The 288,358-nt window shown below is 39.5% G+C and overlaps 8 protein-coding genes, 1 long non-coding RNA gene and 2 other non-coding genes across 19 annotated transcripts; 3 read left to right on the top strand and 8 right to left on the bottom strand.

The window, feature by feature from the left end:
* Positions 1-22,851: 22,851 nt before the first annotated feature.
* On the bottom strand, positions 22,852-33,889 carry LOC114466099 (ankyrin repeat and SOCS box protein 13-like). Its single transcript, XM_028451565.1, has 6 exons — positions 33,751-33,889; positions 30,760-30,947; positions 30,507-30,663; positions 27,864-27,998; positions 26,865-27,056; positions 22,852-24,854 (listed from the first exon to the last, which is right to left on the bottom strand). Exons 1-6 carry the CDS (start codon positions 33,791-33,793, stop codon positions 24,727-24,729), a joined length of 843 nt encoding a protein of 280 aa, XP_028307366.1. The 5' UTR covers positions 33,794-33,889; the 3' UTR covers positions 22,852-24,726.
* A 1,792-nt stretch (positions 33,890-35,681) lies between these two features.
* On the bottom strand, positions 35,682-52,314 carry gdi2 (GDP dissociation inhibitor 2). Its single transcript, XM_028451293.1, has 10 exons — positions 52,171-52,314; positions 40,225-40,332; positions 40,033-40,132; positions 39,753-39,887; positions 39,463-39,661; positions 39,223-39,354; positions 39,000-39,099; positions 37,734-37,905; positions 36,998-37,197; positions 35,682-36,180 (listed from the first exon to the last, which is right to left on the bottom strand). The coding sequence occupies exons 1-10, from the start codon at positions 52,213-52,215 to the stop codon at positions 36,028-36,030; spliced, it is 1,344 nt and encodes a 447-aa protein (XP_028307094.1). The 5' UTR covers positions 52,216-52,314; the 3' UTR covers positions 35,682-36,027.
* A 1,883-nt stretch (positions 52,315-54,197) lies between these two features.
* ankrd16 (ankyrin repeat domain 16) lies at positions 54,198-61,715 on the bottom strand. The gene is made up of 7 exons (XM_028451521.1): positions 61,276-61,715; positions 59,744-59,964; positions 59,613-59,655; positions 58,533-58,641; positions 57,172-57,333; positions 55,880-55,958; positions 54,198-55,725 (listed from the first exon to the last, which is right to left on the bottom strand). Exons 1-7 carry the CDS (start codon positions 61,611-61,613, stop codon positions 55,562-55,564), a joined length of 1,116 nt encoding a protein of 371 aa, XP_028307322.1. The 5' UTR covers positions 61,614-61,715; the 3' UTR covers positions 54,198-55,561.
* Positions 60,850-60,936, bottom strand: trnay-gua (transfer RNA tyrosine (anticodon GUA)). The gene is given in 2 exon segments: positions 60,850-60,885; positions 60,900-60,936. It is a non-coding gene; the product is annotated as a tRNA-Tyr (tRNA).
* On the bottom strand, positions 61,134-61,220 carry trnay-gua (transfer RNA tyrosine (anticodon GUA)). The gene is given in 2 exon segments: positions 61,134-61,169; positions 61,184-61,220. It is a non-coding gene; the product is annotated as a tRNA-Tyr (tRNA).
* Positions 61,716-62,878: 1,163 nt separating the features above from the next.
* Positions 62,879-75,787, top strand: glt8d2 (glycosyltransferase 8 domain containing 2). 2 transcript variants are annotated; one of them, XM_028451795.1, is made up of 10 exons: positions 62,879-63,022; positions 65,893-65,934; positions 68,870-68,962; positions 71,228-71,417; positions 71,507-71,624; positions 71,893-71,977; positions 73,897-73,988; positions 74,092-74,258; positions 75,160-75,272; positions 75,337-75,787. In XM_028451795.1, the coding sequence occupies exons 2-10, from the start codon at positions 65,916-65,918 to the stop codon at positions 75,513-75,515; spliced, it is 1,056 nt and encodes a 351-aa protein (XP_028307596.1). In that variant the 5' UTR covers positions 62,879-63,022; positions 65,893-65,915; the 3' UTR covers positions 75,516-75,787. The 2 variants fall into 2 exon arrangements, with proteins under 2 accessions (XP_028307596.1, XP_028307595.1); XM_028451794.1 differs by having other exon boundaries at positions 73,897-74,009.
* A 12,668-nt stretch (positions 75,788-88,455) lies between these two features.
* adm2a (adrenomedullin 2a) lies at positions 88,456-105,294 on the bottom strand. The gene is made up of 3 exons (XM_028448621.1): positions 105,195-105,294; positions 104,683-104,915; positions 88,456-90,808 (listed from the first exon to the last, which is right to left on the bottom strand). The coding sequence occupies exons 2-3, from the start codon at positions 104,778-104,780 to the stop codon at positions 90,403-90,405; spliced, it is 504 nt and encodes a 167-aa protein (XP_028304422.1). The 5' UTR covers positions 104,781-104,915; positions 105,195-105,294; the 3' UTR covers positions 88,456-90,402.
* Positions 105,295-120,037: 14,743 nt separating this feature from the next.
* sbf1 (SET binding factor 1) lies at positions 120,038-194,013 on the top strand. Of its 5 annotated transcripts, none has more exons than XM_028448615.1 (43): positions 120,038-120,271; positions 154,930-155,012; positions 160,883-161,020; positions 161,341-161,469; positions 162,843-162,953; positions 166,385-166,456; positions 167,414-167,443; positions 168,281-168,386; positions 168,892-169,024; positions 169,105-169,213; positions 169,550-169,663; positions 171,514-171,591; positions 172,761-172,874; positions 173,009-173,137; positions 177,559-177,657; positions 177,731-177,938; positions 178,107-178,219; positions 178,390-178,539; positions 179,067-179,135; positions 179,227-179,388; positions 179,466-179,731; positions 179,814-179,986; positions 180,059-180,132; positions 181,653-181,845; positions 181,917-182,044; positions 182,128-182,303; positions 183,621-183,757; positions 183,966-184,173; positions 184,285-184,481; positions 185,628-185,765; positions 185,834-185,929; positions 186,052-186,126; positions 186,478-186,650; positions 186,845-187,021; positions 187,901-188,002; positions 188,078-188,263; positions 188,709-188,835; positions 188,894-189,024; positions 189,098-189,439; positions 190,350-190,546; positions 190,609-190,696; positions 190,772-190,903; positions 192,234-194,013. In XM_028448615.1, exons 1-43 carry the CDS (start codon positions 120,217-120,219, stop codon positions 192,330-192,332), a joined length of 5,817 nt encoding a protein of 1,938 aa, XP_028304416.1. In that variant the 5' UTR covers positions 120,038-120,216; the 3' UTR covers positions 192,333-194,013. The 5 variants fall into 5 exon arrangements, with proteins under 5 accessions (XP_028304416.1, XP_028304415.1, XP_028304417.1 ...); XM_028448614.1 differs by having other exon boundaries at positions 154,927-155,012; XM_028448616.1 differs by lacking the exon at positions 166,385-166,456 and having other exon boundaries at positions 154,927-155,012.
* A 1,410-nt stretch (positions 194,014-195,423) lies between these two features.
* On the bottom strand, positions 195,424-221,669 carry ppp6r2a (protein phosphatase 6, regulatory subunit 2a). 4 transcript variants are annotated; one of them, XM_028449000.1, is made up of 24 exons: positions 221,240-221,669; positions 217,037-217,203; positions 215,039-215,293; positions 213,590-213,776; positions 213,361-213,498; positions 213,208-213,273; positions 212,962-213,074; positions 211,411-211,524; positions 211,160-211,286; positions 208,630-208,782; positions 206,980-207,204; positions 206,839-206,903; positions 206,629-206,744; positions 206,462-206,547; positions 205,979-206,059; positions 202,988-203,085; positions 202,786-202,843; positions 202,452-202,579; positions 202,259-202,383; positions 202,055-202,193; positions 200,526-200,614; positions 200,272-200,446; positions 196,906-196,965; positions 195,424-196,825 (listed from the first exon to the last, which is right to left on the bottom strand). In XM_028449000.1, exons 3-24 carry the CDS (start codon positions 215,263-215,265, stop codon positions 196,780-196,782), a joined length of 2,616 nt encoding a protein of 871 aa, XP_028304801.1. In that variant the 5' UTR covers positions 215,266-215,293; positions 217,037-217,203; positions 221,240-221,669; the 3' UTR covers positions 195,424-196,779. The 4 variants fall into 4 exon arrangements, with proteins under 4 accessions (XP_028304801.1, XP_028304804.1, XP_028304802.1 ...); XM_028449003.1 differs by having other exon boundaries at positions 206,471-206,547; XM_028449001.1 differs by having other exon boundaries at positions 206,462-206,538.
* A 4,585-nt stretch (positions 221,670-226,254) lies between these two features.
* On the top strand, positions 226,255-236,248 carry LOC114466102 (E3 ubiquitin-protein ligase Hakai-like). The gene is made up of 6 exons (XM_028451571.1): positions 226,255-226,387; positions 228,136-228,312; positions 232,382-232,488; positions 232,560-232,643; positions 232,721-232,794; positions 234,935-236,248. Exons 1-6 carry the CDS (start codon positions 226,375-226,377, stop codon positions 235,944-235,946), a joined length of 1,467 nt encoding a protein of 488 aa, XP_028307372.1. The 5' UTR covers positions 226,255-226,374; the 3' UTR covers positions 235,947-236,248.
* Positions 236,249-240,698: 4,450 nt separating this feature from the next.
* LOC114466151 (uncharacterized) lies at positions 240,699-241,574 on the bottom strand. The gene is made up of 3 exons (XR_003674389.1): positions 241,346-241,574; positions 240,983-241,266; positions 240,699-240,842 (listed from the first exon to the last, which is right to left on the bottom strand). It is a non-coding gene; the product is annotated as an uncharacterized LOC114466151 (long non-coding RNA).
* Positions 241,575-288,358: the final 46,784 nt, after the last annotated feature.

The following is a 288,358-nucleotide window of genomic DNA, read 5'->3' as shown; positions in this document are numbered from 1 at the left end:
CTGTAGAAGAATGCAAAGACAGTGTCAAAGCTAAGAAGTTTCTTGAAGAAGTGTTTTTACTTCATTCTCATTGGGATGCCTCGTGTTTTTTCACTATACAAGGAGGACAGTGATTTACTTGAGGTCATTTTTGTTGTGGTTCATATGACATCACTCCCCGAAACAGGGTCACAATGGCATTAGTAATAGTTGAGAAGAACTTTTGTGTTAAACACAGGTAGTGTTGTAGCTGTGTGTATCAGACGTTTTTAGATCTTGAGACGAGTCCCACACTGTTGTGGCGGATTTGATGATTGAGATGGGAGTCGAGCTTTGGAGATTCTGGTCAGATGTGGACATAGGGTTTATTATGTCAAAGGGTTTGGAGGGAACAGACCAGGCTGGGATTCAGAGGTTAACCAGCTTGTGTCTCTCTGTGAATCTGCTGCTGGTCGGTGCTCTCCCTGTTATGTATGTTGCTGATAGTGGTAGTCAAAACATGGCTGAGCCTCCTCAGGCAGAGGCCTTGGTGTGTGCTATCAGTGTGCAATGGTATCCGACCTGCTTAGGGCAGTCTGACAAGAACCAACCAGAAGAGAGTGTTCTGTAATTACATATCAGGTACAGTATATAAAATGGTAGTTATGTGGTCAAGATATATTAAACATTCCAGTACGTCCATTTTTGGTTAATCACACTAGAATGTCAAGATATTTTGATATTTGCTAAGATGTGTCACTCATAGTAGGGCAGCTTAAGTTAATGCAAATCCAGGTTTGGAATCACTATAGCAGAGAGTCATTGGTCCGACAAAGGAAGTCAATTACTCCAAAAGGACAAAGTGCGTTTTTCCAGGTAGTACTTTTTACAATACTGCTATTGTATTTATACACAGATAATATACAGTGTGGCAAAAAAGTATTTAGTCAGCCACCAAACATACAAGTTCTCCCACTTAAAAAGATGAGAGAGGCCTGTAATTTTCATCATAGGTATACCTCAAATATGAGAGACAAAATGAGAAAAAAAATCCAGAAAATCACATTGTAGGATTTTTAATGAATTTATTTGCAAATTATGGTGGAAAATAAGTATTTGGTCAATAACAAAAAATCATCTCAATACTTTGTAATATACCCTTTGTTGGCAATATCAGAGGTCAAACGTTTTCTGTAAGTCTTCACAAGGTTTTCACACACTGTTGCTGGTATTTTGGCCTATTCCTTCATGCAGATCTCCTCTAGAGCAGTGATGTTTTGGGGCTGTCGCTGGGAAACACGGACTTTCAACTCTCTCCAAAGATTTTCTATGGGGTTGAGATCTGGAGACTGGCTAGGCCACTCCAGGACCTTGAAATGCTTCTTATAAAGCCACTCCTTTGCCCAGGCGGTGTGTTTGGGATCATTGTCGTGCTGAAAGACACATTTCATTGTTAATGCCCTTGCTGATGGAAGGAAGTTTTCACTCAAAATCCCACGATACATGGCCCCATTCATTCCTTCCTTTACACGGATCAGTTGTCCTGGTCCTTTTGCAGAAAAACAGCCCCAAAGCAAAGATGTTACCACCCCCATGCTTTACAATAGGTATGGTGTTCTTTAAATGCAACTCAGCATTCTTTCTCCTCCAAACAAGACAAGTTGAGTTTTTACCAAAAAGCTTTATTTTCGTTTCATCTGATCATGTTTGCCCATTCGTCTTCTGGATTATCCAAATGCTCTCTAGCCAACTTCAGACGGGCCTAGACATGTACTGGTTTAAGCAGGGGCACACGTCTGGCACTGCAGGATTTGAGTCCCTGGTGGCATAGTGTGTTACTGATGGTAGCCTTTGTTTCATCGGTCCCAGCTCTCTGCAGGTCATTCACTAGGTCCCTCCGTGTGGTTCTGGGATTTTTGCTCACTGTTCTTGAGATCATTTTGACCCCACGGGGTGAGATCATCAGTGGTCTTGTATGTTTTCCATGTTCCTAATAATTGATCCCACAGTTGATTTCTTCACACCAAGCTGCTTACCTATTGCAGATTCAGTCTTCCCAGCCTGGTGCAGGTCTACAATTTTGTTTCTGGTGTCTTTTGACAGCTCTTTGGTCTTGGCCATAGTGGAGTTTGGAATGTGACTGTTATTATAAAGCTATTTTTTGTTTTTTTTGCTTTAGTGACAACTTTAGCATCTGAACATTGTTTCCTTACATAAAATTTAAAAAAAAAAAAAAAAAAACACAGACTGGGCTTTTGATGGCAAAATTATTATTATTGTGCTATCTATGTCAGAGTTGAATGGATTTCTTACTGTATTTTGGCGTCCCTCTAAGTTTCTCTCCCATCAGTCTGCACACACACAACTTCCTCCTCCCAGACATGCAGAGTGTCACTGCGTTCCCCGTTTTTTTTTATTGTTTTATATCACCATCGCCACACTATCCATGAGTTCCACACATGCTCTGGTCGAGTGTGCGCTGCTGGGAACGTCAACTCTCGTACGTAGCGCCATTTTCTGTCTCGTAAACTCCTTTCCTCCTCTCCCTCTTAGCTCTGCTGAGCATGGATGATCTCTCATCCAAAGGTGCGCTGCTACCTCCTACGTGACACCTATTATTTTGCTATCTGGCTCCTACTCCTCCCGACACTCAGAGCCCTGTTAGTTGATGGCTTTATCTCACCATCGCAACATTATCAGTAATCCACTCAGGTCCACACATGTTCTGTGTTAGTATGTGGAGCTGTAAGCTTCTGGATACGTCACAATATCACTCTGTAGCGCCATAATCTCACTCGTACCTGCTTCTCCTCCCCAGCTAATGGTAGCATCAGTGGCTAATCTCTCATCTAAAGGTGTACTGCTGCCATCTTCAGAGCACAGTTAGTCACTACAACACCCCACAGCTTAGATATTGATGAGGGACCTCCACCAGGGTGTTTTCTAGTAATCCCCGTGAAAAAACGCAATTGACGAGTTATCTCGTCAATGGCACTGAGTGAGTTAATACAGGTAACGAGTGGAGGACAGAGGAGCCTCTTAAAGAAGAAGTTACAGGTATGTGAGAGCCACAATGCTTGCTTGTTTGTAGGTGACCAAAGCCTTGTTTGTAGGTTACTGAGGGATTTACCAATTAATCCTACAATGTGATTTTCTGGATTTTCTTTTCTCATTTTGTCTCTCATAGTTGTGGTATACCTATGATGAAAATTACAGGCCTATCTCATCTTTTTAAGTGGGAGTACTTGCACAATTGGTGGCTGACTAAATACTTTTTTGCCCCACTGTAGTAATGATTTGTCTCACAGACTTTTACCAACAAGCATCGTACAAGATGAAATACCCATGAACTGAGTGAGGACATACAATAGACAATCAGTTTTTATTACAAGCGTCTGCTTTCCAAGTCTTTGGTTGATCACTGCAGACATTCAACAAAAAGCCTCCAGTGGAAAACTACATCAGGTTCTCATGGTTGGTTCATATTTTGGCTGCGCCAATTCCAATATCTTTCACCGCTGCGACAATTGCATTAGCAGACCGCCAACATGGCCACAATGCAAAGAATCCAGACATTACTCAATATCCTGCAAGGGTCCAAAGGGATACACACTGCTCATTAACACACATGCCAGTATTGTGTGGGACTGCTGGACAGGTCTGCGGATAATGACAGGAGGGAGAATGTTGGGACAGACGGGAATGGGACCTTTGAAGGCAAGTCAATATTGGCTTTTACTAAAGAGCGCCTAAGAAAGAGAAAAACAGCCATTAGTCGATATTTCTGTTTGATGTACTCACTGAACGACTAAGGCTCTGCAGGCTGTGAGTAGATGGAAGTCTTGATAACAGCATGAGCAAAAGCAGAAAGGCATGGCCGCTTTGTCAACTGGTTTACTTTGAGTATGAGTGACAGAATCACTTGTAGACAATCTACAGATTAATTTCTCTTAATATAAAGGCCTCCTATACCAAAGGCCTATCTTTGAAAAATCCCAACATGCAATATGATTTCTAGTCTATCCATCCCCCTAAAAATGTGTTTGTTTTATCGCCTTTAGTGGACAGGAATCAAACAAACCACTTACTACATTTAATTTCAACTACATTGTAAACCCTGAGAAAGGAACACAAGAGACAGAGATGAGCTTGCGATGTTCATAGCTCTGCTGCAGGGTTTATTCTGCCTTTCTCAATTAAACACATTTACAATTTGTTTAATAACATCTTTTACAAAGTTCAATTATTAGCAATATTCGAAAATGACTGTATTAACAATACATCACATTTGCATATAATCTGACTCAAATAATATTCCAAAGTTTCTCTGTTTTACATGAATCAAAATAAAATAATTACATTTTCCCTTTTCTGTAATTTACTATCCGATTTATTTGTATATCACATGTATAACTCAGAATGACGGCACTCCTTTAATGGAACCCAGCCACCACATGTAATTACACTAGAACAACATAAAACTGTATATTTAACTTTCACCACTTGTACATTTGGTGTTTATATTTTCACTGTCTGTACTCTGTTCATTTATAAGGACACATTTACTGCTAAACTACTGCCTTATGGTTCCTCTCTAGCAAGTAGCCCGAAAATCTCCGCTAACATTAGCATGTTAGCATTCACCTTCAGACACACTTTACAACATTAATTCACTTCGACTAATGTTCACATTTACACAGATACATTGCTAAGGTTTTAAACTACCACCAGCACTGTTTTATGTGCCGCTGGAACATTTGACCAACCTGAGAAAGGAACACAAGGGACAGAGATGAGCGTGCGATGTTCATAGCTCTGCTGCAGGGTAGTGTTGTGTTCAAGACCGCACTATCCGAGACCAAGACTTGCCCGAGACCAGCATGCACCGAGACCAAGACAAGACCAAGACTTTCGGGAGCCGAGACCGAGTCAAGACCAAGACCGAGACAAACCGAGACCAAGACCAAGACCAAGACCATAAACATTTTTTTTTTCAATTTAAAAAAATAAATAAATAAATAAAATTATGGCAAGGTTCAACAGTTAAATAACATCTCTCTTTAATTTTAGTTTATTTTAAATACATTTGACGGACAAAAAAAAAGGTGCCTGCAAAAAATTAACTAAAATATTAAAACTACTACTGCTACTGATACATTCACAATTATTCTACATATTTGAAAACAAGATTTTTATGTCAGCTGAATGTACAGCAAGTGCTTAAAAGCATTTCTGCCAAGAAATAATGATTCTTTATTCTGATTCTTTCAGTTGTTCAGGTTTAACAGGTCACAGATTTCACAAGATAAGATTTTAGTTTGAAAAAGCCTTTACACAGGTTATTTTTATTAATTCACTTAGTTGATATAGTTTAATTTGGTTGCTGTAATATAACTGGATATTCAATTCACAAAGGTTTCCAACTGTAACTGTAAAAGTGAAACTTTCTGAAATAAAACTAAAAACAAGTTGTCAGCAGTGTAAAAAACAAAGAGCTACAGGTAGATGTGAAACTAAATAAAACAAACTCAAACCCTGGAAAAGTCATGTAACAAATTAATCATAGTTATTATATATATATATATATATATATATATATATATATATATATATATATATATATATATATATATATATATAATTATTATTATTATTCTGGATGCAGTGGAAACAGAAACTATAAAAAATAATTATATTTTGAACCTGTTTATATTGTGGGGAACATATTATATACATACATGTAATTGGAGTCTAAAGTCACAAAAAAACCACCACTTTAAAAATATTTAATATTATTTGAGTGCAACTCTGAGGCGATGACGCGCTGGTGACGACATAAACCAAGATGGCGGCGGCCCGGACTACAGCCGACATTATGTAATAAAGCCTTAAAAGACATGGATATAATGAAAAGAGTGGATGGACAGAGGCATAAACATGCAGACTTTCACACGGACACACACGGACTTATTAAACACACACGGACTTATTAAACACACACAAACTTATTAAACACACACGGACTTATTAAACACACACGGACCTCAGTAAACACGGTAAACGGAGCAGGCTTCACCGCTCGGCTGGCACTAGGACCCAGAAGCAGAGTAAGTGCGTCCCCTATCCAGCCTTCACAGGCTGTAATATCATCAGTTTATCATTTTACCAGTTATTAGAGCTACTGTCTTTACCAGGGAGATAATATTTATTACTGGTGATTGTTTTCAGGAGTTTTACTGGGATTTTTACCGGTGATTAGTTCATTTCTCCCTTGCGCTCCGCGGTCCAAACTGACACCGGAGCCACACAGTATGAATGTGTCACACACGTCACTCAGTCACAATAAGGAAGGTTGTGGTCATTATACGGGGTGGATTAAATAATGAATAAAAGATTGTTTTATCCCGTTCTTCTCCGTGTTATTATCACATTATAAAAATGTTTAAAAATAGCAGGAATTAGTGCTGGTCTCGAACGGTCTTGACGGAAAATCCCGAGTCCGGGCAGCCCGAGTCCAAGACAAGACCGAGTCAAAATGCTTCAGAGACCGAGACAAGACCAAGACCTTTAAAATTTGGTCTCGAGACCAAGACCGGTCTTGACCACCACAACACTACTGCAGGGTTTATTCTGCCTTTCTGCCCCTTGGTGTCCTAACTCCTGTTATCCATGTACCCCCTTGTGGCACATCAAAGTGTCACATTACATAGTTATATGCACTTTATTTCTTGTATCAGACACTGTAATATTTAAAAAAAATTGAGTAGGGTCTGTTTTTACTTACTGAAATTAACATATGAAATGCATTCATCATTTAGCTGTTTTTAACCAATTTTAGTATTTTTTTTACATCATGTATTTTTTAACCACTTTAAGTATTTTTTTTTAATCATGTATTAACTATGAGCCTTACCTATCGCATCATGCACAAGAAACAAACACGGAAACAAGTGGAGAAGTGAATGGACTAGTGTGCTTGATTCTTGGTCTGTGTCTGTATTTCACATCAATAAAGAAAACCAATGTTCCAGAGGAGAGAAACAGTGCAACCAATCTATACAAAAATACAGCAGACTACAGGAAATCTAATTCCTGGGTAGCACTTTATAATACAGCCCGTGTCTTACAGGGTAACTCCCGCTGTCTTACGGGTTAAGTTAAAATGAAGATCAAGTCTCTAGAGCTGGTAGATTACACCATAGTGTTTCATACTGTATATGTCGGTTAAGTCTTGCTTTGCAGGGTAATGCTGATCTTTTCTAATCTTTCCAGGAACTCCCTGATCATATCTGTAGACATGTTGGCGTGCCATTATAATTGTTGTCAATTACCTGATAATTGTAGGAATTACTTTTACGACACAGCATGACTTTCTTTTGGAGAAAATGGCCCCGATGGCCCAAAACAACGCCTTGATTGTTTGAGGCTCACCAAGCCATGTGTTTTGGCAGGTTCTATTTCACTGGCTACAATCATTTAAAGTTAGCAGAGCCCAAATACAACTGAAAACTAAAAGATACCTGTTATCTTGCTCATTTACTGAGTCCTTGCAACACTGCTGAGCTAACAAAGATCCTGACCTGCCACTGCTCCCCTCTCCCATTTATCTTCCCCTACCTTTTTTTGTAATACTCTAAGGATGGCTAAAAGTAGAGCTGTCAATTCATTGTTGACTCAGCGTTTGTCTTCTTTCCACTCGTACGTACAGCTCCCTACTGTTTTGTATCCTTCTGTTAGCGGCGGCTGCAGACACCAAATGAATATGTTGAAAGTGCAGTTTTCTGCAGGAAACACTTACTCACACTTTCCAGGCTTGCTGGGAAAAACTGGAAAATCAGTAAAGGACAAGAGGGAGGGGTGTGATTGCTGGAAACTCTCCTCAACACCACCGTTACAGCCAACTGCAGAGCTGCAAACATAAGTGTAGCATGAGTTCTCCAAGATGTGTGCACGCATATGTGAAGGAAAGTATGCATGTACAGTATGTATTGTAGACTTCAAAACATTGTCTAACTGCCCATTGTGCATTAGTCCTAACTAGTTTACCATCTACTAGCCAACCTGCTGCAGATGCTGATACACCTTAGCAGCTTAATCAAGCCTGGTTTTTTATTTCTTAGTTGGACACTTTGAGTGACTTAGTGAGTGCTTGCAGGAAGAAAATAAGTAAATATTTGGGGTCAGTGTCTATTCAAGTAACTATGAACCATCCAAAGTAACATATATTTTGAGTCCACAACATATCTAAAGAGGAGTGTACAGGCAGAGTGCATTGATGGTGCAAAAACTAGAAAAAGATACAGAAAAAGAAACTCTAAAGGAAACCACAGAGACAAAAAAAACTATTGCATGGTTACAGATTAAGTGCACTTGCAAACAGACAAAATTTCACAAAGAAAATAAGACAATGTTCCAGCTGCAATTGATTTACTTGTGCTTTCCTCTTTTAACAACAGAGGAAACAACTTCCATCATCAAAGCAGATAACCCTGAACAATAAGCAGGCACCTTGGTGAAAAGAATGATTCAATACATTTTATGAGGTGTGTTTACCACGCAAAGTAACTTATTGTCAGTGTGCGGACAAAGTATTGGACCCAACAAAAAAATTCAGCCAACAAAGGTGAGTGGAAACAGGAGGGAACGTAATCACTCAGAATTAAAGCACTGCTGAGATGGGGATTTAAGACCCAAGCAGGAATACCTGGAAGCATAAGACATTTCAGAGCAGAACTACAAATCTAAATGTTGTTCAAGTATACATAAACATGGACTAAATTCAATCTAACTAATAGAGGACATGCATAGGGCTGAAAAGAGCCTAGTTGTTGCTTATGGAAGTGATGAACCTGTAAAACAGGCTGACATCACATGACAGCTACACACCTGTCCTCCCTGCTTAGGAGTTTCACTGTGTTCCACCTCATCAGCACAGGATGAACACTAAAGAACTTCAACCAAAGCAGTCAGCTTCCCCTGTCGGATCAGAAGGTGTCACCACCTTGAACGGGCAGACAGAGGCTCAGGCAGACAATGTTAATAATAATAATAGTAATGCATTTGATTTTATCTAGCGCTTTATCATTGACACTCAAAGTGCTTTACAGAATTAAGGTATTATTCTTTTACTCCACACTTAGTGGTGTTAAGCTGCTATTGTAGCCACAGCTGCCCTGGGGCAGACTGACAGAACCGACACTGCCAAGATGCGCCATTGGTCCCTCCGACCATCACCAACACTCACTCACACACTAAATTTATACTAGGTAATGTGGGTGAAGTGTCTTGCCCTAGGACACAATGACAGACACCACTGGAGCGACTGTCCTATACTGTGGCCCCTGGAATTCTCAGTGGTTTCCCCTCCAACTACTAAAAAAAGCCCAGACCTGCTTAACTTTCAAGATCTAACGAGAGCGGTCAATGACAGGCAGATATGGCCTCAGATTTGTTCATTAAACAGGTATTGGTCAGGCAGAATACAGGCTGTTGGAATCTTGGCAGCTTCATGGTCTCACAAGGCGGCTCTGGTTGACTGACGCACGAGGCTGCACTCCTGACTACTTAATAAGAAAAGCTCAACTGAAACTGTCGCTTTCTTAAAACAGCAGCGAGACAGACAGACAAGATCATTCTTGGACAGGCTGGCACAAGGTTGTAACAGTGACAGACTGACTCAGGGAGATGTCAATCACAGACCTAAATAAACATTACAGTAATCACAAATACTGCTAAGGTGTGCCCAGCATAGACATAACACAATAATAGACTCCTTGTTGGCTGTGGAGGGACATGCCTAAAGTGCCGCCATCTTGCTTAGGTGGTTAATTAAGGAATGGTATGACCCAGTCATAATGGAACATAACCCTTGTTCTTCCAGAAACAACACAAAGTATTGTCTATCTTTCATAACAACGAGCTAATTCAGAACTGTTTCAGAAAACTTTAAAGCAGTTTGAACGTTATGCCTTTGCATCTCCAGATAAAAGGGTTGCATTTATTCTAATATATTGTGCTTGCAGAAGCTCATTAATTCAGAAAGAGCAAACACAGCAAGCTCTTCATAACAGATATCATTCACGTGCAGTATGATCAGCTTAGTTGCATTGTGCCAAACATTTCAGGGATACACTTTTTTGGAAGAACTCCAAACTTAAGGCCCTATGTATACATTTTTAGGCTGGGCTACCGGACTCAAAATGCCTTTGTTGATGTTATTGGTGTTTACACTAGTTAAAATCGCTACACCTCTGTTATTTGTGAACAGATCAAGGTGAAATTTGGTAGATATAATCTATGGATGTGTACGCATCGAACCTGGTTTTCGATTTGGGGCCCAAGGGGGCCCCAAGGAGCCCCAAAAGAGAAAAGAAAATTAAAGTCTATTTCTCATTTATTTACAAGTCAAATATTATGACGGTTGGTGGTACTGAATCATTGGCACATACCAATATATAAATGGGGCCCATTACCCTGTACGTTTCACGGTGGCACCAGGGGGCCCCCGGAGGCGCCATTTTTTAAATGACTACACCTCTGTTAGTTCTAGTTAGATCGGAATGCATTTTGGAATGAATACTCTATGAATGAATATGATGAGACGCTCAAAACCCCTTTTTTGAAATGGGACAAGGGGGCCCACCCCCCATTTCCGGTAATTTCCAAATTTATGTAAACATAGTCATGTGATAAATCGTTTCAAAGATAATTCAACGTAGATTACAATTATGCCTTGCACAATTGGATTAGGGACCCGGCCACTTTATTTTTGGCAATTTCCATTAAGTGGGTGGTACCGAATCATTGACACATACCAATATATGAATGGAGCCCATTACTCTGTATGTGCCAGGGGGCACTCCTCTGTTAATGCTCATTGAATCAGGCTGTAATTTGACATGGATATTCTATGAGTGGATTTTAAGAACCGAGTCATTTGACTGAATTCTCGGGAACGTAGTGGGTGCTATTCAGTGCGGAGACGTTCCGAGGGCCCGGCCGTAGTTCATCCGAACTTGTTTATCTATTAATAGTCTAGCCCAGGTGTTCTCAATCTTGGGTTCGGGACCCTATTTGGGGGTCACAAGACACTGGTAGGAGGTCGCCAGATATTTTCAAGAAACTAAGATTATTTTCTGAACAATTTGAGCCCATTTTTCTGCAACTATACCAAACTTGCCAAATTTTAATCTATTTTCATCACTTTTTCTTGCCACATTTTTGCTCGTTTTAATGTCCACCAGCCTCCAATTGAACTTCTTCAAATGCAATTTTGTGCTTCTCTGCTCTCTCCTCCCCACATTGAACGAGCACAATGTTCATTTAAATAGGGCGGTCTCAACCACGTCTATACTCGCACCTATAAGTGCCGTAATGTTAGTGAATTCCCCACAGCAGGTGATGAAACAGCTCCACCAAAGATATTAGGGATGCAACTGGTTTACCACCCTTTATTTCAGATCTTGGTGAATCTGCCCCTTCGTGAGTGCTTGCCAAAGTGTGTACAATAATGATCTTCTGTACATTAATGAAAGAGACAAGTCAATGTAATGACTGAGGACAGGTGATTCACAAAACCTGACTCTAAACAGTCATCAAGGTAATAAAAATGAAGAATCTCATATAACCTGGTGAACATTTTGTAACTCAGAGGATGTTTACAACCTGAGCACTTCTCCAACCTCAGCAGACTTCCCACCTGTGATCACATAAAAAGCCTCTGACTCATTCCCAGTGTGTCAGCCAGGGCTGGTTTTTTGTATGGGCGGCCACAATCTATGTGAGGACACATGAGCACAAAACAAATAAATACAAAATATTCATGTACCATAACTAAACTAAATGACTCTTCTCCATTGATGGATGCTCTCACACTCCAGATTTGACCAATAGATGACTGTCTTTTCTTCTCATTTCTATATTTCTGCCCAGAAAGCTCTCTAGTCCAGTAACAGCATTCCCAAGTGACTAGCACATGCAACTACATTAGAGGCTGTTTGGAGCAGCTCATTAAGTGTGCTGTGAACACAAACCGAGCCAAATTGAGGTGATAGAATTATTAGCTGTTCTCCAACCATTTGGCCCGAGTCCAGAAGTATAGTGGTGTGAAAGCAGCCTTAGTGAGGTACTGGCTGGCTTTGTTTTTCTCAGGAACTGGGGAAAGGAAGAAGATGCCATCACCGGTAATTCCATAAGACATTGTTTAATAGTGAAAAGATTGCCAGGATTTGGTTAGTCTACTCAGAGAAAACCAACAGCCTTTTCTGCTTTTTCAACAAACTATTTTCTACGTGGACGATTAACTTGAAAAACTAGAAACATACAGGTTCTTTGCTCAGCTCTGATGACAACAGGGCGTGAAACTAGCCAGGGCGGACTCTGTCAGCACAGGGGTGAGAAAACTCTAAATAATAGTTGTCAGACAGAAGCACACCCTCAGCACATTCTGTACCTTCACTATGTTCTGCAGACACTTTGCTGCCTTCAGGAGCTAAAGCTGAGTAGAACAGCAGGTTTAAAGCCCTACAGTTCCAGCTCAACGCACATCAGGTAACAAATGGCAACTCTAAAGGTTACAATGTGCTCTTAAAGGAATATATGTAATGTACAAAAACCAATATCTTACTAACACACACATTTTTCAAAGAGTCACTTCAAAAGGAAAAGCCTTGTAACATATGACGTTAAATTAATTCTTAAAAAGTAAAGTATTGTACTGATATGCCAATGATGCCATATACCTGATTCTAAAATAAAATAATTTCAAATGTGCCACAGGCTGTATAACACGTCTCTAATATGGTTAAGTAACTTTAGAGATTTTGAGCTACCATGTCATTAATTTGTCCTTGTTTGATCACAAAGTAGAGCAGTGCAGTAAAATCTTTCAGTGCAGATGTTATGCAGTCAGAAAATTAGACGTCCTGCTACTGCTAGCCTACTGTTTGATGCTTCACACTGAGGAGAATACATCTTAGGCATGTAAAACGTGAAAATTGGCAGATTTCACCAAGTCTGGTGTAGCCAGAAATTCTGCCTCCATGTACAACAAGCAGACATGTGTAGTGAGAATTTTCAGTTTGAGCCTCTACATCAGGGCAAAATCCACCAGCCACAATGAATTACAGCTGTGATTTACGCCTCTCTCTGTCAGTATATGTTGGTAATCTTAAAAATTACATCAATACATCAGCAGGATAGAAACAGACCTTTGCAGGCTAAAGCAGCAAGATGTTATGCTAACGTAGCATTGCCAAAATATGGTTTACTCCTAGTTAGAGTGTTCCAAAGAGAACTGCTCTTTAGTTCACTGGTAAATGGACATTTAACATTGGGAAAGCCAGCACAGGTAGCAATCTCTGGACTGTCTCAAACTTGTAAATGTCCTCTTCATAATATTGGACTAAAACAATAACATTCCAGGCATTGCTTCCAAAAGCACTCTATACCATTTTATCCTTTTTGCCCCAGATGCTAAAGGAAAAGTGTGGTTCCTAACCCACTTCAAAATCTTCCCTTAACAGGATTGAATGTAATTTCATTATAATCAGTTGAGACTTAAATTCACAATGTCTGGCACAAGAGATGATGCTCTATCTCAGTGATTGTCATGTCGTTTCACTAATTGACTAAGACAGACAGCTGTGTACAAGACAGCAGCTGTTAGCGTTTAAAGGTATGTGGTCATACCTGCCTGTCATTGCCTGATCTCTTCACATCTCATAAGAGATGTGAAGGCCAGGCCTGGTTACTATGGTACTTGGTTGGGACATACTGTAACTGAGAATTCCAGGTGTGGTAACATTTATCATTGTGTCCTTAGGCAAGACACTTCACCTACATTACAGTATGAATGTGGTGTGTGCTTGAGTTTTGGTGGTAATCGGAGGTGCTAATGACACACTATGGCAGCCTCGGTTCCGTCAGTCTGCCCCAGGGCAGCTGTGGCTACAATGGTAGCGTACCACCACTTTGGTGTCAAATGAGCAAGAATTGTGGCATTTTATGTGATGTACTTCATAATTTGCAATACCATTCATCCACTTTATGACCCACTTGCTCCTCTTTAGCAGGTTTACGGGGTTCTGCTGGTGCCTATCTCTCGTTGGGCATGAGTGGGGGTTACACCCTGGACAGGATGCCAGTCTATCGCAGAGACTCCAATTAACCTAAGAGTCATGTTTTTGGATTGTCGGAGGAAGCCGGAGTACCCAGAGGAAACCCACGCAGCACAGGGACAACATGTAAACTTCACACAGAAAGGACCCAATGTCCACCCCAGGGGTTGAACCCAGGACCTTCTTGCTGTAGGTCAGATATGCTAACCACTAAGCCACCATTAATTTGCAATACTTACTTTATATGTTCAAATGTTTCCTCAGTATTAGGGCTACGATTAAATGAAGTCGCAAGTCTGTAGAACATATGGTTGATTTGTTGTTAATTTTTTAGGGCTATTGGACCTTGTGCACATTTGGTGATTGTTCGTGCATGGGAAGTAGGATTTCATCAGAAGAAGAAGAAAGAAGAACATGCAGGATAACAATAAACATCTCATTGTTCTGTTTGGGCCTATTTTATTTCTGAGTTCCTTCAGTTACTTCAGTATGTAGTCCTTTACGTTTGCCTTTTTAGTTCAATTTCCTGTGTGATGAATGCATAATTACGTAAAATAATGATGAGTAGGTACAAAGTCTTTGTTAAGTTTAGGACACACTTAAACTCTTCTTTTTCACTATTCACAGCTATTGATTAGCTGCTTACCAAATGATAAAAATAAGGTGAGGACTAATTGACCACAGGTCCAAACATCATCTCCAATATTTACTTGGCTTATGAAATCTGGATTGACGTTGTAGAGCCTTGTAGTTACTGTAACTTAAAACAGTAAAACTTGTGACAATTTATGTTAAGATTAAACATTTTAACAATATACATGTCGACACAGGGAAACATACATGTCAAAGGGGAAACCTCTGTATTTCTTCTATGGAAAACTGTTTCCTGACGTCCAAGAGGCTGTGAAAGTGTCTTAAACTGAAAAACAGATGCCTGGGAGGAAAGTGCTGACTACAGTCACTTTGGAGCTTTAATACGTGAGACTGTTCAAGTGTGTGAGTGGGGACTCCCTCTGGATCACTCACAGATCCATGTGTGTGTGTGTTTCTGTGAAGCCTCAGCTTGTGTTTGTCAAGTGTGTATATCTCAGGATACTCCCTCTTTCCAAGGAATTCCTGATATAGCTGCAAGAGTTGTAACTAGTATACCATGATGTGAACAGAGGCCAGGACTTGTATTTGTCATTTCATCATTTTTAAAAGGATGTTTTGATCATAGTTTTACTGTGGATTTACTATTCCAGATTTTCACTCCTGCATCAGGTTTATTGACAGATTAAAATGTGATATTTACCCGTTACTGTTTAAAACCCCATAAATAAAACTCAACACAATATTATTCAGCTGTATGACTATAAACATGGAACAGAGTGTGCATCAGTCTATTCCTAAAAATACACTTATGGTGATGAATATTGTGTTGGAGTTTTTGAATTACTTTTAATATTTAAGTAATTTAAATGCAATTACTTCAGTACTTACACTTAAGTTTGATACTTACACTCAAGTAATGACGCCGAGTACTTTTTCCAAGACTGCACTCTTATGAATGAAACCTTTTGAATAGTTTTGAATGATAATATTTACATAGACTAGTTATCAGATGGAGTTGTTAGACTAGTTAGGAGTTGGAGTATTGAAAGTGAAGCGGTTAACATGTTCTACTGTCAATCATAATTTAAAAAAATGAGTCTCTAAATATATCAATCGAACTTTCTTGATTTTCAGGTTGTTTCGATACAAATCACCACTTCAAAGCAAAACTGTTAAGCGTCTCTTTTGAAAGATCTCATTAAAACAGAGATAATAAATGGTCCATGAGAAGGATTTAGACAATGTCAGTCTGTATTATAACCTGTCAACAAAAGTCACACAAAGACAATTGGAGATAAATTGCAATAATCTGATCATTGCCCATCAGTTCTCCTGTAATTAAAAAAGGAGAGGTTAGATCAAAAGCTGCTCTTCGGCTTCAGCTAACAGAGGACTAACCCTCAGAGACTATAGAGACGAATGTGATAGAAGTGAATGGATGTTGAGCTACTTCTCATTCATGTCTGCGTTCGTTTTTCATCCTATGAATATGAGCTTGATGAGAGACCCTCCAAACGAGACTTTAATGAGAGCTGTTCTTAAACTAAGCACCTCGGCTTGGATTAATTGTTGAAACTGGATTAAATTCATCCAGGATGATTTAAAGCTGCAGTCTGTAGGAAATCTCCTCTTGTGTCCGCTGCTCCTATCACTGATAAACACAAATATCCCTGCACATGTTGCTCACCAGCAAATAAGAAAGAAACCTTGATTATGTGGATCATTATGAGAAATACAAGTTAACTTCCTCTGTACGCGCAGGTAAAATTATATGTGCAGAGGAATGGCTCAGCTTCCTCTACCACATCCTTTGTTCAAAACAAAACTGAAGCAAAACAGAATTGACAATGTTTGATACTTGATTAGACCAGTGGTTATGAAACTTTTTTAGCTCAAGTACCCCCTTTCTGTTATTTCTGAATCCAAGTACCCCCTTTCTCTGACTGCAACCTTTTGCCTAGAAAATATAAAAACAACTATAGAGCATAATAATGGAATGAACGAGTGAAAACACATTTTAAAGAATCTAATTTATTAAGTAAGTGGAATGAAACCGCGTTTAGTGCAGTGGTTCCCGACCTTTTTTAAATTGTGACCCCATTTTGATATCAAGAATTTCTGCCGACCTCAAAGACATTTTTTTCTAGAATTAGTTTTTGATCATGTTTGATGAAGTTGTTTAAGATCGTGTTTTTATTTTGCAAAAATAATATTAATTTAAACAATTAAAAAATGTATTTATATTTTTCAGAAATTTCAGGCGACCCCGCATTGGGTCGAGACCTTAGGGTTGAAAAACACTGATTTAGTGGCTCCTGAATAGATTTATTTCTATAGTTTGTATCATTTCCATTCATCTCTCTCTCTGTCTCTCTCTCTAGTGCCATCGCAGACCCTTAAAGGTACACGTACCCCCGTTTGAGAAACACTGGATTAGACAATGAAACAGCCATCAGTGTGAAAATGAATGGAACTAAACCAAACTAACAACAACAAAAACTCAGTTAAACTGCCATAAGAAAATACATCAAACAATTAAAGGATTCAAAAATAAGGATACAGATTTCAGGAAAAAACCACTAACAGACAGCACTGACAGCAACACCAAATTACAGGGAAAAAGTAGATAATGCTGCTTAAAAAGGCTTCTGCGTCTCACATCTGCAGCTCATTTTAGTCCTCTAGCTCTGCAGTGGCTGATAGGCGAGCGTAGCAGTGGACCATCACAGTAACAGTCTATGTTTATCTCCTGTTTTCAAACAAAAGCCCCACTCTTCCTGTTTGCATAAGGCCACAGTCCACCGACCCAACCTGCCCCACTCTCCATTTCCCCGCTCTCCTGTTTGTGGCCTGGTGACAAGCATATGTTAGGAAAGTGAGATGTGAGTAAACCAGCAGGTAATGAGCCACGGGACAGGAAGCTGTTTCCTGTCTGGACACACTGAACAGAAATAAAAGCTAGTCTGTTGGAGGCCTGCCAGCACACAAGGGATCCCTTCATCAATGGCACAGCCTAGTGGCAAAACACACTGTTTATGCTTTTTCAACTTTAACACTGCTCACATCATATCAGTCAAATCAAATGTGTTTGTTTTCAGGATGCATTGGTGTTGGACAGACCAAACATCAGCCCAACTGTCATTCACTAGTAAACACACACATTCAAAGGGACTTGGCCTTGGTTTTAGCACAGCAGCAGAAGTAAATAATGAGGACAGATCCATGTCTGCCTGCCTTGATAAAGACGCTGACGTCTCAAAACAAAGAAACACTTGGAAAGTTTAATCAGCACTGGTAATCTTAGTATAATAATAAAATATTATACTAATAAAAGGAACAACTCAATTCAACAAGACAAATACTTTTTGTTATGATTAATTAGAGCCACATATTTTTTTTTACCTACCCCAAGGAGGTAATATTTTCCTAGGTGTTTGTGTGTTAGCAGGATTAAGTCAAAAGTACTTAATTCATTTTGACAATATTTTAATTAAGGCGTCAGGCCATGGAAGATTCCATTAAATTTTGGAGGGGATCCAGATCAATGTACTTATTCTGGATCAGTATGAAAAATTGAAAAAAATGTGTATCTCCATCATTAGTTCTTAACTGTCCGATCTCTATGAACTTTGACTGTTATGTTGGGTTGGTTCCTCAAAAAAAAATGTGGTGCCCATACATATTGGACCTACTGTATTGTTATAGAAATGTCTTCCAAGCCTTTAAAGTGTGAATGACCATGATCCAAATCACTGATCCAGATAACTGCCAATACCTTGAAAAGAGGATATTTGGAACTTGGTGAAAGTTTGCGCTCTTTGTGAGCTTTTGTTAGCAAATACATTCATCCGCAGATAGCTGTGTTTCCATTACCCTTGGAATTGTGCAAAATTTAAATAGCGCAATAATAACTGATAGAGGAAACACCTGAATTTCAAAAAAACACTCAAATAGTTCAACAATTTTTCCACAACTACATGTCACAGAATGTGACGTACACGGTCACATGACGTGAGGTAACCACTTATCTCTGAGTAAACATGGCGCGGTACATGTGGACAGAAGAGGAGACCGGTGTGGCGCCACACTGCCTTGGGCGGGGTGGGGCTGGTGGCCTGGGGCCCGCTGTCCTCCGGGCCCCCTGGACCGCTGGGGGGTGTGGCTGGTCCCCCGCTGTGCCTGGGGGGTGGGGGTGCCGCCGTGGGGTCGACATGGTTCGGGGGTTGGCCCGTCTGCACCATCTACCCTCTCCGGTTGCCCGCTCTACGATGGGCTGGGCTCACACCAGACAGGCCTTCTACATGGACACTTCACTTCACTCCCAGCTGGTCTGGCTCACTCACTTTGTGCACCATACCCCTATTCAACCCTTGGGGGGCTGGATGGCAGGGTTAGGGTAGGGGGGCTGCCGCTTGTGCTACCATGTTGTGGCACGGGGGGTGGCGCTCCCACCTCAATTTGCCCTACCAATCCCTCCAATTTAAATCACACCTCAACACATCACCCCCGGAGGATACGACCACCATCTCCACCCTCCGGAGCTAATGCACCAGATACACATATATACACAAAGGTTGGGTGAAGAGCACTGCTCCCCCTATCCCCTTTCTTTTAATTGCACCTCATACAGTCACTAAACACCCAGCTCCTAAAGCCTTGTATGTTTGCCTTTTTAGACTTAATCTATGAGGCCTAAATGTTGTAGAAGTGGCTTTGTGACTGTAAGATTGGTAAAAAGCAGAGAAACCTTTAATGTTTGTACACTAAAGTAAAATGGTGAGTAAATAGTTTGTATATTTGGAGAGAATTGTGTAAACTCTGAGGTGTTGACACCTCTGTGCTCTTTGCCTGAGGATACACCAGCATCTCCAATGCTTTGTCTGTGCTGGTATCAACCCGTAGCAAACTCAGACCATGATTCTTAACTTTTCAGAGTATATCAACATGTCTGGTTCTGGCAAAGATTCATTAAAGCTGTAAGGTGGCTGCTTTGTATAGGAGCCAGTGATGGTGTCTGCTTTGAGTCCTCCTATGTTTACTCATCTATATGAAATGTGTTTGAAAGTGTGTGAGTGAAGGTTCTCAGTCTTCCAGCTCATGTTGATTGTAGTAGTTTAGTTGAGACAAATGGACTGGAGTCTATCCTATCCTTGTACCTGAGTGAACCGATTCTACAGATCTTTATTTAAGGTTATTCACCCCGACAGTATCAATCCTACAACCCTAAACCATCAGTGTAGCCCCCAATTTCCACTGGAGCTGATAAGTTTCCATTTTAGCCTATGTGTTAATTTCCACCGGGTCCACTGCGGTGCGTGTCTGCTCCTTCCCAGCTGCGGTAGTCCGGTGCCCTCCGCCAGATATACGCAGGGCTTCTATTTCTGGCGGACACCGGAGCACGACGCATCAATCAACACAGAGCAAATGAAGCTAAACAGGAAATGAAGCACATATTCAGCAATAAAATATCGGGTTACTTTTCAAAATAAAACACTTCAGATTATATTTCAAGTAAATACATCACCAAAATGTCATAATGTGTAAAAACAAATTCACATCCACTATATTGATTCCTCTCATACTGTAACTCACTGTAAACTGCAGCAACAATTTAGTTCATGTTTTACTGGTGTAGTTTTATCTCTTCTCTGTTGGCTGTTGCTAAAAAATGTGTCTATGACAAATCCAGAGTCCAACTTTCTTGTTCTCCTTCGTTAGGAACACTGACCTGTTTGTCTGTTTATTGTTGCGTTTATAACATTTAACCGCGTTCTCGCGCAATTATATAAATATCGTGAGAACTGCTCTGTCTCGTGACGTCACAGTTGTTCAACCGGAGAGCACCGCGGCGCACTCCAAACGCAACCAGTGTGAATTACCGGACGGCGGACAGCGGTGAAATACCGGATCGGTGCCATGGCGCAGCGGAGACGTATCCAGTGGAAACCCCGGGTAAGAAGAGAAGAAGCTTCTTGGATAACACGTGAAATGTCTTTAAGTAAAACATCATGCATACAACATGCTTGAAGGATTTCTTTCCTCTATTAGTTTAAAAAATAAATGTCCCGTTTGACTGATCTCTGTACATGTCATAAATATAAATAAGTTCAGACATTTGGTTTCTTCAGCATCTTTACACAGGTTGAACAAAAACAGCCAGTCACATCAAACCAGGCTCTCAACTCATAAAACATGCTGCCCCGTCTTAGATAACTCCATACTTCCAGCATACCTGCATCCTCTCAAGGCTCTCACTCCATGTTTGTCAGTGTATGTTTGAAGCAAAGCATCCATGTGTATCAACCTTCAGAGGAAGTCTCCAGGCCCTTACAGTTATTTACAGGCTAAGATTAGAAACGACCCAGACTACATTTTTCAGAACATGAATAATGTTCCAAATATACTTGGACTGCTCCAAGTTTGTCTGAAGGAATTTCATGATTGTGATAAGAACTCTTCTGTGTCTTGGCGAGCAGCAGAGGAGCTGAGTCAAGGCCAGCAGCGTGCAGCCTGTGCACGTTCGGCACTGCAGCCCAATAAGGGGGCGTGCACGTTGAGATCTGATCATCAAACACCTCGTGCCTGATAGAGATCGTTGGATTTACAGCAAACGCAGCTGCAGATGTAAGAGCTGACACATGTTGTTGAAGAAGTGTGTTAACTGTGCCTGCTGGCAGCTCCAGTTTGGAAATGCAGATCTTCAAACACCTCACAGATCTTGAGCCGTAACGTGCACGTGTACAGCGGGTGACATGTGAGGTGAAAAGGACAAGTGAATGAACAACACGGTGTTCAGTCCCTGACAGGTCCTCTGTCAACATGAGGACATCTTTAAGAGCTAAATGCACCATGACCATGCTTCATGATCTTTAAAACAAGAGGTTTACTGTTTACATGTTTACCTGTGTCAACACTTTTATTATACTTATTATTAACTGAATTAGTTGGTTCTGAACTCATCACAGCAAGTTCATGTGGAAAACTATTAGGATGGACAGCTTTGAGTGTGTAAGTGAACTAACAGCATAGCTCCTGGCTGGTAAAGCAGCAACTTTAACCAGTTTCAGAGAAAACACAAAAAATGTATTACGCAAATGCTATAAATCCTAAATTGCCAGTGATCCAGACATCTTTACTGAACTTCATCATCAATCATCATTAAAATGGAAAGCCACTCCGTGGATGCCATTTGAGAATTTTGGAGCAGCAGCCAGTTGGTTCTCGGTTAGCTCAAAGCCAGCCTTGATGATGATTTACACATGCATCACTGTAGCAGTGTTCAACACCCCATAATTTTGTCACATTATATATTTATTATTTTTATTTCCTTATTTAATTCAGGCTTTTACTTTTTACTTTAATCAAGTATCTTTCTTTGTTAGTGTTTCTTCTTATCACTTAGTAATAACTTCTATTGAGTATCTCTGACAAAGTAATTTTCCCCTAGGATCATTAAAGTATTATCTGATTCTGATATATCTCCATAGAAATGACAGTTAAGCCTACTTTTAATGTGACGCCCCACAGTATAACTTACACAAATAAACATCTGTTGAAAATAAGGACACCTATTCAACTTCAGTAATGGAAAAAGTGCCATATTCATGTTTAATGTGTTTTATCAAACAACAGGACATATAGGTTATTCAATACCGGTGGAAAAACTGATTATGATGTTGACCAATGTTATATGGTATGGTAAATATTGGCGGATACGCAGAATCAAGTTATTCTGAAGAGTCTAACGTCTAAAGTGGCTCAGCTTCAGTCCAGTTGCTTTAAAAGATATTATTACACAGATTAAACTGTTCCTTTAGCACATCCTTATTCTAGAGTATAACAAATGCTCTCCTTACTTCCTACATTGTTGTGTTTTTTCTACCAGCTTATTCTACACTGGTCAGGACACCAGTCTGTTCAGGGTTAAAGGAGACTGAGAAGTTATGGTCCACCAGCAGGACTTGAACCAATGATCTATCCAAGAAGATCTCTACTATGGAAAATACAAGTTATGAAATCTCCAAAACAAGTCATGGCAAGGCTACAAACACATTCCTCGTCCCAAAATAGAATTTATAAACAACCTTTACAGTCGAATCCTCAGCGCTGAGTAACTCACATTTATAAAAAGACTTTCTGGAAGTGAATGCATGGACAACAAACAGAAGCCATCACAACAATCTGAGGGATGAAATAAACAGTCGGTAGAGCTTTATTCTCACTGTGACAAACATAGATATGTATACGTAGATCAGTCCTTCACCAAGAAAGGGCCTGTCTGCTCGGGAAGACCAGGATGGATCTTGTCTATGCATTACATTTCCGGTGTATGGCTATTATTAATCCATTATCATCTTTATTATTATTATTCGCAGTATGTGAACGTTTTCAAATGGATTTGTATTATTGCATCTTTAACAATGTTCTTGCATATTCCCTGCTTTTCAACTGAGCATGCTGTTCAGTCAATAAAGCTAACCTAACCCTGAATTTCCACTGGATCCGTAACTGCTCCGCTGCGTAACTGCAGTGCAATCTGCAGTCTGGCAATCTTGGACTGCAGATGATTTCAAAAGTGCACGGATCGGGCCAAATGTGGTGTCAACGGTCTGGTCCCAACCGAGTCCGAATATGTGCTTAGTTTTTGGGTTGAGTCCGAATTGTGGCCGCAATTTCTGTGCCGAAAAAAAGTGCTAATTTTGTCAAAGATACAGTATGGTATCAGTGAGGGTTTTATTACCCTGAGTCCGGATATGTGCTCGGTTTTTGGCTAGAGTCCGAAATGGGCACGCTGGAGGCCCCAGAAGGTCCATGTTATCATCTGCTGGGGCAACCTCGGTCAATGGATGGAATTACAATCTGCCCTAAAAATTATCCACATATTTTATTCTGCGTCAATGCACTACTTCCTGTACAACACAGGCTTATCTTTGTTCATTTTTTTTGTTAAAAAACTCCGGCATTCGGCAAAAATGCTGCGTATTTGCTGCAGAAGGCTCCGGCATGCTGCAGCAGATATGAAGCTGTGCTGGAGCAGATTCGGATGTGGTGGAAATTGTCACATTGACTTTAATGGAAACCTATCAGCTGCGTTGCGGTTCCGCAGTAGTTTCGGAGCAGTTACGGATGCGGTGTAAATTGGGGTTACTCACCAACAAAGGGGTAGCTTACATTTCTTTGATGGATCCAAGTTTTGAGGTGGTGTCCTCACTGATTATTGAGCTCTGATAATTGCTGTGTCACTAAATAAACAGAGACAATCCTTTCTAACATTAGAAACATTTGCTTTTATTTCTGGAGTGTAGATACGTGAACAGCAAACATCTTTAAATCTTCTTAAGACATTTATAGCAGCAGTTCATACTTTAGATTTAAAGATACATGGCCAACCACTAATCTAACAGGGAGGTTGATAAATATGTTGGTTATGTTTACTGAGCAAAGCCAGAGACGGAGATGGTTTAGAGCAAGGGAAAGAACTGTGAGGACAGTTGCTGGTAAAGAGACACACGTGGATTTCCATCTTAGGTTTGGATAATGAGTTGATGTTTCCCGGTGACAGTAGGATTGTTATGACCCTAGGTCTTTATACTTTGTGTTTTATTTTGGAGGGGGTATAATGTTTTCCTCCCAGGTAGAGCGGCCTTTTTGAGAGCGGTGAGCTGTAAAAGCATTTTGGTTTTGTTTAACAAAAAAAATATTCCTTGGGAGTGGACAGAGTGGACATTATGTTTTGGCACTGAACAGGATCCACAACCTGGTTTCGAACAAAACTGTTCCTGCCCTCATTTATCAACCTTGCATGAAAACGGGTGCAAATTTGAGTTCACATGTGCTGGATGTTGTGTTGGCATCTTAAGCACCAGTTGGCCCAGGTGCAGCTGTGGCTACAGATGGGGATTACCTTCACCAGTATGACTGTTGGATATTGTCATTATTACATAATCCTCATAAGTACAATTTTAAATCTCACAGAAAATCAAAGCGAGGTCCGTAGCGTCCATGTGTGTCACACAGTTGTGTAGCAATATAGTCCAGCTGCTCCTCAGTGTGACACTCACTGGTAGCAGAGGTAGCTGATCATGATCTTTGGGATGTCCAGCTGACCAATGACCTTCAGGGCTGTGGTGCCAAGCTCCCTCCTCACTGCCAGTCTGCTGAGCTGCTGCAGGCTCATCGGATTGGCTGCAGAGAGAAGAGGACATGTTGACACCAGTGTAACAGACCTGTAATGATCTGTCAGAGCACAGTTAATTACATTATTGAATACCGATTATTGTGCCTGAGTGTGTAAACATTAGACAGCACATCAGCTTCATATCGGCCGCTCTCTTAAAGCTGCTGAAGATTGTTTGTTGTTTTCATCACTTTTCCCTCACCTGCTGTGCCTCATTTGTGAAGATGGCACAGCAACTCGGTGCAAGTGTAGACGTGCTTCAGTCAGCCCTGTTTGAATGAACGTTTTGTGCGTTCAATGTAGAGAATGCAGGAGATGTAGAGTAAGAGAAAGAGCAAAATTCAATTTGAAGCAGCAGGTGCATGTTCTCTCTAAGCTATGAGCAGATAACTGCACAAACTTGGGATGTCCCGATACAACTTTTTCACTTCCGATACAATACCGATATTATAGCCTCCAGTATTGGCTGATACCGATATCGATCCAATATCAGCACGAATCATACATGCTTTTATTACTCATTTTGTAGTGTAGAATGTTAGAAAAGACTTGATCAAGTGATGTTACACAAGCAGAGAACAAACTGAGAAAAACTGACCCATTTATTATCAACCAATTGGTTACATACATTTTAACCTTCGCCATAATATCTATAGTATTCTACAATTGAATAAATATAATATAATATATATCAGAGATTTTAAATGCAGTCCGATAAAATCCAATATTCGTTTTCTGGCTGATATTGGACCAATATCCAATATCAATATCGGATCGGGACACCCCCTGCAAAAACACTCATTTATTTGAGTTTTAAATCATTAGTTTTGTTCATTTATGTAGGCTACCAAAATAAATATGATAAAAGTGCTGTTGGAATGGACTTAAAAGATGTACAAATGTTATTTCCTCCACATTAATTGTCCCTCCATTTCTGCTGATTCTGCTAACACTTACCAGTGTCATGATGGTTGATGTAAGTGGTCATAGGTTAAGACAACGTGTTGTACAGTATAGTACAATTTCATGAGCAGTGTAAATAAATGTCACAACGACTGACTGACTTGTGAAGTGCATTGTTTTTTGGGGGAAATATGACCGATATATTGTTTCTAGAAGTGCATATTTCAACTTTTGCTCTTTAAGATGCAAATTAAGGAAATTAAAATAACAATATTTAACACTTAAAAAAGAATCCTAATGAATCAGAATTACATAGTGAATTGGCAGTTATGTTTGGTGAATAAACTTGTGTTGGGACAAAAGCATATTGTCCAAACCCTGATATAAATTTTTAATTTTACAGAATTTTAGAAATTAATGGTAGGCTTTGTTTTAATCAGTGCCTACCTGTAGTTGAGTAAGCTGTCACAGTCTTCGGTGAGTGACTTGGTTTGATTTCTTTTTAAAGGTGTAGAGGAAAGTTCCATCTAATGCACATGTCAAAATCAAGGCCTGCGGGCCAGATTTGGCCTGTCAGAGCATCTAGTCCGGCCCGCATGAAGATTGTTTAAAGAGAAAAATAGGACTTTTTGTAAATTATCATATAAGTTGTAGATTAAATATGACGGAAGTTGCAGTACTAAAATATTTACAGTGATATTAAATTACAATTATTTTCAAAAACCTGGAAAATTCTCACAAATTACCTCAACAGAATTTTGACAAATTATGTTGAAAATTTACAGAAAAATAACATTCAGGATTTTTTTTTTTTTTAATTTATGCTTTCTACTTTACAAAAACATACTTTTTATTCAGTCCGGCCCACTTGAGGTCAAACTGGGTTGAATGTGACCCTTGAGTGTGAGTGTGACATCCCGACTCCAATGCATTCATCCATACACTGTATACACAGCCATGCACAGAGACCAGGCAGTATTCTACCAGATGAACTCACTCTAAGGTGAAGAACAGCTGCTCTTCACTGCTCTAACTCCTGAACATTGAAACATAACCCTTGCATGCCACCTGCTGGTGTTAGATCAACACTGACGCACTGCTGTGTATCTTCTTACTCTCATGGAACTTTAAATAGTCAGCAGGAGGCGAGCCGGCAGTGGTGTAGTCCACAGGCTTCTTCTCGTGCTGGTCTCTAGCATGGAGGTTTGCGCCGAACTCAACCAGGACCTGGATCAGCTCGACTCGCATGCTTTTAGCAGCGTGGTGCAGAGGGGTTTGATGCAGCCTGGTGGCATTTACTTTGGCTCCTGAGAGGAAGAGGAAGAGCAAACCACCCAGCAAAACATGGTTGAAAAGCCATTGAAAATACATTTTTGCCACACGAAACGACGTCAAAATTTGGTTGCAAGGTGAAAAGTTGTCTTTTCCTGGTTGTCGTGCTAAGCACTCAATATTGTTAGAATTTTGTTAATTAACTAATTGATTAAAAGTGTTACATCTTACCTTCCCAAAATGCAATACACAATTACGGGAACCTTTGTAGTCCTTGTACCAAGATCAGATTTGCATTTTTTGTTTATGTTTGTGGGCTGTTACGTTTGAAGTTGTTACAATACCTTTTCTTCTCATTTTCATTCATTTTAATTTAATTTGGTCCAAATTAGCCCAAATAAAAGGATTAGCTACTTACCCCAAATGAGAAGTCCTAGTTCCAATGACTATTTTTGGGCCACACTTGGACCAAATGTGCAAAATCTGAAACAAGTTAGACGGTCCAATAACAACCCAATTTCAACAACTATATTGGGGAAACATGTGGACGTAGTTGGACGATCCAATGACGACTACATTTCAGTCACTATATTGGAGCTAAATTTGGACCAATTTTGACAGTCTTTTTCCCCCCAACTGTTAATGGGCAAAATTAGGCGAAGACAGACCGACTAGATTTAACCCAAAAGAGAATGTCTAAATGAGGGTTGGGTGTTTGGTGGGAAACATCTGACATGAAGCTGTTCACAGGTGATCATATTCAAAAATTTAGCAAAAGCTAAGTTCATTAGAAAAAGGAAAGGCCAGTTTTGCCCACCTATCCAGTTGACAGTGATACCCACCTGCGTTGAGCAGCACCTTGACGCACTCTGTGTGCTCGTTAGCACAGGCCACATGTAACGGTGTTCCGTAGTAAAGGTCATAGGCCTCCAAACAAGCCCCCATCCCAATGAGCAGCTCCACACAGGCAGAGTTACCTTCAGTGAGAATAACAGCAGACTTTCAATATTCCAGCTTCCAACAGGAAACAGTGGTGCACAGTGTACACAACTAGAAAGCAGCAAAGGTCGTTTCTTAATGCACATGAAAATCACCCTGTCTGAACTATTGTATGAATAACTCTCATTTTCAACACATCAGATTAAGAACAATGTGCTGATTCTCACATTCATGAAAAAAATTTACCTGAAGCAACAAAAACAAAAGTTTAATGATGCACTACATGAAGTGAAACTACAGTTCTCCCACATTAAAACTCTAAACTAAGAGTAAACCTTTGACACTATTAAGAATTTCTGGCGACCACAAAGACCTTTTCTTCGAGAATGACCTTTTTGATCATGTTTATTGTAATGCATTATAGAGTTGCCAGGATTAGTGACAAGTAGGGGTGTGTATTGCCTGGCATCTGGCGATACGATTCGTATCCCGACAACATAGGTCACGATATGATATATCCCGATATTAAAGTATATACAGTATATAACTTAAGAAACAACTAATCTGTACATGTGTACGCCTTCATGAGAACATTATGTATGAAATATATGTTATTGGCATATTTTAGACTCAAAACATTGGTTTTAACATGCCATGTGTCAACAACTTAAAATAAAAAATTACATAAAATCTGCCTGTGGCTTTTAAACCAACTTTGACTTTAGTGCAACATAACTGAGGTAAATGCCTAGAACAACAAATAAATGCAGAAAGTTATTACTTTCTTTTTAGATTTTATTGAAGAAATACATCCTGGTCAACATGTCCTGGTTTCAGTGCACTTTTTTGTGCAGTTACAATGTCTCCTGCAGTGGAAAATACTTTCCTAATTAAATAAAGGTAAAAAAAACAAATAAATAAAAATCAATATGGATGCATTTAGAATTGACCCAGGAATCAAGCAAAGTAATCGATTATTTTCAACACCCCTAGTGACAAGTTGTGCCAGCTCAGATTTTAATTTTTTTTAAACTGCATTTTAGTTCAACTACAGTAGATTTATATTTGATAAAGTGAAAGTATAGAATACAGTTGTTTAAGATTGTGTGTTGTTTTAATTTTAAAAATAACAATGATTAAAACGTTTAAAAAATCTATTTGAACTTTTCTGAAATTTAAACTCCAGGCGACCCCACACGGGGTCCCGACCCCAAGGTTGAAAAAACTGCTGTAAGATATCTGATGTCTCAAACCAAAGTTTCTCATTGTGACAAAAAGGTTGTGTGTGGTTTTTCTCTCTGTCCGTCTTTCACAGGCTGAGGGCCCAGGTGTCGGTCAGTCCTCACTGGTCCTGACCTTTGACCCGTACCTTACTGGAGCACTGTAGAGAGCTGGCTCTGGCTCACATGCTTTTTCTGATGGACTTTAACGGACTTACTCTGTTTGAGGATGGTCACTGACCTCAGGAGGAGGAACAAACTGAGTGGGTGTGTCGACACTGACACAGTTATTGTCTTCACGAGGTTCAGTGTGATCTGAACCTTTGACTGGTGATGTAATTTTTGGCACAGCATTGACCTGAGAATATTTGTTGTACCATTATTGAACCAAGAGAAAATAAAGTTCGTTTGAAAAATCTAAACTCTCTCTCTTTCTAATGTCACAGTGAGAGCTGCAACACCAGCATGTCCTCCGAGTTCTGTGATTGCAAAACTCCGATGGAAAAAAAACTGAATTCACATTCTGACACAGAAAAATCAATCGACCTGTTTTCATTTCATTTCTCTCATTATTTAAAATCAGGCCCCAAGATGACAAGGAAATGCCTCACTTGCATGTTTTAGGACAATATCATGCATTTAAACTTTTCACTGGAAAACAAGCGATTCAATGTCTAGAAAGTGTGACAGACAAATATGTTCAATTCTTCCCAAAATCTCACTCACAATCTCTCACTCTGTGTAACAGTTTTAGAAGCGATAATGTTATCCTCTGACTAAAAAATGAATCTGATGTGTGTTTTTCAAATATGAAAAGACTCTGGTGCAATGACAAGTTTAGCTGATAGTGTATTAGCTGAAGTGCTGAGTGGTGATTTTTTCCATTAAATGGGTGACTGAGGGACTAGTAGTGTTGCTAACGTCGCGACCTAATCTCGAGTTATTTCAGTGTAACAATCCTGTTTTCTTAAAAGGGGGGGTATCATGTAAAAATCACTTTTTCAAGCTTTATTTCATGTTAGTGTGTCATTCACTCCTGAAAAACATACCTCCAGTGTTTCTCAGATTGATTCATGTATTTCTGAGTAATCTTTAAATCTCCTGCCAGCAGTCATTTTCCTGCTGTTATGCTCGAGGGGACGAGGCTCCGCCTTGGGGATGAGGCCCCTCCCCCCTCAAGAGTATAAGTATTATAGGAGTAGTTGACTAGTGTAAAGTAAGACAGAAATGGGTAAAACCTAAAATGGAATTTGGGACATTTTGAAAAGTAAAAATTGAAGCCGTGCCCTAACCTTGGGTCGATAAGGCCTAATATGAGGGACTTGCCTCCCATGCAGGCCTCATGGAGTGGTGATGCTGTCCTGGAGGTGAGGGCAGGGTTTGCTTTGGCTCCGTGCTGCAGCAGCAGCTTCACACACTCCACGCTACCAGCAGAGCAGGCGTCACACAGCGGGGTGCTGCCGTCTACATTCCTAGCATCCACCTACAGATAGCACAGGATTATAAACACATTTCCTCTGATCTGCAGAACCAAAGCCAGTGATTTTGTGACGTTGCGAGGTGCTTCTATGTGCTCTACCTGTGCACCGGCCGCCAGCAGCAGCTGCACGCAGAGCGTCTGCCCTCTGAGACACGCCTCATGCAGCGGTGTGATGGAGTCCACGGCCACCATGTTAACTGAAGCTCCGCCCTGGATGAGCTGCTGCAGGAGGACGGATTGGCCGAGGGACGCCGCCTTGTGCACCTCTGTCCTCTCTGCCCAGCAGCCTGTGGGCAAGGCATGTTACTGGGATTATTATCACCTCTACTCGTAAATGAGGGACAGGACTATGGTAACAAACATTAAAAAAAACACAAATCTACTATAGTTAGTTACTCTGAAAGGGGTTAGGTTTGATTTTCAAGAATTTGAGGGTTGATGAGAAAAAGTATGTAGTTGAAACATGGAAAAAAATATTTGTTTGTCTCATTTTTTAGTTTAATATGTTAGCATTTATTGTACAACTTTGAGAAACAAAATGTGTTCTACTTCAAATAGGCTCTAAGGGTCTGTACTACGAAGCAGGATTCCCTCTTATCACGCTAACTTCCACGATTATTTGGTGTGGCCCGTACTACGACGCTGGCAAACTTCTTACCGAGCTAAATCACCATGGTAACACCTAACCTAGTCAGGACCATGGATAAGATCTGTGCAACTGCAAAAGTCCCGCCTCCTGACAAACGGTTCTCTTGGAAAATGACCTGCCCATTCTTAGAAGCTCCTGGTTGGTGCAGATCTGACAGCTGCGCTTAGGAAATAATGATTATTAATGGATAAATGTAATCCTTTCATTTACCAATGACATCCTTCAGGAAAGATATAGATTTACGATTCATGGACTGATCTACAGTCAGCTGATGACCCATGTTGGATAATCTCCGTATGCACGGATGATTAACCAGGGTTCTTTCCAGCGCTGTTGAGCGTAGGGACCCCCGACATTGCGCAATGCTCAGTTTTAAGCAACGTAGGGGGATTTTCTGTTGATTTTTCCTTTTTTATTCAGTACTATCGTAATAATTGCTGCACACTTGGACACAAAAGGGACTCTCAGGCGTGCACTGGTTGTTTGTTGTTTTTATTCTGCATAACCGAGAAACACCTACATCAGCCGCACGCCTATTTAATACAGGCGATTAGCTCGGACGCTCCAGTCATTACCCGAGGACCCCAGCAGCCCTTTAGCTGTCCCCAATGCTGCCTGTGTGCATCCTCTGCTTAGGTAACCGTAATCACCGTCCACATATTTAAGCTTCGAGGAGTGAGGACAGTCCGGACTCCGCTGTGCGCAGAGGCTCAAACATACCGTGACCTGGAAGGGTCCGGCAGCGCCCCTCAGATTTACAATGGGAAGTTGTAAGTTGTTCATTCGTTTTGACCTTTTGTAAAAGTGTTGCAGTCATTTGTCAATTTGTTGCGTGAAATCATACGGAAAGGAAGGGTCCGAGATGCCAGAAGTAGACGGCAATCTGTAAAGTTGCCATTGTAAATCTGTTTCAACATTTGTAAAAGTGTTTCGCTATTGTCATTTTTTTTAGCTAATTATGTAAATTTGTTTTCAAAATTACAAATGTGTTGTGGAATTTGTAAAAGTGTTTTGCTATTTGTATTTCTTTTAGATAATTATGTGAATTTGTTTTCAAAAATGTATTTTTTTAAAAATGTTTCAGAAACTTTATTTGTCCCTGGGGGGCAACTGAAATCTCTGCATTTAACCCCTCCCTGAGGGGCAGTGGGCAGCCACAGTGTAGCGCCCAGGGAGCAATTAGGGTTAATATAAGAAACTTACTCAACATCACACAGTCATGGCCCAGGTGAGATTCAAACCAGTGACCCTCCGACTACAGGCTTGCTTCCTTAACCACTAGGCCAAATTTGTTTTGTTAAAAAATGTAACTTTGTTTTTAGATAACTATGTGTATCTATTTTTATTTTAGTATTTAGTATTTTGCTATTTGTATTTATTTTAGATAATTATGTGAATTTGTTTTCAAAAATGTAAATTTGTTGTGGCTTTTGTAAATGTGTTTTGTTCAAAAACGCAAATTTGTTTTTAGATAATTATGTGTATTTGTTTTCAAAATTTTAAATGTGTTGTGGAATTTGTAAAAGTGTTTTGCTGTTCATTTTATTTTATTTTTTAGCTAATTGTGTAAATTTGTTTTTTAAATTAGTAATTTGTTGTGGAATTTGTAAAAGTTTTTGCTATTGTAATTTTTTTTAGCTAATTGTGTACATTTATTTTCAAAATTATCAATTTCTTGTGGAATTTGTAAAAGTGTTTTGCTATTTGTATTTCTTTTAGATAATTATGTGAATTTGTTTTTTTTAAAAATTAAATTTGTTGTGGCTTTTGTAGATGTGTTTTGTTCAAAAATGCAAATTTTAAATGTGTTGTGGAATTTATTTTATTTTTTTTAGCTAATTGTGTAAATTTGTTTTTTAAATTATTGATTTGTTGTGGAATTTGTAAAAGTTTTTGCTATTGTAATTTTGTTTTTAGATAAATGTAAATTTATTTTCAAAATTATGCATTTGTTGTGGCATTTGTAAAAGTGTTTTGCGCTTCTCAGCCACCGTATTTAATGAAGTAATACTTATTTAAAATGCATATGACATTTTTGACATGGTCATCTGTTTAGTGCATTAAAAAACAGCTGAGGAGGATTTATATTGAGGTTATTCATTCAGCTGTAGGATATTATATTAGCTTCTTCTGTGGCACTAATCTATAAATGCCAGTAATGTTGCTCAATGTACACCTGCTATTAGCGACTATTAGCTTCTGCTCATGTAAGCAGGGAGATTATTACTAGCCTAGCCTGAGCGAACACTAGGTGCAATGCGACACTATTCCTGCCTCTAAGTGAATACATCGCATTTTATTTCAGCATAGTTACTTTGTAATAATGTCTTCCATGAACGAGTCATTTCTCTGTCCTTCAGATTCAAGCTACAGCCTCACAGTCCAAACACTGACACGTCAAAAACTAGAACCTCCTCAAACCTCTCACCGACCCAACTCACCGATATCTCCGAAGAAATATGGCAGAGCATTGTCCGCCTCCATCCTGCTGTTTTATCTCATTAATAAATGTTATATCTATGATTTAGCTGTCCGCTTGTTTGTAAACAACCGCGTCCTCGTTTACGGCGAGTGACATGACCCACGTGACTCCGAATAGCCTGCTGGGATACGTAGTTGTAATCGTCCTCAGCGGCAAAATGTTACTTCCTGTGGCCTAAAAACACAAAACATAAATTAAACGTATCATAAACTCTAACAATATCCATAACCATGCATGATTATTATTCTATAGTAGCAACAGTTTACTTCACGTGTCAAACTCAAGGCTCGGGGGCCAAATCCGGCCCTTTAGGGCAATTTGGCCTTCAGGAGAAAGGAAAAATGAAAGGGAATATATACATTTTTGTTTAAAATTTTCAAATAATCCAGTTGTAGTTATCTCAAATAAAACTGGACAATATTTTTAGGGGCTTGCATTTTTGCTTTTGTTTATACCACATGAATGCAGTCATTCTTAATTGTGGAAAGAACTCAATATTTCCACAAATCTGGCAGTTTCTCACAATTCCTCTAAATTACACAAAAAATGGTAACAAAATTGAGAATTTTTGAAGTGAATTGAACTGATATTAAAAATGAGGGCACAGATTTGTTAAAATTGTTCTTTTTACCCCCACCTATAATCTTTGGCCCACTATTTGGCCCCTGATTTACTGGGAGAAGCATATTTGTATTTCTCAAAAAATCAGTTTAAGAGATACACTTAAAAAAAAAAAAAAAAAAAAATCTGATTACTTAAGCAATTGTGAAGATAATCAGTTAAATAATTCTATCTAAATAAATAGATACCTGCATCCCCTATTATACCAAATTACATTAATAGCTGTGTGTATGCATTGATCTCCATTAAACCTTTATTCCAAGGGACACCTGCCAATATTGAAAATAAAAAAACAGTTAAATTGCAGGCGAATAGGTCTGAGGTTCAAAGATCAATAAATAAATACTTAACAAGTGCAGAAATACAGTTTAGTCTGAAGACTATACTTTACAAGTATTTAAAATGTTTTCATAGGAATTAAATGTAACATGCACAACTCTGAGATAATTCTCATGTCAGATTTGACACTCAATGCTTTTGGTGCTCTACGATGCAACATCACGTCATGGGACATTTGATTATTTGTTAATATTTGTAGTTGATAGACTGCATTCCATGCCAGGATCAATGGCGTTACTATTGATCTGACCAAAGGCATCATAACAGTTCAAATGTAATATTCCTCAGACAGACAAAGCTGCTCTTCCCATAAATAGAAATGACTATAAAAAAATTAATGTACAGCACATTTTGAACTGGGTAGGTATAAAGGAGGCAACATGGTTTGATTATCTAAGTAGGAAGTAAAACTCATTTCAATCTTTTTGCATTTTCTAACTGATCAAAAGAAAAACAAGCACAACTTTTTTTTTTTTTTTACTTTGCAGTACAGAAATAATTTGAGCCCACAGTTTTATTTCAACTGTTGTTCAAAGCAGATACTATCAAAGGGCTCTGATCAACTCAATAACGCTGCAGTACACATTTGGTCCATAAGCATTTCCAGTGAACCAGTCTTGCCATTGCTCTGCGGTTAATGTTGAAGTCTTCCAATATTTGCAAAGTACATGAAGTTATATATGAACTGTGATTGGACAACTAGAGTTCACGCTGTCCAATGGATGATTAGGATGTTGGTTTGGGTCAGTTACACCTCAGCCCTGTCAGTATACTGTCAATAGCACAGACACACAAAGCCAAACCACTTCTCTCAGTATGACAGTAACAAGCCTGATATGCACAACCATACATATACAAAGTACATTTACACAATGGCAATACTCTACCCCCCACCCCACTCCCAAACTTACACACACACCCCCCCCCCACACACACACATCTGTAGGATACTGATCAGAAATCATCTTTTTATTTGGCATCTTTGGACTAACCATTACTTAACCAGGATGACTCAGAAGAATGCAGGGTGTTCATGTTTATCAGACAGTAAGTGCAACATCCACCTGTATGTCATCACACAACTAAAGCATTACATCCCATCCCTCATCCCTATTAACATTTCTGCAATCACACTTGTTATGCATCAGCATCACAGTATGAGCTGTATGCCCCCACCCAGACCACTAGGGTGTACATTTGTTTTGGGAGGATTTCTTTCTATTCTTTTAAGATTTGGTGGTGGACAGCATTGCCTTTGATGAGCAGGAGCAGCTCTTCATTCTGCAGCGTCACCAAAGATGTCCTGCTGCTTGCGCTCCATCTCAGTAAAGTCAAACTCTGTGCCGGTCATCCTTTGGTAGATGTTCTTGATATCATCGCAGGTGGTCTCAAAGTGAGTTGTGGCATCGTATGAGCGGGAGAGGAAGATCTATAAGCATGATTAAAACAGTGTTTATTGAAAAAAGCAGGGCACACAAACGGGAACAGAAACTCACATTTACTTTTATTTCAGAGCCATGAGTTCACCTCAATCCCAAAGTTCTCTTATTGTTACAAAGTGTTGCTGAATTAAACAGTTCCTTTCAGACATTTGAAAAATCTCATGTATGAATTTGAAGTTAAGTGGTCCAGTACGGTGGCCACACGCAACGTCACAGTATGCACAGTATGTTCACCACTCAGTCAAACATTTTGGCTCTTCCTGAATATTTCTGTCATTAACAGTATGAATAATAGATCCAGCCTTTTGAAAAAATATTTCTATGCAAATTGAATTCCTGGGTTCCAGAACAACTTTTCACAGCTTTCAGAAACATTTCTGCAGTCACAGTCTGACACAGCTCTGTAGCAGTGTAGAACTTCCTGTGATGTCTGTTACTGTCACAGATCACAAGCAGGGGTGGCAAACACGTTTACATGCACACGCAGAGGTGTAAAGAGTACTGATATATCCTACTCAAGTAGAAGTACTGTTACTGGATTTCAATTAATCCAGTAACATGTAATTCATACATAAAATATTCAAGTACACGTAAAAAGCAGCTCAATTATGTACCAATTATCTCTAGTGACATTAAATCCAACCATTTTTAAATTTGGGCTTTTGAAACTTAGTAAAGCAGTATGATATATTATTGTATGTTGGTAGCAACATGACCATGGAGAGCCTGCACTCAGTGTTTCATTAAAACTGATATTACAGAGAAAGTAAAGCAATGGTTCAGTTTTAAAGTTACTGGTCTTACCTGGCTATCAGTGCCACTATCAGTGGGTACCAACAGGTCAGAGATGCTGACAAACTTCTGGTCGATGGGCTCCAGCAGGTCCAGAGCAGGCTTAATCTCCTTCTCTGGGTTGTCCGTCTCCACTGTGGTGCTGGCAATAGCGATGTATTTACCCTGAGCTGCTACGTTGTGAGCAAAGGAAATCATGCAGACGTAGATATCTGTGAAGGGTGAATAAGGAGGTCAGTTTGTGGTGCCTTACTCTGGAAATATTAGGGCTGCTGGTTTCTACTGGTGCAGGGCGGTATACTGGTTCATACACAATACAATCAAGTGGGATTCAACATTCAGCACATGTGGGTAATAAGAGATTTGAAAGTGAAGAACATTTGATACATCCAGAGTTCATTTCTCTTATTTTCTCTTTACAAGAAAAAAATAAGAGAAATTTAAGAAAAAAATAAGAGAAATTTAAGAGAAGATTGTTGCACGACATGATTTAACTACCATCACATCACAAGTTGGGACACATTTGAGGCATTATGCTTTGTGTCACAAAATAAGTGATGTGTATTGAGCAAGCAGGAAAAAAAAAATAGTGTCATACTGAAACTTGTCTAATTTTGAAAAACAGAATTTTTTGTAGCACTAATTTCTATGACAATGTTTCCTGATGCGAGAAATAGCTAAATACATGAAAAAAATGTAATTTGTTTAGTGTCTCGTCACCAGTGAAGTGGACGCTGTGCTTCCTTACCGTGCTTCCTAGAGACTTGATTCTGGGGTATGATGATCTGGCACGAGTTGATGTCCCCAGTGTTCTGGATGGGATGGCTCAGGACGCAGATGACTCTGATCACCTGACCAATTTTCTTGGTGCGATCCTTAAAATAGCTGGGGTCACAGATCAGCTGTTTGCATCTTGCAATCTGTAGTAAACACGGGCAGAGAGCAATTATGACTATTAGAGCTGCTGCCATGGATACTTTTTAGAAATGTTTACTCAATTGATTCATTTTTTTAATAAATTAAAATTACTATTTGAAAGCAAAAAGGAATTTGACCACCAAAAAGGAAACAAGGTTATAATACAATGTATACAACATGACTGAAGTAAGGCCTCTAATCTACTGTGATCAGATGGAAAATGAAATTCGCTTCCTGATACTTTTTTAATTATTCAAATATTTTTTTCAGTGTCATGAGTGCCCATCATACTGATATTGTATATGCGCGCACATGAGCACGACCGAAATATGAATTTTTACTAAAAAAATAAATAAATTCATTTTTGTTTATTTTTGTTTTCAAAGTGAATGGACACGTTTTATTTGTTTATTGGATTATGTTAGGATTAGGGTAATAATCTCAGTACGGCGGTAAACTCAGTACATGACACTGGAATGATCTCTTGGTTCTGTGCATTTCTGTGCTGTATAAATATTAAATTAATGACAACAGTCAACTCCATTAAGCGTATTAAGCATGTCTAGCACGATTTCATGACGTTTAGAAGCCTGCCATGACATCTAATTAGGAAACAAAACAAAAACAAAATGTGTAAAATGACTAAATTAAGGAAACATAAATATGACTTGTATACCAATGTAAAAAACTACAACCACCAAAACTCTTTGAAAAACAAATTGTCAAGACAAGCATTTAACAACTATTTAGCACCAATAACAATAAATAATTACTTATTTTAGGAGAAATGTTTTAAAAAAAATCTCTATCAATTGAGTTGACAAACTTTTTAAAATCTAATCAGAATAACTCAAGAATACTGTAGGCCATTCAAATATGCTATTGTCTAAGAAAAAAAAATATAATCCTATGATGAAAACAATAACAACTTGACAGGAATGTAGGAGCAGCATTTGTATCACTGTTTAAACAAATATTTAAAATAAATAACTGGTAGGTTAAGCATCAGACCAGTGACACTAACAACTAAAAACAAAATACAGCAAATTGTTTTTTTAAAAACCCATGGTTTCAGTCCAATATTATGGAAGCTCACCTCTCCTTCAGACTTGACTCCGACCACCTTCCCATTCTCCACTATAATCTCCTCGATGGGCTTGTTTAACATGTATGTCCCGCCGTAAATGGCACTCAGTCTACAATAGTAAAAGTCATCCATTTACAGACTGTACTTTGAAATAAAACATAGTAGAACAGGTTTCTATTCCAAACATTGCCCATCATTGAAAATAAATGGATGAAAGGGAAGAATACCGTACCTAGCAAAGCCTTGTGGCAGCTCTCCCAGGCCGTACAGGGGATAAAGGTATGGACTCTTACCATATCTGGCAAGAGACTCGCTGTACAGCTTTATTCTGTTTATGGCCTCATTGCAAGGCAAATCCAGGTAACTGAGAGCAGAACAATAAAGACAATGTAAACACTGCTAAATTATTGTCTGATGGTTATTTGTGCAGAATAATCTGAAGTTTTTGTGACACAAATTAAAGTGAACTGACTCATCTGTGCGGTAGAGTGCCAGGGAGTGGCCAGTGAAGTCAATGACATCTTGGCCAAGCTTGAACTTCTGGAAAATACTCCTCATTGAGGTCTTATGGGGGTCGATGCCTTCCAAAGTCTTGGGGTCATTCTCATCAAAGTTAGCGACAAAGATCAAGAAGTTTCTAAATCGCCGCTTCTCAAATATGCCCATGAGACCTGTGGGAGGAGGAAGCAGAAACTGAGAAAAGCCTCGTACAGCTTTGCTTAGAAGCCATTGGATGCTACAAAGCAAAGTCATGTGACTTACTGGAAGACAGGGCCTCAGTCTCAGTGGAGGGGACCTTGAAAATCTTGCCTCCCTTGTACACATAGCTGCCTTCGATCACCTTAAAATCCAGGTAGCGTGTCACCTGCGTGATCAGGAGCATGCGCACCAGCTGACCTACAGCCAGCACACAGACCAATAAAGGGAGTCTTATTTTACTGCTGAAATTTACAGTGCATCAAAACTTAACCATGATGTCAGAATTTTGATTAGTGCATTAAAATGTTGTTTAAAGAAGAAAGGAACAATAATGGAAATATACCATTTGCCATAAGGAATTTAGGGACTAGATCCACGTTCCAATCCCGGCCTTTTCCCATGGACTCAGGAGGATTTCCAGGCAGGTTAAAGCGCTTGTAGAGCTAAATGAAGACAATGAATCCAAAACAACAGTTGTAGAAAATGGCATTTAAACCAATAAGCCAAACAAAAAATGAAAGGAAATACAACTTACATCTTCCAGTGGTGTAATGGAGGCGCTCTCTGCTCCGTAGTAAGGGTTACGGTCCATGTGCAGAACCTTTTTTCCCTTCACAGACATGATGCCTGATAGGATGCACTCCTTAAAAATCAGAACAGATCAGGATATATATATTAATACACAGGGATCACACCAGTCATACTCAGGCTATGAACATTTCCAATGTTAATCACACACAAAATAAACTATGTTCCTGTTTTAAACACGCTTACAAAGGACAGTTATAGTGTTACAAGGTAGTTACTTGCAAGTTTTAAATGTATATATAAGAGGATTTGAGTGTGAATGAGTAGCATTAAGACAGGACTGTATGGGTTGAAGAAAAAAAAACCCTAAGAATGTTCACTAAGTGGAATTCCCACAAATCTGTAACTTTATTACAATTACGTCATGGGCAGCATGCATCAGGCGACTAGCCAAATTCCAACAAAGATTTTACTCATTAAATGATGGAGGTTATGTACAGATGTCTTTTCTTTAAAACCGCTCAGCTCAGAAATGCTGTTTAACTCGTTTTTTTTGGTGAAGTTCCTTCAGGGTCACTGGGTGTCAACATCTAGTGCAAAGCACTGTGAGGAAAACCCCACAATCCAATAGAGGGTTTTCACCGATGTCACTTTCTGGGCAATAACCCAGATGTGCATGTTGGAGGTATGCGGATGTTGACACTACATAGTGGAGGCTCACAGATGTGTACTCTGTGATGGATAAATCACAGAAAAGCTCCTCAAAATGCATTATAGATGAAAAGGCATACAGGGAAGGACTTGGTCCGCAGGAAAGGGCACGGTATTTGGAAAAAATACAGTTTATTGATGGTGCAGATCCATACGAGTCGGCTTCCTCATCTTGGATCAATGACGACCCGGAAAATCTTCCATCTATTATGTATCCTGATATCGTCAACTACCTGGATTTCATCAAGCCATACACAGCGGAAGACCTTAAATCTTATAGAAGTTTGGAGGTCGGGTCGGCTGTAGAGACTCACGTTAGCAACGGATATACTGTATATCAGCAGATAACTCAGTCAGTTCTAATAATTTCACAGTGAACCTGCAGCAAAGTTACTGTAAAATAGTACACGACCGCCAGGAAATCTTAGATTTAGGCAAATCAAACAGTTGTAGACTACTCTGAACCTTCAGCCTTGAATTGCTACAGCGACTACATCCAGTGGCCTGTGAAGCAGCGGAGCCTCGTACCAGCGGTGTCCGCCAGCGGAGGAGATGTAAGAGGTGTGATCGGGAGCAAGAGTGGGGCTAGCAACCAAACTAAAAGCTAATCCTCAGAGAACGCCGCTTCCTTCCATCCTGTGTTCTAATACCCGCTCCCTGGACAACAAACTGGACTACCTGAAGCTGGATTTAAATGCAAGACGGGAGATGAGGGTGGCGGTGTTTGCATATACACCAATAACAACTAATGCAACAACGGTGAGCTAGTCTCTTGTCACTGCTCTCCTGATGTAGAACTACTGACTATAAAATGCAGACATTGTTTCTCCCTGATCTGTTATAACTTTTGGCAGTCTATAAAACTCCACGTTTTTCACAGTCTGACCGATTCGTACAGCCAAAACATGGCAATAGTTTACAATTTCCTCTAAAAATTAAGGATTTGCTTGTTTGTGTGCTGTTTGTAAACCTGCTGCTTATCTCCAAAATGGCGACTTCTGGGTTGATGACGTGCAGTGAAAACCCTCTATACACCGCCATGTAAACTTACTGACAGATGTTGAACCTATAGCCTGCAGACCATAACTCTGATGGAGTGTACTCCGTTTATGTACACATGCACGTTTCATTTGTGACATGCCAGAGTAAGTTAAACAGCCTGACAAGTTTACATTAACAACATGTAATAAAAAAGTTGCACACAACCAACCTGATAAATGATTCTCAAAATAAACATGTAGCATAGGGTGTTTATCAAACAGAGCTAGGGTTTAGTAACGTATTCATGCCATCAAGTCTTAAGTATTCTGATTTTATCCAAGCACTTACAATCAGACTTTTGTTCTGAAGCAATAAAATAATAAACATGGAAAATGTGTCTAATTTCAAATAAAATAAATTAGCTTCCATGTGGAATTAATACCAGCCTTAAGCGCACAGCCAGCAGTTCGGCTGCTGATGTGAAGGGCCTGTTTTTCCTTTTGAAAATATCCCAAATTCTGTTTCAGGGTTTACCCTTTTCCAGCAAGGAATATTCAAAACTTTGAATAGGCATCAGTTATTGTAATTAAACAGGAAACTGATGTTGATATTTTATATGATGCTAAAATAGATTTTCCCAACTATATTCAACATCTCCATGAAGGGCCAACCTTGACTTTAAAAAAATTAACTATAAAGATTCCAGGAATTTTAGAACTCTACTTAAAGCGTTCTATTTTTTTAATTGTATTATTTTGAATGGATGATAATATATATTTTTGGATATGATAGTTATTTAAAATGAATGTGTGTAAAATAGCGATATGGAGAGCACTAATAGCTGATCCTAGCTTGTAATGCTACAGAACAGAAATAAATGCACTCTCCATCCATGTTGTCTCAATGCAGAGTGAGTGAGTCGTTTATTTTCAAAGGCATGCAGTTTGTGTGAGACGCAGACACGAGAGAAGTAGTAAAAGCAGCAACACCTAAAGCTCTTATTTCAATCTAAAAAAACCAGAGTCTGATGAAAAACATTGTAGCTCAAAACGTCCAGTTCGTGCAATAAATGCAAATATTTGGAGCCCCGGAGTGTGCGAGAAGTCTTTCTATTCTCTCATAAAAAAAATGTCCTGCAACCAAAGGAAAACACTGATCCAGAGTACAGTGAGCCAGTTCATTGAGTTCAATAATTAACCTGCTATAAACCCCATAAAAACAAGGGCCATCACAGTCACAATAAACTTATCCAAGGACAGTCACATGAAAAACAGTGTCAGTGGCTAAAATTTGACTTAAAATGATAACAAATATGTTTCTCATTTTCAATCTACTAAATGCAAAAGATAATAATGGTACGAAAAACTAAAAGTACCTTTGATCGTCAGTTTCATTTGTTGAAGCAATTTGGACAGAAGTGGCGAATATTTACGAGAAGCAAGGCACCATTGCCCCATTTACATCGGTTTAGTCCTGGACTCGGTGTGAATGGGCAGAGGTCATGTGATGATTTTATCACCTTGGTTCTGCTCGGTTTGTGATCAAAGCACAACTTGTGATCCGCTCCAAACAGCCTCTGGTGCAGTTGCATGAGCTAACCACTTGAGGAGACTTCTCGAGGCAGCAAAACAGAAACCCTGAAAAAAACCACTCTCAACAATGGGTAAAGCCAAACGCTTAGGAGTGAGCAGACACTTCTGCCTTCTCAATTTGTTCTTTCACAACATTCAACAATAGAGCAGCAACAAGCTGCCGTGCTTTTGGTGGTTTTATTTCCCCATTTTGCGCCAGTGTCAGCTCTACCGACTACCCACAATACCGCCCGCTCCATCTCATCGCCAATAGGTCCTGTGTTTGATCCGCTGCGCGAGCGCTTGTGTTCACGGCACTCCTAATCGGTCTAAGCTTCAATTGGAAACACACCAAGATCGGCAAAAACATCCTCTCTAGAATTCACCTGTTTGATCCACTTTAGACTTTGTTTGCGTGTTCACACAGCCCAAGCAAGGTGGACTATCCAAGCAAACAATTCCCAGAGTATTTTAATCACTCTAGAATCTGTCAGTGTGAATGCACTCTGAGTAATGTTTGAGAGAATGAAGCATAATTGTCTAGGAGCTAAAAAGTAACATTTGGTGGCTTGAGGACTTCTCTCCAACATCTTAATGCTTTGGCCTAACTTGGAAAATCCTCTACAGGAGTGGTCTGCAACGGACAGCAAAGAAACCCAAAAACAGTAACGTAAAAAAAAATTTAAAAAATGGGTACATCTGTGTCTGTCTGTTGGGGAAGTGTGGAAGGCGTGTGTTGTGCTAGTTATGTGATTTTAGTTACATTGAAGATTGTCAGTGAGTAGGTGCGTCTGTCCTTCGAGTCCAGCTACATGTCTGAGAACGCCTGTAATTAGTTGTTATTAGCAGTCTAAGTTATGTTTGGCTGTAGATCGGTATCAGTTTGGTGTGGACATAGGCTTATGTGCTGCCTGTTCTTGTGGGTTGGTCAGTCGCTGTTTAAAGGGACAGCGTGTGTTTCTGTTTGTTTTGACTCAATCAGCATCACGGCCTAGACTGACAGTTACCGGAAGTGAGCCTGAGCAGGGACATTCAGCCTGTACTGGTTCACCCCAAAAAAAAAAAAATATTAAAATGTAATGTTTAAAAACAATGAAGGGCTATTAATATAATAAATCGGTGTTTTAAAATGTATAAAACACTAAACAAAAACTTTAAGGTTGTAAAGTTTTTCAAAATGTAAAATGTGATATGTGCCAGGATGAAACTTAAGTATGAGAAATTACACAGCAATATTTATACTAAATTAAATTTCATAGCACTTACAATTACTGCATGGAAGTTGTTCGTATGTGCAAATCAGGCATTTATGTGTCTGCTTTATTTATTTTTTAATAATTATTTTAGTATCTAAGGTGTTTCAGCACTGGATGATGAACAGAAAAGACAAGTCTTAAATCATGGTTTACATTAAGCTGTGTAGTGTCTCATAGGGCTGGGCAAAAAATTAATTTAATCAATTAATCGAATTTGTAGATAATTTTGTTTTTGGCACATTTGAGTTTTAAAAAAAAAAAAAGAAAAAAAAAAAGAAATTTAATACATTTTTTCTCCACCAGTTTTTTCAGACTTTTTTGTGTTCCCATGTGAGCTAGCCCCATCTTTGTTTACATTTGTTTACCCTTTGAGTAGGTTATATGTGTGCCACAGGCATGTTTAATTTTTTATTCACACTATGCTGAGATGCTGAGGGAAGAGTTTATTATTTTTTTAATCGTAATGTTATGTTGTAAAATATGCAGTTATCTGATTTCTTAATCAGAAAATTTAAGCTACTGTGTGCTTATGCACTTTTGCTTAAACCTGGGTTAAAGCTTGAAATAGTTTAATGACAGAGCCTCATTTACTTTTTATTTTGGGATTGTTCTATTCATTTCAACTCTTGAGGACATTCACAGCAATAAAGTTGCACTTTTGACAATATATCTGATGTCTGCAGTCATTTTTAAATGCATTAAAAAAACAAAATCTAATCTCGAATTTTTTCAAAAAACAAAAAAACAAATCTGAATTTTTTTTTAGGCAAAAATCAACCAGCCCTAGTGTCTCATATACAAACATTTCTAGCAGTCAAATCTCATTTCAAGGAGGTGTATTTTCTTATTACTGTATTTTTGTTCTTTGGCCTAGTCAGTAAACTAGACCAACTCCCACTCTTTGTTGTAGTTTAGATTAAGGTGCAACGATTAGTCGACGATGTCAAAAATCAATAACAGAATTAGTCACCGACAAATGTAATTGTCGGTTACGTCATCACTGTCTTTTTCAAGCTGTGGACGGAGTTGAACATTATTTTTCATGAGTGGATCATCTCACCTTCTATATATATTTGCTCAGAGCTGTATGCTGCACATTACGCCCTCAATTTAGCCAAGAACTCCCCTAAAAAACTTGTTCCACGGGCCAAATTTGCCTCCAAGTCTTTTGTCAACAACTTGTTTTCTGGAGCGGAGCACCGTTAAAGGGAGCTCCACTCCAAATATCAGCCCATGAAAAATAGATAGGTCTGTGAGTCAGCAGCTATTGTAGCCTTTTTTAATGTGTTAATGATATTACTGAAGCACATTCGAGTGTTGATATATTCATTCTAATTTGTATTTGTAAGGAACATGTTTACACTTTAGGTTGGGAATAGTTTTATTTATTTATTTATAGTTTTTATTTATCGTAGGTTTTGTTGTTGCCGTTACTCATTTTAGGAAGCACTGCTTATGCTACTTCTCAGAACAGCATGAAAAGCATAGTTTGATGATTACTGACCTTCCCCTAAACAAGCCACACTACGGAACTCACTCACATGCTGTCCCTTATGTGAGAAAAAGCCAAAAGTGGCACATATTGTGCAGCCGTTAGTTAATAAATGTGGTGGGTGGCATTTTGCATCAGATAAATGTAACTCTGGATGGTAAAGTTCTGGTAGGGCTAATCAATTAATGGAAATTTGATTACAATTACGATTATTACACTCAATGATTACAAAAATAACATAACCAAGAAAAAACTTATTAAAAATTATATATATATATATATATATATATATATTTTTTTTTTTTTTTTTTTCATATGTTTTATTCGCTAAATAAAATAAACCCACTATTTCGGACATCTACTAATAATAAAGCTTGGCACACATGTTATTAATACTAACTTTGAGTTGTTTAATCCACGCACATGCAAGCTCGTACCCTCCGCCCCGCTCCTCTCAAAGCCAAAGCTAGCCTGCAGGCTAACACAAGGAAAGTTGTTGCAAGTGGTCTTGAAACATGGCAGGAGAAACGCAGAAAAAACACTTGGTAAACAAGCAAGGCAAGTCAAATTCTCTTATATGGGGACACTTTGGGTTTGATGATGAAGACACATCATGTGCAAGAAGTGTTTAGTTTTAAGCAAAGGTGAACATATTTGATTTTAGTGTTTGAAGGATTTTATTAATGTTTAAAGAATGTTTTTTTTGTACAAAAAATAAATCACTTTTTGGTTGGCAAATAATCGTTTTAATAATCGTGATTTCAAATATGACTAAAATAATCGTGATATTTTTTCTATAATCGAGCAGTCCTAGTTTCTGGTAAGACTTTATTTGAAATTAAATTAGAGATTTATATCGTATATTGCCATTTTGAGAAATAATGTCCAAACCATAGACTGGTAGAGTATGCAGATTACTATTTTTATATCAAGTATTTATTTACTTTTACTGTCAGATATTGGGGGTGGGGGTTCAAGCGGCTTGTTTACATGAACTCTGCTGTCATCCTAATGTTCTCACCAAAGTCCATTAAATAATCTGACTAAACCTAGGGGCGTGTGATGTGACGAATTTAGATCATGAAGGATTTGAATGTGACAAGGATCTGCCAAAGCATGGAGGTCAAAGAACCGGTTATAGTGCGCATTTTATCCCTCACGGTGCCTTGTCTGTGCCATATATCTGTGTGCCCATACACAGCACATCCAAAGGTTTTTTTTCCCGGCCAAATCACACATTTTGCTATTCCAGCTCATGTCAGCACTACAGACACATTGAGGAATCAATCAGAGTAGAGGTACGCGCCACTCTCACCGCCATATCACCCAGGCCTAGTGTAACTGAAGCAGTCATGTTTATCTTGCAACAGATATGATCCTCTAAACTATGGTAAATGTAGGGTTAAAAATAAACACTTAAAATAGGATTTTAATAAACTTTATTGCGTTACCTCAAAACCAAATGAAAGTCACTAAACTAATACAATGTCAACATTTTTGTTTATTGTTAATTGTACTTGGAGCAAGTTTGCTAAATTGTTTACATAAATTAAAATAATTGAAAAGTACCTTGACTTAAATAATCTGATGTTTTCCAGGTAAATAACTTGCCAAATAGTAAGTGCTAAAATTGTGAAGAAAAAAAAATGTGATTAATTAATTTCCATTTTGCCCACCCCTAACTAAACCCTTGGCTGATGTACATCTAAGCTGGATCTCTAGTAGAGATAAAATCATGTCTCTAGAGCTTTTGCAGAAGCAGTAAAATAGTAAAACCAGGAATCCTACAAGTTCTAAAAAAAATATGAGTCAGAAACGAAGACTAACGCAGGTCGTCCAAGGTGCCACACATCAGCCCCAGACCAGAAACTAAAGCAACATGCTGGTTTTGACAATTTTGCAGCTGGGTTGGTTCTTTTAAAAGAAAAAAGAGGTAAACTTGAGTAGTAGTGTCAAACTTTGGGTTTTAAAAAAAAAAAAAAGGAAGGAGGAAAATATAGATTCACTTCTGTAAATGTTTAGCTGGTGACTACACACTTTATGCCACTACATTAACTCTGCAGCTCAAGTCCAACATACAAATCACGTGAGAAGCTTTAAAATCAGGCGAGAATGTCAGCGCAGCAGTTTCAGGAGTCCTGAAAGACAGTCGTGTCAAAGCTAAAAATCACTATTCCTGCTTTGTGTTCTGTACATTTTAGTGATTATTTTATAATTAACTTGTTCAGTGGCAGCCATTATCAGATTCTACCCCTCTCAGTGCCAGCCGTTTTAGAGCATTTTGACTGATTTTTAAAGACTCACAGAATATTTTGTTCTATGACAAACTGAAATCTGAAAGAATAGACTACTTTCATCGGAAAAAAATAATTTTGTTTCTAGCTTGTTTCGCTCTTCCGTAATCAGCAGTTGAATAGAGGCAAGTTTCACACAAATCACCAGTTTGTGACAAAAAGCTGAGAAAAATGGCTTTTTTTGAAAAAATCTATTAGTGACTTTGAAGCAATTTTTTATTGCTTTAGGGACACCTCAACGTTAGTTTCCTTCTATAAAACTACAAAAACAACACTGAGACGAGGCTTTTGATGTCAAAATTGTTATTAATTTGATATCTATGTCAGAGTTGAATGGAATTCTTACTGTATTTTGGCATTCCTCCAAGCCTCTCCCCCCGTCATTCTCCACACACGCAACTTCCTCCTCATCCCGGATATGCTGAGTGTCACCGCTTGCCCTGTTTTTTTTTTTTTGTTTTCTCTTACCATCACGACACACTCAATAGTCCACTTAGTTCCACACATGCTCTGGTTGAGTGTGAGCTGCTGGGAACTTCAGCATCAACTCTCATAGCACCATTTATTTTCTGTCTCATAAACTCTTTTCCTCTCCCTCTGAGCTCTGCCCATCATGGGTGATCTCTCATCCAAAGGTGCGCTGCTACCACCTACATGTCACCAGTTGGTCACTACATCAACAGTGACCTGGAGCACGTAGAGCATGGAGTGCGTAGGCTCAACCAGGACCATCAGGATACTGTGTCTCAGATGGAAGTAAATGGGAGAAGATGAAGATGCCACACTGTCTCCTAGCCACCCCAGCCAAAAAACACAATTCACGTCTATAGACGTGAATGGTACTCTACGTTACTAAACCAAATAATGTCTATAGACGTGAATGACACGCAATGAGTTAATGGTTCACCATCCTGCCAAACTCTTGTACACATGGACATAATTAAGAGTGAAACAAGTAAAAAAAAAAAAAAAACTTGCAGCAGTTGGTAAAATTTGGAGAAGAATACAAAAGCATTTCAGTAACAGGTTAAGCCAGGCACAGCACAGACACCAAAAACGTACCACTGATCCAGATGAGGAAGATGTGTAAAACGTCTTCATCATACCACAACTATTTGGCCCCTGGTTTTCACTGCCTGGTACAGTGACACTGTGCTTTGGTAGTTTATTTCAGTGTAAATATAGTTCCGCACACTACATCAAACCACATCCTGTATCGTAAAATAGCAAGGGCCACTTGACCCTCAATTTAGTCAAGAATGCCCCCAAAAACCTTGTTCGAAAGGCCAAAATTGCCCTCAAGTTTTTGGTAATCAACTTATTATCCTTTTGCGTGAGCTCCAGGGTGCACCCTGTTGCCGTTGCCCCTCCCACACCATACACACAGGCAGCGCTGCTCACATCACAGCCTACCTGTAGCTGCCATGCAACGATACGTCATGGACCACTACTTGGTTAAGACCAGACTCACACCCAACAAAGTGAACCAGTCCAAGTTCCTCCACCAGATCCACCCAAAATTCCCGCAAACACGTTGATAAATTTGTCAGCAACAATTATGAATGTCAGCAACAATTATGAATGTCAGCAACAATTATGAATTGGAAACTCGACTAAAGCGTGCCAAGCTAACCCACCGAAACACAAGACTGGGCTAGGAACTAATGCTAACCACTTCATAAAAAGAAGAGAAAGTAAAAAGTACATGCCTTACTGTCATCAAACCACAGAGGGTGACTGATTTAAGATTTAAAACTTTTATGGAAGGCTGAAAGCTAACATGGAAATGTTAGCATTAAACTAACATCACTGAATTAATCCATCTCAACAATATTTTTAATCATATTTCACATGTTTACAAGACAAAGCTGGTCCCATTAGACAGTATTGTAACTATTGTGATCAATGTGTAATGTGGTGAAACACCAAAATATCCTGTTAGTACTGCTCTCAGTAGATTAATGATTAAATCATCAGCCTGATCTGGTTTAATTAGAGGAAAACAGATATAACTGATTATCAGATATAAAATAAACAAGATTCAGCAGCAGTGGTTTATAATAAACAGTAAAAACACAATTGGAGTTATCTGTGCTTTTCATTTTTAATGTGTAATTGCTATTACTGAAGCAGATTCTAGTGTTGGTGCATTCAATTTCATTTGTGTTTGTAAGGAAGCGGCTTACGCTTTAAGTTGGGAAATTGTTTAAGGTTTTTTTTCTGTAATATTCACAGGCTCCTAAGATGGAAAAAAAACCCATAGTTTCCCTACATCTCTCTTCTCTTTCTGTAATAGATACTGTCCAACTTCTCTCTGAAAATGAAACGGTGTGCTTTTCATTTATTTGCATTGGAAGAAGCTATTGTGAAATGGCCCCCATAATATTTTCCTAATTTCACACCCTGGTGTACGTAGTCTTACTTTGAGCAAGCACAAAACCCACTGCAGTTTGTAAAACTTGGTGAAGAATACAAAAGCATTTCAGTAACCTGTTAAGCCAGGCACACCACAGACACCAATAAAGGAACCACCGATCCAGATGAGGAAGATATTAAAAATGTCTTTATCTCACCTCAACTATTTGGTGATTGGTGTTCTGTGCTGTGGTGTGATGGTTTAATTCCAGTGTGATTATAGTTCCTCACACTATGTAAAACCACACCCAAATGTTTAGCTGCTACACCAACCTTATGTTCACTGAAATACTGCTTTAGCATTCTGGCAAAAGCAACAACAAAAACCCTAGTCAAATGTGGAACTAATTTTTTGAAGTCAATACATTATTGTTGGGTGTTTACGGACTAAAAGTGCAGGAGAGTAGACTAAGTTGACAGGAAGCTGCTTGTTGGCCTGGCTAAATCTTTCCAGTCATCACGGGACTTCCGTGACTTGCTTCAGCTCCACAGCCTGACACAGAATGAGCCATTTAAAGGAGTTAGTTAGAACTATGAATGCTGACAGTGACAGTTTTAACAGGATCATAAAGCACTAACCTCACTTCTAGCAGCTCACCTTCATTAGGTGTGATACGGACACCACATATAATCAATTTTAATCGTTATGCTACGACTCACACAATCTTTACAATAAAAATTCAGTCAGATGAGGGGTGTAGCTTCAACATAGTTTACTAAACTATGCACACGGGGCGTTAGAAAACTCCCAACAACTGAGGATTGATAGTAAAACAGTCCAAATATCAGCAACAACACTGGAATAATCACAGGTTAGCAATAGGTGGCTAACCTAGTTATCAAGTGACGCGTCAACGGGATTAATTGAGAGGCTGAGACAGCCTTTGCTGGCTAATTAGCTAGCATTAGCCCACTCATTGCTCCTTTATATTTTATAAGCAATTTAAGTCATTCTAAATACAGTGCTTGGGTAGTATATAACTATATATATCGCTGTGGTGGTAGCGTTAGGTGTATAGATAACACATAAACAAGGAATACACTAGCAGAGTAGGTGTTAATCTTCTGAGCGCACACTGCTACCCTTTAGCGTCTATGCTTAGAGTGCCGCTGCTCAGTTAGCATCTAAGCTAGCTACCTAGCCCAGCTTATTAGGCCCAGTTAGCCGTGAGCCGCTGACTAACAGGTTGTAGCCGCATTAAGCGCTGCGTGTGTACTCGCTCTCTCTCTCACCGTGAGCCCGGTGCCCAGCACGATAACATCGTATTCTTCATTCATTTTTCCGAGTCTCGGCTCTTCTGCTTCGGGTGCAAAGGAAACGAAAATGGAGATCGAACCGAAGTGAAGAAAGGTTGGAGCTCCGTGTCAGGCGGAAGGCGGGACTTCAGCCTGTCAATCACACTAACGAAAGGGCGAACGGGAATTTTCAGTGAAGGAAAACAATATTTACAAATTATATACATACAGACAGACAAACAAGAAGAAAAAAACAAAAATAATACATATTTAATGCAGGATATAGAAACAAACAGTAGAGGCGATTACAGAGTTGTGATTACGTATTTGTTGTAGATATTTATAAAGGATATTGCTTTTTTATTAGTAGAATGTTTGGCAGATATTATATAATTGTTTATTTAGGCTAAGAAGACTTTTGTTATGGGTATTGACTTTTGAGAATTTTGCTTTATGTATGTGGTATTTTACTATTTTCTAAGGAAGTCCCGATACAACTTTATCACTTCAGATACGATACCGATATTGATCCGATGCTATATCAGCATGAATCATACATACTTGCAATACTTATTTTGTTAGAAAAGGGTTGATCAAGTGATGTCACTCAAACAGAGAACAATAGTCAGCAATTCAAGTTCACTTCAGTTATTTTTTACTGTCAGTATATGGTGGGAACAACAGAGGGCGGGGATAAAAACAACCAAAACTTATCGGAGCGCTTATATCAGAGATTTTAGATGCAGTCCGATAAAACACAATATTTGTTTTCTGGCTGATATCGGACCGATATCTGATATCAATATTGGATCGGGACAACCCTAGTATTTTCTGATAAGAATGAACATGTTGTAGTATTTCTATTTTTCTCTTTTGACGAGTGAAGTGAGTGATGATGTTTTCCATTTTCAGCTCTATTATATTATGAGTTTTTTTTGTGTAAGATCATGTTCTGTTCAATTCCAGAATGTGAGAGTTATTGGACATTGAAAAAAAAACAGGTAAGTAATATTTTCAGGATGTAAATGACAGCATGTACAGTTTATGTCCATTTCCAAAATTCTTGATAAATAGTTGTTGTCGGAATAAGCAATGGTGCAGAAGAATTTTAAAATGGGTTTCATGTATTTTATTGTTGATTAAGAATTGAAAAGGTGTCATCAGGTTCTTTTCCAGTTAATATATGAGAATTGAGAAGTCCAGTGATGTTTACAACAAGGTTGTGTTTGTTTTAAGATCTGAATACAGTTTCGGATGTGTTTGTTGTTGCATTTTTTACTGAAGAAATCTATCCCATCAACAAAGACGATGTAGTTGAGCTAGTGGGTAATCCTTTGACAGCCCTTCATTAACTGCAGTAAATTGCTTGGTATATATTTTATGACAGCTTGATAGTCTTTGAAGGCAATAGGGAATTGGTGGACCGACACCAGCAGATGACATGGTAGCCCAAATCATCACAGACTGAGGAAACGTCACACTAAACTTCAAGTAACGTGGATTCTGATTGTCTCCACTGGCTGCTATCAAAGCAACCTGGGCTTCCATTAACCATGAGCAGTGCCACAGGTTGACCACCTCCATGCCACGCAGCATCGATGCAGTCATTCATGCAAAAGGAGGTCCAACCAAGTAGTGAGTGAATAGAAACGAACATACTTTTCAGAAGCCTTACATTTTTGTTTAAAATACAATTTTTTATTGATCTTAAGTAATATTCTAATTTTCAGAGACACTAAATTTTGGGTTTTCATTATCTGTAAACCATGATCATCAAAATTTCAAGAAATAAAGGCTTGAAATATTTCATACTATGTGTCATGAGCCTATATCATGTACTATGGGTTTGACTTTCTGAAATGAGTGACCAAAAATATTGAACATTTTCATGATTTTTACCTGTATATACATGAATACATAATATTTACAAATTCAGAATAACTTCACTGTCTACTTTTTGTTTTGCAAAAGGCAGAAATACATCTTTGGCTTGCATGAGCAGAAATCTGAAAAAAAAAGGGGTCATTAAAAAACACACCACACCCAGACAGGGCACATTGAAAACATATTTATTATGTTTATGCATATATAAAAATAGACATTATATTTTTACTAAGATGAATTCATTATCTAAATGTCTAACAAAGTCAGAAACCTGAATAACTTGTCATGCAGTTTGTCTGTGCCTTTCATACGTGGTGTCCTTGCATGTAGTAGCCACCATGGTTTGCTGTGCTGCATGGGGATGCTCCAATCGCTCAGAAAAAGGAGTGGAAATGTATGGCTTCCCAACCGAACCAGAAAGGAGAAAGAAATGGTTAGCCAAAGTTCTTCATGAATATGCACTGTCCCTATCAAATAAATAAATAAATTGGCAGAATTTTCATTCAACAAAATAAAATCATTAAACAAAAATAAAATAAATGAGTACAAAAACTTAAACTAAAATCAATTATATCTCCCATATGTACTAACTTGTCTCTGCATTCAATAAAAGTAACATGTTCAGGTTTTGTTGATTCAGACAACTTTTTTTCAGGAAAATTGATCTCATGACATGTTTCAACTGCTAACTTTCAGTCTTCTTCAGAGGTAATTACTTTGATGTATCCCTACAAGTTATTTAATAAGTAAAGCATTGAAGCAGTTGTCTGAATAAACAAAACCATAACATATTATTTCAAAAAAGAAGAAAAAATGAACTTGCTGGGATTCAAAGCAGTAACATGTATTGTTTGCTAATGAATCGGTACAGTATAATGTTACCATTCACGTCCCTGAAAGGTGACACTGAGCATGTGCGTCACAACATCAAAAAACAGCTCACTTTCCTTCATTTTCAGACTGGGAACGCCATCATAGCCATGCATTTAAACACCTGGTATGACATTAGCGACATCAGCTAAATGTATGTGATTGAACTTCACGGGAGTTCAGATCAATTTGTTTTATCAGCTGATCCTGATGGGAATATCCTTAACATGTGCTCAGTGTGAGCTGTGAGAAGCTTTAGCAGATCTCTGTCACCATGTGAACGAGTGATGTATGTGAATCCTGTTTGAGCGCTACGCTACACTGCATTCGTCATCACATCTCAGGAGAAATGACGGTTCAACATTGGCCTATTTATGATGTTGTCAGAGTGAGCTAATCTTATGGTCGACACGCCTGTTGTGCAAACCGTGGAACATGAAGACTTTTATATCAGCCACTGACTAGACTTTAACACCAGTGTGTGTGTGTGAAACCAGTATCTAAAAAGTTACAGACAAAACACTTTTTTTCCATCAAACCTCATTCTTTGACTTTTAAAAAAACAAAACACAACAGCTCTTATGAGTTACAAGAATCCATCCATGGGTACAAAATGTTGCAGTTTCTCATCCGTTTATGCTGTGCCTTGTTGACCACATTCCAACACTCGCACTACATCCTGTTTCCTGGCCAGTTGGCGGGCTGTTGTACCGGAAGCATCCTCAGAGTCTCTGAGTCCAAGCAGGAGGAGTGTGTTAGCGGCTTCTGCATGCTGCCCGATGGACGCCATGTGGAGAGCTACGAGAGCAACATAAAGTATCAGTATTACAATACACAAACGACTTAACACTTGACAGGAAACAAACAAATGAAACAAACGTGATGGACGTTTGTCCTTCAGATACACTCCTCTGTTCACTGTTTCATCAGACACAAATGTGGTGAATCTCACCAGTTCTTCCCTTTTTGTCACGGACATGAAGATCAGCTCCCAGCTCCAGGAGTGCTTTAATAGTAGAAGCGTGTCCTTCCTGAAAAACAAGGTTGTGAACTTCTGCAATGCTTTTTTGCTTATTTAAATATTTTTATTAAGTTCAAATATAGAGAAAATTCATATTTAGACATATAGACCAATTAATATGTTTCCCTTATTCATACAGCAACAACATGTATCCATACACACCCAAACATACAAGAGGAGAGAGGTGCTCAGTCTATACATTGACATAATACAGAAAAGACAAAAAAAAAGGCCTTATTATCTTCCCCATCTATTAATCTCAAGTCCAATATTTAAATCTGAACATTGATAAAGTCCCAAAAAGGGTTTCATGTTCTTCTCCATTCATGTAGATCACCAAAGTTTACAAATCTATGCTTTTCCATACTAGCCAGCTCATTTAGCCAATTTCTAAAGGTTGGTGCCCTTGTTGTTTTGCATTCCTTCAGAATGAGTCTTTTGGCCAGAATAGTTGTGAGTAATGAAGCATTCCTTAGATGTTTCAGGATGTTCTGTGTCTCCGTGAAACATCCAAGTGCCATGTTTGTATGATCTTATTAGGCCCAACATCTCAGAGGAACATTTCCAGCACTGAATTAATGCCATGAAGAATGAAGACGTTTGTGAAGGCAGAATAGGCCGGGGGCCAGGACCACTCCTCGCTACTTTTCTTCACTGTTATGTCCTGTTATCTTATACCTTGGGCCACAAGTTGATAACAACCACCTCACCCCCAACTCGGCCCTCGTTTCAGGGGCCAAAAAACACCCTTTTTTGGAAAAGCTTCCTACAAAATGCTCTTATAACCCAAACATTTTGCAAGGTGTATCATGTTATGTCTGTCCGCCTGACAAACTATCAACAAAAGTACTCATTTTTAAGCATTTTATTAAGGAAAATCTATTGCCTCAAATGTACATGAAAAACTTCCAAAGTTCATGAGCTTCAGTTTGAGTCCAAGATGACCTTTCTATCTAGAGGATAGCAGCTGCTAAGTCCAAAGATCTCCATTCTACATCAAATGGGAGAAAACTGAACTTTCAAGCATTACCATACCATATGGGATGAAGCTATTTTTCTTCTTTTGCATAGAAACAATATCTTAAACCAGTTAAGACTTAACTTATATACTGCTATAGCGATTGGGCTGATTGTGACCTTTGACTCCTGTCCGACTAAACCTATACACGCTGTGAGCAGAATGACACTCAGCTGTAATCTGAACTCAGAGGTAAAGTGAGTACCTTTGCAGCATAGTGCAGGGCTGTGAGCTCCACGTCTGTCGCCCTCTGGTTCACGTCTACATAAAGCTCCTTCACCAGGAACCGCAGAGCCTCATCCTGACCAGTGACGGCCGCCTGGTGCACAGGCTGAGCCCCGAGAACGTCAGCCGCTGTGGGAGAGGCCTGTGACACACACACACACACACACACACCGGGGTAAATGACATTTTTCAATTACAATTATGTCTTCAATTATCCATGTTCAATTACAATACAATTATGATTACAGTGACCTGTATTTTTCCAATTACAAATAAATTCCAATTGTTATTTTTTCCCTGAAAGTCAATTATAATTATGTTCTCAATAACTAAAGTTAATTTACAATTCTACTAACTTGTATTCATATAGCATTGTGATGATTGTATGTGTGTATAGTGTCGTTTTAGCATCTTTACATTTTAGTGCATTGACCATTACAGTATATCTTATGTAAAAGCCCAACTAGAGACGAGTTGAAATTTAGTAATAACTATTTTCAGTTTCAATCACAGTATTTTTACTCTGCAAAATTGTATAGTCCCCATTCAAAAATTGTAAATGACATTTTTATAGAATTTCCATGGTAATTACAATTACATAGTCAATTATCTGAACTCAATTACAATTTAATTACAGTTAAAATGGAAACACAGTTTTTAAAATACAATTTCAATTATAATTACGCCATTATTGTTATTAATTATAAATTGCGCGATTAGAATTAGAATTGCCCCCCAACCCTGATACACACACTAACCCCCAATTTCCACCGGATGCGTAACTGCTCCGTATCTGCTGCGGAACAGCAACAAAGCTGATAGGTTTCCATTAAAGTCAATGCATCGTACTGTGCTGCATAAGTTCAGCAAACATAAGCCTGTGCGGGACAGGAAGTAGTGCACAGACACAGAATGAAATATGTGGTTTATTTTCAAAATAAAATACTCCATGTTCAAGGCAGATCGTATTTCTATCCATTTTCTGAGCAACTTGCTCCTTTTCAGGGTTGTGGGGGTCTGCTGGTGCCTTTTTCCAGCTTTCTTCATGCGCCAGGCGGAGCTACACCCTGGACGGGGCGGCAGTGTATCGTATTTCACATATTGTTTTTGACCTTATCCATGGTTGAATCACAATAATCTCTACAAAAGCGGAAGTGGATTTCCTCCTGCTCCTCTCCAAGGACTCAATGAACTGTTTGTTTGGCTTTGTGGTTCTCTTTGTATTGACTGAGTCCTTGCTGCAACAAATATGCATCACAGACAGCCAGAAGATTACAATTACATGAGTGTGAGGACTATCTTCTTTTACTGGTGTGTGTCAACGTGGTTTCTTGTACCTACCTGGTGCTTCTCTAAAAGCAGCCTGGCTACAGAGATGTGGCCGTTCCTGACAGCATCCATGAAGGGAGTGACGCCACAGCTGTCCCTGCTGTCTGCACTGTACCCACATCTGGATGGAAAGCAGGAAAAGATCACACAGAGTCACCAAACTCTAAACCTGAAATCTCAAACGCGTCGAAAGCGTCAGGTTCACATACACAATATATGGTGGACGCATTTTGAGGAGCGTCGAGAGATCCCGCTGTGAGGCGCGTTGTGAAGCTTTTTGAGATTTTAAGGTTTTGACGTGTGTCCGGCGCCACCAATGCGGCCGACGCTAGAGTTGGGATTGTTGAACTTTTAGGGCATATCGCGTTGCGTCTATCAATCAGGAGCTTTCCCCAACCACATTGTATTCAGAATAATGAAAAAAAAAACACTAACAGGAGACAGATGGACAGGCACTCTTCTGCCTGTAGTTGGTGTCCTGGTAGGAGATGCGAGTGCCGATGAGGATCAGCAGGTCGTCAAACTGGGCACGGGAGAGATGGAAGTAGTGCTGAAAGTGACTCTCATTCTAGCGCAGCTCTGGTGAATCCAGAAACGGCGCCGAGGCAAATAAAGCTAAGCCACTCTCTGGATAATGTAGAGCTGATGAACGGGAGTCGGAGGCGGCGTGTTCAGCAAAGCTCCACACTTTATTCTCCATTCACCCACAATTCTCTATAGCCCTCTGACATCACAGTGCACACACTGAGTCACACCAAAATACATACAATACGACCGGAAACACCGCCTTCTCAACACAATAATGTTCCCCACCACTTCACATTCACTGGGTGAATTATGAACGTAACTGATCGCCACAATATCATCCATTGTATGAACACCATGTGCAACAGAGAAGCCCCTCCCCTTGCCTTCCCAACTTGTTTTGACGCGCGTCTTCGACACTGGTGACAAGCGTCTGATTCACTGAGCACAAGCGTCCAACTAGGAGTGTGAGGCACACTTTTTTTGAAGCCCGAAACGCATTTGGTGTGAACGCGCCATCACTTTTATAACTACAGGCTTTCTGATTTGTGACAGATTGTGCCTCACCTCTCCAGTAGCATCTCAACAACGTCTTCACGGCCATGCATTGCTGGACGATGAGCAGAGACAGAGTTAAAAGCAGTCCAGAGGTCTGAACATCATGGCTGTTTTGGTTAAGTTTTTTTTTTTTTTTTTACCAGCGGTGTGTAGTGGTGTCCTTTGAGTCTTGCCTTTGGTTTTCCAGACTTCCGGTGCTACAAACAGCAGGTGTTTAAGGACCAGTGGGTCGCCCTCCCTGCAGGCGATGTGGAAGGAGTTCCAACCATCCTTGTTGCTCAGCGTAGGGTCGGCGCCATGAGACAGCAGCTCCTGGATCACCTCCAGGTTCCTGCGAGTGCAGGCCATCATCAGAGGAGTCCTGAGGGAGAAGACGGAGCTCCAGCAACTTTACAGGCATTGGTGACAAATAGCCTCCCAGCAGATAACAGCATTTATTACTGTATCAATAGGAAAAATGCTGATAGTATTTTATGTCTTGGAGTGGATGTTTTCATTTGTCTGCTGTTATGATGGTTTAGAGACAGCCTATTTTATTGTATCAGTCCACTAACCAAAACCAGTCGAAGCAGATGACTGCCACCTCTGAGCCTGGTTCTGCTGGAGATTTATTCCTGTTAAAAGCAAGTTATTTCTCACAAGCTGATGCATGTTCATGTGGAGTTGTTGGGGTTTATCGTTTTGATAGCACTTTGAGATGACTATTGATGTATTTTGCACTATATAAATAAAGTTGTATTATTTTGTTTTAATTGAATTTGTTGGTGTTAATTTATTTGAAAAACGAGATTAATAATAATAAACAGGGGGTGAAAGTAACTAGTAACTTTTACTTTGAGTCAGGAATCATTTAGCTCTTAAAATACTTTTCTTATTGTAATGTATAAGATCTCTGAAAATATGTGAGGTGTGTTCTAAATGTTTATAATAATAAGAAATAAACTACTACTATTTAATTGAGCTACTGACTTACTTGTACTTTTACTTGAGTACAATTACAATAAAGTAACAGTACTTCTAAGTTATACTTGAGTAGGACATATCAGTACTTTTTACACCTAAGTACTCATTTATTTGTCATTCATGTCAGTCTCTAAAACACAAGAAAAATAATCCACTAACACAAGATGAAGTCCATACATATTGTCACTAGTCTCTAAGCAGGAAAAAGTCACTAAGCGTTCAGAAAATATTTCGGTATGGGAGGTTGAGTTTCGGTTTAGGTTTCAACTAAAAACACAAAAATTCCTTCGAGCCGGATTTGAACCAGCGACCTAAGGATTACAGCATATAGCCCTACAGTCCTCCGCTCTACCAACTGAGCTATCGAAGGTACACGTCTACACCCGGGCTATAGCTCATTGAGATGACGTCACATGACGCAACAATCAAAACAACACCAGCATAATGAGCTGTAGCTACAACATGGAGCCTGATAAACTATTACCAGCTTCATTGGTTTTTAGAACGAAACTAACACCAGTATGTGACGATAAATTTAGTTATTATCAACCATAAAAAAATGTCAATTCCTTCGAGCCGGATTTGAACCAGCGACCTAAGGATTTCAGCATTCAGCCCTACAGTCCTCCGCTCTACCAACTGAGCTATCGAAGGATGACTGGCAAACAGCAACCACGTCGCGGTTTAATGGAGCAATAACTGGACTAACCAGTCTGCTTTCTTTAGACTGTCCACCTTGGCTCCGACTTGGAGGAGGTACTGAACACATTCTGTGTGACTCATGGAAGCAGCTTCGTGTAGCGGCCGCTTGTAGTCGTTGTTGTAAACCTCCACGTCCATTCCTAGCTGCTCTATTAAAAACTGGACGATGTCCAGGTGTCCGTGTCTGGCAGCGTAATGCAGCAGGCTGTCCCCGCACCGAGCCGAGCGTATGCTGCGGGCCGCCGTCACAGCCTCCGAACCGCCCGCTGACAGAAGCTCCAGCACCGGGGCCAGCCGGCCCTCCTGGGTCAGCCTCAGCAGCTGCTTGAAGCACCTCTCCTCCATGTTGGAGGCTTTCTAAACTGGGTGGAAAGTTGTTCCTTAGAATCCAAACACATGCAGGATGATGTTTATCTGCACTGTCCTTAAGTGCATTAATGGTCACCCATAAAGTAGCACAGCGTTCTATGGAAGCCCGTTTCCGCCACTAAAAAAAAGTGTCTATTTGTACGGTTGCCTTACTGGAAAAACACCAGGAAAGTCATAATTATGAGTTAGTAGTCATAATAATGAGAAAGAAAATTATGAAATAGAATTATAGCGTTCTCAATCTCATGTTCATCAGTAAATAAATCAAGTAACAAATATAGTAATAATAATCTGTCCATCTGAACAGGATGTAGCATTATCAAAAAATGATGGTTTAAAACTAAGAGCTGTGGCATTTAACAGAAAAGATCTCCACTCATGATTATGTTTAAAGTAAACTAATCGTCTATTCTTTATTATTGATTAAAGTAAACTTAAAGTTAAAACAAAGATGCTACAGTACTTTAAATACAAAAAACGATGTTAAACAAACAAACAACAGTAGCACTAAACACATTTTTTTTACGACTATTAAAAAATTCTTGAAGATTGAGAAGATTGAAGAAATAAAGCCAACACGTTACACCCCATGGTTAGGCTTTTGTTGTCCTTTCAGTGGCTGTGCAGAGAGGGATGCTGGGAATTGTAGTTTTTCCAGACAAAAACACCAAACAACATTAAATATTATCTCACAGTTAATACGTTTTTATTGTGATACTAAGATGCACACATTACATACTCCTGCGTACTGCTAGTGTCAGTATACATGTGGGTTAGTTAAAGGTTTAGTTTCTAAAGTGAAGTTACAGCTTTTTGGCAACGAACCTACATTTGACAAATAATGCATGAGCTCAGCTCTGTACGTATCGTGTATACAGTGGGTACAGAAAGATTTCAGACCCCTTTAAATTTTTCACTTTGTTTCATTGCAGCCATTTGCTAAAACCAAAAAAGTAAATTTTTTTCTCATTAATGTACACAGCCCAAGTTTTTTTTTTTTTTTTTTTTTTTTTTTTTTTTTTCAAAAAAATCTACATTTCTGTTTTTTTCTGGGGTGCTGAGTGTACAGTAATGAGAAATAAAATGAACTTTTTTGATTTTAGCAAATGGCTGCAATGAAACAAAGAGTGAATTTTTTAAAGGGGTGAGAATGCTTTCTGTACCCACTGTATGTACAGTATATAGACCAACGTTTACGGCATAAGTGAGGTAATAGAGTTTCTGGCAGGCTGCCCGTAAGAACTAAGATGAGTTCCATCTGGATTGAGAGCAGAGAGGGAAAACACTGGGACACAGTCTCAGTCAGTCCCAGTCCTTAAAGCTCATAGTATGGATCAGGACCTACAAGACTTTGTTTTACCCTCATCAGCACTTTTCTTTTCCTGGTGAGTACTTTTATGATGTTTTCATTAGAATCTAACCCATGCAATGGAATGTATATAGTAACACTTATACCTAACATCATATAGAGTGTACAACAAGGATTAAAATGTAGCCTACAGTACATGTATGTTCCTCCTTTACATAGTGTGTTATTATGTTGGAGCCCTGTTATGTTGACTAAAAATAGTAGCCAACTGATTATTCTGTCAGACAAATTTCATATCAATTACCATTACTTTTTTTAAAAAAAAAATGCTTAAACATGCCATTACTCGTCTTCATTTTAATCAGCTTTAATGCATGTACAGAGTGTGTGTACTGGGGAACAGAACAGAAGTAGTGGGTCTGTGTGGTTTGTATCTTTTACTTTCCTTGAAATCCCTCCCATGTCATATTCATGGAAAGCCCTCAGTAAAGAGTTACTTTCAGTCATTGGCTCACTGCTATCCTTCATTAAAAAACACACTTTTTTTTTTTCCATACATACATTTTTAAAGCTGCACCATTCCCGAGGGCTCTGCTGGATTTCCCAACCCCCACTCTTTGCTCTCAGAGCAATTTTCAAAGAAAGATTTTTTTTTTTTTTAAGTCTTCAGTTGTTGACTAGAAAAAACATTAAGCAATTAATACACAGGACATGTCAGTGCAAATGACTTAAACTAGAAGAGTGGAATACATGTCACAAAGCTGTTACCAATGGCACTGAAAGGTCTTCCTTCAAAAACAACAGTTTTCTTAAGTCCTTTGTCGATTTCACAGTAATAGTAATGCAGGGGAAGGGCGAGAGACTAATTTTCTAGGAAGAAAGTGCATCCAAAGCTAATTTGATCCTGATGTTTCAAGCTGCTCCATACGAGAAAAGCATGAGAAATGCTGAGCACAAAGTGTTCAGAGTGTGTGAATGTGAGGCAGCTCCAATAAATGGGTGACCCCCTAGCAGGCTCTGTAAACGCAGCATCTGTCAGGGGGGACCCACCGATGGCTCCTGACTAGAGAAAAAGAGGTTAAAGAGATCCAGAACATTTCACACTGCTCTGATACACAGCTTTGACTTTTATGAAGCCTCAGTTAGGGAATAGAGAATAAATAAACAATCAGACTTCAATTGCTAACTAGAGTCCAGGGGTGGACTGGCCATATGGCATACAGGGCATCATCCAGTGGGCAATTCCAATCCACTACGTTTGTTTGGTTTGTTCTTTTTTTGACGAGCAAGTAGAGGCAGACGTGGTAACAGGTGGCAAGAAAAGAGTAAAAAGTGACTAAAATGAGGCAAAAGCAGTCAGGAGTGGCCAAAAATGGGCAAATAAAGAGGAATTAGGTGGTATGTAATGGCAAAGTGTAGCTATAATGGGCAAAATGTGTCAAACAATAGTGAAAAAGAGCAAAAATGTAGGAGGAAAAGGAAATGAGTAGTATTTATTGGGAGAAAGTTAGCTTATTTGGATAAAAAGTGTCCCCCCCAAAAAAAGGAAGAACAAAAATTGGATACAAGTGTCAAAAAGAACTTGCAAAAATGAACAGAAAATAAGAAAACATTGATATTTATTGGCAAAAGGCAGCTAAAGTCTGAAAAAAGTGTTGAAAAGGAGCAAAAATCGGACAAAGTAAGTTGCAAAATGGCAAAGGAAATAGGTAAAAAGGGGTTAAAAAGTTTCCCCCTTGTAAGGTTTTCTGGGGGAATGATAAAGTCCGTTTAAAGCAGAAATATATTTATGTTATGAGTTTGTCACACCACAGAAACATGTGTCATTGACCACTGGGCCAAATTTTAAAAAAGATGAAAAAAATAAATGTATATAAGTAGATAAAATTAGGTCTCAAAATCATGGAAAAACAAACACTTCTCTCTGCTCTTAAATGCTGGGGGCGTGTCAGTTAGAGGCGTTGGACCCACACCCACGCGTGGGAAGGGCGGCGCCTCTGTGAATCAACCCTAACCCTGTGGGAGAGAGCAGCGTGAAAGACCAAAACATTTGAGGAAAAATGGTCGGATTGGGCCAAACGGGATGTCAGCGGAAAGGTCTGCTCCACCCGAGTCTGAATATGTGCATCCCTCTTGGGTAGAGTCAGAACTGCACTCACTAGAGGCAAAAAACAAAATCACGGTGTATAAAAGTGCTTATTTCATGGAAAATGTGGCACCAGCGGATGCATTTTATTCCCCTGAGTCTGAATATGTGGTTTGTTTTTGGTTATGAGCCGTGTTGCGCCCGCTGGAGGTCGTAGAAGTTTGGCGTGCTTCAGCAGCAGGAGCAGGGGCGGGTTTATGCTAATGAGGGCTCCGTTACGTAACGCGGCTATGATTTCTGACCCGCCCATTAAATCCTGAACACAGAAATTGGAAACACAGTTTCTGAAGCCTCGCTCCACAATTACATTATTAACGGTTGAATGGCTTTTTACATGTTTTAATGAATACATTTATGACCCATTTAATGTGTTTAGAAGAAAAATGTCAGATTTTTTTTTGTCTTTAAAATGAAGACATAAAAAGGCACATGTTGAGCATCACTGATTTAATAATGGCGTCTACATGGTGTCCTTTGATAATGTAGTGGCTGGTCTGGACACAAAATGCCATGGCTTAGTTTTTGTCCCAGTCCACCCTTGAGTGGAACAAACTTATCTTTAGCTCACCAATCACATCACATCTCAACGTAACCTAGCATTGCTCATTTCAACACGCTGTATGTGAACACATCTAATCTATCTCAGGTCTTCTTTGCATCTCTAAGAACTTCACCTCTGGCTGAGGCTTTAACCTCCAGATGTCACCAAACAGAGCAAGACCAAATACAACACGGTTGGAAATGGAGCGAGCCAACATGGTTAATGTTATTGTGATCTCTTCTTGATGTGTGTTTGGCAGATGTCACTGGAAACGATGACAGAATGACTCTCCTGAGAAAAAGTAAGTCGGCCCATTGGGTAATAATAAGGATGACGTCACTTCATAGAAACTACTTTGTTTACTTAATCGTGCGCAGATGTACTTAACATTTACTGCTGCTCTTAAAGTGTGAGGGGCCAGCAAACACAAGTTGAAACTGTGTCAAAGGCACACAGCCATGCACTGGGTGTGTGAGAAAGTGTGTGTGTGTGTGTGTGTGTGTGGGTGGGGGGTGTAAATGAAGTAACAGCTGACATCCTGTTTCTGTATACGAACACGAATGTTTGCTGGTAATATTGTCATATGTTTGACAACTTGCTTTTAACAATCCCATCTCAGCTCATCTTACACAACTATAACTAAAAGCGATTATCGAAAGTGAAAGGACAGCACAATGGAACTCTGATAATTTGTTAGACAATAGTGCTTTACTGGGCCACTGAGAGCAGACAGCAGCCACTGGTTCCATCCTCAAACAAATATTGCAATTCAAGAAGTGGTCAGGAATATGAAATGCAACATAATACACAATAAAACTCCAAAAATACTGAACATGACAGAAATATGCATACAGTATGAAATGCGCATAAACGTACGTACAAACCCTTTGTTCTTTCCTGTGTTAATGCTCTGATTGTTAATGCTCACATGAATGTTGATAATGTTACCGTCAGATCCGATACAATCACATTTCTGTGAGAAAACAGTCTCCCATTCAGTGGCTAATTTTGCGGTAGGTGCAAGTTAATGTGAAGGGGTGGGACGTGACGTCAAATGAGCCAATCGAGGGAGGTAACGACACCCCAGTTAGGTTGGCTAATATATGTAAGTATATTGCCCATTGCTCCTCAGGGATTGGGTAGAAGCAGAGAACACATTTTGTGTTTGTATGCATACATATGTGACAATGGAGTGGATTTTCCACATATTAATTATAAACTAAACTTAGTGATAGTCCCTCTATTTTGAAAAGGTCGGTAGGTTTGATCTACACTGAAATGAAGAAACGGGTTGAAAAATGGATGAATGGAGGTTTGATCCATCCCATTAACCTAAATGAGCTGCTTTAGGCTCCACAGTTACGATAAATGAGTAGATGTTTCTTTTAAAACACACAGAAATTGCCTTTAAAAGTTGTATCTATCAGTATTAGTCTGAGTAAAATGATAAGAAGCTCTGAGTGGTTGCAGGTGGGAATGTGTCTCTTCCTTCTCTCTGGTCTGTTTCACAGCTGCTGGAAACAAAAACACCCTCAGAAATCCTGCTGTTAGATCAAAGCATCACCTCAGTTTATCAGTCAAGTATCCACACTGAAAATAAAGACTGACACTGATCAGTCATATAATGCACTGATTCTCAACTGGTGGGTCGGGACCCAAAAGTGGGTCGCGGACCTGTACTGAGTGGGTTGCAAAAATGAATAAATACTTAAAAGTTTCTCATGTTGGACTTGTCTTTTATTTTGAAAGAAACTTTTCTTTTGACAGGCATGCTTTGAAGTGCATGTTGCACGGGAAAATATATAGATTTATGTTTAAAAAAAAAAAAGAATGTGTGTTTTCAACAGCTATTTTTGAAAAACGTGGGTCGTGATTTAATGTGGGTTCCACGGTGAGACCAGTTGAGAACCCCTGATATAATGATATTGACCACTTACAGGTAAAAGAATGAATCACTTTTTCATTAGAAGGGAGCATTGCAGCGTCTGGGCCCAGTTGTTTAAAGGTAATCTGATTTTATAGAATGGATTGAATCAATTATTACCTCCACCAAGCACCATGTACAGAGCGGAAGGTTATGTTTTATCCTGTGTTTATCTCTGTCTGTCTGTCTGTCTGTCTGTCTGTCTGTCTGTCTGTCTGTCTGTCGGTTAGCGAGATAACTTGAAAGGTTATGAACGGATTTGGATGAAATTTTCAGTAAATGTTGATAATGGGACAAGGAACCGGTGACTACATTTTGGTGATGTTCTGATGACCAAAAATGAGAAAATACCAAAAAAAAAAATAGGAGAATAAGAGCTGTGCCTGAGCCTGCTCCTTTAAGCGCGGTGGCTTATGGGTAATGTAGTAGTGGTAGAGAAGTACAATGTGCGTATGTCCCACCTGGTACTCGTGCTGTACTTGGCTGTGGTCTCTCTGAGTGCTCTAGTTGAAATTGGGTTGTTCAATTGTTCAACGGATTCAGTTTGCGTTGTTCCAAACTTTTTAGCTGGATTGTGATAAATTGGATCAAAGAAAATCTGGATTATTCTTATCCAAGCAGTTTGGTGGATTTCAGGAACAAAATGTTTGATTTCAATCACATTCGAACTGGTCAAATATATAATGTTTATCATGCAATAGACATATGTTTATTTATTTATTGATATTCAAACCATGTAGTTCAAATTATAGGCTACGTCACTCACACTACAGACCAGTAGTGTAGGAATAAAATAATACTCTGAAACTAAGCTGTCAAAATCAAACAAAGTGTTCATTTCTAACTCTATTTGGAAACTTCACATTCAGTAATCATTGTTCAAAAATAGTTTCTGACGATGGCATCCAAAACTGCAGCCAGCGAACCAAAGCCAAACTTCAAGGCTGAAATTTTCCATTACTGGGGTGTTGTTTTGTCTAGTGCACCCAGTAGCCTTCAACCAGCTTCACTTCCCTGATGTAAGTGAAAGGAATATTTGAGAGAAGTGGCCTGTTTCAATGGTTATGGAGTTTTTACTGTTGTTTCTGTGTCCGATACCACAGCACACCTTCAGTGAAATCCATTCCTTGTACAGATCAGGTCTTTTTTAGCAGCTTAAAGGGTGATAAACAGCCCCAGACATAGTCAAATGATTCACCCACAGAGTCCCTCCCTGAATCACCTCCATCTGATCCTCTCTGCCTGCTAACACACACACACACACACACACACACACACAAACAGTTTGGTAAATCCTGTGTCTGTGTTTCAGTTAATCGGGTCCTCCTGGTGCTGCTGGTGCTGCTGGTGTGTCTCCTCCTGCGTAGCTCTCTGCTCAGAGCCTCCACAGAGAGAAGACCAATAGGTATGTCCGTGTGTCCAGGTATGATGTAGAGCCATGCAGGCTGAGCTAGACTCGTCCAAGCTGTGCTCAACATGTGGATCAGGACCTGTAAGTGGGTCTCAGGTATATGTACCAAAACAGAAACAGAGAAAGGAAATACAAAAAAAAAAAATGAAGTGTTTTTTTTTTAGCTATGTGCAGTTATTTCCAAAGTTTTTTCATGATCAAATTTTAATTGTTTCGTAAAAAGATCAGGGGGTACTTGATTAATACTGAAGGAAATTTAGATCAGATTTTAAATATGCCTTGATTATGTACGTTTCGCCTAGAATAGTTAAGACACGCCCAGTCACAGCAGCCCCACCCCCACAGCTCTGCGCAGTTTTTCATGGAACTGTCAACCAATGCTCACTGAGGGCTGTGTGAGGAGGAACACTGTCTCTCCTACCATTTTTATAGGAGGGGCGGGGCCAACAGTGACAGTTAGTGACATCACTGATCCAAAAAGACAGCACTGATCTAATCTCAGCCAATAGCAAAATTCAATCAACCCATAGAGAGCAGTCACTCTGACATTTTACAACTAAAAACGCTTATTTTAAAGACCGTGTAAAGCAAATTCTGACATTTTCTTCTAAACACGTTAAATAGATCATAAATGTATTAATTAAAACATGTAAAAAGCCATTCAACCATTTATAATCTAATTGTGGAGCTCATCTTCAAAAACTGTGTTTCCAATGTCTGTGTTCAGGATTTAATGGGCGGGTCAGAAATCATAGCCACGTTACCTAACGAAGCCCTCATTAGCATAAACCCGCCCCTGCTGCTGAAGCACACTAAACTTCCATGACCTCCAGCGGGCGTAATTCGACCCCTAGCCAAAAACAAGCTTGGACTCTGGTGTTGCCACATTTTCCATGAAATGAGCAAGTTTATACACCGCGATTTTGTTTTTCACCTCTAGAGGGCGCAGTTCTGACTCTATCCGGGAGGGATTCACATATTCGGACTCGGGCGGAGCAGACTTTCCGCTGACATCTGGTTTGGCTTGATCTGAGCACTCTTGGAAGCACTAACGACGCTGGAATAGAATAAAATAGAAATTGTCATTGATCACAGGTGAACAACGAAATTATGGACTACTACCTCCACAGTGCAGTCATGAAAAACAAGAAATATATATACATACATAATTATCAACATTATAAGAATAATAAATATAAAAACTTTTGTAAACATTTACACTCTATGAATACCCTCCCCTATTGTAACCAATAAGAACCCTCCCCCACCACACACACACAGTACACGGAGGCGGCGCCCTTCCCATGCGTTGGCGTGGTTCCAAGCCTCTAACTGACACGCCCCCAGCATTTCAGAGCATAGAGAAGTGCTGTCCTTTCACGATTTTGAGACCGAGTTTTATATACTTGGCGATTTTTTTTCGTCTTTCAAATTTGGCTCAGTGGTCAGTGACACATGTTTCTGTGGTGTGACAACCTCATAACACTCATTTATTTCTGCTTTACACGGACTTTAAATACTTTGACTAAAATGTGAAGCCTGGGACTAGGATCACTAATATACATTACTTCATACCTAAATATGTATTCACTTGGGGGAAAAAAAGTGGCATTAGGGTGTACTGTACTTACAGTTTGAAAATGTTTTCGTTCGGGTTTGTAGATTTTTTTTAAATTCCTTTTTCGATTGAAGCTTGTGCACTGAGAGTGAAAAAAGGATTTACGCCCCTTAGCATCGTTAACGGCAAAACATTTGGTAACTTCTGTGACATGCGATGTGACTTCTTATTGATCAAAATAAAAGCCATATGATCATAGAACTAGTGGTTGGAGCTGGAACAATGACAATGACTAGTGAAAGAAAGGACTCGATAATAACCAGGAAACAAGTCGGGTCACCTTGGGCACATTTCATATCTTATTTCACATATTTGTTCTGTCTTTAAATGAAAGCCTTTGTTTTGGCTGCAGGTCACACACACACACGCACACACACACACACACACTCACACACACACACACACACACACACACACATACACACACACACACACACACACACACACACACAAATAGATATCCCTAAATGAGAAGCATGCTTTGAACACAATGAAATCATGCACTATCATTGCCTACATTTTGAATATTGTTAAACTTTCCCAAGGCCATAAAACAAAAAGCAAAGCTACTATTGACTTCTGTCAAATTCTGTGACACATGGAGGCTGTAGACAAACGTCTCCATCCATGGTCCTCCTCAGATCACAAGAGGAGCAGCGCACTTTCCCAGGACAGCTCCTCAGAGCTGGACAATGTCGTCCCAGTCATCATCTGTGCATCAGAGGAGCGTCTGGGAGCAACCATGGCAACCATTAACAGCATCATCAGCAACACAAAAGCTCACGTTTTCTTCTACATTGTGACACTTCAAGATACCGTGACGCTCACAAGGTCAGCCTCTGATTCCTGCTGTGGACTTTTTACAACACGTCACTGTGTCTGTTCCAACCAAATCAAAAGTCTAAAATGTTGTCCTGTAGGAAGTATATAGAGAACACGAAGCTGAGGAATATCCACTATAAGATAGTGGAGTTTAATCCGATGGTTCTTCAAGGAAAAGTGAAACCCGATTCATTTCGTCCTGACCTCCTGCATCCAGTAAGGCCTGCAACACACAACACATACACACACACTTTATATACAGACAACAACCAAAATACTTCCATCTGGTTTTATCTTCCTTATTTGCATTCTGACATCTTCCTCTCCTATGTACCAGTAGCTCATTCTATCGCGTTACTAATTTATCAAATAAAATGACCACAACAGCGTGAAAATGTATTAAAATACCAAGAATGAATGAACACTGCCTTGATTTTCCCCAAAGAAAAGAAAATAAGCTCTGTTTTTGGGGGTTTTTTTGCAGCTGAATTTTGTGCGCTTTTACCTTCCTCTGCTCGACATCAGCCATAAGAAAGTGATCTATTTAGATGACGACATCATCGTGCAGGGTGAGTATGAACCATAGGGAACAACATCTATCAGCTCCATGTTAGCAGCACCGACCGAACCCGTTGATGATATTCAGAATGAATAAAACAATGACAAACCAATATGATGGGTTCTCTGTAATCATTACATTCTGCCCTTTAAACAGATCAGAGCAACATCCAATCTGGCAACAATATATCTTTGGTCTAATCAGATGTTTTTAATTTGGCCAAAATGTGGCTCACAGACCTGTCTGCTTTTATGTGGAGGGAGGTTTATTGATGCCATGTCTGATTCTTCTTTTGTGAGACGTTGGATTAAGATATATAATTAATATATGGTTGATGAATGAATGTTGGTGGTGCATTGTTTGTTGAAGGTGTTGTTGTTTGGCATTTGTAAAGTTGTCATTAAAGTCCAACTCATTGGTTACTCAGTGTTTGATTTATGCTTAGCCAGGGTTTTAAAGCACAACAGCTCATCTGGTGAAGTCTTTAAAGCAACAGGAAGTTGGCACAGGCACACTTTATGGATACAAAATAAAAGCATGTGAACACTCACCCAACCTCGTGGACCTTGTGAATAAAGGATCTCTGGTCAGAGGATGATAAGAAGAGAACCATTTCTGCAACATAATAAAGCTTAAAAAAAGTCCAAATCTTTCAGATGTGATCACATTTGATTTTAAACTTCTTAAATTTCAGCGGTGTAACTTCAATAAGTCGAACCTCGTTTCACCAATTTAACGTGATAATGTTAGGGATTTCAAATAAGCTGCGGCGAAACCATGAAAAAAAATTCATTGTGCTCTGTCAGCACATTTACACACTTAGGCTGTGTTCGAAATGTCATACTAACTTACAATAACATACTATTCATACTAAGTCTAACATCAACATTAGTATGTAGTGCGCTCACATTAGATAGTATGGAATGATTGAGTACGTGAAAAATACCCAGATGTATACTATTTGGGCAGGGACATTTTTTGGGCACACGAGTCATACTCAACAACCCCATGATGCATTGCGAGAACATAAAATGCTTCAAGCTAAAAGTTAAACATCCTCTTTTCAAAACAAAATCATCTCTTATTGTCTCCCATTAGTTTTTTTTTTTTTAACCCTTTTGTAAATAGGGCTCTTGTTTTGAAGTTTAGTCAGTAGCATAATGGCGGGTCTCCGAAAATCCCTGAAATGTTGGCATGAAATGTGTTTTTGCAAATTTTCTCGATCAAATGAGCACATGTTGATATTCTACTTGGATACTTTCTCACTTAAAATGTTTTCAGAACTTTCAAAGGTGGTGAATTAACAGAGATATTTAGCCTTAGTGTGCTTCAGGTTTTAGTCATTGTAGGTTCAAAAAGCGTCTTGGGAAACTTGGAAGTATACGTCTGTGGGAACGCTCACTATCCTAATCATACTAATAGTATACAGTATACCAGACAGTATGTACTCAATGAGTGTGTAGTGTGTAGTATGTTAGTATGTGATTTTGAACACAACATATCACTGCCAAATCTGTCATGAAACCTTTCCACTTTGGTGCCATCCTTTCATTCTTCTACAGGATTCCCAATCCCACAATGCAATGCTCCAAACTTTTTTATAGTTCAAGTGAAGTGACAATTTGTCAATAAACCCATTGTTTGTGAATGAGTCAAAAACAATCTTGCGAGCAGCAATTTCAACCTTCGATGTTTGTGAGTAAATTCTTGAAAGAAACCTTCAATTTATTGATCTACTAGGCCTACACTATGTGTACATACAAGATGATATGATACAAATGTCCATAATATGTTGGTTTTTGAAGCCTTTTCAAAACGTCCATGCATTTTTCTTTCAGAATTGTAAAAACAGTCTTTTTGGTATTGAAAGGAGTGTCTGTGTGTGCGTGCGTGTATGGGGTCCTAATGGCTGCTGATGTTCCTTTTTAGGGGAGATCAGAGACCTGTTCAATGTCAGACTGAAACTAGGACATGCTGCTGCCTTTGCCTCAGACTGTGACCTCCCCGCCTCACATGAGCTGGTGCGTCACCTCGGCATGCAGGTAGATGCTGATTCACACCACAAAGCACTTTATAGAAAGCAGACCGGTAGCTGAAATATGGTGCCCTGTCTTCTGAACACAGACAACCTACATGGGCTTCTTGGACTACAGAAAAAAAGAAGTTCAAGAGCTGGGCATCAACCCTCGGGACTGCGTCTTCAACCCCGGGGTGTTTGTGGCAGATATGAAAGAGTGGAAAAAACAGAAAATTACCAAACAGCTAGAGAAATGGATGAAGGAGAATTTCAGGTGCGCAAATCATATCTTAAATATTCCTGTGGGTTCTCAAACAGCTGAGACAAGCATTCAGGAACATGTTTGTTTGGCCTCAACATATTTGTTACTAGAGGTGAAAGTATTGGATTACAAGTACCCACGTTACTGTAACTGAGCTGCTTTTTTGGGTACTTCTTTCTAAATCAGTAATTGTACTTGTACTTAAGTATGTTTTAAAGTAAGTTAAGTAATTCATTACATTTCTACACCTTAAACAACAGTACCGTACTGATTTCAAGTCAGCAGTTCATGAAGGCACTTTGAACATAATCCATACGTTCTTAGTCGTGCCATTTTTGATCAACACCCAGCCATTTTTTTTAGTTCAGGTTGTTTTTTCATAAAAGAGTTCATAAATGTAGCCATACTTAGAGTCTGAGAATTGTTTTTTTTATTTATTTTGAATTGAATTAATTTGTTATTTTATTTTAAAAAGAATTGTACAAAGCTTTTATTTTACACAGATGCCATTGTGGAAAATAAATGAAGTTCCAATTGTTTCTTCCTTTGTAAGTTTATACATGAGATATTTACTGTATGCAAGGGAACCGTGGGAAGATTTATTACAACAAAATAAACGTAGGGGTGAAAGTAACTAGTAACTTTTTCTTTGAGTACTATTTACTTCAGCAACTTTTTACTCGTACTTGAGTATTTTATGTACGACTTACTTCTACTTGTACTTGAGTACAATTTCAATTAAGAAACAGTACTTCTACTTGAGAAGGACACATCAGTACTATTTACACCTCTGTTAGTTACTACTCCATCCACCCACTGTTGGGTAGGGTCTATTTCTCTTAGATACACCACTAGAGGGTGCTATTACTCGTTCTGTTATTGACACTGTACTAAAAACTGCTGATGTGAACAGGGAGAACATCTACAGCAGTGCTTTGGCAGGAGGGGTTGCCACTCCACCCATGCTCATAGTGTTCCACGGCAGATACACAAACCTGGACCCACTGTGGCACGTCAGACACCTGGGTAAGACTAGAGACAAGATGGAACCTCCCACACTCCACTGCTCTCACCTTCCCTGTGTCCACAGGTTGGAGTCCCAGTGATCACCACTCTGACAGCTTCCTGAAGGATGCTCGTCTGCTGCATTGGAACGGGCCGGCCAAGCCCTGGAACCATCTCGATGTCCACGCTGACCTATGGGAGAGGTGGTTGGTTCCGGACCCTTCTGGAAGGTTCACTCTGACACGATCTGACGACACCACCTGAGACCTGCAGACAGTCACTGACAGAGCATATGATGCTAACAGCTTCAGGTCTATGGCCTGCTGTGACCAAAGCAGGATGTGGAATAATAGCTATCCAAGAATAACACTTGTTTACAGAAGCGGAATCTGTCAACAAAACCATTTGCTGTTGAAGTTGCTTCAAATGTTTTTATGAGAGCATTTTCAGGCAGTATTTAAATGTACACTGTAAGTATACAGTGAATCAACTTTTGTGTCCTCTTCTTTTCTTCAAGTAAAACAGACAACAAACAATACCACTGAATAAAATGAACAACATCAACAAATGACTGAAGTAAAAGGATTCAGTGATAAATCCAGAAAGTAACTAAGGGGAGGGAGAGGACCACATACCCACCCACCAACCATCCAACTGACCAAACTATCATATGGATTATAATGCTGAGTTAGATATATTAGGGTTAACAGGGTCTCAAAGAAAGGTGTTGTAAGAGAATAGGCCATACCTCTTCCAAATAAGAAAGATGATCTATTAGTGTGTATCTTAGCTGTTCTAAATGGACAGTATTTGTAAGTAAGTTCACCAAGCCACATTGTTATATGCAGAGGTTCTTTCTTTTTCCAGTGTGTGAGAAGCAACTTCTTGGCAGTGATAATGCTATAAGAAAGAAAACATTGCTTAGAACAGGGGTCTGCAACCTGCGGCTCTGGAGCCTCATGTGGCTCTTGGACTCTTTTGCAATGGCTCCCTATAGCTTTAAAAAAATATTGAAATAAAGAGTTATTTTCTTACAGAGGACATTAATGATTAATGACAAAAAAATATAATGATATAACAATTTGTTAACCTGAAAATAAATCCCATTGTGCAATGACTCAGCACCTTCCTACTTCATCTCCTGCAACATCTACAGATCATCAACTTTCCTGCACCTGTGACTAACCTTAAGTTTTAAATCCCTGGTAAGAAAACTAAACTAACAAAAACACTATTCTGGAAGAAAATAGAGATTTTAATTGTGTGGGGACTGATTCATTTAACCGCCAATGTGCCGCTTAAAAATGCAATTAGCATGTGTTGATCACATGATGATGCATTATCAAATTCAAGTAACTTTTTGTGGCCCTTCAAATACATTAAACTAAAAAAAAAAAATTTTATATAATGTGTTCATGTAAACAGAGATGCGTAAGAATTTGAAGATGCAAGATACCGTTTTATTTCTTGATGTTGATTTATTTTATTTTATCTTAAACTGTTTTTAAGTTGCCATTTACATGATCAATGTAAATCAAATTAAATCAAACATTATTCTATATCATTTTAACTGTATAGAATTTAATACACTGTACTGTCTTCATTGAGAAGTTATTTTTTTTGGCTCCAGAAGGACTTTAATCCAAGTGAGATGAGGCAAAAATGGCTCTTTTGAGAGTAAAGGTTGTAGACCCCTGGCTTAAAATCAGTGTTATGGTGTCTGTTTAAGTTGGAAAATAAATAAAGGATGAAATAAACTCAAGCTTATCATTTGGACAAATAAGAGACCTTGGTGGGCCGGGGTTCCTCTCCCAGGTCAGATGCCTCTCCATTACCTTTGTGTGGAGTTTGCCTGTAGGCTACTTCTGAGTACTCCAGCATCCTCCCAGGCTGTACAGGTCCTGTACAGGCCCAGGGTTTAGAAAACCAGTAATCTCTTTATTCCAGCACATGTTAGTGGGACAACTAAACAATATTCAAAGTTGATGTGTTGAAAGGCGAAAGCTGTGTGTGAACAACTGTATTCAATCGATCAATCGATTACTCTATATTTGTCCATCACTGTGGTCGATCCATCACAGATCATCAACGTTCTAAAGCGCTGACTCAGCAGTCACAAACACACCTTAACCACTAGAGGGGGTAGATCACCTCAGATGTTTCCTTTTCACCCTTTATAAAGCCTGAACCATGAAATATTTGCCAGAAAAGTCGAGAAATCTAACTATTTAAAAATGTAGCCTTTATTAGACCGTCTGACAAAAAATGAAATATAATTTGTATCACTTTTGGCACATCAGGACTTTATGTGCAATGTATTGCTCAGTTTTCTTCTTCTTTTATGAACAAACAAATATATACAACCAACATGTTGTAACCCATTAAACATAAAAAGAAAAGAACGTTTTCATCACGAGCATGGTTCCAATAGTGGAACCAAATACCTTTTCAGTTTTTATGTGGTCCAGTTTTTATTTCAGGACCTTAATGTTGAGGTTGCCTGGAAAAAAACCCCACTTTTATTGTATATGTATTTAACCTAATGAATTATCCATGCACTGCATACTGTATGTCTAAATACATCAGGTTTTTCCAGGGAAGCAAATCTAATGTAGAGGTCTCAAAAACTCATGTATCTAATATAATACAAATGGCCACATGGTCACTGTGTTGTTGTTCAAGACAACATTTATCCATCCATCCAGCCATTCATCCATCCAGCCATCATCCATCCACTCAAAGCTGTAAAGCTAAATTTTCAGTTCTTTGCAAAAACCCACCATCATCCTGTAAGCAAGTCACAATAAAAATCAGGAGGATCTTCAGATTTCTAAATGTTTTTATCATATGTTGAAGCTCAAACTTTCAACACACTCTGGATCAGACATTGGTAATTGGAGGCCCAGGGGTCTCAGCCCCCCAAGGAAATATAAACATAAAAAAACCACACAAATATACAAAATGACAAAAGAAATACATATAATGGCAACAACATTACACAAAATGATTTCCAAAACACACAAAAATACACAGAATGGCTCCAGAAATCTACAAAATGACTCTAAAACGAGAACAAAATCACACAAACCCTCATCTGTTCTTCCTTGTGTTAATGCTCAGATTGGTCGTCTATCTATAAAATTGTATCTATAAACAAAAAATCTCTGTCTGTCTGTTTGTTTGTGTGTCTGTGGCTCAAATATCTCTGCGGTTCAGGGACGAACAGAGCTGAGACTTTCAACATGGCTGCTACTTGGTTCATGGGTGTGCAACGTCGGATTTGTTTGGCCTGCAATGATACCATTAATGAAATAACAAATTAACAAATTTCTAACTGATGACATCATCACTGCGGAGGTAGGACTGATGACATCATCACTGTAGCGGTAAGACCAATGTTCCAAAGTGGGTGGGGCATGGGGGTGGGCTGGCCAGTGATTGGATTAGAACATTAGAACATAGGGATGACATCATCGCTGCGGAGGGAGGACTGATGACATCATCACTGTATGTTCCAAAATGGGTGGGGCATGGAGGTGGGCTCTCCAATGATTGGCTCTGGTGCGCACGTGGCTACTGTGTACAGTGATTAACCAGGTAAGGACCAATGTTCTAACTGATGACATCATCATGTCCGAGCTTGATGTCATCACACAGACAGACAGAGCTGAGGCTTTCAACATGGCTGCTGCTTGGTTCAACGGTTTGCAACGTCAGATTTGTTTAGACTGCAATGATCCCATTAATAAATTATTTCTAACTGATGACATCATCACTGTGGAGTAGGCCTAATGTTCCAATGTTCTAATATTCTAACTGATGATGTCATCAGTCCTAGCTCTACAGTGATGTGGACAATTTTATGAAATTTTAGAACTGACGGTGTCCGGCCGGGGGCAGTCTGTCCTGGGCGAGGGCGGGGTGTGTGCGTGTAATGATTCAGAATTACATTTGCATTAGGAATGAAGTGTTTACAAGAGGATTTAGCTTTTATTCTGAATTAAAGAGGAATTAAAGCTCTCATGTAAACCATCCATGAAAAAGCTACTTAACCTCCCACTTTTCTTTAGCAAGACATACTGCACCACCGACGGGCACTGCACTAGTTATTCTAAATGCTGACATGAATGGTGATGATGTGGTCCTTAGTTCAGACACTGCTGTGATTTCCCTTTTATTCAATTCTGCATGTGCACTGTTGTAATTACAGCCACAAATCATGACTAAGGGTAAGTGGATTTTTTTAATGTTTACTCTCAGAATCACCATCTTTCAGGTTCTGCGTGAAAGTGAAAGAATTTAAAATGTCCGTCTGGTATTTGAGGGTAAAGGTCACATGCTTTGTGCATGTCAGTGTGTTTTCATTCGTGGAATATCTGAAACCACGTCAGCAGTGAAAGGGCAGGGATAATCTACATGGAGTGATATCACTAAATCACTTAGAGGTCTTGTTCAAGAGCCAAACTAGGACAGCTCAATCCCATGCTCAACTTCTGCCATGCTTGGAATTCTACTATTCACTGTTCACCAGATCAACATGGTTCCAAACAAACTTAGACTGTTGTTAAACTCCAGTTGTATTGTTTCTATTTACCTTTCTGTTTGTAACTATGATGTTTGTAACTATGATGTGGTCCTGTGATTTAAAATGGTTATGATTAAACACAGTTAGGGTGATGCTCACATACGTAGTTGCCTCAAAGCTGCCAAGTGTGTTTGACAAGCAGAAAATTCACAACCGCTCTGTGAGATTTATTCAGGTGACAGTTCAGGAAGAAATGGGTGAAAGGTGAAAGGGGTGGTGGGAAAGTTGATTTAATTTGTAACATGGGGAGGATGAATCAGACTCTTCTTTTCATGATGGGAGTAGAGTGCAGCTAGGATCAGGCAGGTTCTTTGCAAACAAGTAGTGTGAGGGGAAAGGCTGTGGACGATGTGAGAGCCTGCACGTGCGCTCTTTCTGTGTGTGTGTGTGTGTGTGTGTGTGTGTGTGTGTAAAGCAAGCCACCTTAAGGGTTATGTGGAGGTAAAAAAAAAATCCTGCCAAAACCTCCTCACATACATTTAACACATTTTACTCTGCACGCCCCAACGATACAAAACATCATTCACAAACTAAGGCGTTTTGTATATTTGCAAATAAGAAACATACCAGTCAAACAAATAAAACATGTTTTACACATACAAAGAAACATGTCTTTAATTAGAACAAAAAAATCCTTCAAGTAAATCACAGGACTTTTGTGTGTGTGTGTGTGTGTGTGTGTGTGCGTGCGTGCGTGCGTGCGTGCGTGCGTGTTTGGAAATGCATAGTGGGAAAAAATGAGTTTAAAAAATCATGTGATAGTTTAGTACAAAAACCTCACCCTAATTACAAGTGCAATAACTTCCCAACAGATTTCTGACTCTACATTTGTAGACTTTACTTGTATATACTGTATCCTTATTTTTTCATGCATATTTATTCACATATTTAATTTCTCATGTTGAATTATCACATTTTGGTGTGTTGTATCGATGATGTCTAGTGCTTTTTGTTTCTCCTAACTATAATTCTTACCCTGCTATTTTTTTCACTATGGAGTCCCCTGGAATTATTAAAATATTACGGAGTCTTAAAATCACACAGTGGCTTAGTGGTTAGCACGTCCGCCTCACAGCAACAAGGTCCTGGGTCCAAGCCCTGGGGTGGACAATTGGGTCCTTCCTGTTTGAAAAACAAGACTGTTGGGCTGATTGGAGTCTCTAAATTGTTGTTTGTCTGTGTGTTGCCCTGCGATGGACTGGCACCCTGTCCAGGGGTGAGCCCCTGCCTACCGCCCAGTGTGAGCCAAATATAGGCATTGGCAGACTCCCGTGACCCTAAAACAGGCGAAGTGGGTCAGAAAATGGATGGATGGATGATTCTTAAAATCCTTCATGTAAATAAATAACAAAAAAGAGCCACTTGACTTTAGGTGTGTGAGTTTTGCGTGTTTGTGAGGTTTTGTAGACGTCCAACGGAAAGCATTCCTGGATGATCATTGTAACACCACCAGAGGGAACTCAGGCCTGTCCTGATTGGCCCAGCACAACTGAAAGGAGTCTCCCATCAAACAGATACAAAGCAAACGGTTCCCGTTCTCGTACACTCATACCCATAGTTGTAATGTTATGTAATGCAGGCTGTAATATGCAACCCTAGAAGGCAGTAACTCCTTTGACCCTGGAAACCTTGAGTCTGAATTTACGACTCACTATTACTGTCAATCAGAGTCCAACACAGAGAGATAAACCAGGCTTTTTTTTTTTTTTACCAGGCTCAGACCATCATCTTTGGGTTTGACACAGTCATGTCTCAGCCACAGAATGCTCCATCACGTTAATCTCTTGTCCTGCTTTGGTTTTTCAGTGCAAACAGTAGAAGTATGTGTATGTGTTTTTTAGTGTGTTTTAATGAATCCATGATAAATCCAAGTGGAGCAAGTTTTCCTGCATGGGTTCACTGTCGCATATGTCACTTTATGTAGGTCTGTGGTGTGAATATATTAAGGGTGGAGTCTGCAATCCTGTTCAGAAACACTTTTTGTTATACTGGGTGAAATGGTCCTTCCATCCTTAGAGTAGTCAATACACAATGTCATCAGAAAAAGAGGCAGACCTCTGTAGCAGCTGGAATCCTGTAAAAACTTTGACCAATCCCTGCCATTTGGTCAGAATAAAAGAGCCAATCAGAAGCCTTGATGAGGAAAATGTATATGTGTAGGAAATTATCTTGTATGACTTTGTTATTTGTGTTAAGTTGTCTGTGTAATCTAATAAACTGTGCCAAGTGAAAGCCAGCATGGGTAGATTTTAGACTTTGGTCTACTCCTCATAAATCTAGCCGCAGGGAGTTCTGGTTCAGACTTACTCCACAGGAAGTAACGCTCATAAAATGATGTGCCTTAGGGAAGAGAGGAAAGGTGAAAGAAGCAGGTCATGTAACGAACATTGGTAAAATAAGACTAACAGCAGTCTGGGTACCTCTGGTAGCCCATGGAGGGCTGATGTTACAGACAGCAGAATGTTCTATCAAATCTGAGCACGTGGTGCCTGTACCTAAACTGCTAATCTGTAACTTCTCTGTTAAATACCGATCACCCTGCACAGAGTTGGGCTGTAAGCACAGGTTCCACTTGTGGACGTCGGGCCCTCATCCCTCCTTCAGGGAGTCTTTTTTTAACAGATCGAGGAGAAACATGTACATTAGTGGCTGCTGGAGGCTCTTGTAGTTCACCTCCCATTCGTCTGTGCACAATGGTACAGATTGTGGTCCTACTGCTGGGTTGTTGTCTCTTGGTATCTCGTCCATGCTCTTGACCCTATGTTGACACAGCGAACCACAGTGTGTGTTGATGTGCCATCCTGGATGAGTTGCACTACCTGAGCAACTTCTATGGGTTGTAGAAATGCTCAACATCCAGTGACCAAATGATCCAGAAAGGATGAAGACAGAGAAATGCTCTGTGAACCATTCCTGCCTCTCCAGTTGTATGTTCCATTGGCACAACACCAGGTGAAAGTGATTCACAATCAGTGTTGCTTCCAAACAGAAGTTTTTTGCATCTTGTGTGTGGATGGTGATGACAAAAAAGGTGCTGTAGGACGACTGAATTAATAAACACAATAACAGAGGAACATAATAAACCTCAAGTAACATTGTGTTTAAGATTCCCTTTAAGTTTTTGAGCATTCTATAATTATCATCTTTTTCCCCGTTCAAGATGTTTGTTTCTGAATGTTTTACACTTTAGTTAATAACAATATAATTTCTAAATGAAAAGTGATTTAACATTGATTATAACTTGAGAAGATTGTTGAAATGATTTTTCCAATCTGGCATCCTGTACAATAATTTGACAGCCCTGCTTTAGAACAGAGAGAGCTTTCAACTATAAAGATCAATGTATCCATATTTACATACATTATACATATACATTATAAATGATGATATATTTATTGACTGAATGTCTGAAACCATCTGGCTTGTTGTTTTTTAAAATCCACAGTGTTACAGACCCCATGGGTTGATAGTGGCTGTGACGAACAATCCACATGTACAACTTTTAAAGTTCTCTTTGTGCTGATTGTGTGGAACAATGTGATGTGACATGTTAAAGATGAACTAAACCCACAAACCACTTTTTTTTCTTCGTCTAAAACAAATGTATTTGGTATGACCAGTGTTGGGCGAACGTCACTTTTGACAGTAATTAGTACTGTCACGCAATATTTTTTAAAAGAAATAACGCAGTTACCGTTACAATATAGTGCGTTTGTTCGTTACTTTGCTATCTGCAGTGTACTTCCTGTTTACAGTGGTGCTACATAGTTTTGTGGGACGCCGTGCCAACCACGGTAAAACAGTAGAAGAAGAAGACGAGAGCAGGACATGCTTCTCAGAGTGGAAATACACGTATTCTTTTTGTCTCTTAAAGATGCATCAGTGAAGCTATGCTAACGCTGCGGCTGGATTTTGACGGACTGTGACTGTTATCCAGGGACAGGTCAGCCAAACTATTGCACGGTATGTTGTAAATAAGCAGCCTGTCGCTGCTGCTGAGTCGCTGCTAACAGCAGCTCATTAGCCTGATATGTTTAGCATTGTGTAGCTGAGAAAAATGCTGTGAATTAGTTTTTCCACATTTATTTTATAAGCATTTTCAACAGCAGAATGTGCACCTGGAATATGCACAGCTTACTTTTCATTACTGTGCAAATCCTGAAAAATTACAGTTTTAATTTTGGAGCAGCTGTTTTGTGCTTTATATGCACATCATTTATGGTTGTTTTATAGCAGTTGATCAACAGGGATTATTATATTATTACAGCACTAATTTGAAGCTGTACGGACACAAATTGCCCAAAATAAATAATATATTCTTTAATTCTAAGTAGCTCAAAAGTTACTTTTTCCAGTAACGCATTACTTTATGGTGTAAGTAATCAAATTAGTAACTGAGTTACTTTGTGAATGAAGTAACTAGTAACGGTAACTAGTTACTTTTTTCAGTAACTAGCACAACACTGGGTATGACTTAGTGTTGTTGAATGATCCTAGTCCAACTCTCAACATTTTAGTCAAAGTGACATTTACATTTTGCTATTGGTTTGTGACGTTTTGCTATAAAAACTAGCACCTGTGGACTCTGTAATCTGTGGTGAGTAGGTTAGATTGAGAGAATTGCGAATAGAGAGGTATAGTGAGTATTGAGTGGCTAGTTAGCATAGCTGAGATTGTTCATTAGGGTGTGTCTTAACTGCTCCAAGAGCCCCGGCCATAATCAAAGCAGTTTTTTAATTTCCAGTCCAGACACGTCAGCCAAAACCTCAAGCTTTAGTTACTCTTTAAATGGCAAAAATGATCCCATCATTTGTCTCAGGATGTGGGCCTCAAAGTTTTAAATTCCTATTATTAATAGCGCAGTCAGCTAAAAATAACCCGAGTGTAAGGTGTGTACGTGACATAGTTTCCGCTGACAGGATGATATGACATTACTTCAGCTGTGGACTTTCTGCACTTTGATGTTTACACAGTGATAAAACTTCATTGCGATGCAATAAGTAACGGACAAATGCGATGAAGGATCCTGCGATGACGGGGACAACTCACACAGTGGAAAAAAAAGGCAGCAGGCTTTTGGTGCAATTAAAATATGCTGGATGATTGCTGGGATCTGTAATCTACTAACGCTCTTTATCAAGGAGGACGCGTGAATCAAATGAGTCATTCACAAACTCACTGACTTCCTACACAAAGATAAGGTGGAGCCAGTCAAAGAAGTAGAAACTGTATGTTACCAGAAGAACAATACATTTTAAAATGCATTGAGACATTTGATGAAATTGAGAAATTCGAGATACTTAGGCATCACACCTTTCATTTCTAGCTTCAAACTCATCACTGTCTGACACCTTTTTCACCACCAGAACATTCCGAACAAACTCTTCCTTCAAGATAACTCTGACTCCATTTCTCTTCCTATCCAGGCCATGATAAATCAGCTTTAAGTCTGCTCTTCAGCTAGGGTGACCATATTTTGACTTTCAAAAAAGAGGACACTTGGGCCGACCTCGGCATACTCAAATTACTTTACGTTTTTCTTTTCTCTCTTTTTTTTTAATCTCTCTTATAATGGCAAAATACAATATAGTAGATAAATAAGTTGTTATTGTCCATAAGGTTTAAAAATTCATTTATCTCTGTATAACAAAGACTTTAAAAAAACGAGTGAAGTCAGTCATAACAATCTGTCCTTGAAAAATCTCATGTAGCCTATACCTTCTTAACATCTCTCAATCATGAAACAATGATAAACATCTCCAAGGGGGAAAAATTAACAAAAAAAAAAAAAAAAAAACTTGAGGCATACAGGATAGTAAATTATCATTAAATATACACTTCAATAAATAACTGTGAAAGTTTACATCCCATGGTACCTATGCTGAATCTGAGCTTTAATCTGTCTGGAGACAGGGAGGTGATGAAGTGATGAGGTCTGGACCAGATGATGGGAATGGACCTTAACTTCCAATATTCTAAGTTTTTCCCAGTGGCTTTTTCGTTTTGAAATCCCTCTCTAAACCTCCATAGAGGTTTTATCATCCAGGAGGATCTTCCTACTGATTTTTTTATTTTTTATTAAACCCACCAGTATTTGGTCTCTTTCAATCCATCTTTGACTTTAGTTTCTCTTCTCTTTTCCTCGTGTGTGATGATTTCTTCAAAACAAAGCGGCATCTTTAATGATTCTGTCACATCTGAGTAAAATGATAATACTGGCTATAAGCTCCTAGCCTTGCTACTTTTCCACCTGCTCTCCTGGACACACGGAATATCCACTTTCCTCCACCTTTCTCCTTTGCGTCATGTCTCTAGCTTTCCTGTCACCACGCTAACATTCAGAGTCCCTACTCTCAGTCCTAGACTCTTGCCAATAAATATACTGTAAATACTGAAACATATATTTTAAAATATGAGTAAAATAAGGGGCACACAGTGGTGTAGTGGTTGGCATAGCTGCCTCACAGCAAGAAGGTCCTGTGTCTTATTTAGCACCCAATAACGGGTGGAGATAAGCACTAGCAGACACATGCCACCTTGAAAAAGCAACAAACCGGTCAAAAGATGGATGGAAAAGCATTAAATCTATTGAAGATGTTAAGAACATTGTTTGATAGAGCATCAGTAGGTTTGTATTTGTCTTTTTGCTTATCTTGTGCAGATCCATTCCACTGGAAAAAAGTTTTAAGTGAGGGCAACTCATAATTGTGTAATGCACATCACCCTGTCGGAGTTACTTCGATCCAATTGGTTTCCTGTTATTTGTTCAACAAATATGCAGCTAGATGGCACATAAAGCTTAGTTCACTGCAGCCAATGTGTAAGTGCTCGCATTAAGTCATCTGGGTAATAAATAACCTGAGCTGTAACTGTTGGGTCAGATCAGCGACTGAGGGCACAGTGACAGGCAGAGAGTGAAAGTGAACCTTTGAAGTTTATTCAAGCACAGTTATGAGGCTAATATCAGAAATGGGAAACTTTTATCACAATGGAGACACAAAAATGTGATTACATCTGATCTGAGGGTCACATGCGTTATCAGCATGACAGCATTTAAAATAATGACCAATCTGAACATTGATACATGAAAGAACAAAGAGTTTTTTTTTAATGTATTTTTCTGTTTTGTATGTTTATTTCAGTGTGTTTTTGTTATGCTTTTGTTTTTCTATAATTTCGTATGCTTCTTGGAGCCATTTTTTTAAATATTTTTTTGTAAGTTTGTATGCAGTTGAAGTTATTTTTGTGTCCTGTTGATTTGTGTATTGTTCTGTCATTTTTGTTGTTTTGTGTATTTTTGCTGTTGTATGTATTTTGTCAATTTATATTGGGGGCCACACAAAATTAGACCGAGGGCTGAGCGGTGTCCATGTCTTCTGTGAATGGTCATGAATGCTTTTTACATTTAGGAAGTGATGCACACACACAGATGAATCCCACTTCATCAGAGTACAGTAGAACTCTTTATTTTACAGAGTCGAGGACATTGTCACAAAGAAACACATCAACTACTGTAGGAACTTGCTGTCCTCATGACTTTGGTAACACACAAAGATAACTTAAAATATATAACTTTCTTTAAATACTCTTTAAATACTTTGCCTAAATATTTAGCAGTATGTATATATATATATGTATATATAAATACACACACAGGTGCACAGGATATAATCTTTGTACTGACATCATTAATTAACAACAGGTCTTGCTTTCACACAGGAGTTTTCTTGCTTGCATTGAGGTGGGTCAAAGTCACCTTAAAACACAACCCAAAGCTCAAGAGATCTCACTAATTTGTAACAGGAAGTCCTTCCTGTGTGCGTCTTTGAGGGCTTCAGAAGGAACTGTATGTTTTATGAGGGAAGGCATTAGGTCAGTTTGCTCACACAACGCAGCGTGACATGAGTGTCGTCACAAGAAAAATACTGCGCAAGGAGAAAGAGCAAAGAAACGCAAGAGAGCAATATTGTCCAGAGATAAGAGTCCTGATAGCCAACGGTGGCCGAGACGTGCGCACACATGTAGTGTGTGCACGCATCAGGAGAGAGCTCAGAGATCATCGGGGTGGTTCCAGCATTTCAATAGCCTTAGAATGATCTGTCACGACACATTGATGAGCTCCATTACAGCAGAGAAAAGAGCATGTTTCAGCTTAGCAAGCCTTTGAACTGAACCACTGGTCAGAATAAAGCTGTGGCCTCCCACTGGGACACCAAGCAAAGTAAAAAAGAAAGACATATACACTTAGACTTATTCTATGTGCTGATACTTCAGGATTATGAGTGCAACTACCTGTCAGATGTTCACATCAATAATTAAAAAATGAGCTTTGTTGGGTTAGACAGACAGCTCAATTCTCTAATCACTAGATTCCTTTAGATAGACATTACTGACTTGCCATTAAAACTTGGGATGTTCCGATCCAACTTTTTCACTTCCGGTGATACCGATATTGATCCGATACCAGCATGAAATAATACATACTTTTATTAGTTATTTTGTAGTGTGGAAAGATAGAAAAGGCTCGATAAAGTGATGTTACTCAAACAGAGAACAATAGTCATCAACAGTAGGTTACTTTGTTGGAGTGTGAACCACAGTCACCTATGGATAGAAGTTCTGGAGCAGAAAATTTTATCGGAGAGCTTATATCTGTGAGTCCGATAAAATCCGATATTCATTTTCTGGCTGATATTGGATCAATATTCGATATCAATATTGGATCGGGACACCACTAATTAAATCATATTTCCTCTATCAAACAGGGAGTTCTGCCCATAAACATATTTACAGTATCTGATAAACAAAGGCATTGAGAAAATTATGATTGGTGTGAAAGTCACACAGGTTTTTGGTGCATTTGAACTGACCTTTACCAAAAAGCTGAAAGTAGCCAAACACTGCATGTAAACAGCAGCCTACCGCTATGTAAACCATATGGACCATCATCTATAGTTTTGAAATGAGGGCTTTTCTCAACACTTCTTTGAGAGCCTGATGAGGGAGGTTTAACCTCAGTTATTCTTGGGTTCACTACTTTTTAAAATGGAATTCATTTGAATCCTAATTAAATGTCACGATTCCAGTTGTTGATGTGACTGAGCTATATTTGGTGCATAATTGATTTTATAAACTCTTGAGCCTACCATTTTGCTGGACGTGTTCTCTCATTACAAACCCGCATTCTTGGATGGATTCAAACCCGTGAAACATGCGCACATGCACTGAGGTGCCAGTGCCAATACTGTGAAGTGCAGATTCTGCATGAAACAAGCTCAACTGCTCCTTAGATTCACTAGTTAGTCATAGTTGACCTCACAAGGAAATATTCAGCAGTTATGACCTTTTTTTTATCCCACTTACTCTCATATTAACATAAAAAAATTAAAGACTTGCCTGTCCATCAGTAACACCTAAGCCTTCTTTTACATCTTTCCCCTAATTAAGTCTAACTTACCCTTCCTTAGGAAGGGCTGGTGATGGTTACAATCATCAAATATAATCAATGTAATCATTTTACTTCTTGCAAAAAAAAAAAAAAAAAAACATGCATTTGTTGACATGATACAAAAAAAGCAGAACGTTCTAGCTGCTGTGCCCACAACACTCTAAAATATTAAATATGCACAATCATCACTTTCCAATGTTGAGTAAAATCTGTCAATCTAAGCAAAGCATTCAAGTTAATGGTTTCATATGTGCACCTTTCATGCCTGTGCGTGAGTATGTGTGGAAAACCCATGCAGGCTCTTTTATATTTATGAACTAGTGTTGCTGACCATGGGATCCCCTCCTCTTCCCCGCTGTGCTGGTTCATATGACTCCAGTGATTAGGTCAGCTTTAATAAACCTCTGTCAGCTCAAAGGCCTGACTTGTGAAGGGGACTTATGAAACACGTGAAAAGATTAATATTTCAGGCTTGGCGGGTGGAGAGGAAAGGAGGTGAGACAGTTTGATGATCCCTGGCTCCAACCTTCCTTCTGCTGCCTACTGTGTCAGCCAGTGCATGGCTGACAGTGATCCTCAGAGGACTCTATATCTGCTTTCAATCCTTTTAAAAACACTGGCTCCTGATCTTCTCATATTTAGTCTTTGAGGGTTTTATGTTTTTTCACTGCTACTTTGGCATAAATCAAGTGCAATGGCTGCTTTAAAGTACATTCAGAGATGATACCTTAATGTCCTGCTGAGTAATAGCTCTTCAGTTAAATTATAGAGGTATTACACAGAGACCTGCGTCAGAAAGCCAGGGGTAAGCAACCCCTGAAGAAGGTCATCCAGCAGATATTACAAGGCCACAGTGATGAAGGCCAGTCATTCCTGCAGTAACAGGATTAAAATGTCAGGTTAAGGCTTTAGACTTCTCTATGGGAAAGTGATAAAGACTTTTCTTTGGGATAACTCAGGTCATGGTGTTCAGTCTTTTAATCCTACAGTGAGACAATAATAAAATAAAAGCAACAGTTTTTTCAGGCGAGATCTATCTGTAATGTAAAAACTATCAATGATACGTTGAGCGATTAAAATCTGGAGGAACAGGCAGATGTCAGGTGGTGTTGGCTGGCTTATCCATAACTATGGGGGCTCTTGGGGTTCATGGGCGAGGAATCTTCTCTGCCACTCTGACCGATGAGCTGATAGAGACGATGACTGAGGTTCTGCACTTGGCAGGTTCCCAGGACACAACCTACTCTCATGAGCTGGGCAGGGTGAGGGTGGTGGTGACCCCCTCGAGATCCAGTATGGACATGGCGGCGAGTTCTCAGTAATCTCTGGTTGATGCGAGAAGACTCAACCAGCTGCGCCCACATTGGGTGAAGAATTGGTAATGTGGATCCGGACACTGGCAAGTGCCTCAGAAAAGGGTTCAGATGTTTTAAAGGTTGGCTACGGGTGTCTTGGTTAGCGTGGCTTAGAGGAGCGAAGGAGGAACTCTCCGTCTGACCAACAGGTTTGTTGATGAGATCCATCCTGGGAAAGTAGAGGACATGTGGTGAGAAAATATCCTAACTTAAAAAACAAAGATAGAAATAATAAGTAGTAAGAAATGACAAAACATAGTTTAAAATTATCCCAGGTATCACTTGTTAGTTTTATAGTTTTTATAGCACTCCTTGATACTAAATACACAGCACTGGCTGATTTAATCAGATCTTTAATTTTTTTTTGGCTGATATCAGACCAATATCCAATATCACTATTAGATCGGGACCCCCTTAATGCTTCTAAAGCAACAAACTACCTTTTAGATCCTCATCCCAACTGCTCTTTAAAGATGTCTTTTCTCTGATGAGAACTGATGTTTAGTTGGATCAACACATCCTTGGTTACAGGTAATGTGGCACACTTTCTTAAGACAGCTGTAATTAAAGTTATCCTTTAAAAGCCTACTGAATCCAAGTGATCTCGTTAATTACACATTACAGTGTGTGTGCACTGATGTAGCGTCACATCCAATAACCGCTCCCTCCATGTATTTGAATTAAATTTTTAGTACTGAGTTCCAAGAAATTATTCATCAAAACACTCACAAGTAGTGATGTAACGATTCACTCAACTCCCGATACGATTCGATTCACGATACTGGGTTCACGATACGATTCTCTCACGATTTATTTTACAAAATGGGACTGTAGACAAATTCTTTTTTTTGGAAAAAAGACTAGAAAATACGGTACTATTTTCCTTTTATTTTTCATTGTCAAAAGAATTCCTTGATAAACTATTCAAAACAATGCAATTTAACTAAAAATAAATCTTGAATGAAATAAATAAAGGAATAATACAAATGAAAATGAAGCCTATTAATTTAAATTCTGGTTCTATAATAAACAATGCAAAACTGCATAATAGTTCTTTTTCTTTTAAAAGTGCAACTGAAAATGTATTTTGTGCCTTAACAACTGGACTTTAAAAAAAAAAAACCATGATTACACTGATTTACGTCATATTTGTTTGGACCAGCAGAGGGCGCTGGTAACACAGTGGTCGGTTGGCATGCAGCTATCTTGCAGTGAAGAAGAGAAGCTATGCTAGCAGACAGAGCTAATAGAAAAACGTGACTTTTACAGATATTCAAGGAATATTACAGATATTCTTTCGGTGCTAAAGGGGTAATGAATCATTTATTAACATATTTAAGAGTAGAAGGCAGCCAGAAAGAAAGTATTAGCAGACTCCGCCCGCCGCCTACACTTGTGGATAGCGCCCTCTGCTGGTAAAAAATATATACTACGATTCAATTTTCAGAAAATCGATATAAACCGTGATACCTATGAATCGATTTTAAACTGCCTTACGATTAATCGTTACATCCCTACTCACAAGTTTCATAAATTACAGATTATTTAATTACAACTTACTGAATCTTGATTCCTTTAAAGGGGACATGTCATGGTTTTAAATCCTTCCTTTTTACATATAAATCATACAGTTGTGGTCTATATAAAGCGAAACTGTAATGCTTGGGTCTGAATTCCTCATTATTATAGCTCCACAGGCCCCTTTTCTCCCCCTTTTCTGATGTGCTTCTGAGAGCTACTCGTTTTGGTGTGGTCTCTTTAAATGCAAATGACCTTACCCACAGATGTGGGTACATTTCCGTGAAAAATAAAACTCAACCAGGCACTTCTGATGCTGGGAGACGGTGTAATGAAGCGTGTGGGTTACTACATTCAACAACCGAACATTTTGACTTATCCTCTCGTAACTTCTGCATCCTTGAGCTTGGACTACAAAATAAAAGCGAGAAATAAAAATGGCGGATTCCTCGAAGTGTTGGACCTGGAGTTGATGTACTAATTTGGCAGTTCCGCTGCAAATACTGTGATGTAATAGTTAAAAAAACATAATAGAGAATAGAAAAATCAAAACAGATTGAAAAATATGAGCAAAACAGAATATAAAGATATCTACGGAGCACCTGAAGAGATTAATTTGATTTTTTCTGTACTTCTAAGCACTCTAAATATACAACAAAATGCATTTAAGGGCTAAAAAAGTGGATTTAGCATGATATGTCCCCTTTAAACTCTGACAGGTGTAAACAAACACTCTAAAGTAACTACTTACATAGATCAGTGTCTGATCAAACATGATTCAGTTGGTCTCTATGATAAATGGGCTAAATGACGGCAACTTTATCTGTTTACTACTTTTTAAATGTTAAAATTACAAAAACTTTTTTCGTCTTTTTCCTCTTTTCGCTTAATGCTCAGTAACAATTGACATCATATCCTCTTCGTCTCAGTATTGGTCTTTATTGGCTGCTTACTCAGATTAAAAGCTGCAGCACATGCGTCCTCTGATCAGTAAATCTGTGATCAACCTCAAGGGTCTGCTGCAGAATTCTATGGACGTGCACTTAACCTAGATACTGTCAGCTGGTTTGGCTGAGCCGCACTCTTCAAGCTGAGAAGAGTTTGATGAAACTGAAAAAGCCAGTGTGGTCAGGGATGACTTGGCTAAACCACGCTTTAACCCCCTGGTCTCAGTTCTGCTCCTCTTAGAGCTCAGTGTAGCTTTTGATACAGTCAATCATGGTTTACTACTGTACAGACTGAAAGGTATTACTGGGAATAAAGGAACAGGTTGGTTTAAACATTAATAATCTTCTTTCTTTGAAATAAAAGGCCATATAAATCCACAAAGCTTTCCCTCCAATTTACTGGTGTCTAGTCATGCTGACATCTTTTGTTTTAGGCAATCATCCCTTTATAAATAACATTCTGAAACAGCAGCACATGAGAGCTAATGTTGCATTAAGAGGAAGGAACATTTTCTACAGTGGAGCGGTGGGTACTGGATGTTCAGTAAACATCATAAACTGACTTGCCATCTGTTCATTGTTTGACAAAGACACTTGCTTCTTGTGATTTGACCCTGCAAATCCAGGCAGAAAGGCCAGGACAATGTTTGAGTAGCACATACGGCTGCACCATTTTGACAAAAAACCTAATTGCGATTTTTCTGACAGATATGGCGATTTCGATTAGATTTTTAGAAATATTTTATACATTTGAATGCTTATGCGTTTTATTTTATTTTTTTCTACATCAATTTTTTTAAATTGTCTTTTTTTTTAGAAATATTAATCATTTTTTTTCCGGAAAATATTAGTTTTTAACTTCTGTGAGGAAACTAAATATTAATAAATAAAAAAAAAAAACATGATTAAACAAAAATGTATGTCAAAAATAAAGTAAGACACAATTAAAAGGAAGATATAAGTTGTACTGTGAGGAAACAAAATAAATACCAATAAAAAAGAAAATTATAATTAAACAAAAATGTATGACAAAAATAAAAATGTAATTTAAAATAATGAGTAAGATACAAGGTATATATAAGTTGTACTGACATGGATTAGTCTGACTATTCATTTTTAATTAGTCATGTCATATAAAGATGTATGAAAGCAGCATTAATGTTGCTCAATTTCTCCTCAGGGATCAATGGTTTACTGAATCTGATCAGGTTTATTGATTAAGCTTTGATCAACATAATTTAAATTAACCTAATTTAAATGATCCTGATGACATTATTCCAGACCGTAATGATTAAACAAAAATAATTGTGCAAGACGTCATGTGTAAGAAGTGTCTTTTCACCACGAGGAGCTACAATATTTTAAAGTATCAGAAGTTATCATTAATCTATGACGTTTAAGACTCTACAATCCCTGGTATCGATGGTCTAGTCCACAACAACAGAACAACTTTATCCACAGATTTTCTGTAGCTCTGATGAGATGTTTAAACGCTCTGAGCAGGTGAAACTGATTAAAGCTGCTGTTGTTCTCACGAGCACAGCAGCACTACATGAGAAACGAATGGAGCTTTACAGACACGTTAAAGGTAAACGCGCACTGGTCTGCCCTGATTTAGAATTCAGGGATGATTTGCGTAGTTTTTGGCAGTTTCAACAGTTTAGGTGGTGTTTGAAGCAGCCAAGATGAGAGTGGGGAGGACATTTCCGCATAAAAAGCTCCTTTTCCTCACGGTGACGGCGTTTAAATCTAACTCTGTCCATTTCCACGTTCAGCAGTAGATTCAGTTTTCATTGTTCAATTCCGTTAACGTGGATTTTATAGGGCCATAGTGTAGTTGTTAGCACACTCAGAGACTCTCTGCAGCAAGAAAAAAAAAAAGAGACTCGCTGTAGTGCACACAAGCGTATGTCCTGTAACCTTCTCTGATTGGTCAGCAGCCCAGGAAGGCGGCTCTCGGCAATTCTGATTGATGAACATATATATCACTCAAATGATGGAGACGGAATAAAAAACCTCCAGCGTCTGAGGTTACGTTATCGCAGTAGTGAAAACCTTAAAACCAATGCGATTAAGGTTAATGGTTCAGCCTTAGTAGCACAGTGTGCCTCCAAAGCCAGAGCGTTGATCCATCATCAGCTCTGAATATTTAGGTATAACCTGCCAGACATTGGATACCGCACGTAAGCCATAATGTCTTCTTCTGGAAAACCATCTAAATACTACCTCTGAGCAAATGCGTCTGTCTGACACAGCAGTAGCAGCTTTTCCACTGTGGAATCATAACAAGTGTCTTCCACTTGTGAAATGCAGATGGGCTTTTTTTCCTAATCACTCAACCAGACGTGAACTTCAGTTGTGAGAGATCACAGCGGCCTGAATAATTCAGCTGCACACTCACTGTTTGATAATGGACACCTGTACACAGGGCATTAGGACAGTGGTGGATGTGCCTCAGCGATTAAGACATGTTCTGCACCCTAGTGACATTTTAACAGAATAAAACACATTTAAATTCTGCTTTGGTACATTTAACTCAATACTTATCAAAACCACTTCTATTAACACCCTTGGACTCTGCAGATAATTGTGATGTAATAGACTCTTGGGTGGCCAAGGCTCACTGACACACTTGAAGAGTGAAGGGTAACATTACTATTGTGTAATGAGCTGCTGGCAGTGAAAGGATCTGGACTTCATTGCCTGTGATTATGTCTCCTCAGTGACGTAAAACCCCAACCTCAATTCTTCTTTCTGAACTTAGACCAGATTCCTGACGACGTGCTAGTGCTTTTGCTGTATCCTGGGAGCTAATGTTTACCATGGACAGCCTTAATAAGCAGCAAATATAGTACCTTCAGTCGTAATCCCCCCCCTAAGTAACAGTAGCACAAAGCAGGACCAAAATAGAAGGAAAGGTGAATTGTTTTCCCCAACACACTGGTCCAGCTTGTTGAAGAGGACATTTGCTTTCATAACCTCACTTGCACAAGCAGTGGTGGTCACAGAGCTGAGTCGACACAGCCAGTGGATCACAAGGACAGACAAGATGCTACTTTCACTACAAAACCCCATAATTACTGTTGGATGGGAAAAAGCACCTCAGTAGCCACATTTATGTCAATCAAAAGGCTCCATACAAATGTAAGGGGTCTTTTGAGTGGCTGTATATTCAAGGATCAATGTACATATATATCTGCTTTGGCACGGCTTTCTGTGCAAAGCGGAATTTAGATCTTGGACATTAATCCACGATGGAATTTGTTTGCCAGTTGGATCATGGCTGTTACTTTCCTCAACCCAGCAAGGATTTGGATGGATTCACCCCATGGAGTTATATGACTGCTCGCACTGTACATATATCCCTCAAAATCCCTGTTTACAACATGCTACAAGTAAAAAGAATCATTTACAACATAGACATCTTCCTAGTTTCAATTACTCTGCAGGAACTGGTCTTCAACAGAGAGGAAACAAAGTACGTAGAACAGATATCAGCTCTCTAGAATAACCAAATAACCAATATTTCCTTCCACAAGCTCCAACAAACCAAGAAGGCACGAGAAGTTCATTAGTTATATCAATGATAACTTTTGAAGTCCACATAGGATCTATTGTAGACTTACTACCTGAGACCAAATATTGTCTCTTCTACATTTGCTGTTTAGTAGGGATGTAACGATTCACTCAACTCACGATACTGGGTTCACGATACGATTTTCTCACGATTTATTTTACAAAATGGGAATGTTGACAAATGACTGAAAAATATTCCTTTATTTTTTTGGGGAAAATACTATACTATTTTCCATTTATTTTTCATTGTCAAAAGAATTCCTTGATAAACTATTCAAAATGATGCAATTTAACTAAAAATAAATCTTGAATGAAATAAATAAAGGAATAATACAAATGAAGAAGAAACCTATTAATTTAAATTCTGGTTCTATAGTAAACAATTCAAAACTGCATAATAGTTCTTTTTCTTTTTAAAATTGCAACTGAAAATGTATTTTGTGCCTTAACAATTGGACTTTTTTTTTTTTAAAAAAAAACAAAAAACAGTCATTTTACTGTATTTACGTCAGATATTTGTTTAAACCAGCAGAGGGCGCTGGTAACCCAGTGGTCGGTTGGCATGCAGTTATTCCACCAGTGAAGAAGAGAAGCTATGCTAGCAGACAGAGCTAATAGAAAAACGTGACTTTTACAGATATTCATGTAATATTACAGATATTCTTTCGGTGCTAAAGGAGTAGAGAATCATTTATGAGCATGTTTAACAGTAAATGGCGGCCAGAAAGAAAATAGTAGCAGATTCCACCCGTCACGTCCGCTTCTGGAAGGATTAATATATAGCGCCCTTTGCTGTTTAAAAAAAGTACTGCGATTCAATTTTCAGAGCATCGATGTGAACCGTGGTACCTATGAATCGATTTTTAACTGCCTTACGATTAATTATTACATCCCTACTGTTTAGATGTTCATCATATTTAACTCATAAAGAACACATTTAGAAATAGGTCCAGATATTTGACTCCGTTATCTGTTGACTCCATTCAGACTGCACTTCTTGCTGAAATAACATAATTTATTTTTTTATTTTTTTACAAATAGCAATTTCATATGACCTTCAACTTAGCATGTGAAAGCCCTAAAGTTAGCAAATCCTTAAGGCCAATTTTCTGATAATTAGTTTATTAGATAAAGTCAGTGTAGGTATCATTTACTACAAAAAAAAGAAAAAAGTTTAAATTGTCGCTTGAAAGTTTGTTTTCATCTCCACTGTAAACACTGCTTTTATTGAATATTTAGCGCATTGAATTGTGGGATGTGGAGTCACAGAGATGGGTGGATAGAAGATTACCAAGAACAAACTAGAAAAAAAATGATTTCAAGGGAATCATTGTCCTCCTTGTATGACAAAAAAAAAAAACAACAAAAAAACACAACAAGACGAAAACATGGTAATAAAGAAGAAAAAATGTCAACAAAGAAAGAAAGAAGGAAATAACATGATTGGCAGTGGAAACAGAGGTTTTCCTCTACGTGTTAAATAAAAGAGTGATGTACTGTATGTTATAGAGGGGTGTGTGAACTTAACCTACAATTCTCCTTTCAGCATTGTTGATGTGCAACTGTGAGTTTGTTATCATGTCCTTGTCAGGACACAGACAACATGGACATAAACGCAGAACATGGAAGGAATTACAGGCATGTCTGTATGTGCACACTCACACAGACAGTGGAGTATCCTAGTCATGATATTATCCTGCTGTCAGAGTGTAAATGTAATAGAACAGGATGTGCTCTGGGGAGTGAAGAAAAGAGGAGAAGTAACTGTCAACATAAACAATGAACAATGATTCACAAACTGAGAATTAGGTCTTGTTAGCCACCCTGGCTCTGTGACTGTGAAATATATCTACGTTGTTAAATAAAAGTCTATAGTACCTGTACATGAACACAAATCATGTCATAATCCCAGCAAGTTCTTTCTGTCTTCTTTTTGACTAACATGTTAAAGTTTTTATTTATTCAGCCTCTGAAGAAGACTGGCAGTTGACAGTCGAAACATATGAGGGGATCAAACCAACCTTGCCTGCAAGATGAATTCTCCTGGTGTTCACAAACACCAGAATCCATCTTGTACTGTTCCCGCCTGCCTTTCAAATCCGAACCGAAACGGTTCAAACCAATCATGAGGCAGTATTGTGGTTTAGGTTCAGGATTACCGGGTGTGACGAAGGCAGGAGGGCGGAAGCAAAACTGGCGCATGCACAGTTGCGGAGAGAGGCACTAGCTGGGCTATCGCTATTAGCATAGCTCTGAATCAAAATAGAAAGATGTCGGATGGTTAACTTAACTCACATACTCGTGTTGCAAAAACGGCAAAAGTCACTCAACGACATAATGACCACAGCATTACTATCCCAAAAGAAAGTTTTCACCAGCGGAGTCTTGTTGTTGTTGTAGCAGCATCTCTGCGGCACATACCGATGACGACATCATTTGTTACCGTGTGATTGGCTAAAACAAGTCATGGTAGACAGGCGCTTCGCCCAATCAGCTTCAAGCATTCTGTTTATGTCCCTCCCTGGTTCCGAAAGGATTTGTCAGACACAGACCCAGATCGATGTGGAGAACTCGAGTTAGAGGGAGGGCTACACATCAATATGGCCCTTACCAGATTATCAAAGTGCATCTATTGAAAAAAAGTTGTCTGAATAAATTAAACCTTAACATGTGACGACTCATGTAGCTAACAGCACTTCCAATGATAAACCTCTGAGGATCTGTGAGGTTGGAGCTACTTTAGCAGCTTTTACTGGTTTTTCTACTGTAGTGTCTTTAGGCCATAGTCGTGGTCTTACACCTCCTGAGAATGTTGGCTAATGTAGTGTTGTACTCAAGACCAAGACTTGCACGAAACCAGAATGCACCGAGACCAAGACCACAAAAATCAATTTTAAAAACCAGGACAATGTTGAACAATTAAAGAGCATTCTCTTATTTGAGTTATTGTTTTCCTTTAAATACAGTTCAAAGACAAAAACAAGGTGTCTGCAACTTTTTAAAAGAAAACATGCAAAAATCTCAAACCTTGACAAATTTCTGGAAATAAAATGGTTATTTGTTAGGTGAATGAGGCCTAAAATAAGTGTTAAGCTATATTTTTGACTAGAAATAAGATGGACTGATGTCTGAGTTTTTGCAGGTGTCTGACACAAAGACATTGGAAAGATTTCCAAAGAGGCAGAACAATCAGTGAGGTAACGCTAAATGTTCGAAGTCAGATTACATCATTTATTAACCAGGAACAATTCCAAGTGTTTCTCATTATCACATTAATGAAGTTGAAAAACATCAGATCACTGCTGGTCTTGACTGGTCTCGACAGGTCTTGATGGAATATCACGAGTCCGGCTAGTCCGAGACTGAGACCAGACATTTATAATTTGGTCTCGAGTACTCCAACACCAGCCCAATCATCATCACCCATTCATCTCTGAAACCAGGTGACTAATGCACAAAGCAGGTTACACCCTGGGCTTAAAGATAGGTGCAAACTTTGTGAGGATTTCAATCCATTTTTTTTTAGTGACTCGAGAGTCACATGGATAAATACTGTTAGATACACCACACCCATAACCACAGCTTCACACTCACCTCACTGTCAATTGGTGCCAACAGACCCTCAAAGCACACCAGGTTTTTAAAGTATACACTAAGGCTGTACGATTAATCAATACAAAAAAGTAAAAATCGTAAAATAATTTTTTCTATTTACGAGGGTAATCAGGGCATGAGTCACTCTCCCCAGGCCTTTAGGCTGTGCTCCTCCAGGCCATTGTAGTAATTAGCGCTATCCAAGCAACGTGGAAAAGGATTACAGATGTAGTGGCATTCCACATGGCTAAGGACATGGTCCCTTTACAAACTGTTGAAAAAAAAGGTTGCAAACATGTTTTAAAGTGATACATCCCTGCTACAACCTCTTTTTTTTTTTTTTAAATGTGAATTTTGTGTGAGGTTCTTTAATATCACTTTTTCTAATAAATCTAATTTCTTATCTTTTTTTAAATCCCAAGGGATTAATTTTTGGTTGGGCAGGTTGTTATTTCATCACTCCCATAGGGGATTTAACTTTCTTTGTTAAAGCTTTGCAGTTGCAGTTAAATCCCATAAATGTGTTTTCACTTTTTTAATAAAAAAATAAATAAAAACTTTTAATCCAGTGTCTTTTTTTTATAACTTCTGTACAGCACTTTGGTCAAAGTCTGTTGTTTTTAAATGTGCTCTATAAACAAACTTGACTTGATGTAAATCGAGTTTTCAAAGTAAAAAAAAAAAAATCAGGATTTTGTTTTGAGGTATAATCGTGCAGCCCTAGTATACACTAATCATACATGCAGTATTACACAGGACAGCGTGGATGCAACTACAGACAAAGCTGGAACAAGTAGGATTGCAGCAGCCAACAACTGGTAAAGTAATATCGACCATTCAGAAATTACGAAATGAAACTTTAACACTGACGTATGTATTACAAAGTGAATGAGATCATAATGCTCTAACTTTTGTGCTTTCAAGAACAATTTATTCTGTCTGCTTAAGCACAAAATCATTAGAACCTAAGTCAGTACTCTTCAGATTGGATGGATCACTTCTTTTAATTCAACATTTCAGAATATGTCCGTAAAAAGTCCAACTCATTTGGAATTAAGTTAGATTGGTTCTAAAAAAACAAAAGAAAAGTCCAGGTACAAAACCTTGCGAATAAACGTCTTCTTGACCACAAGAGAATTTATCTCTGAGCTGCTTTTCAAAGGTGAAGGAACTTGCAGCTTTTAAAAGGATTCTGAACCCTTATTTAGTGATTTCTCATGGACAGGTAATAAACATGTTCTAATCAAACTACCATGAGTGTTTTATTAGTGAAAAACAATACTACACGTGTGCTGGTGTGTTAAACATTATTGTTATGCTCCGCTATCGCGTGCACATAGCTAGTCCTACATTCAGGCCTGTCACCCACTGCACTGTGCCCTGAATGCTGCTTAATGCAAACCTAATTACAGCGGCTCGTGGGAGGTTGCCCCATGTCTTTTGCAAGGCTTTGTCATTCAAAGCACAGAAACACACTGCAGGGTGGAAAAATACCAGTCTCATTCACTGCTGGGAAGATCTTTTACAAAAGCTGGAGAGTGTGGTCCTAGTTCTAGACACAAACTGGTTTTCTACCTATGAAATATCACATTCCACACATAATTACAGGGAGATCAAATTGAAGCAACAATAGGCCACAGCTCCTAAAGAAAGGTTAGAGAAGCTAAAAGCAAACAAAAGTGTGGGAGCACGCACGGGAATAGTTATGAGATGACCCATGCTGCTGCTTTATCATTTTAATTAACTTCATGATGAGGAATTTTGAACAGTATTTACATATTTTCATTTCAGTTGTGAGTTTTCTTCCTGCCTGCTCAGGTTTCCTGCCATGTTCGTTTGGTTTTGTCCCTCCATCAGCTGTAGATTATGTCGACTGTGCATGTGATTGTCAGTCTTTTTAGGCTGATAAACTGGGATAGACACAGCATTCTGATGTAAATAAGACAAATAGATGGAAATTAAACTAAAGGTCAGACTTACTTCATGAATTAAGTGTGAAATGCATAATGTGACGGAAAGTTCACAAGCAAGAAAACACTCGGTAAAGTTTTTAGACTTATGAAATAAGAAGATGCATTGGTCAGCATGTTTTCTTTTGCCACGTGGCTGAATTTGAAAAAGAAACCTCATTGTCATTTACAACAGTAAGAGTGAAGGGCTTGATTGTATTGTCTTTGACCTTGAGCTGCTCATAATACACTATCTACCCGACACAACACAACACAACACACACACACACAGCTTGTACACTTATCTTGTCGTTGATGCTCAGACTGTCAGACGGGTAAAGAAAAATGTTTCTGTATCTAATCTGATTGGGTCAATGACATCTTATCCTGTATTTTTACTCAGATTTTTTTCATTACAGAACTATGCTCTCAAACAGGGCTTTCCAACTCATTTTCACTCAGAGGCCAAATAGCATCTCATGAGTCATGAGCGCCACATATTCAGGGTGGAGGAAAAAAAGTGCAATTTCAACATAATTGCACCATAGTTAGTTTCCAATATCAGTCCCTGCAGGATCTTCACTAGAGAAATCCTTGACTTTGAGACCACATTTCATGTAATTTAGAGGAATTGTGTGTGGTTATTTGTGAGAAAGTGCAGGATTTTAGAAAAAAATGAGAGCTCTTTCCACAAGTTGAGATTAAAAACATCATGTGATATAGGCTGCGGTCCACGTTAGATGCTCTTACACATGAGTCAAAGTCAAGACCCTAGGGCCGAATCCGGCCCTTTAGAGCATCCAATTTGGCCGGCAGAAAAAATAAATATGACGAAGAAAACATGAATCACTGTATAAATTACCACATAATTCAGTTTTTGATATCTCAGCCTGCAATTTTCACATGATGGCTGTTATTGTTAATCACAAACAGTCAAAAGAAGTCTGTTTTTCTAAATCCCTGCTATTTCTCACATAATTTCCAACTAAATCAATTAATTTTGAAGTGACAATCCTGCAGGGACTGCTATCTGTCATTTATTGCTGGGATATTGTCGGTGCTTTACATACATTTTGTTGGCTTAAATCATTTATACGTGAAAGTGCAAACTAGGACACAATGTTTGGATTTGCCCTTTTTTTACTGACTAAAATGTGCGGCCCACTTGAGATCAAACTGATTTGCCCCTGAATTAAAATGACCATGACAACCCTGCGCAAAAAAAAGGACCATATTTGGCCCCCGGGCCTAGAGTTTGACACATGAAAATTAGGGGAGATCGAGCTTTCTCTGTAGTTGCTCCTAGACTTTGGAACCCCTCCTTATCAGGACCTCAGCTACAGTTCATACTCAAAACTCATAAAAAAAAAACATTTATATGCTGTGGCTTTTAAACCGACTGAGAACTGGCATTTTTGGTTCTGTATGTTTTATCTATTTTTATCTCTTTTTTAATGTATACATTTTATAACCTCTGTACTAGGGCTGGGAAAAAAAAAAAAAATCTATAAAAATAATTTTTATTTTGCAAATCCAACTTTAAATAATAAGAATTTTAATTTATTGTTTTTCTTCCCACCACAGTTTTTTAGACTTTTTTGCGTTCCGTTACCGTAGGGCAATGTGAGCCAGCCCCCTCTGTTTACATTTGTTTACCCTTTGAGTAGCTATATGTGTGCCACAGGCATGTTCAATGTTTTATTCGCACTATGCTGAGATGCTAAAGGAAGAGTTTATTTTTCTTTTAATTGTAATGTTTCGTAATCAGAAAATTGAAGCTACTGTGAAGGCGCTGTTGCACTTTTGCTTAAACCTGGGTTAAAGCTTGAAATTGTTGAATGACAGAGCCTCATTTACTTTTTATTTTGGGATTGTTCTATTCATTTTAACTCTTGATGACAATCACAGCAATAAAGTTGCACTTTTGACAATATATCTGATGCTTTCAATGCACTTTTAAGTGCATTGAAAAAAAAAATATTATTTTTTTTTTTTTAAGGCAAAATCGCCCAGCTCTACTTTGTACAGCACTTTGGTCAACGTCTGTTGTTTTGAAATGTGCTCTATTAATACAATTGACTTGACATGCGCTCAGAGAGGATCAACATTCAGTCATTTATCATCCTGACGTCACCACCGTAATTTTTTATTTATTATTATTATATATATTATTTATTTTTTTAATATTATTATACGTGACATTCTGAATACAATATCAACCAATGAAATGTAGCAGCAGGTGTATTTAAATGTGCTGCCAGCCAATCAGAGGCGATATTTTACTGCCTAATTAAGTCAATAGCAAACACATGCGTAGGATGTGGCGGTAGCTGTAATTTAAATCCATTTTACAGGAGACGTGTAAAGAAGTAGTAAGTTTATAGAAGTGAATGAAGAAGAATGATTTAGTTCAGCCTTTAATTAATGCGGTAATGTTAGCACTAATGGGTGGTTCTTACCTGCTCGGTCCTGGACTCCCTTGGAGCGGCAGAGCCAGCAGCTGTGGGAGGAGAACCAGGCTGATGCAACACACGAACAGCGGGAGGAAGGACCGCATCTCCCCGATGTTACCCTCCTGTCCCACGGACCGGGTAGGTGGGATTCCCAGCACAAAAATATAACTCAGTCACTACTGAAGAGTCAAATAAAGTGGATAATGCTGTTCTCTATCCAAACTTTATAGATTAGTGACCTGTGGAGGAAACGATGTAGTCATGAAAAAATGAATTAACCTGTTACATTGAGTCAGAATAACTAAAAGATGAGTGAAACATTATTCTAGCCAACTCTAAAATATATGAAATCGTCAGTTAAATGAAAAAAAAAGGAAAGAAGAAAAAAAACAGTAAATGGTGCCAAATGTAAACTTTTATTCTAAATAAATCTACAAAAAAGCAGTCAAAGTAAAGTCCTCTGCTGTATATTCAAAGTTCGAATGTTGAGAAACGGCCTTGTTTTTTTTTTTATTTACCTTGTTGGATGTTTTCAGCTCCAGAGTGTGTTTCCAATGAATTCTGGTGGTTTTGGGTTGAGAGCACTTTCCTCTGTGTGACGCTGAGCTTTGAGCTCAGGCTGACATTGTAGATTAAATAGTTAGTGGGCGGGGCTCCCTGGAGAGGTGGGCAACTTCACGTGCAAAGGTAGAAGAAACAAACACAGCACTACATCAGTCACGTCTAATCAATGGTCTTTAGAAGACAGACATTTCAGCTGGATGTAGCAACTACAATATAAACACATTATGATGTTATTTAAAGAAAAAAAAAAACAAACATTAGAAGTAACCAGGGTCAATTACATTTTTTAGCTACAATTATGATTTAAATTACCTATGTTCAATTACAATTTAATTACGATTAGTTTTTATCTTCTGAAAGTCAATCACTCAATTACAATTACATTCTCAACTAAAGTTCAATTACAGTTATTAATATTATACTTTCATTTTATATTGAGCTTTTTGGTACTCAAAGTCGCTTTACAATTAAGGGAGCAGTGTTGGGGTTCAGTGCCTTGCTCAAGGGCACCGTGGCAGTGCTCGAAGTGCCCTGGCACCTCTCCGGCTACCAGAACAACTTCCGTTAATCACAATTACTGAGCCTGAAATAAAAAACCCAATTAAAGTTAACCTTCCTCTTGTGTTGGCTTTATATTAGCATGTCTTATAATAACAGGTTCTAAATCAGCTGTAAAATACAGCAAAAACAAGGCAGTGGCTAGCCGTACGGTTGCCGTATCAAAACAACATTCTATCCGTACGCAGCGCCCCTATTTGGCTAGTTTAGGTCACGTGACTAAGACTAAACCTAACCCTAAAAATTGTTGCGATATAGGGTTATAACCTAACCCTAAGACGCTACGTACTTGTACTTCAGTAACCGTACCAATAGCACCGTGGGTTGTCCGTACGGCAACTGTACAAATAAACACTTTCTAAAAACAAATATCATCTAATTTATTTCCTATCTATTGGTTTCCTTGTCAATGAAAATATATGGTTTTTGGTGTTGGTGTTTAAACCTACTTTGTGTCAGTATTCCCATGGATTAATTTTTTTTAATCAATAGTAAAATGTAGGAAATCTTCATATGAAACATACTTTAATAATTAACATATGTGTAGACCTGTACATAGAACTGTAACATGGTTCCCCAGTTTTTGCGTTAAATTATAGTTTTTATAGAATTTTCATGGCAATTCCAATTATAGAGTCAATTATCTAAACTTAATTACAATTTAATTACAATTACGACAGCAACATATTTATAAAATTACAATTATAATTATGCCATAATTGTAATTCGTTATCAGTTACGTGATTACAATTATAATTGACTCCAACCCTGGAAGTAAATACCTTATCTCTGATAAAGTAATGTAATTTCTATTTATATAGTGCTTTAAAAGAACACGGTATTGACCCAAAGTGATTTAAAATAGTCAAGATACAATAAAACCACACAGCTTGAAAAAAATTTAAAAATTATGAAAAATGTTGTCACACTACTGGGTATTAAAAGCCATCCTAAATAAATGTGTATTAAGTTTTAATTTGAAGAGGCCCAATTCAGAGAAAATGCACAGGTCAATGGAGAGCTTGTTCCAGAGCCTGGGGGTCGCCCCACTGTTTATATTCTGACCTGTGCTCGTTCAGTAGAAGCTGGTTGGCAGCGCTCTGAGCCCTGCTGTGCTGGCAGACATTTATCCCAATGAAATCACCAACAAATTGCTTCTAAAGATTGAATTGACAATGGTTTCCTATGAAGATTTAAAGCAGCACATTCATTTGTATGGTCACATGTTTATTTATGAATGAGAAAGCAAAATAAAAACACTGCAAAGAGCGTAAGTATTTAAAAAGGACATTACTAGTCTTATAAACACTTGTGTGTGGCAGTAGAGCACTCCTTCTCTTATCACTGCCTTCAGTGTCAGTGTGTAACATAGATAGGACAACATGCACCCCATGGGCTGTCAACTCCAGTTACTGTATGACATCTTCATTTTCTGACAAAATAGTGTGGAAAGCAAAACTTATTTGTAGAAAAACTACTGGTGTGATTAATTAACAATAAACCCTTTGCAATACACAATACAACAACATGCTGAGTCGACAGGTCACACAGCCAATCACATCATCCTGGCTGCATTTTTGTTGTACTAGAGACTAGTTCTTTCTTGCTTTTGGCTTTATTGTGTTGGTTCTGACTGTGAGGCTGGTGTATTATCTTAGTGCAAAAAGCTATTTGTCCTACTTAGAGCTAGGTTTTGTTTATTTGGGTTTCTTCGGAAGTAATGTGAATTATTTTCTGTGGTATTTATATTTGGTTTATTATTGTCCTTTGACCTTTGTTTTGTAAGATTTGCATATATTGTTTTAGTAGTCTTTCTCAGTCTTTTTGTGTGCTTTTGTTACTGCAATCACATTGCATAGGTGCACATACACATTATTCCATGTATTTGACAGATAAATAGACGGTACTATGGTGGTTTTTTAGTTAGTATCTCTTAGGGGTGGGTAAAAATATTGAATAATCGATGCATTGCAATTATTCTCCCCCCCCCAATTCAATATCAATTCTTCAAATTCTATGAATCGATTCAGCTCCTGGCCAGTGGCGGTCGCTGTGGGTGTGATTTGTGTTGTATGGACGGAGGCCGTACTCGAAGAAAAACAATAAAATAGCAACCACAGCCAACAGCAGCAGCATGAAACAAACACCTTCAACATTTATTATCCACTGCCACAAAGTGTGAAAGGGGGATATAGGTTTGAGCTCCATCCGTGCGTCTGTCCGTTTGAGTCAAAGGAGAGAGCTTTTCTCTGAAACTGTTTAAGATAGGATAACCAAATGTGTGTGGCTTTAGGGTAGCAATACCTTGATGGAGTTCGAAAATGAGAAGCACGCAATTATTTTTCTCTGAGTTATTGCCCTTGTTCCGGTTTTTTTACTCTGTTCGACGTATCATCAAAGGGGACAGCTTTTTTTACAAACCGTTTAAGATGGTTAGTAATTTTATATTCTGATGTGATAATATTTTCTCATGTATACATCTAAGTTCTTAGGTTTAGGACATTTAGGAAAAGGTTGTGAGTTATAATGATAACCAATTTGGCGTTGGATGTTGATGACTGTCTTCTTGTTTTCTTTTACATTTGTTCTCCATATGGACCAATAATTGTGCAAAATTTCATTTTCAGATGTTTTATTGCTGAAAAATAGAATGAAAATAAATATAAAAAAATTGTCAACTGGTACTCTTTATGTATTTCTACTCCTTACTGAATCAACATCAAAGCATTTCTATCAATATCGAATCAAAAGAATCAAAGTAGAGCTGGGCGATATATCGAATATACTCGATATATCGCAGCTTGTAGTCTGTGCGGTGTTGAAAATGACCATACCGTTAAACTCGCAGACTTTTTTTTTGATTTTTTTTTTTTTTTTTTTTTTTTTTTTTTTTTTTAAATGTCATCTTAATGACAACATGCACAAAAGGGCACTATTTGTTTTAAAATATTGTAGTGGCATTATGTACAAAAAGTGCACTTTAATTTTGTGTTTTGAAATGCCATGTGAGTTGCATCCTGCACTAATGTCTTGTTTTGAAATGTCTCTGTGACAATTTTGCACAGAACGTGCACTTTCTGTTGACAATTTTATGTTTGAGCCACTCACTGTTTAATAAATACAGTTATGTCAACTTTGACTTAGTTGTGATATCCCCTTTTTTGCATGAAAGTTTAAAATTGGCATATATTAATGCAGTATGATCAAGAATGTTTTAATGTAAACATATAGAATCATCATACTGGTGTGATTTTGTGCATCAAAGTGTTAATTCAAGGGTAATGCAAAATATCGAGATATATATCGTGTATCGTGACATGGCCTAAAAATATCGCGGTATTTATAAAAGGCCATATCGCCCAGCCCTAAATCAAAGTCAAATTGAATACTCAGCCCTTGTATCATTTAAGGAAATCAAAGATAAAGTCACTTAAAAAGTGTGGAGTGTGTCCTGGGGGGTGGTGAAGGGGATTCAGGGAGGGACTCTGTGTGTCTGCGGCTGGAACAGGAGAGCTAGCGAGCAGTCTGCTGATGAACAACCCTGTGCGGATAAGCTGTGTACTGACTGAGACACTACGCGTTCATGTCTTCAACCCTTCTCACCTGGTCATCAGACTTGCTGCAAGAAGTTTTACAAATCTCTATCAATCTTCATATATAGACCCCCAAAATTGGGTCTACCCAGGTGTTAGTCATTTGTAGCACTTCTGGGAAGATGTTCAAAAAGTTTAGCTAAAATGCTTAGTAACCATTCCAAACAACCGAAATGAGGGGCTACATGGCTCTTCACAACCCAATGACGATGAAAACCACTGGTTGGAAGGAAGTCCCCATTTACTTGTGGTTTGGAAACTGACGCAAGGTTAAAGAGAACTTTTGTGTGTTTTGTCCAATAGGCTTATTTCTGGCACGTTACAAATGATTTATCCCAAACATTAAAAAACAAAATAAAAGAAAAACCTCTAGTGATTGTGTGTGGAGGCCATCCTTCTACTGCTCTGATTCAGGGTAGTTCAGCAGTAGTTTGTACCTCAGTTTGCTACTTTATGGTTGAGGAAAGCTTCCCAAACCCAGCACTGATTGAAACTGTTTTCTAAGTGAGATTTGGCTTTAACAAAAGCCCATTCCTCTATTGGATCTGACCCTTTTACATAAGAGTTCTCTGTCATGTTAGCTGCCAGACAGTCGGTACCCGCTGATCTCTGAACACAGCATCCCGCCTAGTTTGATCTCTCAGTCGTGCACTGCCTTTACTTTTGTTTTCAGGAGCAATTAGTGAGTGTTGTGTTGCAGTGCTGGCCTGTCCTGGTTAGCTTTGGAGAAATCATCCAAATGTTTCTCCCCAAAAAACAAGTTAGGCAGATGATCAAAGAGCAGGCACGACTTGTGCTTGAACATTGTGGTCTTCTCAACCTCGTGTTTGAAAATGTGCAAGACACAATCAGTTTTACCACCAACAGATCTTCCTCATTAGTAGTGAAAATTTAACTGCAAATTCCAGTGTGGGAATTTGTTTTTCTGATTTGAGATCCCTGAAACTGTAAAATACTATGGAATTTGGAAGAAGTACACAAGAAGTCAATCTTTGAGGTCTCCCAGGTATGGCCATCTTAGCAATGTGAAGGCATCTCAAAGAGTGGAGAAAAAGTAAGACTGCTAACTGACTGCATCCAACTGATCTGTAAATGTTTGTTGGTAAGACAACATGGATTCTTTGAGAACAAAGTGTACAAAAAGGGCACACCCAGGACACTTTGTCACATAGTTAACAAACACAGAGCCATTTAACACCTCCAAAGTATTTGTACTATACACGTCTTCACTGTGTTAGAAGATGGAAGATTTGTAGGATATCCATGAGGAAAGCCAAATAGGCTGAAGGGGAATTCTGCTGGTCCTCCAGTTTCATTCCACAGTGCAGAAACAGGAATGTTCTCAGGAAGCTTCAAACAGGTAGTAGAAAGTAAATGGGTGTGTTATCACTGGGATGACTCACTGAATCACCACACAACTGTCATTTGGTAAGTGGGTATAGAAAATGAATGAATATATTTTAACAGTGTCACGATCTGAACTGAAAACAATGAGGATTGTCTTCTGTGGGTTCAATAAGACCAAACAGACACATTTCATCAGGCTCATTCCCTTATGTTTCTAGCCCATGGTATTTCATTGGCTGTTAAGTCATCATTCAAATCCATGGTTGAAGTTCAAAAACTAAAATAGAAGCCAAATTAGGCAAACAGTGAAATGCATTAGCAGAATCAGAATGGAAATTTCTCTGCCATTCCTCTCTTTCTCTCACTGTTTTGTTGTCTCTGGAAGCTTTTGAGCATATTTTTAAGGTAAAAACAGGTACAATAACTCCACAAATCAGTAACACAGGGCTGATCTGTATGTATTTACCCACTAATAGAAGTGTGTGTGGGGGGGTCACTCCAACGCATACCCTGTGTCTGCAAAGACCTCTGCAATCTAAACATCTGACACTACATCTACATGTTCCATAGACTTAAAATGGGTACACGGCCACAATGCACAAGTCACGTCAGTTTGATGTGCTTTAACATGTTGATGCGTTAATATGTTTGCCAACGCCACACCTACGCCACACTTTAAAGTGTATGCACACATACGCCACACCTGGATGTGCACCTAACAAAAATATATATATTAGTCACACACACAGAAGCATAAGTGCCACTACACCTAACTACTTTAATTAGGTAAGTTTAGTGCAAGTTAGGCAGGCAGGTACATGTGCGATTGACTGGAGCACATTCATTTAGAATGGATCCACCCCCCATAATGTGTGTGTGTAAAAAATACAAATGTCAAATATACACAACACAAGCTAGGGCGGGTTGAAGATGCAATGTATCCTTTATTAATCATCATAGTGAAATTCTTTCTCTACATTTAATCAATTAACTGTACCCCATAAATGCACATATTGTGAATGAATAGCTAAATATCAGTGTGTGGCCTTCGAGCAATTTAGTACTACAGGCACCTTAGGTAAAGTCTATCTTTTCAGGTTGAATGCTCAGCAATTGTTTCAGCTACAGTAACAGTAAATTCAATGTATGATTCAACATTCAAAAATAGAGCCTCCAGTGCATCACACTAATGTACTGGCTAATTCTTGCTAAATGCATTTTGAAACAATTGAAGTCTTGATAGAGGGTGGCTTAGTGCCTCACACTAAGGAGTAGTTGTGTTGTTTGCATGTTCTCCCTGTGCTTGTGTGGGTTTTCTCCATATTCTCCAGCTTCCTCCCACAATCCAAAAACATGACTGTTCGGTTGACTGGAGCCTCTAAATTGCCCACAGAAGTGAGTGTGAGTGTTTGTTTTGTCTGTGTGGCGCCCTGCGATGTACTGGGGCCCTGTCCAGGGTGTACCCCCGTCTAACGCCCAATGAGGCACCAGCTGTCAGGGGAAGGTGATGCGTGGACCCAAATGCAGAGAGAGCTGGAGGAAGCAGGCAGGTGTAGCGTTGATAGTAGTCCATTTAATAATAAAACTTGAAATACCAAACAGACACAAGGACGCGCAGGGACCACTGGGAGCAGGGAACAAAATGCAGCAGGACACGAGGAGGTTGACATAAGACAATGATCCAGCAAACATACTGTGTCCAAGCACTCAGCTAAATAGTGAGGGAAGCTTGATTGGGAATGGGCCACACCTGGGTGGAAAACATGAGGGAGCTAATCAGTCAGAAACCAAGCACACAGACATCACTGGGGGGTGGAGCCACAAGCAGGAATACCTGAAACACAAAGACAAAAGTTAAACAGAGGACCACAAGGGCTAAATAACAAAACTGAACCTGACACCAGCAGACTGCTGCAACCCTGAAAGAAGGATGTTTGGAAAACATCAGAATTGTATCTCAAAAACTGAAATTTTTACAGCATTTTGATTTTTTTCTAATGCAAACAAATTTAGTTAATTAAAGCTAATTGTTGTTAAAAAAAACAAATAACCAACATCTCCATTCTGTCTGGATGCATTTTTTTTTTTTTTTTTACATTATTGACTTAATAATTGAATTTTTGACAGCTGTTTGAAACCTGCCTGTAAACGTTGTAAACAGCTGGTGTCTTTCACACAGGTGACTGGCTTAGTCAATTAGTGAAGCTACAGGTGGTGTTACCATCTGCCATAACTCAGTGACATAGAGGGTGTTTCTTGGTATTGAAGATTCAGTTCAAGCCTCAGCTGATTCAGCATTTTTATTTTTGCCTAAAATTGCCAGGCCTTGACCAGTGCTCCACAGCAGCTGTAATTTGGAGAGCTGGTGTCTGCTTTCTCTGGTGGAAAGTCCAGTGTTTGTCTTTCTTTGCCTCTGGATTGTGGCCACTGTGAGCCAGAATCCAAAAGCCTGCAATTGTAATAAATCCAAATAAAATCTTGGCGGAATGAGTTTAAACACATTGCATGTTCTCCTGTCATGCATTCAAACTGTAGTTAAGCAGATCACTTTATCTAGCTTTTCTCCTCTGACTATATTGTATTGTTATCTAATGTTTGCTGCCCCCTGGTGACACTCATATGCAGCCTTGACTGGTTTCTTCTTAAATAATATCAACAGACTCCACACAGGATTTGCAGTGCATGTCTTAGTATTTTGCATAATTCCTCTAAAAGTCCATTTGTACTCATTTTCCAACATGTGATTGGCCCTCCTGGTAGACTCTGTTCACACTGTTAGTGTGGAACTGTGAAGTTGAGTTTGCTTAAAAACCGTCTGTTTGTTCTGGCTGCTTACCAGTGAACTGCAGTGGAGATAGTGGGAGGGAAAAGGGAATTGTGATGGGCAAACACAAAGACCCATCCATCCATCTTCATACCCGCTTATTCCCGTTTAACAGGGTCGCGGGGGTCTGCCGGTGCCAATCTCCTGCTCTCATAGGGCGCTGGGCGGGGGTACACCCTGGACAGGGCGCCAGTCCATCACAGGGCAACACAGACACAGACAACCATTCACTCCTATGGGCAATTTAGAGACTCCAATCAACCTTACAGTCATGTTTTTGGATTGTGGGAGGAAGCCGGAGTACCCGGAAAAAACCCACTCAGCACGGGGAGAACATGCAAACTCCACACAGAAAGGACCCAAGTCCACCCCAGGGCTTGAACCCAGGACCTTCTTGCTGTGAGGCAGACATGCTAACCACTAATCCACCGTGCGCCCTAAGACTGAAGATAATAAGTTAATTGAGAAAAATGAATTTGTTAGTTTTGTCAGTTTAAATACTTTTTTATAGATCAAACTCATACACACTGTACATTTCATTACATGTGTGTGATAATAGAAGCAGCATCTGTGAGTAGGACTGACATCAGTCATGACACACACACTCGCAGGGACAAATAAATAAGCACACGCACAGGAACAAATAAACACACACACACATTAGGGACATATATACTCATACAAACACACACTCACAGGGACACACGTGTGCACACACAGGGACACATACAGGGACACACGCACACATGCATGCAGACACACACACAGGGAATACACATGCACACACGCACGCATGCATGCACACACACAGGGACATATACAAACACGTGTGTGCACACTCACAGGGACATATACAAACACGTGTGTGCACACTCACAGGGACATATACACATGCACACAAAGAGACACACACTGGTCCTGTTTGGCCTATAGATTGACTGATGGTATCAGCATGGCCCCTCATGGATGGACTGTCAGACAAACCTGCCAAGTTAAAGTCGTTATAGAGATCTGATGATGCTCCACAGAACAGGCATTGTTTTGTCCTGTCCGTGCATACCTCTATAATCTATAGGTTCCACCATGCACCATCTACCAGACTAACTACACAGCTTATTATATGCAAATCTGAGGCTTACAAACCACCCCTCATAACAGCGCGGCACTGCTTGATTTGTATTTTACTCTGTTGCAAATGTATTTTTGCTTTATGTTAACAGGCAGAGATGATGATCTCTGCAAAAAACTTTGACTCCTTTCATGTGGTCAAATAATGAGGAAAATGCAGACAAGGTTCGAATAAAAAAAAAAAAGCCATAAATAAATTAAAAAACAAATAGGAGCGGGACAGGCACCAGCAGAATGAATGAACAAATAGGATATAGGCGCCAAGAGACAAGCATGTCAGACAATGAATGAATGAATGAAAATTGATAAATAAATGATAATCAGGTCAAACTGTTTTTGCTCAACTAAGTTTTGTTTGTTATGGGGCAGGGGTAGCTGTTTAATTGATCGATTGTATATAAAGTTAAAGTGATTAAAGAAGTTATTCATGCTAATTTATGTTCTATAAATATGAGAATGGAAGTGGCAGATATATGTTTGATTTGTACCTGCCTGTTTTTGGATGCCTTAATGTGTTTGTTTGTTTGTGTATCTTTTACCTTTAATCATCTTTGATATAAATTACCTCATTAATCCATAAATTCATTAATTCATGCATCCTGTAGTCAGATAACACCTCTAGGCCTATAACAATTATACAATTATAATATATTGTCACTTTTTAGGGTGTCTGTCACTTAAACAGGGTTTTTAGAATAATAGTCTGGAGACCATAACCCGATATAATTTAAACATAATTAAATCTTACAGTATATAAAGCAACATTTGGTAGCCAAAGCTGCCACATACAATCGGACCAATAAATTATAATAGATTTCCTCACTTCATCAAATGATGTAAAGCCCTGAAATCAGGACAGATTAATTTACATTTATTTATTTCTTTAGTAAAGTGACAGTAGTGTGTAATTCATGTTTACCAACTGTTACAGATCACTTGCCTTTGTCATTTTTTTTTGGCTTTTTGACAATATTTTTCATCTTTTTACCTACGTTATAAACATGGAACAAATGAAGCCACAGTTTTTCTTTTGTTTTTTTTTTTTTTTACAAATCTCTTACTTTCTTGTTAATATTTAAATGTGTTTTAAAAAGATATTGTTTAGAGATAGTCTTTGGGGTCTGATTTTATACAATTAACAAAAATAATGCATTGACAGAAATAATGTCAGTCATAGTATGTATGATTTGATCCCATAAAATCTGGGTTTGTAATATAGGTAAGGAATCAAAATTCAGTCTTTTTAGAATCTTTATTTAGTTTTAATATTTATCTGCACGTTTCTGTTGAAATTAATTTAAAAATTTGCAGGGTTGCTATGTTAGTTTAGTGCATGTTATAACATTAATTTCACATGTCTTCCCTAGTCTATACGCAGACTAAGCAGCTGCTTAGGGCCCCCTGGTCACTAAAGGGCCCCCAACCTGGCAACCCCACTTGCATGTTACTGGTACTGCTGTGCATTGCTTAAACATGTTCATACATGATTCCTTACGTCTTTAGCACCTAAAGAATATCTGTAATAATACATGAATATCTGCAAAAGTCCCGTTTTTCTATTAGCTCTGTCCGCTAGCATAGCATTTCTTCTTCACTGCTAGAATAGCTGCATGCCAACCGACCACTGGGTTACCAGCGCCCTCTGGTGGTCGAAACAAATATCTGATGTAAATACAGTACACTGACTAAAATTGAATATCTATTATGAAATATCTGACGAGCCTTCAACATGAAAAATGTTAAAGCTATTAATCACTAAAGCTTCTGAGATTCCTGGTTTTACCCCTTGGCCATGTTTGCACTTTTTTTATTTATTTTTATTTATATACTTTTAAATGTGACCAACAATGGCTTGTTTTGAGATCCTCTAGGATTTAACTTAGGTGAAAACAATTGATATTTATTTGAATTGTATTTTTCTTATGTTTGTTAAAACCGTATTTTAAGATTGTGCCTTTTTGTAAGACTACGTTTATGTATAGTTAATAAAGAACACATAATAGTCATAATTTCAAAATTCCTGTCAACATTTTACTTTTTTTTTTTTTTTTTCACAAAAACACGGTAGGTTGCTGGTGGGCTTCTAGACCACCACTGGTGTTTGACTTTGTATGCACGAAACAGACATTGTGTTTGTTTGTTAATTGACTGGGGTGTGTTTGGTCTGCAGTGAGATTGAAATATTTCAGTTAACTTTTTGTTCAATACTTACATTTGGAGTGTTTACCTGTGTTCTCTGTTTGCTTTACTTGAATTTTATTTTACTTGACTTCTGATAAGTAATAATGGCATGTTACAAAAACAAAAGCAGGAATTGCAGAACTTCTTTGTCTTTTCAGTTTAAATTTAGGTATGGAACCATCTAGTTTAAGTTTCAATCAGCAGGAATGATGAATAAAATATAGGTGTATATGCACCAAAATGTTTTTGTTTTACCAAAAAAAAATTGTGCGCGCTGTCTTGCTGCCCACGTGCACTATGGGCCCCATATACTGATTTTGCTTACGGCCCCCAAATGACCTGGGCCAGCCCTGGATTTCAGCATGAGCTGTGCTCTGACTGTCAGCTGTCCTAAACAGTACAATGTGATGATGTCAGACGGATGTGGTCGGGGTTATCTGGAGTTGGGAGGTCACTATGGATAACAGGAAGCCTGACTCGTAGACGTACACTGAGATGTCTGTGGATCATTCACAGGGAGGCTCTGAGGAGAAGTCCCTATCAGTGTGGGCGTCAGAGGTTTCAGGTAGAGCCTGTGCTTTGTTGCCATTGCAAAGATGACACAGATTTTCATCTGGTGTTATTTGTGCAAACACAATAGTTGCATTTCTGGTCATGCTTTCATTTACTGCACACAGGCTTTAGATACATTGATGTTCATGTTACAAGTGCTTCACCAAGATAAAGAAACCCTCTCTGCAGTGCAGTACTTCAGGCCTTCCGACCACTTCCTGTCTGTTGGTTTTTCGACAGGATGTCACATGATTGCAGCATCCTGCAGGGACTGGTTTTGAGGCTGCAAAGTACAGAATCAGAGACGAGTGTTGTATTAGCTCTTATGGAATACCTAGCAATGTTCCGTTAATATTAGATGTTATTTTAATGAAGGAAGGTTCATACATGAGCTATTTATCATCTGGAGACTCATTCATTACCTTCTTTATTGTCACAATGGAAGTTTCTCTGCCATTCCTCTCTTTCTCTCACTGTTTTGTTGTTTTAGTGTGTGCATGCGTGTGTGTGTGTTTGTATACAGCCTCCTGTCAGTGATCAAATTGAGCAAAGAAGGGGATTCATTCCTATGCCAGTGTTGAAGACAAATCTCTTGAAAAAAATAAATAAAATCTCAAGCTTTGCATTGTTTGCAGCCATGTGATAAGAATTGAAGTGGAAAGGTCATAGAGCAGGATGTGAGAGCTTTGACAGCCAAGGACAGGTCATGAGGATGTGGACCATGAGACCATCTAAGCATCGCACTGACACACTGTGTGAACCTTCACACTGACCTTCTCTGCTCTATGTACAGTACCTATAATTCAAAGTTTAGCTCAGATTGATTCAAGATGAAAATGTTACTATAGTCACATGTGATTTTTTTTTTTGAGTTAGCTTTGAGAATTCGTAATTTTGCCCGTTGTGGACACTGTGGCCTTACAATGCTAAATTTAATAAGATAAATAGGATAATGAAGAGTTGTAGAGATACTGAATGTGAAGATAAAAGCACATTCTTCTGTAAAAACAAAACATAACAAACCTCACGATGGTAAGGTTGAAGCTAATTTGTGCGTGCCTATTCTCTTATCAAAGGAATAATCATTGTCAAGATTGCACACAATTAGCAAGTCATTATTATTAAGGCAGAACTTTTTCAACCTGAAATGACACTTGCTGTTTTCCTACCATTTTGAAAGCAATAACCTCTTATTTTGGCAGTGAACTATAACCACTTGGTATTTATTATGTTTAAGTTGTTAATGAGAGGAGGTAAGACACGTTCAATTTTCAATCAAATACATTTCAAAGTAGAAATGGATTGGTTTTTTTTTTTTAAATGCTTCATGATAAGATCAAATCTATATGTATGTATAAAATTATGTTTGCATGCAATTTTGAAATGTAATAATAATTATGATATGTTTCCAAAATGTGTTATGGTTGGTAAAAGTCGGACCAGGCAGAGTGAGTCAGAGAGAACAACCTGTGTTCATTGATTTTTAACTGAAAAAAAGAGCAAAACAAAGTAACTTTGAATAAATATAAAATAAGAAGTCTTACAATCCATTTTTTTTAAACATTTATTCCTATGAGAACCTGTTTCCGCAGCAAAAAATAATAATTAAAAAAATATGGCAAGTCATAGTTAAAGTCAAAAGTATGAGAAAGAAAGTCATAATTATGAGTAAGAAAGTCATAATTATGAGATAGAAGGTAATAATAATATTTTTTATGTAAACTTGCAAAGCAACATACAAAAATGTGACAGAAGTGAAGTAAAGGTTTATTTACTGTATACAGTGCTCGTCCGAAGTATGTATTTGTATAGTGGGAGCTTAAGTAGAGTCTATTATGACCATATGACTTTCTGTACTCTGTAGTGTTATAAAGGGGTATATTCGTGGGTGCAAAGTAAAATAGCATGTGCGATTTCCCAGGTTTAATTCTATTAGACATGTGTATGATAAATGTGTTTGTTTTTTTTACTCATTTTTATATAATTTTTTGTTTGGTGTATTTTTCTGGTATGTATTTTTATGGAATCATTATGTGTATTTTTGTATCTTTTTGTTGTCTTTTTGTGCATTTTTTGTATAATTATTGTTTTTTGTTGCCGTTGTAGTGTGATTCTTTTATCATAAGATGTACTTCTACTATTTTCTACATTATGTACCATGTGTTGAATTGTAAGAACTGAATAAACAGCCAAAATAAAAGTTTTGAATAAATTATTATGGTAAAGGTATCGGTAGACTGCTGCAAATGCTCAGTTTGTATCTCAAAATGATGACTTTCTATCTCATAACTTAGACTTTACTAACTCATAATTATGACTTCCACTTTTTTACACTTAACTGTTTAAAGAAATAATTAAAAAACAAGCTGAATAGTTTTTATGGTCTTCAAGATGCTAAATATATATTGAAGATTAAAGTATTTTGAACAATATTTTGTAGTGCATAAACTTTGACACTGGACTTTACTTCATGTGTACATGTTTGAGTTTAATGGTGTTAAATTGTCAGTAGTGAGTGCTGTCTCCTGTGATGGAGTTGTTTGTATGTTTGACAGTGTGTTCATGGGACGGTGCTGCTGCTCTCAGCGGGGCTGCCCCTCCCTGCTCGGCCGTCACTGCGCAGACGCTCCGCTGTCAGGGCTCGGCTCACTGACAGTATGGCGGCGGGGAGCAGCTGGAAGGATGCTACTGTCGCCTGTGATGAGTCTGTCGCCGGCAGGACGTAAATGGACTATTAACGGCGACGCTAGAAGAGGAATCAGAGAAAGAGGCCTGTCGCCCTGAGCTGCAGAGATGGCCAGGCTGGCGGACTACTTTGTTGTGGTCGGATACGACCTAGACAAGCGAGGTGGGTGCTGGAGTTAGCCGCTCTGCTAGCTACTCCGTTAGCTTTTGCCAGCAGTTTATCCAGGAGGCGGGGACGGGCCAGGCCACCCGTCACAGCTGACCGACACCAGGCACTGTCAGAGGGCGCTAGCCATCAACTTGAGCCTGAGGATGAACAGGCCACACAGGATTAGTGAAGTTAAATGCGAGGCTGTCAGTTACTGTCAGGGATTTGTGACTTGGGAGCACATTGGAAGGACTAGTCGGCCACATGTCAGCACGTTAATGTTCTTTTTAGATCTATTGGGACTAACCTAGTTACCCTGACACATAACTCGTGCTAAAGTGAGAAGCTAACTGTTTTTGCTAACCCGGGTTTGTCTTGTTTCACTGGCTGGTTCGAGATGGACTTTAAATGGGTTTATTTGCTCGTACAGTCGATTCTTTTGCATTTTTCTGAAGTAACTTTGTGGACTTGGAGCAGATGATTGGAGCTGTCAGTGCTAGGTCTGCAGGATCCTGGTTCCTTAGAACTGGCCCCCTCGACTGCTTTATCCCAGCTGGTTAACTAGAGTCTGATTTGTAGACTTGGTCATTGCATGCAGTTACAGAGTGTGCTTCTGTTTGTGTGATTGATCGCTTGTGTTTATCGGGGTTTGTCTGCAGCATGTGCGGGTTTGGGACAGGGTTTACTTTGGACCGTTACCTCCCCTTCCCATCCTCCTCCTCCTCCTCCTCACGGCCTGAGCCTTGGCCTAGATCCGTGCCGTATAATGGGCCGTTTAATCATGAAATATTCAGCTTGCATATCCGATGGAAGTATGCGGCTTGTAACAAGACCTTTTATTCAGAGTGATTTTTTTTTTTTTTTTGCAGAATATTTTATTCAACAGTCTACTTGTAGCATGACAGTCTATCTAGACCTGCATTCATCCGCATGCTAATGGTACATGTTAACCTCCATCTCTCTCTCTAATTGCACTCATGCATCATTGCATGTTGCATTTCTGTAGTTGTTTGCTGAAAGGGGTGTATACAGGATGTTCATACGTGGACGCAGCACAAGCTGCAGCAACACTCCTTCCTGTACTGCTGAGGCCTTCAGTGCAGCACAGAGCTGCTCAACACGCCTGTAAAAAGCATCTGGGAAGCAGACTTTAAAGCCTCTGCCTTTAATGGATGTGGGCTCCCATGCCTTGTTAAATGCACCTAAGGGCGATGAAGATTTTTGGGTTTGCTGCTGTTTAGTGCAAACTGAGTTGCTGAGTTTCTGGGTGGAGGTGCATAGTTGTAGTAAACAATAACATCTCATATTGCAACAAGAAGATTATTCCCATAACTGCTATGACATCACAGTTCTCCCACTGAGAGCATCATCTTCCAACATGGGCCTGCTCTGCTGTGTGTGTGTGTGTGTCGGACTTCTGCCAGATCATTGTTTGGCTCATTTCGACCACATGTATTAGTTCACAGGGTGTTGAAGTTGTTTTGAGTATTTGCATGTGCTTCGAGACGTCATACTTGGTACATAGTGAGTGTTTCCTTATTGAAATCAAACAAGTAGGGCCTCCGATTTTCTCTGATTACGGAAAACAAACAGAAAAAACAGAATTAACCTTCTGAACCACAAGAATCAATCTAGCAAGGAAAAATCAGCCTGACCTGTTTTTTTTTTCTTTCTTTTTTTTCCTGCTTTTTAGTTATGATGAACAAGCGGTTCAGATTATTATGACTGCATTCAAATCTGCAAAGGCGCTGGTGCAAAGACAGGTTTAGCATTAGTTGAAATGGAGATTAGGTTACTTGTTGAAACGTCACAACAAAAGCATCTACCAAGCACACACTGTGCAAGGTTTCATGCAAAACGTGAGGGCAATTCGCCGGTTGGTGGTCGACCTGGGCAATATATCTAGATTCAAGATACTGCATATCGACTCGAGAATTCTATTTTAGTGATACAGTATAGTAAATTACAATATTGCCTGTAAGAATGTATTTTCATTTTATAGCTTGTTTTGTATTAAACTATTTGTTTTAGAAGTCGCTGCTTTTGCTACTTCTCAGAAAAGCATGAAGAGCACAAATCTGGCACATATTATGCAAATGTTATAAATGTGCCTGTGTGGCATTTTCATCACCACATTTAAACCGGATTGAGTTAAAAATATTAAGATTTATATTGCCTGTCACCATTTTTATCATAATCTTTCTCCTGTTTATAAGTGTACCATCACTTCTTAAGGACATGTGTAATGGCTGTTCTAAAGTTGGGATCAATAGTTTTGCATTTTTTAGTAAATAGGATTATGGATGAGAGAAAGTCCTCTAGGTCATGATGTAGCTAATCATATCAAAGGTCAGTCATCATTGTTTGTGCACTGATTCTTAGGCTCTTGTTAAAGTTGGAAAAAAAATATTGATTCACCATATATCATGATTTTTTTTTTTGGTGGCAATATTAAAGTTTGTATGATATTTCTGCCCACAATTGAGTTTTTAAAAACAAATAATTTTTTCCCCCATGTGTGCTTATGTGTTCATATAGGTTATTAACATTTATTAACATTCATGGGCAGTGTTAATAAATGTCAGAGTGACTGACTGACTGACTTGTGATATGCATTGTTTTGTGGAACTATAACATGTCTGTTGTTCCTCGAAGTGTATGATTTAATTTTTCTTTATTAATAATGTATAAATGTGTGTAGTTTTACTTAACATTAGCTTGCGCTTTGGACAGGCGCCTCACAACTCATGTGAAATCTCATCCCGCAAGACTTCGCTGCAGAAAATTGGATGCTCCAAACCTCCTTATAACACTCAGTATTCTTTTGTTGTAAGTATAATGCCAAGAAATGTCTTAGTCTCCTCTTCTGTTTACACATACCGTGACGTTTTTTTGGAGAGAAGTGGTCACGTGACCAGGTACCTCACATCATGTGATGTGTATTTGCGGAAAAAGTGTTTCCATAGCACTTAAGCGACACATTTCAATATTGAAACATCTGAAATTCCTTCTCATGAAAGCGTTAAAACTTTTCAGTGATATTTAAAGCTGTACTACCTGATTCTTGAACCATGACAGAGGGGTATGGCTGTAAATCCTGTTCTCCACTCTGATAATCCCTCCCAGTCTCCTCCTCTCACGGAAGTGCCCAAAATCACGCACGAGAGCTGAATGTGCACTACCATTAAAACACGTTGCCGTGCAAAAGGATGCACACAAAATATAGCAAAATGGAACATTAGATTACCTCGCTAGAAGGAAAACGGCCACTTGCGTGTCCAAAGTTAGTCCAAGACTGAAATCAAGTTTGCACTGTGCACGCGCTTCACTATATATCACTGCAGCCAATAGGAGTCTGACGATATCTCGATTCGACGAAATATTGCAATTTTTTTTCGCACGATTGATTATCGATACGCTTGCGCTAAGTATCGATTATTAAAAAAAAAAATATATATATTTTTTTAATCCTTTTTTGCTTTTTCACTAAAATGTGCAGGTAGGTCTTCACAGAAATGTTGTCACTGTTGAAGGAACCAATATATTGTTTACTGGAATATTGCACTATAATGATGTCACTGGTAAGAAAGACCCTATTTCTTGTTTACATTAAGCACTATTGGAGATACTTATTTGTTTACATTGGTATGTTGACACTTATTTACAGAAATGTGGCACTAATATAGTGTCACTATTCATGGGACACTTTTTCAATTTATTGTCTTTCAGAGATATAAAATAATAATTATATTGTTATGTCATAGATTATCGTAGATAACCAATATATCGATAATCGCAGTATCGCCATGTCGTGAGATAATCGTTATCGTGAGCTTTGTATCGCGCATCGTGAGGTACCCAGAGGTTCCCACCCTAGCAGCCAATGAGGAGGCTCCTTCGGGCTCTGCTCGCCCCAACTTTCACTAAATCGTGTGATTGGAGCTGGAGGGGGTGACCGCCAACACTTTGTCTTTCGGGGGTTTTATTAACTAAAATACTTCATTATAAGGCACAGATAGCACGCAGATGTACGATTTCTTCAGAAATGATTACTTTTATGATATACTATATGATGTTCAGAAGATTTTTTTCATAGTGTTTTTTCAAAATTCAGGTGTTGCCATTATCAGTTTTTATTGCGCTATTTAGATTTTTTCACATTTCCAACGATAATGGAAACCCAGCTAATGACACACAAAATTCTGATGAAGAGACCTAAAATGAAATTACACTCTTGTTTTGATAGTGTTGATATTTCGAGGTTAAAAGAATTGTTGATGGTGCCTCAACATGTGAAAACTGCTGTGGTTCTACCTTTATCTTGAATAAGTACTTATTAATGTTTTATGATTTCTACTTTTCTTTGGTCAATTTGCTGCACAGAAAAACAAAAGTCATTGCTTGTGAGGACTGAGCGGCTTTTTAATTCTACGTATACCAGGAATTCAGAAGCACTGGAGCTTCCTCTTGTGCCTAAATATTTCTTGCATCCTGTCTCTGTGTTGGAGTGTGTGTGTGTGTCGCTCTGTGGAATGTTTTGCAAGCTTACTCTCTGACACGTTTTTGCGTCGTTCTTAGCTGATTCTCTGTGTTGTCCACCATAGCTTGGTGCATTGTGTTGTCTTTTTTCTTTAGGTTACTTTGAACAGATGAAAACGGATGCCTTCCTCATGGGTGGAGTATTAGATATTTCATTCATGCTCTTCTCTTTGGCCCGTAAGTGTCAAGTTGCCTACAGATGCCTGTGTTTTAACCTCACTTTAGAGCCAGCGTGGTGGACTGTGAGGTCATGGAGGCCATAGTTCCAACTTCCCAGGGTGTGGCCCTATCAATCCAGAGTGACTCCTAACAAACACATCATGTCACTGTATTATGATGACGTTTCTCTGCTATATCGAGGACCCGACAGGACAATTTGATTCAGTGTCTGAGGCCCAAACAGGAAACCGTGGTGAGGATTGAGGGAGGCCTCTGTGTGGAGGCAGAGTTTAGATTGTTTCCTCTCTGCATGTGTGAACACCAGAAACAGTTACGCTTCAGGCTTTTTGTCCTCAGGCTGTTTTTGTCAAGGTAGTTAAAAAAGACTCGGCGTCACACACAGGAGGCTCATTTCTTTCACTGTAACTGTTCCCTGGGCATTTTGCTTTAAAACACACACACACACACACACACACGCTGACATAGTGTGCGTGCGTGCATGTGTGCACGTGTACCTCTGGCTGCAGGAGGGTGTAAATAATCACTGCATCATTTATAAATGGAGTTTGTCACCCTAGCTGTTTTACAGTTCAGTGTATCATGTTCCACCTTACTGGGTGTTAGTTAGAGCTGCAGCTAACCATTATTTTTGTTGTACAATTAAAATAAATTCATTTAAATAACAAAGTGAATAACACTGGCTAACACTGCATACAGCATGAGTTAATGTTTATGCTAGGGAGGCACCGATCACAATTTACTGTCCGATCACCAATTTTTTTAATTTATTTTTTTAAAGTCTGACGTGATTTTGGCCAATCCTGATTTTTTTTTTTAAATAACCGACAACATACACCTTGAATGTTCCCATCTTATTTTATTGTAAAACATTCAACAATACCTGTGAAACAATACAAACTTGTTGTTTTAACAGCACATGAGATAGTTATCTCAAATATAAATTAAAAGTTTAGAACATTTCTGTCCAAAATACTTAATTCTATCACTTCCTTTAATCTTTCATTTTTCACATTTTAAAAACAAAATAAACGTGTCAACAGGTTACACTGCAGACATGTTTGGAGCTCTTTGACTAAAATAAAGTGCACAGCAGTATTTTGGTTTTTACAAATACAGAAAATCACAGCATTTGGGGTAGGTGATGAAATATTAATCTACAGGATAAACTAACAAAACATCTTAAACTACCAATAAAGTGTCCTGAGTTTTAAGTTTTTTTGGAGTGCAACAATAAATAAAAAAATGTTCAAATGCAGCAGCTTTGTGGATATTTAAATATAAAAAATATCAATCCAAAAATAACTTGCAACAGCTTACAGGATAACATTTCCTAAAAGTCAAACATTCTACGGAAATAATAAAGTGCATCATGTGTAACATTTTCATAAGTTAAAGGGTAATGACAGAATGAATATAACACAGGTTCGTTGTTCTCACACTTATTGCAGTAACTTGTTCATTAGTGGAAGGTTTTTCTTAAAATCTAAAGCTGTGTACATCATCATTTTCCTCGTAGTAGCTTTGCTCTTTTCACTGTTAAGTTCTCTCAGCAGACCACTGGCTATGTGCTCCTTAGCTTTAGCATTAGCTTGATTACTGTCTTCAAATGCTGCATACTCAGCAGTGTGGCGGTTTATTAAATGGTGAGTGAGGTAGCATTTTGTTTGCAGCTCCACCAAGACTTAGTTCCGCGTCACAGGAATCACAAATTGCGATACTTTGCTCTCTTTTTTTCTGAAATACTGCCGACATACTCAGCTAACCGTGCTCCGAGTGTTGTTATCTTCCCGTGTAGCAGAGGCATGCGCAGCATGCACATGCACACATGAGCTGGTGGGCGGGTCTGTCAGTCATCTCACAGCAGAAGAGGACAGTGGCTGAATTTATGACCGATGTTAAGACTTTTGTGGAGGTAGAAAAAAATTGGTTTTGTATGCGAGGATCGGCCGATCCTCCAAAAAAAGGGAAATCGGCACCGATCGATCGGCCGGCCAATCAATCATCCTTAGTTTATGCACGTTCAGTTTCCAGCTACATTTATAAAGAAACTGGTTAATATAAGATAAGTTTGAGCTGTTCATTGCCCACATATTTGTGCTGAGAGGTCTTTATAATAACTAGGGATGCACCGAAAATGGAAATTCTTGGCCTAAACCAAAAATTAGAAAACTGGCTGAAAACTGAAACGCAGAAAAAAATGATCATGCCAAGTATCGTTGCATTTGTATGACTGTGTACTAACCTCTAAAATTATTTAAATTAAAACATTGCAATTGCATAAATTAATATTAATCCTTCAAAGAATATATATATATATATATATATATATATATATATATATATATATATATATATAAAAAATTGAAATATAAAATAAAACACAGAATAAAACATTAAATTTGACCCCACTTATGTGTACATATGTGTTGATGAAGGGAAGCTTCACTGCTTTATCACAGTGAAATCTGTTTGATGCATCTCTGCTCTTCTTTTCTGCTCTGCACGCTGGTGCTCTGCACATCTCAAAGCAGGTTCTCAACATTTAATCCCAAATCAAGTAATATTTATAACATGAGCTGAGCACAGTCGTGATGAAGTGCAGAGGATCTCTGAAACATGCTGACTGACAGACAAAAGCTGAATTCATGCTGCTGATGTCGAGTCAGGATTTTTTGAAGCAGAAACATAAATGGCACTTGAGTGTAACTTTCATTTTTTTTTTTTGCTACCGTCACAACCTTTATTTAGAAGATGTTTTAGTTCTCAGATGTATTGGGACACCGCTGTTCTACGTACACGTTGGCCCTGTTCCCGAGGTGCACGCTGACCACGACAAGTCATCACAACATCCTGTTTCGGCTGTGTTGTTGCAGTGAAAGTGTTACGGTCAAAAAACGAAAATGCAGTTTTGGGCCTCGTCTCAAACTTTTGCAACGTCGTTTTCTCTGGTGGGCCATGTATGGCAAACAATCTATGAACCAAATTCTGTACATTTGACTTTTTCCAACTGTTCTGTTTGTGTTGTCTTTCTTTATTTATGCAAATGCTTTATTAGACAGAATGTCACTGAACGTGTTGATCAAAGTTCAATCATTGAGAAATTCCTCATCTAGAGCTTGATCTGACTTAATTGTGTCAGGAACCAGACTGAAGCAGAGAGACTTGGGCCAATGGCAGACACACGGGTCAGGGACTGAGCAGGTTGATTAGTGCGTCAGACAGGTACAGGTGGGAAGGGAGTGACAGGTGATGATGAGGAGGGTGATGAAGGCTGCAGTGCACTCAGAGGAGTTCATGAGTAGAAAGTAGTTGAACCAAACTGAACCACTACTCGCTGTCTGTCTTTGTCACCTAAACAGTAGACTGAGTGCTAGGTTCACCTCCAGCAATACAAATACACATACATGCACACGCATCATCTAACCAAGCTTACACCAGCATCAAAATTCTTGATTACCAGCTTACACGCTCACTCAGAATCCCACAACACTCAGATGGCCACTGACACACAGACACTGCAAACCCAATGAGAGCGAGCAACAGTGCACGGGTCCAAAGGCTCACACTGTGACACGTCATACTTTGCTAACAGAAAGTAGAATGATTACCTGCTCCTGCTAATATCAGCCATCCACAAACATCAGAGAGAGAGGGTGTGTGCAGTGCAGCAGCCGTTTCAGACTTCATCTAAACTCTGTCAGTAAATGGTGTTCAAGGTCATCATAGTTATACGTGTGCAGCCAGGGGCAGAAAGCGGAACATTTCTCTTTTTTTACAAGTGGAATTAAGCAGAAAAATAAAATAACAAGGAGCTGTTGTACTGTTAACTTCACAGACAAAGAATGGATGGAAAACATATTATATCTTGAGAGGATCACATCCAAAGGATATGGCTCCAGCCATTTAAAGTAGGGGTGGTTAATCAGCCTAGTATCCTGATGCCATTACGATTATCAGTCTCGATTTCATTATTAACGATTATCGATGTAGCATCAGTCAGCTGCTGAATTTTTTGTCTTTTCTTTTTAGTAACACCTGACAGTCCTTTAATATTGTACAGTGTCATACAGAGCTGTTAGAGGCTCAGGTAGTTCTGATCCACATTCTGATGCAGAGGCTGAAGCTGTGTTGGTTGATGTAAACAAAGCAGCATGTGGACATTATGTTTTTGAGAGCCTGGAGATCATTTTTTGTATCTGCTGATTGATGGAGGAAGTGTAAGAAGGATTATCACAAGACGGGGAGTAATTTTAAAACATTTGTGATTTTATTAAAATGCTTGATATATAAATGTAGTATTTTATTGTGAAATTATTGGTGTATTATTAGGTACATTATGCTAATAAATAATAATATGATACCTAATGTCATTCTCCTGAAGCTTCAGTCCACTGTGGACGGTTGTGTGTAATAGTCTAGAGTATCAGCATCAATTCTCTCTCATGTATCTACCTGGTATGTTTTGGGGTGTTGGTGTGTGATGGACTGGAGGATCATTTGTTTTTTTGGTTGACTGACGTGGATATTTTTCAGCTTTTGTGACCTACAATTTAAGTTAATGGGTCGGAATCGGGTCGGGCTTTATGCCCACGGGCCCGGGTGAGTAGACGCAACTTTGCTGCAGGTAATGAAACGGTGAATGCACTGAGTATAAACACCAATGTGCTCCTTTGGAGTGCGCGCGGTCCACGAACGGAGCCAGGCATAACGAGCCCTTCACTGGGTGTGCGCTCACATTGAGGGCAGCAGTAAAAAGGAAGTACAGAGCACAGTGATGGAGCGTACACGCTCATCAGAACCAGCATAGAGGGTCCAGAACTGATGGACTATGATGTCAGGCCAGATGTTCAGCTGTGGTTCTCCCAGGGCAGGGGTCTGCGGCTCTGGGGCCTAATGTGGTACTTTGACTCTTGCAATGACATGGCTTTAAAAAAAACTATTGAAATGAGGAGTTATTTTTTACAGAGGCCATTAATGATAAAATCAAGATATAACAATTTGTTAACCTAAACAAATCATGTTGTGCAATGACTCAGCACCTTCCTACTTCACCTCCTGTAACATCTACAGACCATCAACTTTTCTGCACCTGTGGCTAACCTTACGTTTTAAATCTCTGGTAAGATAACTAAACCAACAAAAACACTATTCTGGAAGAAAATAGAGATTTTTAATTGTGTGGGAACATATTCATTTAACCACCAATGTGTGACAAGAAATGAGCAATTAGCATGTGTTGATCACATGATCATGTGTTATCAAATTCAAGTTACTTTTTGTAGCCTTTCAAATACATTAACTATAAAAAAATACTTCTTTAAATAACATTGTGTTCATGTAAACTGAGATGCATAAGAATTTGAAGATGCAAGATACTGCTTTATTTCTTGATGTCAATTTTTTAAATTTTATTTTAAATTGTTTTTACGTTTCCATTTACATGATCAATATAAATCAAATTAAATAAAACCTTATTCTATATAATTTTAACGGTATAGAATTTAATACACTGTACTGTCTTCAATGAGAAGGTATTTTTTGGCTCCAGGAGGACTTAAATCCAGGTGAGATGAGGTTAAATGGTTCTTTGTAGAGTAAAGGTTGCAGACCCCTGACCAGGGGAAGAGGGTTAGGAGACCCCACTATAAGAGCTGGACCCTCTGAATTTAATTCCATGGGGTAATGCAATGCAGATGCTAAGTTGGTTATGCTACTGTTAACTTAATTCAAGTACAGCATTTCTGCAAAATATAAAAACAGAATACATGTAACCTGTTGTTATTCTTTGCTGTTATTAATTTATTTTTTTGTTACGTGGACTTTTGCAGAAAAACTTAATATTGACACTACAACTTGAAAACATTTAGCAAATATATCAAGTCATTGTCAATCTTTACTTCATACAAAACTACGGTATACCAGTTAAGTCAACTATTCATGCAGGGGGTGCTGAGTGGCTATATGAGATTTGACTTGTCTGTCAATCTCACTAAAGCACTTGCTACACATTCAATCATGTGTTTCATGTGGAAAAATATTTTTAAAATGCCTAATATTCTGCCAAAACCTGTAGCTGAAGGAATATTCTATGTCCTACAGCTGTTTCCATTTCAGGAAGTAAATTCTCTATTCAATAATTCTGTAATTCAATCAGTTTTCCACGATCGCAGAAACAAAAAACTTTTATCTGAAGTCAATTGTTCTTTGAATTTTGCCGAGTTATTTGTCCATCGCATGCCAAATGGTCTCCAGACCGGTACCGGTCTGCAGCCCTGAGGCTGGTGTGGCTTACGTACAGTATATTTATGTTAAATAAACCCTTTTAAGTAGGGATGCACCAAAATGAAATTTGAGGCCAAAACTGAATAAAATATAAATGCTTGGCCCAATACCGAATATCAAATGCGGTTGTTAAGTTTTTCACGTTTTTTTTAAATAGGCATAAAAAGCCTAGAATACATTTTTGGACATGTTTTTTAAAGAAAGTAAATGTTTATTGAATATTATGAAATTTTTTAAATATTCCAGTAGCCTTTGCTTTTCAAAAGTTTTTAATTTATATTGGGCCGCCTTCAAATAAAGCAAAACATACATTCCAAAAAAAGCTTAAAGTGCATGGGAGGTATGATGGAAAAAATCACTTTCTAATGGTTTTGCTACAGTGATATACATCCATTTAGCCTCATTTAGAGGGACAAAGTGTAAAAAGTTCTGTTTACTTTCTTTCTTTCTATTCCACATTTTGTAAAAAGTCAACTCCAAACGGGACAGTTGGATTTTGCTGACGTTGGCAGGTGACGTCACCTAACACGCCTCCTAGAATGTGAGCTCCTCCCTCTCCAACTAACTAACAGCTAAAACAAACACTGCTGTTTAATATAGAATATATATTATACTTTATTGCCATATATGTAAATACAAACTGGACACCCGAACTGCACTACTGTTTCTGCTGCCGATTGTGTTGGGAGTCACTGCTTGGAGCCACGGACTCATTGTTTACACACATCAGCTGTTAGCACTCCGTGCTAATGCTACACCAGTCTATACAGCGAAACCCGGTGTAGTGTAAGGAGGAAGCGATGGGGATGTTTACAGATTTGTGGCTCACAGCGCTAACAACGGACTCGGTTGTGGAATTGGACAGATTCCAACTTTTACGCGGTGAGGGACGACGAAGACTGGTAAGTGGAAGAGTCTACCTGTGTTTGTGTGCGGAAAATAGGAGCTGCTGCTGCTGGTTGTGCAGCAACGCGCACACACTTTTCCGACTCCAAATCACTGCACGTTGTTTGATTGCATCATTGCGTCACACTCTACTGTTCGGCCTTGCTTTTAACTCACCAAACCGAAGGCTGAATGTTGCTTTTTTTGCAATATTAGGTGGCCGAATATTAGGTGCATCCCTACTTTTAAGTTAAGTTTTCAGGATCTAAACGAGACCTAAATTTGCATAAATCTTGGAGCAAAAAGGAAATGCTTACTCTGTAAGTGAGTTGCTGTGTGGGGGTGAGTGAAGCGTGTGTGTGAGGGAGATGCTGCCAGGACTGCCTGCCTGTGGGCAGCCACTTCCTCCTCCTCTCCAGAACAGGGCTGCAGGCTTTTAGTCCTGCCAGAAATAGTCCTCACAATCTGCCTTTCATAGGGCCACTAAGTGATGCTGGGTCACAGCCATAGTTACACACACTGACGCATGCGTCTGTCTGAGGGTGAAATGATCTTTGCCTTATGGATGTCATTGTTTGTTATCCACATAACCATGGCAACCGTTACTTCCGTGTTGCATACAGGATACGATGAATAATTGTAGCCAAGTCACTGGGAAAATGAAATTATTTTTGAAAAACTAATCTTTTGATTTAGATTACAACCGTGTTTTTGTTTTATTACTAACATTGACAGCCATGAATGGTTTTTATTTTTCAGTGAATCTACACCAGTGGTTCACAAAATATTTTGTCTCTTGTACCCCCTTTGCAATTTTGTCAAATTACACCACAAGACTTTTATCACTGAAACATTGCAGCTGAGACAGGATGTTGTGATGATATGCTGCGGCCAGCACATGCTTGTCTAGGTAGGGGTGTATTTCAGGATATCTGAGCACTAAAGAGTGAAAACATGAAAAAGGAACTTGGAATGTTTTCATATTATTTCTGAAATGAATTGATAAATGTTTCCGAGCACCCCCTGCGATGTGTTCCTGTACCCCTAGGAGTACGTGTATCCCTAGTTGGGAACAGTGGCCGTGCACTGTAGCTGTTCCCACTCAACGTTCTTGAAGCCAAATTACGGCCGTTTAGGGGCGCTTCCATCTTGCTAATTTGACGTCACTTGGAACCAGAGTCTGCGTTGTAGGGTCTGGCGGGAGGTGCCCTCGTAACAGGCCCCACCCATTTAGCGTAATGCCCTGATGGCTTACACAGCCCAACTTTGCCAAGAATATAAGTATCTTTCCTGTCTAGAAATTCAACCAACAGCTTGTTCAGATCATGAGGAGTATTTTAACTTTACAGTTTGACCCACATCTCATCTGTTATCATTGAGGAGGCGGGGTTTATGACCTATACTGCAACCAGTCAGCAGGGGGAGCTATAAAAATAAAAGCTACACTCCACTGGAGAGCTTGTCTCGTTTTTTACAGTCTATGGTTGGGAATCACTGCTCTACAGTTTAGTTTTTAGCTTGAATGCTTCGTCTGTGCAATGCTAGAAAACATTTTGCTTTAATTTTCGCTTTCCTTATCTTGAATTTTCAATGCAACTCCGCTCTGACAAAAAGCTCTTTTTTCATGCAGGTAGACCTTTGTTCTATTAAAGCTACTGTAGAAGAATTGTATTGATAGGGTTACAAGTCTTCTGGAAGCTGCTGTAGAACTCAGATCATTTTTAAACCGCATATGTGTTTGTCCCAGTCAACTGTCTGGTTTACTGAATGCTTGTTATTCATGTGCCAGACGATGGCCCCAGGCCCCAACCCTGCCCTTCTTCTCTCATTCTTCCTACTATACACAGAGTGTATTTGTTTGTGTGTGTGTTTGGGATACCGATACTCTCCTGAACACGATTTTTTTTTTTTTTACACAAACTGCATACAGACCACATATTAACTTTTGATGTCTATGTTGGATTGACTGAAAAATCAGGACAGTGTTGCACAGCATTGTGTGTGCGTGTGTGTATACATGTCGTGCACCCCAGGGGGTCCTGGAAATGCTGGATGCTCTGCCCTAGATTACAATTGAGGCAGATGGGGTTGTCAGCATGCACAGTTAAAAGGAGTATTCTGTTATGGGATCATGTGTGAACAAGATTTTGTGTTCAGTTTCAAAGAAAAGGATGCCACATGTGCTGATCTAACATGTTTGTTAAGTATGTGTGTGTGTGTGTGTGTGTTTCTCAGCTGTTAGGGATGCCCTCATCCTCAGTGCTTTGATGGTTTTTCTGGAATTCCAAGAATTCTGCTGTCCCCTCTCAGGACAAAGCCTGAGTCAGTGCTGCTCAATGTTTGTGCTGCTGGTGCTTGAGGGAGCAATCATGACCCCACCCCCCATACTCTAGCTTCCCAGCCACGCTTTCAAGTTGAAGACAAGGGAATGGTTAGCGTTAGTAGAGTTGACTCTGTGAGGCTGGGTCCCTGCAAGGGTAACCACACCAACCTCACCAACCCAAACATACACTGAGTTTGTTCACAATATGTCATCCCACCTTTATCAAAAGCACAAACAATTTCAATTATAACCCAGACATTTTAAAATACTGTCTATTTGTAATAATTGTCAGTCTTTTTCTTCTAATTCTAACTCCTAATTAAAGATACATTAGAAAAAGGGCTCTACTGACTGGCAGGCTGAATATTGCTCTGCTCTCTCTATAAAGAGCTTCCAGGTCAAATCTGTCACTTAGGAAGAAGAAAAAGGGAATCTGCCGTCTCCCCACTGTGCCTGCTCTAATCCCACATGTAGCCTGGGATTGGTGTGGATATGCAGATTAAAGAACAGTTACTGGTCCAGACATGTTTTGCTCCCCTCCCCCATTTGGTCTGGGTGTTTAAAAATGTTATTCAGATTAGTGTGGAGGGGCGTAAAGTGGGCTGGACCCTGAAAGTGTTTTCTACACATTACGTGCATATTATCCTCAGCGGTCGGTGCATGTTTGAATCTTCTTGTTTTTTTCTGAGACCGGTTTGTATAGGGATCGAGTTAAATTTCTAGTCATCAGTTGCTAAACTAGCAATGTGTGATTTCCTGTCCATGCTTGTTGGTTAACGAGGAAGTGTTAGAAATAAGGCTGGGCAGTAAAACAGTAATAATATATACTAAGTTCATTTTTTCTTCTTTTTTGATAATATGTTAAGGTTTCATTTATTCATTCAACTTTTTTTCAGGAAATGTATTTTGATCTCCTGACATGTTTCAAATATCAACTGCCAGTCTTCTTCAGAAGCTGATCGCTTTGGTTTGTCCTTAAATTACACAAAAGTCAAGGTAAATTTCCTGAACAAAAGTTGTCTGAATGAATGATACCGCAACATAATATATATAATGATGGAGATCAATATCAATAGAAAATATGTGCAATAGATTGTTCAATAATTTCAATGAACTTTGTGACCCCCTGACCCAGAAATGCAAGGCATTCTGGGGGATGTAGGCAGAGGAACAGTTTAGCCTCTGAACAGTAGATGTACCCAGTTGCAGTTTCATGTTTCGCCACCTGAAAGGATTCTTAGTCCTGGCTATGTATAATTACATGTACCAGGACAGCCTAAAAACCTGAGATGGTGAACCAGCTGGTTTTGCCTGTCTATTGTTTTTTGAGTCTTTTCTTTACAATTTGATGCTGGTTTAATGCTGATATATTACTTTTTGTTTTGTTTGATTACGATTTTATTTAATGTCTATTTGCACATTTTTTGCACAGAGCTCACAAAGTTGTTTTTGAACTTCACAACTTTATTCTCCTGTCACAAATACAATGACACAACATTATTTACAATGCTGTTATTATGTTACATCACTGCATCAATGCAGAGTCGCAGCTTCTGTATCGTGATGCATCTTAAAAACACATCTAAGTAGGGCTCGCAGTTAATGAAATTTTAATCGTGATTACGATTTTGGCTGCCACGATTAAATAAATTATGATCTTTGGCGATTTTTTCTTTTAGAATGCGGGCTCTGCGACATATCTAATCAGATACTTTCTCAACCCCGGTAGTCAGCCAACCACCAGGGGGCGAACACATGATTAAAGCTTCATTACACCGCCTCAAATAAAAGCAAGCGAGACTTCAGTTAAATGTAATCTAGTCTCTGAAGTCGCGTTCGGTGTGTGAACACCAGTGTTGGGAACATTACTTTAAAAAAGTAATTAGTTATAGTTACTCACTACTTGTTCCAAAAAGTAACTGCATTAGTAACTGAATTACTCTATAATAAATGTAACTCATTACCAAGGAAAGTAACTATTTGCGTTACTGTTAAAAAGAAAGTTGCTATATATCAAAGAATTCAGATTTTTTAGATGCGTGTCGTTGTGAGGTGCGTCAATAAATTTGAGTTGCTTACAACTGATGTTGACAAAGTCTTCACTCCTGGATATAATGTACACACAGGGATGCTTTCGGATCACAGTTTATTCAATCAATGCATGTAACGCACCGCATTTAACATTCAGTAATGTTAACGGCATAAAAAGTAATTAGTTAGATTACCCCGTTACTGAAAAAAAAAAATGCAGTTACCTAACGCCGTTATTTTAAACGCCGTTATTCCAAACACTGATGAACGCACCTTAATGTTTTTGCCTTTTCTTTATACGCTGAAATCTTTTTCAAGAAGTTGCCTTCTGTAAATTTTAAATTTTTGGTTAAATTTGTATTTTTTCTTTTTAGTATTTATCATTATTCTTGTTTAAAGCTTTCATTTTGCACTCTACTTTGTCAAAAAGTAGTTCATTAAAAATACAGACATGATGAATAATTGTAATTAAATATTATTACAATATTAATCCAAATAATTGCGATTATCATTTTGGCTATAATCGTACAGCTCTTCCTCTAATGTAGACTACTTGTAAGTAGAATAAGTCCAGTGTGTGCTGCTGCTCTCCTCTCTGAGGCCGCTTCCTCTCCTGGAAAGCCTTTGCTCTTTGTTCAGGAGTTTGGCTGCTGGAGAAGCAGAAGGGGGCTGTGTTCATTGTCCAGGAAGGAACTGAGTTTGCTGAACAGCTTTTGCACAAAGAAAATGTCCCGCATTGTCTCCAGGGAGACGGCTGTAGCCAGATGGAGCTTTTTCCACCCTCCATTCTATTTAGCTCCTAAATAGAGCTCAGCCATTTGATTCCTTTATAAATGCAAGCTGATAGTCTGTTGTGTCATTGCAGAGCCAGTTGTGGTAGATGTCAGGTATTATTAATGGGTTGTGTTAGAGTGTACACTGTGCGACTGCTCCTCACAATGTACATCTCAATCCTAATACAGAGATGTTTCCTTAGGCTTTTGGTGTGGCATTTATATGTTCTCACCGAGCTTTTATGGCTTTTTTGAAAAATGTACGTTTCTTATTTGGAGTTAGTCTAAAAAGTGGTTGTAGGAGGGAAATGACGATTGACAATAGTCCGATAAAGAATGTTGACAATTTTCTGAGAGCAAATGAACCTTGCATGTAATAATACATCATGATAGTGCAAGTACACCCTTTTAAATGTGATAAACTTTTATTTCTAATGAGTATGAATTATCCTTGTAATTGGAATGTCAAGAACTTTTAAATATCCTAAATGAATAAAACAATCAAAAAACAAAGGTAAAATTGTCTCTCAATCTTTGGGGAAAAGAAATGCACTGGAATTTTAAACCACACTCAACCAAAACAGTAAGCTTGGTTTAAGTTACAAATTTAGCTACAGAGGTTTATCATTGTAAATTCTTTAACAGGTAACACTTCCACTTCACCAGTCACACAATCAGTTTGTGTAGGTAAGTAATGTTTATTTGTATAGCACCTTTCAGAGACAGAAATGTCACAAGGTGCTTCACAGAATTACAATAGAAATACAAAGAACATTTACAGTCACAAAACATGATGGTCATAAAACAACCCTTAATCCAATGGAATTAAAATGCTCTCTGAAATAATTAGGTTTTTAGTTTGCTCTTAAAAACATCAACAGAATCAAGTGAGCGGAAGGAAGGCGGAAGATCGTTCCAGAGCGTCGGCACATCGGCCTGAAAGGAGTGATCTCCTCTGAAATGAGTACGAGGGACCATGAGCAGGTTCTGATCCAGAGACCTCAGCCTCCAAGAGGGGCTCTAATGTAGGAGAGAGCCTGACCATGCAAGGCTCTGAAGGTTTAGCACCAGGATTTTAAAATGTAAACGAAAAGTGACTGGGAGGCAATGAAGGGCTTTTAGAATGGGAGTAATATAAGCCCTTCTGTTTGTGCGAGTCGGTAATAACCTGTTACAGTAGTCTAAACGAGAAGACACAAAAGCATGAATAATCATTTCAAGATCATCTCTGGAGACCATTTTTCTAAGTTTAGAGATTTTCCTCAGTTGGTAAAAACAATTCCTTGTTAGCAGTTTTGATTGATGATTTCTGAGGCTTGTTTTAGCAGACAAACTCAGGTCCTCAGATACTGGTGAAAGACATAGAGTGGCTTTGTTTACATGAATGGGACAAAAAACGTGCAGCTTTTATCATCTCAGAGGAAGTAATTCATGTTGGTTGTCGTAGGTTTGTGTCTGTAATAATGATTGTCCTTTTACTCCTCTGATACGGGAACACTGTATGTCCCCTTCGGAAAACATCCAGCCCTTCCCAAGTTTTGTCCAAGTGTTTGGGTTTGGGTAAAACTTGGGGATCCACCACAATTAGTATTTTTGGCCGAAACCAAAAAATAATAATATAACTGACTGGCTGCTAAAAGATAGTCAAACTGAATATTTTAACTCATAAAAACTAGGCTTTACACCAATCTGATTGGCTATATTGGATCGGTCAGTATTTGGTATTTTATGCAATTAACTCATTCATTGCCAGCTAGGATGATGCGATGTTTTATTGTTTATGATTTATCGTCAAAAACGTTCTCACCGGTTAGAATATGTCGTCCCACGATATAAACGATAAATTCCCATGTCGGAAATGAGTGAGGGCCACGGGCCATTTGTCCCTTAATTTAGCCAAGAATGCTGCTAAAAACCTTGTTCCACGGGTCAAAAATGGCCCCCATTTGTTGTCAACAACTTATTCTCTGGAGCGGAACGTTGTTTACGGAAGCTCTGCCGTGCACTGCCACATCACACACCGCGGTCTGTGTGTGAGATGCTCGTCTCAGCTACCTCAAGATGCCGTGGTGCGATACATCATGGACCGCTATTTGGTTAAGCTCAGATAACCATTCAACAAAGTGAACCGATTCAAGTTCCTCCATCAGATCCACCCAAAGTTCCACAAACACGGGGACAGAGATGAACCTGTAGCAACGATTATGAACTGGAAACTCAACTAAAGCTAACTATGCTAAGCTAACACACGACACACAGACTGGGCTAAGAGCTAACGCTAACCACTCCATATAAGGAATAGACCAAGTAAAAAGAACACGTTTTATTGTCATAAAGTCACAGAGAGCCATCGATTTGTTTATAGATTTAACACTTGTATGGAAGGATAAAAGCTAACATGTCACATGTTGTGTGAAATAAATGTTAGCATAAATACTCGTCACTATTTATTCGTCCCAATTTGTGAAACACAATATTTTTTGATTATATTTTACGTGTTCACAGACAAAGCTGGTCCCATTAGACTAATGTAACTATTGAGATTATTACACCTAAATATACTGAATGATTAAATCATCAGCTTGATCTGGTTTAATTATAGAAAATCAAAGAGATATTTATCAATCATGACTTTATGTAACTCATTATCAGATATAAAATAAACAAGATTCATCAGCAGTAAAAACACTATTTGGAGTTATTTTTGCTTTTCATGTGCTTTTTTTTTTTTTGAAAATCATTTTATTTCAGGTGAGGAAATAAATGAATTACATACAATAACACTAATAGAGTGACCCACATACACAAATACATTCCATAAAATATCAGCTCATGAACTCTTTGAGTCAGCAGCTATTGCAGCCTTTTTAAATGTCTAGTGTTGATGTATTAAGATTTATTTGTGTTTGTAAGGAACCTGTTTACATTAAGTTGTGAATTTTTTTATTTATTTTTTTTCAATTTATTGTTTATATTTATTATGATTGTTATTGTTTATCATGATAAATACCAGAAATTATTGTGATAATTTTTTTTGTCAATATTGTCCATCCCTACTGCCAGCCATTTTCAGAGCAGCCAACCCCATATTGCCAGATGGTTTAGATTATTTCCACTGATTTTTCAAAACCCACAGAATATTTTGTACTATGACAATCTGACATCAGATTCTGAAAGATTAGACTCTCTACTTTCATCAGAAAAACTTAATTTTGTTTCTAGCTTGTTTCGTTCTTCAGTAATCAGCAGTTGAAAAGAGGCAAGTTTCACACAAAACAAAAAGCTGAGAAAAACTGCTTTTTCTGAAAAAAATTGACTTTGAAGCATTTTTTTTTTTTTGCTTTAGCGACACCTCAACATTGTTTCCTTCTATAAAACTACAAAAACAACACTGGGCTTTTGATGGCAAAATTATTATTATAGAATTGAATGGTTTGCTTACTGTATTTTGGCCGTCCTCCAAGTCTCTCCCCCGTCATTCTCCCCACACGCAACCTCCTCCTCCTCCCGGACATGCCGAGTGTCACCACTTGCCCATTTCTTTGATCGTTTCCTCTCACCATCACCACACTCTCAATAGTCCACTTAGTTCCACACATGCTCTGGTTGATTGCTGTGAGCTGCTAGGAACTTCAGCATTAACCCTCGTAGCGCCATTTTCTGTCTCGTAAACTCTTTCCCTCTTTTTTTGAGCTCTGCCCATAATGGGTGATCGCTCATCCTGCTGTCACCTACATGACACCAGTTGGTCACTACATCATTGTACAAGTTAGATATTCACGGGAGTCTCCTAGCAACCCCAGCTGTCTTAAGTGAATGGCACTCTACGTTACTAAACCAAATAACGTCTATAGACGTGAATGGCACTCAATGAGTTAATGTGTCTTAATTTGCTAATCCGATCAATGACGTCATTGTCATGATGAAACCTTCTGTAAATGCTCCCATTGCATTGTTTTATCCATCTCATTTACTTTTTTTTTTTTTTTTTTTTTTTTTTTTTTTTTTTTTTTTTTTTTTAACCTTGTTTGCACATGCTGTTGAAGGTTAACACTACAAGAAGTGCAATCTTTTAACAGCAATGCATATTTTATTATTGCAATTAAATAAATGAATTTATTTCATTGCATAATTGTGACCATCACCAGCCCTCCCTAGGGAAGGGTAAATACTTTATTAAAGGGAGGATGTAAAAGAGAGAGGGCAGTGTTACACCAGGGTGAGGGGGGTGGGGGGGGGGAGTTAACAGGGAGGAGGGATACAAGATAGGAAAACGAATGGGTGGGGAATAATCAATAAGTTTCAAGTGATGTGATGTGAAATTGTGGTTGTGTATATTGTGCTTATTGTTGTGTTATCAAGCCAGTCTGGTGACCAGTGTGCGGCTTAGGAATAATGATGGTGGCTGTGAGCAGAGGAGGAAGTGAGTGGAAGTTACATAAAACAGGTATTTGGGAACAACGTGTCTATGGTTGAGCCCAGTATGAGTGTTATCCCACAGCCCGAGGCCAGTGCGTCCATGACAAATGTGATTCCAAGAGCCGCTACTGCAAAACCCATAAGCCGCCCCCGGGCCCGAAGAAGCAGTCGGGCCAGCAGAAAGAGCGAGAGATCTAGGGGCCCCCGGCGACCACCCCACGGCCAAGCAGCCCCCCGAACGCCCCCAAGGTCCCAAGCCGAGAGGCTGCCATTGCCCCCCCCATACACACCCGAAAAGCCCCCAAGGAGCCAAGGACCCAGCGCACCACGCCACCGACTCCAACCCCCAACCCCCAGGCCCCCCAGCCACCCACCCCCCCACCACCACCCACACCCCCGCGCCCAGCCCCCCGAGGGGAGGGCCCAGAGAGCCCCCCGCCCGAGAGCCCAGCGGAGGAGCCAAAGCCCACGCCCAGCAGACGACCAGAGCCACGCCGAACGGGCAGTCGGCGGGCCCCCGCCGGTGAGCCCAGAGCCAGCAAGGACCCGACCCCAGGCCAGGAGGACCCGGAATGGATGCAGCACCAGGAGCAGCCCGCCCAGGGCGAACGACCACACCCCAAGCCGCATAAGGCACCAGGGAGCCGCTGGGAGTCCCCCCGCCGGTCCCCAGGCACCCCAACCTAGCCCCCCCGGGCGCCCCAGATGCTGATGCCGCCCGCGCCACGAGCTTCAGTTCTTTAAAGCCAGGGCCCCCTCAAGAGGCCAAGCCAGACCGCCCCGCCGGGATGTGGCCCCCTAATTTAACCCCGACACTCTGCCTCATGGGGGACTGCCCAAGCAGGGGCCGCACCAGAAGGTATGCAAGGGCGCGGCACGCGCCACCCGCCCCAGATTATCCATCTCATTTACACCAAAGAGTTGTTTGCTTTACGTAACACAGCTTTATTTCACTCGCATTTGTGCACAAAGGTGAAAACCGATGATTGAACGGCAAAAATGTCTCGGCTGCAGCGGAGTGGCTGAGTGTCGGACTTCTTCCCCAGTTTACTGGCTCTTAAAGCGGGTGCAGCGTCTGCTGTTGGTGTCTGTGTGTGTTTGCATGTGTGCGCTTGCCGTGCATGTTTTGTTTATTCAGTTCAAGCATGTTAAAAGGGAGAGTCATAGAGTGGAGCAGAGACTTCTGTCTGTTTCAGGGTTGTGCACGCGTGTGTGTGCCCCAGCTCCGCTGTCCACCTGGGAATATAGACTATAAGCAACAGCGAGTTTTGCGATGCCACAGTCAGACAACATGTTTTTGCTCCTAATGCTGATGCTGATGGAGGCTTCACGTAGTTTCAGTGTGGTCTGCCTCCGCAGCTTCATCTCCAACTCTCACTGAGGGTTTCCACTGGATACGGCACCGATCCGGTTTTTCCCCGCTATCCGCCGTCCTGTAATCCCCACTGGTTGCGTTTTGAGTGCGCCACGGTGCACTCCGGTTGGACGACTGATGTCACGAGTCAGAGCAGTTCTTACGATATTTATATGAACGCGCGAGAACGCAGTTAAATGGATGTGTGATAAACACAACAATAAACCGATAAACAGGTCAGTGTTCCTAACGGAGTACAAGAAGGTTGGACTCTGGATTTGTCACAGCAACATATTTTAGCAACAGCCAACAGAGAAGAGATAAAACTACACCAGTAAAACATGAACTAAATCAAAGTTGCTGCAGTTTACAATACAGTTACAGTATGAGAGGAAACAATACAGTGAATGTGATTTTGTTTTTATACATTATGACATTTTGGTGATGTAGTTACTTGAAATATAATCTTAAGTCTTTTATTTTGAAAAGTAAACCTGATCTTTTATTGTGGAATACGTGCTTGATTTCCTGTTTAGCTTCATTTGCTCTGTGCTGATTGATGCGTCGTGCTCCGGTGTCCGCCAGAAATACAGTCGAAGCCCTGCGTATATCTGGCGGAAGGCACCGGACTACCGCAGCTGGGAAGGAGCAGATACGCACCGCAGCGGAACCGGTGGAAATTAACACATAGACTAAAGTGGCGATACAATGTTTCCTGATATCACGAAGTCTGTCACAACACGATTTTGAGGTATCAGGCATTAAATAAACCGTATAAACACCATCCTGTAACATTAAATAAAGTGTCAGATACTCTTTATCACTCACACAATTCAAAGTCTAATAGTTTTATTTAAATTACTATGGTGCAATACTTTTTTAATAATACAAAAATATGGCTTTAAAAACAGTTTCCACTGCAACAAACTGTAACCAGATAGGAAAAAAGTGTCCCTGGCATGTTATTATTAATAATACTATCATTTTAACATTGACATGTTAATGATACTGTTATATAACTAAGTATAAAACGTATTTTAAGGGGCATACAAAGGTTACACGGATAATAATGCTACATATATGGTTTTGATACAATTTTATCTTCTTTAATATTAAATAAATATTTTAAGTGGACATCCAGACACTTGTTATTCAGTAATCCTGTTTATTTACATGAACAGACACAGTTTGTTGTGGGGAGTTAGTATAAATCAACCCGTTTACGAGCATGGACCGAATACTCAAGTATCACATCTCAGTTTGCGTGTCTGTGCACTCACGTACATGCTAAACCCCTAGCAAAACAACCTTCTTCAACCCAATTTCTATCGTCTTAAAATCAGCATCACTACTAGTACTATAGCGCTGCGCTTTTATTATTTAATTTCCTGATATATAGTTCATAATTTTTACCTCTTTTCTTGCTTGGCTTTTTCTCCTTGACTCCTCGCTTTGCAGAGCAACAACGTAAACAACCCAGCTTTCGTGCCGCTCCCGGGTTACTTCTGAGTCTTCTTCATTGATGTTTTATAGCGGTTGGCTCCACATTCAGGAAGCGGCAGCGGGGCATTACTGGTCTGGTCGGTGGCTGCAGAGTATTGTGTACAAATTTGGGTGGCAGCAGGGATTGCAAGGCTTTGTTTTCGTGTGGCATTTGCAAGTTATGCCACTATCCCCACGCAGGCAATGGTGGCACGGACAAGCAGACGTGCTATGTAAATTTCAAAATAGAATCTTAAAGATGACTATGTTTATCGATGTTTTCATTGTGCATCGATGTAATTGGATCGTTAATTAATTGTTGTATCGATAGGATTGATGTATTCTTACACCACTAGTTGAAGCTATCCTCAGCTTCGGGGTTAACTCTCTTGCTTCACAGCAGTCATTGAGTATGACTTAGGACTCAAAAACAGCATACAGCTTATAATTGATCTGCTACGGTCACATATGCTCGCTCACTCCGCACATAGTCGAGCGACCAGCACAGTAATTCGCAGTTAAAGGGCCACGAACCCACACTAGGGCTGGGTATTGCCAGGTACCTCGCGATATTATATGTCACAATATCTTTGCCCACAATGACGATATTATCACGATACATTAGGGATGTAAAGATTAATCTTGAGGCAGTTAAAAATCGATTCATAGGTGTGGCGGTTCATATCAATACTCTGAAAATTGAATTGCAGTACGTTTTTTCTATTTATCTTTCTCTTGTTTGGACTACGTCACTCTCACGTGATGTGAGCATCGGCGCCAGGAGAGCACAACGATTGGTTGTAGGCTAGCAATCCGTGTATCATTGGTTCATTCGTTTTTCATTATGTAACAAAAACATAAAATGAAAAACGCCTTGTTTTGAAATTCAAGCTCCAAAAAACGAACACCTTTAAACGTTTTCTCCAATACCGATTGGCCAAAGTACGTGACCCGGAAGTGTAGCATTACCCGTGTCAGTTACTTGTACGAAAACACAAGCTGTGTCATGGCCGGACTGGAGGAATATACAGGGTCAGTGGCAAATGTTTTCGCAGACGGCAAAACACATTCCGAGATATCTTTAGCTCTGCAACACTTAGGAGTCTCTAAATCAGGGGTGTCCAATTCCGGTCCTCGAGGGCCACTATCCAGCATGTTTTAGATGTTTCCCTCTTCCAACTCACCTGATTCAAATGATCAACTCCTCATCCAGCTCTGCAGGAGCCTGATAACGATCCTAATCATTTGAATCAGGTGTGTTGGAAGAGGGAAACATCTAAAACATGCTGGATAGTGGCCCTCGAGGACTGGAATTGGACACCCCTGCTCTAAATCCTCCGAAATGTCCGTGAGGAGGTTCTGTGCCCAACACCAGCTAAAGTGAAAAGGACACAATTCGGATGCACAGTTGTAATTTTATTCCAGAGATCGTTAGTATTTTAATAATGTTTATATTATTAATATTACACATATTCGGACTGGAGGAGGTGTCCAGGGTATTCAGCTGATGCCACCCCTGGTGAATGAAAACACCAACTACCTGGGTCTCCAGCAGGTGGGTTAGGACTCTACCCAGGATTGATGCACGTATCTGAGCACTTTTGTAAAACTGATGGGAGAAGCAGTATTAAAGCGACAGACCTCCTCTGTTTCCACACTCCTCTCCCCAAGCTTTCAACTTTTGATTGTTATGTATTTACTTTATTGTTGTCATCTTTTTCTGACTTGTGTAGTTGTTTTAACAGTTGTAAAGTGTTTTAGAGTTTTTGAAAAGCACTTATAAAAAACCTGTATTATTATTATTATTGATGGGACAAGCGAGATTTCCGAGTCTGAAAAGGAGAGTGTGAGTCGGGCCGGTTTGCAAAGGCAAAGAGATTAGGAGGTGCATTGGTGTTTTCATGGCTAAAGATATGAGGCCGTAGCCATAAAGTAGTTTATTTATGTTATTTCTTTGTTATGGGATTTGTTTTAAAGTAGAATTGTTAAGGCACAAAATACATTTTCAGTTGCACTTTTAAAAATAAAAAGAACTATTATTCAGTTTTGCAATGTTTCCTGTAGAGCCAGAATTTAACTTAATGGGCTTCTTCTTCATTTGTATTATTCCTTTATTTGTTTCATTCAGGATTTATTTTTAGTTAAATTGCATTGTTTTGAATAGTTTATCAAGGGATTCCTTTGACAATGAAAGATAAAGGGAACTAGTACAGTATTTTCTAAAAATAAAGGAATATTTTTCAGTTATTTGTCTACAGTCTCATTTTGTAAAATAAATTGTGAGAAAATTGTATCGTGAATCGTATCGGGAGTTGAGTGAATCGTTATATCCCTACGATACAGAGATTCTGCGATAATTGATATATCGCGGGACATTTCATCCACAAAGATATTCAGAAATTCACTGTCTCCTCTTCTGTCTCTTCAAGGGGTCCATCCTAGTTAGATGGATTTCTGAGGTAGCTGAACTCACTCACATATGCTGTCCTCTGAGAGGCCAACAAAAAGTTGCACAACGTGTGTATTCTGCAGCTAGTTGTTAATAAAAGTGTCTGTGTGGCATTTTGCTCCAGTCACTTTAACCCAGAATCCTCTATTTGGGAAGACTGTGTTGAGTAAAAAAAAAAAATATATATATATATATATATATATATATATATATAAGATATTGATATTTTGATCATAAAATGTTAAAAAAATGAATTATGGTGATGATATCTTCCAGCCCCTAACTTCAGGAAAACTGTCTTTTTCTAAACTCTGTCTTTTTCTTGACCCACTTAACTACAGCATTGTTTGTTTAGCATGTGTGGGGATTGGACATAGACTCATGTCATTGCTATCTGTGTAGTGTAGAAAAGCCAGAGCAGGAGAAAAGCCCACTTACACTGTGCACATTCATCCAGTCGCACGCGTTACTCAGCAGCATTGTGGGAACTGAATGCACAGAGCTCATTCTGCTGATTGTGCTGCTCACACTGTAGAGACACATTCATAAGGCTGACACAAGAAGAGACGGGAATGGGACATTTGACTGTTTCAAGTCTGTTCAACATGTATGAAGAGCATCTCTGTAATAGTTTGTGTCTTTACTGCCATTGTGGCATGTGATCACTCATTTAATGTCATTAATGCTTGTGATGCTGCTTTGATTTTAGAAAAGGAAATACTTCTTGTTATATCTCTATTAGTCAAAATACAATGACACTGATTGTCTGTCAGTGGCCAGGATTTGGCTGCAGCAAACTTTTAGTCTTCAAAGTCATTTTTTTAGAAAAAGCAAAATAGGCAAGTTTATCATTTTAAACTATTTGGACTAGTGTCACTTTGAAATGGCTTGATGTCCAGGTCGGCGATTTTCCAAAATTTGAGCTCTTGTGTGCAGGCCTTGGTCACTGAAAAGTGTGCTTGACTTCTAGTTTGTGTCATATTGTTAAAAACCTTTTCAGACAAAAACTGGACCAGATCTAAATGCAAACCAATGCACAATGTCAATTTATTAAGGTATTCACCAAATGATTAAAAATTAGATGAAATTGCTCTTAAAGTCTAAATTGAATCAAAACTAATTTATTTTTTTTGGAAGGTCACCTTTTTTTTTTAGTGTGGTTTTAAGAGCTTCAGCTGTTCGTCCAGGTTTTTTTTTTTTAATGACGAGCCGACTTATTTGCAATACATTGTGTAAAAACTATACTAAAAGTTTATCAGTGCGTAAAAGGCTGAAAAATACGTGCACAAAAAATAATCTGTGATTTATAAATTGTATAGTGTGTATGCAGGCTTTTATAAATCAGTCCACTAAGAAGTTTGCACAGGTGGATTCTCCTCAAATCCCTCAAATCTACCATAAATGGTCAATGCAAAAGACCACGAGTGTGTTTGCATCTATAGGAGCCTTTAGACCAATGGCATTTTATGCTTAGTCATGGCAGGAGAGACGAGGAAAAGGAATTTGAATTCAGAACAAGGAAGAGACGCATGCTAATAAATAGTTGATTTAACTGGTATACCGTAGTTTTGTATGAAGTAAAGATTGACAATGACTCGAGATATATTTGCTAAATATTTTCAAGTGTTAGTGTCAATATTAAGTTTTTCTGCAACAAGCAGTGGCTGAAATAACAGGTCATTTATTTTATATAATTTTAAAAGTCCACGTAACAAAAAAAATTAATAACAGCAAAACATAACAACAGGTTACATGTATTCTGTTTTTATATTTTGCAGAAATGCTGTACTTGAATTAAGTTAACAGTAGCATAACCAACTTAACATCTGCATTGCTTCACCCCATGGAATTAAATTCAGAGGATCCAGCTCTTTTAGTGGGGTCTCCTAACCCTCTTCCCCTGGTCAGGGGTCTGCAACCTTTACTCTACAAGGAACCATTTAACCTCATCTCACCTGGATTTAAGTCCTCCTGGAGCCAAAAAATACCTTCTCATTGAAGACAGTACAGTGTATTAAATTCTATACAGTTATAGTTATATAGAATAATGTTTTATTTATATTGATCATGTAAATGGCAACTTAAAAACAGTTTAAAATAAGATTAAATAAATTGACTTCAAGAAATAAAACAGTATCTTGCATCTTCAAATTCTTACTCTTCTTAGTTTACATGAACACAATGTTATATAAAGAATATTTGTTTTTAGTTAATGTATTTGAAAGACTACAAAAAGTCACTTGTATTTGATATCACATGATCATGTGATCAACACATGCTATTTACTAATTTCTTGCCACACATAAATCCTGCATATTTAACCGGCACATTGGTGGTTAAATGAATCTTCGTCTCGAGCCCTACGGTGAAAGGTATAATAACAAACACAGCTTTCAAGTTCCTTTAAACATGAAGGGAAATGCTAGAGCATTATTTTTTTTTTGTAATCCCTAAGTGTTTTGTCAATGTTTGTGACGCGCCATGAGAAAACCAGGAACAGGAAAAACTCAGAAAAAGCACAAAAACCTTTTTTTCCCCCGGAAAATATTTTTATTTTTATTTATTTTTTGCTTAATATTGTAGTTTAAGTCATAAAGAAAGCACTCCATGCTTAAAATAACATTATTGTCTATTGTTTTAGAACAGTACATTTTGTGTTTGAAAATGGCTCGTTTTAGTGCAGAGCAGCTTCTATGTTCCAAGAGTATTAAACACTTGGAAGGGTAATGCCCTGTGCGTGTGCGTGCGTGTTGAAGTCAGCGACTCTCTCAAATGATACAACTTTTAGTAAATGCAATAAAGGACATACAGAATACAGAACAGGTCTATTAGTTTTTGTTTTTTTCTTGTTGGAAAAAATGCTGCTTGTCTTCCATTGTGCCCTCTTCTTGTTTTGAAGGCCATGTTTACATTTCATAGATGTTTTTGCATCAATGCACATCTACAGATCAGATGATTACAGGGAAAATCAGTTTGACATCTGCATCATGCTTGAAACCATGTTGTGAACTGGTGTATTAGTCTCACTGAGTGAGTGTGATTGGTGGTGTTTTTTGTATCTGTGGCAGTTCAGCTTGCATGTGTTTCCCTTTGCTTTAACTGGCTGACTGATCCCAACCCTGCTTTACTATTGGCTGGTGGTTGATCTGCACTGGCTTTGACTCCAATACAACATTTAGATGTCCCTAATGCAGCAAGTATTAAAGATTCATGCTTTTTGGTCAGAACAGTGTCAAGTTTAGTGACCTAATTTATTTTAATTGTTGGAGCACATCCTTGCACTGTGTACAGAGTTTTTCTCGGTGCACATATTATGAATGAGACCTAGATACTGTAGGTGACAGTTCTAGCTATGATTTCATATTTTCTGATGAGCGCTATAATTATTGATTCTTGTTGTAATTGATGCTATATAAAATGTAATTGAATTATTTCAACCTTTTCAGAAAGGGCCACTGAAATACAGAGCTGATGTGTAAGATCAGGGCAAGTCATCAAAATGTTGAACAAATGTTTAACCTTCAGTGCTCTGACTGACTCTAAGGGTGTTTTAGGTGTTTGCTTATTGTCTTTGAATCTGTTTTGGTTTTTTTGGTAAAGGCCTACATCCTTCATTATTCTGCTCTGAAATGCTGGTGGAAGGTGAAAACATTTCACATTGTGTTTTGGCAGAGATTGGTATTTTGGTTCATGCTGTTTTCCTCTGGATTGGCATGCTTTGAATTGGGAGGTGGATGAATGCTGCTATTAAGCAGCCTGCAGGGCCACAGCTGAAAGACGGGCTTGTGGTGGTTGCATAAGTGGCCCTTTGTTGTGTCATTTTGTGGCAGTGATGAGGCTGGTTCAGGCCTTCAGTGGACATGGACTCATTAACTCGCTGCATTTCAGCACATTGTCAGAGGTTTGAACACAAACTTACGAAGTGGATGGACAGATATGTATGTGAAACAGCTCTCATTAACCTTGAATAGGACTTATAAAGACTGGTCTTTGTGTGATATGGTGAACACACCAATCAATAAGTCTATTCTTTCCTGTACATACGTTGAATGTAGGGCTGAAACGATTATTCGATGAAACACATTAGGAAAGAGAGTCGACGCAAATTAGGGCTGAACATTTTTGGAAAATAATCTAATTGCGATTTTTTTTTTTTCCTCAATATTGTGATTGCAATTTATTTTTGCAATTATTTTTTCAAGGGCATCTTGTCATGTATTTTTCAATGAACAAGCAATAAATCAATCTGTTCAATAATAAACAATTTCAAATTTATTTTAAAATTTAAATAAATATAAAATATACATTTTAAAGCCCAGATTACAACAATAAAGCAAACAAATCTGCGGCTTTACCTTCAACATATCTAACTTCACGTTTCATGAAACATGTAAACATGTGGACTGTACTTTTTAAACACTCTGAACTTAACAGGACAGTACAAGACAGGACAGGAAAAAAATTAAAAAAAACATTGCAACCTTTGCGATTAGAAAATCGCGTTTTATGATATCGCGAATATGTCGCAAATGCAATTAATCGTTCAGATCTAATGCAAAACATCTGAGTCTGTGTCGTTACATTTGCGTTAGCGGAGCCACTGGGTCTGATCTTCGTACCAGAGCATGGCGCACCAGCACTGACTGTGTTTTTCTTGAAGCATCACTGCTTTTTGTTCTGCTATAGAATAGTAATGTCACGATTACAGATTTTCTTCCTATGAGTATTGTTAGAGAAATAATTGGGATATCATGATTATCATTAATTATTTTGACACGATTTAATTTTACACCACCAAAAACACGCAAAATCACATCAACACTCCTTTTAAAAGTTGACTATTTTTATTTTTTTCAATTTCCATCTCTGGATGCTTTTGTAGCAAAATAATACATCAACAATGTAAAGTAACTAATGATGTTTCAGCAAGCAACATGTTTGGCCTAAAATGGCCAAAAAGTGCATTTTTATCACAGACACCACCCAGCTTACTTAATGGCAAATGACACGGAAACTATTTCATACAAATGTATTATGTTAGGTAAACATTGACATGACTTAACACAGTCACTATTTTGCTCGATTTCACAGTAACTTTTTAAGGCACCCAAAAGAATTATTGACTGCTGCACTAGTTGAATGTAAAGCACTCCTGATATGATTGAAAGCAGCATAGCCATGCATGCTGAATTTGATGAGTAGTTGACTTAACTGGCGTACCGTACTTGAAGTAAAAATTGACAATCACTCGAGATATATTTGCAAAATATTTTAGTGTCAATATTAAGTTTTTTGGCAACAAGCAGTGGCTGAAATAACAGGTAATTTATTTTATATCATTTTAAAATAGGACTTAACAAAAATGTTTTTAAATAGCAGCAAAGCATAACAACAGGTTGCATGAATCCGTGTATCATTCCTTCATTCATTTTTCATTATGCAACAAAAACATGAAAAACGAAAAAAAAACTCTCATTTTTTGGTATTTGTTTCCATAACCAAAAGGAAAAAATGGAAAACACCTTGTTTTTCAAATTCAAGCCCTTTTGCTTCGGTACAGAAAACAAAAAACGGAAAACGAACACCTTTTTCCATTTTCTCCATTACCGATTGGCCAAAGACCGCGACCCGGAAGTGTACTCTCATCCGACGCTAACGGCTATGCTAACGGCAGTTTGGCATGACAAGATTGCTGCTTCCAACTGTGCATCCGTAACATGTCCTTTTCGCTTTAGCTGGTGTTGGGCACAGAACCTCCTCACGGACATTTCGGAGGATTTAGAGACTCCTAAGTGTTGCAGAGCTAAAGATATCATGAATGTGTAACGCTTCACTTCCTGGTCACGTACTTTGGCCAATTAGTAATGGAGAAAACAAATAAAGGTGTTCGTTTTCCGTTTTTTGTTTTCTGTACCGAAGCAAAAGAGCTTGAATTTGAAAAACAAGGCGTTTTCCGTTTTTTCATTTTGGTTATGGAAACAAACATCAAATAATGACTGTTTTTTTTCGTTTTTCATGTTTTTGTTAGAAAATGAAAAACGAATGAACGAATGATACAAGGATTTACATGTATTCTGTTTTTTTTATTTTGCAGAAATGATGTACTTGAATTAAGTTAACAGTAGCATAACCAACTTAGCATCTGCATTGCTTCACCCCATGGAATTCAATTCAGAGGGTCCAGCTCTTATAGTGGGGTCTCCTAACTAGTGGTGCAACAGATCAAAAAACTCATAGTTCGGATCGTATCACGGTTTTGAGTCACGGATCGGATCATTTTTTGGATCAGCAGAAAAAAGAAAAAGACGAGGCAAATAATTTTGCTCTCCATTTATTTTGTAAAACATTTAGTGCAACATTTTTCTGCTCTGCTTAAATACGAACATTTAACTTAAGGTGTCAATCCAATGCTTAAATAAAAATTTTGAATCACATAAAAACAACTTAAAGTGCAATATAAGACATGACACCTTCATCCTTTGAACAGGTTAGTGTATGGGGAAAAAAATTAAGGCATGACACCTTTTAAACATGGAGAGTGAATTAAAAACTATCTTATGCTCACATCATCAAAAAAGAATGAAAGAAGGAAAACAAAGCAGATCTGAGTTTATCATTTCAAATTTTTACAATAGTCAAGGATGGCCATCCGGACTAGAGCCGATATTTATTTAATAAGAGCCTTAAAAGACGTGGATGGACGGAGGCATAAACATGACGACATTCACCCACACACCGCAAACGGAACAGGCTTTATTGGTACATTACTGATGATGCACGATTCATTTTAAAAAGTTTTTTTTTTCGTCAGCCAATCCGTGTCGTGTACGCTCTCTCACTCCATTCGGCGCATTTTCAAAATATGGTCAAACTATGTACTCGCACAGATGTGACCAGACAATTTTTACTCGCTCACACTGAAAAAATAGTTACATATGCGACCAATATGGTCGCAGTCTCGAGCCCTGCCTACTATAGTTTCCATAAACAAGGTCATTTGTAAAAGCAGCATTTCAGATAAACTTTATTATTCCCTGTGGGAAAATTAGTCGTGGACACAGGTGCAGTTCTGCTAACAGTCAATACGTTCATCACAAATAGAGACATACCAATGACACAGCACAAAATCAATAATACAATACAATTACCAGTTAAAGTACTCATTTGGCTGTAAAATACCAATAATACAATAATGCCCCTTAAGGCCTTCTATGGCAGTACAGTAAAATCCAAATTAAAATACCAATAGGGCTGTAAAATACCTATGATGAAATAAGATACCCATTAAAATACCAATATAGCAATAAAAAGCTGAATCACATTAAAATTCATTGTGTGTGGGCAGTGTGATATTCACTATTTAATATTCTAGTAAAGACGGTAAATGTGCTGATCATTTATGCACTTTAAACATGGTGATGATCATTGCATCCCTTTTATCCTGTTAGTTAATCAATAAACCTCCTGTTCTGGCTTTATTTAATCTAATGGTTTGTTGTTGCATTTTATGCCTGGCAATGGTCAGCTGGGGGACTGTCGATAGCAATTATATATTGCTATAATCTTGCATGTTGATATCATATAGATATCTAAATATAATCCATGGATTTATTACATTTTTTTAGTAGATCAACGATCATGGCAACGATGATGGCAGCATCGTCAGTAAAAGTTAGATACAACATGTTTTTCTGCAAGCGTTTTCTGACCAACATGTGTATCTGTATAGGGAGCTCTTTTAGATCTCACAAATGCCATTGTTGCAGTGCTTGGTTAATTTATTATAAATCATAGAAAACTGTGAATCTATAAAACAGGATAACACAACTTATTGAAAACTAAAATAACCAATTGGGATGAGAGCCAATCAATGTGCAATAGTGGTAGACTACAAACTGTAAATACATAAACATGGACTGACCTTGGCATTCGTCTCTCCTCCTTTCTCTGCAGTAGAGGGCGAAGGTCAAGGTTGCATTCTCCAACGGTTTCCTGAGAAAGACTGGGAGGACAGCCCGTTCCCACAAGGCATCGAGCTGGTAAGTCACTACTTGGACAATTACATAGATTGGTCATTATTCAGGATTCCTGACACCTGGACACTTACTAGTGCTACATTTGATTTGAGTTCTGTGTTAAATTGGTAAACAAGCAGTGGTGGACAGTAACAAAGTACATTTACTTTGTACTGTAATTAAGCACTATTTTGGAGTGTCGTTGCTTTCACTCCACTACATTTGAAAGTCAAGTATTGTTCTTTTTACTCCACAATACTCTCATTATTCAGTACTTCTTCTCTCCTTTCAGCTCAGTTTTTTTCATTGCTTCAGTTCTGATTCTTAAAAGTCTCTGTTGATCTTCTTACGGGTTGTCCCAGTTCAACCATAACGTTTAATACGTCATGCTGGACAACGTAAGAGCAAATCAGAGAGCGGTAGCTCACGTCTAATAGTGTTATTGTTTGGATAATCGCTTTGGCAGAGATTGACCCTGAGAAGGACAAAGATACTCTGCCTGAGCATCCAAGGCCGTTTGTTAGGTCCATGTTCAAGGTTTTTGAAAACAAAAGCAGCAGTTTAATGCTGGCAACACTGTCTGGTTAGCTAAACACAAGACTTAGTAAACATTGAATTTTATTAATTCTTTAGTGTTTGTTACATATAATTAATGATGATTAAATGTTACTACACGTTACAGAAATGTGTTTTTTGACAATAAAACAGTTTTTTTTTTATATAAAACAATTGTATTTGAGCTTTTTGTTCATTCTGTGAATAATGGAGTGTTGGTTGGTTTGCTGTGGTTTTATGAAACACAAACCTGAATGTTATGTCAATTAATGAAAGACCACTGTTATTCATTTGTACTACAGTACTTTAAACATGTAACAGGTTGTTCATCAGTGCTTTCTTATTTGCAATTATGATGATGAAAATGATGTAGGAGATTTTTAACTCATTCAGTGCCAGCCATTATCAGATTTTCTACCCCCTCAGTGCCGGCCGTTTTTCAGGATTTTGACTGATTTTAAAGACCCACAGAATATTTGATGACTGTGACTCTCTTGAATCTGACACCAGATTCTGAAAGATTGAAGCCTCTACTTTCATCAAAAAAAAAAAAAATTGTTTCTGGCTTGTTTCGTTCTTTTGTAATCAGCCGTTGAATAGAGAAAGTTTTACACAAATCTTCAGTTTCAGAGCAAAAAGCTAAGAAAAAAGCCGTTTTGTAAAAAAAGACCCTGTCAGTGACTTTAAAGCTATTTTTTTTGCTTTAGTGACAACTCTAACATCTGAACATTGTTTCCTTATATAACACATAAAAAAAAAAACACTGAGACTGGGCTTTTGATGGCAAAATTATTAATATTTTGCTGTCTGGTTCAGAGTTGAATGTATTTCTTACTGTATTTTGGCGTTCCTCCAACTTTCTCTCTCGTCAGTCTGTACACACGTAACTTCCTCTTCCTCCTGGTCGTGCAGTGTCACTGCTTGCCCCGTTTTTTTATGGTTTTATCTCACCATCACCACATTATCCATGAGTTCCACACATGCTCTGGTCGAGTGTGCGCTGCTGGGAACGTCAACTCTGTATGCAGCGCCATTTTCTGTCTCATAAACGCCTTTCCTTTTTCCTTCTGAGCTCTGCTGAGCACAGATGATCTCTCATCCAAAGGTGCGCTGCTACCTCCTACATGTCACCTATTATTTTGCTATCTGGCTCACAGGCTGGGGGTATTTTGTACCCCCCTCCACACCACTCCTCCTCCCGACACGCAGGGATGACCCGTTTAGCCCGGTTAGTTGATTGTTTTATCTCACGATCACAACATTATCAATAATCCACTCAGGTCCACACATGTTCTGTGAGCTGCTGGATACGTCACAATATCACTCTGTAGCGCCATAATCTCCCTTTTTCCTGCTCATTCCTGCTTTGCTGGGTAGCATCAGTGGCTAATCTCTCATCTAAAGATGCACTGCTGCCATCTTCAGGGCACAGTTGGTCACTACAACACCCCACAGCCTAGATATTGATGAGGGACCTCCGCCAGGGTGTTTTCCAGTAATCCCCGTGAAAAAAACTCAAATGACGAGTTACTCGTCAATAGCACTGAGCATTTGGACTTGAAATGATGAGATATCTCATCAATGGCACTGAGTGAGTTAATTACTCATTACTTAATTTTTTTTTTTTTTTTTTATTTAAAAATTTTCAGTAGTTTTACTAAAGTAATATTTTGACTGAGCTACTCTTACTTTTATTTTATTAGTATTTGATAAGGATTATCTGTACTTTCACTTAACAATTGAGGGGTACATGAGTGTCTTTGTGCTAATTGTGCATTTTTTTCCCATTGGGCTCAGTTTATTAATAGATAAGAACATGTCTGTGAACTAACATTGACTTTGAGTGTTATCCTGATGTGCTCTGACAGCAGCCTGATTCCTCCTTGTTATTGAACATGAACAATGTTTAAAAAGCAGTATTCACGCTATTAACAGCGTTCTCTCAGTTTTGCACTAATCAGGCTCCTGTGAGACAGTGATCTGTAACACAGGCAGAAAAATGCACTTCCACCTGTTGGTGTGCTGAGGTCACACTCTACATAACACTATAGCTAAGCTAAAGCGGCTAATCACTGTGGGCAACAGTGTGTCTTTGAATAGTTGTTGGTTATTGATTTGTTCTTCTTTTTTTACTTGACATAAATAAAACCATTGGGTGAAAACTCCTTGGAGGTGATGATAAAAGTTTTTCAATGGGGGCTTAACTTTGACAAAAGACCCACCCAGCTTGTTTGTGCTCAATATTACTGGTAATATTTGCCTACAGAGTCAGCCTTTATGTAGTGGAACAACCTGTTGAGTAAAGACTGTAAATGCATTATAAATAAATCAGGGCTTGTTTGATAGCCTCAGTAAACACTATCACACTATTGTAAGATGTTGTTTGCATTTTATGTTTTGCAAGTAAATATTTGGGTTTATCATAGTAAAGGAATGACCAATATGGTTTCCTTAGGGCCGATGCTAATACTGATTATTAGTATTATTTTATGATTATTATTATTATTATTATAAAATAGTAGTATTTTCATTTGTAATAAAACAAAATAAAATAATTTTGGTGTTAAAATAGGGTTGTGGTATCTTTAAAATTTCAGCATATATTATTTTATTGCAGTGTCAGCTTTTTCTCTTGCCTTACGTTTATTAATCACAGCGCTGCTTCACAGAGCAGTCCTCTCCTCTCTGTGGAGCTGCATATAGAGCCTAGGTTCCCAAGGTGGGGTGCGCAAATTGTCATAGGGGCTACGTGAATAGAAATTAAAAAAAGCGTGACATTGGAAACTAGAATATAGATGGAACTGCAGTCAGGAGCCTCCATGCATTGCCATAAATTACACATTGGCCTTTGTAGGTCTACCCTCTAGTGGGGACAGTGAAACAATCTCATCAAAAAAATGCAAATATGACCAGAGCAACATTGCTTTGCGCTAGCCAATGTGCTGTCAAGACTTTGATGCTCTTTGCCACCATGTAGGCCCCTACTTGTGTGAAAGTGCAGAGAAAAACAGAACAAAGGTTTAGGGGTATTAAAACATGTGCAAACGTCCTCCACGTGCTAATAAGGGGTACAAACCCCAGGTAATCAGGACTGCGCGTCTTCTGCACGTCACAATGCGCCCTCGAACCATTTAGCGCATTTTCCTCTGATGAATTTGTAAAGTAGGCGGATCTCATAAGGGGTCCAAAAAAATAAGAGGAGGACATGCAATTAAATTAATGCAGTGGGCGCAATTCATCAAAGCTGGAACTGTTTATGGTGATTGTTTTAGCACCGGAAAATAGTACGACTGACAAGCAGGTGCAAACACAGACGCAGAGATCAGCTATAGTAAATGTTGACATAAAACACAGGGCAGATGAAAAAAAATACTCCAGTTAAACTTTCTAGTATAAGAAAATAAATAAAACAATTGTCACTATTAACAGCCACTGAATGGCTGTTAATATTCTGTGTCTCCTGTGTCTTTCTCTCCATGTTTTGACCGTAAAACTCTCGTCACGTTGATGTCAGGAGCGTCAGGCCAGAATCTGCTGAGTGCTGCTTGGGAGCTCAGAACTGCTAGATGATGCTCAGTAGATCATCTTCAAATGGTTCTAATTGACTGATTAACAGATTGTGTTGCTGCATTAACTCAGATCAATGGCATCAACAGATCAATAGGATGGTTTCTGTCCAAATCCACCTGATTTTCATGGACTGATAGGAGCAAAGTTACAGGACCTGATGGAACAGCCACATTAAATTAGGGGAGAATAATATCATTAGGTTCTGAAGTTGTTTAAAAAAAAAATAATAAATCTTGGTTTATTTTGTTTTCTCCAAATTGTTTTATTCAAATATCATTTGTGCGTCTGTGCACTAACCTCTTCACGTTGAACGAGCAAAATGTTCATTTAAATAGGGTGGTCTCAACTCTTTTTTTGCAGCTATTAGTGCCGCAATGTTAGTGAATTCCCCACAGCAGGTGAGGAAACAGCTCCACCAAAGGATTTAGGGACGCACCTGGTTTACCACCCTTTATTTCAGATCTTAGTGAATGTGCCCATCAGATTCTCATATTCAGCCAAACATTGCACAGTTCTGTGCATTCTCTCAACCTCACCCTTCTCATTAAAGTTGTAGCAAGTTTTATTTCACAATTTCAGGGTGATGAAACTGTTGTATTTCTGCCAGATGTTCATTAAACAAATGTTTGGTAGATTTCTATCTTTCATTCTGAAAAGTATCAAGTATAAATATTTTGCTATGTATTTATTTATTTCATGAATTCATTTTATCTGTCAAACTCGCTCGTCAAAATCTGTGGGGGCGGTTTCCTGACACTTGATTGGTTACCTGTACATCAAGTCAAGCTAAATTGATCCCTGACAATGGGTTGGGGCAGAGCTAGTAAACATCATTCTGATACACTGGGTGGTGCTATACAATCTGTACGTTGGTTTTGTTCTATATTCCTGCTTCTACATTCTCAGCAAGGTCTACTCTCTTTCACCAACTTCCTAGAGAGTTCATGCACATCCTCCATTGTCGTAGCTGCCATGACTGGAAAGAGTGAAAACCAAAGCAATAGATTTGGCTGGATTTGATGTTAACCCCAACCCCACCCCCACAGACTTTGATGATCGAGTTTGACAGATAGTTAACTCATAAAGCGCTGCAACTCCGATCATGAAATAAATAAATATGGAACTATTTATACTTCATACATTTCAGAATGAACATGATATGTAAACTGGATATAATCATTTTTTGACACATTTAATTAATTATTGACACTTTTAATGAATGAATGAATGGTGTATTTATTTATTTAATTGCGGTACTCCTACATAATTTAGGGGGCGCATGGCTTCAGGCTCAATACTGAAGGGGTACAGGACTGTGACAAGTTAGGAACTGCTGATCTAGAGTGATACAGCTGTATAAGAGCCAAAGGAGCCCGTTTAAAAATAAACTTATTTTATCGAGTAGCAGTGGAAAAAATGGCCGATCTTATTATCCTTCGGGATTAATAAAGTTTTTCTGATTCGGATTCTAATACCAATTATTATAAAAATGACAAATTTTGGCTGATTTTATCTGCCTTGCCGTTTATTGGTCGATCCTTACTAGCCTCACTTTATTATGGAGATTGTTGCGCATTGTCACCTGTATTGAAGTAGAAAACAGGAGGTAAATCACTGCTAATAATCACCCAGTGCTGGTGCTACACGTGACCCATGTTACATCACCCTTGTTGGCATGTGCACTCCTTGTTTTTCTCTTATCCCCTGCTCTTCCTTCCAATTCTTCTTGTTCCTGTGTGACCTCTGACCCCTCTTCTCCTTTTTTCTAGTTCTGTCAGCCCAGCGGATGGCAGCTGGTTCCTGAACGGCAGCCTGCCTCCTTCTTTGTAGCAGTTTTGACGGACATTAACTCAGACCGTCACTACTGTGCCTGCTTCACCTTCTGGGAGAATTTGGACAATCCGCAGGTGAGACGTTGGGTCACAAACGTTTATCCATGTCCATGTTACGTTATACTGTTTCATCATCTTTCCCTGTTTAAATGATTGGGGTGTTATCAGTGTCCGTGTTTATTAGCATTTTTAACTTAATGCTTGGGAAGAAACTTTCTAGACAATCACCCATTTTCTGATGAAAAGTGTAAATAAATGGCATTGTACCAAAACATGCATGTGGGGCATTTGTGTGTCATGTTGGGGATCAATTTGAAAGAAAGCGAGGGAAAAATCCAGGTCAGATTGATTTTTCTGATATGGCTGCAGTAATGTCTGTTTCCACTTTGGTTTAGCTGCAGAAGGCTGAGGCCAGTGAGGCGGACGAGGCCGATGAGGAGCCAGCTATCGTCCAATCAGCTAAGGTGTTTGCCCCAAAGAGCTTGGTGTTGGTGTCACGGCTGGATTACACCGAGGTGTTCAGGGTACGAAGCATGACTTGTGTTCGCTGGTTCTCAGTGAGGTTCAGTATTATAATGTTTATTTGAATTAATATATTGTTTTATGTGATAACTAATTATGTGATATTTTAGTTATACCTAGTTTTATGTATAAATATATTAACCTTTTCTTGTATTTAAATTGGGACACACTAAATCCTGTTTCTAAGCTTTTGAAATTGAGATCAAATTACTCAGTATGTGTCTGTGCCTCAAATATCGCTGGTGTTGAGGGACAGACCGAGCTCATACTTTCTACATAGCTGCAGCTTGGTTCAAAGCTGTGCGACGTTGGATTTGTTTGTACTGAACTAGTCCATTTAATGAATAATTTCAAGTTGTCTACCACGAGCGAAGCAGAGCTACTAGAGTCGCATGTGCGCCCAGAGCCAATCACTGCTCTGCTCTGGTGCGTGCCAGAGCCAATGGAAGAGTGGAAGATAGTTTAAGGCTCTTTCACAAGTTTTGAGCTCCTGTGGACTTCTCTTTTGAGGAAACATACTTTTTGACTGTTCCTTATTTGATGATTTATTTTCATTTTATTTTGAAATCAACGCGGGTTACACCAGATGGATGGTGAGACTGGAGAGGGGGGAGTGGTGTCTGAACAGCCGCACTCCGACTGATATACTAGCAAAGCTCTCAAGTCTCACGCATTGGGCATGAGACACGCATTTCAACCTAATGTAGTCACTGAGTGCGTGCATGTGCGCAGCTGAAGCGCGTGCGTGTGAGCTCATGGAGGAGGAGCGAGACACACACACCCACACACACCATGTTTCCTCTGGAAGTGTGAGCCACACACATGATTTATAGATTAAGTTATTCTCAGTCTGCTTGCTAAGTTACATCTGTTTGTATATTAATTATAATAAATAGTATTATTTATGTCTTTTATCAGATTCTACCTAAACCGCAGCATTGGTGAAACTTTATCAATTTATCATGTGTATATCAAATATACCCCTTTAAAACACTACAGAGTACAGAGTATGTACACTTCTTTGTACACCCAAACTTAAAACATATTCTGATTTGGTCATATCTGACAACTCTACTTAAGCTCCCACATGAATACATACTTCCGATGGGCACTGTACTAGTTTTTGAAATCCATGCTGGATTGTAATGGGAGACTTAGTCTTTTTTTCAGTTTGCGGACAGTCTGATATTTTACTTGTTAGTTTTAGTGTTCACTTTAGAAATCATGCCTTCATTTATTTAACTACAGAATAGGCTTTTTGTTCTGGAAAGGCCTTTTTATTTTCTTTCTTTTTTTTCTTTTTTCAGTCCATGTGTTTTTGTGTAATTGAGGGTTTGACATCTGACTGAGGTTTTTCTGTATTTTTATTGGACAGAACTGTCTGGGTCTAATTTACACCGTCCACATCGATGGCCTGTCGTTCCCTTTGGAGACAGTAACCGGAAACCTCCTCACATGTGTCATCCCCATCGCTGGAGGCTCCCAGGTATATTTCCTGTCCATCACTCTTAGACTTCTTTATTTCCTCCCATTCCAAAGGTCTGTCTGCTGTAGTAAGGCTGGGCTTGAATTGGTGTTTAGTTTGATTTAAAGACGGCTTGTACAGGATCCATTGTTTCATCAGAAAAACATGCTTGGCTGAAGAGCTCCAAACCTCTTTGAGCCATTTGACCTGCACATTTGTGTGACCAAGAGTTTTAGTTTGTTGTTACTTGTTTTGTCATTTCTACACTTTCTATTCCTAAAGAGCAGTTGACAGCTACTGTGCAGCCTCTGGGAGCCATGCTGTCTCCATGTTGTGCAGTTCCCATGAAAGTGTTCCTTAATTTGTTCTCCTTTTACTGCTCATAAAAGTAGAGTCAAATGGTAGATTTAAGTGTTTATAAGCAATTATCTGTATTTAGTTACCAATAGGGACCGTGATTCTCACGATTCAAAGACCAAAAAAAATGTTATTATTTTAGGCAGACTGATATTTTTTATTCAGCATTTCCAGGCCTCTCTTTATGAAGTTAGTCTTTAAAGTCCTTTGTGGATTTTACAAGTGTATGAACATTTCAGTTAGAGGACACATAGGGGCGGATTCGCTAAAGGTTTAGGGGTATTAAAACGTGGGCAAACACCACTCCACGTGTTGAAAAGGGGTACAAACCCCAGGGAATCAGGACTACGCGTTTTCAGCGCGTCACAATGCGCCCACAACCTCTGAATATGTAAAGTAGGCGGATCTCATAAGGGGCGCAAAAAACATGTGGGGGGAATGCAAATAAATTATTGCAGTGGGCGCAGACCTGCTGGATGATGTTTTCCATAGACTGATAAGACACATTAAACTTGGGTGAATAACATTAGGTTTTAAGGTTTATTAAACAGCATTTTTATTTGTTTATTTAGTTTTCTACATTATTGAATGTGTGTGCAGCAGACAGAGAAGTCCACCTGCCTCCAATTTCACTTCTTCAAATATAATTTTGTGCTTCTGTGCACTCACCTCTCCACATTGAATGAGCAAAATATTCATTTAAAGGGGACATATCATGGTTTTAAATCCTTCCTTTTTACATATAAATCATACAGTTATGGTCTATTTAAAGCGGAACTGCAATGCTTGGGTCTGAATTCCTCATTATTATAGCTCCACAGGCCCCTTTTCTACCCCTTTTCTGATGTGCTTCTGAGAGCAACTCATTTTGGTGCGGTCTCTTTAAATGCAAATGAGACACTCCATACCCCGCCCCCTCTTCAGGTGACACTCGGTTCAACTCCACCCTGCTCGTCCATTTTTGTAGTTTGATAGAAGAGATACGGCTATGTAGCGGCGCATAAACTTTTTATTCAGAGGTTATTTACAAAATGTCAACAACAGAAGACTTGTCCATCCAGCCTTACATGTTCGAGCCAGAGTCTGACCCGGCGGAGCGAGATGAAAATGAAGAAGATGAACCTGCAGAACCCTAACAAGTGAGCTAACACAAGCACCGAGCTAACGCTAGCGCCAAGCTAACGTCACGAAATGCATTTTAATACAGTCTTTTCAAAGACAAAAACGGCAAAATGAAATGACTAATGAAAACTTTAGACTTAAATTAAATCACGTAGGCCATATCATCAAGGATCTAAAACGAGCACACAGCGCTAACATATGAAGTCTGAAGACGGTGCAACTGCTAATGCTAACAAAACAATGACAGGGACGTCTTATCATCACACTTTTTAGCGTTATTTACAGCTTACCGAAGTGCTCTGTTTGTTGTCTCCAAAGATAGAAGGAATTGAACCCTCGATCAGACAAAGTCTTTCGGCAAATCCTTCTTTATACTGGCGGAGGTTGCAGAAGCAGTCATCCTAGAAGTGCTTCGCGCACACAAAAATGATCTTACCCACAGATGTGGGTACATTTCCGTGAAAAATAAAACTCAACCGGGCACTTCGAAAAGGTTCTGATGCTGGGAGACAGTGTAATGAAGCGTGTGGGTTACTACATCCAACAACCGAACAGTTTTACTTATCCTCTAACTTCGGAATCTTTGAGCTTGGACTACAAAATAAAAGCGAGGAATAAAAATGACGGATTGCTCGAAGTGTTGGACCTGGAGTTGATGTACTAATTTGGCAGTTCCACTGCAAATACTGTGATGTAATAGTTCAAAAAACGTAATAGAGAATAGAAAAATCGAAACAGATTGAAAAATATGAGCAAAACAGAATATAAAGATATCTACGGAGCACCTGAAGAGATTAATTTGATTTTTTTCTGTACTTCTAAGCACTCTAAATACACAAAAAAATGCATTTAAAAAGTGGATTTAGCATGATATGTCCCCTTTAAATAGGGCGGTCTCAACCATGTTTATACGTGCAGCTATAAGTGGCGCAATGTTAGTGAATTCCCCACAGCAGGTGAGGAAACATGGCCACCAAAGAATTTAGGGACCCACCTGGTTTTATGTGCATCCCAGGGGAAGTACCCCTGACTGCAGTCCGTAGTTTGGAGCGTAGCTCAACGTTGCTCAACGTCTGCATGCTATTGGCTTTCGGTCTGTAGTTTAGGGTGGAGCTCAATGCGCCATGCTATTGTGCTGTGTGATTACCACTCAGTCAAATGTGATCTGAAACAGACTGCTTGTAAATCCCACTTAAGTGTCAAAGTCAGTATTGCACTGACAGCCACGTGCAGAGCGGGCCTCAGTTCTTTCAGGTCAGAGGGAACTTTTTTTTTTTTTTTCCCCCTTTCTTATTTAACCAAATGATTAAAAGTTGTTTTTATTGAAGTGTCACTAAACTCATAAAGGCTAATCAGGGCTACCTCAGGGTCTTATTATTTATTTATGAAGCAGAATCCATGTCAAATTATCTCAATCAAAGTTATTTATGATATATTTAAGTTTAAAAGTAATGTACACTAAACTAATTTTTGTATTTTCTGTCAATCACTGCAGCCCTGATATTTTGTTGTGCAGCATGGCTGCTGATAACTGAGAGCTAAGAGTCAAAGAATTTGAAACCACAGCCTGCTTGAGTTCATTAGTAACTGATTTGGTTTAACGGTTGTTAACTACCCACTGAGTTTCTCTATGCAGGAAGTGTTAGTTATTACATCTTTAGAGAAGTCCTCCAGACATGCTACTCAATACTGCTCAGTAAAATCATTCAGAATCTGGAAAAAAATCTTCTGAGAAACATCTGCTTGTGTTGACCTTTTCATCGGGTTTTGATGTGCTTTAAAAAACATAGTTTGAATGAACATGTAATAGAGTTTGATGCACTTATATTTGGGGAAAAAAACGAGAAGCTTGGAGCTCCCAACTGAAGACATTGCTGAGGAATGGTGAAGCCACAGTCACTGAAGCCCAGATGTATTAACCTCTGCTTTGTCTTTCTGTGGGTCGACTGGATATGAACTACTGTGTGTTGCAGAGAGATGAGGCCCCTGTTTGTAGCTTAGAACATGTTCCTCAGGCTTGTGACTGGCTGTTGGCATGTCTGCAGGTAACTCTTCCTGTTAGGTTCGCTCCACCAATCAGCATTCAGCTTTATCCTATTATTCTGCACATCAATCAGTCCTCATATTTTTTTTCTTTTGTGTGATTTTTGACAGTCATCTCTGAGCATGTGCCTAATGATGCTTTCGCTGTCTGAGTTGCTTCTTTTCTGTTTTTTCAAGGGTCACATTAATTATTTTAAAGTGTGTTTTCATTATCCCTGTTTCTGATAACTTTGACCTGCTACCATCTTTTAAGTTGTAACTCACACTGTAGTTAATTTGATAACCCACACACACACACACACACTGGATCACACACATTTAAATGCGGTGCAGGACATGTCGAGGTGGAGTGTTGTGGTGACCATATGGGGTGACAGATGGCTTCCTACGAGGGCAGCGCAGCATGTGAATGGGAGAATCAGATCTAATCAGTCTAAGCACACAAACGGAGCCGAACAGAAGAGATAAAGCACAGCTCTGCAGCAACACAAGCACGCATCAACACACAAACACTGTGCTTCTGTAACTGTATAACACACGACTGGTGTTGTTGGATCCAGTGTCACAAACTGTTGACACTCTCAACCCCATGGCACTCGGACACAGAGAGGGAGGCAATGACGTTTTAAGTCATCAAATCTAAATACACTCAGCTAAAAAAACAACACATTTTTATTGGTACTCAAATGGTTTGGAAGAGTTCAGTTCCACTGCAGAATTAAAGCTGATCTTCACAACCTGTCGGGGCTGTGAGGCCAGTTCCTGAGATCGTTTTTTTTTTTTGTACAATGTTACATCTTTATCATGTTTTATTTTCCTCATCTGGTGTGTTGCCCTCATCTTGTGGTTACACAGTTCCTCATGTTGTGTTTGTGTGTCGGCATCAGTCTGTGGGCCTGTACCTTCAATGGTTTCTAACATGTGTCTTTGATCCTATGTGTGTGGGTGCGCATATGTAGCCGGGCCAGCAGCAGAGGGAGGAGTGTTTGGTATGCCAGCCTGACTTCCCTTCTCCTCTTGCTAACCAATCAGCTTTCAGCGTTTGCTGCACTCTGCTTCTTTAGCCAATCAACACACAGCTCACAGTGCTTTGATAGTGAAACAGTAAAAGTGTGTGACCAACAGCTGATTCCTGTCTCAGACTGCATGTTTCACTGTAGTTGTGGCTTCTTAGAGCTCCAGCTGTGTTAATGGACAGATGAATACCACTCAGCTATGGGAAAGTGAAATAACTTAAATCATCCTGTTGTATCGATAATTGGTACTAGAGGCTTCCCAGTTTTCTGATCAGATGTTGGTTCACAGGTAATCATCTTCTACTGAATGGGCTGCTAACGCTTCTAACACTGCTGCTGTGGGGAGCATGAGCAACTTTTCTTTGGCTGTCAGCCACATTTCCACATTAACCAGCCCATGTTCTTTTAGATCTCTGAAGGTTAGAAGTGATAAAAACAAAAAAAAATATGTATCTGTCTGGGCCTTGATCTATCCTGAAACAGATTTGAGTTTCACATTCGACACCACTGGCTCTTGATGCTGTAGACTGCTTTGGAAACCTTCCTCTGCCTGTCACCTGCTGTCTCACTGAGCTTCTTCTTACACAATGTTCTGCTGTAAGGTCGTTGGCATGGAGCTTCATTCCCCCTGATCAACTAGAATGGCTGTGTTTGATTTGTCATGTACCTGCTAAGCTGCTGGGACATGCACATCTGTGATTAAAAGCACGCAGTCGATCCATGACCTTTGTTCCCAGAGGCTCCTGTTTTGTTTTGGTTTTCTCACCTTCCTCTAATCTGTTATTTTTACTCCTCTCTTCTAATCCACAGAGGACTATCACGTTAGGCGCCGGTGACCGGCAAATCATCCAGACTCCCATCAACGATTCCCTTCCTGTCAGTGGCAGCAGCGTGGCACAGCTCTTCAGACAACTCGGTATTTTAGAAAGCATTTTGGACTTTATTTGCTAAAGTTTAAGACGACATGGTAAAATCTACGAAAGAAAACATAATGCTTGCTCACCATCTGAAAACATCCCCTGCACACTAAATTGTCCAAGCACTTTTCTGTAATTTTGTGAGTTCTTGGAATAATACCTCAAACCTTAATTTTGCATGAACTACAATACAGTAATTTATGGGACCCAAATCTGTATTTTCTTTGGGAAAAAAAGAAGTCCAAAGGAAGAAAGTCTTAAAATGTTTCAGTGTCGGACATTATTCAAGACCAGGATGATGAATACACTGCCATACTTGCTTTTTGCCTGTTGCAACAAACTGTATAGCTGATGTTTCCCTTCCTCCAATCTGTCAAAGAAGATGTAAAATCCCCAATTTTCCCTCATTTGGTTTAGAGTAGCTGCCAGTAACAGTTCTTTGATAAAACAGGTGAGGGATTATACATTGTGTTGCTCTCTAATGGATCTGTCTTCTCCCCTCAGGCATCATCAATGTGCTGTGTCTGTTCTGTGCTGCTCTGACCGAGCATAAGATCCTCTTCCTGTCCAGCAGCTACCAGAGGCTAACGGATGCCTGCAGAGGACTGCTCGCCATCATGTTCCCTCTTAAATACAGGTGTGACGCCTTTTCCCCTTTTCCAGTCTTTTGACTCAGACGATAGCTTATGTTTGCTCTTCTTGTTTGTGACATTGAAGCTTCACCTACATTCCAATCCTCCCTGGAAAGCTTCTGGAAGTCCTGAGCACTCCCACACCTTTCATCATTGGAGTCAATTCATTCTTTCGCTCAGAGACTCAAGAACTGGTGGGTTTTTATGATAATGCTACAGTTTGAAAAGGAGAGCTTTTATTAGAACACAGATGAGAATCTTGCTTCTACGCTCACGAACAAAAGATGGTTTTTATTTTTATGGTGATATTTGTGAGTAGTATGTTATAGCTACAAAATAAACATATATTGTGCTTGTCCTCTATACTGTCTTTATGAGAAATTATTTCAGAGTTGATGCAGAGCAGTGTAATGAGCTGCACCGACTGTATGTGTCTCTGCATTCTGCCTGTAATACCTAGTGTTATTACACGGATATTGATTAACAGTACGCGAGAGTGAGATGAAAAGTGTCCTAACATGTGTTTTTAGCTGGATGTGATCATCGCTGACCTGGACGGCGGCACAGTCACCATTCCAGAGTGTGTGCACATCTCCCCATTGCCTGAACCGCTCCTTCAGCAGACTCAGACTGCCCTCTCCATGGTAGGAAACTAAACTAAAGCCAACATGCACACAACACCGGGTAGATTCCACACTGACTTCTTCAATGAGATAGAAGAAGATTTTAGGGGAGGAATTTCAGTTCTATAAATGGTCAGACTCGACTCTTTCCACACTATCAGAATGCTTCTGATGATGTTTAACTCAAGCCATGTAAAAAGCTGCTGAGGCTAGAAATACTGGCTAGGTGGACGAGAAACTGTAGTTATTGACCCATAAATTAGCTTAACCTGTCATTGGGCTCAAGGAATGGACTGGTTTCATTTGTTAAATCAAGAAAAGAATAGAATAGACATGTACGGTCACACCGAACGCGATCGCAGCGCTGTAGTAGTTTCCATCGCCCCTGATGTGTCGCTTCATAGCGGTGCTTTTTGGTCACTCCATCTCTTCATCGCTCTGGTGACGCGATCACCAGGGTAGTGTGCGTGTGTGCGTGCACACACGTCATTCACTTCAGTTGCGTTTGGTCTGAAAGCACCTTAACACGCACACTTTCTCTCTTTCTCTTTGAAATTGGCTGTATTTTGCTTCCTTACTGCTTTAGCTGATGGAGATACTCATCCAGGCCTAATCTAATGTTGTTTTAACACACATCATAACTTCCATTTGGAGCAGGTAGAAAAATTCCCCTCCTTCGAGTTATGTAAGTTTTGGTATTTTGAGTGACTGAGTTGACTAAGGTATGTATGAATGTGTGTGTGAGGCCTGTGATGGACTGCTGCTTAATCCATGGTGTAGCTCTATGTTTGCCCTGAGATTATAACCAGCACCTTAAGGTATTTCCTAAATTACATCTTGCTCCTCTTTCAGTATCGACCAGGTCCAGTTCATTATTTATTGTAAGGTTTTTGTTCCCTTAATTATACTTTAATTGATTCCAGTTGAAAGCATATAATTTATGTTGCTTTCTTATGCCATTGTGTGAGGATGTTGTATTCGTGGTAGTAAAGGCTTATTGTGGCATAATAAAGTGTGATGATAGTTATCACAGGTACTGTGGTGGTAAACTGAACACTTTTTAGCTCAGATATTTGTTTAATCTAAAGTGGAGGAGAGGAGCTCAACAGTGAGAAAGGCTGATTATGGAGGATCCGTTGAAGGGTTAGTTGAGGAGTCAATGTGGATCTGTTTTGGTGGCTCAATCAATAAATTATAACCGCAACATCTATTGATTAGTAGACTAAGCAATTCAGGATCTCCTACCTCAGTGTGCCTGGGTTTTCTTTATCTTTCTATCTACAATCCCTGCTAATTTAGTCATTACTTATGAACCACACACTGATTTAGGAATTAGAGATACATGTACTTCATTCAGGATCACTCACTCAATCATGTGGGGATGATTTGTATTAGTTTTTTTTTCAGCAGCGCTCTTCATTCTCCTCTGTTTGTCTTCTGCATCAGTCTGCGCTCTTATCATAGGAACAGGATCTTCCCTCAGTCCTGCCTCATTTTATCTCTGTTTCATTAAACCTCTCTGATTGGGTCAGTTTTATATCATCCTCATGTCCTTCCTCTCCTCCTACTGAAAGTCATTTTGGATGTGAGGGCTTGGTGAGGACTTCAGTCATTTCTGAATGCAGATGGACTCTAAAGTTGATGTTTGTTAGCCTTAATTCACATCTGTGGTGCTTCCAGCTCATTATTGCTTGATGTAATGGTTGTATATTAAATATTCATATGTGACCCACATTATCAGCTTAACACCAGCCTGAGGAAACACACTCAGTAAAGTTGTAAACATGGTGCATAGAATACAGAGGTCTCTGTCTCTCCGTTATGGAGCTTTGTGTCCCAATGGGATCAATGGTGACTTTGTGTTGTTTCAGGTTTTGGATCCAGAGCTGGAGGTGGCTGACCAGGCCTTCTCCCCACAGTCCACACAACCATCAGCACTCAAGATCCAGGCAAGAGCAACTGTTCTTAAAAAGCAATTAACAGAAAATCTAAACAACAACAAAAAACATCAGTTAAAATAGTTCCTGACTTCTCATGTGCATTGATGATGGTGATGTTTTTGCCAGTGCCATAATTAATGGTTGTTTAAAATGTGACAGTGTTTGTACCAGAATAGAACTGGAACTGTATTTCTATTTATTTATTTTATCATCAATGTGATCTTTTTGTCTTTTAGGCTTTGTGTTATAAAGCTTACTGACACTATTGGTCAAAAGTTTTTGAACAGCCCAATTTTTCTGATTTTTATCCTGAAATGAAAGAATAGAAGACAAACAATTTAGGTTCCCAACGGTTCCATAAATGTGTGGAACTTGTTTGTTTTGCTTTTACTTTTGTCACGTTCATTCCAAAGTAGCTCTGTGCGCTTTAGGCCTGCAGACTGTGCTAGCCACAGCTTAGCATCATATTCCTCATTCCTAATGTAGGATGGCACAGCTGCTGTCTGTCTTGCATTGCTGATTGCCTTTTTGTAACTATTTTTTTAGAGCATTACACTGCTTTGTGTAGTACAGTGGTGTTGAACTGATGCTCACTATGTTAAGGGACCACAATGTGTTCCCACGCTGTGTTTATGCACACACAGGGAAGTTAGAACTCTTGGAGGAATTTATAGCACCAACTTTCAAAGCTTGATTAACCTCCATCACTGCATAATAGCAGTTGTTCCCTGCTTCTTGATTCCTGAAAAAGGCTTGTTTGTAAAATGTGTTGGTGTTCTAAAACTTTTGTGTAAATTATACCTTAACAACATTGTTTATTTTCATTTTGATATTTTTTTTAGCTTTTATTTAATATAATTTAATGGTGTATTTAAGGAGTTTTGCATTTCCGATTCTTTTTTTAGTTTACTTTATATTTTCTGTTTGCTACTTGCATTCAGTTTACAGTTAGTTTCTGGCCTCTCTGAAGCATATTTAATCATTGACAAAATGGGCAGTAAGAAACAATAAAGCACTTTAAACAAAGTGTATTTCTTGGCTGATTTTGTTTCTATTAATTCTAAAAGTGTTGAGTAATTAAATATGAGTATAGAATGAGGAAAGGAAAGGTGTTTCCAGGGTTTCAGAGCTTCCTGCAGATGTAGGTGTGTGATGTCTGACTGCTGTGTGCCTTTCAGGATAAGGAGATCCGAGGAGTCTTCCTGTGGCTGTTTGCTCGGCTCTTCCAGGGCTACCGCTGGTGTTTACATATCATCCGCATCCACCCTGAGCCTGTCATCCGGTTCCACAAGGTACACGAATGTGACCTCACAGGAAGAGCCAACCTGTTGGTGTGATCCAGCACTGAGGGAGTGCGCCTCTGCTGAGCTCCATGCAGAGCAGTGATTTAGTGGGATCAGCTCTGTGCTGACGTGTGTTTCCACAGGCTGCCTTCCTGGGCCAGCGGGCGCTGACAGAAGACGACTTCCTCATGAAGGTGTTGGATGGCATGGCGTTTGCAGCCTTTGTGTCAGAGCGAGGTCCTCCCTACAGAGCTACGGACCTGTTTGATGACGTGAGTGATGTGAGGGCTCGTGGTCACGTGACAGCTATTTAAACAGCAGGGTTGGGGTCAAGTACATTTTTCAGTTACAATTATGTTTTCAATTACCAAAGTTCAATTACGACTAAAGTGACCAGTATTTTTTCCAATTTCAATACAATTACTTTTACTTGATCCTCAGAATGTCAACTACAATTAAATGCTCAATTACTAAAGTTCTATCACAATTGATCACAATTACTGAGCCTGATATAAATAACCTAATAAATGTTCAAGAGTAACTAAATTACAAACCCACTTTTTTCTCCTGATTATATGTATTTGGGTTTTAAGTAGTGCTGTTTATTAATCCTAGTCCCACTCTTCACATTTTTGTATAAGTATTTTAATCTTGCATTTTTTGTTGTAAAATGTCAGATATACTGGTCACTAAAGATCAAACACCGGCTATCACAACTGAATTTCGCTATTCGCTGAAACTGATTCTTTGGATTGGCCTGTCATCAACTTTCACTGTTGGTCCCTCCCCTCTTATAAAAGCTGAAAGGAGAGAGGAGGGTTTCTTCCAGTCACAGCCCTCGTTGAACATTGATTGACAGCCTAAATGAGGAAGTCCACTGTGTTGCGGTAGCGGTGATGTTTTTGACTCTGTCCTTCTATAAAGAGCAGATTCTGCGCTACTCAGAGGGTTTATCAAGCTGTGTGTGTATTTACAGACACATCTATGCTGTGTACGTCTTATCGCTGTGTGCATGAGGTGGTGGGAGAGCAGGGCTGTTTGCCCCTGAGTGGTGTCTGTAAGGCTGTGTGTGAGCTTCATGTTGTGATTGTGTGTGTGATTGTAGTGACAGCTGTGTGAAGTCGCTGTGTGTACAGACACATCATTTTTTTGTATTACCGTCTGTCTATGTGTACAGGGCTGTGGGCTGACTGAGTGGGCGTGTCTGCTACAGCAGTAATGCCCATAATCAAGGCATTTTTTTGAATTTCCCTCCTTGTGGCAGGTCAGCAGAAAGCAGGGGTTTAGTTATTCTTTAGCCTTCCTTTTGTGTTAGCTTTCTGTTAGCATCTACCTATAAAAGCAAGAAAGTTCTGTGCGTGTATGTGCGTGCGTGTGTGGCGCGAATATCTCTCCGGCGCAGTGTCTGTTCGACCTGAAATTTTGTCAACGGCTTCCAAATACCCCAAGTGTGTGCATTTGTTTTGTAATTTGGTATTACAAAATGTTCCAAACGTTCATTTTAATTTTAAGATTATGGCTACCTCTCGGTATTAAGCGTGGTACTTCTGGTTCTGGGTCACTGGTTCATGACGGTTCACTGTGTCACAGTTTGGTTGGGTTTAATAAAGAAGATTTTTGTACTGCTAAAAGTTATATAAGTTAATATTTAATGGTTATTTAAAATTATTCCCGTGATCCCAAACTTCCTTTAAATCACGGGTCACGGAGTTCTATTCTTCCTCCGTCTCCATGACTGTGCTGCGCAGCAGCTGTGCTCAAAGCGAAACATGCAAATTTCTTCATTAACAGCATTATAGACGCTGATATTTTCACCACGTGCTGTAAAACCTCATGCGCAGCTTGGATATACTGTACATGCTGAACACACACAGAGCCATTTAGAGAGAGAGTTGCGACAACAGAAGAGTGCCCGGAAGTTTCAATTAGTTCCCGGAAGTTGTTGACGGCCAATAGCTGACCATATCACAAACTATCTAGTTCTTCAGACTAGATCAGTGTTTTTCAACCACTGTGCCGCGGCACACTAGTGTGCCGCGAGAGATCGTCAGGTGTGCCGTGGGAAATTATCCAATTTCACCTAATTGGTCTAAAAAAAATTTTTGAAAACATATTAATTATTATCTGCAAATAATATACCATTGTCGAGTGTCCGTGCTGCAGTAGTGACTAAAGGTGCGTGCACACCGAACGCGACGGAAGCGATGCCGTTGCCTTAAATCGTCCCTGATCGGTAGTTTGCACATAGTGGTGCTTTTTTGTCAGTCCATCATTTCATCGCTCCAGCGACGCGATCACTAGGGAGCTGTGTGTGTGTGTGTGGCCCCGGTAACAGGGTAGAGACAGAGAGAGAGAGTGTGTTGATGACGTCTTTTTTTTTTCCTTCTTGCTCCGCTTCTACGGTTAAATGATCAACTTAACGGAGATATTAAAGGATGACTTCACTCAGAATGTGTTTGATCAGTAGTTACTGTGGTTTTAAAGAAATTTACCGCTTTAATTTTGAACCTGATACTTTGAGGAAGTAGAACAGCCTCCGCTGCAGCCGTCAGCACTGAAGCGGGAGCGGGAGGGAGGGGCTGCTGCCTCCGCTCTACAGACAGTGGAGGACGGGAGATATCACTTCACGTCGCTTAAAAAGTTAAAATTTTTCAACTTTGATCATGCAAGTCGCGTCGCTGAGGGGGGGATAAATTGACGTTGCGTCATTTACATTGATTTTTAATGTAATCGCATCGCTTCAGTCACTTCAGTCGCGTTCGGTGTGAACCCACCTTGAGAGCGTAATCATGTAAAACTCTTCCATAACACTAGATGGCAGCAGGTAGCGAATTGCATTGTCCGTTGAGACAAGAGAATTAGTGTGGCATGAAAGTGACAGCTGGCGGTAAAAGCATTGTGGGTAAGCGAAACTACGGTGACAGTGATGGAGAAGTTTTTGAAGAGGAAAAATATTAATTCCGAACTGGGCCCTGGACAAAATTCGGACCCAGAAGAAGGCCCTAGTATGAGTGGAGGAAAGAAAGCAAAGACGGTGAGCTCGAGGCAATACAGCGAGAGTTATGTTTCATTTGGATTTACTTCCACCGGGGATGCAACGACACCGATCCCGTTGTGCTTGGTGTGTGGCGAGAAGCTATCCAACAGTGCTATGGTATAATTTTGGACAGAATTAGAGTTTGCAAAACACTTTGACGTTTTCTACTACCTTTAAGACCACATTGTTGTTTCATTTGTTATGTTCAAGCTGTATTTTTGAAGTGGACATGTTAAGTGCACTTTTTATTTGAAAGAAGAAATACAAATTATGATAAAGTCCTTTATTCTTTGTGTTTATTTGATTCCTATTCAAGACACTTTGATGAGAATGGCTATATTGTTAATATAGGCTACAGAGTATCATTTTTTAACATGTTTGGCTGGTGGTGTGCCTCGTGATTTTTTCAATGAAAAAAATGTGCCTTGGCTCAAAAAAGGTTGAAAAACACTGGACTAGATAGTCTAGTTCTTCAGACTAGATAGTCTGATTATTGTTTGCTCTGCGCAAGGGTGAGTGTTTCTTGTTATATTATTCTATGTGTTAAAATGCTAGCAGCTAGCAGTAACATCTATAATCTAAACACCGGACGGAGGGTTGGGGGGAGGGGCGTCTGAGCAGCTGCACGTTCTCACTGATATACTAGCAAAGCTCTGAAGTCTCACTCATTGGACGTGAGAGACATGCACTTCAACCTGATATGAGAAGTGGGTGCAGACACACACACACACACACACACACACGATAATCACCTCTGCACCAAGAAATGTTAAATGCTAAATTTGTCTTTTATCAGATTCTACCTAAACCACCACATTGTCACAAACTTCATTTATCATGTTCATGTCCCATAGAATTAAACCAGGGAAATCACACACACTTTTGTTTTGCACCCGCATATATATCCCTTTATAACACTACAGAGTACAGAGTATATACACCTCTTTGTACATCCAACCTTCAAACACATACTCATTTTGCCATAATTAACAACTCTACTTAAGCTCCCACATGAATACATACTTCCGACGGTCACTGTACTAGTCTCTTGTAATAATAGGTCCTAAATCAGCTGTAAAATACACTAAAAACAATTATCTATCATCTAATTTCTGTCCTTAATCTTAGTTACCTTTTTAGGCTTCCTAATCAATGAAAATATAGGTTTTTATTATTTTTGGTTTGGGCATCTGAACCTTTATTGTGTCAGTAAACCTCTAAATTTATTTATTTTTTAAATGGTAAAATGTGGGAATGCTTGATATGAATTGTTACCTACATATGTGTAGAACTGTACATAGAACTGTAACATGGTTCACAAGTTTTGCGTTAAATTCTAATTGAGAATTCTTATAGAATTGACATGGCAATTACAATTACAAAGTTAATTATCTAAACTCAATTACAATTATGTTTATGGCAGCAACAGATTTAAAAAAAATTACAATTCCAGTTATAATTACACCATAACTGTAATTGATTATCAATTACGCAATTATAATTGACCCCAACCCTGATGCCAGCCATTTAAAAAAAAAAAAAAAAAACAGACTGTAATGCTTGTTGAGTGAGGCCTCACAGCCCAAAGTTTGAATCAGACATTTATGTTTATGTCTCATTGTAACCTGTCGTCACTTGTTGGTGGTGTTCCTACAGCTTGTAGCCAATGAGGTGGCGAGGATACGACAGGAGGAGGCAAGCCCACAAAAAGTCATGAACCACGTCAAGGAGCTGGCAGAGCTGCTCTTCAAGAACGTACGTCCACCGTATGTCCACCCTCTGCTTTTTAGATTAGTTCAGTAAGAAAACTGTTTTGATTACATTTCAGGAGAACCCCTATCCCGCTGTGGCCATGCACAAAGTCCAACGGCCTTCAGAAAACTCCCAGAATTCAACACAAGCTCAGAGACCGTTCCCTATGCTGGATGAGGTTGCAGTGCAGCTTTTCATCGACCATGCTGCAGCCAAACTCCAGAGCGCTCCCCCAGTGGTGAAAGCAGAGCTCAAAGCCATGGTGCCATCAGGACCTCCACTGGGTGAGATGGTAGCCAGTGACACAACACAGACTTTATGATTAACTAATATGTTCACTGTGGGCAGGGGATTAAACAAACAGCAGGAAACAGGATTTGTTAAAGATTTGATGTTTTGGTGACAGATGTGAGCTCAGTTACAGATGATGAACATCTTCTCTCTCACCATAGGAGACGTCGTAGACAGGAACGGTAACGTGATGGCAAACAGTGCTCGCAGGCTGGAGGTAGTGAGGAACTGCATCACTTACATCTTTGAAAACAAGATGCTGGAGGCTAAGAAGGTACAGCAGAGAAATCATTACTGTAGCGTTTGATGGTTGGTTCTGACTAACTGCTGTAGTAAGGATAACATAAAGAGAAACTAACAAACACACTTCAATCATTCTTTGGTATACTTCTGTGTTATTGTGGTCAGTTTGGTTTGTCATCAGTACTTGTCTCCTGTGCACAGCTAATGCCTGCTGTTCTGCGGGCACTGAAGGGACGGGCAGCCCGGGTTTGTTTGACCCAGGAGCTCAATCAGCACGTCCTGCAGAACCGAGCCGTGCTGGATGACCAGCAGTTTGACTACATTGTCCGCATGATGAACTGCACGCTACAGGTGAGTGCATACCTGTCACCAGCCTGGATCTAACGTTCAAGCTCCCAACATGAGCAGTTTGTTTGTGTTGACTTGCTAAAAACTGCTCTGTAATGATCAAGTTTTAGTTACTCTTTAAGATGCTATCATTTGGAAGCCGCTGCACACTTAACAGCAAATTACAAATTCTTCAAAACTCCAAAAAGACCTGGAGAAAATGGTGTTAGTATTTGGCCACTGAAAGTGATCAACATTGATTGATTGACACATTGATAAGTGTGATACACTATTGGGGTGCTCAGAATTGTAATTAATTTCGAGACATCCCCACCTATTTAAAAAAAAAGTATTTCTCTTGTTGATGTTAAGAATATGAATACACCGTTATCATGTAAATGTCCTTTTAAAAACTGTTATGAATAAAAAGTTTCAAAAAAGAAAAGAAAAAAGTTGCTACTAGTGTCTGAAGCTACATGTGCTCACAGTATGACCTCTGCTTATTCTTACAGTAGTATATAAGTCTGACATTGTGATCTCTGTGTTTGTAGGACTGCTCACATATGGATGAACATGGCATTGCAGCTGCTCTCCTTCCGCTGGTCACAGCCTTCTGCAGAGTAAGCATTGATCAAAGGCAGTGAATGTTTTCATTTCTCTAAATGAGACGGACGTAAAGTGAGACATATTTACTGCTTTTGTGTGGAACAGAAACTGGGAGCAGGCATCACGCAGTTCGCCTACAGCTGTGTACAGGAGCACATGGTGTGGACTAACATGCAGTTTTGGGAGGCTATGTTCTACAGCGACGTCCAGAATCACATCCGGGCTCTGTACCTGGAGACTGAGGATGGAGAGCAGCACAACAGCTTGGTGAGCTCATGTCCTGCTCCCATAGTGTTATACCAAGGCGAGGTTTTCCTAACAATCGCTCTCTGATTTCTTCTCAGGACCAGCACGATGTCTCGGTCACCAGAAGAGAGATTGGTGCTCTGGAGTTGGCGTCGGAGCAGAGCCGACTGTGGCCGACGCTCAGCAAGGAGCTGCAGATGGAGCGCGTGCAGAAGGAAGAGAGCACCGTGTTCAGCCAGGCCATCCACTACGCTAACAGGATGAGCTACCTGCTGCTACCACTGGACACCAGCAAGAACCGGCTGCTGAGGAGCTCTGGCCTGGGCGACGTGGAGAGTGTCAGTAACAGCTACGTCACAAACAGGTAGAGCTCCACCAGAGGAAAGGTTCTGTTGATTGCTGACACATTTGGATTCACAGCTCCATCATGATGTGGTGTGTTGCAGTATTGCAGGCAGCATGGCAGAGAGCTATGACACAGAGAGTGGGTTTGAAGACGCTGAGAGCTCTGATGTAGCAAACTCAGTGGTTCGTTTCATCAACCGCTTTGTAGACAAGGTGTGTAATGAGAGCGGCGTGACCAACGAGCACCTCAAAGCGCTCCACGCCATGATACCAGGTACAGACCACAGACACATGAAAAGGGTGTTTTCGTCTTCCCTGTCTTACCTCTTCTCCCTTTTCTTTTCAGACATCGTTCAGATGCACATAGAGACGCTGGATGCCGTCCACAGGGAGAGTAAGAGGCTGCCTCCCATCCAAAAGGTAACCAATTCCTATTTTTACGTCTCACTGGACAAAGGCCATGCAGAACCCCAGCCAGCCACGCCCACTCCCCTGTCCACCAATCCCTACAGCTCAGGTTCACAGTGTCACGGCAGGTACGTTTGTTTGGGCTGCCAGAGACGACTCATCTGCTGAGAGCAGTGCATGCTGGGTGATGTGTCTCTGTTTGTGTGCTGTGAGCTCTTAGACTGGGTGGAGCACACTGAGCCCTGCTGGCTGCTGTTGGTGTTGTGTGTGTATGTGTGTGTGCTCACACTGAGCTCAGAGTGCCACCTAGTGGCAGCTTGGGCTGTGTTTGTAGCAGCCATGCTCGAGTTTATTATTAGGAACCACTGCTGCTCTGAGAAGCAAACACACTTCATCTAAAGCCTGGTGCTCTCATCACATGGTTCCTATAGATTAAGTTAAGTTGAGATTTAGTGATGCATGCGTCCAATTTTATCCTCCCTTTGCAAAGGCTCTCAGTCCAAGACTGACATAAGCACTTCCTGTAGCAAACTGTTAGGATGCTCTCCATACTGCTGCTGAAGTAGCATGCCAGGATGTGCCATTAAAGGAGATTTAGTTTATTCAGTCCTCAAAAGTTGCATTCTCTGTCTCCATATTTGCATAATTGTCTCACCAACCCAACCTGTTTCCAGTCTCTGCTCCACTGATGAGTGCACGTCACAGCTCGCTGCATGCTTGTGAAAGCCTGTGTGGTTGGAGTGATTCTCTGCTGATGTCTCACACACAAGCCACACTGAATCCCATAGCTACCGAGCTCATTTGGCTTGGTTGACTTTACGAAGAACATGTTACTAGCTGTTTGTCTTTTTAGCACTATATTTTTTCTAGTAACTAATAATGGGGTAAGAATAAATGCATACAAATGCTGAATCACTAAAACTTAGTCCAAATGTTTGGCGTTTTTGTCAAAACATACACGCTTGACAGGAAGTAATAGCCAATCAGAACTAATCTATATGTGAGAACACAAGATACTCAGTATATCAGTATAAGGTGAATCATTGAAGTAGGAGAACCAGTTCTAGTCAAAAGAATCTTTTCCAGATTGAGACTTAAACATTGTGAATCACTGGGCTGAGACATTCAACTGTTTGTGAGAGTTCAATCTGAAAGTTTGATTTTCAGTGTAGTTTGCTTTTATATGTGCAGTTTGAGATGGTTTTAAAGGTGCATAAAATGAGCTTGTGATAATGTAGTGTTCTAAGGGCTCAAATGTCCTATGGGTGGTCACAGCACAAAGTGCTCTGTGGAGAGGAACAGGTCTTAGGTGTGTCTCCTGCAGGCTATACACATTAAAATGTTGTTTTTATGCGACATTCCTGTTTGCTGCATCTGGGACCAATGCACATTTATAGAAGCACAAACCTGTGATTAAGTGAACTGTCACTAACCTAAACCTTATATTAATTCTGATATACAGACCTGTGTGTGTATGAGAGTAAAAACAGGCTTTAAATGAGCATTAAAACCCTGTCCTGTTCTCCCTGCAGCCCAAGCTGCTGAGGCCAACCTTGCTTCCTGGGGAGGAGCTGGTCATGGACGGCATGCGGGTCCATCTCATCCCTGATGGTCGTGAAGAGGCCACGGGGCTGATGGGAGGTCCACCCCTCCTGCCTGCGGAGGGTGCCATCTTCCTCACCACCTACCGTCTCATCTTCAAGGGCACGCCCACTGACCCTCTGGGTGAGCCTCAGTCTGTCTTCAGAGGGATTGGTTGCCATGTTTCTCTGCTCATCACTGTGACCTGTTTGCAGTGGGTGAGCAGATCGTCACACGCTCTTTTCCCGTTGCCTCCCTGACCAAGGAGAAGAGGATCTCAGTCACGCTAACCATGGACCAGTATGTCCAGGAGGGGCTTCAGCTCCGATCCTGCACCTTCCAGGTACCGTCCCTGTAGCTGTGACACACACAGTGACCCTCAGCACAATGGACACTCACACTGATGGATGTCCTGTCCGTCCGTAGCTAATGAAGATTGCGTTTGACGAAGAGGTGGCGTCCGACCTGGCCGAGGTTTTCAGGAAACATATGCACAAGCTGCGCTACCCTCAGCACGTTCAGGGCACCTTTGCCTTCACTGTGGGTCAGAGCGGCAAACTGGTGGTGGAGCACAAGGTCAAAGACAAGAACCAGTCTTTCAAGTAAGGAGCCTTTGATGCAGAACCAGTTGCCAGCACTGCTGAGCACTGGTTCTTCTGCAGCCCACACACTAGACACACAACATCTCATTTAGCTGCAGGCACACACCCATCAGCTCAGTGTCAGCTTGTTGTGTTACTTCACATCTGCACCAGCTGGATTTACTACTCCTAAAGACTCCTGAGGCCAGGAAAAGAATTTCTCAGTCAGGTTTATCAATACAGCAAATGGAGGTATTGACAGTGGAACCTGGTAGATGATGCTTCACGCCACTTTTGTTTCCAAGTCAACAAGCAGTAAAAATGTGAAATTTACAATATGATTAAAGATCGCCCTCTCAGTACCTTTAACTTAGATTTAAAATGTGATGCTGACTTCAGCTCTGCTAGCAGTTCTTTACAGCATAGCAATTAGAATCAGCATCATAATGTTTACTATGTCATGTGCTCTGACCTCTGTTCATCAGAAACTAAATATACAGATGTATCTGATTAAGCTAACGAGTGAATGTTGTAAAAAGAATTTCCATCAGTTCCACCATTTGGCGCAAGTGTGGTTTAACTTCAAAACCCAACCATCGGAGGAATCAGCTGCAGCACAGCAGAGTACTAATCAGCTGTTTAATTAGATCGCTATATGTTATTATCTACAACAGAAGTCCAATTATTTTTTAGGGTGTAACAAGTGTTTCACATCCATAAGGAAGAGCTAGTATAGATAATTGATTGTACAATGTTTCCCTTTTCTTCCTTATGAGGTTTGTGGTCAGTGAATAAGGTGGAGTGTCTTACATCCACATACTGCTGAGCAGAACTCAGACCGTGTATGTTGTGTGATACAGTTTTAGGCTTGAAGTCTCAGCTGACACACAAGCACACACACACACACACACACACACACACACACACACACATCCCTCCTGCTTTAACTGAAGACAATGGGCTGAGTCTGTGACAAGTGTTTGAATTATTCATCATGGGGAAATGTAGCACATTGTTTCCATCACTGCATCGTGCGTAAAGTCCTTCATTCACACTGATCCATTCCCTGCAGTGCTGAGAAGAACTGGACCCTTATCTGCTAGAGCTAATTTCAATCAGGAAGTAACTGATGAGTCAGCACTTTGGTGAATTTTTAGGAAGATAACTTTGTACTGTATGTGTTACAGTGACTTGGTGGTTTAATGGCTCATTTCTCATTTTTAAGGTTGAGGGGTGAATGACACGGGGATAAGTAAAGTTTTTTCTGATTTTGATTCTGATCTCTCATGGCAAATGGTTGTACGTGCTCATGTCGAGTCAATCTGCCTTTTTTTTCAGGACTCTTTCAAAAAATCTGGTAAAGACTGCCAAGAGGACCATTGGACGTCAGTACGGGACCAAGAAGAAGTACTCACCGCCCACATGGGAGAACAGGAGTAGCTTCCAGTCAGAGCTGGATGAGGACGATATAGCAGGTATTCAAAAGAACACGACTCCACTGCTCCCTCTACTGGACACTATAGCTTCTCCAGTTTTTACATACATCAACTGAAAATGTGTTGAAATTAAAGTGATGATATTCTTGGATCAGTTGAGTTTAGTGATTTGTGCTGTGGGATGTAGTAGTGCCCTGCACTGATCTGCACATGAGGTGTGTGACAGTATCCTGATGTGTGTCCCAAGTGTCAGAGGAGGTGGAGCAGAGTGCCCTCACTCTCTCCTCCACCATCCGCTCATCAGACAGACAGACCATGAGCAATGTGGTGGAGCGTGCTTGTTGCCGTGACTACCAGCGAATGGGCCTGGGCACGCTCAGTAACAGCCTGACTCGCTCCAAAAACGAGCCCTTCAGGATTTCAACCATCAACCGCATGTACAGCGTCTGCAGGAGGTAGGAGAGACCAGGAGGAGACCAGAGCTACCACTCTGTACTGGTTGAGTGACCGTGTGTGTGTGTGTGTGTGTGTGTGTGTGTGTGTGTGTGTGTCTGTGTGTGCTGCAGCTACCCAGGGCTGCTGATTGTGCCTCAGAGCATCCCTGACTCCACCCTCTCAAGGATCTGCCGCTGCTACAGACAGAACCGTTTCCCCGTGGTGTGCTGGAGGAACTCCCGGACCAAGGCAGTCTTGCTGCGCTCTGCAGGCCTTCACGCCAAGGGTGTGGTGGGCTTCTTTAAGTCCCCTAATGCTCCTAGCACAGGTACCTGTAAAGCTCCAAAAGATGGTATTTGATCCAAGGAACCAAAACCTGACACTCCAACTTTACTGTGCGTCTCCATCCAGGTAGACACAGTGGCCCTCGTTTATCAACCGTTTACACTTTCTGGTCTGAGTGTACGATGTACGTTTGGTATTTATCAATTTTGACATGATCTTACATTACGATCAGGTCTCACGACAGGTCTGAGCTAGTGTACGATAATCTGAGTGAGTGGATTTGTGTTTCAGCATAATAAAATATGACTGAGACTGAAAATAATTATCAAACAAACCTCAGCCGTCATTGAATCATGAGCAGATACACATTAATAACAGATTAAACACAGATTATTTAAACAAAATAAAATTATTTTTAAAAAAAACCAAGTTATACTTTTTTGGTTTTTCTTTCATGTAATACTCTATAACCCCGCTGGTAAACTCTGCTACCGAGCAGTGCGGCAGTAATTGGTAATGTGATGAATTATAGGTGAAATTGGCTTGCATAATAAACACAGACAAAGGGACATTTTGTAATTTTTAAGGCCTTTTTAAAGCATTTCGATTATTAGTTTGTTTTAATATGATTTATTTATTGCCTAAAGCGTGTGGACTGAGGCCGATATAAACGTCATATCCATGTGTCTCCAGGATATCTGTTGTGAACTTGCTCGCAGTGCACACAGGTGGTCGGACGTCACCTGGTCAGTAACTGATCCTTTTTCACAGAGGGTTTAAATGCGCTCCTTTAATTTCAGTTTTCACACAGTCAAAAAGCACATCTTTGTTTTGCTCCACCTCAGATGTGAAGATGCCAATTTTCATCTTGGAAAAGCTTCTTTTCTTGTTTGACCTCAGTCGAATTCAGCCGCCAGATTTATCAACACCTGATAAATGCTGGGATTGGTCAGTTACAATTGTTTCATAAATGACACTTTGGTCCTGTTGTACGACAAAATCTGCACTAACATTTGCACTCGTTTTCACTCAAGGTTGATAAATGTGGGCCAGTGGGAATATTGTCTTAAAGTGTATTGAAATGCTTGAATACAAGGAGAAAAGTTCAGATGATGGTCCGAGGACCAAAGCACAACAGCATAACTGGCACAGGTGAGTGATGTGCTGACGTTGCTCCTCCTCTGTGCAGTGCCCTCCCAGGCAGACTCCACCAGTCTGGAGCAGGAGAAGTACCTGCATGCCATCATCAGCTCCATGCCTTCATACATGGAGGGTAGCGGCCGGAACACGTTGAGCGGCTTCACATCTACACACATGAACACTTCAGGTTGGTGACCACACTCATACACACACGTGGCACTGCTGGTTTCAGCTTCTGGTTTCTCCTGTCCACAGACTCATCAGACAAACTCAGGCAGCCCAAAATCGGAGCTTTGATGAAGCAGGTGATGGGCACAAAGGATGACGTGCCTGGAACGTTCAGCAGAGGAGGTGAGAGGCTTGTGTGTGTGTGTGTGTGCATGCGTACACCTACATGTGCACGTGTGTGATACCTGCCCTCATTGTGTAGTGTTATTGTTGGTTAACGAGCCGTCTCTGTCATTTGACCTCAGCTCTGGGTCAAAGGGCCAAAGTCATCTCCCTCTCTCAGCCCAAAGTGTCTGGTAATGCCAGGAACCCTCCTAGAGGTACAGTTGGCCATGCCCCCAAACTCCTGTCTAACCAATCAGATCTCTGTAGTGTAAGTTTGTGGTGTCCTCCCTGGTGATTTGTTGTCAATGCAGACTAATGGTGTGTTGCTGCTGCTGCTTGTGCATGCTGCATCCAACCAGAGGCTGACCCTGACAGAGCATAGATAGATGTAGCAAAGCAAGCTGGCAATACACACATACACACACACATACACAAACACACACATGGCTGACCCTTTAAAGGCTGTGTGGCTGAGAATCCTCTTCAGGTGAGATGATTTGATATGTTGAGATTTATTTTAAAACACGTGTGTGTGTGTGTCTTTGTGTGCTTGTGTGTCTGTGTAGGTAAATGGGGCAGCATCCGGGCCAGCGGGCGTCTAAGTGCTTACAACCCAGATGTGGGGACACGTTTAGCAGGAAAAGAGTCTCCGCAGTCCAATGGGGGACCGAGTGAGGCTCTGTTTCTCCGTCAGCAGAAAGCTTACCTCTACATTATCGGTGACAAGTCTCAGCTCAAGGTGAGCCAGCACACAGAGGCAGGTGAACACCAGCTGACATCAGTCTGCAGGAGCCAACTAGTCCATGATACATCAGGCTGGGCTAAGCCTTTGTTCTGCTATGATCACATAATGCTCCTCTGTGGGGGAAGTCATATCAGACACAAACATGCAGAGATGAGTGAAAACCATGAGTGTTACTGTGTTGTGTCCAGGGAGGAAAGCAGGACTCGTTCCAGCAGTGGGAGGTCATCCCTATCGAGGTGTGTGACATACGGCAGGTGAAGAACAGCTTCAAGAAGTTGATGAAAGCCTGTGTGCCCAGCTCGCCCTCCTCAGACCCCAACATGAGCTTCCTGCGCTGCCTGGAGGACTCAGAGTGGATGACACTGGTCAGTGTGTGTGTGTGGGTGCGTCATAGAGCATTAAACCATAGTAAACATTAATGTTCACAAAATGTTAATAGGAAAAGATGAGACTCGTGATTGTTGAAACAGTTGAAACACCTCCGTCAGCACCTCTTTGCCAGATGTTGGCCCTATAACAAAGTGTTAATCACCAGCCCTCTCTAAGGAAGGGTAATAGTCACAATTATGCAATAAAATAAATGCATTTATTTAACTGCAATAACAAAACATGCATTGCTGTCTTTAAACGATTGCACTTCTTGTAGATTTGACCTTTGACAGCATGTGCAGACAAGGTAAAAAAAAAACTTTATTAATCCCCGAGGGGTAATTAGAAAAGCAGAGTGGCATAATAATAATAAAAATAATAAAAAACTGCAATAATACACACACACACACACACACAGAGCAAGACGACACAGAGGTTGTAAGGCAAACTGAATGACAAGGTGAAAATGAATTATAAAGTGCAAAAATGGCCATGAGTTCCAAATGATTATGAATAAGTTAAATATTAAAAATAGAAAATAATAATGAATAAAAATTAAAATGTATATACAGTATACCTCTGTAAACAGATTTTTTTAATTTTAGAGTGGTACTGCAGAGGTAGTAAAGGTGTCGTATGACTTTATTAGGTTTTGGCAATAAATCCAGATTTCTAGTTTAGGCGATAAAGAATATGACAGTCGAGCCTTTAATACATTTTTATTTTAAAGCTTATTTTATGTTGAAATAATAGTTGTAACAGTTGCTGCTCAAGGTGCTCCCTGCCTGTCAGTCTCACCCTAACTCCACTCTGCTGCTACCTGCGCCCCCACTCAGCGTGCACAGATAAAATTGTGTGTGCATGTGTGTGTGTAGCTCCACCGGGTGCTGCAGGTGTCTGTCCTGGTGGTGGAGCTCCTGGACACGGGATCGTCAGTCATGGTCAGCCTGGAGGATGGCTGGGACGTTACCACCCAGGTCTGAGCTCCCACACGGTGCTGAATCTGTCCAAACACACAGATGCTGGACGTGTACGTGTCTCATATGGTGCAGGTGGTGTCCCTGGTGCAGCTGCTGTCGGATCCCTACTACAGAACCTTTGATGGCTTCCGGCTGCTGGTGGAGAAGGAGTGGCTGTCCTTCGGTCACAGGTTCAGTCACAGAGGAGCGCAGACGCTCGGCAGCCAGAGCAGTGGCTTCACACCCGTCTTCCTGCAGTTCCTGGATTGTGTTCACCAGGTAGGGCTACAGCAGAGCACCTGCTCACACAGCCTGTGGTTAGAGTGGGATCACACGTAACCAACACACCTATGAAATCTAACCTCACACAATCCTTTTTCACCTGATCACCCAGCAACCATCGACTTCTTCATTGATAAAGGGCCTAACACTGCATTTCACATATCATAGTAACCACAATGTTGGGAAAACTAAGACATTAGCTTGGAAAATTGATGCTTTCATTTATAATATATGATTTAGTACATGAGCTTTAAAATTCTTCATGTAGGAATATAAACATACTGCATCTTTAGGAGAACTTCTCTGATACTTTTTACTCTTTACATCATTTGTTTAGAACACATATTTGATATACCACCTGTGGAGTTCTCCTAAAAAGCTCATTAGCATGTTAGCATGTTGTTGTAGTCGTGCAGCTGCTCATTCTCCCTCTGTCCCTCAGATCCACCTGCAGTTCCCCATGGAGTTTGAGTTCAGTCAATACTACCTGAAGTTCTTGGCCTACCACTATGTGTCCAACCGCTTCCGCACCTTCCTGCTCGACTCCGACTCCGAGCGCATTGAGCTAGGTAAGCTCTGTGTGTGCGTGCGTGTGTGTGTGTACCTGATGGCTGCTGTGTGTTGTAGGTGTACTATTTGAGGAGAAAGGTGAGAGGAAGAGCCCTCAGGTGTGTAAGTCTGTGTGGGACTACGTGGACAGGCTCAATAAGAAGACTCCCATCTTCTACAACTACATGTTCTCCCCTGAGGACGAGGAGGTATGCGTCCAATCAGAACACAGCTGAGTTGATGAGGTGTGGCTGTGCTGACGGCGGGACCTTTTTGTTGCAGGTGTTGCGTCCATACGCCTTCATCTCCAACCTGAAGGTGTGGGACTTCTACACGGACGAGACCCTGTCTGAGGGGCCGTCCTACGACTGGGAGCTGAGGGGCCGGCCGGAGCACATTGCCGAGGAAATCTCGGAGAAACCCGACAGCGGGCCAAAGTCCCAGCGGCGCATTGTGTGGCCGTGTTATGACAGCCGGAGCAAGACGGAGCCAGACGCCATCACCAAGCTGCTGCAGGACCTGCAGAGTCTGGAGGCTGAGCTGGGACATCCTCCTGATAAATGGAAGGACATGTGGGATAAGATCAAGACTATGCAGAGGAGCGAGGCCAAACTGGAGAGCAAGGTAATCCCTGAGGAGAATAGATGTTTGGTAGGATGTGAGACTCTGAGCCCAGCAGGAGCTCCAAGAACGAGTTAAAGTAAAACGTTTGTAGCAGGGTTGGCGCCAATTACATTTTTCAGTCACAATTATGTCTTCAATTATCCATGTTCAATTACAACTCAATTACGATTACAGTGACCAACATTTTTTACAATTACAATTGAAATTACAATTATTATTTTTTCCCCTGGAAGTCAATTACAATGATGTTCTTAATTACTGAAGTTAAATTTAAATTAATCACAATTACTAAACCTTTAATAAATAACCTGATAAAACATTGTTCCTCTTGTGTTAGCGTTCTGTTAAAATACACTGAAAAATATTATCTATCATCTAATTTGTTTTCCTTGTAAGGCTTCCTAATTAATGAAAATATTAATAAAGTATTATGATTTTTGGTGTGGGCATCCGAGCCGTTTTTCTCTGTGTACCCCTAGATTTATATTATTTGTAAATTGATCCTGCAGAGAACAGACAGGTAGGTTTAATGCTTGATATGAAACATATTATCATAATAATTAAGCCATAGACCTGTAACATTGTGACTCATGTTTGTGTTTAATTAAATTGACAGTTTTTTTTTTTTTTTAGAATGTTCATTCAATTACAATTACAAAGTCAATTATCTGAACTCAATTACAATTCAATTACGGTTACAACAGCAACATATATTTCCAATTATAAATAAGTCATAATTTTAATTAATGATCAATTACACGATTACAATTATAATTGAATCCAACCCTGGTTTATAGTCCAATCAAAGCTGTGATCTGTCACTTGTAACAGACTCTTTAGAAATACATCTACCCTATCTATGTTGTACTGCTCTACAGTTGACACGTGTAAGTACGTTGTGTGTTTACAGCCGTCCTTCTCCAACTCTCTGCTCATGTCGTCCAACCTGAGCCACCAGCGGCGTTCTCAGGGCGTGTACCTACAGGAGAGCTCCTCCATCAGCCTGGGCCTCAACTGTGAGGCCAGCGCCACCTCCACCCCCGTCCCAGGGCGGCCCAGCACCAGCACGCTCTACAGCCAGTTCCAGAGCACGGAGAGCGAGAACAGGTGAGACCAGGAGAGACCAGGTCGTTGAAGGTGATTCTCTAACACCTGCTCATCATCCTCAGGAGCTTTGAAGGCATTCTGTATAAGAAAGGGGCGCTGCTGAAACCATGGAGACCTCGGTGGTTTGTCCTGGATAAGACCAAACATCAGGTAACACACACACACACACACACACACACACACACACACACCTGTGCACCGCTGACACCTTGTTCTCCTCCACAGCTCAGATACTATGACAGCAGACAGGACAAGGAGTGTAAGGGAGTGATCGAGCTGGCTGAGGTGGAGTGTGTGACAGCAGCCACGCCCACCATCGGAGCGCCCAAAACCATAGAGGAGAAAGCCTTCTTTGATGTGAGTGTGTTCATCTCATCAGACGCACAAAACAAAAACACAATGAGACACAACACTCTGATTCTCTATGACTACTGAACAAACTAAACTCATGTTCTGATCTGGGAAACTTTACTTGACCCATATTTTTTTCTCTCTCTTTATTTAAAATCAGGCCCAACATGACACAGAAATGCTTACGTTCATGTTTTGGGATTAAATAATTGACTGATTGTCTAGAAAGTTTGACAGACAGACAAAAATAGCTCATAATCTCCTTAAAAATCTCTCACCACATGTTAGGGTTCGACTGGTGATCATGTTATCCTGTGACTGAAAACCAATGCACAGTATGTTTTAATGTTTTCAGATTATTTTAACTCTATTCTGAGAAGGCTCCGGTACAAAGACTGGTTTAAGTGATGGTGTATTAGTTTAACTGGTTATCAGTTTACCTGGTGTCACCACATAGCAGAAGCATCTCCAATCATACGCTGTGCAGGGGTTTGACCGATGAACATTAACTAAAGGTTTCACAAACTATGTTTTAGAATCATCTCACACATTTCCATGGTTTTTCCCATCAAACAGGATTGTGAGGGTCTACCTCTGTGGTTCCCAACACTTTTCTTGTCGTCATGACCTGATTTTTAAATCATTACTTTCTGGTGACCCCGGAGGTTTTTTTTCATCTAAAATTAATTATTTCATCACATTTGTTAAACTGTATTACAAATACAGAGTAGCCAGTATTAGTGCACCATGTGATAATATGATATTTACTGCATGTACTGCATTTTATTTTAATTATATTTATTTTTGAGAAAGTAATGTATACAATACAGTTGTTTGTGCTGTTTTAATTTGAACAAGAATAATGATTATTTACATAAAATTAAAAAAATATTTTTTTATTATTATGACTTGATATTTCGGCCTATTTTATTTCTAGGTGGTCACGACCCCAAGGTAGAAAAACCCCTGGTCTAATGTGTGGCTAAAGTTGCTCTTGCATGACTTCAGCATAACCATCCTGTTTTTTGTAGAACATCTGAAGAATATAAAATAAACCGTAACGTGACGCAGAAATGGATCTTGGGAGATTTTGGAAGAGAAAATCAGAGGCTCTAATTATCAGAATGATGAAGATTCCTGTCAATTAAAAACATGAAAAGTGAAATCATGATGAATGATTCCAAGAATCACATTTGTGTGTGTGTGTGTGTGTGTGTGTGTGTGTGTGTGTGTGTGTGTGTGTGTGTGTGTGTGTGTGTGTGTGTGTGTGCGTGTGCGTCTGCGTCTGCGCGTGTGTGTGCGCGTGCGTGCGTGTGTGTCTCCTCTGTCTCTGCAGCTGAAGACGACCAAGCGTGTGTATAACTTCTGTGCTCAGGACACTCTGAACGCTCAGCTGTGGATGGACAGTGTTCAGAGCTGCCTCTCTGATGCTTAGGAGGCGGGACTCTGTGATGGAGCTCAGCCAATGAGCAGCCGTTAAGTGTCCAAATTCCGTGTTTTTGTTAAAAAAAAAAGAAAAAAGAAAAAAAAAACCAGTCACAGGAGAACCACTGGCTACACATACACACAGATTCATGGAGGATGAACGTTCTCATCCTTCCCTGGTGAGGAGGGGGAGGAGGGACGGTGGTGTCACTCGCAAACGGTTCATGAAGGATTTCCTTTGCTTTGATCTCAGCTGCTCCTGTAGCATCACACACACTGATCAAAGCCACAGTGAGGGAGCGTGAGCTGATCATCAACCACTAGAGGCAGCGCAGGAACAGAAAAGGAATTCTGTTCTGATGTTAAACTCTGAGCGGCCGCTGTGATTGGATCAAACATCACAAACTAACAGTCTGCAGCAGGAAGCTTCTCTGTTTCTGGTTACCATGGTGATTTGGAAGGCCTTTGTGGACGTGGATCTGCTGCGTTTGGACTGGACAGCCTGACACGGCGTGTGTGTGTGCGTGCATGCATGTGTGTGCGTGCCTTACAGATGCAGCGTGTCGTGTCCCACACATCAGAGCGTTGCACTCGTTCCTCTAACAGTGTTAATGAGCTTCACTGAGCGCAGAAAAAGCCGACGTGCACAACATGTGCAGAACTCCCTTTTAGTGCACATATCAGTGTGATGCACACACATTGTTTACCAAGCACCCCCTCCCCCACCCCACACACACACACCTGTTAACACCAAGGCCGCTCTGTAAGATAAGCTTTTACTGCTGTCTCTGAACAGATTGAAATTGTAGATTTTTGTGTCTAATAACTCCTTTGTATATACTACTCCAGATTTGTATGTAACGTTTATGCTAGTAATTTATTTAACTTTGTCTCCTCAGTAAAGCACCACTTTATTTTGAAATTAGGAATTCAATGTGCCATTTGTTTATTTTTTCCGTTTTAATGTGACTAACGTTTTTACTTTACGGTGACATGTCAAAGTAAACCCTGTCTTTTTTTTTTTCTTCTCTTTGCTGTGAACACATTTTGTTCTTACTCAGCACACACTTCCTGTGTGATAGAGGCACACGAGTGTGTCGCAGAAGATTTTATTGAGTTTCTTGCACAAACGGCTGTGAGGTTCCTGCTGTCGGCCGGAGACGATCAAGACGAGAAGTGATTTAAGCTGAGCTGGGAAAGAAAACCATTAGTCAGCAAACTTAAATGTGATCTTTCACACACACACACACACACACACTGACAGAATGTGATTTATTTTACACAAACTGTAGCATCAGTGATTAGAAATAACTAATTATCTTGTTGGTGGAATAAAAGTGCAGCATCATATCTGTAGTGTTTTGTCTCAGATGCAGCACATGGACCACAGTCAACATTTAAGTGACGTAATTTCCCCTCATGTTAGAATCTGTCTGCACGTTATTAAAGGCATTCATTACATTTCCCCACATTGTGCTGATGTGGCCTCTTCCTCATGATGTGGGCAGTCTTCCTCAGCAGGAACGTCACAGCCTCCACTTCACTCGTCCCTGCTAACCAACAACATGACATAACCTTTATTTATTTGTTCCTTATTTTTTTTATTATTAGCGAAGACCTTCTGAGCCGCTTCTGTTGTCCAACATGTCAGTCTCTAGTTTATAGAATGCAAATAAAACTCTGGCTTTCAATGCATCTTTGCTGCGTGTCTTCTTCCTGGGAATGTTTCTTAAATCAATATTTCTGTGTTGATCCATTGAAGAAGCCATTCCAGTTTAGCCTTTGATTTATAGCTTAACGTCAGCGATATTTCACTTAATATATTAAGCTTTTATCTCCTGACATGTTTTGACTGCCAACTGTCTTGCAGGGATACATCAAAGCAATCACTAGATGCCGCTGAGGAAGACTGACAGTTGGCAGTCGAAACATGTCAGGAGAACAAATTTCATTTTTTTTTTTTTTTTATAAATACAGAATGACCTTTCAGGAATTCATATTCCACTAATATCTTTTTTTTCTGCTTAGAATCCACTGGTAAAGGCTTTGCTGATGCAGTACTTTACCTTGTGTCTTGTGCTGAACACGTGTAGCTGTGGGATTGTTGGCAGCATCAGACCCTAACTCTACAATTACCAATTACCAAGTGCAAATTTTATCAATGACAAATTATATTGATGAAAGACTATAATGGGCATTAAACCAGTCATTTGTTGCTAATATATCAAACAATGTCTTATTTAAAAGCATTATTAGTTAATATTACAATAGTTTTATGGGACTCATTCCATATTTGGTGTTCAGTAGACAATTCAAAGGTGTGGTAACGCCTTATTTAAAGTTTCATACATAAGGCTGACATGTCATTAGCATGATTGAGGTGTTGTTGGCTAATTTATGACACCTTTGGCGCTATGTTGACATTTTTTGGTTTAGGAGGAGGGATCTAGTGGGGTTAGGGTAATGAACGACACCTTATTCATGCTAATGACAGCGTAATACCAGCCTTAAAGGCAGGGGAGGTGATTTTCTAAAGATAGCATGATTTTGAATGTTACCCCCTCCCCTCTGTGCTCCATCTCACTTACATGCACTAGCACATGCACCAGTTCTCCAGAAGAGGAGCTCAGCTCATCCCTTGTATTGTGTAGAAACTACGTTGTCTCATTCAGCAGTAAGTAAACAATAAACTTTATCATTATATATGTTAAAAAAAGTGATTAAAAACTGTTATAAGTCCGTCACCGGTGATGCGCTTTGAGTGTGAGCTCACGCACACAAGGGGTCGAGAACAAACAGGGAGACGTGATTGGTTAAAAAAAAACGGACCGTATTTTTTCATTGGTTGAAATTATTACAGGTTTACAGCTGCTACAGATGACATGATTTTCTTCATTCCTTTTTCAGAGCACATAAGATCTTAATTTCTGTTAGAAAATAAAGAAAATTTCAACCAAAAACTTAAAAAGTGTATCTTGAGAAAATTACCTACCCTCGCTTTAAATATAAAACTTTAAGTTAAGTGTTACCAAAGGCTTTTTTTCTAACAATTATTGATGTATTGCATTTAAAACATCGAATCAGTCAAAGAATAAAACAGATCAGGTGATGGCATGTTGTATGATATATATAAATACATGGAGAGGAGATGGACAAATGATAAACAAAAAACCACAAAATCAATCAGAACGAACCAATGAAAACAGAAAAATCAGCTGCAGCGTGTCAAGGTTTTTTAGAAAATCACCTTTAAACTGAAAAGAAAACTAAAACTCTGTAGCTAAAATAATGTGTATGTTTCAGGTGCAGTGTTGGAGGTAGAGTCAGCTTGTGATACTGTTTTTATTCTAAGCATCTTTCTTTTTTTTTTTTTTTTTAAATGTGTGCTTTAAAAACAAAGCTCCTCTTCTGAAACACGGATCATTGCAGCAGAGGTGAAGGACAAGCAGGAAGCTGAAGCACAGGTTTTTTTTTTAGCGCTTTTTTTCTGTAAATGTGCTCATTCAGAGACTTTTAATTTCCTTTAACATGGATCATCAAACCTAATGACTTGGTACAGAGGCCTGAAGCTCCCTCTGAAGCTGCTGCTCTGAACAAACGAGAGCAAACATTAAAAATAAAAACCCACATCCCGCCATGTGAGGAAACAAACAAGAATAATCTCAGAATTGCTGGTAAAAAAATTACCTTTAAATGTAGATATTTGTATATAGGTAGATAACGTTTGGTTGATTTAAGGGGAAAGCAGTAAGAACTGAACGGTGGTTACAATCAGAAGGTCTTGGTTCACTAGCTCTAGGTCAACAGGAAACAAGTGACACATGCACTAAAAGTGGAAATTAGATCCAGATTTGTTTGGCCAACACTCGAGGAATTCTTTTAGAAAGAAAATGGGTTGAACTCATGTTAAATAATAAAATGAACGTGTGACATTATTGCACATGAGCAGAGCGCAGTAACACTGTTCATGGAGCCTGCAGCACTCACACATTCACAGAGCATTACAGCCATCACACACAGCACAGCACAGCCTCCATCCTGTGTGCTCCAACACATCCACCAGTGCTGAAGCTCCTCCTACACGTCAACACAACCAAAGCCTTTCAAAAACACGCATTTATTGTTGAGGCATCAGTAAAAGTTAGCCTGTGCTATCCATTAGGTCGAGCGTGGAAAAGTCCGTCAGAGCGCAGCCGGACAGAAATCTTTCAGGACATTAAAAAAAAAAAAGAAAAGAAACGGAAAAAAAAAAAACGATGATGTTGCCGTCAGATGTTGACGTTCCAAAGATCGCTGCTACATTAAAAACGCACAAAATAATGTGCAACATCAGGAGGGGAGAGAGTATGAAGATGAATCCTCTGCGCTCCACATGTCCCTCCATCATCGCTGTTGATTGGCAGTGTCCCGGTCACATGACGTGGCACAGAGTGGTCCACTACAACACTGGCAGGGCCTCACAGGGGCCCATTTAACGACACCTCGGTGGACGGCGTTTCCTCTCTGTGGGCGACACACAAACATGAGGCACTTGTACAGCGTCCTAGCAGAGTTAGCATTAGCAGCTAATGTCACTGACTCACCGTCTGTCTTTCTGTGTATCTGACAGAGAGAGTTTCTCCACAGACAGCGAGCTCTCCTCACTGTAGGACACACACACACACATAGTAACAATCAAACTATTGATCACATTAAACTAAAGCGTGTCCATAAACAGTAAATCCATCACATGCTGCTGTTCTCCAGCGTTCCTTTCCCTCCTGCGAGCTGCAGCTGCTTTGGCTTTGATTCAGTGAAAGAAACTATTCTAATAAATCATGAACATAGACACTAAAGGCTGTGATCAAATTCACACTGTTCTAAAGAGTGAGAAACGTTTACATTAAGACAATCATAACACTTCCTTTTTTTTTTAATGGTCATTTTCCTCATAGATCTTTACTCACTTTTTCACTGTTGGTAAATAAAGTAAATGAATGGTTGGTCATTGGCTCACAGTCAGAGGAAAAACGTGACTGTTGAACTGTGTTAGAGCAGGTTAACTATCTATTATAGTTGAAATGAAGAGATAAAGTTATGACTTACACATAACTACACAAACATGCTGTTAAACACGCCCTCACATTGAATGACAAATCCACAGAACATTAAGATCCAGTATTATTCTATTTTTCACATCTCCATTTGTTCTATGAACCTCAAAAACATAGTATTTGAGGTTTATTTTCCCAGAGTTTTAGCCTCTGAAAAGTCACTTCCTGAGCAGTTCTAACAGGCTGTTTTAGGGCCTACTTATGAATATTAATGAGTGGGCGTGTCTACAGACACAAACTTCATGCCTTGCTCTTGTGAGGAAGATCAATGATCATCAAGACATTTTCTTTTGCTATCCACACACTGTTGTTATTGTTTTCAGCCAAAAAACTGGCCATTACAGTAAAACACATGGCTAATTAGGCAGCTATTGTTATTGTGAGTCTGTCTCAGCGCTTCAGGCTGTGTTTATCACAGCAGCAGGTGACTCATTCAGCTGCTTCAAAGACCGGTGTTAAGCTGATATGTCACTTTCTCCTCCTCCTCATCTCTATTAACGACAGGAATAGTACATTTAAGGTGATAATCATTTGTTTTGTCCAACCGCTGCGTCGCATTGTGTGACAAAACATGTCAGATCAAGTCAAAGGCGATGCGGAACATTGAAACAATGCTTGCGTGGGCGTGGTTTGTAGGGGGCGTAGCTTTTACTGTACCCGCGGCTGCAGTTGGATATACTTGAATTTGGCCTGCTGCCAGTGTAAGTACCTCCTGGAGGGGGCGGGTCAGACTTAAGTGATGTCACTGAAGTTTTTCTGCTCGTTTTTTAGAAGAGAGCATTGCATTGTGGGATGTGGAGTCCTGTAGACCAGTAGTTCCCAATCTTTTTTGTCCCATGTACCCCCTTTGCATTTTTGTCAAATCATGTGTACCCCCTTCATATTAAAGGTACCCTCCCCATAATTTCATATACTTTTATTTGTGGAAGAGCGGGCTCTATTAAACCCCTGTTTCTCATTGGTTCACAACATTGGTTCCCTAAGGTTTAATCAACAAATTTTAAACAATGAGTGAAATTTAAAGTGGAATTTATCTATTTTTAAAATTAATAAAAAATACCAAGCAAATAAGCCCATACAGTCTCCTTTGCGAAATGTATCTAATTATTGTCTCCTATTGTCAGAAGTGGTAAAATGGCCTCTACAGCGTAAAATAATCCTGTTTCATTAAATTACAAGAAATTATAGTATTTTTTTGCACAGTTTTACTGTTTGTAGTGAATTTTGTCCAAAAAAAGCCTAAAAATTAACTAGGAACAATTCCCAATTATTTTATAATTTTATTTTTAAATCTTTTTGAGTACCTCTGCAATGTGCTCCTGTACCCCTAGGGGTACACGTACCCCTGTTTGGGAACAGCTGCTGTAGACAGATGCATAGAAGTGTGCACTATTACTGTGGTTTCTTGTGTTCCTTCACCAGAGAAAAAGGACAGCGATTGGCTTGATTCATTTGTTCTCTGTATTTCCTTCCACGTGAGCCTCATAATAAACATCCACCATTGTCACCTTGCCAGTGTTTTTGGGGCAAACACAAGAAATCACAGTAACAACGAAGTATAACCTCGATGCATCCATCTACAGGACTTCATATCCCACAATGCAATGGGGAAAACTTTTTTAATAACGTCAATAAAGGTGTTTACAGTGGAGATCAAAACAAACTTAAAACCTTTAACATCTTTCTTTTCTTTTAACAAATGATCTTTGATTCATTGATTTATGAGGCCTACATCACGTCTTTATCGGATAAAAAAAATTATCATCTGCAGCAGCTTTAAGTAGTCTGAATATTCTAATAGTTTTCTTTCTCAGTTCAAGAAAAGTAAAAATGTTGTCACAAAAATTAAAATAAATGTACAGTTTAAGGCCAAAATCATTGTTGCTTTACTATGAAAGGTCACAACAGGAAGTAAAATGCTTCATTCAATGACATCTTTCAATATGTATAATATGCAACTGATGTATTAACTTTGTTAATGTGTGGATATTCTGTGGCTCAGTGCTTTGCTTTCTGCATTATAAGCTCCTATTTTTAAATCAGCATTAATGAGAGGTCACTAGTTCATTGTTTAGTTACATTTTTTTTTTTTTTTTTAAACTTGTCCATGTTTAATATATTAGATTTAAGCAACTTTGTTTTGATTTTTTTTTTTTACATTGTATTCCAGAAACACAGGTTACATACGTTTTCCATTTCTTATTCATCAGTGGCTTTACAGTCCTTATTTTGACAGTCTTACCAATTAAAGTCGTGTTCTGCTTCTTTGTCTTAAATCATATTTCAGTACTATAAGAATCTGTGTTAATGTACATTATGTATCCTGTGCATAACAATGTTCTCATTTCATATATATACAGCCAATGTTTCAGTTATCAGCTTTGTAAAAAAAAAAAAACAAATCCTTATCAATATGGACTCCAAACATTACATGTTGGTGGGGCTCTGATGAACCAATCAGATAAGAGGGCGGAGGGAAGGGCTATGTTTTAATAGAGGGCTATCACAGCAGGGTGATGTGCAGTGATGCTACGTTGGCGTTGCTAATGCTGAGCTCAGTGTTGATGCTAAAGCTTGCCTAAGCGCTGCAGCCTGTTTCCTCCTCAGCTCTGACTCTTTCTTTACTTTATAGAGAACCTGCTTTTTATGGAGAGGCGACCTTCATCCATGCAGTCATTTCAAATCCCTGTGTAGTCTACAATTACATGCATGTGCCAATTATGTTTCAAATATAGATGTTTGCACGCGTGCACGCACACCTGTGGTTTCCCAGTGAACCGCTGCTTTAAGCAGCAAACACTCATATTCAAATCAGTGCATGTTGGATTTCTACGCCTTTGCGTTGGACTCTTGTACCTTTTGAGGTCAGCTGGGTTGTTGGTGGACGTCGTTTCTACGGCGACGACTTTGGCAGAAGCAGCTGCAGCAGCAGTGTCCTCCTCGCTGTGAGAGGAGCCACTGTCTGAGGCCACGGGTGGAGCCTTCCTCTCGTCTCCTGCTGACTGACGACTCGTGCTGGCATCATCATCCTCTGAAGGACAGAGAGGGTTCAGTGACAGTGTGAGTGGTTCCTGCTGAAGAACATGTGGGAGTGTGACGTGAACACTTACTGCTCTGCTCGTGGTTCTGTTTGGCTTGTGTATCTGCATCAGTGCTGCCTCCATCCACAGGGGAGCTGCACCTACGACGGCCCTCAGCCCTGGAACAGAGGAAGCTGTCAGTAGCTGAGCATGGATTGGTCTGTGTTGGAGGGTGAGTGTCTGTAGCCCCTTATAACAGGAACAAACTGGTCTTATCTCATAGAAAGTGCAGGGTTCTCACCAGTGCTGTTGAGCGTAAGGGGCCCCTACGGTGTGATTTTCTCCCCTACGGTGTGTTTCAACCAGCGTTGGGGGGCTCTTATGTAGTTTTTTCCTTTTGTAATCGGTACCCTTGAAATAATTGTTGCACACTTGGACTTCCAGGCATGCCTGTGTTAGCGTCTTAGCTGCCCCCGATGCTGCCTGTGTGCATCGTCCAATATAAACAGTGCTTCAACCAGAAGTAGCGTGTAGCGGCACATGAAGCTGCACGTGATGTTTATAACTCGCAATGGATCATTCTACATGGGGACGCACGGATGTCAATACTGTCTGGTCAAAACGGGTTCAGGAATAAAAAGAAATCGGCTTCATTCTGGTCGGACAGGTTCAGGCTGGGTTCTGTTGGGCTCGGGCTGGTCAGGTCTACTTTTTAGGCTCGATTAATATAATATAATTAGTGTGCTTCATAATCTCTAAATTAATTAATTGGGGGGTGTCCCACATAATACCTGATTTAATGCCACACCGCAGAATTTTTGACCTAAAGAGTTGACCCATATGGTAAATGGACTTGATTTATATAGCGCTTTATCACCACACTGAAGCAGTCTCAAAGCGCTTTACATATCAGCTCATTCACCCAATCACTCTCACATTCACACACCAGTGGGACAGGACTGCCATGCAAGGCGCTAGTCGACCACTGGGAGCAACTTAGGGTTCAGTGTCTTGCCCAAGGACACTTCGACACATAGTCAGGTACTGGGATCGAACCCCCAACCTCTCAATCAGAAGACGACCCACTATCACCTGAGCCACGGTCGCCCTATGAGTTATTTTAAATGATTCCTTGGCCAATATACAGTATTTGACAGTATCAATGCGCCGAGTGGGGCTTCCCTCTTGAAATACCGACTGTGTAAGTTTGGAGAGACTGACCATCTTTGGCCAGGTCATGTGATCTGGAGAATGTATCACTTTACGGAAGTCATGTGACCACAAAATCGGATATACTCATAGGGCCCCGCTGTTATTTCTTGTTTCTACAGTGTTTGAAAGTATTTATTAGTGGAGGACCTATACCAAACAAGAGTAACTCTAACTACATTCATCATCACAAAAAACAACTTTAGCTTTACTTCTTTACTACTTTACTGTCGAAGAGTTATACATTTCAAAATGTTCTGGGTGGGGGGATGCACAACATTCACGTCAGCGGCGCTCACTCGTATACCTCGCGATCCGCCCACACTGTGAAAAATTCCTGGCGAGAACCCTGAAGTGTCATTAGAAGGTACCTCCATTAGGCCTCATAGCTCAACTAGTTTTCTTCTCACCCAGAGAAAGCCTGGAACTCAGTGAAGGAGGCCCAGCCACTTTCCTCCATCTTTGCTCCTCCTTCTGCTGAGCCCTCCCATCCTGCTGGAGATGATGGAGAACCTCCAGAATCCCTGAAATCTGCTGTCCAGCCTGGACCTGCACACACAACCAGTGTTCCCAGTGTTCCTCCTTCCTCTTCCTGTGACATTAGCTCCACCTACCCGTCTCTGAGGGGTTCTGCTCCGATTCCTCCTCCTCCTCCGACTCGGAGCCCTGATCCCTGTCCCGGCCTCCGTTTTCCAAGCTGCTCCTCGAGCTTCCCTCTGAGCTCTGGGACACTCCAAACCTGAAAACAGAACACATTACTATCAGGTTTGTTTTAAGGGTTTTCCTCCAGCTTCACTTGGATTTTACCTTGTTCTGGATTTAGCTTGTGTTGCATAGTTGATCTCTTTCTCCTCCCAAATGTCCTCTTCCTCATCAGCATCGTCAAACTGCTGTATCCTCTCCTTACAACAGGCTTCAAAAGCAGCTGCATTGGCCTGTCAGACACACAGAAAATAACACTTAACTAAAAACAGCTTTATGATCAGGCACATAAGCAGATTGTCCTTAAAGGCATGTATCAACAGTATGTATCATGAGCATTCTAGTAAAGTTTACTGCAGAGCTTTATGACGTGTGTGTGTTTTTCAGATAGTAGAGCTGTATCAGTTGGATTATGTAGATGATTTTAGGTTTCACTTACACTATTATCATCAGCATCTAGATTAAAGTTTATTTCTGCAATTCTGTCAAATGTGGCACTGAGGAGAGAAGAGCAGAAAGTTAGGCTGTGTACACGATGCTTAGTGACCATTCCTACTGCCACAAAGTTTCTTTGTAGTTTACAGCTACTAAAAATAAACAGCTGTTTGATGATTAACTTTCAGAAGAAAACAAATGCCTACTTGATATTTTCCTCATGTTCACTGAACTCCTCATCGTTGAAGCCGAACTGATCCACAAAGTTGGCGGTCATCTGTTGGATCTGATAGTCTGAGAAGGTCTGAGAAAGTGGGAAACAATGTGAAGTTCTATCAACTGCCACCATTTGTGTTCATGAGTACTGTACTTTCCAGACTATAAAGCGCACCACTACTGTATATTGGCCGCATTGTCACATAGGCCGCACTCTATTGGCTGATGAGGGTGCCCTTCAAATGACTCGGCCAATCAGAGGGGGCAGGTAGGCGGGCTTTTGTACATGTTAGGTTTAAGGAGATTTCCGTGTTTCAACTAAGTTTCCTCACCCATATGAAGTCTCCTCCTCACTGCTCCATGTCTACATATCAGTCCATTTACAGCTTTTTATGGTAAAGCGATCACAGGGAGTCCAGACTCTGAGACAGAATACAGACGTGATCGCTTCTGAACAAATCCAACTTAGGGATTTGGCAACTTTATGCTGTTCATTGTTTCTTTCCATTACAAACTGGCTGATTTTTACTGTAGACAAAGTGGAGATCAGAACAGGTGAGACAGTCTGTAGCCAGGTTGTTCTACGTAAGCTTCTCCATCAGCCTCAGAGTCCAGAGCACCGAATGCTCCTGAACAAACCTAATGCGGTGATTAGAATGCCCAGTATTATGCTATTTCTCACCCATCTCCAATTGTTCCAAGAACCCCCAACAACATTCATTTTCACAAACTTTCAGAGCACTCCTAAAAACAAGCTGTTTTTTGGGCCTTAATGCATATGCATGAGTAGGCATAAACACACACGCTGTATAGTCTTAAGATGTTGTGATAAACACACGCTGAAGCAGCGTGTGTTTATCACAGCAGCAACAGTAAATCATTAAGAGTCTTCCTTCTCACCTCATATGACCACAGAAATAGTTCATCTAAGACAATAGTCCATTGTTTATTCCAACCGCTGCATCGCATTGGGGCACAAACACGTCAGATCATCCCATAAAAGCGATACAAGGAGGTACAACGGCTACTAAAAGTGAAACTAAGTGTTGTCTTTCAGTCAATTCACTCGGTACAACACATATAGTGTGTAATATCACACCCCCATGTGGCCCTAATGAAAACACCTCTAAACACGCCTTTAAAGCAGATGATCTGCGATATCGTATGTAAGGCTCCTCCCTGACCATAAATATAACTGTCGTCACAGTCTTACCCATAGTTCTTATGTTCTTCACCTTGCTAAGAACACCTACTCTACCAAGTAGGGCTAACAAGCTGCAGCTAGTTAGCTCTGTCTCTGCTTCGGCTACTGCCCCCCATGGGACTTCTTCTCCGCTTTAGCGGTACAACACTTCTTTGCCCCGCTGCGCTGCTGGGCTCGGTGAAGAGCGGCTATTGAACTGAGTGACGACTGTGACGACAGCCGAATTTATGTGCAGGGCAAAGGCTCATGTCATCACAGATCATCTGCCTTAAAGGCGTAATTAGAGGTGTTTTCAGTAGGGCCACGCAGGGGCGTGATATCCCATACTATATGTGTTGTACCTTGTACCAGAAGTTATAGTCATAACATTTCGTTAGCGCTCTTCGGTTTATCGATTTACTGAACGTAAAGATAATACTCTCATATTAACTGTAATATCAACCTGCCTTCGCTATGTTTGATTTACCGCTGAGGTAGTTGAAGAGGGAGGAGCTCACATTCTTAAGTAGGGTAGGAGGAGCCAGGATTGTCAGGAGGAGGAGCTTCCCCCTTATGACATAATAATGGGGGAAAAATCCAACTCGGCCATTTGGAGCTGACTTTTTTACAAAATGTGGAATAACAAGGGAGGAAGGAAACAGAAGTTTTTCAACTTTGGTCCTCTGAATGAGGCTAAATGAATGTATATCACAGTAGTAAAACCATTATAAAGTAATTTTTTTCATAATCCTGCCCCTTTAAAGGGGACATATTATGCAATTTTTCACCCATCTCCATTTGTTCTAAGAACTCCAAAAACATAGTATTTGAGATTTATTTTTCCAAACTTGCCTGTTTTCTGGAGTTTTAGCATCTGAAAAGTCCATTTCTGACAAATTATAAAACCGGGCTGTGTGAGTGGGCGTGTCTATAGACGCGGACTCCACACAACAGTTGAACCCTAGCAACTTTCTTTTGCTATTCACACACACTTGTTATTGTTTTCAGCCAAAAAACTGCACATTACAGTAAAACACGTGGACATTTAAGTGGCTATTATGATTTTGAGTCAGAAAAACGTTGTTTCTTGAAGTGTATGCGCTGTGCAGCAACAGCAGCTTCAACAGCAACAGCAGCTGTTTCAAACACTTACCGGAGCTGCTACGTTGCTTTCTTGTCATTATCTCGTGTAGAGATTACAGGAATAGTTCATTGAAGGCGATAGTCCGCGGTTTTGTCTGAACAGCTGCGTCGCATTGTGTCACAAACACAGTGTTGCCAGATTCGTAGTTCGTGTTTGGGCTGTTTTTATTGGAATGGGCAGGTTCTAAGATGTGATTGGGCAGGTTATTGTCAATCTGATCTGGCATCACTGATTCCCAATTTCACTTGTGACATCACAAATTTAGAAAATTTGAAACGGGGCAATTTTCTCTGTTATAGATTTTTCATAATATGACTCCTTTAAGAAGTTTATGCTGTTTATTGTTCGATTACCAACTAGCCGACTGTTACTTTATCCAAGCTGCACTGCAGCGCTGCCTCTCTCGCTCCCTGACAACATTTGTCCAAGTCTTTGCCATGATGAGGGTGTGTGTGACAAAATGACTGATCAGACCGCAAAAAATCCACAAATTAGCCGCGTCATTGTTTAAGCCACAGTGTTGAAAGAGTGGGAAAAAAGTAGCGGCTTATAGTCCGGAAGTTACGGTAATCTATTCCAGAAGCTGGAACGCTGCGCAAAACTTAAGGATTGTGTGTAAAATAGTCAGTAGGTAAAGAGAAAAGGCTGTGTGACCTGCTGCAGGGACAGGTCGTTGGGGAAGGGGCTCTCCATGTCGTCGTCCTCACTAGACGAGTGCATGTTGTGTGTGCTGACCTACACACAGAGTGGAGAGCATCACTTGTGTCAGTAGCTTTGTGTAATCAATGAACAAACACACTGCATTCTGACTCAGTGAAAACATAGATTGGTTCAAACAAAGTAAACTGATTCTATCACTGTCTCTCTGCTCTTACCTGTGACTGAACAAATGCTGTAGAAATTAAAACCACCACAATTAAAGTAGCAATAAAAAATAAAACAGGACACGTTGTTGACATTTGTTGATTATATTTTGCGATCTATCTGATTATAAGGCCAACAAAGCTGGTAACTGCTGCTCTGACATTCTGTCTGGCTGATCCTGAATCTTCATCACAACTTGGAGAACTTCAAAAAAAAATAAAAAAAACAGGAGATGGAGTTTATTTATTAGTTTCCTTTGTTGTGAGTTCTCACCAACTCTACCGTGTTCCTTCTGTTGGTTTCTCTCAGAGTCTCATCCACAAAGCTTTCCCAGCGACCTCTGCAGTCCTCTGGCAGCTCTGCGAACAGGAGAGCAGAGCAGGGATATTTATTGCATATGGTTTTCACACTCAAATCTCAACTATCCAAAACTTTGTCACCTTTGATGAGCTCAGAGATCTGGGCCTGAACTGAACCTTTCTCCAGGTTCTGGACGACCATGTTGGCAATTCTGGTCAGATGACCCATGTTACCTCTCCTGGTTCCCCCCTCAGACCTGACGTCACAAAGCCCCATTACTACACTTATAAATGATGGATCACATCTAACAGACTGTGTTTGACATCAGAAGCATCTGGACTAGTCCTTACTGGATTTTGTCATTCTCTTCCCATGCGTCGAGAATTCTTTGAACCAGTCGACATTTCTGGAAGAGCTGAGGGTTGAACAGAACACAGAGAGTCACTTAGAAACCAAGTCTCTGACATGCATGAACATCACTGATCACTTACGTGTGCCACAAGGCTGTTGTGGATGGAGGCCTGTGGGTCACTGGGCCCGCCCGACTCCTCTCCCTCACCCGGCCCCTCACTGTTGGCCGCTGCTGCGTTTCTTTCATGGTTCTGGAAGCTGGGGCTGTGCTGCTCTTCTGAGGAGGGGTGGTTCAGGATGGACGCCACACATAACTCAACTTGGAAGTGCAAAAAGTTATTCCAGGTGTATTTGAAGAACAGATCCTGTGCAAATAAGTAAAGGTTCAACAGTATTAGCATTAGGCGCCATAAAAACACACTAGAATACATCAACAACTACATTGATTAACATTTTGTTTTAAATGAGTCATGTTATTTAAGTAGTGCAGCAGCGGTCAGCTGACCTGCACATACTCACTCTAGCCTTTGGTCAGGCCCACTGATAAGGAAATCAATGTCCCCTGCCTTTAGACCAGCCTTTTGTTAATCCAATTCATCTTTATTCCTTCTTCTTTTGCAACTTTCTTTTTATTTGTTTTTTTAACAATAATAACATTAAAAAGAAAAACAAATTAAATAAGGCTGGGTATCATCAGGTATTTCGCAATACGATATTAGGGATGTCCCGATACAACTTTTTCATTTCCTAGTTAAAGTTAATTCTGAATTAGGTGGCTGGTTTATTCCGTTTTTAATTCCGAATTAGATAATTCCTCTTTCTTGTAAACACTTAAAGCGGCTTTCAAGTTAATTCGGATCATTTTGCGCATGTGCGACTTGCGGCGATGAAGCGCTGGTGACGACATAATCCAAGATGGCGGCGGCCAAGACTCCAGCCTAGACTATTTAATAAGAGTCTTAAAAGACATGGATATAATGAAAAGAGTAGATGGACGGAGGCATGAACATGCGGACTTTGACACAGACACACACAGACTTGACACACACAGACTTAACACACACAGACCTCTGTAAACGGAACAGGCTTCACCGCACGGCTGGCACTAGGACCTGGAGGCGGACTAAATGCGTCCCCGTACTGCATGTACAGGCTGTAATATCACCAGTTTATCATTTTACCAGGGAGCAAATATTTATTCCTGGTGATTGTTTTCCAGAGTTTTACTGGGCTTTATACCGGTGAGTAGTTCCTATCTCTCTTCCGCTCCGTGGTCCAAACTGAAACCATGTGTTACTGCCGAGCTGCTGCTTCAAAATTACAATCAAAATAAAGGTAAAAACAGTTCTCATGTGTGGTCGTCTGTGTTATTGCCGACAATAAAAAGTTTGTGTGTTTTTCCTGATAGACATGATACGTCATGTTCCCCCCTGCCCAACCCCCAGACCTAAAGCAGAATTATCTAAAGCCTAACAAACCTGTTTTCCATGTAAACCTCGTTCGGGAATTACCATTTCTATGTAAACACGAAGCAGAACACTTTAATTTTGAATGATTTAAATCGGAATTAATAATTCCGAATTAAAGAAAAACATCATGTAACCGTAGCCACTAACACACTATAGGAAGCTATCTGAAGCCTCCTCCACATGCACAATCTAACACGTTAGTCAAACCACACAAAAGTCAGCTCAGGGTTTTCCCACCATCACATGAGTGAAGGGGATTCATTTTAGCACAGGAGTCAGTAGCATCGCCTCAAACGCACATCATAAAAAAGTGTAGCCTACCAGTAGTAGATCCATGGTAGCAAGGTTGCAGAGCTCCTGGCAGATACTGGGTGCACTGGTCTGCAGAAGAGCAGCCACCAGTCGGGCCACATGAAGACGGGCGTTCCCCAGAGGCTGCTCAAGAACACCGACGGTCGTCAATATTGCACTTTTCTATGGAAAGAAAATAAGTTCAAATATTTATTTTGAAACACCACAAAATCTCAAATAACTGTGTTGTATACTTTCACTAATATAAATCTGGTTAAAATAAAATGCACTATAAAAATATCTGAGCTGGTGCTTGTTTTTACTTTGTGCACTCATACTAGTGTGGGAGATATGTTTTTAAAAATTATCAATATATTTAGGCAAGGCAAGGCAAATTTATTTGTATAGCGCATTTCATACACAATGCAACTCAATGTGCTTGACATGATAAAACATTCAATTGTTTAAAATCAATAAGAACATTTAAAATCATCAGTAAAATCAATTAAAATCATCAACAAACACATGACATCAACAACATGACCAAAAATCTTTCTCTCAATCATACGCAGTAGAGAAAAAAGTGCCTTTAACTTTGATTTAAAAATGTTCACATTAGATGCTGACTTCAGTTCTGCTGGCAGTTTGTTCCACTTCTTTGCAGCATAACAACTAAAAACAGCATCACCATGTTTACTGTGAACTCTGGGCTCCACTATCTGACCTGTGTCCATAGATCTGAGAGACCTGCTGGGTTCATACCTGACTAACATCTCACTGATGTATTCTGGACCAAACCCATTCACAGATTTATACACCAGCAGCAGAACTTTAAAGTCTATTCTGAGGCTGACTGGGAGCCAGTGTAAAGACTTTAAAACTGGACTAATGTGTTCTGACCTCTTTGTTCTGGTTAAGACCCGAGCTGCAGCGTTCTGAACCAGCTGTAGCTGTTTGATACTCTTTTGGGGGATTCCTGTCAGAAGACCATTACAATAGTCCAGTCTGCTGGATATAAAAGCATGGACCAGTTTCTCCTGATCTTTCTGAGTCATTAAACCTTTCACTCTGGAGATGTTCTTTAGGTGGTAGAAGCTGTTTTTGTGATAGATTTGATCTGACTGCTGAATGTAAGATCAGAGTCAATCAGAACACCAAGGTTTTTGACTTGGTCTTTAGCTTTTAAAGATTGAGACTCAAGATAATTGCTGACAGCAGTCCTCCTTTCATTGTTACCAAAGACAATCACCTCCGTCTTGTCATGATTTAGTTGAAGGAAGTTTTCACTCACCCAGCAGTTTACTTTTTCTAAACAGTCACACAACACCTCAATGGGACCATAGTCATCTGGGTTCAGTGATAGATATAGTTGTGTCATCTGCGTTTATTTATTGAAGATATATAGGATAGAGATATATTTCTGACCTTGTTACCAAGGTTGCCATGGCTCCCTTAAATTTTTCTGTGCTTTAAACATCATGAAGTGCTATTTGGGCTTCATACACATGCCCAAAGTGTTTTTTTCATTGATTCCCTGAGCACAAACACCTCGCTTCAATTTGATGACGCTTTCCCACTTTGATGACAAATTTGATGCGCCACTGAGCTGGAGAAGCCACGCCTCCAGGAAGCTCTGTGCCGTGATTGACATGTAAACAGACACGCCCACAAAGGTGAGCATTTCAGCGTCCTTCACTCAGTGCTATATATGCATTTTCTACAGTGTATGTATGTACCGGTGAACGCCCCGCACCCACGCTCTGTCTCGTGTTTATAAAGCAGCATGAGCTCAGCTACGGAGTGGGTGGGCCGTCCTCTGGCCCTACGTCACAGTGCAGGGAGGAGGAAGTCAAATCAGCCCGTTTGTGTAGAGTTGCACAGAAAGTGACTTTTCAGAGGCTAAAACTCCGGAAAACAGGCAATTTTGGGAAAATGGACCTCAAATACTATGTTTTGGGGTTCTTAGACCAAATGGAGATGGGTGAAAAATAGCATGACATCGGACCTTTAAAGGGACAGTCCTCAGAAGGCAATCATTACAGCGTGAGTGTATGCAACTGTTTATATATTCTGTATTTGATAAATTCACAATTGTCAGTAATAATAAATAAATAATTGATAGTTAATTATAATGATAAATTTAAAAAACTACAGCACTGTGGTCAGCTGAAGTTGTTTTTAAAATGTGTACAAATGCACATAATTTGTTTTATAAATGATGATGTTCTCTATACCTTTGTTAATAAAGATCCCTGTGTGACATTTGGCTATCATCTCAAGGCAAGGGCAAAATATTGAGATATATATCATATATCGTGATATACTGTACCTTGAAAATATCGAGATATTAAAAAAAAAAAAAAAAAAAAAGGCCATATCGCCCAGCCCTAGATACTAACTACTCTGTATTTGTAACAGTATTAAAGACATGATGAAAAAACTAATTTTTGAGGGAAAAACGTGTCTGGGGTTGCCAGAAATTTGCAACATCAAAATGGTGTCACGAAAAAAAAAGTATGGGAAACACAGCATTAGATGCTCAGGCTGTCATTGTGTTTACCTTGGGGGGATCCAGAAGAAGCTGCTGGAAGTCCTTTAAATGGGGCTCAATGGCATTTAAAATACTGCTGTTGACAGTGTAAGACCTTTCATAACCCTGAGAATACAGATCCATCAGCCCTTCCAACCTGGAAAACAAAAGAGCATAAAGTAACCAGCTTTAGTCTGATGAAAGTTACTATTACAGAGACTCTACTGTTCACATGTAGGTCACGAAACAGAGCAAACCAGAAGCAGAAAGGAAAGACTCACCCAGACCTCCTGGTCTCCAGTAAGGTAAGTAGCACTTGAGTTCCGTTAACGATGGATGCCTCACTCCTCTCCCCTTCGAACATGTTCTTTAGCAGCCCAGCTACACTCTCCTGCCTGTCACACATAGGAGTGCAGGCCTTAGAATGGTGTGCAAACAGTGCTACATGTTGTTCATTATCATTGCACAACAAAGAAAGGAAGTATCAAGCTGTGGAGCAAAACATGAGCTAAAAACGTGAAGGGCCTCACAGACACACTGAAGAACAGAGTTGTGCATCTTCACTGGTCTTCACTGGATTCGATTCGATTATCATCTAGAATAATCAGTTTCATTCTCTGTTTCCTACATTACTACCCGTGGTTTTTCTTTTCTTTTTTTAATGCATTGAATATGTTGTAAATTTAAAATAGAATGTCTTATTGAATTGTTGGAAAATGAGTCCAGGACAGTATGATGGAGGGACACAAAAACAAAACGAGAGTAATTAGAAACGTACCTATCTTAAAAGCGGATATCTGGACACATTTTATACTTAATGAACGGAACAGGAGAACCCTGCACTTCACTTCCTGTTACAGACGCTGCAGCCTCAGTATGAGCTTCATAATGTAACAGCTTCACTGAAAAGGTAATCCCTGCCCTCTGTGATGAATCCAAAGCCCTGGTAAGAGCTTTAATGAGCCGAGCTGCACGTACGTGTTAATCACAGACCTCTGTCACGTCGGACTTGTATTGAACAGTGACGCTATGTTACGTTAGCAAAGACTGACCGCATTTAACTGTGAATGAGAGCCACTCATGAGTCTCAGAGGAGCTGATGTAAAGACTGTGTCACATGTTCACCTCAGTGAGATGCTTGTTAGATTGATGAAGCAGAGGATGGAGCTGCAGCTACTGCACAAGGATTAGTTTAGGAGGGGCTTTATCTTAAAGCTGCTCTATGGAAACTTAATTTACTATATTCTAAGTTACACTGCTATGTTGAAGGATTAATGATTTGTTTTGTAAGGATGCAGTAGCCATGCTAGACCTTTACTGTTTATTTTGTTTATTAATCTAATTAATTGTTGGGGCATGTAGTGCTTAACATTATCTACTTTTATGAAAAATAACACTACTGAGAGGTTTGATGTAGTGTTAGTATGTGCTGTGTTAAAACTCAGTGTCCTTTGTTTCAGCAGGACAAACACTAGAAGCAACAGAAGTGTTAGTTTTATTTGAAGATAAAATAATTTCTCACAGATAAAGGAAGACATAGACCTACGAAGTTTATTTATTTTGAATTATAATATAATGTTAAGACATTTATGTTATTGATTTTTGAAGCACTTTCTAAATAATGAGAATGGAGATCATACTGATCTGACTGCTTAACGCTATGATCCATTATGTTACGTCCCAGCGATGCATCGTAAAAACAATTTATTTCAACACCCCTGCTGAAGACATTGTATAACCAGGATACAGAAATTAAAGTGTATACGACCCCTGCATGACAGCACGCACATCATTAGACTATTACAGTCTGCATTAAACAACTGCAAACTTACGACTCTAGTACAGCCAATAGTGGGTCAGCCTCCATGTTCTCTTGCATCTGATTGGCCTGGTCTCGACTAAGGCGAATGATGTCACAAAGTGTTTGGGACGCATTTGATTGTCTCTGTCGAAAAAAAAAAGATTGGCTTAAAAAGTGAAGGAACAAAGTTCTTCATGGCACATTTTTAAGTCAAAGTTTTTCTTATAAATCTCACAGCAAGCACATCATGATAAAAACAGGCGTTCTGTGTACTCACCTCCTCGTCTTTGCCTGTATGGATGAGCTCTGTGAGCCTTTGTACCAATCTCTCCTCATTTAACCACTTCACAAAACAAATAAGAGACAATCACTCAAAGTTGAAAGAGTTGCATTGAACACAAACTTTTTTCAGAGAGACTTAATAGCTTACAAGCAGGACCTCCTGCCTCAAGGGGGCGGGCTCTACACAGCTGATGAGGCGAAGCAGCAAGTCCATCATGGCTGAGGCATCAATGTGTTTGAGCACCAGCCCAATAAAACCTTCCTTTTTCTTTAAAAAGGTAATAACCTGCCAAAAAACACAATAAATAAACAATTCAATCCGTGAAAAAACAAACAATTTATTTACACAGGCTTGTGATTTAAGGCTTGAAGCGTACCTGCTCGGTCTTTCTGGCAATAAGGTTGCCGATGGTTTTGCTGAAAAAGCTGGCCAACAGCGGGTTGAGGGGTGGGTCCTGCTCCAGGAAGTGATAGAGCATCTCCAGCAGAGACTCCTCACCACCCAGCTTGTCATTTATAATGGACACATCTGAAGTGAGGAGCTCACACGCTATATTAGGAAACCTGGTGAAATATAAGATAGAAAAACAAGAACGAATTTTATTTTATAATTTTATTGGAGGTACTATACCCTGCAATCAGTGCATTCACTAAACCCTTCAAAATTGGATAAATAAAATATGATTTCTTCAAAACATCGACACAAACGTAAACGCAATTCTTTGCAAAGGATTTTAATTTTAAACATTTATTCTATAAATAAAAAATTTTATTCAAAGTTATTATTGTTATCGCAAATTCTTTTTTAATAGACAAATTAACAAAAAAAAAAATATTTTGTATAATACAGTGGTTTCCAAAAAAATAAATGTTCAGCCCCCTGCAATAAAATTTCAAAAAATTGGGTAAAAAAGGTCATATTTATTGAAAAAGGTAATTTTTTTTTTTTTTAAATAAGAGTAGGACTAAATTCCTTTGAGTACAAAAAAAAATATTTTTCAATTTTCATGTTCAATGTTCAGAAGGGCCCTCATGCAGCCAAACCTAGCCAGTTCCTAGTTTGGGAAAGAATAAAAACAGATCCCTGTCATTTATCCTGCTATACATCAGTTCAAATGTACCAAACTAAACAAAAACTATTGGAATTGTATTGCATATTTGTTTCTTTAACAATCTGTTCAAGCAGATTTATTTAGAGTTTGCAACATTTTCCTCAACTACCCGTGATCAATATCTATCATAATAAATCACACGAGATTATGTTACTGTCAGCTTTGACATACCTGTATGTTTTTGCTATGACCATTTCACAATGAAAAATATTTCTAAAATACATGCTATTGTCCCAAGACATGTAGGTAAGGGTTTAGTCTGTATCTTATTGCTATTTACACTACAGGAAATTTTGTGGTGACATTTTGCTCAAGATTTGAAATTTCCGTCTCTTTGTCCACACGTTTTGTGTGTGAATTTGTGATATTGTCACAAAACATGCAAATGAGGTTAAATTCCAAGTTACATTTTGTTTAAAGAAACAATAATTTAATTTCCGTTGCAGGAATAAAGCTCATAATTGTTTTCCAGGATGATGGCTCAAAGATAAAACATTTCCAAACTGAAAGCCATGGTTGCTCATGACTACGCTTGACAGTGTATTTTTTAGACACACATGTTGATTTTCTAAACATGGATTACAAAGGTGTTTATGTGGGCCTACAAATACACCTTTACTGTAGGAGTCAGGGAAATACAGTATTGAGTGTATTTACACGCTTATGAGTACATTGTTATCTGTATCTTTTACAGTTATGGTTGTGTGGGCTCACTTAAAGCGGCTCTTCTCCTCCAGGTCAGCAGGAGGCTCTGTGGTGATGAGTGTGACCAGCTCCTGCATGCAGTGATCCTGGGAGAGGAAGAGAAGCAGCCGACGGTTCTGGGCCTTGCACTCCTGCAGGACGTCGTCCTCCTCCATTAACTCTCTCAGCGTCACGTCGTCCCGGTCCAGCAGCTGGTCAATGTGGGAGGTGGTCTGCAGGTCAAACTTCCAAAACATAGTGGCTGCTGGGAGGGGGGGCACAGCCCTGAGTGTAGAAGAGAAAAGAAAAACCCACACTAAATGAACATAAAAATTGGAAATGGGAAAGAAAAATAATGTAAACAAGTGAAAAGCATTTGGTGAGATGCCAGCGCAGTGCCAGTGACCTCACTAGAGGCTCTCTCAGCTTCTCTCAGCTCATAACCAGACAGTTTCAGAGCTAAAGAATCATCTGGGATGGGAGGTGAAACAGAAAGTCTAATTGCTTCGACACCAGAATCAACACCTACCTGTACACAAGTTTTTATTCATCAAGCAAAGAACTAAAAAATCTCAGAGACGCTACTTTGTAAAAGCGCAAATTTGTTACACTAAAACAAAGATTCTGATTGAAAAAGAGACTGCTGGTTTAGAACAAACTTTTTTTTTTTTAAATCAGCATTGTTTTTATAAAGCATGGTATTAGCATGATTTTAGTACCACAGTGGTAGTACTGAAACAAATGTAGATGATATAATCTGAATCATTTCAAAAACACTAAGGATGCACCGATCGTGCCACTTTCTCTTATTTTGGGGGACCGGCGGATCCTTGCATATGAAACCGATCTTTTCCGACAATCTTTTCTACCTCTGCAAAGGTCTTAAAGTGGGTCATATAGTCAGCCACTGCCCTCTTCTGCTTGAGATGACTGACAGACCCGCCCATCAGGTCATGTGTGCACGTGCATGCTGCGCATGCCTTTGCTACACAGGATAACTGGAGCACAATTAGCTCAGTATGACGGCAGTTCGGCAATCAAGCTAATGCTAAAGCTAGCGGAGCAAAGGGCCAATCATCTGCTGTTAACTCCTATCAGCAGTGAAAAGAGCAAAGTTACAAAGAGGAAAATGATGGAGCTCACGGCTTTGGATATGAAGAAAAACCTTCCACTAATGAAAAAGTGACTGTAAAAAGAAAACAACTAACCTGTGTCATGTTCATTCTGTCATTACCCTTTGACTTATGAAAATGTTACACATGATGCACTTTATTATTTCTGTAGAATGTTTGACTTTTAAGAGCTTTGAAATTTGAAGTCATTTTTAGATTGATATTTTTACATTTAAATATCTAAAAAGCAGCTTTATTTGGAGCATTTTTTAAATTTTTGCTCGACAAGGAAACTTAAAACTCAGGACACTTTATTGGTGCTTTAAGATGTTTTGTTAATTTGTCCTGTAACTTATTATTATTATTATATCATCTGCCTCAAACCCTGTGATTTTCTTGATTTGTTAAACCAAAATACTGCTGTGCACTTTATTTTTGGCAAAGAGCTGAAAACATGTCTGCAGTGTAACCTGTTGGACACATTTATTTTGTTTATAAAATGTGAAAAATGAAAGACTAAAGGAAGTGATAGAATTTTGTATTTTGGACAGCAATGTTCTAAACTTTTCATTTATATTTAAAATAACTACCTGATGTGCAGTTAAAAGAACACATTTGTATTGTTTCACAGGTATTGTTCAAGGTTTTACAATAAATAAAAAAAATCGAGATTGGCCAAAATCAGCAGGTCAGGCTTTTAAAAAATTGGTGATCGGCCAAAAAATTGCAATCAGTGCACCCCTGGAAAACACACAAGTTTGCACACAAAAGTATCCAAATGTTATGATGTAGATCCAAAATAATTTCTAACAACATTTACTGTGACTTCTTTGCTTCAGTGATGACAACAAAAGGACTACAATGTTGAAAAATGTCATTGGCGTCTGTGTAAACAGATGAAATTGTGGAAACCTACCTGTGGATAAAATGTGAATATCTTTAATCAGACCTCCCCCGCGGGCAGGCAGGCATTTGTGTTTGTGCAGACAGAGAGTGTGGCGGTGTCTGGCATTTATCAGCATGGGTCTCCTTTTAAAACGTAGGCCTCTGTAGGAGATGACGCGCTGATAAGCTCACCAAAACCTGCAGAAAGTTGTGAAAAACACAAGGGCAAAGTGCAGTAATTATTGAACCAATGAGAGCATGACACATTCAAACATTTTAGGCCTTACACAAACATAACAAGGACATACTTATCAAAAGACATGCTTCATAATCGAGCCTTTTTTAAACGATTTGACATTTTTTGTCATAGGGCTGAGCGATAAGGACCAAAATTCATATCTCGATATTTTTCTCAAAATGGCGATATACGAATATGAATCTCAATATTTTTAACTCAATAAAGTCTTATCAGAAAGACAATTCTGGGTTAATTTTACTGATAAAAAATGCCACACAGGCACATTTATTAACAAACAGCTAAGCAATATGTGCCACTTTTGGCTTTTTCTGCTATAAGGGACAGCATGTGTGAGTAAGTCCTGTAGTGTGGCTTGTTTAGGGGAAAGTCTGGGTTAGGACCTACTCAGCTAACTGTGCTTTACATATTCTGAGAAGTAGTGAAAGCAGAGACTCCTAAAACATATATTCTAATACAAAATAAGCTATAAAATAAAAATATATCAATACAGGCGATATTGTAATTTTCTATATCACCAAAATAAAAAATTCAATATATCTTGAATCTCAATATATTTCCCAGGTCTATTGATAGCTGTGACACTGAATGCTTGGTTGTCGTAAAAATGCAGTTTTTAACACTTGAATACTAAATGTAAATAGTTGAGTAGGTAGTAAATCTTTTAAGTAGAATTAACTGCAAGTGTCTGTAATATATATATTTTTTTAAATAAAAGTAAAAAATGGTCCTGAATAAATACGACATGTTTTAAGTAAGACTATGTAGATGACTTCTGAAATAAGTCTACAGAAACTACATGATCTCTGCAAATAGGTGTGAGGGAAAATATTGGCTTTGGCTATAAGCCAAATGAGCCAAAAATACAGAATTGTGCATCCTTACCCTAAATTCAATGAAATAGCATCACAATAAATGATATCCCTACTCTTATTGATTTATATCACCATTCTGTGAAATCTGAAGGCCCAATGATCATCATTAAGTGTTATAAAATCACTGTGCTCTGCTGTGTTTCATTGTTGCAGGAGCCACTTCTGACAAACAGCTGGGATACAATACAAATAGCTGGATGACTTTGTGGAGCTAATGTGCCTTCCTGTGTAACACGCGTTCAGCTGGTCAGATGTAATATGGAGAAACCCAAAGTGCTTCCTTCTTTCACTTTTTTCTTTCAGACAAACCTTTTCAAGTGCATGCTGCCGCACTGTCCATCTGGCATACATTTACTCAGTACACAAGTGCAATAATAACCCTGTGAATGCTCCCTGTGGACAACGAGCAGGAAAGTAAATGCTCGACTTTACTTTTAAAATAGAACTTGACAAAAAACAGCCAACTGCACATGAAACACATGGTGAGAAGAGGAACAATAGGAGCACTACAGGAATCACTTGTAGATGCTGTGAGACAGACAACAGACTGTAGTAAGCCCAAATACAGAGCCTGTGAAATTACAAAGGGTTCTAAACAGACATCTTTATAAGAACTCTCCCTCATCTGATGATTGTAAAAATAAAAAAGGAAACAATTGACAACAACCAATTGTTCACCCGGTGGCACTGCAAACCTAGAGACAAGCACTATCCAATGATTAACTAAATAGAAACAGAAACTGCTGTGTTTACTGTCCTGTGGCTACTTACATGGACAGAAGCTGTAAAAGTGTCATCATCTACAGATCACCGTGAATAAGGCCAGGGCGAGAAAACGATAACGATATATTGTGATAGAGATGTTATCAATATCAGTAGAAAACATGTGCAATGATTTCACTGAACTCGGTTAGAAAAAACCCAGAAACAACCCCTGACCCAGAACCGCAAGGCATTATGGAGGATGTAGGCATATTAACGGCTAGAGCCGCTCCAAATTAGCTGTGTACATTAGTAGTTTCATGTGTCACCACCAGATATTTATCAACCATTAACTTATGTAACGTATTCTCAGATATAAAATAAACATGATTCAGAAGCAGTGGTTTACAGTATATTAAACAGTAAAAACACTATTAGAGTTGTCATCCCTTTTTCTAAGAAAATAATTTCATTATAAACTAGAAAAGCAGCTGAAGCTCAGCTAACATGCTCCAGTCACGGTGACATGGTAAACTCAGGATTACCATCTATACCTGTCAACATTGAGCCTTGACTCTGAGAAAACCTGTGACATCATCACAAGTTCCACAATATGAATGGGAAAATTAATGGGCTATATATATTATTTTGGTAGCCAGAACATCACCAAAATTTATTTACCCTTTTATCAATTTTCCTGAGAATTTCATCCAAATCCATTCATAACTTTTCAAGTTATCCTGCTAACTGGCTGACAGACAATATCATGTGTATCGATATATTTTTATTTTATAGCAGAAGTTCCACAGTGTGGATGGGTAATTGAATGGTATATATACACACATATATATATATATATATACACACATATATATATATATATGTACATATATATACAGGTAGCCAGAACTTCACCAAAATTGAATCACCTCTTCCATGTCCCATTTATCAATTTTTCTGAAAATTTCATCCAAATTCGTTCATAACTTTTCAGTGTGTTGCTAACACACTAACACACTAACACACACACACACCACTCTTGGCGGAGGTAATGAGGCAATAAATGCCAAAATTGCCCCCATATTTTCTTAATTTCATACCCTGTTGTTTGTTTCATGTCAAGGATGTTAGTTGTACCTCAGGTGTGCACTGATTTATTATTTACAAAAATTTTTGCACATTCTCTTTGATTAAGCATTTATTTAATGTCTATATTTGTACATTGAACTGTTTATTTATTTATTTTCCAATAGTTTTGTTGATCTCTTTAAATAGTAATCATCAAGTTTAAAATAAAAGTATTTAAATTTGATCTTTTTTCTTCTGGTTCTCATTTTGAATAAGTAAAAAAAAACCTGAATCAATAATTATCAATATCGACTGATATGAAACATACATTTTTCCAGGCATATCACCCAGCCCTATCATGAATATAGTTTCCTCTTAGTACATTACAAAAAAATTATTAAAAACATTACTATTGACACAAACGGCTTTCCAACTCCTATTGTGGATTATGTTTGCAGTTGTCAAACCGATGTTAGCACATAGACTTTGACCATTTATGTTAGAGTTGGACACAGGATAAGGACACGTGACAGACCACGGTGCAAAGCCAGGTCAATGTAAGGCTTCACAGATATACATCCACACGTAGCTCGATGATAAAAAAAAGAATAAATGCTGACAATAGAGTACACTAGTGTGAAGCTTAAGTGTGTAAGTGAGCTTTCACCGCCTTGGCATGACATCCACATCAACTGACTGGTGGCAGAGCTCAGATTTCTGTTTACTTCGAAGCCAGTGGAGACACCAACAACTAAAACCAGCTTTAAACACACATTTACAATGTTTTCCACTGTCAGTTATGAGCAGGAGTTCAACAAGATCCATCAATCTAAAGCTAAAGTACACACACTATCCTAAACACACAACCTGGGCTAGGCTTGATCCCTGCTGGCCTCACACGACTCCACACGTTTACTAGTTTAACTACTTCTTTAGAAACTCAGTCAAACAACTGTTCTACGGTTGTTTTTTATTGCGACCTGTGGATAGTAACGAGAAGTTGTATTGATACAGCTGAGTAACATCAGTAAGGGAAAAGTTAACTATTACTGTAAACTAACCCATCACGTAAACATCGATGTATGATCTATTTTTAATCACTTCATAATCAGATCGCCAGTTTTGAATAATGATTGAAACGTTTGCGAACAATGTGCCCAACACTCGCTTTAATTCCTCTTTTCCTCGGGTTAGCAGATCAGCTAATTAGCCACTTACAGTGAGCGGAGTTAGCCAACTTGAAGCGATCTCCAACTTAGGCTAACTTTGTCATTGCGAAGTTAACATTCCCTTTTAGCTCATGTGAAACCCGTCTTTCCTCAGAAAAACTTACCTTCAGCCTAACATCCGCTGGTAATCCTTCCGTCTGTGTCTAGGATCCGCAGAAGAGTTTTATTTCGTCCAGAAACTAAGTACCTAGCTGTCGCGCTAAGTCGGAGCTAGCCGTGTTAGCTCGCAGCCTATGAGCGGATAGTGATTTGTTTTGAAGGGGTCAGTCTGCGACAGCACAGGCTAATGTTAGCTAGCTCCACTCCGGTAACGTTAGCCAAGTGCAGCGTCTCTAAGTCCCATAAATGACTACCTCTTGTACATTAGCCGTTAAATGTTATTGCTTACAACGCGCGATATTTCAGACACATACTTACACGCAGACTAAGTCAAATGCGGGCCTAAGTGTATCACGCAAAGCAGGAAAAACTCAGTCATGTTTTTCGAATCAAAATGGCGTCATGGTGACGGGGACGCGCAGGGAGCTTGCACAGGGGACGCGCACTGACTTGAGACAGTTGATGACTTTCTCCAAAGTAACTTTACTATGTGAGTGGAAAGGCTTCTGTGCTATATGTGAATGTGTATGTATTTTATCAGTGTGTATTCCACCTCCATGAGTGTTTGTGGTTTTAAGTAAATTAGTAAACTCACTGCCGTATTGTGGCTGTTTGTGGTGGTTTTTCTTTTCTATTTGTTCCCCTCTTTTCTTATTTATGGAAGCCCGTTTCCGCCACTAAAAAAAATAAAAGATCACCAAGGAAAGTCATAATTTTGGGAAACAAAGTCATAATTATGAGATATAAAGTCATAATTATGAGAGAGAAAGTCATAATTATGAGAAAGAAAGTCATAATTATGAGATAGAAAGTCATAATTATGAGAAAGAAAGTCATACTTATGAGATAGAAAGTCATAATTATGAGATAGAAAGTCATAATTATGAGTTAGTAAAGTCATAATTATGAGTTAGTAAAGTTATAATTATGAGATACTTAAACACATTTACAGCAGCTTGTTCATGTGGTGAGCTGACACAGAGAGATGGCTGATAAGACTATCAAAGACTACTTTAGACAGGGCTTTACAAATGATGAAATACTTTGTTTGCTTGCAAATTCACATAGAAATATGCTGAGTAAACGCACCCTTGAAAAGATACTAAGCAAAAAGAGGCTCTGGCGTCGAAAGGATAAAACTGATGTGGCTGAAGTAGCTCGGTTTATTGAACAACACATGGAGATTTCTGGTCAGTGCCATGGGTACAGATGGATGTACCAAAAATGTTTCGATCTCATAATTATGACTTTACGAACTCGAAATTATGACTTCCTATCTCATAATTATGACTTTCTTTCTCATAATTATGACTTTCGTTGGTGATTTTTTATTTTTTTTAGTGGTGGAAACGGGCTTCCATACTTATTTCTCATTTATTGCTGTGGAAATTACCGATTTTTCCTAAATGTAGAACCAAATAAATGCAATGTTATTTCAAACATCAACTTTCTCATACTGCTTCATTCCTTTACACTTTCTTTGTTAAAAACAATTAAGGTTGTGTAAAATAGGGATGTCTACTGTATGTGAATCAGCCATGTGAAGGTAATGAGCTTCTCTGAGTTTGCCCCACCTCCTTTTAAAACTACCCCCTGTTCATTATAAATGGAGGGCAAGTATAGGCTAATTAGTCGACTGACAATTATATATTATATATATACATATATTCCATGCATTTTCAATATCGTAATCTTTGTTTTAACTCTCTTCTACATTCTGGTTATTGTATGTATCTTGTCTTGTCAATCCATTCATTTTCTGACCCCCTTGCTCCTTTTTTCAGGTGTCTGCTGGTGCCAGCTATCTCCAGCTCTCACTGGGTGTTAGGCGGACGTACACCCTGGACAGGGCGCCAGTCCATCACAGGGCAACACACACACACACACACAGACAGACAGACAACCACTCACACTTCCATTCACTCCTACTGGTAATTTAGAGCAGTGGTTCCCAAACGGTGTGCCGTGACTCATGAGGCAAGTCAGGGTGTGACGTACCCTGATAGCACACATACATCTCGCCGACGTCGGCACGATGAATGAAGTATCTGCGAGATGTATTATGGAGAGCGTTTGCTCATTGGGCAGACGTCACGGAGACATCAGCGTTTTGCTGATGTTTACACGATGGATTAAAGACGCTCAGCACGGCCTCTCCACAGCTTATATTAACCTTTATTTAGCTCAGATCATTCAATTAGTATAAATATCTCCATATCCATAGTCGAGTATTTGCTTAAATCTGATAGGAATATGGCAATATCACAACAACAACAACAGCAACAAAAAACAATATACTACCACTAAATAGCTCATTATATGGACAAAATAAAGAGGGACACAGTTCATGATCATAAATGTATTTTCAGCAGCAAAACCAAAAGAGCCCCAGCACAAAAACAGCTTCATGTAAGTGACATTTTACAGTTCTACAATTTTATAAGTGGTATAACCGATTTGGGGAGGGAAAAAACACACAAAATGACATATTAGGAGTAGAATGCCAATGCATGATCTGGGGCCGACATCGGCGAGACGTATGCGTGCTATCTGGGTAGTGATTTATAACCAGAGGTGGGTCGTAACGAGTTACATTTACTCCGTTACATGTACTTGAGTAACTTTTTTGAAAAAAAGAATTACTCACAAGAGTAAATTTATTGAGGCATACTTCTACTTTTACTTGAGTAAATTTCATTTACATGTAACAGTACTTTTACTCAAGTACCATTTTTGGCTACTCTACCCGCCTCTGGAGCTTTTACACTCGTTCCCTCAAGTGAAGCAGTTGTCAGTCAAGCTCAACACCGGTCTGCCTGCCTCTGCAGCCTGCGAGAGACTTTCTATTCATGCTGGGATCCTTTTCAGGGCCAAAAGGATCAAACTGCTTGGTAAAATCGTTGAGAATCAACTCCTGTTGAAAAATTAACCAACACTTCACAAAGTGACTCTTTAGCCTCAAAAAATGCAGGTCACCCTGGAAAGCCTGAGCTTGTGTCACTCTTAAGTTTTAGCAGTTATTTTTGGTTTTCAGTTCAGTTATCTATCTATAATTAATACTGATACAAAGTAAATATGAAAATAAGGTTCAGCATCAAGGAGGGGAAGGCTTGAAGAGTGGATGGGATGGTATGGAGAGGGGTGACGAGGAGAGGTGTGCAGGAGGCAGAGAGAAAGGAGGAGGGTGATGTAAAGAAATTATGTAAAGGAGAGAAGGTGAAATTGCTTTTATTTGTCACGTTTTCCTTACAAACAACAACAAATTATAAGTTCTAAGAATAGATGTTGTGATTTTGATGTTTTTTGAATAAATAAGATGTTACTCACTAGGGGTGTTGAAAAAAAATGATTTGGCGATATATCGCAATATGACGTTGCACGATTCTTGGATTGATTCCAAATGCATCCATATCGATTTTTAATAATAATAATAATAATAATAATAATAATAATAATAATTTGTATTTATTTATTTTGTTTGGCACCGGCAGACCCCCGTGAACCTGAACAGCAATAAGTGGGTCTGAAAATGAATGAATGAATGAATTTATTTATTTTTAACCTTTATTTTACCAGGAAAGTCTTTTCCACTGCAGGAGACATTGTAACTGCACAAAGACGTGCTGAAACCTGGGCATGTTGACCAGCTTGTGTTTTTTCAATAAAATCTAAAAAGAAAGTAATAACTTTCTGCATTTATTTGTTGTCATATACCTCAGTTAAGTTGCACTAAAGTTAAATTTGGTTTAAAAGCCACAGGCAGATTGTATGTTATTTTTTTATTTTAAGTTGTTGGCACATGGCATGTTAAAGCCAATGTTTTGAGTGTAATATGTATATATATATATCATACATATTGTTCTCATGAAGGTGTACAAATGTACAGATTAGTTGTTTCTTAAGTCATATATTTAAAAAAAAAAAATGCAATAATCGCCTTGTACCTTAATATCGGAATATATTGTATCGTATCGTGACGTATTGCCAAATGCCAGGCAGTACACACCCCTATTACTCAGTACTTGAGTACTTTTTCACTGAGTACTTTTTCACTCTTACTCAAGTAAGTATTTGGGATGACTACTTCTACTTTTGCTCATTTATATGGAACAGTACTTTTACTCGAGTACTGTTTTTGGCTACTCTACCCATCTCTGTTTACAACTGCCAGAAAGTGTATGCATCCATGTTAAAGCGTATCTCCCATATTTAAGCACATGTATCCAGTGTCGTATGATATATCATGTTGAACATTATAATTAATAAAAACTGCTTCATTTGAGCAACGTGCGGGTCGCTTAAAATTATTTGTTTTGTCAGGTCCATAATGCAGCTTTCAAAACTTGTATTACTGAAATGAGAAATAATAATAAAAACTGTGGGATTGGTACATTTTTTTTCTAGGGATGTCCCAATACAACTGTTTCACATCCGATATAATACCGATATTGCAGCCTTGCGTATCGGCCGATGCCGATATTGATCCGATACGATATCAGCATGAATCATACATACTTTTATTACTTATTTTGTAGCGTGAAATGTTAGAAAAGGCTTGATCAAGTGATGTTATTCAAACAGAGAACAATAGTCAGCAACAGTAGGTTACTTTGTTGTAGTGTGAATCACAGTCACCTATGGATAGAAGGGCTGCAGCGGAAACTTTTATCGGAGCACTTATATTGGTGATTTTAGATACAGTCCGATAAAATTCGATATTTGTTTTCTGGCTGATATCGGACCGATATCCGATATCAATATCAGATCGGGACACCTCTATCGTTTTCATTCCTTACTTGTGAAGGTATACACTCCCCCACTGCCTCAGGTGTTTAGTCAAATTGTTTTTCATCAACAAAGATTAGTTACACATTTGTTGGTCTTTATTGGGATTTTTTTAATTTATTTTTTTATATCGTATCATGAGCCCTATATCGAATTCCGTATCGTGAGTTAACTATTTTGTTATATCTCTAATATTTCATGCATACTATATGCCACTTTCCTGTCTTGAAACATTGTTTTATCCTGAACTAGTAGCTTTGTTGATAATAACCTTTGGTTGAATGTTGGCGCTTCTCCGCGTGCTGTCAGCCTGAGGATATCCCAGAGTGCAGTGCGCGCCTTGGCTCTTTGGATCATGGACCAAAGCGGTAAGACACACTCAGTCCATCGTTTTAGCAAGATTCACATTAATATCTAATAACTCATCTCCTAAGGGAATACCTCTCTGTCGTTAAAGTATGTTTGGATGGCTACAAAGTAAAGTTTAGAGTTGGTTGTGCGATGGTGGCCTGTAACGTTTCCAGAGCTAACTGTTAGCACGGTAGCAGAAACAGGTTATAGCTCCAGTGTTTCTCCCTCTTTAAGTGAATGTGAGCATTAAACTGAACCAACGGACACCGCGGACTGTCTGTCACTTACCTGTATGTTGTCTTACATTGGTCCGTTGCTTTTAACGAACAGTGTGGTTCACTTACGAGGACGCGAATTAATCCTTGATTATGTTAGCTAATGCTAGCTGTTACAGCTAAAGCTAGAGCAGAGTTAATGCATTTTAGCAGCTATTTGTATCACCTGTAATGCATTTTAACAGCCATGTATACCATCTGTAAGGAGTCTGTGATCTATGATTCTCATACTAACGTATTCTCTGATGTTTGATTTGATAACAGAGCAATGACACTTGTGTTAGCAGCAGGCTACCTAAAGAGGCCAGATACCAACACACCATTTATTAAATTATTAAAAATTTATTTACAGTAGTTCTCTGTTGTGTTTTGTTTTCTTTCTACAGTCCAACACTTTGTATGGATTTTTTTTGGAGTTCCTAAATGAACTGTTGGATTGATTTCTGTGATTGTAACTAATCAGGCATTAGCTCTGATCTTATCGTAATAAGCAGGTTTATAAAATCCATGTGTGCTTAGATTTGTATGCTATGGTTGAACATGCACTTGTGTTAGTGCTGGGCGACATATATTGAGATTCCAGATGTATCGAGTTTTCTATTTTGGTGATGTAGAAAATTACAATTTGCCTCTATCGATATGTATTTATAATTTTTTTTTCATGTCTTATTTTGTATTAAAATATTTGTTTTGGGAGCCACTGCTTTTGTTACTTCTCAGAACAGCATGAAAAGCACAGTTGGATGATCACTGAGTGCGTCCTAACAGACCTAGCCCTAAACTAGCCACATTAAAGAACTCACTCACACGTGCTGTCCCTTAGAGGAGAAAAAGACTAAAGTGGCACATACTATAGAGCTGTTTGTTAATAAATGTTCCATTGTGTATTTTTCACTCCTTTTGTGTATTTTGTTGTCCTGTGTATTTTTTTTTAAGTGATTATTATTTTTCTTTTACCATTTTTAAAGCACTGTGATGTTGTTTTAGCCTTTGTGGTATTTTTGCATCAGCAAATTTAACCCTGAATTGTCTTTCTGGTAAAACGTTATTTGAATGAAAGTTATTGAGATTTATATTGTATATCGTCATTTTGAGAATTAATATTGAGATGTGAATTTTGGTCCATATCGCCCAGCCCTATGTGTGATACGGACATCTGAGAATCAACAGGTCAAATGATTTGGAGAAAGTGATGTGGTGTCTAACACTAACATGTGACTGAAATGGGATCAAACTCTAGTAGAGTGTGAAAGCTCAGATGCTTTAGCAAATACATTTTTTTTAAAAATTTGACTTCCTCTTAACACAGCGTGTCACATATCTACAGCACATTGCCACTCACCACCAACTCCACATATGCAAAGTTAGAATTTAGTCATCATTCATCAGCTCTGCCCTACTCTCCTACCACGTGTTGTCTTTGATGATCACCATGTGAGGATGACCTTAAGCTGATTTTTCTTAATAATGTGTATAATTTTGCTTGACAGATAATGATCTACAAGGAAGCGATGGCTCTGGGAGCTTGGGAGGCCTGGATGTTCGCAGACGAATCCCCATCAAACTCATATCCAAGCAGCCAATAAGAATCAAGCCTCCACCACTCACTAACCCACGCACTCAGAGGCCCCCCAGCAGGCCATGTAAAGGTGACCTCGGAGAAAATGGTAGGCTACCTGTGTTGTATCAAAAAGCACAACTGAATACTGACGTTCACCTAACACAGTTCTTAATTAGAAGTACTTTGATATTCTCAGGGGGGAAATTATGTTTAATACAGTGGCTCCACATAGCAATGATAACAAGTTGAAAAGAAACACTAACAATAGATACATGCAGGATTAAATTCACACACGAGGGGTTTAAGGTTACACTCGACTAACGATTAGATTCAAATCCGGATTTTTAAAAAAAGAAGAAAAAAACTCAAATTAAAAACTGGGATGTAATGATGTATTTAACGCCTTTCATTTTGAATACTTAGAGATCATAGTTTGGAGAAAAAACAGATTAGTCAAAATACAAATTCTTATAGAATTTAAAAAAAATCTAATGTCTTTTCTTCTGTTTGTATTCAATCTTTGTACTTACTGTTATCTTCTCACCTTTTTTTTCTGACTTCAGAAAGCCAAAATGCTGCCACACCTACTCTGACTTCAAACTAATAGGGCTTGATTTATTTGCCTGAACCTGAATCGTGATTTGATTGTTATACTACGTGGTAAATCAGGTGATGTGTTTTGATGAGTGCGAGAAAGACGCACAAAATTGATTCTGACTCGTGTCCGATCATTCTACATGCGTTGTATGGTTATAAGAAGAAAATATTAAAACTTATTGACAATTTAAATAAAACGAGATTCTGTATTTTGTTTAATCTGTTTTTTTCCTCCAAAATATGATTTCTATGTATTCAAATTGAAACGAGTAAAGTACATCATTATGTCCCAATTTTTTATTTTTTAAAAAAAAATTGGGATTCGAATCCAATCGTTGGTTGAGTGTATCCTGCTTACACCTCTAACCACGACCTTGGCTGTGGCAGAGGTGTAAAGAGTACTGATATATGTAGAAGTACTGTTACTTTATTGAAATTGTACGCAAGTATAAGTACGTCATACATAAAATACTCAAGTACAAGTAAAAAGTAGCTCAGTAAAATAGTACTAACTCAAAGTAAAAGTTACTAGTTAATTTCACCCCCCCCCATGTTTATGTTTAGTAATAAATCTTGCCACTGTTCCCTTGCATACAGTAAACATCTCGTGTATAAACTTAAAACACAACTGGAACTGAATTTATTTTCCACAAAGGCATCTATATAAATATAAAATAAAAGGGTTGTCAAAATGTACAATTCTTTTTTAAAATAAAATAGCACCAATGAATTAAATTAAAAAAAAAAAAAAAAAAAAAAAGTATCATGCTCTAAGTGTAGCTCAGGGGTCTGCAACCTTTACTCTCAAAGGAGCCATTTGCTTCCTCTCACCTGGACTAAAGTCCTCCCGGAGCCAAAAATTATCTTCTCAAAGAAGACAATACAGTGTATTAAATTGTACTATTCTATACAGTTAAAAAAAAAAGAATAAGTTAATGTATTTGAAGGGCTACAAAAAATAACTTGATTTGGAGAACACATGATCAAGTTGTTCAACACATGCTAATTGCTCATTTCTTGCTACATATCAAGCAGCATATTTAGCCGGCATGTTGGAAATAAATTTAAATAAATCTGTAACCACACAAATAAAATCTCTATTTTCTTCCAGAATTGTGTTTGTGTTGATTTAGTTATCTGACCACGGATTTAAAACTTAAGGTTAACCACAGGTGTAAGGAAAGTTGATGGTCTGTAGCGAGGTTGCAAAAGGTAAAGTAGGAAGGTGGCCGACTTATTGCACAACGTGATTTATTTTAGGTTAACAAATCGGTTTATCATAATGTATTTGAAGTTAATGTCATTATTCATCAATACACTCTGTAAGAAATAACAATTTATCATTTATTTAATTTTATAAAGCTATAGGGAGCCATTGCAAAAGAGTCAAAGAGCCACATGAGGCTCCAGAGCCGCAGGTTGCAGACCCCTGGTGTAGCTACATGAATGAATGAAAGAGAAAATAACCAGCATTTAATGCTGTTTTGGCTCTGTGCATTATGTTTAATCTGATTGGTCGGCTGTGATGTGATATGCTTGATTGTTGTCTGGTCATTTCATTTTTTGTAGTTTCACAATGTTGGTTTATCATTTTAAAACAAAAAATAATCATTTACTCAATAACAGTTGGGAGTAGAAATGTAATTAATGACTTATTTTAAAACAAGCTTAAGTACAAGTAAAATTACTTATTTAGAAATATATAGTCAAAAAAGTACAAGTACCCATAAAAGCAACTCAATTACAGTAACGTGAGTACGTGTAATCCGTTACTTAGGGCTGTCACTAACTTTTATGCGTTAATTGTGATTCATTAATTACAGGAAAAAATTAAGTGCTAAAAAGCTTAATCGTGTTAATCTTTTGTTTTTTTTGCACCCCAAACAGCGCAGAACCTTTCTCATTGCACGCGTTTTCGGTATACCCATAATACTGAGTACAATGGTAGAACCTTAGGAAAAGTCTTTGTGGGCGTTAATTTTAGTTAAAAAAAACACATCGGATGTAAAACTAAAGCCCTGTTGTGTGTAAATTGTGCAAGAAAGAGTTTGTGGATCAACGGAGCTCTTCCTCTACCAGCCTTCCATCGGAACTCTCCCACCTCAATGCTAACTATGTAGCAGCTAGCACCTCAATGCTAACTATGTACAGGGTTCTCGCCAGCACTGTTGAGCGTAGGGGCCCCCATTGTTGTAATTTTGCTCCCCTACTGTCGTGGTCGGGAACCGGACCACGACAGTTGGTGCAAGGGATCGGTGTCGATGTCGACCACCCACCCGACCTGTCAAGAAACACAGACGTTCGTGTAACTGCACAGCAGAGCACAGTGAATGAAAGCTTGGGTAACACTTTAGTTTAGAGAATGCCTATTAACCATTAATTAGTTGCTTATTAGCATTAGTAACATATTGGCTCTTAATTAGTAATTATTAAGTACTTATGAATGCCTTATTGTACACTTAATGGCAATCTTGCAGTCCAAAGAGGGTTAGGGTTAGGATTAGGGTTTGGGTTAACCTTAACCCTATCCCTAATCCTAAACCTAGCATGTTAAGATTGTAATTCATATAAACAACTTCCTTACTTAATACTAATTAAGTAATAATTATGAGGTTATTGAGGGAAAACTCTTAGTTAATGGCTTACTGGTTGTATATTAAGGCCATACAGAATAAGGCATTAATAAGTAGTTAATAATGACTAATTAAGAGTCAGTATGTTACAAATATGCATGCTAATAAGCAACTAAATAATGGTTAAGAGGTGTTCCCTAAACTGAAGTGTTACCAATGCTTGTTGACCAGCTCCTTTTCTTACACAATCATTTGAAAGTGAACACAGCAACGATGATGAGTAGCTGCACATTTGTTTCAGCACTTACAGTCCCTGGCAATAATAATTCATGGTGTTCTTTTATCTATCCACCTTTTATTTAAAAACCCAAATTCCACAAGTGTTATGAAAGCTGATATTGTAGGTTTTCTCATCCTCTGCATTAGTGGTGAGTATTGGCAAGGATGATGCGATACGATACGTATCGCGATTCTTGGGTCACGTTGTTACACACTGTTATCATAAAATAAAGTGCAACAAGTTTCTTTTCACTGAAACTACTGTGTAGAAGTCTCAAAGTAACCATGACAACATAATGATGGCATTGTAACAACTGTAAGTGAGAACATTAAGGATAAATCACCCTGAGTTACTGATAATGCACAAAAAAAAGAAAAAATTATAATTTATCCTATTGTGTCAGTTTAAACACTGATCTGAACAGATTTTATGAAAATAAAATGTCTGTGCATACATAAATATTGCAGGCATTACACACTGCCATCATAAAATCAAGTGCATCAAGTAACCATTGCAACACATTGAAAGCATTGTAACCACTGAAATATTGCACAAATACACAAAAATATTGATTAAATATAAAACAAAAACAAAAACAAATCTATTTTTAAAATAAAAAATAGATTTAAAATCGGCACCCAAAAAATCGAGATATATTGTGAAATCGATTTTTTTTCTTCACACCTCTACTCTGCATCAATAAAAACGCTTCTCTTTTGTCACAGATAACTATGGACTGAAGCAGGAGGACAGATTTGACTGTGGTGCAAAATCTGGCGATGTGTATGCAGGTCAGAGGAGATTCCCACAGGCCCTGTTTTGGGATTATAAGGTATGTGGTGTGTGATCAGTGAACCAGCTCACAGCACAGCAGTCTAACGGTAGAAATCTTTTTCTCTGCAGTTAAATTTGATTGGAGAAAGGGATGACGTTCCCATCCACTTCTGTGACAAATGCAACCTGCCCATTCAGCTGTATGGACGGATGGTAAGCACTCTAACTTTTCCCTCTGTAGCTGCTTTGGAGACTTTTCACCACCTCTAACTTGTCCTCCATCTCCTCAGATTCCCTGTAAGCATGTGTTTTGCTACGACTGCGCTCTGCTGCATGAGAAGAAAGGAGACAAAATGTGCCCAGGGTGAGCCTGAAAAAAAACTCTTTAACCTCACTGAGGCTGCTTTTGAGTGCTAACTGTATTGTTAGGTTTAATATATATAAAATAACTGCGACACAGACGTTTAACGGCTGTCCATATGATGAAACAATTAAGAGCTGGAAAGATGTAATCAACATTTTATCTTGAAAAGCATATGATAGAAATCCAATCTGTTTAAAATGAGGGATCTAAAAGTCGGCTTAAAATGTGAGTTACAGAGTCGCTAAAAGTTTTCTAACACCAATCTGGGAGTGGGAATAAAAGCTGCTGCTTTATTTTCATAGGGATCAAAGCACTATTTCATCGACTTTGGTGTTTCTTCAGAATCAGAAATGTTTTTAATGGCCATGTACAGTTTTAAGGACAGTACACGGAATTTGTCTTGGTAGTTGGTGCACAAAAAAAATAAAAAAAAACAAAGAACAACCCAGCAACAATAATAATAATGATAAATATAAGGGATGAGGGATAAATAAAGGATAGATAGAGAATATAGGATAAATATATATATGTATATATATACAGTGCAGCAGATAATGTCATCATGGAGGTGGTGATCGGGTGGGGGGGGGGTTCAGTGGGTGACTTGGGGTGTGTTCATGTGGATGGTGGCAGTGGGAAAGAAGCTGTTTTTGTGTCTGGAGGTTCTGGTCCTGATGGACCGAAACCTCCTTCCAGAAGGGAGAGATTGAAACAGTTTATGACCGGGGTGGGAGGGGTCGGCCACAATCTTTCCTGCACGCCTCAGATTACATCACTGTACTTTAAGTGTTTAAAGTAATCACTTAAGTTTATGTGTTTATTACATTATTAAAAGTTCTTGTGAATGTTAAGTAAATTAATTTACATCATAAGCTGTGCAAAGATTTTAGGTCAAGTGAAGATTACATGGCTGAAGGTGATTATTTAACAACAAGAGGAAACATTTGTATGAGTGTTGTTTCAAACTTGCTTTTCTTGATGTTTGGTTCTGTTTATTGTACTTTTAAAATGGATTGATACTTGAAAAACAAATTGAAGTCACTAGACTATACTGTATATTCTGCCTTATTATGTGGTGAGTGTGCACCTTTCTTTAAAGTTTGTTTAAAGCTGCAGTTTGTAAGGTTTTTTTTGTTTTTGTTTTATTTGGTCAAAAACCAATAATCATCTTATTATATTGTAATCCAAAGTGTTCTGAGTGGACAGTGAATCTCTTCTCCTTCTCATGGCCCTGTAAATGAGCTTTAGAAATACAAGAGTGTGACGCGGGACTTCAGCCAATCAGAGATCTTTCTACCAACAGGGCGATCCCATGAGCTATTTTGAGTGTTACTATTGGCAGCTCGAGCTGCTCATAAAAAGTCCATGCACGTTCTGGATCTGAGAGTAGGGACAGTCCCATGGCATGTCTTCCAGCAGAAGTCTCTAATGCGGCTTTAGGCACAGCGGTTAGGAGGCAAAGCAAGAGGAAATAGGAAGACCGAGGTGGAGAAGCAACAGAATAAAGACACAAACTGGTTCAAAAGGAACAGAGTCCGCAGAGTTGGTGTGTGCAGGGGACTGTGAGCGATCCGCTTTTAGTCAACACAGTCTGCCCTGAGTCAGAGAGAGATAGTGATATTACTCAAAATAAACAGCCTCTGCTGTCCACACAGCAGTGAGTGATACTTGCTTTCATGTCTTTAAAACATCAGAAAACTCTCCAATAACACAAAGTAAAGTCCCCACATTTGTTACTAGTCTCTATGGAGAAAACAGTCACAAAGACTTCCACAGTGTGCGTGTACACAAGAAGACCGGTGAGGTTCCTTCAGGAGGGGAGGGGGGAGCATGGAGCGCCTAACGATTCTACATACTGACTTGAAGGTTTCCATGACATTTAGTTTTATGGTAATTGTACTTAGAACATGTTTGCTAAATTGTTTACCTAAATTATAAAAAAGTGCTCTGACAATATTCCGTCTTAAATTATCCTTTTACCCCTTACGAATATGATTTTAAATAGGTAAATTTGGTTTAACTGGTAAATTACTTGCAAAATAGTCTGAATGATCTACATGAAATAATTGTGATTGTGGATGTTTTCTCTGTGTCCCACCCCTGGTCATTGACGTGTCACTGCTTGTCTCTGTGTGTCCAGGCTGACCCTGTACAGCTGCACAGATCCTGTCCAGCGTATTGAGCAGTGCCAGCGAGGTTCCCTCTACATGTGCAGCATCGTGCAGGGATGCAAACGCACCTACCTGTCCCAGCGTGACCTCCAGGCTCATGTCAATCACCGCCACCTGAGGGTAGCCAAGTCCTCCTCTGGCCGCCAGGAGCCCGTGCACCTTCCCCCAGGGCCTGAGATCCCCGACCGCTTCCGTGTGCCTCCACCCCACCTCTCCAAGAACCATATCCACCTTCCCAGCCCACTGCAGCACAGCAGCCACGACCCCTACAGCCAGCCCCCACCCATCCCTCATGACGGCCCTCACCCGCCCTCAGCCCTCGGTTCTGAGACGTTCCGTATCTCCACAGTAACGACCCGCACACACAGTAACCTCATCACAGTGCCCATCCATGATGACTCCTCCTCCTCCCGGGACCCGCACTCTGGTGGGCCGGGCCCCGGCCAGCTTTCCCATCATCACCCTGGGGAGTATCCTGGCCAGCCGCCTGTAGTGCCACATGCTCACCACATGATGGCGCCACCACAGCAGCACTTTGGCCCTCCGCCTCCACCTCCTCCACCAATAAACCACCCCATGCCTCACCCTGCACAGGCCTCAGGAACACACATGGTGTACAACCAGGCCCCTCCACCCCCTCTGTCCAATGCCCCCCCACCTATCACTCCACCACCCGGGCACCTCATGGGTCAGCTTCCTCCCTTCATGAACCACCCGCCCCCAGGTCCTCCCCCACAGCACAGCGGACCCCCAGTTAACGCCCCGCCGCCACATCACTATAACCCCAACTCCATGCAGCAGTTTTCAGAAGACCAGGGCACACTCAGCCCCCCCTTCAACCAGCCAGGAGGGCTCAGTCCAGGGTTGTGGCCCACACCACGGGGGCCTCCACCCTCCAGGATGCAGGGCCCCCCTCCCCAGGGTCAAATGCCTGGGCCCCACCACCCAGATCAGGGTCGTTATCGTTCCTATTATCAGTAAACTCCCGTTGCAGACAGACTAATGTAATTCTGCTCCAAACTCCCAGTCTGGAGAACATGACGTAGAGTTTTCCAACTGTAGGGTTTTGATTTGGAGTTAAATGGCACAGAGCAAATGTGTATGTGCTGCACATTTTAGTGACCCTGTTCACCCGTTTTAGAGTTTTGACTTGGAGTAGAGCAGGAACGTTTGCCTTTTCTAAAGACTAACAGGTAACTGTGTGTATATACGTCTGCTGATGTCACACCTGATCTGTACATTAAAAAATGTTGTCTCAATAAATTTTTAACAGATTTCACTCATTTTTGTTTGACATTCCAACTAAAGGCGGGCATACACTGCGATTTTTGACTGGTGCATCTATTTTTGGGATTGTGCCGAGTCTCGGCTAAATTGTGTGTGGTGCATCGTGTAGTATACATGGGGAAGCAATTAACATCTCACAACCAGCTCCCAATCAGCACTCGCATGGTCGTATGGAAATCAAACCTGTTTGAAATCCTGGTCGCCCCTCGTGAGGGTATCCCACTGTTGGAGCAGTGACACAGACCGACTTACCTTAAACTCTCACACTACACATGCACAAACACCGTTGGACCGCTGTAGAATTGATGGATCGTACTGCCCACATCTGTCCAGCCAATTCCTGGTCCATCGCATTGCTTTTTTTTTTAAGCTATTTTTGCTGAGATTTGCAAGTGTCTCTCCACTTCTTCTGTTTTAATGGTGATGCTTCTGGGTTCTTCTAATTAGTACGTTACATTTCTGGAAACAAGACGCCGATGTGTCATGTATGGACGTACAGTCTGAGCAGTCAAATCGTGTTAGGGTGTCAGTCCCTACAGTGTGAGAACATGAATCGTGAGCTGCGCACATTCAGACTGCAATTGAGTCACACAGTTTGAGCTGGAGCCGTGTATAACGATTGAAAAAATCGCACAGTGTCCGCCTGCCTTAAGAAACACCTTAGATGGTCAAAGAAACCATGTGTGACAGAGTTATCACTTGGATGATGATTACTGCTGCTAGCAGATATTAATCCAATCTCTATTATTCTTGGGGCTGCAGTAAATATGATTATGATAATAACTAGAACTGCAAGCAGTTATGAAAGGGGGCCAAGCCTTCCCGCGTGACTCGGCCCCCAGGTTTCGGGGAGCCCGTGGAAGTACGTCACGAAGGATGACTGGCTTGGGGCGAGCGTCAGGACACAGTCCAACGTGCCATTTGCTGTGAACAGGTGGATATGAAGTTTTGGAAGATGTGATTTAAAGAGTGAAAGTTACAGGCCAAAATGTGTTTCCACCCATTATAGCGCCACCTAGTGGTGCACTTTTTGGTATGGGTGGTCTGTGTGCTCTTCTATAGTTAACCTGTAAATTTCACATTCCTCAACATAATACTTAAGCTGAAATAAGGGTTTTTTTTATTTATATGTTATGTAGTAATAAGCCACACCCACTTTGACCAATTGCGAATAAATTTGAGATATGGCCTCAGGAGGCACCCAAGATCATACCCACCAAATTTGGTAAAAATTGGTCTTGCCATTTAAAAGATACAAATACTCCATTGTTGCAGCGCCCCCTAGTGGTGTAATGTATTAAAATTGTGCTTATACCCTTGCAGTCACATGCCAACCAAAGATCTCAGATTTGGTGTTGTTAGCATTTATTTTGACCAAGATATGCAACAGTTATGCATTTTTATATCTAGCGAGAAAGGGATTAATAAACACCCAACACTTAAATGGAACCATTTTGACAATGAGAAGAAAGACATTGATAAGTACCTTGTACTTGAAGAAGTAACAGAAGCAGAGGTGGATAGAATTATCACAACCTGTACCTCAAAAAAATCCAGAGACGTTAATAATCTAACTATGAGTCTAATAAAAACCATAACAGCTGAAATAACCCCGCCACTAACACATATAAGTAATCTCTCATTTAAGAATGGTGTTTTCCCAGAAAAAATGAAAATTGCAAAAATCAGACCGATTTACAAGGGTGGAGAAAAATGGAATTTCACTAATTATCGACCTATATCAATATTACCACAATTATCTAAAATTCTGGAAAAACTCTTCATAAAAAGACTCGACAAATTTATAGAAGACAATAATATACTACATGAAGGACAATATGGGTTTAGAAAAGGACGTTCAACAGCAATGGCTATAATTGACATCACGGAGAATATAAGAGTAGCATTAGAAAAAAAACTATTTGTATTCGGAATTTTTCTGGACCTAAAAAAACGCCTTAAAATGGATTAAAAGCTATATGACAAACAGGAGACAATATGTTGACTTTGAAGAACACACATCAAAATGCCAAACCATACAATGTGGTGTGCCACAGGGTTCAATTTTAGGGCCAAAACTGTTCATTTTATACATAAACGACATTTTCAAAGTCTCACATAGCCTCAAACTAACGTTGTTTGCAGATGACACAACCATCCTATGCTCAGGTAAAGACATTAAAACTCTAGTAGAGTCAACAAATGAAGAACTATCAAAAATTAAGACATGGTTAGATGTAAATAAACTAGCCCTAAACATCAGTAAAACAAAATTCATCAATTTCGGAAAGAGAAAAATAACAGGAAATATAAGACTGAAACTAAACATGGAAATAATAGAACAAGTGTGGATGGACGACAAGCTGACCTGGAAAAAACATATACAAATAGTTAAAAACAAAGTTGCCAAAAGCAGTTACATCCTATGGAAGCTTCAACAAATCCTACATACCAAATCACTTAAAACAATCTATTCTTTTTACATAGATTACATAAAGCACCACACAACGCACACACAAACGAATTATTCGAGAAGGCAAAATACCTAAAACTGCAAGAAATAATACACTACAACACACAAATACACGCATTTAGGGCTTCATCTAAAAAACTACCACATCAAATACAAAAACGTTTCACATAATTAATGTTATGCAGATTTCAGTTCAGTTTTGGTCCGGCCCTCCATAATATTTTCTTATTCTCACGTGGCCCCATGTAAAAAACAATTGTCCACCCCTGACATAGACAGAAAGAAGCGCTGCAGTAATATGCTATTAACAGAGCATGTTATATTACTGTGATGTTGCTGTTGGACTAAAGTTAGCTTGTTAGCTCCTCTGAGGGAGGGACTTTGGGAAGTTTGGAGGCAGGGCTAGAGAGCAGCGGGGAGGGATTGGGAAAGAGGGATCTCAGAGGTGTGCACGGCACCTTTAAGGAGATGGAGATGTTCTTTAGGTGGTGGAAGGCTGTTTTTGTTTTTGATTTAATCTAACTGCTGAATGTCAAATCTGAGTCAATCAGAACAATCAAGGTTCTAGCGTTTTTCCACCTGTTCTTTGATCACCACCAGTTTAAGTCAATTATTATATAAAATGAGATGTAGCGGCTCTTAAACTATAACACGGAAGAAGAACATGGAACAAGAACAAATGAATACACATTTACATTTTTATTTGTTTAAAAAAATGTTTGTGAAAATCCAAAAAAATTATCTAAAACAAACTATTGAATATATGTATTTACAAGAACAAGCATTTAGCATTTGAAAAAGAAAGTCTTGATTCTTTTGAAACGTTTTTGAATCCTCTTCTTCAAAGAACCAAAACAGCCGGTAACTCCATCTGAAGACTGATCCAGAACGTCATCATTTAAATGAGGAGTGGGAGCAGACACCAAGTCCAAGTCAGTTAGAGGAGGGAGACTATCAGCTTCTGCTGTGGCCAAATTCAGTGTGTCACTATCTGATGACTTGGATGCAGAGGCATCATCTAGAACAGACTTTTCATCTGATGCATGGCAGGAGGTCTCATCAGCCTGTAAGGAGGTTTGATGGTGTCTGCTGGTCTCCTGCTGGTTGAGGTGGGATGCGCTGAAGAAAGGGTGGAACTGAGCCTGACAGGGAGAAATCCTTTCATTTCCATCCAAGCAGAGAAGCTGCTTCAGCAGGTCCACGAAGGCTTTTCTGTCCTCAACCTCACCACTTTCTTCTCCTGGATGAACCTGCATTTCAATACAAAAGACTGGTCATTACATAAGCTCACACATCAGGCATATCAGTGAGTAGTTTATGGTCAAGATATCTCACAAACTTCTTGACAGTCAAGATTTAATCAGGACAGTGACATTTATTGACCTTTATGAAAAACTTACATTGACCAGATCATCCAAAGAAGAGAACTCAACTAAATGGTGTTCCTCCTTAGTTGAGATGCTGTTACCAGCTTCATATTCCTCTGGTGTCTGGGGAAACAAGATGAGTATTATGAAGTTCATTGTAAAGTTAAACTTTGGTGAACTTGAGTTTGCCAGAAAAAAAAAAAAACTTCAGTTTTACCATCAGTCGCCATTTTGAGCCCTCCTCAGCCTCACAAAATAAGCAACTGGTGTAAGCCCCGGCCTGAAGCTGGTCGTCCGTCAGTAAACCAAGAAGTTCTGAAACACGCTTCATCATTTGGTATTCACAGAAGACAGAGAAGAGGTTTTCTCCAATGTAGAGGAATACAAGCAAACAACCAAGGACCCACACATCAATGGCCTCACTGAAAGGAAGGCCAATGGAGACTTCAGGAGCCCTGAGAAGCAAGGATGCGAGATAAGAGTGAGAATCTATGACCAACATATCATTACAATGCATTACAGGTTTGTCCTAACCACAGCTAAGCCATGTGAGGAGAAATCCTCCTACCTGTATCCTAGAAGCTGAATTTCAAGGCAAGGCTCCATGCTGGAAGTTTTAACAGCCACACCAAAGTCGATTAATTTCACCTTCAGTTCCTGGATATTCCTATTGACCACCATGACATTGTCAGGTTTTATGTCTGTGTGGATGATTCCAAGGCCTTTTAGGGCATCTAAAGCCACCAATAGCTGCATAAACGAGATCAGAAGACACAGGTTTAGAATAAACGTTGTACATTTGCTGTATGAGCTCAGGTTTTAAAACAGGATTTCTTTCATTCTTTGTTTAGGTGTTACAGTAAGTCTAAAATTCTGCGTGCCAACCATACCTGCTCAGCAATTGTACGGATATAATTAACACTCAGGGGTTCCCACTCTCGGTTTTCCATCAGAGTGTGAAGGTCGATCTCAAGAAGTTCAAATGCCAGGCAATTGCAGTCCATGTACACAAAATGCTCGTAAAACGTAAGCAAATTTGTGCAAGTAAAAGCTCCAGTGACACCTGTTCCTCTGCTGGCTCCGCCTCCAGGATGTACTGCTTCCTGATGGAGTAGAACATGCTGCACTCTCTGCTGAAGTCTCTGAAACAGTCCTTTTCATTGTCCCAGTTTACCTGCACAGAACCAGCATCAACCAGCCTCATTAAACACAGTTTGTTCCATAAATGAAGAGTGAAGTGAAGCAGATCTCACCTCAGTAGCCAGACGCAGGATAAACATGGGCAGCCCCTCCAGAATGGGAGTGTGTTTCTCCAGTAGTATTGGTAGTTAGATTCCCATCCTGTGACGGGCTCAGTGTTTATAAATGATTCATCATAACGTGACCAGAGGTTCGGAACCACCTGGACTGACCTGATCTATCTCCATGGAGAAGTAGTCCTCCAGCAACTCTGCCTTTTTCTTCAGGAAGTCCACGATGTAGTGAGCCAGACCTTCTTTAAGACCGTCTTCTTCTGTCCAGCCGCTCTCGTCTGAGTCCAAAGCCAACATGGCCAGTTCATAGAGCGACGCTGGAGTCTGGAAACACATTAACACAAGGTCAGTGTTTGATTTCACGCTATTTACCTTCTGATTGAGAAATGATTTCTGAGTTCCTGACAAAGAGTAGTGAGATATATATATATCTCACTACTCTTTAAGCAAACTTATCTGTCTGCACTCGCTCACTGCGCGTAAACATGTCATCAAATCGTAGGTGACGCATGATGTCTTGGAAACGGTTTCGTGACATAATTCCAGTGATAAGTGGGTTTCCCAGGCATGCTGACCAGCTGTCACGCAGAGATGGAACCTTGGTCACCCCCCTCAAAATAATAACAGAAATAAATGCCATTAGTTCATGGAGGATCATGAACCAGTCCGTCTGCTCCGTTTGCCGTGCATGCTGAATAGTCCATTCTTGAATGGTACGGAGCATGCCAACAGTAATGAAACAGAGGAAGCTCTGAAGGCGACTCCTGATTCTTCTTCTGGCCTTTGCTGTTGGCTCTCCATCTGCAGCGTACGGTTCCATTGGAGTGAAACGGAGAATTGTACCCACATGTTCTTCATGCCACACTGTGCCCTCTTTCGCCGTCTCTGTAGGCTCACTCTCCAACCGAGCTCTCTTTTCCCGATGAGGAGCAGTCTCGTCATCTGCAATGTGAACAAATTCAAATTATTCTTTTGTTTGGTTTTAAATAAAAATAAAGTCAGGAAATGAAAATAGGATGTTTGGGAAATCTAACCTGAAGACAGCTCAGAGTCCGAATCCGAATTTGGCTGAAGGTTTATGTCCTCTCCATCTGAGTCACAAGGGTTTGCCTTGTTCAGGATCAATTCCAACGCTTCTTGAGTGGTAAGTCTTCTCTGCATTTTGAGTAGAATAAGTGTGGAGTGTCAGCAGGTGGAAGCAGCCAGCTATTTATTCCCCACAGCACAAAAGGCTGCATGACAACAGGGTATTCCAGGGGTGTCCAATTCCGGTCCTCGAGGGCCACTAATCAGCACACCTTATTCAAATGATCATCTAGCTCTGTAGAAGCCTGATAATCATTTGAATCAGGTGTGTTGGAAGAGGTGACTCTGTTTCTTTCAATGTTTGTAGTCTGTGTTTGTTCTCCCCCAGCATCAAGCAGAACGAGTTAATAAACGGGGCATTGTGACTTTAGCTTCCAGGGCACTTCCCCCTAACATTCCAGACTTCCATTGTTAGAGTCAGGCTCTCCCCCCTGCTGATTTCTCAGGTGATTCATTTACAAATGAATAGATGCAAATTGTAGCCATCAGAGTCGTCAGTTTGGTCCTAGAGTTCATTTGACCCTGCTCTGGGACTTCTGGGGGGATATAGAAATCCCTGGGACTTCTAGTGTTAAGCAGTGTTTGAACGCCTCATTTCACACAGTTTAGACAATAATATCCTTTACAAGATAAAACGTTACTGCTTTGGTTACATTAGGTCTGGGTGATATGGACCAATACTCATATCTCTATATTTTTCCTCAAAATAGCTATAAGCGATATAAACTCCATTTATTTATTTTAATAGTTTTACCAGAAAAACAATAATGGGTCAAAGTCAGTGGAGCCAAAAAGACCCTTTTATTAATCACTAGCAGCACAATATCAACATTTTGTGTCACTTTTGACTTTTTCCTTCATTAAGGCTGAAATGTGATTAAATTATGTTGTGTAGCTTTTTTCAGGGCAACTCTGAGTTGTTGAAAGTAGTTTTTAAAGTAAATCACATTCAGGACACTGTCTCTTTAAGAGTGTGGAAACAGCCCCATTAGCTTCAGCAGCAGATCTCTGCTGAGGAGAGACAGAGAGTTAGTTAGAGAAGAGAAACACATGCAGTGTTTCCTCAAACGTCTTTGTACTGATAGTTTTACAGACAGACAGACAGACAGACATCTGCACTGAGCCTCTTACAGACAGTCGCTAACACTGCTGACTGTGTGTGTCCGTGCACTGGGTGGAGGGGGAGCAGAGCGTACTTCTGCCCTGTTTAAGCGCATAATAATTCTTTGGTGTCTGTGACGCTGACATGCTGACTAGCAAATGGTGTGATTTGGCAGAAAGAAAAAAAAAACCACTGGATGTTCTGTGTATGGACCACAGACATGACGCAGACACGGCACTGAGGGTTAAAATGTGAACTACAGACGGTTCTGCGATCTTCGTGATTTGGGAGATTGTCGTCAAATTGTAATCCTTAACGATTTCATATCGTAATTATTATAATCGTCCAATAACTGAAGGGTTGGGGGTTTGAATCCTGCTCTAGCCAAGTCATTGTCGTTGTGTCCTTGGTCAAGGCACTTTACCCACATTGCCTAGTATGAATGTAGTGTGTGAGTGAATGTTGGTGGTGGTCGCAGGGACCGATGGTTCACTATGGCAGCCTCACATCTGTCAGTCTGCCTCAGGGCAGCTCTGGCTACAATAGTAGCTTACCACCACTGTGTGTGGAGTGAAAAAATAATGCACATCATTGTAAAACACTTTGACTGTCTGTGAAAAAAATGCTCCATAAAATCCAATGCATTATTATTGTAATCATTTTTATTTTTTTTAAATCATGTAAATCACATTGAATTCCAGGAGAATGAAATAAAACTGAGAGATGGAACCTTCCACATTTTGGAGGATCCATTTTTTCTCACACTTTGCAGCAAGGAAAAAAGCTGAGGAACTTTCTCAGGAAACCTGGTACTCCATCCTCCTTCCTGTTCTTCTTCTTTGCTTTGTCCTGCTCCTTCTTTTTCTTGGCCTTCTGTTTGTCTGTCATGAGGGCGATCTCCTTCAGTTCAGCATTCCCCATCACCAGCAGATCAATTTGCCATTGCTGGTTCTCCTGGGTCATGTTCAGAGTGTGATATCGCTTCTGCAGATCTTCATACTTGGTCTCCATGGCGTGGATGATAGCATCCTTTTCCTGGAGCTGTTTGGTAGCCTCAGCAGCGTTCCTCTCATGGAGCTCCTCATCTTTTTGTAGAGCCTGTACCTGTGAGCAGACGTGGCTCAGCGCGCTCTCATGGGACGTGGTCAGAGTCTTCTTCACCGCCTCCCATTCTGCTTCCATCTGAGCCACAGTGTCTTTATGGTTGCTCTCCTTCAGACACAGTTCATGCTCCATGTGCTGGCAGTCATCGGCCATCTTCTGGACCGCCTTATTTAAGGCTACCATGTCCTCGTCTATACTCTCCAGCTCAGTGGTCATCTCCATTTTCATGGTGTTGAATTCACAGCATTCACTCTTCAGGCGCTCCACTTCATCGTTGACCTGATGTAAAGCTGCCTTTAAAGAAATGATCTCATGCTCCTTCATCTCCAGCTCAGGGCACACCTTCTTCACCCATTCTGTGTTCATCTGAGCCGTCATCGACCGGTGGACCTCTTCATCTGACAGTTCTTTGTTCTCCTCCATTAGCCTCCGGTTCTCCTCCTCCAGGTTCTTTATCTTCTCAGACAATTCAGACTGGTTCTCCTCCTCAGCCTTACACTTATCTCTGTATTGAGAGATGGACTCTATCAAAGAGTGGATCTTGTTCTCAATGCTGTCGTTACTTCCCACATGATCTTCCATCTTCCACTTTGGATTTCTAACCTGTTTGTTGTAAATTACTTTGTCTCTGAAAACACTTCTGTCCTCAACGAATATCACAGGTCAGACTGAATATCAAAGCCACAGTGAAGACTTTATGTAGTTAAAGTGACTTTGATATTTTAGAACCCTGCAGCAGCTTCTTTTTAGAATGATGACAAAAGCTCATATGGAACATATAGGGCCCTATGTATCAATTTTTTTTTTTTTTCCCCGAAATTCCGTGTTTTCCAGATTAAATATTTTCAGTAACTATTTGCTTTCAACTCCAGTGAGGAAATTAAATAATAACAAAAGAAAACCTTAATTAAACAAAAAATGAAAATATAATTTAAAACAGTGTAAGCTACAATTAAAATGTCTATCTTACTCTTTTGGATGAAAGCTTTCATCTTTTCTATCAGGGGTGTCAAACTAATTTTAGTTAAGGGGCCAAATATGGAGCAGTTTGCCCTAGTTTTCAATTACGGTTCAATTCACTTGATTTTTACCAATTTTTGTGAAAAAAACTTGTAGAAAAGTTGAGTTCATTCCACAATTTGCAATTAAAAATGACTGCATTCATGTGATATAAACAAAGGAAAAATAAAAGGCCATAAAAATATTGTAGAGTTTCATTAAATTGGTGAATTTGAGAAATCTATAACTGGATTTTTTGGTAATTTAAACAATAATTAATGTTTTGGATTCTCTAAATTGGAGAGATTGTGGCAGATGTGAGGACGCTCTAAAGGGCCGGATTTGGCCCCCGGGCCTTGAGTTTGGCATGGATGGTATAAAGTGTGGATTAGACTAGGTATTCTCAACCTTGGGGTTTGGATCCCATTTGAGGTCGTGAGACAGTGAGACAGGGTTGCCAGATGCAAGTTGAGCCCATTTTTTTTTTTTTTGCTCATTTTTACCCTTTTTCTGCAACTACACCAAACTTGCCATATTTTAACCTATTTTCATCACTTTTTCTTGCCATATTTTTGCTCATTTTAATGCTTTTTGTTGCATTCCTGCCACTCCTCCATGAAATTTCAATGGCTTTTCTGCATTTTTTTTCCCCACTTTTACACCTTTTCCACCACTTTTCCCAACTAATGTTGCATATATTTACCCATTATGGTCACTTTTAATCTCTTTTCACCAAAGTTCATGCTTATTTTGACACTTTTTACCACTTTTTCTGTCCATTTTTGCCCCCTCTAATTTGCAACTTTTAACCAATTTTTGTGTTTTTTAAAATTGAATTTCACCATTTTTGGTCACTTTTAACCCATTTTATTTCTGATTAAAACAATGATTTACATCTTTAAGATGACTATATAGTATATACTATGGCCTGAATAATAATAAACTTCCTGGATAACAGTGGATATTATTCAGATAAATAAATAAATAAATGTGGTTATCACAGATTCATAGAACAATGAAACATCATTTTCCTGACTTTATGAATGGGCCCCAAAAATCTCTCCCCTTTATTCTTCCTTATAGATGGCCCTGTCTCCACATGACTGTTCTTCAATGTTCATGTCTGTGTTCAACCACCTTCAGGTACGGGGGGTCGTGGTCTGAATAGGTTGAGAACCACTGGATTAGACAAGGTCAGAAATGATTCTGCTGGCCACATGGGGGCGATAAATAACAACTAACTCCCAACTTGGACATTCTAATGTGCTCAAAGTCCCTCATATGGTCAAACTAAATATACACAGGTTTGGTGGAGGTATTTGAAGGTGTAAACCAAACACTCTGCAAGAGAAGGTCATAGGTCAGAAAACTAGCACGAAAACTTTGACTGGATTTATGTAATCTAAACCTTCATTTTCAAAATCTTCAAATCCACTTTGGGAGTTTATATCAGTGGGATACACTATAAAAGTCTGTATCTGTTTAAATTAAAGGACATTAAAGATGTAACACGTTAATTCACAACAGGGTGTAACCCCAACACAATCCTATTAAGCAGCATAGACAACTGGTGGTCCAGGGACCACATGTGGCCCTCTGTGCAATTGTGTGTGGTCACCAAACCAAATCCCCAAAATTTGTATTTCAAGAAGTTGGAAAGAATATAAAGCCCAACATAATACAAAAAAATAACTCCCAAAACACAAAAATCAACAGCAAAATGCACAAAGTACACAAAAACTGACTTATACAACACTAAATGACAACAAAGACAAACACGACGACTACTTAAAACAAAATGATTACACAAACAAAAAAACAACACATTACAGAATATCTGTAAAGACACAAATACAAGTTGCAGACAGTGACCGCAAAAATGCAGGGGGCCAAGCCTCGGACCCCAGGTTTCGAGGAGCTCCTGAAAGTACGTCACGAAGGAAGACGGGCTCGGGGCGAGCGTCAGGACACAGGCTAACGTGCCATTCGCTGTGAACAGGTACAGTAGATATGAAGTTTTGGAAGATGTGATTTAAAGTGTGAAAGTTACAGGCCAAAATGCATTTGCACCCATTATAGCGCCACCCAGAAATGCTAAATTTAAAATAAAAAGTTAAACCTGACCCCACTCTTACAATAAATAATGTTATACAGGCCTAGAACTGACTGAGCTGCTGAAAAAGAGTCAAATTAAACATGACACAATCGGCTTCATGTTTATAGTATTTTTGTATAATTAAATACATATGTGGTGTTTAATGAACCAACATAACATTTGTGTTTGTGTTTATTATTTAAATGGTAAATGTACTTGATTTATATAAAGCTTTATCCCTACAATGAAATTCTCAAAGCACTTTACAGATCAGCTCATTCACCCATTCACGCTCACATTCACCTGTTTTAACTCTAAAGAGACTTCAGATTGTTCAGAATGCTGCTGCCAGACTTTTGACCCTAGCACCCAGAACAGCCCACGGTACCCCCATTCTTTCCGGTCTTCATTGGCTTCCAGTCAATATTTGTCTTGAGTTAGAATTTTTAGTCCTGACTTTCCGAGCGATGCATGGTCAGGCACCTCAATACTAATATCACTGACTTGTTGTGCCCCCTTCGGTCCGCAGGCCAGGGTCTCCTTATGATCCCAAAGACTCATTTTAAAACCTGGGGAGACCTGGCGTTCCAGGCGGTAGCACCAAGACTCTGGAATAGCATACACCAGTCCCTCTGTGAGCTTGACTGTGTGGACTCTTTTAAAAAGCATTTGAAAACCGCACTTTTCTGAAAGGCTTTTGGTTAAATTGCTTTTAACTTTTATTTTATTTTTTATGATGTTCCTCCTGTTGTTTTAAATTATCTTGTGTTTTATTATCCTTTTGGGATGTTGCTGTTGTTTTAGTTTCACCTTTGTTTGTACAACACTTTGTGATTTTATCTGTGAAAAGTGCTACATAAATAAAATGTACTTACTTACATTTTTTCTTTTTGCACTACAAGGAAATCTTGTTTTATTAATTTGTCCTATAGGTTATTATTTTATCACCAAGCACAAATCTTGTGATTTTCTTTATTTGTAAAACCAAAATACTGCTGTGCACTTTATTTTTGGCAAAGAGCTCCAAACAGGTCAAGTTTAGTTTGTTTTTAAAATGTGAAAAATGAAAGACTAAAGGAACTGATAGAAATGTGTATTTTGGACAGCAGTGCTCTAAAATTTTTTATTCATTTTTCAGATAACTACCTCATGTATAGTTAAAACAACAAGTTTGTGTTGTTTCATGGATATTGCTCAATGTTTTACAATAAAATAAGAAGGAATATTCAAGGTGTATGCTGTCAGTTGTGAAAGAGAAATTGGGATTGACCAAAATCGGAATATATAACATTGTGGGAAATGAAGTTTCAGAGATTTCACCAAAGCGTTGTGATGCCCTGAATCAAGCAGAATATGAAGGGAAGCAGATTAGTGATTGTGTCACCACCAGCACGATGCGTTTCTTTGAAACTCTTACTCCAAGTTGTCAGAGAACACAGGAACATTTTCTTTATGTCAACAAAGCCGCAGTGGTTGCTATAGACTTTCTAAGTAACATTTAGTTTCAGTTGTTTTTGCAGAACAAAACCACAAATTTTCCAATTTGCCTTTTTTAATCGGCTCACTATGTTATAGTATTGAGCAATTTTCAAGTGTCTTGTCCAACTTCTAAATATTAATTCATTTGCATCAAATTTGGACCCAAATAATTTGACAAGATATGGAAACAAATGCAGGATTCTAACCTAGAGAATCTAAAAAAAGTTTTGTTGGTGCACCCTATGCTAAGTTATGAGTAGTGTAGGTAGTAGGAGTGTTGGACAGTACACGGCACACTACAGCATGATAAAAACATGAACATTGAACACAGTGAGGGCATTATACAGCACTTCATATGTTCCAGTTTTATCATTGTAAGTCTGTAGTCATTGTCTATCATGGGACACACATGGTTAAGATAAACAGAGTTCATTCATTAATAACAACTTTTTTTTTTTTAAAGGATTTTATGGGCTCTAGTGGCCTTTATATGACAGTTGCTTGACAGGAAAGGGATCAGAGAGAGCAGGGAATGACATGCAGCAAAGGGTCCCAGGCCGGGAATTGAACCTGGACCGGCTGCAGGTGAGGAACTACAGCCTCCATTCATGGGGTGGGCGCTCAACACACTGAGCTAAACACCACCCAGATTAATAACAACTTAATAATGTGCCTGGCTCTTGTTCTGAGGTTGGTTTGCCTACTGCTGTGAGTTTGTCTGTGTGCGCTCGTTTCCTCTAATACCAGTAATTCCTCAAATCAAATATAGGATGTTTAACATTAAGTTCATATATGACCATAGGCGTGATTGAACTTTCTAAAGCCTGGTATATGCTTCTGCGTCAGAACCTATGCCGTCAACGTGATGCAGAGGTTGGCCAACTGTAATTCTGCATCGAGGGAAGTCATGCGATTGGCCGCCCTGTAGCTAGTGGGTTGTGGCTGTGTGTTGTTACAAATGAGCATTAAAAAGCCCTTGTTTATCTTCCGGTCACAGAAAACAATGTTTTATGTTTTTTAAGCATCTTAAAATGTAATTTATTTCTGGATTATTACTTACCTACTGTACCTAACCATGTGTGTTTTGTTGGACACAAACATTAAAACAACGGTTTCAAAACGTGCACTTTATTTTTCAATAAAAACAAATGCAACACGTAAACAAAGTATTAAAGTGTATCAACCGCTCCAGTCAACATCACGCTGGGGGCGACAGGGGCCCCCGACCGTGCTGGAGAGCGGAGAGAGAGCGGGACAGCGCTGTAAAACTCACTTTAAACATAACGTCATGTCTGCTCCTCTGGCAGCCTCTACAGCATGTTAGTCATTGTTTACTGTTAATGAAACACACACACACACAGTAGGTACAGAGACAAGGCAGAATATCGATAACATTAAACACACACCTTTTAATAAAACTCTGTCACTTTCTGTTCGTCTCGGTTCTCTCTTTGACTTAATCTACTATAGAAACAACACTTTTTCCATATTCAGAATCAGTACTAGTGTAAGCACTAGATTAAAGATTTGTTTGTAATTAAACGTTTCAGGAACTATGGGTTTTTTAATCAGTTGCTTTGATTGTAGTTTGCATGTCATGTCTTTGGCTGTGTGTGAAATGGCACTCAGTACTATACACTACAAACTCAATGAGAATTTACTGTCTATTATATACTATAAGTAGGGTTAGGAGGAGTAGGATGATGACCGTTCCCACTGAATTATACTTCCAAGTTTCCCAAGATGCATTTGGAACCTACAATAAAAACCTGAAGCCCACTGAGGCTAATCTCTGTTGATTTGCCACCTTTAAACATTCTGAAAGCATTTTAAGTGAGAAAGTGACCAAGTAGAATATCAACATGTGGTCATTTGATTCATCAAATTAGCGGAAACACATTTCATACCGACATTTCAGAGATTTTTAGAGACTCGCCATCGAGCTACTAACAAAACTTCCGGTAAACTTCAGAACAAGAGCCCTATTTATGAAAGAGTTAAAAAACTAATCAGAGACAAGAAACAATGCTTTTGTTTTGAAAAGGGATGTTTGACTTTTAGCTTGAAACCAGTCCCAGAATTATTTTTATGCTCGCAGTGCATCATGGGGTGTGTGCCTACCGTGCATACTTAGGGAATGTCCCCATACATTATACATCTGGGTATATTTTGCGTACTCAATCTTGTGAACGCACTACGTACTAATTTTGACGTCAGACTTAGTATGAGTAGTACGTTAGTATGACATTTTCAACACAGCCCATGTCTTGCTATCATCTTTGTTGATAGCTTTGCTGAGTACTGATGTCTCATCTGTTTCCACCCCACAGAATGTCTCCTCATCTTTCCATGCCAGTGGAACTACAGACCTGACCACTGCATGTATGGGAGTAACTGTAAGGCGGCTGAGGAGGAGGGCGTGTCCATTCTTCACAGTAATCGCGGCGTGTACAGTGACGACAAGCAACCAGCCTTCAAGGTCATCTATGATGCAATACGGGATGTAAGTATCCACCCGTAGTCTACAAGCAGTGGTTCCTATCCTTTTGCCCTGTGTGTCCCCTCAGACTGTTTAACTAAATCACACGTACTGTTATCATTATAATAGGCGCCCCTCATATTTATTGAATGTATTTTGAGCGAGAGCTGGGCAATATGGACCAATGTTAATATCTCAATATTTTTTCTAAAAAAGACAAAATACCATTTGATGATTTGTGACAAGTCTTCACTCAATCAGAGACAAGTTGCTGAGTCGTGACTTGGGAAACTGCTGATGTGGTGTTCTTAAAGGTCTGATATCATAACTTAACAGCCTGTCATTGCCCGATCCCATTAGATCTCGGAAGCTAAGCAGGCTGGGCCTAGTTAGTAGTTGGATGGGAGACCACTGAGAATTCCAGGTGCCACAGTGGGGGACAGTCACTCCAGTGGTATCTGTCATTGTGTCCTTGGGCAAGACACTTCACCCACATTGCCTAGTATGAATGTAGTGTGTGAGTGTTGGTAGTGGTCGGAGGGTGCATGGTGACGCAGAGCCAGAGGACGGCCCAGATTCAACTCCTGGGATTTTTGATTCTAGTTTTTGGTAAAAAACGGGGCCTAAAGTTGTTCCTGGGATTCTGGGATCATTCCTGTTTTAGTCGGGTTTAGTCTTGCAGCTGCAACACAACACTTGGATGCCAGGAGAGAATTGTTACCTGGATTTCATCAGAGCTGCAAGACAATTCATCATTCTTCACCAGATGATGTCATGTTGTAGCTGGCTGATGTCTAAAACACCTCCAGGACTAAAAGTCATTTTAAAAAGTAATAAATTACAATGCGAAGGAAAGCGTCAGACTTTGCAGGTCTCAGAAAGACGTGATTTATTCTACCATCCAGTTTCTCTCCTCTTGCTGGGATTACACAGTCTGGGTCACTTTTTAAATTCAGGGTTTGTTGCCTCTGACTCCAGAGTTTGTTTTTCCTGCTCTGCTGAGATAATCTTCTTAAATACTGAGCCTGGAGTAAATGATGATTAATATAGTACTCCACCTCTTCCACACTGACAGATTACATAAATGGCATTTTGAAAGAGTGATATGTCTTATATATATAACTTATAAGTGAAACCAGTTCTGTTATCTTTGTCCCTGCAATTTCCCTTTGAGGACAACATGTTCCAGTCCCTCTTCTATCCCATCCAGACAAAGTTTCTAGACACGGTCAACACTCTGTGTGGGCGGATTCCTCAGGTTTTCCTCAAACAAGTGGAAAAGACAATGAGGAAGATGTTTGAGGACAAAGTGGTGCATCATGTGAAATCGCACAAATGAAGGACAGAGGGAAAAAAGGGACTCCTGCTGTGTGAGAATGGTGGAATATGCATCAAATCAGCTCTGTGATCCAACTGTTTTATCTGTGGTTTGCAGCGCACCAACTGGAATGAGATCCTGTGGTGATGGTAGGATTATTAAGCCTATATTACATAAAGAAGCATACAGTGCTGGTCAGTGATGCAGAATGGGCTGTCCTTAATGTAGTCTTTATCTCAAAATCTCAAATACGTGTGTTAAAGAGTATTTTACGATATAGTAAATAACATGGAATCATTGTGTAATTGAAGCAAAAAACTAATTATTCTGTCATCTCAAGTGTAAAAGGCACCATTTTAAAAGTTGCCTTTTAAGTGTTTTTATTTTTTTCCATAAAACAATGTCTCATCCTCACTGTGAGGTGGGCTACACAAAAGCAGCTTCAGTATGTTTTACTATTAGAAACTTTTTATGTAAAAATATTACATTTACTTCAACAACCTCTTTGTTTTTCTGGATGAATGAGATACTGTAAGTAATAATGGAAACGTATTAATGCCGCTCTTACTGAAATGATTTGAAAGGAGGGTAACACCTGAAGTTTTATACATAAGGCTGACATTACGCTGTCATTGTCTGTCATTAGCATGAATAAGGTGTTATGAAGGCTGTCATTAAATGTCCTTCACTAAATTATAACACTTTTAGAGCTATGTTGGCATTTTTGGGGTTAGGTAGTGTGATCTAGTGGGGTTAGGATCAGGTTTGGGGTCAATTGCATTTTTCAGTTACAATTACATTTTCAATTACCCATGTTAAATTGTAATTCAATTACAACTACAGTGACCAGATTTTTTTTCAATTCCAATTAATTTACAAAAAAAGTATCCTCAAAAAGTCAATTACAATTACTTTCTCAATTACTAACTTTCAGTTACCGTTAATCACACTTACCGAGCCTGAAATAAATGACCTAATAAAAGTGAACCTTCCTCTTGTGTTAGCTTTCTGTTAGCATCTCTTATGATGGCAGGTCCTAAATCAGCTGTAAATGACTAAAATACACTAAAAACAAATATCTAATCTTAAATATCTAATGTCTTTTCTAACCTTGTTAGGCTTCCTAATCAATGAAAATATAGGTTTTAATATTTTGGTGTGAGCATCTGAGCCTTTTTTGTGTCAGTATACCCTAGATTTCATTTGTTTTTTTAAATGGTAAAATGTGGGAAAGCTCAATATGAAACACTTTAATTGTTAACTAAATATGTGTAGAACTGTAGTTAGAAATGTAATATGGTTCCCCAGTTTTGTGTTAAATTATAATTGACATTTTTTATAGAATTTTTAATTACAAAGTCAATTATTTAAACTCAATTACAATGTAATTATGATTACGACAGCAACATGTTTTTTAATTACAATGACAATTATAACGACGCCATAATGGCAATTAATTATCAATTACGTGATTACAATCATAATTGAACCCTACCCTGGTTAGGATTAAGGTTAAGGTAACAAACAACACTTAATGTTTTAGTTCAGTCTTATTCAGAGTCAGTTATGCTTTGCACACCTAACTACACAAACAAACATGTGCATTCGTTTGTAAACCATTTCATGTGTGCAGATGTCCATGTTAGACCTACTGGGGAGACCACTGGGAACCCTAAGATTGTAAAGGATCATTATAGGAAAAATGAACTCTGACAAAGCTCTGGTGTAAAATAATGTTAATAACTGGCTCAAGTTAAGTATTAAATAAATACTTTGTAAATTATTTTTTAAAATCTAGGTAAGTAGTCATATATCAACATATCTCCACAAAACCAGGTTTGGAATGTTTGCATTGTTTAAATTTCTTATTATATAAATAATCTCCATGTGAACTGATGAAGAAACATCCCAGTGATTAAGATGATCTCAGGTTCTAATGGAAAGCACACAAAGCATTTCACCAAGTTTGATTTCTTAAGATATTATTTTTTATTTATTTATAGTTGAAATGAAAGCAGTCAGAGTAAACACTGCTACTACTACTGCTGTCTCATTCTGTGCTGTGGTGATGAACATCTGGAACAGTCTGATTCTCCTCTGAAGTCAATCTGTAATCACGCACAAGACGTTTTACAGGCACTAGTACAGTAATTAACATCTATTTTTATATTAAATGTGTGTTCAAACGAGAGGCTTTGCTTACATTGTTTTTGGTTGATTGATAGAAGTCTTTCTTCATCTCCGTCTTGTGCTGATGTTTGTGTGCTCCTGTCCTCCATCTTTCTCCTCCTCCATCAGTGGATTCTGGTGGACAAGTCCAACATTTTACAGGTGTTAGTAAAACGTGACTTCTATTTATACATTAAATATCTGATCAGTGTCTTTCTGTGTAAACGAGAGGTTTTACTTACATTGTTTTGGTTAATAAAAGTATTTCTTCTCCTCCATTGGTAGATGCTGGCACTCCCGTCCTCCATCTTTCTTCTCCTCCTCCATCAGTGGATGTTGGCGTTCCTCTCCAACATTTTACAGGCGTTAGTAAAACGTGACGTATATTTATACATTAAACATGTGATCAGTGTCTTTCTGTGGAAATGAGAAGTTTTACTTACATTGTTTAGGTTAATATTGTTTCTTTCCTCTGCTGATATCTCCTCCGAGGGCTGATTGTGGGACACTTTTGGATGCTGGTGCTCCCCCATTTTTCTCCTCCTCCTCCATTGGTAGATCATGGTACTCTTCCATCTTCCTTGTTCTCCATCAGTGGATTCTGGTGGTCAAGTCCAACATTTTACAAGCATTATTATAAAGTAATGTCATTTTTTACAATAAACGTGTCCAGTGTCTTTCTGTGTAAACGAGAGGTTTTACTTACATTGTTTTGGTTAATATTGTTTCTTTCTTCTGCTGGCGTCTCCTCCTGGGGCTGATTGTGGAACACTGTGGTGGACAATTTACAGGTTTTAGTGTAAAGGAACATCTATTTCTCTTTTTTTTATCAATGACAGCATTTTTACAATAACAAAATGTTCAGTGTCTTTCTGTGTAAACGAGACGCTTTACTTACATAGTTTTGATTGATAGAAGTCGTCCTTCGTCTTCATCCTCTGCTGATGTCTCTTGTGTCTCTAACATGCTGGGAATAAAAACGTAATCTCTAAAATCTTAACAACCTAACTATACCTAAACATACTAACCTGTTTACGAGAGTGACGGGAGAATTACGCCCACTGTGGCCCGTCATAAACAAACAAAAAATTAAATCTACAATCTAAAAAGGTCCAGGTGCCAGACGTTTCCCGGGACATCAGAAGCCCCGCAAGATGCAAAGGCCAGCTGTGATTAATCACCTAAAGGAACTATTTACAGAAGGGTGATATTATATACACAAGCCCTTGGCATGAATATAACCAAAGGCTAAACTAATCCAGCCAGACGCAAGGACTAGCTGTGAAAGACATGTTTAAACAAGGAACTCATCTAGAAAAACAAGAAACAGAAGACTCTAAGATGAGTCAGAATTGTCAACTGACCAAGTCCTCTTGGCACAGACTCACACCGACAGTCAGAGCCGAACGATGGAGGTTTCTCAGAACTTACCTGTGGCCCAGCCTGGGTCCAAACCCAGAGGGTCAGCCCAGCGAGGGTCGGTCCAGCCTGGATCCAAGCCTAGATCCGAGCCCGGAGGGTCGGACCAACGAGGGTCTGTCCAGGGTGGAAACAAAACCGGAGGGTCGGCCCGGCCTGCGACCGAACCCTCGGGCTCGGCCCAACCTGCGACCAGACCCTCGGGCTCGGCCCAGCCTGCGACCCCACCCTCGGGTTCGGCCGTGCCTGCGACCCCACCCTCGGGTTCGGCCGTGCCTGCGACCCAACCCTCGGGCTCGGCCCAGCCTGCGACCCAACCCGCGGGCTCAGCCCAGCCAGCGACCGAACCCTCGGGCTCGGCCAAACCTGCGACTAGACCCTCGGGCTCGGCCCAGCCTGCGACCCCACCCTCGGGTTCGGCCGTGCCTGCGACCCAACCCTCGGGCCCGGCCCAGCCTGCGACCCAACCCGCGGGCTCGGCCCAGCCAGCGACCGAACCCTCGGGCTCGGCCCAGCTTGCGACCGAACCCTCGGGCTCGGCCAAACCTGCGACCAGACCCTCGGGCTCGGCCCAGCCTGCGACCCCACCCTCGGGTTCGGCCGTGCCTGCGACCCAACCCTCGGGCTCGGCCCAGCCTGCGACCCAACCCTCGGGCTCGGCCCAGCCAGCGACCCAACCCTTGGGCTCGGCCCAGCCAGCGACCAAACCCTCGGGTTCGGCCCAGCCAGCGACCCAACCCTCGGGTTCGGCCCAGCCAGAGACCCAACCCTCGGGCTCGGCCCAGCCAGCGACCCAACCCTCGGGTTCGGCCCAGCCTACGACCCAACCCTCGGGCTCGGCCCAGCCAGCGACCAAACCCTCGGGTTCGGCCCAGCCAGCGACCAAACCCTCGGGTTCGGCCCAGCCAGAGACCCAACCCTCGGGCTCGGCCCAGCCTGTGACCCAACCCTCAGGCTGACCCATACCTGAAATAAACAACAAAAAAAATGTTTTTACGAACAGTGATATTTAAACATATTTACTGTATTTCATTACATTGTAAATATGAAGTTTTTAAAGCTCTTTTTTAACTGAAACATGTTTGTACCTTCCTTTAGACGTACATTTAAACTGTTATATGGTCTCACATACAGAAACACCAAATATTTTTGTTGTTGTTAGTAGAATGTTTTCATTTAACTCTTGATACCTTTCACTGATTCAATTTGAAATACTTTGATGGTCTTGGAAGTGGTCTCCGTGGTGGGTTGGCCTGGGTTGTCATGTCTGGCTCTCATGGGTGGTGGGAGTAGTGGCTGTCTGCACCGGGGTTGATGTAGGGTTGCATGGCCCCTTAGGATGGTGCTGTCTGCGAGGGGTGGTGCTCACTGTTTCAGCAGGTGGGGGTACTGTGGGCTGCCTGGTGGGGTCTTACTGTCTACAGGCCAGTGGGTGGGTGTGTCGGGGCGTCCCTGGCTGGGGGCCGCTACATTGCATTGACATGTGCGCCGTTAAGTGTGTCTCCTTCTCGTGGGGTTGGCTGTTGGTGGGGTGTTGTGTGGGTTTTCTCCTTGGTGCCTGGTCGGGGGCCACAGGCAGGTGGATTTTGCAGGAGACTAGGCTTTGGCCTTGCTCTTACATACCTGCTGGTACGCCCGTCAGAGAGAGATAGTACCCACAATCACTCAAACTTTTGACAGGTGTGACGTCACGCCCTTTGTCCCGCCCCCAAACCGGAAGTCCCGCCTTCCCAAACCGGAAGTCCCGCCTTATAGCACCCGCCAAAATGAAAAAAAAAAAAAAACCTGACCTACTTTGGTCGTCTCTATGCAGATTAGAGTGATTTGAACATACAACCTTTGGACTTACGCACACACACACACACACTGGCTTGACCATGTATACAGGTATCATTAGTGAAACTGTTATTACAATTCTACAAGAATCAAAACGTATTGCCGGTCAGCATGAAAAGTCTTTGGTGTTTTTGAAAAGAATTCAGACACCACCTCCATTTCCTTTGCATCAAGAGTGGTCACTTGAAAGTTATGATGAACGCGGGAGCTGGGGGTACGTATTCAAGTATGAGACGGGTGAACTCTGTCTGTATCAGAAGAATGTTTGTGAAACCACGCAAATGTCTGCGGCTGATTTGTCGTCAAATGACTGGGGTGTATTAAAACTAGCTAACCCTAGAAACATCAAAAATAATGAAGAAGAAGAAGCTGCTTCTGATACTACAAAAAAGCAAAAGCTGAATCCTTTTCCCTCTATGCAGATAAGAGTGCCTGAACATACAACCTTTGGACTTACACACACACACACTGGCTTCAACATGTCTACAAGTTTATTTGGTTTTTTTCCACCCGCATCTGCTTCATCATAATCTGATAATGTCTAACTTTAAAAAGCCAAAGAAAACATTCCCCCTCTTACCATGACCTCCCACAGGACCTTTCTATGCCTATATTGATAAACACACGCAAACACACACACACACAATTTCATCCATCCCGCCAAAAAGCATATGTGTGTGTGTGTGTGCGCTATGATTTGTTTTGTACTTATGTATTTATATTACTTGTTATTTGTATTTATTCTTATTTCTTTCTAATTTCAACTTTCTAATTTTTCTTTATTATATTAATAATACAAAAAATTACTACAATATTATTTCTTATATTTATCATTTTTATTGCCTTGAAGGCAACATAACTTTATGTTTAATTTGTGTTAAATAAGAAGATGAAATAAAATGACCTGCATTGAATATTCAGTTGTGTTATGTTCTACTTATGGAGAATTTGAATCCTTTTCCCCGTCTCATCCTCGAAAATACAACCTTTGGACACACACACACACACACGCACACGCACGCACACACACGCACACACACGCACACACGCACACACACACACACACACGCGCGCAAGCACACACACACTATGGTCAGCTTTTAGGATAAATACTAGCATGAAATGACATTGGGAGCACCACTGCTGACGAGAGAGAGACGACCATCACATCGCAAACCACCGAGGTCAGATTGAAACAGAAATAGAATGGCAGGTAATGTGTTTGCAAAATTTTAAACATTTGCATTACAAATTTTCACATTTTCAAAGTGTCATTTTTTTTTAAAAAGCCAGAGCGCAGACACGAGACAAACACATCTATAAAGGTAAGTAGTAATTATTATTAATGTTTTTTGTTTGTTAACATGTTTAAAACTATTCACTTCTCGTTTTAAGTCACACCAGAAGAATTACAAAATATTCAACTAACGCAGACGGATATTGGTAAATATATGTTATTTTTCTTTTTTTAAATTGTTTTCAGTAAGCATGAATGATATGTATTTTTGTTTATAATTCGTTTATATGTTTTCACAGATTTGGCCGCTCGGGCTGAAATATTACATGAAGTTTCAGACAACAGTCTCAACGATGCGATAACTGAGATTGAGGAAACTGAATTGACCACACGTTCTATTTCGATCAACAATCAGAACCCAGCAGTTTTCTTCGGAAATTTGGAGCCTTTGCTGCAAATTGTTCCATCTCAACCCCGATCTAAAGCAGGTTCTTCTGTGAACCGTCTGAAAAGGAAGAAAGGTATACGTGCAGAAATGCAGGGTAAATTGTTTTATTATGAATTCGGTGTGGCTATAAATTTTTGTTTCATTTTTTTTTTATTTTTTTTTTTTTTTATTTTTTTATTTTTTTATTTATAATTTTTTTTTTTTTTTTTTTTTTTTTTTAATTTTTAATTTTTAATTTTTTTTTAATTTTTTTTTTTACAGCAATCAACGTGAAACCACAAACTTTGCCTGCAACAAGACGCAACGTCACGCAAGCTGAAATCCACCCAATTGCGACATCAACTCCAAAACCCAGAGAACAACCATCAAGTCCGAGACATACTACACCTCGACGTGATGCATTGCTTCAGCTCCAAAGAGCACCTGTGAGACCCCCGCGCCAACGCAAGATTCGCCAGAAAAGATCAACCATAGTCAAAAGCTTGTTTAACGGTATGTTATAATAATAATAGTGTGTTAATAACAGTAATGTGTTAAAGTATACATGTGACAATATCGTGTGACCTTTCTTTTTTTTTCTATATTTACAGAAGCCAACGAAAGGGTGAACGAGAAACAACCACAGACAACGGAAGCCGTGGATCAAAACCAGCCTCAGGCGACGAATGGATTGCGTCAACAACGCAGAGTAAGAAATCGCGCACAACAACAACAACAACATCAAGTGCAATACCCCATACCTCTGCAAACGCTTTGTACCGTCGTCGGAGATCTGATTTCAGTCTTCAAAAATGTGTGTGATAAACAGCAATTATGTTATCTAACCAGCTGCAGAATTTTTTTTCTGTTTCATAGCGTACAAATAAACAATTAACGACATCCTATGTATAGAATTTTTCTTTAGATATGGATGAAAACGAAAATGAGTGTTTAGCTTCTGATGAGATATTATCTACTGCTGACCAATTAAGTAGCATTACAGATCTGTTGGATTTACAAAATAGGTTTCACTTAGACGAGGTTGTAGATACCACGTCCACAGGTGTAGGTCAAAGTTCACCGTTTCATTCACCCAACATAGAAGCAGTCTTGGAGTTTCTGAATAACATTTCTCCACCACCACTTTCACCGCAAAATGAATTTGTACTCAATGAACACACAGAAAACTCCTTTAGGGAAAGCCCGCTTAGGTCACCAAATCGCGATCCATTAAGCCGGCTACAAATAGCGTTAGAAAACCTCGATGAAACATTGCCGTATCATTCAGCAGCAAACATACAGACATTAATGCAACTACTAGAAACCATCTCTCCACCCCCTACTCCGCAAAATGATTTCTTACAAATTGACAACGATGGCTCTATAGCGGGTTCCCCACAAAACTCACCAACTCACGACATGCTTAGCAGGATAGAGAGAGCAATACAAAACATTCGGAACTCACCTACACACTCAATGCATAGCAATTCACCTACGCATCTCCCTCCATCACCTTATTCCTCATACACAGACATAGATACGCCTCTCCAGAGCTCCACAGAGCTTCTGCAGAGCTGCGTACACACAGATGTAGAAATGCAGCCGCAGAGAGGAGGAGGATCGGTGGGGGGTGGCCACACAACTAACCCCGAACATGAACACATTGAGAGGGTTAATACGGACGGTAATTCGGCAGAAATTAGGCACAAACGTTTTAACACGCTCAGATTGAGACGATCAATTACGATTCCTAACCTAGGCGAAGTCCCAAGTATTGCGACATTTTATCGTGATGTGATGGGGATTATTCAGGATTTGGCCAATGAGACGAGATCACACGCTTTGCGTAGCGATGTTGTACAATTTCAATTATCTAGTGAAAATGTACACAAACATGTTACATTCACCGTGGATGATCAACGAGATAACATCCAACCCGCTTTTGAAGATTTGCTCGATCGTTTAATGCAGTCAAACGGTAACATTGTCGGGGATGAAGACATAGAGCTAAGCGTTCAGGTAACCAGAAATCCGAGAGGGGGTGCGAAGCGCAAACTTGAGAAACTTTTAGACTGTGAAATCCTAAACAAAAAGAGACGTTTCTTGTACATTGTTGACAATCGACCAGATCAACTATGCTTTGCCATTAGCTTAGCTCATGTCATACACCCCGACCTCACTGATAAAGAGTGTGAGAGTATCGGTAAGAATATGCAACACATGGTCGGTTTGAGCGATCAGACAGCCGTCACTTTGAACGATGTTGAAAAATTTGAGAAAATTCTATGTCGGAAAATTATCGTATTTTTCAAAGACCCCAGGACGCATTTTGAGACAAAATTCTCAGATCGTTCCAAGCCACTGTTTCTGTTTTTGCTACAAAACCACTACTACGGGATAAAGGATCTCAAAGCCTTTGTGGGTGTGAGATTCATTTGTGATTTTTGTTACGAACCTCGTGATGATAGCCATAACCATCGCTGCATCGGTTACTGCGGCGTGTGTGAAGATCGAGTGTGTCCGACTGAAGAAGTGAGGTCCTTAATTTGTCCCGATTGTAACAGGACGTGTCGTTCAGTGTCATGTTACAACAGACACAAAATGGTCTATCCACCGAGGGTGAAAAGCAAATGCGGTGAGGTAAAAAAATGCAGACAATGTCATCTAATTTACAAAATAGGTACAAAGGGGGATGTGCATAAGTGTCCGAGCTCAAAATGCAACATTTGCGGAGAGAAAAAACCTGGCGATGATCACCTGTGCTACATCGAGCCTTTAGCTCCGCGCATTGATAAATCATATTTGATTTTTTATGATTTTGAAACTTTTGCGGATGAAAACAACAAACACAAACCATTTCTAGTTTTTGCAAAAACACAGAAAGGTGAAGAGAAAGAATTTTACGGTCCTGATTGTGTAAAAAACTTCATCTCACACTTTAGGAGCAATAGATACAAGGGTTGCGTCTTCATAGCACACAATGCTAGAGGCTTTGACAGTTACCTGGTTTTCAAAGGTATACTGAGAGCGGGTGTATCACCTCAGCAGATTCTTATGACAGGTTGCAAACTGTTATGCTTCGAGGACCCCGAGTATCGTCTCAAATTCATAGATTCACTCTCCTTTCTACCCATGCGTCTTAGTGCTATGCCATCTGCATTGGGTTTTAACGACCGGAGCAAGGGGTATTTTCCTCACAAATTCAGCTCGGAAAACCATCTCGACTACGTCGGGCCCTACCCCCCTCCCTCAGACTACGGTGTAGAGCGCATGTCCGTTCACGAGAGGGAAGAATTTGACGCTTGGTATGACGAGGTACGTCACGGGGTCTTTAACTTTAGAGAAGAAGCCGTGCACTACTGTAAAAATGATGTTGACATTCTCGCTAGGGGTTGTCTTAAATTTAGAGAGCAGTTTTTAGACGATACAAACGTAGACCCTTTCGGATCCATCACTATCGCAGGTGCTTGCATGAAGGTGTTTTGCACTAATTATCTGCAACCTAAAACCCTAGCGATACCCCACCCTGCCAACTACAAACAAAATCACAAAAGCTACTCTAACGCCTCAATTCAGTGGTTAGAGTGGGTGCGCTACGATCAAAAAATCTTCATTCAGCACGCTCTAAACATTGGAGAGAAACAGATTGGAAGTTTTTTTGTCGACGGGTACGCAGAGTGTAACGGTGTGAAAAAGGCATGGGAATTTCACGGTTGTTTCTACCACGGATGTTTGCAATGTTTTAACCCCGCAGAGACATGTCCAATGAGGAGGGTTAGATTCGGTCAACTGCACGCGCGCAGTGAAGAACGACTGGAAGAGTTAAAGACAAAACACGACGTTGTCGTCGTATTAATGAGAGAGCACGAATGGGATGAAATTAAAAAATCACACACCGAAGTTAAAGAGTTTATCCAAAGGTATAATGCTCCCGAGTCTCTTTACCCCCGCGACGCGCTTTATGGTGGAAGAACTAGCGCTTTAAAGCTGAGACACACAGCGGGTTCTGATGAAACTGTTCACTACGTAGACGTGACATCCCTCTATCCTTATGTAAACAGTACATGCTCCTACCCAGTTGGCCATCCTACAGTCATATACAAAGATTTTGACGACCCTTCGACCTACTACGGTCTGATCAAGGCTACAGTGTACCCCCCCCCCCCCCGCCGTCTTTTCTTCCCTGTGTTGCCTTACAAAAGTTTATGCGGTAAACTTCTTTTCACACTTTGCCGCACATGCGCAGAAAGCAATAATCAAGAGGGTTCCTGTGAATACGACGATGACGCAAGAGCTCTAACGGGTGTCTGGGTCACGCTCGAATTTAACAAAGCCCTTGCAATGGGCTACAGAGTGAGTAAGATTACAGAAGTGTGGCATTTTGACAAGAGCAGCGATACCGTCTTTACAGGTTACATGCACACATTTTTGAAAGGCAAACAGGAAGCGTCCGGTTACCCTCCAGAGGCTACAGATAATGACAGTAGGGAACGTTACATCAGGGACTATAACGAACAGCAGAATATTCTTTTAGATGCAAACAAAATTGAGGTCAATCCTGCAAAGAGACAAGTTGCTGAACTGTGTCTTAACAGTTTGTGGGGTAAATTTGCACAAAGGGATAATTTACTTAAAACCAACATCGTCACAACACCTGATGAATTTTTTAAGTAGTTGTTTTCAGGTCAATACAAAATAGAGTACTATGACGTTCTTGACAACGACAGAGCTCTAATCAAATGGAAATACACCGACAAGTGCATCCACCCCCCAGGTAAACAGAGTAATGTTTTTATCGCAGCATTCACCACAGCGCACGCACGTCTAAAGATGTACGATTATCTGGAAAAATTGCAAGAGAGAGTCTTTTACATTGACACAGATAGTTTGATCTATGTAGTAAAAGAGGGTGACACACCTCTGGCGTTGGGTAACTATTTAGGTGATCTGACCGATGAATTGGATGGAGACAGCATTCAGGAATTTGTGTCAGCAGGTCCAAAAAGTTACGCGTACCAAACGAGAAACAAAAAAAAGGTGGTCATGAAAGTTAAAGGTATCACACAGACCAGAGAGTGTGCTGAAAAGGTGAACTTTGACAGCATCAGAGATCTGGTGGAGGGGTACATGCGCAACTCTCGCGATGAGATCGAAATCCCGCAGCACACCATCAGACGGTATAAAAAGGGGTTTGTGTTGAAAAATCTATCATTCAACAAAAAATTTAGGGTGGTTTATGATAAAAGGCGTCTTTTTGAAGACGGAACGACTCTACCCTTTGGATATTAAGCTTGTCTCACACACACACACACACACACACGCATACACACACACACACGCACGCGCACTATGGAGGAAATAGAATTTGAACCTAGATTTATTTTTCCTTTTTCATGTTTCATGTTTAATTGTTGGTCCTAGCGGCTGTGGGAAGACCTATTTTGTAAAAAATGTATTAAACAACTGTAATCATGTTATGAATATTGTACCTGAAAATATTGTGTGGATTTATACATGTTTTCAACCCATCTACAATGAGATGCAAAAGATGAATAAAAATATAAAATTTGTCAAAGGTCTACCTGATTCTTTTGAAGATGAAAACCTGTTTCCTCCGGATCAAAAACATTTGATTATTCTGGATGATGTTATTTTTCAGGCTTCAAACCACCCCGAAGTTGTAAAGATTTTTACTCAATTTCGACATCATAGAAATATGAGCGTCATGATGTTAACCCAAAATATGTTTCATCAGGGTAAACACAGTCGTACTATAAGTTTGAACAGTAATTATTTGGTAATGTTTAAAAATCCCAGGGATAAACTCCAAATTAACATATTGGCTCATCAAATTTATCCTTCACAAAAGGCATTTTTTTTAGAGAGCTTTGATGACGCCACCAAAGATGTTCACGGGTATTTAATAGTAGACCTCACACCCATATGCCCAGAGCTATACAGACTAAGGACCGGCGTACTGCCTCACGAACGTCTGGCCGTTTACACCCCCAAAACGTAAATCATCATCATCATCATGTCGGCACGTATAAAAAGAAACGCCCCCTTGTTGGCGGCTCTGTATCATGCTTCACCCAAGAAACGAAAGGACATTCTTATTCACAGTTCCCCCGATTTTATCCAAGCATTGTGTGAGATCGCCTTAAATCTTCTGAAAGGAAACATCCCGTTGAATCCTTCTCAGTTTAAAAAACTGAAGAGGCAGAAAAAAATTATCAAGCTGTTGGCCGATAAAAAAACCAGTATAAAACACAAGCAGCGGGCTCTAAAGAAGCAAACTGGTGGTTTTATTCTACCTCTGCTCTCGACCGTCGTGCCTTTGCTCGGCAATCTCATCGGAGGACTGATCCAGAGATAATGACTTTAAAGAAGGCCCAAAAAATGTTTCTTATTTCACCTCACCAGTTAAAGAGTCTAACTCAGCCTTCGCCATCCATGAGAGAGAACGCTGAGCTGGATTTGGACGACCGTATGAGAACAATCTTGAACGAGCAGGGTGTGAGTCCTCATGAGAAAATTAAAAAGTATAGCGCGCTACTGCAAAGATATCTGACCTTTATGAAGCAGGGTCAGAGAGAGGATCGTAGAGCGGCAACGACCCAGCACCCGGAGCAGTTGGATGTTCCGTATGTCACCAAAGCTCAAACGTCTTCTCACAAACCACAAACATCCGTCGATGTAAATTTTGACCGTACGGACGAAGATCTTTTGAAAAACCTCCCCCAGCGAGATCGCAAGAGCGCAGAGTACGTCTTAAAAAAAATATCGGAGAATCATGAAGGCTGGAATTCCAAGGGGGAATTCATTTTCAGGGGCGACGCTGTGCAAGGTTCTCACGTGATTGATTTGTTAAAGTATCTCACCCACCCTTTTAAGAAAAAAACCAGGGAGCCGTCGCCTGCGGGGTGGACAGAGTTTTTAAATACTCTGTCAGAACTAAACATCCCCTTATCCACAATAAATAACCCGCATGCTCGCGATCAATACCGTCTGCTCAAGAGGGAGGCCGGTGGTTTCCGCGATAAAGAATTTGAAACACCTGAAGGAAAAAGAAGAAAAAAGGCGTTCCGTGCACTATCCCCAAAATGGATTACTCCCGAGAGAGAATTAGCTGCCGAACGGACTGTTGGAAAACAAAATACTTTATCATCGCCATGGATTAACATTTCATCTTAAATAACTGTGAGGCATAACACATTTTATTGTCTTTCATCAATAAAAATGTTTATTGAGCATATTTTGTGAGTGTACATTTTTAAAGCAAAATACACATGGGTAATGGCATAGCATATGCATAAAAAAAAGTAATTTTTTTTATTTATGACAATCTTTAAGCATTTGTAAAGAACAATTCCCCTGTTTCGGATTGCGATTGAATTCATTTTTAACACACCGCTGATATTTTCTGACATATTCGTACACCGTAAGATCATTCTTTATCACATCATTATCGTACAGAGACAGCGTCTGTCCGTAAGATAACCCGCACGCCCGATGGCAGAGATAATAGACGCAGTGATGTCCGCAAACCACTGACAGGGGGTGTTGCAACTGCTTGTCGTGGTATTCTATGTTTCGTGAGCGATCTTTCAAAAACTGTAAGATGGTCTCTGGGTAGTGTGCAAAGTCCGGAGGGAATCCATAAGAGTCGAAAAAGGTGGCTTTGCGGTTCTTTTCCAAGGTCAGAGCTAACCAGTGTTCTCCGGGCATGTGACCGGGGTGTGTGTTGACTATAAAGTAGGCGGGTGGTTTAAAAGACGGATTCAGCGAGGGGAGTTGATCCGACGCCCACACACCGCAGAACGCATCCCCCGACAGACTATGCAATAGAGTCTCTAGTTGAATGTTATCCATCTTCTCAATAATAATCCACCAGAACCTGCCTCTTAGCGTTGATCTCCAAAATAGAATCGTAACAGGCGTAGACGATAAGCGTAGTGGTGTTTGGTAGGGGAACTCTAAATCTCATCTCCAGTCTTAGATTTCCATTTGAAATAGGGGAGAGGGCGTCATTGTCATCGCCCGGGTTGAGATTAAACACAAACAGAGAGTATCCTTCGTTAAAATCCTCCCGGGTGATGCTCAGAGGTAAGTCTTTAAGATGTCTCCCTGTAGCCAGGAACATGTTGTAAAATTCTCTGACGGATAACCCGGCGTTAAATTGCGGCTGGAAAGCCTTAGCGGGGATCTGTCTGCCGTCCTGACAGAGAGCCAGGTATTCAACGTCATTGTGAATGAAATTAAATGGTGATAGGTCTCTTCTCCCAGTAAAGGCTTCGTGGTGTACCATAGCCAGTACCACGTATTTGGGCATGGAACCCAGAAACAGATTCTCCTGGGTGCATATCCTAGAGTTCTCCGGTATGGAGTATGTTTTTACGTTGACCCGTGAGAGGGGGTAGAGAGCGTTACCTTTCATTAAGGCTGCGGCGTGACCTAACCGCACAGCCGGGGACACAGAGACTTTTTTTGCAAACAGAGAGGCTCCCAATATTTTCAGACGAAACGTAGAGTCGCGGACTCCGGTGAGGGAAAAAGCGTTGCTAGCTCTGGTCAGTTTAATTCTCAAATCAACCGAATTCAGCAAAAGTCTCTCGCAGAAAAATATATCTCCGTGAAGAGGGCCGAGCAGGTGCACTTCTCTGGAGGTGCTTGTGAAAGCCGCTCTCTTATTTAATCCTTTATTCGGCCCGTTAACGGTCACTGTAGAGTTTATTGCACCGGCTGTATCTTTGTAAAAAAGGCCTGCGCTAAACTGACTTTTCAGAGTGTTCTCTGAAAAGTTGAGAAGAGTCTCAATCATAGCGCGGTAGGGATGTGTAGCGCTAGACTGCGAAATCAGCCTATCCCCCAAAGTAACGTCACACTGACTGAAAATTGTATTTAGAGGATAATTGATGAGGGCTACAGATGCGTCGTTTGCCAGGTCCGTGCCATCGTCATTGGTGATTTTCACACGGAGATGTAACAATGTATCGTTCAGGTCCAGATACTTGTCCCCATCTCCGGGGATGAAAAACTCTATAGGTCCTCCGTCGGCGATGGCCGACAAGGGAGAGATTTCAGTGTAGATTTTATCATCAATCGAAAGCTGCGTCATCGGAATGGCGAATATATCTAATTCTGCGAGGGTGCACTCTGGAGATTTCTGGTGCAACAGTGCCATATTTGATTTAATTAAAAAATATCGGAGCTCCGGGTAGACTTGTTCTTCGCGCGTCTGCTTTTTGCAACTGGTTTCCTCTTCTTACCGCGTGATCGTTTATTAGAGTTTGAAGGGGCTTGTTCTCCAGGAGGTCGCTTTCTCGATCTACGTGACATGACCATAATACCGCCGCTCCCCTCTTGCTTTGAATCACTGCTTCGTGCCATCGCACGGGCGAACACGTCCGAGGCAATGTTGCTGGCTGCCTCTTTAAGATGCAGTTTAGCTATGGCAAAACCCTTCTTCACCAGAGGACTAATAAAACGAAATAATTTAGAAAACAAAGATCCTATCCCTCGCCCATACATTACCGGGGCTCCGTAAAAGCCGGGCAAATTCCCGCCGACCTGACTCTCATAATAAGATACAAAACGGTGAGGGTCCTCTCTCAAGGTGGCCATAACCATTTTTAATTTTTTTTCTTCTTCTGGATGTACCAAAAAAAAAACAACGTACCTTATTGTACGATGTTCGCAAAAAGACACCCCCTTAGACTAATGGGTAGTTACCTTAGCTCAACGTCTCGACACTGAATGACACTGTCTTAGACGTATGGTTTATATAAGCTGACGGCTTCATGCTTTGGGTCTAAAGTGAAGCGTTATGATAGTCTTACCGTAGGTAAAATCTACCGGTTTGTTTTGATCTGATTTTATCTCAATTTTAATGTTTTCAATGTGATGTTTGGCTACCGGTAAGTAATAAGAGGGATTGAAATATTGCATGATAATGTCACCGTACGTTCCTTTAATATCGAACGTTCTCAAAAGCGGTGCATATATATCACCAACCATCTGCGGACTTACAATGTCGCAGTAACAATACATGTGGTAAAACCCTGCGCGTATATCGGCTGGGTAGTGTGCAAACTTTTGGTCAAACACAAACCATTCCCCCGGTTTTAGTCCCAGCAGGTTAGCCGCTGGTGCGTCAAAGAGTACGTGAGTTTGAGCTCCGGCTTGGAATTCCATCTTTTTTTGAATACCGCTATAGACGAGATAAATATCGGAATTGATTTTTCTAAAAAAACTATTCAGCTCATTCATTAAGGTTCCTATGGTATTGTAATAGCCTCCTCTAAATCTCTGCTGATGTACGACGCTTTCTTTCGCTGGTTCTTTGGGTTTTTCCCTCCAATAAAAATAGGCGTCACTCTGCGCTATGGTAAAGAAGGTGTGCGGATATGAAATTTGCGTCATGGCTACCTCCCAGCGTCCGTCTAAATTTATATGTTGAGGTAAATCCACCCGGTAACTGGAACTCTTGTTGTCTTTAAAAACGTTGAGGCTGGCGTTGGAGGGAAGAGTGATGAAAAACCCTTCATCCTTTGGGCCGTACATGGTGAAATGATGGTTTTTGCCATCTTGTGTAGATCTTTTATACATTTTTCAAATCAGATTCCTTGATCCAACTGTTAAATTTCTCGGGCCAATTTTTCCACTGTACAAAAACCTGTTTTTCACCCTTCAAGGTGCGTCGATTCAGAATCTTCTCTACATGATAGACTCTGTCTTTGTCCATCGTTACTTTTTGCAACTCTGCCTCGTAAAATGAACCTTGGATGGCTTCTCCGTCATAATCTGTTAGTTTGTACACAGGTGGTCTGCGGGGTACACAGTGTGATATTGTAAACATTTCATCAGTAAAACTCTGTTCATATTTTTTATCAAACACTCCCCTCAACTTTGAGATCCTGACTATGTCACCCTTCTTAAAATTCATCTTTGGAAGATGTGTTTGAGGTGTACCATACAAGTTTTGAAACACTTGATCGGTGTTGTCCGAGGTCACCTGCACAGGCCTCATTTTAATACTGGTGTGATAGCTGTGATTATAACCTTTCACCAAGTCTTGTAGGACATTGAGGTATCGCAAAGTGTTGTTTGCTGTAAAAATTCCGTATTTTTTCATCAAAACCCCAAAACTTTTATTAAAAAATTCTTTCCCCGCGTCGGTTTGAATTTTTTTGGGCGTCTGACTTTCTGCAAAAATGGATTCAAAGGCATTCACCACTTCCTTTGTGTTTTTTCTTTTCAGAGCCCTCACGTAAGCTTTCTTGGAAAATACATCTATGACCGTTAATAAATAATTGTAAACATCATTGTGCTCAGACAGGGCCTGCATATCGCACAGGTCAGCCTGAAATTGATTTAGCGGGCGAGACACAAAAACCCAATTTCTAGGAAAATGTATTCTGGCGGGTTTGTGTAGAGTATATGCATCTTGCGTTGATAGGAATTTCTTAACATTTTCTACAGGGATAGTCTTTCCCATTTCATCTTGCACACCTCTACGGAGTCGCTCTACACCGCCAAAGCTACCGTGGTGAGCTGGGGTGTAGTATACTTTTTTCATGAAACGTATCTCAGACATGATAAGGAAGAATGAGAAGAAAAGAGAGGGTTTACAGTATTTATTCATTTTTATTAGCGATGCATCAGTCATTTTAAGTATACATATATAGATATAAAACATTAGCAAACACATTGCTTTTCCAAAAGACAACAACTAACATGAATGAATAATTAAAACAATAGCACACAACATACAAAAGTCTAAATCTACCTTTTTATCATTGTTAAAATCTGAGCCAGTACAGAATGATCCACAGTACGGTATATGACATTGTGTATTTTTTCAAGCTCAAACATGATATTTACCGAATGATTTTTTAGCACAAGTTTGGTGGTAACATCAACGAGTAGAGCGTAAAATGCAAGCAGATGAGAGGCTCTCACTACATGATTAGCCAGGTCTTTTAGAATTTCTTTAAAGCATTCGGACAAACCAGATTGGCACAAAAATACTGTGTCGCGGATCATCGCACTCCAAAGTACTGGAGCGGGTTGGGATCTTGTTATTGCCAGCAAGTTTTCCAGTCTCTCAATGTCCGTGTCTCTGGCAAAAAAATTGGTGTTTGTAGACGCTGAGACATTGTTCTCAATAACCTGACACAATAGCTTAATTAACTGAGAAATTACCATTTGGCTCTCAATGTCGGCGAGGACCTTTCCAAAGAAGCTCCCCATTTCCGCTTTATTTCTCAAAAACAGAATCAAGGATTTTTCCAAAACTCGGCCATCTCTTCCAGGTGCTCGATCGTAACCCCTTTTTCGCCGACCAGCGTGTCATACATGTCAAATATGGTGTCGTGGATTTTGGACGTTGACCTCAAACGTAGCAAAAGAATCTGCACGGCGGCTCTGACTTTGCGTTCCTCCATCGGAATGTTGTACAGGTTCAAGAGATGTTTGATGGCCGGAATTAACTTGGGGGTGTAGAGTTTTTTCATCAGTCCGTGAAAGTTGTCGTTGTAGAATTCGTGCTCGAGGACATCCAAGCAATCATGCTGCCGCTGGCTGGGATGCTGGATTTTGCATCCGTTGCACGTTTCTCTCTTGTACTTGTCCAGAACGTAGCTGAGAAGATGAAGCACACCCGCTTTTATCGTTTTAGCGAAGTCGAGGGGCCCACTGTCAATCTCATTCCCGCCGCTACTGCCTGATCTGGGTGGGGTCTGATCCTCAGCACTACTTCCTGCTCCGGGTGTAGTCTGATCTGGCTCGGTACCTCCTGAATAATTGTCTTCTGACATTGTCGATTCAGAAGAGGAGGAGGAGGAGGTGGTTGTGGATGATTGACAGGAGTCGGTGATGTGTGAGCAGGGCGCAACCACGACGCAGCAATCTTCCAGTATAGGCGATAAGGACCGAGGGTACGACGATGGACCTCTGCGGTTCTGTGTGGTTAAAGTCATGTCGGAGAAGAGATCCTCCGTGTCAGGCAAGGCGGGGGGAGACTCAGGTGTGTCCATAAACACAGCATCCTGGCACTGACTGTCGGCAAAGAGTTCCTGCGTGTCCGGGTGGCGGTGTGCTCAGACACGCGTCGTCCTGGAGTTGCGGATCAGAGAGAAGCTCCTGCGAGACCGATGACTCCAGGGATGGTGGAGGCTCGTCCGAACACTTTGCATCCTGGGAGCGCTGGTCAGTTTTAGTGTAAGGCCCCCAAAACTTTGAAAGGTCTTTAGGAGTCAGACGGTTGCTTCTGGTGTTTCTCTTGGTAGAAGGCATGGTTCTTCCAGCAGCTTTTTTCTTTCAGTAGTGGATAACTTATGGTTTGGACCGATGTATTTTATAGACTGTAAAAGTATGCCCCTCCTATTTAAAAGGAAGGGGCTAGGGTGGGGGGAGGGTCTAAAATGAATGATGGTTATTTTTTTACCATCAAAGTATCGCTCCAGACGCGGCAACTGTGAAAAAGTAGGGTAATTTTATCATTGATTTCTTCCATTTTTTCTGACCATGCTACTGCTGGCAGAGTCAAAATGTTGCAAAAAACTCCACATTCTGAGTTGAAAAGATCCAGAACAAAGTAATGTCTTGATCTCTGCTGAGGGGTATTGTCTTTCTGCTTCTTATAACTAGCGCGGTAGAACCAACGGGCTGTGCCTGATGTTTTTGTCAACCAAATACTCACAAATGGTTCTTTTAGCTCACATAAATCGGTGGATGTGGGAAAAGGATTCAGCTTTTGCTTTTTTGTAGTATCAGAAGCAGCTTCTTCTTCTTCATTATTTTTGATGTTTCTAGGGTTAGCTAGTTTTAATACACCCCAGTCATTTGACGACAAATCAGCGGCAGACATTTGCGTGGTTTCACAAACATTCTTCTGATACAGACAGAGTTCACCCGTCTCATACTTGAATACGTACCCCCAGCTCCCGCGTTCATCATAACTTTCAAGTGACCACTCTTGATGCAAAGGAAATGGAGGTGGTGTCTGAATTCTTTTCAAAAACACCAAAGACTTTTCATGCTGACCGGCAATACGTTTTGATTCTTGTAGAATTGTAATAACAGTTTCACTAATGATACCTGTATACATGGTCAAGCCAGTGTGTGTGTGTGTGTGTGTGTGTGCGTAAGTCCAAAGGTTGTATGTTCAAATCACTCTAATCTGCATAGAGACGACCAAAGTAGGTCAGGTTTTTTTTTTTTTTCATTTTGGCGGGTGCTATAAGGCGGGACTTCCGGTTTGGGAAGGCGGGACTTCCGGTTTGGGGGCGGGACAAAGGGCGTGACGTCACACCTGTCAAAAGTTTGAGTGATTGTGGGTACTATCTCTCTCTCCCGTCCCTTCTTGGGCGACATTCTAGCGTGCTGCGGTTCGCCGCTAACTGGTGTAGCGGTTTGTGTGGGGTTGTGATGGGGCCTGGTCCTGTTCGTGCACCTTGTCGGGCGCTGAGTACTGAGCACTGGCGCCACATTCACTAAGATAATATGGAGCCAGTTGTTGGAGGTTTGAATTTCATTACAACAGACTTGTTGACTGTTTGAATATACCATTCGACCGGCAAACAGCTTTATTTTGCCAATAAAACCTGGCGACATGGGCTAAAAGAAGTAACCGATGATGGGGAAGGCATTGATGAGGAGTTGTATGCTGTTCGACTGAACCAGGTCAAAGAAGTGAAGGCTCTGCGGCTGCTGAATGCAGAGAAAAGATAAGCGCACCACCACCTAGTTGGAAAGCAGAGTCCCAGACTTTCGCGGGTCAATGATATGATCATCGACGGACTCCAAATAATACCCTGGCCATACACTCGAGCGCTGACCAATGACGATGGGGGAGAGCCTGGTGAGATAGATGGTGATCGAGAGACTTCCTACAGTCCAAGGGAATCTGTAATCACATGGAGGCACCCCACCCTCTGCAAAGGAGGAACTACAACGACGTAATGGTGCGATTCACAAACAGAAATCAGAAAAGCGCACTTCTGAAATGAGGAAGGAAGTTAAAGGGAACAGAGGTTTTCATTCTGCCACTTTCATTGACAATATTTTTACCAATGGCATTGATAAAAACACAATAAGCAGATTGTTAATCAATGTTAAAAACCACTATTTGCCAGTGTTGACAGTTTATGAGAGCATTACACGCACTAAAAAGCGAATTACTGGAGTATAATTGGGATATAATATGTCGAGAAAAAGTATATAATGAGTTTTAGGAACATTTTACTCATTATATGACAAAATTTGTCCAATTCAGACATACAACAGACAGCTAGACTAAAAACAAAAACAATTATTGATGAAAATGCAGGAGTCATATAGCATTATTGAGGGTAAAATGTACCTTAATTTAACTCCAATTTGTAAAACTAGGCAAAGTTTTTGTTTCAGGTAGTGTGTTGACACTATGGAACAGGTTCACCATGAAGTTAAAGCAGAGTCCAAATATTAAACATTTCAAAAGAAGGCACAACAACAATTTTTAAAAGGTACAGGCATGAGGGAGGTGTTGGATAGCATTGAGTGTTAAGAGGACACTGTTTCATATATATATATATATATATATATATATATATATACTATTGTTCAATTGTTTGGTATATTGTTGTATTATTATTATCTTATATTTTATACTTTTATTTTTCTTTATTTGTTTTTCAAGGGCTTAACGGGAAACCTGGGACGATATTTTGTGATATACATGCTATGCACTTATATACATACTGTATATTTATTACATACTGTCTGAGTACAATGAAGATTGCCACTGTAATTCATTAGTTTAGATTAGAAGAAGGAGCAGTAGTTTATAAGTTACACTTCTGTATTTGATGTTTTATGTTCAAATTTATGCTCTTTTTCCCTCATTTTAATTATTTTGTTTGCATATTCAAAAATAAACAATTCAATTCAATTTAATTCCCCTTATAAAGTGTAGTTTATCCTTCCTTCAGGAGGGCTAATGATGGTCACAATAAAGCAAAAATAATAAATGTATTTGTTTATTTCTTGGAAGATTAAAACATTCATAGCTGTGCAAAAAGATTGCACTATGTAGTGATAAACTTTGACAACATATACAGATAAAACATAAATAAACATTTAATTTGTGCAGTGATGGATGTTTAGCACTGCTATTTTTTTTTAAAGGAATTTATTTATTGATTATTTATTTTCTATTTTGATATGGACAGCACAATGACATTGGACAATTTTTAATTGTTTTAACGTGTGTTAATTTGTAACACTTGTCCACAGGAGGATTTTGAAAAACAAATTAAATAAGAGGGGGAAAAATAAGCTATTTAAATTTAAATAAGGAGACGTTTTAAGAAAGTAATCAATGTAGGAAATAAAGTATGTATCTGTAAATAAATGAAGTAAATATTCAAGCACAAACAATGCAAACAGTATCCATGGTAACTACATTTCACCCACCTCATTGGCTGCTTCAAAAACAAACCAAAACAAATAGTTCAGTATCAAATTTATCTAGAAAAATATGAAGTGAAACTCGACTTTAAATTATTTATTAACTAAAGTACAAATTTACATTAAATCTACCTCAGTCAGTACAGGACTTAAATAAATCTACTTTTTTTTTTTTTTTTTTTTAAATAATTACACCTCAGCAAAACAGTCGGAACAGCCCAAACGCTCACTAAAAGTGTCACATCAGAGTAAAATTATTACAAAAGTCAAAGTAACACATGACAAATCAGCATTTCTTGATTTTCGTTATGTTAAAACCATTTTCTGTCGGCCTATAATATAAAATATAAACGTCTCAGGCCCCGAACCTGATTTAGACAGACCTATAGATTATAAATCATCATATATGTTTAACTTTTCAGTGCTAAAATGATGAAATAAGGCCTATCAGGTGAGAATAATTAAAACGTGTCTTACATTGAGCCATGCGCAGGGCCATGGTTGACTTTTCTGGTCTCGTCGTCTTCTAAGTCCTTTTTCTGAAGTTCTGGTCCTGGTCTGAAGTTCTTCTTCTGGTCGTGTAGAGGTCTTCTGATGACTTTTATCAGTGTTTTGTAGAGTTTTTCTCTCCTTTCTCAGCTCAAAAATGCTAACAGATGCTAACAGCTCTCCTCTCAACGTTTCTCGCTGCTCGCTAAGAACGTTAACGTTCAGCAGGTGAATTTAAATGCCGCATCCAACTCGTTTCCATGGCTACGACGTCACGCAACTTGACGTAAAAACTTTTAAAAAAAAACTTTTCAAGATAGTCTATTTTTGTTTTCATTTGTGAGCAATACATAAATAATGGCTATCTTAACGTTTTATATGAACTATAAAAATAAAATAATTTACGTAAGGTGAAACGTTCAGTTTTACGACGCACGTGGCCACTTTTCACGTTCTGTCTGTTGCGTAAAATTCATAGCAATGCCCCAGTTTCCCACAGACTCTGAACGCACCACTGAGATCACGTTAGGCCAGTGTTTTTCAATGGAGGACCAAACCTGCCAAAATTAAAAAAATAAATGAATAAAATAATAAAGGTAAAAATAAAAACAAAACAAAAATATAAATGTTTTATATGTATAAAATACATGATGAAATTAATACAAGTAAAAAAACGTATATAAATTATATTTGTATTTTTTTTTTTTAATTTCCACTTATATTTATCAATCTATTTCATTTAATTTTTTAACAATATTTTTTGCATGCATTTATTCAATGATGTATTTATATTCTAAATCATATTTTACTTTTGTATTTTTCCCCACTTATATTTATTTATTTGTATTTAATTAAAAAATTTCCTTTGTAATTGTTTTTAAACGTGTATTTATTTATTCATTTAATTTTAACTTCGGCAGGTTTGTTCCCCCGCATTTTTCAACATTGGGGTCGGGACCTTCGGTGTGCTTGCTTGGAGTTTAAATGGAGTTTCCTGAAATGTCTAGTAATTGATAAAAAATAAATAAATAAATAAAACAATAATAAATAATAATAATAATAAAAAATTACAAATTAAAATCTTATACAACTTTATTCTATACTTTCACTATGTCAAATATAAATCTGGTTATAATAATAATAATAATAATAAGAATAAGAATAATAAAATTCAATATAAAAATGTCTGAGCTGGCACAACTTGTTACTAACTCTCACAAAAAGGGATTTGTACCATGAAAACAGCAATTTAATGTCTGCTTAGCTAAACAAAAGAAGCACTTACCATTACATTTGATTAGTTCTTTAGTGTTTGTTAAATGTACCTCATGATGCTCAAATGTTACAATTAACAGAAATATGTTTTCTTAATAAAGGTGTTGTTGTAGATTTGTTTTTATTATATAAAACACTTATATTAATAAATGAAGCTGAGTTATTAAACATTAAATATTGAGCCTTTTGCACAGCTCTTTGTTCATTCTGTGAATAATGGGGACTTGGTTGGTTTGATGAGGTTTAGTCGGTTTAGTCCCTTTTTTGTGTGAATGTGAGTGTGAATGGGCGAATGAGCTGATATGTAAAGTGCTTTGAAAATTTCATTGTAGGGATAAAGCTTTATATAAATCAAGTACATTTACCATTTAAATAATAAACACAAACACAATTGTTGTACATGCTGACACCAGTGTAGACAAAATAAGTCATAGTTAACATTGGAGCATGTTAATAATAATTGTTGCTATGTTGTGTATATAATCTTTGTAACTATAAATATAGAATTATCTGACACCACTTTCAGGTGGTGCTTTTTTGTTTTACATATATTACAAAGCTGTAACAATAACATTTATTTTATACAATACAATAATCATGTTATTGTATGGTCTGTGGTCTAGGTCAATGATTAAACTGAGTTTTTCATAATTAATGAGTAAATTGATTGATAACCTTATTTATTTAAACTACTGTGGTTTCTCCCAGTCTATGTTAAACTAAAACATTCCCTTTAATACAGTGTGACTATAGAAGGTGATTTTATGTCTGTCTAAAATAATACAGTGAGCAGGTTACACATATTCTATCATTTTCAAGTAATCCAAAAGTAATCATTTACATTACTTTAATATAGTGATACTTAGAGTAAGTTACTGATTCTATTTTTTAACAGGTAAATTGTAATTGTACCAAAACACTTTGTAAAAGTAACCCTCCCATCACTGTGTATAAGTCCCACCCCTAAAAAATTAATCTAATTAACTTGGGGCTTTGTAATTAATAATCTAAATTAATTACATTTTAAGTGCATAACTATATTTGCCCTAAAAAGCAACACTTCTCAATCTAAATGGATTTTAGTGAATGAATGAATCAAATAATAAACACAGACAAAAATTCAGTAAACTCAAACTATTTTAATGTCAAAATTGTGGAAAAATTTAACAAATCTAAGTAAAAGTGCCATTTCAATTACAATATGTACTTTTCACAGCAGTGTTGGCTTGAAATGTGTTGCGCGTTCAGCCTCGTTGCTCATTCTCTCAATGAACCACACGTTTCTTGTTTGAGTGGTTTTTATTCTGAGCTTAGTTCTAGCATCCTCATCAGAACATAACTGCAACACAGTACCGGAAGTTTTCTCTCCCTCTCCCGCTCAAACGGAACCGGAAACACTCACAAACAAAAGGAAGTAAAAACACACTCAACAGGATCTAGAACCACGTTCCGTGCCTATCAAAATAAAGTTCAAAAAGAAACATTTAACATCACACAGACAAGACTGATTGAGAACATACTCCAACAAAATGGTAAAAAAAAAAAAAAATCAGAATAAAAACAAATCAACATGAAGTGTTTTTTTTTTTTTTTTTTTTTAATTCATGTAAAATTTGAAATATAAACGGTCATTTGGCCTACATCTCTTTGGAACTCCAAGTACTAAATAACAGTACTAGATAAACATTGTAGTGCAAAAAATAACACCCATCAGCCTCACAACACCTTCAGGCCTATTTCTTCTCCTTCAGCTCAGACAAACTAGCCAGTTCACATTATCAGAGCTCAAGGAAGATATTTTTTGTCACTATGTGACCTGAAAGTGAGAACAGCCTCACACATGGGACAGAAGTGGCAGAGCTAGTCAGAAAGTTGTGGGCCAGGACAAACTGTTGTGGGTGGGTCCCTGCTCGACTGTGTAGGAGGATGAGCTTGGACAAGGAGTAATAAGATTTATAATATTAATTGTTTTTAATATTACAGTAATTTGCCAAGAGGTGCCATCTGAAATTGAGTTAAAGTGTTTCAGATCACTTAAATAGTTATTAATACCTCGTCATCCAGGGTTGTGAACTCTTGTCAAGACTATCTACTCTCCATATAACAAACCTTATGATTGTAATATTTTCATAAACCACAGACAACTTCTCAAAGTATAAACATTTATTAATCAAAACAAGTTAAAACCTACTAACACAATAAAGCTAAAAGAGTACTACGCTCACTAAACTAAGGGTAAATGTATTTATACTTTAAAGATAAAAGCTTAGTAGAGAAAGAAAGGAGGGAGGAGAGAAAAGTAGCATGATTTCTGTGTGTGTGTGTGTGTGTGTGTGTGTGTGTGTGTGTGTGTGTGTGTGTGTGTGTGTGTGTGTGTGTGTGTGAGCTATCATAAGATCAGTATAGAATAATGTGGCTGCAATTATTTTAGGCCCAATTAGAATTTGAGATCCAGAGAACCTTGGTTCTGATGGGTCCGTGGTCGGTGATCCTTCTCTGGTGGCAGAGTGGACTGGTGAGAGGAGTCTGAAGCAGCAAAGCGTGGCTCTGGACCGCTGGAGTGTGTCTGAAAGGGTTTTTTCCTGGACCTGGTTCTGGCCTGTGTGAGGCTGGACGGTTCTGTTCCTTGTTTAGCACGTTTCACAGCTCGTTCAGTCAGCAGGTTTCCACTGGTTCTGACCTGTGTTAGGCCTGTCTGGCCTTTGTTCAGCGTGTGCAGGCTTTGTTCTTGTAGTTCAGTGTTCAGCTCTTTCAGGCGTGGTTCTTGTGTTGGTTCAGCTCCTCCAGGCTAGGTTCTTGGTTCTTGGTTCTTGGTTCTTGGTTCTTGGTTCTTGGTTTAGCATCTTCAGTTGGAACAGGAGGTTTTATCTCTGGGACGCGCAAGCTTGTTTAAAAGGTCTAATGAAAGAAAACACTTTGTTACAAAGAAAATAAAAGATTAAAGAAGACGTACATAACACTGCAGTGGGCATCTTAGCGGCCAGCACCAAAATCCAATGATTTGAATTTTGTGCTTCGGTTTTATTGCGGTCTAAGCGATTCTATTGGTTGACGTGTTTTCGGGAGCCAATTAGATTGCTTTGGATGTTCTGTGGGTTGTGGCAATCATGTAAGTGTGATAAGGAATGAATGCATGAGAAATCCTTTGGAACAAGAAATATGAATATAACTCAGAAACCAGTTAGATTATAACTTTCCAAACGAGACAAAAGCAAAGATCATAGTTTCCTGGTTATTGTGGCACCAAACATGATTTACTTTATGCAACGTTAATGAGAGATATTCCTTAGGAACACTTTTACTGTAAAACAATTATATGATCTTATTCTAAGGTTGTCCTTGACTTCCTGTGAATAAAACAGTTATTGACAGTGTAGAAAAATACATTTCATACTTTTATCAGAAATTTGTGTCCGCTTTTGTAATGTTTCATTGTTAATTCTTGGAGAATAAGACAATATTGGGATATATATATAAGGGAGCCCTGATACACCATATTTGTTATTGTGCAATATTTTTTTAAACAAAGGAAAAATAAAAGCCCCTAAAAATATTGTAGAGTTTCATCAAATTGGTGAATTTGAGAAATCTATAACTGGATTATTTGGTAATGTACACGATGGGGTGGGCGATATGGGAAAAATATCATATCAAGAGTTTTTCTTTGTCAAATCACGATCACGATTTTATCACAAATTTTTTCATTCAAATAATTGAAACTATTTTAAAGTTATTTACTAATAAAAAACAAACCAATTCACCTCCTAAAAATCATCACCCTAAATGGAAAAGAAGGAATAAAAGATAATTTAAGACAAAGTAATTTCACGTAATTTTTAAAATTGTATGGAAGAAATTTATTAAACTGGTTCCAAGTACAATTAACATCAAACAAAATGTTCTTTTAGTCACACAGTCTTTTTACTTTGTTTAACTAAAGTGGTGTAGCATTAGCATTAGCATCACTTGCTACATAAGAAGGCAGCATATCAGTCTCGTGATTTCTATCTGTTTTTGAGGTAACACACTCATATTAATAAAATCCTACTTTAACCAGTGTTTGAACGCCTCATTTCACACAGTTTAGACAATAATATCCTTTACAAGATAAAACGTTACTGCTTTGGTTACATTAGGTCTGGGTGATATGAACCAATACTCATATCTCTATATTTTTCCTCAAAATAGCTATAAGCGATATAAACTCCATTTATTTATTTTAATAGTTTTACCAGAAAAACAATAATGGGTCAAAGTCAGTGGAGCCAAAAAGACCCTTTTATTAATCACTAGCAGCACAATAACAACATTTTGTGTCACTTTTGACTTTTTCCTTCATTAAGGCTGAAATGTGATTAAATTATGTTGTGTAGCTTTTTTCAGGGCAGCTCTGAGTTGTTGAAAGTAGTTTTTAAAGTAAATCACATTCAGGACACTGTCTCTTTAAGAGTGTGGAAACAGCCCGTTAGCTTCAGCAGCTGCAGCAGATCTCTGCTGAGGAGAGACAGAGAGTTAGTTAGAGAAGAGAAACACATGCAGTGTTTCCTGAAACGTCTCTGTACTGATAGTTTTACAGACAGACATCTGCACTGAGCCTCTTACAGACAGTCGCTAACACTGCTGACTGTGTGTGTCCGTGCACTGGGGGGAGGGGGAGCAGAGCGTACTTCTGCCCTGTTTAAGCGCATAATAATTCTTTGGTGTCTGTGACGCTGACATGCTGACTAGCAAATGGTGTGATTTGGCAGAAAGAAAAAAAAAACCATTGGATGTTCTGTGTATGGACCACAGACATGACGCAGACACGGCACTGAGGGTTAAAATGTGAACTTCAGACGGTTCTGCGATCTTCGTGATTTGGGAGATTGTCGTCAAATTGTAATCCTTAATTCTTTCATATCGTCAGATCGCACACCCTTAGTACTCAATAAATAATGTTTTCTCTGTCATTTTTATTTTCTCCTGCAGGCCAAATTGGATGCTCTAAAGGGCTGGATTTGGCCCCCGGGCCTTGAGTTTGACACCTTTTTTGGATGAAAGCCATGAAAGCTCATGTGGAACAGGGGGATAAGGTTAGAGGTTAGGAAGGACCATATAGGGCCCTATAAAATACATTTTATTTTTGTCTAAATTCTGTTTTCAACATTCAATTTTTAAAATTCAGTTAAAAAAAAAAATTCTGAAAATATTAGTTTTTAACTCCTGTGAGGAAACAAAATAAATATGAATTAAAAAGAAAACTATAATCAAACAAAAATGTATGTCAAAAATAAAAATGTAATTTCAAATAATGTGTAAGCTACAATTAAAAAGTTAATGTACATAATTATTATAATCGTCCAATAACTGAAGGGTTGGGGGTTTGAATCCTGCTCTAGCCAAGTCATTGTCGTTGTGTCCTTGGGCAAGGCACTTTACCCACATTGCCTAGTATGAATGTAGTGTGTGAGTGAATGTTGGTGGTGGTCGCAGGGACCGATGGTTCACTATGGCAGCCTCACATCTGTCAGTCTGCCTCAGGGCAGCTCTGGCTACAATAGTAGCTTACCACCACTGTGTGTGGAGTGAAAAAATAATGCACATCATTGTAAAACACTTTGACTGTCTGTGAAAAAAATGCTCCATAAAATCCAATGCATTATTATTGTAATCATTTTTATTTTTTTTAAATCATGAAAATCACATTGATTTCCAGGAGAATGAAATAAAACTGAGAGATGGAACCTTCCACATTTTGGAGGATCCATTTTTTCTCACACTTTGCAGCAAGGAAATAAGCTGAGGAACTTTCTCAGGAAACCTGGTACTCCATCCTCCTTCCTGTTCTTCTTCTTTGCTTTGTCCTGCTCCTTCTTTTTCTTGGCCTTCTGTTTGTCTGTCATGAGGGCGATCTCCTTCAGTTCAGCATTCCCCATCACCAGCAGATCAATTTGCCATTGCTGGTTCTCCTGGGTCATGTTCAGAGTGTGATATCGCTTCTGCAGATCTTCATACTTGGTCTCCATGGCGTGGATGATAGCATCCTTTTCCTGGAGCTGTTTGGTAGCCTCAGCAGCGTTCCTCTCATGGAGCTCCACATCTTTTTGTAGAGCCTGTACCTGTGAGCAGACGTGGCTCAGCGCGCTCTCATGGGACGTGGTCAGAGTCTTCTTCACCGCCTCCCATTCTGCTTCCATCTGAGCCACAGTGTCTTTATGGTTGCTCTCCTTCAGACACAGTTCATGCTCCATGTGCTGGCAGTCATCGGCCATCTTCTGGACCGCCTTATTTAAGGCTACCATGTCCTCGTCTATACTCTTCAGCTCAGTGGTCATCTCCATTTTCATGGTGTTGAATTCACAGCATTCACTCTTCAGGCGCTCCACTTCATCGTTGACCTGATGTAAAGCTGCCTTTAAAGAAATGATCTCATGCTCCTTCATCTCCAGCTCAGGGCACACCTTCTTCACCCATTCTGTGTTCATCTGAGCCTTCATCGACCGGTGGACCTCTTTATCTGACAGTTCTTTGTTCTCCTCCATTAGCCTCCGGTTCTCCTCCTCCAGGTTCTTTATCTTCTCAGACAATTCAGACTGGTTCTCCTCCTCAGGCTTACACTTATCTCTGTATTGAGAGATGGACTCTATCAAAGAGTGGATCTTGTTCTCAATGCTGTCGTTACTTCCCACATAATCTTCCATCTTCCACTTTGGATTTCTAACCTGTTTGTTGTAAATTACTTTGTCTCTGAAAACACTTCTGTCCTCAACGAATATCACAGGTCAGACTGAATATCAAAGCCACAGTGAAGACTTTATGTAGTTAAAGTGACTTTGATATTTTAGAACCCTGCAGCAGCTTCTTTTTAGAATGATGACAAAAGCTCATATGGAACATATAGGGCCCTATGTATCAATTTATTTTTTTTTTTTCCCGAAATTCCGTGTTTTCCAGATTAAATATTTTCAGTAAATATTTGCTTTCAACTCCAGTGAGGAAATAAAATAATAACAAAAGAAAACCTTAATTAAACAAAAAATGAAAATATAATTTAAAACAGTGTAAGCTACAATTAAAATGTCTATCTTACTCTTTTGGATGAAAGCTTTCATCTTTTCTATCAGGGGTGTCAAACTAATTTTAGTTAAGGGGCCAAATATGGAGCAGTTTGCCCTAGTTTTCAATTACGGTTCAATTCACTTGATTTTTACCAATTTTTGTGAAAAAAACTTGTAGAAAAGTTGAGTTCATTCCACAATTTGCAATTAAAAATGACTGCATTCATGTGATATAAACAAAGGAAAAATAAAAGGCCATAAAAATATTGTAGAGTTTCATTAAATTGGTGAATTTGAGAAATCTATAACTGGATTTTTTGGTAATTTAAACAATAATTAATGTTTTGGATTCTCTAAATTGGAGAGATTGTGGCAGATGTGAGGACGCTCTAAAGGGCCGGATTTGGCCCCCGGGCCTTGAGTTTGACATGGATGGTATAAAGTGTGGATTAGACTAGGTATTCTCAACCTTGGGGTTTGGATCCCATTTGAGGTCGTGAGACAGTGAGACAGGGTCGCCAGATGCAAGTTGAGCCCATTTTTTTTTTTTTTTGCTTATTTTTACCCTTTTTCTGCAACTACACCAAACTTGCCATATTTTAACCTATTTTCATCACTTTTTCTTGCCATATTTTTGCTCATTTTAATGCTTTTTTGTTGCATTCCTGCCACTCCTCCATGAAATTTCAATGGCTTTTCTGCATTTTTTCCCCCACTTTTACACCTTTTCCACCACTTTTCCCAACTAATGTTGCATATATTTACCCATTATGGTCACTTTTAATCTCTTTTCACCAAAGTTCATGCTTATTTTGACACTTTTTACCACTTTTTCTGTCCATTTTTGCCCCCTCTAATTTGCAACTTAAACCAATTTTTGTGTTTTTTAAAATTGAATTTCACCATTTTTGGTCACTTTTAACCCATTTTATTTCTGATTAAAACAATGATTTACATCTTTAAGATGACTATATAGTATATACTATGGCCTGAATAATAATAAACTTCCTGGATAACAGTGGATATTATTCAGATAAATAAATAAATAAATGTGGTTATCACAGATTCATAGAACAATGAAACATCATTTTCCTGACTTTATGAATGGGCCCCAAAAATCTCTCCCCTTTATTCTTCCTTATAGATGGCCCTGTCTCCACATGACTGTTCTTCAATGTTCATGTCTGTGTTCAACCACCTTCAGGTACGGGGGGTCGTGGTCTGAATAGGTTGAGAACCACTGGATTAGACAAGGTCAGAAATGATTCTGCTGGCCACATGGGGGCGATAAATAACAACTAACTCCCAACTTGGACATTCTAATGAGCTCAAAGTCCCTCATATGGTCAAACTAAATATACACAGGTTTGGTGGAGGTATTTGAAGGTGTAAACCAAACACTCTGCAAGAGAAGGTCATAGGTCAGAAAACTAGCACGAAAACTTTGACTGGATTTATGTAATCTAAACCTTCATTTTCAAAATCTTCAAATCCACTTTGGGAGTTTATATCAGTGGGATACACTATAAAAGTCTGTATCTGTTTGACTTAAAGGACATTAAAGATGTAACACGTTAATTCACAACAGGGTGTAACCCCAACACAATCCTATTAAGCAGCATAGACAACTGGTGGTCCAGGGTCCACATGTGGCCCTCTGTGCAATTGTGTGTGGTCACCAAACCAAATCCCCAAAATTTGTATTTCAAGAAGTTGGAAAGAATATAAAGCCCAACATAATACAAAAAAATAACTCCCAAAACACACAAATCAACAGCAAAATGCACAAAGTACACAAAAACTGACTTATACAACACTAAATGACAACAAAGACAAACACGACGACTACTTAAAACAAAATGATTACACAAACAAAAAAACAACACATTACAGAATATCTGTAAAGACACAAATACAAGTTGCAGACAGTGACCGCAAAAATGCAGGGGGCCAAGCCTCGGACCCCAGGTTTCGAGGAGCTCCTGAAAGTACGTCACGAAGGAAGACGGGCTCGGGGCGAGCGTCAGGACACAGGCTAACGTGCCATTCGCTGTGAACAGGTACAGTAGATATGAAGTTTTGGAAGATGTGATTTAAAGTGTGAAAGTTACAGGCCAAAATGCATTTGCACCCATTATAGCGCCACCCAGAAATGCTAAATTTAAAATAAAAAGTTAAACCTGACCCCACTCTTACAATAAATAATGTTGTACAGGCCTAGAACTGACTGAGCTGCTGAAAAAGAGTCAAATTAAACATGACACAATCGGCTTCATGTTTATAGTATTTTTGTATAATTAAATACATATGTGGTGTTTAATGAACCAACATAACATTTGTGTTTGTGTTTATTATTTAAATGGTAAATGTACTTGATTTATATAGAGCTTTATCCCTACAATGAAATTCTCAAAGCACTTTACAGATCAGCTCATTCACCCATTCACGCTCACATTCACCTGTTTTAACTCTAAAGAGACTTCAGATTGTTCAGAATGCTGCTGCCAGACTTTTGACCGTAGCACCCAGAACAGCCCACGGTACCCCCATTCTTTCCGGTCTTCATTGGCTTCCAGTCAATATTTGTCTTGAGTTAAAATTTTTAGTCCTGACTTTCCGAGCGATGCATGGTCAGGCACCTCAATACTAATATCACTGACTTGTTGTGCCCCCTTCGGTCCACAGGCCAGGGTCTCCTTATGATCCCAAAGACTCATTTTAAAACCTGGGGAGACCTGGCGTTCCAGGCGGTAGCACCAAGACTCTGGAATAGCATACACCAGTCCCTCTGTGAGCTTGACTGTGTGGACTCTTTTAAAAAGCATTTGAAAACCGCACTTTTCTGAAAGGCTTTTGGTTAAATTGCTTTTAACTTTTATTTTATTTTTTATGATGTTCCTCCTGTTGTTTTAAATTATCTTGTGTTTTATTATCCTTTTGGGATGTTGCTGTTGTTTTAGTTTCACCTTTGTTTGTACAACACTTTGTGATTTTATCCGTGAAAAGTGCT

Source organism: Gouania willdenowi, chromosome 6 (genome assembly GCF_900634775.1).
Source record: "Gouania willdenowi chromosome 6, fGouWil2.1, whole genome shotgun sequence".
In the NCBI taxonomy this organism is placed as follows: domain Eukaryota; kingdom Metazoa; phylum Chordata; class Actinopteri; order Blenniiformes; family Gobiesocidae; genus Gouania; species Gouania willdenowi.
The sequence above is the reverse complement of the archived record's forward strand: the minus strand, read 5'-3'. Positions and strand labels throughout refer to the sequence as shown.

Coding starts and splice junctions, on each gene's coding strand:
- glt8d2 (XM_028451794.1), top strand. Junction 71,418..71,506: donor GATACCGTGACGCTCACAAG/GTCAGCCTCTGA, acceptor GTTGTCCTGTAG/GAAGTATATAGAGAACACGA. Junction 74,259..75,159: donor TGGATGAAGGAGAATTTCAG/GTGCGCAAATCA, acceptor TGATGTGAACAG/GGAGAACATCTACAGCAGTG.
- LOC114466102 (XM_028451571.1), top strand. Junction 232,489..232,559: donor CCCTGTTTTGGGATTATAAG/GTATGTGGTGTG, acceptor TTTTCTCTGCAG/TTAAATTTGATTGGAGAAAG. Junction 232,795..234,934: donor GGAGACAAAATGTGCCCAGG/GTGAGCCTGAAA, acceptor CTGTGTGTCCAG/GCTGACCCTGTACAGCTGCA.
- sbf1 (XM_028448614.1), top strand. CDS start 120,217: ATGGCCAGGCTGGCGGACTACTTTGTTGTGGTCGGATACGACCTAGAC. Junction 185,930..186,051: donor TGGAACGTTCAGCAGAGGAG/GTGAGAGGCTTG, acceptor ATTTGACCTCAG/CTCTGGGTCAAAGGGCCAAA. Junction 187,022..187,900: donor ACTCAGAGTGGATGACACTG/GTCAGTGTGTGT, acceptor GTGTGTGTGTAG/CTCCACCGGGTGCTGCAGGT.
- LOC114466099 (XM_028451565.1), bottom strand. CDS start 33,793: ATGGAGGCGGACAATGCTCTGCCATATTTCTTCGGAGATATCG. Junction 30,948..33,750: donor ATATTTCTTCGGAGATATCG/GTGAGTTGGGTC, acceptor CCTTGCCCACAG/GCTGCTGGGCAGAGAGGACA. Junction 30,664..30,759: donor TGCTGGCGGCCGGTGCACAG/GTAGAGCACATA, acceptor TGCTATCTGTAG/GTGGATGCTAGGAATGTAGA.
- adm2a (XM_028448621.1), bottom strand. CDS start 104,780: ATGCGGTCCTTCCTCCCGCTGTTCGTGTGTTGCATCAGCCTGGTTCTC. Junction 90,809..104,682: donor GGGAGTCCAGGACCGAGCAG/GTAAGAACCACC, acceptor CTACTTTCCCAG/GATGGATCTCATCAACAAAC.
- ppp6r2a (XM_028449000.1), bottom strand. CDS start 215,265: ATGTTTTGGAAGTTTGACCTGCAGACCACCTCCCACATTGACCAGCTG. Junction 213,274..213,360: donor TGAGGCAGGAGGTCCTGCTT/GTAAGCTATTAA, acceptor TGTTTTGTGAAG/TGGTTAAATGAGGAGAGATT. Junction 211,525..212,961: donor CTATTGGCTGTACTAGAGTC/GTAAGTTTGCAG, acceptor TATGTGTGACAG/GCAGGAGAGTGTAGCTGGGC.
- ankrd16 (XM_028451521.1), bottom strand. CDS start 61,613: ATGGAGGAGAGGTGCTTCAAGCAGCTGCTGAGGCTGACCCAGGAGGGC. Junction 59,965..61,275: donor AGTCTAAAGAAAGCAGACTG/GTTAGTCCAGTT, acceptor CTTCTCCCTCAG/GACTCCTCTGATGATGGCCT. Junction 59,656..59,743: donor GACACCACTACACACCGCTG/GTAAAAAAAAAA, acceptor CTCATCGTCCAG/CAATGCATGGCCGTGAAGAC.
- gdi2 (XM_028451293.1), bottom strand. CDS start 52,215: ATGAATGAAGAATACGATGTTATCGTGCTGGGCACCGGGCTCACG. Junction 39,100..39,222: donor CTGCCACAAGGCTTTGCTAG/GTACGGTATTCT, acceptor TTACTATTGTAG/ACTGAGTGCCATTTACGGCG. Junction 37,906..38,999: donor GAGTCAAGTCTGAAGGAGAG/GTGAGCTTCCAT, acceptor TGTTTACTACAG/ATTGCAAGATGCAAACAGCT.